This window comes from Lonchura striata, chromosome 20 (assembly GCF_050655825.1).
Source record: "Lonchura striata isolate lonStrDom1 chromosome 20, ASM5065582v1, whole genome shotgun sequence".
In the NCBI taxonomy this organism is placed as follows: domain Eukaryota; kingdom Metazoa; phylum Chordata; class Aves; order Passeriformes; family Estrildidae; genus Lonchura; species Lonchura striata.
The window spans coordinates 12,436,999-12,724,251 of NC_140722.1; the positions used below are offsets into that span (position 1 = coordinate 12,436,999).

The following is a 287,253-nucleotide window of genomic DNA, read 5'->3' on the forward strand; positions in this document are numbered from 1 at the left end:
GTAGTTTAGGTCAAAAATGGTGACCAGGTGCCTAATTTCAGTCCTTGATTCCTAAATTATTGTTAAAGTATCAATCTAAGCTGTTAATTTTCTATCTGCTTTCTAAAAGAGTCTGAGAATCAAGAGCTACTGATACCTATAACCACAAAGCCACCATCACTTCACTACCCTCATCACATGTAGATGGCCCTGGGGAGGGGACAGTGTCCTGGTCTAAATGCCAGGCTGACTGACACCCTTCAGTCCATCTCGGTTCCCATCAGCCACAGGGAGAGGTCCAGGGCTCCAGGAGCAAAGCTCTGCACTTCACTGTGTGTGGTGTGTAGCTGAGTAGATAAACATCCAACTTATTAATATTCTGATTTACTTTGTGCAGATTTGAGATTTCCATGCGATCTTTCATTCCCTGACCTAGCATTTGTCTTCTCTCTGGTCCTGACACTGCAGTGAGGGATAGAATACCAGGCACAGAGCCAGCCACTGCCACCATCCAAACTCTAAAGTACAAACTTTCCACTCTCAAATACAATAAAACTTGCCACCTTTCCCCTTGGCTATCTTAATGGCTGGTTTTCCCCTGACTATCTCGGTTTGTGGCTTCATGCCCCAGTTGCCTTCAGGAATATCAAAATACTTTCACTTTTTTCCCCCCAGTAACAGACCATGAGCGAGTTTCCCTAGGGAGGCCTTCTCTGTCCTAGAGCTGTCACTTAAAAACGCATTTATGGCAAAAGATGAAACCCCATTGTTAAATTCCCTCCATTCAGACATCACTTAAGCAGATGACAGAGCCAATCCCACTGATTTTACTGGGCTTTACGCACAAATCTGGCATCAACTTTCCACAGAAGAGGTGCCCCGAGCTGGGCTAGAAAGCCACTGGGATTGCACTTGTGAAAACAGCAAAGCAATATTTTGATAAAGCAGCTTATTTCCATTTCTTAACTGCTTTTCCTACAGCCTGCAGATACTTCCTGCTTCCCCTCTGTCCCTCTCCAGCAGATAAAGGGACACATTTTGTTGTTGAGATCATTGCGGCACCCTCAGCAAGCCGAGGTTGTCATGGGACTCCCTGCACAAACAGAGCAGGTTTTCAAGGATAATACACAGCAAAAATGAGCAGTCTTGTTCTGTCAACAAAAATCCGCGTGTTTATAAGGACCCTCGAACGTGTTTTTAAAAATACTCGGGCGGGTATTTTTAGCTGTGCGAGCCCGTGCAGCTGCCCTAAGACACCGAGACTGCTCCGGGCGCCGCTCTCCCCCTCGCCCCGGTACCCCGGGCGGCGGAGCTCCCACCGGGATGTTCCTGCGGGAGCAGAGCCCCGAGCAGAGCTCGGCCCGTGTTGTTCAGGCTGCACTGACATCTGTCGGCTCTTATCGAGCCGGCTAGGAAAAAACAAGCCCGTGTGGTTTCACGCCCGGAGATAGCGCCCGCGGCAGCAGCGAGGGACGGGCGGGCGATAAGGGACGGGCAGACAGCAAGGGCGAGCGGGCTTTGGAAAGCCCAGCTGGCAATGACCGTGTTCCCTGCGGACAGGCGATTCCCAGCCATCGTCCTTCCCGCTCCCGGCCGCCCCGCTGTCCCGCCTTGCCGGAGGATGAAGCTGAAGCCAGCCCGTGCTGCTCCACTGCGAGCGCGTTCCCCGGTCCGTGTGACTAATTAAAGCAGTAGGGCACGAACACTCATTTCTGAATCAGTGTGTGAGAGCATCACACAGCCTTGTGGAAAAAGCAAGTGAGCTCCGAGCGAAGCGTTTCGGTTGAAGTAGCAAACTCTTACTCAGATGTACAATTTGGATAACATAACTGCATGTTTAGTATAATAAGCAGAGAACAACTGTACGTCCTGGAGTCCAGCCAGCATCCTGCTTTGGTTAAAAGCCCCTGCTGCAAACCCTGTCTCGTATGTCAGCGCTCTTATTCACGGAATTAACACGAGGCTGAGCTGAAGTGGGTGACAGGGCCACACGCTGCTCCGCCAGCCTTTGGGACGGAGCAGTTACCGACCTCTGCCTGGAGTGACTAAAAGCTGAACTGGGGCAAGTCCCAAGCCTGACTCTGCAGCCCAAAGGGCTTTCTGAGAAACGCTCTGCAAACGTGGGGCCCAGCTGGTTTGGGCACTGATGGTCCCCACAATGAGCAAAAGAAAGGGCAGGCAGGCAGCAGGGAGGTATTGTGGGCATGGGAGGATGTCGTGTGGAAGAGAACTTCTAGAATAGCATGGGCTGGAGGCTTGAGAGAAATGGAGACTACCATCAATTTTCTCTTTGAGTGGAAACAATCCCAGAAATCCTTGTCCCTGCTATTCCTCACAAATACTCGTTATATGATTGGGTCAACAGCATTTAATTTTGGCCACAATGTATAATCTCATTTTTTAATGTCAAATTTGCCCTTTGATTTTAAAGACAGCTTGTGCTGTTCAGGTTCCGAAATAATTTAAAACAGAATTAGCTGATTTTACAGCTTTATAAATCTCTCCTGGTTGGCTCCAGTGTAAGTAGGCTGTTAAATTCTACCAGTAGAGATTTCATAATTTCTCTGAGTGCTGCAGTTTAATATTTGCCATTGAAGCACTGGGTCAGGCTGACTTTGCCTGCTAGTCTTCGCTGTTCTCATGCAGCTTTAAAGTAGAAAATGGCAGAGAAACAAGGGATCTACTTTCTTGGTAAAAAAAAGCCCAGAACATGAAAGCACCTCTGGCTGCACAGGACAGGGGATGCGGGGAAGGCTGGTGTCCCCTCTGCCAGCAAGCCCTGGAGCAGCCTGGCAGCTCTGCCACTGAGCCTCTGTGCCAACACACTCCTGAGCCAAGGGAGAGTGGGAGCTGCCAGCAGCACGGAGGCTGAGCAAAGCCAGGCTCTCAGGAAGGTACTGCAGTGACATTCCCACAAGAGCTGGGAAGCAGCAGCCCTGCAGAGCAGCTGGAGCTCCCACTTACACCTTCTCTGGGTATTTTTTCATGTTGCCTGGAACCTGCCTGTCATTAGGACTGCAGGAAATTGAGGGTATCGATGCACTGTAGGTGCAGTTGTAGTCATAATTCTGATTATTTGTGCGTTGCTTCCAGGGCGAGATACCATCAGCGACTGGGAGGGGAACAGGGGAGATGCTCCCAGAGCACAGCAGCTGCATCTGCTCTGTGTCACACACTGTCACGGTCTGGGGACATTGTCAGAGCTTCCTCAGGCACAGGCTCCTGATCAGTCCCAGCAGTGAAGTAGCAGGTTTTGGTCCATCCCTTGCTCGCAGCAGTGCAGTTTACACCCTCAGTTAATGAGATCTGAGGCTGCAGCGGAGCGTTTCCTCAGGGCAGCTACACGTGCACACGGAGCGGATTTTAACGCTCTCCTCTGCCCCATCACTGTGGGACGAGCTCAGAAGCAGCAGGAGATGCCCCATGGCCCGGCAGCCCACCCGTGCCCTGCTGGTGCCGAGAGCCGGGGTCCTCTCCATGTCACCAGTGGAGTCCTCTCCATGTCACCAGTGGAGTCCTCTCCATGTCACCAGTGGAATCCTCTCCATGTCACCAGTGGAGTCCTCTCCATGTCACCAGTGGAGTCCTCTCGATGTCACCAGTGTAGTCTTCTCAATGTCACCAGTGGAGTCTTCTAAATGTCACCAGTGGAGTCCTCTCGATGTCACCAGTGTAGTCTTCTCCATGTCACCAGTGGAGTCTTCTCCATGTCACCAGTGGAGTCCTCTCGATGTCACCAGTGGAGTCCTCTCGATGTCACCACTGGAGTCCTCTCGATGTCACCAGTGTAGTCTTCTCGATGTCACCAGTGGAATCCTCTAGATGTCACCACTGGAGTCCTCTCCATGTCACCAGTGGAGTCTTCTCCATGTCACCAGTGGAGTCCTCTCGATGTCACCAGTGGAATCCTCTCGATGTCGCCAGTGGAATCCTCTCGATGTCACCAGTGGAGTCCTCTCGATGTCACCAGTGGAGTCTTCTCGATGTCACCAGTGGAGTTCCTCTTGATGTCACCAGAGGAGTCCTCTCCATGTCACCAGTGTAGTCTTCTCGATGTCACCAGTGCAGTCCTCTCGATGTCACCAGTGCAGTCCTCTCGATGTCGCCAGTGGAATCCTCTAGATGTCACCAGTGCCCCGGGCTGGCCGTGCCTGGTCCTGCGGCACCGCATCCCTCCGAGTGTCCACCAGGAACAAAGGCAGAGCTGCTGCTGGGGCTGGCCAGCTTCAGTGCCGTCCGTCAGCTGCTAATGAGCCCCAGTGTGTTAGCACCAGCCTCATTAAAAGTTAAAAAAAGAACGACGCAGCTTCATTCGTTTCTCACCGTTTTGGCTGTTATTTCATTCCGTGCTTTCACACATCTGGTGTGTCTCATCAATCCAGGTGTCTGCTTTTTCTTCCTCCTTGCTAATGCTGCAGTGCTCAAGTGCAGGCACAAAACGGAGCGATCAGGAATTTATCACCTTCCTTCATCTGGTGCAACAACAGAAAAAAACCCTTGGCAAATACAATGTTCCTTCTCATCCTCCTAGCGTGCTGTGTTTTGCTGTTACTTCACTGTCATATTTTTCAACTTCCCAATGTTTCTGTAGAGTAAGGATTAACTCTTTGCCTGGACAGAGCCAAAACACATCAGCCTGGAGTGTCCAAGGAAAAGACTTGTGTTTGTTAGGACAGACAGACAGCTGCCCTTCACCCAGGAAGATCCTTCTGTGCTGGCCTGGAGACCTGCAACCTCCACTGAACCAAGTGGAAAGGCACAAGTGAAAGAACAGTGGAGTCAACAAAAAAACACCTTGAAGTCTCATTTATAAAGCCCTCCTGGAAGTGGAAAGCATTCGTGATGCCCCTTGCTGATATTACTACTGAAGAAAATTACAAGAGAATGGAACAATGAAGGCAATGAAGTCTTTTCATGGTAGAAATAGTTCCATATGGAAAAAAAAAAAATAAAAATCTTACATTATACAAGATACTTTGGTTTCTCTTCCATTTAAAAATGTGCTTTTCTGTATCTCAAGGAGTGTTTTTCACTGGGCAACAAAGGAAGTTTTGATGAGCTTTGTTAATTTTTGCTGAGGACATCTGTGCTCCCATTATGAAATAGCTCTTCCTACAGCCAGCACCAGCCAGGCTGCAATCTTTCCAAAACACTTTAGGTGCAGAATGCAAAATTGACCATCACTCAGCCTTCACATGGGCTGAATTAAATTCCACTGAGAGCAGCAATACCCTGGAGCTGGAGCAGAGAAGCAGAGGAGGGTGTGGAGCCTGCAGAGCGTTGCTCCTGAACTGCCTCGCTCACGCTGGGGACTTCAGCAGGGCTCGTTCCTCTGCAGCACTGACACTGCACAGACACCAACTCCCTTTGCCAGAGTGTAATTAAGGCACAGTCCCTGGAATAATTCCCTTTCCTGTGTGGGAGCAGCAGGCAGCTGCCAGGGCTGGGGAAACCCTGGGAATTGGTGTGATCCAGGGCATGGTCTGACCACCTGCATTGCTTCAGCTGAACATTTCCATCCATGTGCTGAGGGGTGCAAACATATTCCAGCATTCTGACTGAACTCTGGGTGGGAGCTCTGCTTCACCCTCTGATTAATTCCCTTTAAAGCTAACAATAACATAGAAGGAGGCTGAACACAAGTACCAGCCTCCAAACAGCTTGTAATGGCTTTTTTGGCAAATAATCATAAAGGGCTCTGTGTTTTCAGAGCTACAAAGTTCATTCACAGATACATTTGGCAACAGAAATCACAAACCCACCATACACTCTCTGCTGGATTATCTACTACAAAGTCCTTAGCCAAAGATTAAAAGGAAAAATCACAGATGCATTTCAGCTTTCACAGTTTAAGTAGCAAATGGCTTCAGCAAATAATTAACATGACAGCAAAAGGATTTGCTGAGTAAGGCAACATTACCAATATTACTAGATCAACTTGTGTTCTGCCTTGCTAGTTAATCCTGCCCTGATTATTACTAAGGATATAAACCAGAAGTCTTGTGCTGTTGTACCTCTGCTGTCCCAGCCTCCAGCCTAGTTTGCTCTGAGCTGGGTTGGTACAGGATGAATAGGTGGAAATATTTAACACTCCATAGCCATTCCTCAAAAGCATTTGAGTTATTTTAGGTGGATCCTGCCGGCCTCTGTGAGGTTACTTAGAATGTTCTTTTAAGTCTTTTTACTCAGCCTGTTAAGCATTTAAGGCTACATTGCATAGAGACTGTGTGCATTCATCTTAAACTCAAGGACTAGACTTTTGAGCATTAATAAAAAAAAAATCTGGTTTTTTTTTTTGTTGTTTGTCTGTTTTCAATGTGGAGAGCAGTTCTGCTCTGACTAGTTGTTTGTATCAGGAAGCAGAGAAACTCTAATTTAGGAAGGATGATCCTACAGCCACATTTCAAAGTACTTGTTCAGCAATACAGTCTGGATTAAAGTGAAACATAAGGGATCAATAGTTCCCATTTCAGAGAAAATGAGGATTATTGGACAGAAAGCAAATCCCAGCCTTTGGTTTGATGATTGGAAATGTATACAGTAAATGTACCTGCAAAGCAATCGATGGACACAGTTTGTGCTTTCCATCTGAGAACTGAAGGGCAAGGAATCAGGAACAGCTCCCTGTGAGCTTGTTCCCCCTTTTTGAAGCAATGAGAACGATTGTGTTGGCACAGGGACACTCCTTGCACCTCACCTTCATCATAAATGTTCTCATAAATGTTTTCTCCTTACTCATAAAACATGCATGGTTTAAATTGTAGTCTATCATATATAACTTCATTTATCCTGCTGAAACTGTAGCATTCTTACACTTCTTGTACATTAGTGTAATTTAGCACGGAAAGTTCTCCTGGAAAAGAAGAATAATTTTTTCCGCTCTTCTATTAGAAAAAAAAAATTACTTTACTTACTTTAAATTCTATTAGCTGAGTTTTTAATAACTGATATGAACTTGCTTTCCTGTGTTTATTATTTTTGGAAACTTATTTTGAAGAATAGTCTGTGCAATATACCTTTGGTTATTCTTTACCCTTAAAGAAAATACTCAGTAAACTTGGTACATGAAACAATCGGACACCATGAATATATGACCTAATTTATAAGTGTTGCTTTTTTTGGCACAAGTTACCCCTCATTGAAAGCAGCACCCTGGAACTGCATTGTTAGGTTGGCAATACCCACTGCAATGAAGAAGTAGCTGAAATCTGTGCTTCTCCATCCCATTAACAATCCAAATTTTACAGCCCCACACTTTGAGGGAATAAATTGGCAATAAAAAATTGTTGACTTAAAAACCTTCCAGTTGCTATTTTATTTTAACCTGGCTTTTGGTCAGTTTTGTGTCTGAAGAAACAAAATCAGTATTTCAGGGTTTTTCCACGTGCTATTGATTAATTTAATATAGAGATATTGTTCATCAAAGGTTATAAACTCAATTCTACTTTTATTGGTTATGCAATAACTGCTCTGATTTCAATAAAAGATGTTTTACATTTGGGGCAGAAGAGAAATCAGGAAAATGTGCTTCTCTGTACTTTAAAAAACAAACCAATCCCTTTCTCATTATCTAAAAGTCAAAGTTTACTCAAAGCTTTTTGTTAATAGATTTTATGTGCATTCATATCAACCTCTCGCTACCTCCGAACCTTTCACCTCTTATCAGAGCATTTTCCCTTCAAAATGCACCAACAGTCCACATTCCCAGTTTGCCTTCAAACTGCAGGGAGAGGGTCTAGGACACTCTGATTACAACAGTTTTCATAAAGAGATAAAATGCTACAGTCACAATCAAAACTAAGCAGCAGGGAAGTCAAGTTCGTGCTCAAGGCTGTCTCACAGAGGCCCAGCAGAGCTCGTGGAATGATGGGGAGATGGCTTTGAACCAAAATACCTCATTCCCAATATCAACAGCATTGCCAAACAACTGTGGGATTTCTTGTAATGCCATCACCGTCCTCAGCTGGAGTCAGCTCCTGTTTCAGAGCTCCAGCACCCCACACAATGCCCTTTGTTTCCTCTCTCATCTTCCTACTTGATGGCTCGTGACCAGCGGCGTCCATGCCTTGCGTAGTTCCCCATTCCTTCCTGCTCACGGGAACATCCTGCTTGTCCCAGGCTTCTTGCAGGGCTGAATACCTCCCCAGAGGAATTCCTCCCTCCAGTCACTCAATCAGTTCTCATCAGCTTTGGCTTCAAACCACGCTGACTGCCCAGCTCTGGCACAAAGAGAGGAATTCCACGTTTTCTCACTCCCCACTCAGGTGAGCCAGCCTCTCAGAGAAAAGTAAAACTGTGTTTTCATTCTGGTGCTGTACTGAACTCTCCCTCAGCCTGAAACATGTGAGGAACGATGTGAGGGACAAACCAGAATTATTTGGCAAAGGCACTGATGAGATCCCTGCAGTGTGACGTGTTCGCTGCCAGCCTCTGAGGGCAGGCCACATGCATTTATTATTAAATGCATCTTATTAAATCCTCGGAGCTTGTTCCACCCCTACCAGTTTATCACAGCCCAAGAATTTGGCTTTTTAGGAGAGCCTGAAGCAGGGAGTGGCCAGTGCTGGAGGCTGCAGTGAGCACTGGTGTTGGGAACACTTGTCATTTGGTTTGTCCACAGCACTTCAATGCGGGACGTGGAATCCAGAGGGGAGGGCTCTTTATAGCCAAGTGAAACTTTCTCCTTCCTATGCTGACTTAATTAACTGCTGGGGAAAAGAGCCATTTGCTGATACTGAAGGAAAGTGCAGCGATTAAACTTCACCTCCATTTTCTGATAGTGCTCAGACCTCACAGTGTGCTGTGCAATGCCCACACAAAGCAACTCCTGCCCCCAAAGCCTTTGCAACCTGGACTCCCTGATTTACACCTATAAAAGCTATGGCCACTGGGACAGACATCCTCTCCAAACCAGGCTGCCTTTTTGACTTTTGTAGTTTGTAATGGTCCAAGTCTCTCTCAATACCACACCAGGAAAGGTGTTTCTTGTGTACCTCTACAATTTCTGTGGGAAAAATAAGGTGCAAGTGTGGTTTAATTGCATCCACAGTCTGTGCATCCACAGTCTGACTGTTGCTAAGGCAACTTGTGATTGAGAGACATAAGATAAACAAGAATCTCTCCAAAAAGTGACAGGGAATGGGCACAGGAAGGAAACAACACAGTTCCTCCTGGTGTGGTGCTCTGACCTTCTCTTTAGCAGCACAGGTAAACATTGTGCTAAGCAAAGGTTGTAACCAAAATGTCCTTAGGACAGTTTTACAAATGTCAGATGTGCAAACACGAGCATTTGATCTGTGGACACAGGTACCCAGCTTGGCTGGAAGCTCCACATGTGCTCCTGCAAACCCCTCAGCCATGCTTTGCTCAGGTGCTGGAATGGGAACAGGCTTTTGGAACATGGAACAGAGATGGAAAGGGTTCCTTCTCACAGACCTTCCAGCCTAACTGGGAGCAACACAGAGTATTGCCAGGACCATACCTGGCTCCTGAAGAAGAAGTTTCTGCTGCCAAGAATGTTCCTTTGGTTTTAGCAGTCACTCAGCTTTCGCTGGTTGCTGTTTCAAGCATTTGAGAAAGAGAAGTGATGCCATGGAAGGTAGAAGAGAAGATATTACTCGTGTTCAGGAGCAGCACCTGCTGTTCAGGACACCAATCTCTGCATTTTTGACCTCAGTTGCTAAGTGACAATGTTTAAGGCAAGATAAGTCACCTGCTCCAGGGGCGTTTGCAGCCACACATGGGGATAATTATAGAAAAGGTGTCAAGTCAGTATGGTGAGAGCATCACACCCAACAGATTTATTTTCTTCTTATTACAGGTGGGGACAAACACATCATCTTCTTTTGGAAATCCTTAGTCTGCTGCTTAAGGGAACAGAAGTTAAATACTGGAGGTATTTCTGTGCTGCCACATTGTCAATTCTCAATGGCAGCATGGTGGCATTTGGAATAAATACACTCTGCTCTTTTGGTCCTGCGTGGCTCAGCACCAGGGAAGCAGGGAAACCAAACCAAGAGTGTCCATTAGCACAGATTTTCAGAGGGAGGAAAAGCTGTCACTTCTCGATTGAGTTTTGTTGAGGAAAAAAGAAAGGTTTTGTGAGCTGCAGTTTCATTTGCACCACTGTGGCAGCCTGAACTCCTGATCCCCAGGCTGGTGCTGAGGCCTCCAGGAGCAGCAGGGCTGTTTGACCTTGCCCCGAGGTTGGAGCCTTATTTTAATCACTGAGAGGTTGCTGGAGCAATGTCACAGGAGGGCCAAGCACTACCAGGCTCTGCTGTGTATCAGGCTGTGGTGTGCACCAGGAGAACAAAAGCCTTTCAGTGGTTTTGGGGTTTTTCTTTTGCACTAACTTTCATCCTTCTATTTTTGTTTGGATTTCTCTATTAAGAAGAGCTGGAATGTATTTTCCAGTCAGCCAGAAGTAATTTCAATGGCTTCTGCTCCAGTCAGTAGGCTAAATAATCCATTAACCTGTATGGGATAAACTGGGTGTAAAAGGTTCTTTAAAACAAAAATCCTGTTTAGATATTTGTGACAGCCAATGGAGAGGAGATGGATGAAGGAAATGGTGAGAGGACCTCCAGCAAGGTGATGCAAACAGCCCTGCAAGCCTCAGGTCACCCAGGCTATCCCAACACGAGGCACATTTTGATTCTGCAGTGAAGCCTTTCCTAGTGCCTCTCTAGGTGGGATTGATCAAACACTTCATGTTATCTGCAGCAGAATCTCACAGATGTTTCCTGGCAGGAACCTTAAGGAGAACACCAAATGTTTCAACATCACATACAAAGCTGGTCCAGAGCCAGCCCTTTACGGTGGTGCTTTGTGTTTGCCTATAGTGTTGCATGTGCCTGTCAAATCCGCTTCCTGTTTTGGATATCAGATCTGGGGATGGAGAGCTTCCAAATGCTGGCCAGCTCCAAAGTAAGCTGTGCCCCACAAAAATAAAAACAAGCATACCAGAAGAAGCATTAATACTTGGATGAATAATTGTCTCTCTATTATTTCCTGACTTGCAAGCTTACATGTGTTCTAGGAGGGGGCAGTTTTAAAAGGCATAGGCTCAGTTCCTGCTGGCCAAAGAGATTAAATTCTCCTGCTCTCACAGCCTTTACATCTCACATGCCAAAGTGAAATCCAACCAAATACACGTTAAGAACCATCCTCATCCCTTCTGACATTCATACAAAGGACTTTGGGTTAGGTTTGTGGGCTTGCCCTTTGCTAGAGGGCTGAAGACAAAGGGAATTTATTTTGCTATCATGGAAGGATTTCAGACAGATGGAAAGAGGGGTGAAATTTCTTGTGAGGGATGATTCATGAAGAAAAATGTTGGTGGGATACCCAGTCTTGGGAGAAAAAATGCGACAGCCAGATGGAAAATGAAGTTGTATGTGAGTTTGGATGCCCATAACAAACAAATGGCTGGTGTTTTAAACACCAGGCCTACAGCCAGTGTCTCCTTGGCTTTAGTTTAACCTTACGTCTTCAGGAAAAATATTTCCCAATTTGTAATCTGGATTTATTCATTAGGGCTGGTCTGACAAGAAATTTTAAAAAAATACAATAGAATAAAATAAAAGTATGTGACTAGCTGAAAAAAAAGTTTAGACCTAAAAAATTTAACATTTCTCATTTCTTAAGTACTTTCTGAATCAAATCTGAGTTTTCTGGTGACTTCCATATCACTGAAGTTACACGTTTATGTCATGAGGACAGTGTTTGTAAGACACTGAGTTCAGATAAAGTGCACACCTAGTTTAGAGCAGCCATTGCCTTAACTTTGTTTTCAACCAGTTGGATGAAACCAATCCAAATAAGACAGAAGAAATGTGAGGATTTGAAGCAAGCCCAAAGCCCACTGAAGGAAGAGCAGCATCTCCAAGATGCAGGTGAAACAGCAGCATCTCTTTGTGTGTGTGCAGAAAAATGACAGCAAAAGGAGAGGGTGCACCCTGGCTGACTACAGCCCGGGGCAGGGAAAGGCCAAGGAGCCATTTCCAGCAGGAAAGATGATGTGGGGAGGTGGAAACAGCCCAGCAGGATGGAGAGGTGTCTGCACAGGCAGCCAAGACCTGCAGGGATGAAACTCTCTGTCCTCCAGGAGCTGCACCCAGAGCTGCCCTCACCCAAAGGGACTGAGTGGATTTTAACCAGACATGTGCAATTTTCCACTCTGTCCCTCCCAAACTGCTGCTGCCCAGCACACTTCAATGTACATTGAAAATTATTTTCTTCCAGATGTTCCTACTTAGAGCTCAATAACTGCCTTCAACTGTATGAGCATCACATTAAAAACACTTATAAAGGGACTAAAAACATGGACTTGTGTTCCATTATGCTGTGCTTAACTGGTGCTAAAACATGCACTGAGACCAGCACACACAGCACTTACAGACACAGCTCCCTCGGATTTTGTCTTTCCAAATCATCCACAAAACTCTGGACTCCACTGATTTTTAGATTGTTTTAGTGATTTTTAACTGGTTACCCCTCTGAGGCTGAGCATGGAGAGCAGGACTGGGCAGGAAAGCACAGGGGAAATATTTACCACTGGGCAAGAACCTTCTGTTACCTGTGCCCAAAATGATCATTGTCTATTGATTTTTTTTCTGATAGACTCAGAGATCTTCAAACCCATTCATGCCACAGTGCTGAAGAATGAAGTGGAGCTGAAGCAGCAGAAAGGATGGGAGCCAAAGGCAGCATCAGGGGTGAGATGCCAGGGATGGATCCCTCACCTGCTCCCCTGCTCTGTTCTCAGCCTGAAGAATCTTTCATCAGTGGCAGATCACATCCCTTCCCATCAGTCCAGGAGTGAAGAAGCAGGCAGGATACTAAATGAAGTCCTCATTATGATCACTGCCCTGTGATCTCTTTCTGAACAGGCCAAAAAACCCAAAAGCCAACCCACCTGTCACAATATGCACACGATCAGAGTGGGAAAAAAAAATCTAAAAAAAGATTTAAATATAGTAACACTTAATAGTTTTTAGGTTGTAAAGGATGTGAATCCTGTGTGGACTGCAAAGGTGGTGTCAGTTGTCCTAAATGGGCACTGCTGCCCTGGCAGAGGGCTGGTCTCAGTGGGGTGTGTGCCACACTCAGGGTCTGATGCTCATTTTCACACTGTACATCCTCTCTGCGGCCTTTTAGGGGAAATTCAGCTTCTGACAAAGTAATCTGGCAACAGTTTGGTGCCCTGAGTGATGGGTAAGTGCAAATACACCCTGGAAATTCAGAGGGGTTAGGGAAGGGTGCAATTTAGGTGACTTAACTCACATCATCCTTTTAGTGCTCATAAATCAGCCTGAGTATCCCAGACTGGGATTATCACTGACTGAGTCAGCAAAAGCTTTCAGGAAAGATTTGGTTAATATTCTGTTACCACCTCACACCTGCAGGGGTTAAAAGTTCCATTATCCCCTGCTCTGATTTATTTATTCATCTGAGCTAAAAATGCTCTTTAGCAATCTCACCCTCTTGTTCCTAGAAAACAGAAATGATTCATTTGAACTCTTTTTTTTTTTCCTCCCACCCCCATGGCTCAGGATATTTCATGTCAGTGAAATGGAGGAGTCAGAGGTGTTTTATCTGTCTGCCTTGTGATTTGCTTTGTGCTGTCCAAGCCAGAAAGAATTTCTATTTCATGATCATTCTGAATCACAGGAATTTCTGCTTCAATTCTGTCTTTGGCTCTGCCTTTTATTCTTTTTTTGTATGTCATTTCATCTGTTCCAAGGCCAACAAAATCCTTCTGGATGACAGATTATTTCTCAACAGGTAGGTTTTTCCTACTACTGATGAAGATTTTCTTAGTATTGAAGTGAGGAACTTTACAAATTAGACATTTTTAAAGTAAAATGAATGTCCTTCAGTCCAATGTTAGAGTGGACTAGCAAGGATAGAAGACTTGAAACATTTTGTTCATGAACTGTAGGCAATTCATGGACTTGAAAATGAGAACCGAATTGAGTAAAAAGAAAAAAAATATTTATTCATCCTAAAGTTTCACTGGCTTTCAAAGCAAGATTTGCTTCCAGAGTTTCAAGCCATTAAGAATGTCTGTTGGAACCATCCCCTATACTTAAAAAATCTGTAGATTCCTCTGAGACTAATTATAGACCAAAATTCCATCTAATTTGGTTTCTTCCTCCCCTCTAGAGAACAGTAGCTGTCAAATATTTTCACAGTTTGGATTTTTTCCCTGGGCCACTAAATTACATTGTGCCTTCAATGCAGGAGAATCATTTGTTCTGCCAAATATTGTTGGGATTGAGGGTGGTTGGCTCTGTGCACTTTGATCTCATCCAGTTGCTGCTTCGTTACTGCACAGGTCAACCCTGAAGGTAAATTTCCATTTATGAAGAGAGGAATGTTTTCCCCTCCAACTGTGATGCATGTTTGCAGTTAAATTAAGTGATGCTGAATCTGGTTTTGTCTTAATTTTTTTTATAAATCCAAAATTTACCTATTTTCTTTTTTTTTTTTCATTAAGTACCCAAACTCTGATTTGAAGGTTTCTCTCAGCTTTGTAGAAAGCTCAGTCACACAGCTCAGGATCACTGTCCTGCTTCTCCTGCCACAGCACACAGAGACCAGAGTGAGAGAGACACTTCATTGCCTTCAGCTGAGGGCTTTGCTCCACCTCTGCAGACATGGAGGGAATTCCCTCTGATCCACAGACATGGATAAGCTGGAACAAGTCCAGAGGAGGCCACAAAGATGCTCAGAGGGCTGGAGCTCCTCTCCTGTGAAGACAGGCTGAAAGAGCTGGGGTTGTTCAGCCAGGAGAAGAAACAGCTCCAGAGAGATCCAAGAGCCCCTTCCAGAGCCTAAAGGGGCTCCAAGAGAGCTGGAGAGGGACTTGGGACCAGAGTGTGCAGCCACAGGACAAGGGGAAATGGCTCCAAGTTGAAAAAGGGCAGATTTGATTAGATATTGGGAAAAAATTCTTCCCTATGAGGGGAACCACCTCACCCCTGGAGTTGGTTTTCCAATGAAGCTGTGGCAGCCCCAGCCTGGAGTGTCCAAGGCCAGGTTGGGCAGGGCTGGGAGCAGCCTGGGATAGTGGAAACTGTCCCTGCCCATGGCAGGAGGTTTGGAACTAGAGAGGCTTTAAAGTCCCTTCCAACGCAAACCATTCCATGATTCCCCCTTCCTTCATGGAGGACTGGTCCAATCCTAAATAATTCCTCCACGAATATTTCAGACTCATGGTCTCATTGCTGGCAGCCTCCCCTACACTAAATTCTCTCTGGTGCCTGGAACAGCTGCTTATTCCTCCAACTTGGGCCTTTGAGATGTAAATAGTGTAATCCGACTTCAAGAGGCAAGGAAATATTAGCAGAATTTAATGTAAATATTGTATAAATCATCCCAAAATAGCACGGCCACGGGATCAGCCAAAGACACTAACTGAAAGTTAAACAGACTAAGTAAATATAGACTAAATATATTCCCCTCCTGGAATTGCCACTGGAATGGATCCAGACAGGAAATAGGTTAAAATACAGTCTTGTGGCAGTGATATTAAAAAGCCATTGGCCTGTTTGGTGACATTTATAATGAATTTTATGTACTCCATACATTTTTAATACACGCCGAGTTAAATATTATCAAATCTATAAAAAGATTATGGAAAAAAATGTCTGGTTTCATATGGGTGGACGCTGCCTGGAACTCTCTCTGTGGGTTTTGTGTAAGAGAAGTGTTTGAAAGAAAACATGAAAGGGAAAAATAAAAATCCCTGCACAGCAGTTTTGGAAAACTTTTGCTTTCCCATCCAGAGCCCAGAAGACATCACATACCAAGGCAACAGAATTTCCAAGACACAAACCACAACGGGGACGGAGGAGGGAGATGTACTAATTCCAACCCTTACACATGCAAATGGAGAAAAATCAATTTAATTGCCTAGAGTGCAGCTTCAGGGTGAGTGCAGTGTAATACAGGAGGGCTCTTTGCCTGGATGGATGTTTTCCAGCTGTAGTAAATGTGGTCTGAAGTAGCTTTGTGCACAGGTAACTAGAAAATAAAACATGCCCTGATTCACCTGCAAACACCTTGGAACACGGGTGCTTGTCTCGATGACCCACAGATTAATTTCCAAAAAATCTACTTTGTCCAGAAGTTCATCCACATTACAAACAGGATGGGATTTCTGTGCCTCCCCCTCTCACAGGTCCCAGGGAGAGCAGGGGGTGGTGATCTCTCCACACCCAGCTTCACACCAGAGGCTACAAGTGAAATCCAACACACCCAAAGGGAACCCAAATCCCCACTGCACCTTCCCAGGGTCAGAACTGCCCAGCAGAAGTTAATTCCTAAATATTGTTTTGCCCAAATCCATCTTTCTGGAGCACTAGGTAAAACCCTGGTGATGTATCTGTTGCCAGTTCCCAATTCAGACAGCACAGTGCCAATATGGGATAAAACACACTGTTGGCTAAATTTCCTCCAGGCAAAACACAACAAAGGCAGAAAAGGCCTTTCCTGCAGTAAGGTTTTCAAGCTGAACACATCACAGACAGGCTTTTCCCTGGCTGAGCACCAACTTCACTTTAACAAGCAAACCAGCAGATGAGCCTTGTCCTCCCAAATGTATCTCCACGCATTTCCAGCAAACTGCTGCCCACAGGATGTTGGGGTCACAAGGTAAAGAGCAGGGAGGCTCTAGACCATGGCAGAGCCACTTCTTAACTCACCTGCTGAAGTGTCAGCTTCCCCTGGGCCATCCTGGGAACAGCAGCACAGCCCCGAGGAGGAAATGAGATCTCCTGAAGAAGAGCATGAGCTCGTGGTTGCCATCCTCCTCCTAAAAGTGCTGGGCTCCCAGCTGCAGAAATTTAAGCTCAAAGACCTCCTCAACAACCCAAGGAGGCACCTCCCTGGCTGTGTGACCCTGTGCTTGCCCAGGAGGGTATCTGGGGACCTGGAGGTGAAGGTTGCTCAGGGCTCTCCACAATGAGGTCCCAGGGCTGGCAGAGCCCTGCAGGTGCTCCCTGCCCAGCGTGGGAGTGTTGGAGTTTAAAGTTGTCCAACTTTAAACACACTTCAAGTGCAGCCCTAAATCCAGAGGTCAAAGCTCTGGTGCCTGGGAGAGCTTCCTGTAAATAATTGCTGCTCTGCCCCATGGAAGGACCTGGGGAACTTTCTGTGTCAGGGATGCTGGGACACACGGTCAGGGGCTTCTGGATTGGCCGTGGTGGCAGCTGCAGGGACAAATTCCAGCTCTGCTGCTCAGCATGAGCTTATTCGTATTTTCTAGTGACTCCACATATTAATTTCTATGTATTTTCTATTTGTAAGGCAGTTTTGGGATCTCCCCTTTTGAAGATTGCTCACCAGGATACTTCAGGGCAAAACCAGGAGTTAAAATTGCCCAGCACCCAGAAACAGGTGAGTAAACTAAAGAAACTCAAATTCTCCTCATTAGGGGTTAAGAAACATTGGGAGCTAAATGGGAATGATCCCAGTGCAAGCTCTGTCAAGAGGAAAGAGAATAATTTATTTGGCAATTACAGCTCACAAATCACTGTCTTGTGTAGGTCCAAAGCTTGTGCTCTGGGGAATAGACCTTTTATCAAAACAGAAGGAAATAATAATGTACATGAGGAACAGCAAGAGATTTTATTACAGATTTGAAAGAGCCTTGATTTTTATTTTGTATCTCTGCTAGAGAGGAAGCATCAGACTTTATTATTAGGTGTTGGATTAATTTATTTTACTGTCCTTTAGCAAACTTCAGTGGTTTTCAGGTTTTGACTTCCAAAACATCTCATTTGCTTTTCAGGTTTTTCTTAATAGATTTCTTTAATATGAGGTACTTAGTTTTAAAAATGGCTTCTATTAAATGCCTTCCAAATTAAATCCAGCACAATTATATGCCTTGAGACACTGCAAAAATTGAATAATATGATAATCAGCCATCAAAATCAAACTTCTCTGTTATCATTAAGTGAATAAGATCAGAATTGAGCCCTGTGCCACAAAGCCACAGGCCACTTTTTATGTAAAAATCTGGCAAAACACTACATTTCAGAATTAGAATTGATTAATTTGTAGAATGCTTCTACAAGACTGAGATTGAAGATTATCTGAGCACTGAAATTAAAACAAATTGCTATTTGCTTCAATACTGAGTCTGTAATAAAAATAACTTCATCAACACATGTCCCATGGCAGTTTTTGGTACTTTATACCAAGTTAAGAATTACCAAAGGCAGAACTCATTCAGATACAAATTTCTTACAACTCAAGTGGACCAGGGAGCCAGAACAGCAAGGGAGAAACAAATACATGAAGTAAGGAAGTTCTGGGGTTGTGGGTTTTTTTGGCTTTTTTTTTTAGCTACATTTTGTCTATCAACTAGAGCCACACAATCAGAATGGAATACCTTCATCTTCCCTTCTGCATTAAGCTTTCCAAGAAGTCTTTAATGAAAAAAATGTTGGTTTCCCTCAGTGTTGGAACTGCAGCTAAAACCAACACCAGCTCTCCAGAGATCCCCTCACCAGGGAACGGGACAGCTCAGCTTGATTTGACCTGCAGAGCAGCCAAGGGGGTGCTGGGGGGGATTCCTCACCACTGATGCTGCTGGAGCAGGAGATGTTCCAAAGGCTGATGCTGGAGCCCCGGGACAGGGACTTGGTCTCTCTGTTCCCAGCCCTGTCACTGCCATGACATCAGCTGGGACCAGTCACTTCCCGTGGGGGTCCCAGCCAAACCAGTGCCTGGAAGCTCCCTGTGGCTCCCACAGAAACTCACACTGAGCACCCCTGACTGCTGCTGAATCAAATGAAGTGAATCACAAAGTTCTGCAGGACTGCCCCAAGCACTCGCTGCAAGCTGTTCCTCTCTCAGCTCTGAGTGCTGGGAAAAGGAATGTGAGCGGGGTAATGATGTTGTACACAAAGTTTTGCAGCACTCAGTGTTCTCAGAAATGTAAATAACACCACAAAACACCACATGGGATATGTAAGCTTCTTTAATAATTATAAATTTATTAAGTGGCAAGAAGCCACTCTGCTTTGTAAACCGATTTTACTCAATCACAGTCCCTCTATTGTTTTCCTCATTTAACATGAATACATTCTGTAATTTGTATGTGAAACAATTACACAGAGATATGTTCTGAACCCTTCTTGCTGATTTTACTGGTCAGAAGAACATTAAAACATGCAGAAACAGCACCTATAGGCCTTTTCTCATTACATCTCTTTTGCTGCTAAGCTAAGCTGTCTCTGAATAAGCCAAGTCTACAGAGCTTTTCTCCTTGTCCTGTGTTCTGAGATGTCCTGAGGCCTGCAGAAATGTCTGATAAAACCTCACATATAATAAGTAATTCAGAAGGCTTTGTAAGCAATAGCTGCAGTTGCTTCTTCAGACTTGAGAGAGCTTCTCATGCATTAATGCACTTAGTTAGGTTTTGTGAGGAGCACAGAGGAGTACGTGGCCTCTTCCTGATATAGTTAGTCGAGCCTGGACTCTGCACCACTGATATTGTTCAGCAACTGTGTGCACCAATAATTTAAAAAAAAAAAACCAACAAAACAATAAATCAGACTGTTTTTATCAGAAACAAGTAATAAATCTTATCATGATAGTAAAAAAAAACAAGTAAATTTCTGCCGTGAGACATTTCATTGCTTGAGAACAGATCAGTGCAAAGTGAGGTAACTCAGGGCTGGGGCTGTGTCAAACCAGGCGCCGTCTCTTGGAGTCCCTCTCCATCTCTTCAGGGGGAGAGTCCCCATTGCAGCCCAGGGGGGACACCAGGTTTAACAAAGGATCTTCAGAGGCCCCTCCAAACAGGGACAGCAACAAAGCCACGCCATAGCCAGTAGCTCGTTCACCCTAGAACAAAACCAAAACCACACAGTTCACACTTGGAGGATTTGGATTAGTTTTAATTTGGCTACTGATCCAACGAGAGCTGTGGTGGTCAGCAGCCACAGCCAACCCCTGCTCTGTGCTGCTGTATCCTCACCACCACTGGAATCTGTCCCAGCTGGGTTAAACACACAAGAACAGAGCTCCCACTGACTTGTGGGTGGAGAGAGGCCAGTATTTTTCAGGGCAGGGGATCTCCCACCCAGCCTGAGCATGGATTTGGAATATGAGCTGAATAAACTGTGTTAAAAAAAAAAAAAAAAGCAGCAAGTGGAGTGAATTGGCTTGTTTTTTAGGAAAAAAAAAAAAGAATTTACACAAGTTCCACCAAAGGGAATATATTTTTGGAAGGATGATCAATTCTGGTCAATCATCTTAAAACAACATGGTTGAAAATGGAAGGTTGGGATTATTGCCATGAACAGAGACCAGGCAAGTTGTCAATGCTCACAACGATAAAGATGTCACTGACTGAAGTGGCTGCTAGAATATTTTAAAACCAAAACGAAAAATATGAACTGAGAAGAAACCAAGAAACTCGCAACAGAGACGAGCCAGTGCTTTTCTAAAGGACCCTTCTCCAGCTATTTCTGTCCCTCTGAAGTGATGGACCCAACCCAGAGCTCCTGCAGGCAGCAGCAGGAGTGCATCCCCAGGCGTGTGCCCGGGGAGGGGCAGGGCACTCACGGCGTGCACGGGAGCAGCGATGTCGATGTGCACCCACACCCCTGGCCAGTCGAAGCCGATGTGGGAGGCAATGAAGAGCCCAGCACAGGAGCTGGGGCTGTTGTCTCGGTCCTGTGGGAGCAATAAAAACAGAGTTGGTCTCATAAGCAGAGAAAATATAAGTGGTTCATTCTGCCTAGAAGAAAGACTGATACACAAATCTCGTTCAAAGCTTAACGAACGGCCCTAGAACAGTCTTACAAACCAGCTTTACTGCAAATCCTTGACTTAGTCCCTAGCAGCAGTGTGGCCCTGCTCAATTCCTCTTCTGCCCACACTCCTTTCTGCAGTATTCTGGAACCTCACTGCACACTGGAACTCTCAAAAGCAGCAACAGCAGCTGCAGCAATTCCGAGGCCTCTGTCCTCAGTTTCCTGGTTGCTGCACTCCCAGCTACTTTCCCTGCTGGTGATGTATGAGCTGAGGAATGCTCATCTTGATTTCCTAAAAGATCTCTATCTAGGAATTCAGCACTCATTTAGGGCCATGTTTAAAAGGCAAGCAGCCCAAAGGTACCTTTGCAGCAGGTCACCCTGTTTAAAACTGGCATTGAAGACAGCCTGTAGAGCCCCAGGTGAAAGACTCTGAAGACCAGGACAATATGGGCCATTTCTAAAAGGTGCCCCCATAAAGAGCTTTCAGCGGGCCAGCTCATTGTCTAGAAAACACATATTTTTATGTACTAGAGAAAATTAAAAGAAAAAAGAAATCTTACTGCTACAGAGTTCTTCATATCAGCTACAGCAGAGGTAAATTCACTGAAGTGGAGCTCAGGGCAGTACACCAGAGGATGGACCAAGTCTCCACAGTTCCTGCCAGCTTTAACACAAGCCTTTTCCCACTCTTCATTATTGGTAAGGACAGCAGCATGGTATTTTCCTGTAGCAATTCCCTGGTGAGGTAAAGGACAAAATCAGGAAGAAGTCACCTTCCACCACTGCTCATCAATAAAACCTTGTATAAAACAGGAACAGGTGCTAGAAAATAATGGTGTTAAATTTGTACCCTTGTACCACTCTGTGGTACATGAAATGGAAGCCATTTAATGGACAAAAAAGTCCTGATCACTATTAACAAATCAGTTCTGGTAATAATAAATTGAACTGCAAACCTAGAGTACTCACTGCTTGTGTCAGCTGCTGATGTCATCAGAACACCACATTTAATTTAAGCATGCAAAAAAGTTACATAAAGAAGAGAAAAGAAGCTGAGTTATGAATGTAAAGTGTTGTACCTGAGCTCCAGTAAGAGTGGCCATATCCAGAATGATATCAGCTCCAAGGTCTTTGCAGGCGTAAGCGACTCCATCAGCCAGGATCAGGCGACCTTCTGCATCAGTGTTATTGATTTCCACAGTCCTGGGAGGAACACAGGGCATGTCACACTGGAAGCTTCAGCCTGGAAGTCAAGACTCACCTGCTTGGGCCAAAATACTTCACAGAAACCTCATGGGCTGCTCTTATTTGACTCTGCAAGTCTGTAGGGCTGCTACTCCCCAGCTCCAAGCAGCCAGACAGAGCACACAAGGACAAGAGAAATGACAGTGCTGCCCTTGTGTGATGCTGGGATTCTACAAATTGCTGCCAAAGAAGTAACATCTATTCTTAAAAAATATTCTAATCCATTGATGGGCTGTCTTTGCTGCTTTGCCACACAGTGCAGCTGCAGATGGACACAGGAAACTGGTTCTACTACAAAAACCACCTAAATTCTGAGTGCTTTAAGGGAAGTGCAGCTCATGATACCCATATATTTTGGTGTATATTTACATGCCCCACAGGAAAATCTAAGCACACTTAAAACTCACTACTATGGATGTCTGAAATGCAATTATGAATATTTAGGGAAGCTGATTTAGGAACAGCTTCACAATCTGCATGACTCTCAGATTAGCAGAAAAATTATGTTTGTTCTGTTTATGGGAAAGGGATAGATACAATCTTACTTTCCAGAGTAAAGAACATGGATGTCATCAGGTCTCGTTGCACGTGGTCCCACTGCATTCTCAGCCAGACAAAAAACAGCATGAAGATTGTCCTTAAACCCCTGTAACAACCAGAGGGGAGAAATGGCTTTTGATTCACATCAAGCTGATTTATTGGGACTGAAATCAGTGAGGGATTGAGACTCCTTGACAGCAATGCTACAATTTTCAAAGGAAATCTGGTGGGGTTTTTGGACAGGTGGGTGGGCGTTAGTTGGGTTTTTTAAAATGTGCCATTCTTGCTGGGAGGCACAGAGCATTTTTAACCTGTTTATTTATTTTTTTTTTTTTTCCTTAGCCTCCTCTCTTCTGGCTTATCTCATAATGTTTTAATTTTGGTATAAAGTCAAGTGCTTATGTGGTTATGGATGGTATTTTAAAATGGATGATGATTCTGTTATTTATATAGTACTTGTATTGTGTGGAGGGATTCTAGGAACAGACAGGGAGTCAGCAGCATTTAACAAATGAAAACATTGTTCCTCCTTAACTGGGATAGTTAACCTTAATACCATCAAAATCTGGGGGAAAACCTGGCTCTTAATCTCTTGATAACTGTGGCTGAAGAAATCTGGGCTTGCTGAATCAGCTCATGTTCTGAAGTCTAAAGGGCAAAGGCATCAATCAAAACCTTTCAAAATTACAGGCAGCATTTAGAAGCCAGAAAGTAATCCCAGTTTCTAGCCCAGCTGGTGGGCAAACAGCATTGCTGGAAATGGACCTTCCCTCCACAACCCAGCTATTCACAGAGTCTCACTGCACTTCATTTTTCTCCTCCAAGAGAGACATGTTGTTAATCTACTGTCAAAAAGTGAAAATCTATTTCCAGTATCAGTTGCCTTTTCCTGAAGATCATTCTGCCTGCAGCTCTTCAAAAGCAGGATTCACTATGCTAACATGCAGGATCATGTTAACAATAAAGAAATCAAAAATTTAAGTCAATGTTTTTCTCTTCTCCCTTATGTTGGAAAGCTCACAATGGAGAAAATGCATCTTTCTAGGAAAAATCACTTGATTAACTTTTCTATCCAAAGCCTTTTACAACCACGTTGTGTAACTGCTGGGACAGCATGCAGGCAGATATTTATGAAGATGGAAAATAACCTCTGCCCCTCTTCCCACTGAGCTTTCGATCCAACACACATTTCCCACTTCACTCTCTGTGACAAAGCATAGCTCAGTGAAACCTCTTCCCCTTTTCTTTTATTTCTTAAAGCATTTTAAAAAAAGACTTGAAACAGTAACAACAAATTCTTTCCACTGCCTCTCTGAACACATTTTCTTCAGGGGTGTCATTTACAGGTCTTCTCACATGAGACTGTAAAATTAAGCAGTGAGTTCATTCTTTTGTTTTTACATACAAAGATTTCTCCAGGCTCAGTTTGTCCAAACACATCACTGGCAGTTTACTCACTGTTGCAGTAATTGTGTATGAACTGAGAGATCATTTGTGCTCACATCTACTGTGACTGTGAATGGAACTTCTCTCAGTGCAGGCAATCACACACAAAACTACTCTGGGAACAAGGACTGAACCACTGAAACCATGTCCCCCATCCATGGCTATCCCAAGGTTTCCCAAAGCTCTACATTCCAGCTCTTGTCCCTTGCAGACCTCTGACATAACTTTCTGAAGGATTTAGTTATGCAAGGTAGTTACTCTGCCTGAGATGCAGCTCACAAATCTGTTTCCAATTGTAATTCTCAGCAGGTAACTGCGAAGTTTACAATCTTTCCACATCAAACATGCTGTTAGGGCCAAGGCACAGAGCTAGACTATTGAGAAATGGGAATTTGGCACTGATCAGCCCCTGGACAAAGCATCCATCAGATCTATGCATTAATCTGCAGCAGTAAATATTTTTTGAACTTTGGATACTCCTTGGAGGCAATAGCTCCTCTGTCAGCAAGACTCAGTCACTGGATTTGTGGAGAGGGCAGTTTTATTGGCAGCAGTCACTTTTCCCCAGTTTGCATTGTTAAAGTGCAATAGGAATATTTGTAATTCTTCATATTTCAATACCTGGCTCCTTCTCAGCTCCCCCACTACTTTCTGACCACAGATGCAAACCAACAAGCAGCTCCTGATGACACTAGAGCTGTTATTAACCCACTAGGTTAATATTAGACCTGGCACAGGATTTGGAATATAGAAAGACTTCATATCCCAGAGTCACTCATCCCCTTCTTTGCTAAGGTGACAACAGCTGCCCTAAATCCCACAGCTTAAACAAACTCAGGACTGGATAACTCAAGTATAGACCCGATTCAAGGAACTAGAAACCACTCAGTCCACAGAACAAACTCTGAAATTCAAGAAGACCCTTAAAAAAATCAGCACTCAAGGAATTTCTCACAATTCTCAAGGTCCTAGTAAAGATGTGGAATATTTTCCTGGAATAGCAGAAAGAGCAGAGTGGCTCAAGCTCACGAAGAGCAGTGGCAGGTCAGAACTTCAGGATTAGACAGGCCTCTGTCTCTGGGAATATATCCAAGCTCCTTGGCAGTGCTGGGATACATGATATCAATTAACACATTTTACTTACTTGCTTTACAGCGGCTTTGAAGGCACCCAAAATAGCAGCTGCTCCACCACAGTCTCGCTTCATTCCAGGCATAGTAGTCTGTTTAAACAGAACCACAGATTTTTTTTTTTTTTTTTGTCTTTGAAAGAGAATTTCACAGTAATGCCTGGTAGAACCAGTGTTTCTGATGCTTCTGAGACTGGTTTTGACAGTGCTCAGCTGTCAACAACACAAACAAGAAACATGTGCCTCTGCTTACTGGTGGATCTGGTCTTGGAACTGAAAACTACTAAAACTGGGTTGCTAAACTGTTAGGAAAGTAAAAAGAAAAAGGTTGTTTATAAGTTTCACACTGAGGCCAACTACAATGGGTTTTGCTTCTATCTTTGAAACCAGAAATTAAACATCTTTGATTCTACTTTCTGCCTTTCAGTAGGCAATCTTTAAAGGGCAAAATATCATGTTGCTACTGAATTGTTCTGCAGCGGTCCTTGAATCCCATTTGGTCTTCTCCCCTGATAGTCTGTGTCCATACGGATGACAACAGAGCAAGCATTTAACTCAACAAAAAGGTACTTTTGCTTCCTACAGGCATTATCTGAACTGCTTCCATCAGAAAACAACAGTGTAAGCAAAGGCAGCAGCAGAACAAGTGTTTCTGTACCTTTCCCTTGATGCTGAGTCCTCCAGTGTCATACACAATACCTTTGCCCACCCAGGCAATGGTCTGTGTGGCACCATCTGGAGTGTGGCTGAGAACTGCCAGGGCTGGAGGATGCAGAGCTGCCTTTCCAACTCCATAGATACCTGGAAAACAGAGAATTAAACCTGTGGGGAAGAAAGACTGCAGGGAGCCCCTGTGGGTATTTTCTTGGAATACTATAGACAATAAAACAGTTTAAAAAATGTGGAAATGAAACATCACAATGGCAAAACATTCCAGTCATCTGCTAAGAAAAAAGTGTAATTAATACTCAACAAGATGTACCTCCAAAGCCTCTCTCTTTCAGCTCCTCATCTCGAATAATGGTAGGAGTAATCCCAAGATCCTTGCCAACTTTTTTGATTTCCTTAATAATTCAGAAAAAAGGACATTGTCAGTCAATCATCAGGACACATTTGTGCTTTTCCACACAAATGGGTACCCAGTTAAAGGGTTTTAGTGATTTTGCATGCACACACATACAAACATTCACAATTTTGGGAGTGGTGCTGCTTTTCCAATGGCCTAATTCCACTGACACATCCTTGACTTACTATGGCATGAAATATAAATTTGACCTTTAGACTCTGCCAGTAAAAGAAATCTTCTGAAGTAAAGGACAACTGTTCACTCTATTGGATCATGATGTAACAGGACAGGAATAATTTCATTTTCAACAGCTTTCCAGATCTTTATGATAAAGCTCATCTGGAAATAAGTCAGCTGTCCCATGATTTCAGTAACTCTGGTCACCATCAGGTTTAAGACAAGAATCCAGTGCCATGACCAAAGGAAGAGCTCATTTTTTCAGCTATCCAGTTCCCTTCTCCAAGCTGTAAACTCTGCCTCCTTCCAACCCTGCACAGTTCTATGAGACATGAAAGGCCAAAGGAAGAGCCTGAGCACCCCTGGCTGGACTGTGCCACCCACTGCTGACACACAGCTTGCACTGAGAGACAGCAACACTTGGGCTTGATTCCTGCAGTCCAGACTTTCAATTAACGATTGGAATAGCACCTATTCCATCAGGTGCACCTCACCAACCTCCAGGAAGTTGTCAGTGTTCATCTCGTTGCACGGGGTGTCCACGATGCGCGCGGCCAGCCGGACCCCCTCGGTGGCACTGGCCAGGCACTGCAAACACAAGGGAGGACACCTGACAGGGGCTGGCCTTTGGCACAGCTCTGCATTCATCCCTCTGCAGCCAACACCACGTGTGCTTCCTCTGGAGCACGTTAATGCTTAACTGCCACCACCACAGGCACAGTTAAACAATGCCAGCCAAGCTAACTATTATTATTTGTATGTGTCCAGCTTATTTTGATATGTGCTTTAACTTGTAAGCAATTGTATTCTTTTACTGAGCAAACTGATGTTGCAAAATTACTATCTTTCCCCATTACTAAAGGGACATCAAGAAAGCAATGTGAGGTGGAGGAAATAAAGATAAGAGGAAGCTAGTTCAGGAAGTCACAATGAGTTTATGGGCTGCTGAGGTTGGAAACCTGCAGAGATTGTGTAATCTGCAAAATGGGAAACTGCAGAGTTTGTACAGGGCAGGCAGAATGGCTGAGGGAAATAAAAGATTACTGCTGTGAGGTATTCTATATGGCAGGCCCATGGGGAAACTGGAATGTTTCATGCTTGTGTAAAACATGCACAGTTCTCTGATTTCTGTGGCAAAATGGACTGACCCTCAGCTGGACTGAGCAAAAACTTATCTGAGCAAGAGTGGACAGAATCAAAATGGTCAAGCAGCCAAGGCTGTTTCCTTACAGAAAGATCCCCCTTGCAAAGAAGGACCATGAAGACACCAGACACCAAGCTTCAACTTTTAACTCCCATCAACTAACAACTTGGAGCTGTAACACCCAGGGGAAGGAAACTTTGTGCAAGCTTTCCAGTAGCCACACTACACTGAGGACCACACACAGCACAAGGGTGAGTCAAGATGGGTTTCACAGGAATCTGAGGCGTTGGACACTCACTCACTCATGCTGAGGTATCTGAAGTTTGGCTTGGCCAGACCAGCCCAAGGACTCCATTTGTATCCCATCACACTCCTAAACCTTGGCTTGCTTTGGAAAGGTGCCCAATTCCCTGCAATTACTTCTGATTGCTTTACTGTCCCTGAAGGGGTAAGGACCTCCTCAGGAGCCAAGCTCTGTCTGGAGTGATTCCCTGTTAGGGCCATACAGGTAAAAGGAGGTGCTCTAACCCCAAGGCCAAGCCCCAGGGGAGCAGCACGACCTCCAGAAATAAGCTGTGCCTGTGTTTGTGTTTCCAGAGTGCTCCAGAGAACCTGGGTAATGGCAGCCTCTAATAAGTGCCTTGTAAAGCTCTGACAATCCCTGCTAGTCCTCACCATGAAATACCCTGCACAATGCAGTAGGTGTAAAATACAACATGTCAAGGGAGAGGTTTAGATAAAAATGTCCTACCACATGCCTCTTCCATGCTCTGCATTAGCTGTCTGGTGCTGGTTGAATTTAAGGGGTGCAGACTCAGCTAAGAGGATGCCAGTAATATTTTTGGCATTGACATCAAGGGGAAAAATGGGAGGTAGAAATAATTGCAGCTTTGTTTTTAAGTTAAAAATAACCCAAGTGGTTTGGAATCTACCTATCTGAAGGAACTATTTTTGACACCAGCTATGCTTTTTCTGATGTGGGGCATGGAAAAATGGAGTGATCAAGAGTTGTACTCTCAGCACATCTGTCTTTGCCACTTTTCTGAAAACTGGATTGGCACCATTTTCTGGGGCCAAATCAGTTCATGGAGTAAAGACCAAGCACAGGGGAAAAGACACTGGAAAAAACCCAAAACCCTAAAGCTGTAATTCTGTGAATTTCAAATGCAGCAACACTGTATCTTTTGTCAAATCCATTGCCAAAACTTTCAAGGGATTTCTGTAACCTCACTGACTGATCAGCTAAGGAAGTATCCATCTGTACTAAAGCACAGAACCTGGAGCACTGAACAGGGACTTCCCTAACAGATTAACTGCAAATCTTGGAATAGCTTTTAAGTTTATGGATCTTGAAGAGGAATGACCTGGCATGCCAGCAGTTACCCAGTGTGGAGTTTCCTCTCAGCAACAGTCAAACAAGGAAAACAGCCTTTTATTTTCTGCCATTGAAAGATGACTTGGACATATTTCACTGTTATGTGCAGCTCATCTCCAAGCGGTTTCTTAGGGTCTTGTTTTTGGCCACAGTTCTGCCAGAACTCAGCCAAAGAGGTACATCAGGCAGAAATAGCAGAGGCCATATGTGATCCCTGTTAATTACTTTTAGTGACATCAGTGTGATATTCACCTGCACAGGCACACACAGCTTTTGTCTGGGTAGAAAAAAGTGAGAAGCCCACACACCAAAAGCAATGTAATATTAAAGGCTAAAACAAGAGCTTGCATCTGTGATACATGTGAGAGAGAAGACATTTTCTTTGTGCTGTTTGGTGTTTTCCACCCTTGAAATCTAAATTCTGAATAACATTCTCAGCATCTGCTGCAATAATATGTTTGGCATTTCTACTCACAGATGCTGTGAACTGATCAACTCCAAAGAACCCTGAGCTAAGATAATTACACAACACTTATTCCAGAGGCAGCTTGAGGCAGATATATTTGTGTGTGCAACGAACTGAAGGAAAAGGTGACAGAAAACCCCCAAAATCTTACTTTAAGTGTTGCCACTTCCATTGGTCCGTTGTTTTGGCCAACCAGGAAGAATTCCACTGTCACAGTTTTCTTCTCGGTGCGTCTGGAGGCGCTGGAGCGATGCGTGAACAGGGGGAAGGCCCTGGCCAGGGCACAGGCGGAGGCGAAGACTTCGGAGCGCTCACACACCATCTGCAGCAGCAAACAGCACCAAAACACGTCACACAACACCCCTGGGGAAGGCTGCTCTTCAAAGATCTGTTACCTGGGGTATCCCTGGGGAAGAGGGGAAAAAAGGAGCTGGGTGGGAAATAACGTTGCCCAAGACAAGCTCATTGATCGTGTTTTGTACGGACAGAGAGGCACTGTGAAAACTCCCCCAGTTCATTTCCCATAAATGAATTACACTGCTGCAATTAGTTCATCCTTATAAGGGACCTGGACTGTTGTAATTATACCAGTGCAATTAACACAGGTTAGCCTACAGATCAGGACCAAAAGAGGCACAGGAATCACCAACATGTGCTCAAAACAAACGTAACAAAGAATATATGAGAGTGTGAAGGCAGAAATTGTATGAAAATGTGGCTAGTATTAACCCAGAAGTTTGTTAGCAGGCAGATTATTTTTCTCAAGTTCATTACAGCAATTACCAATGGAAAGCAGTTTTAGTTAAACACTTTCAAAGGCTAAAAATTAGAGTTATTACTCTTGCAAATAAGTTTTCCAAGTGAAGAGTACTATTAAATTTTTTCACTGACACTGACTGTATGAGTCTTCTCCAACAACTCAGAAATCTGATCTTAACTGGAGAACCCACAGAAACAAATAAATTCATCAGTCTCATATAGAAGGCGACCAAAGAAGTCCAAGAGCTCATGCTGCAAAGGACTCACACTGGAGCATTATTTGCATCAAGACTTTTAAAACTCACTGAACAAAATAAGCAAGCTACCACTCATGGGTTCTGTGACACAGACGTAACACTCAGGCTACATCAATCTCCTGAAACATGTGCAAACATCCCAAACCCTACACTGGAAAAAGCCACTAATAGTTCACTTTGCATGGGCATTCCTGGTTGAAGATGTTCCATACGAATCCAGCCTTAATTTCCTCCTTCTAATGTGCATGAGCACGCACAAGCCATTACAGTCAGGTCTTGCCTACATGCCAGTGCAAAACCAATCATGTCAGCGTAATTATATCAGTCAAACTTGCCCTCCTCCAGTCTCCTTAGAGACAGCTACAACCCGGAAAAGTCGAGAAAACACTCGCTAGACATTTCACTCACAGCAGCGTTTCCAGAGCCACTTACAACAATGCATCTGTTGACCCCCCCCGGCAGGCAGTTCCTGACCAGGCGGGTGATGAACTGCGCTGCGGACGGGCTGTTGTGCCGGCTGACCCGGGACGGCAGCGCGGCCACCGTGGCGTAGTTCAGGTACAGCGGGCAGCTGTCCGTGGGGTTGGGATTCAGCGTGCTCAGAGCAGACTGCCAGATCTGGGGAGAAAAGAAGGATTTAAAGACAAAGAACCGTGCCGGACTTCCCACCTCACTCCTGCTGTATTTTGGTAATTTTTAATGACAAGGGTTTAGGTGTGGGAAACAAAGAAATTGTGCACAACAACCTCTGGAGCGAAACGAAACAGGAAATTTGAGAAACGTGTTCATTAACCAGAAAATATAAACGTACTTTCCATTACAAGCATCTCCTTTAAGCCATATGAATTACAACCTAAAACCACACTGTTTAGTGCACAGGCTGGTTCAGAGCTCTCTTAACTTGAGACAGTGATAAATACGAGGATTGATTTACTAGCTCCGAATTATTGTTTCACATAGCAATTTAATTAAAAGCAAATAAAACTAAGAAGGGTAAATATTGTCTCAAGACACTGGGGAGCCGTGTATAAAAACCCCTAGCCAAACATCTAGCGACCTAAAAGCCGCAATGCAAAACGTTTATCATTCTACCACAAGCCATCAGCACCACTGAACAAACAGGTCGGCAGCGGCTGCGGAGGGGCTCTCGGCGCCCCCTCGGAGAGGGCAAAGCGCCTTTCCCCGCCGGGGCGGGCACGGAGCGGCTGCCCGGGTGGCCCCGCGCGGCAACAGGCCCGGCGCGGCTCGGCCCGGCCCGGCCGGGGTCCCGGGGCGCAGGCCGCGGGGCCGGGCCGGGCTCTGAGGGGCGCGGACCCGCGGCGCGGCCTCACCTCCTCGGTGACCCGCGGCTGCAGCTTGCCCCGCAGCTGCGCCCAGGGCAGGCGGTGCAGGTTGTGCAGCTGCCCCAGCACGAGCAGCGGGCGGCTCTGCGGGTCCGCCTCGCCCGCGCTGGCCTGGAACTCCAGCTGCACGTTCGCCATCTTCCTGCCCGGCCCGGCCGCCCCGCCCCGGGCCCGGCTCCGCGGGGCGGGGACGCGCCGGGGCCGCGGCAGCGCCGGGCGCGGGCACGGCGCTGAGCCAAGTGCCTCTTCCTAGTGGGTTGGAATAGAACAAGCTGATTATTCGGGTCTTTTTGTAGTTGCCAAGCGCCTCCTGTTAATGTTTGGTCAGCGGGCAGTTATCAGAATACGCTGGTTTGGAAGGACAGAGATTATTGAGTGCAGCTCTCCTGCCCTGCGCGGACGCCCCGACAACCCCAGCGTGTCCCTGGGAGCGTTGTCCAAACGCTCCTGGAGCTCAGACAGGTTTGGTGCTGGGACCATTCCATGGCGATGCTGATGCTCATTGATCTGCAGCCAGGCAAGCCGGGAAGGTCTGGGCAATCTACGTGGGAAAAGTGAATTCTGACGCATACAATGGAAATACACCTAAAAGAAAAAAACCCCAAAACCCTCAAATCCAGGCTAAATTCCAGAAAAAAAAGCTTCCCTAGAGTATGGTCTTTGAAGGGACATCACAGAAACTTTATTGAAAATAAAAGTTGTAGGAACATCTGTTGCAGAGGTTGGTCATGCATCCTCACAGATGGGAGAGTAACTCAATATATAGGCTCCAACTTTAACGACTCTCTTTACTGAGCCACGGAAAATATTCTGCTCAGGGTCCACTGTTATGCCAATACATAAGATCAGCGTGGCAGTGAGAGGACACACAGCAATTACTTCAGGATTGAGACATTACAAAGACTCCTCCTGGCAGTAAGCTCCCAATCACCAAGTTCAAATTCTGCCGTTCCTGCTGCTCTGAATGTCCAAACCCAGCACATTCCCTGAATCCACAGCATCTGAAAAGCAGATAAAACAACAGGAAACACTCACCTAACCCATGATCCTTTTGCAGTTAAGGGCAGCAGAGGAGGGTCCTTGTGAAGGGAATGGACAGAGGAAATCAATTTTACCTACAGAAACTCCCACCACCAGCAGCTGCAAACATTTCTGCTTGTCTGAGCTTCAGCAGAAGCTGCAGCAAAGACTTATCTTCTAGTTATTGATCCTCTACAGGTATTCATGGAAATAAGCCAGTAAAATATCACCTTACACAACCCATCGTAATTAATATGCAAAATTATAATGAATTCCCTGTTTTAATGAGTTTGGTTTAAGGCGACTGTTTGGTTCGGGTTCTTTTTAATGGTAAGCATATTTTTTCCAACAAAATCAGTTTCATTGTAACCTATTCAAGAACTTCAGTTTTGCAAGGCTGTACCAAAAGCAGTTTCCAAACACTTAGAAAAGAGTTAAGACTCCTTTTTGTTGTGGTTCATAAAAGCCAACCTTAAATCAATGCAATCTAGGCAGTGAATATGGCATTAAGGATAGATATCCAAATTTTAGCACATTCCAAAGCTCAGCAAGAGAAAAACCAATTCTTCCACATTAGTTTTCAGTTTCTAGAGAAAACTTGCAGTAAAAATAAATTTGCTATTACAGTGCTTTTGTCATGTAATTGATTTCTGTTAACAAGTTGCAGCTCAATTTTTGCACACTCACATGCATTTTGATGGAGAAACTGTTATAGCCAACAGCTTTACAGGCCATTCCCACCAGATGAGGAGACACAAATCCCTGGGAGTTGCTTTAGCAATGCTGTTCTGTTCTCTTGTAAGGAATCTGAGCTTCCATACAGGCTGAGAAGAATCCAGCAGCCATGAAGAAGCCCCAGGCTGAGAGAGGGTCCCAGCTCTGGCTGCAGCAGCACACAGAGATTTCCAGGGCTGGGCAGAAGCGAAGGCTGGAGGCTCAGGCAGCTCCTGGAACACCTGAGGAGGCAGCAGCTGCTGGGGCTTTTCTGGGCTTTCACTGCCCAAAGGCATGGCCTGATTTTTGTGGGGATACTCCCACAAAGCACAGCATCAGCTTTGGTTGAACTGCTGTTATTCAGACTGACTCAGAATAAACCACACACCAGCAATTATTTAGAATCCAGCCCGTCATGAGTTTTTTTCCTCAACACAATCAAGCTTCGATAAATTCCAGCTCAAGTTACATAGGACACTTGACATCTGAGTTTAACCTCATTAGAAATTAATTTCCTCGTACAGAATTTGGGTAGAAAGTAAGTAGACAGTGGGCATAACTCATGGGAAATCAGCTCTTGACAATGCAAATAACATTGTGCTATAGAAAGCTACTTCTTTAAAAGAAAAAGATATTTCATGTCACTGCCACTTTCATTTATTATGAAGAACAGGAACATGTTTATCACAAAAGTACGTTTCTGCTTATAATTTAAATTAAAAAAAAGAATAATTGCCCAATTAGGTTGGAAGTGTTTTATTACTTCTTTGAAACCATCTGCCATGATAAAATGTCAAAAGCACCGGTCGAGACAGAAATAAATAACACAATCTCATGTTAGAGAGAAAGTTGCAAATACAGTATATTAAATTATAGCCATTTGCTGCTTCACACCAAGTGATGCAGACAGCACGAGGGAGACAGTAGTTTTTACTCACGATCATTGAAAGATCTATCACCAGAAAAGGGGAGCTGCACACCCGACACAAGCCTCATTCTTCCTTTCACCAATTTATTTCACAAATTCCATGAAGAGTTTGAACTGGCAGTTTTGGTGGTTCAACATCCCCTTTCTCTAGAGGTAACAAGAGTGGTACAAAGCTTTTCATAAGCCCCACAAAAAGCCAAGGCTTTCATGTTTTTGCAGTCTTTGCTTTTGGGTCCATCCCTGAAAATGGTCAGTTTAAAGCCACGTCTCAAGTCCTCTTTAGCACAGAGTAAAGAACCTCAGGGCAGGCAACAGATGCAACTTCAGTATCATAGTGTTTTGAAACTGCACTTCTGGGGCTTGGAGCAGAGCATCTCTGCAGTTCTATGGGGAGCATTTGTATCAGTCAAAGAATGAAGGAAGTTACAGTCCCTTGGGGGAAATAAAAAAAATAACCAAACATATAAAAAGCAATATTAAAAATATTAAGACAAGGCCTCTGCAATTGCACACCACTTCAGGCCTGAATTAAATTAAGAGTATTCTATTACTTATATGTTGCTTTAATTTCTGCTGTATGGCCTGCAGCAAAGTATTCCACTGAAAAAAGCAGTGAAAACCCCAAATACTCCACTGAAGGCCTTGTAACATGTCACTTGCATGACACCTCTCATGGTCAGTAAAAGACCACAAACACGTCCTCTTCCAGGCAGACAACTGAAAGAGAATTTTCTGACAGGGAAAATGGATGCAATATCTACTGTAGTGAAGCTACTCCTTATACAAAAAACATAATCCCTATGGACAAATGTAAAATAAACAACTTATACGATAGCTACAGTATGAAACATCCAAGACCCACTGCAGTAGGCCAGAGAGATTATCTTTTTGGGTTTCTACTCCATTTTTTCAGCTTAACTTCACTGCTTTAATGTAATATCTGTACTTTAGCTAAAAAACTAATGCATGAAAAAAAATATGATCATCGTCACGAAGGAAAATCATTCCCATGATTACTCAAGCTCAGAAAAATTTTTAATTAACTAAACATGTTAAATTATGTCAGTGATTACGTCTTGTTATTTACAAGATCAAGGACCACTGCTTCTTAGTAATGGTGCAGTATCTAAATTAAGATCACAGGGGTTGGATTATGTTCTGATTGCTAAAAGCTTTCCTTTTTAGCTGCCTATCCAGTTCTTTGGAGTTTTTGAGTCTGGAAGAATGGGCATTCAATCAAACAATTTTGTGTCTCAACAAATTTTACATCAAGATCAATTTTTAAAATCCAGTCCCATTGAATCAGTTACATGGTTTAAATTTGAAGCCTGTAACAATTATGACAGAAGAATATAGAAGACAACACATTTTTGTTCACAGTAACACACTAATTATTGTAGTAATTGGTAAACTTCAATTTTTAATTATCCTTAAGCACTGTGTTTCAAAATACCTCTGCATAGAGCACCGAATTTTTTTGTATGGGAGGATCAAATTTCCTGACATTTTCCATATAATCCTTACAAACACCTCACAGACCACCAAACTTGTACTTTGAAGAATTCTACAGAAACATTGCACAGACGTTGCACCACAAGGGCTCATACATTCAAAGGCAGCTTTCTGGAGTGCAGGTCCATCCATTCACATTGGGAAAAAAGTTCACAGAAACTCCAAAAATGAGAAAATGAAGCGAAACCTAGTGTGACTTTACACCAATAAGAACAACAATAAGGACAATTACTATAACAAATAAAATTAAAATAACGAGCATCTTCCGATTCTTCTTTTGATATTGCTCTGCCTGTAAAACAGAGAGGAAAGAGTTAATAATTAGATTTCTGCAAGGCTGAAGTACAGACTGGTTTAGTGTGTGATATATTGCAGCAATTCCCACACAATAACTCTGATCTGCACCAGAAGCTCCAGGGAAGGTAAATGTGCACTGAAGTCACATCCACCCATGTTAAAGACTCAGTTTGCTGAGATAAGATTCCTGTATCATGTCTGAAGGACATTAAAATTCACAACAAAATTCCTTTTCTAATAGGCACATTTGTTGTACCTGGTTAGCTGTGTATTTTCATTTAATTTCAATTACAACTGAAAGCTTTATTTTTTTAAGTTGGTTCTCAAGTTTTCTGCTTCATTCCTTCTTTCTTCTAACCATATTTTCTCATCCCTCTCCTCCTTTTTGCAGGGGAATTAATAGGATACAACATAGAGGAAACTCTCCAAAAGCTAAATGAAAGTCTATTAATAGAAGCTAAACAAAACAAAGCTTGTATTTTATTTTTAATTAATACGCCTTCAAAATAAAACCAAAACAGAATGACCACTAAACTCTGATCTGCTGAGATCAATGTTTTAGAATCTTTTCAGGTGTTCATAGCAAAAGCTTCACATTAAAGCAAGAGGTTGGACCTAACATCTAACAAGTGTCAGATAGCAAGAGAAAACATTAATAATTATTCTTTCTGCTCATATGATTGAAATAATGTTTTCAAACTAGAATCTGCAGTGAGGTACCCAATAACCAGCCCTATTCCCAAGTGCCTGGCTTTTCAAAGAGAGAAGGAATTGCAGACAGGTCCCAGCAGGTCAGCAATATAAATATCAAAGCACATTGGTTGGATGCCCAGAAAGGCTTCTAAGAACTCCAGGCATCAAGCGTGACATTAACAGAAGTTACATGGGCAGCTCCTCCTGCAGTACAGCTGGACATTTCTCACTGTACTGAAGGGACTTCTAAAAGGGACAATGTCCAACTGAAAATTGACTGAATAACTTCATAGCTATTTAATTAGAAAACCTTATTATATATGCAAAATAGCTTAGGTATTCCATCAGCTTACCTTATGCAGTTGTTTTAGACCCTCTTCAGTTTTCATACATGACTGTTCAATATTATAGTCAATTCTATCTAGAACTGTTCCCTAAATAAAATGGAGAAAACAAGCACCAAATTGAACCTAAATGAACTTCATAAAGCAAATGCTATCATAAGCAGCAGAGTAATTAACAACACTCACAGCAAACAGCTCATGAGCTATGTAAACAATGAACTTTTACAGAACTAGCTGGGACTTCATTAAGCAACTTCCTTGCTCAGTTCCTAATAACAGCTCTGTCATCACATCACATCCCTTATAATCATCTTAATTCCAGACCAGGTGCTTTTGGCTGACAAATTCAACATAAACTGATCTCTGGGAGAAATAACCAAGTGAACTTTGGCTTTCTATGTTTTTTGTTTTTTAAGTTTAACCCACATCACCAGTTGATTTTTTATTAATTTTCATTAACTCAAATTGTGGCAGATTTCAAGCAGAGGAAACCTCAGCATGAAGAAGTAAATTAGGAAAAGTGAGTCTGGAAGCCTTCACACTACATGGAATGTCCCATTTCTCACTAACACTGTGCTGTCCATGTACCTGTTCTACTATCATTGCTCCCAGGTCCCTAAATATTTCGTTGAGATCAGAGATTGACTGCACAATCTGACGGATTTCTCGTTCCCTCTCTTCCACCATCAGCGTGTTTTGTTCCACCAATGCCAGTTGGTCATCTGTAAAACCCTGTTGAAATATAAGATTTACATGTTGAACTAATATTAATGACATGGAAATAATTAAAATAATAAAAAAATCTCATAACTCAGACAGATATTTACAATCTGAGAAGAGAAAATGCACTTCATTTTGAATTTGTGTAATTGCATCTTAACTTACTCTATCATAAAGTGTATCATCCTCCCCATCATCCATCAGTGGGACTGAGGTGTCAAAGAAGTGTTTGGACCTTTCTTCTCTATTTTTCATACCTGTAAAAGACAAACTGTGTTTGAGCAGGATATTTAAGAACACTATAATCAGGGTAAGGTCTGAAGCACCAGACAGAAAAGTACAAAAAAGAAAATCTGGGTAGTAAATGACATAAATCACAATATTTAAATTTTAACTGCCTGGCTTACTATTTAACAAAAGCATAACAAATTCAACCAGACTCGCAAGACTGATTAAATCAGTGATTTTTAAGTTGTTATATTCCATGAAGTTAAAAAATTTAGGAAGGTTAAGAGCCTTAAAGTGTGATCACTCCAGGCTATTTTGTAACAAATTCTCTTGGGAACAAATCTTGTCTGAACTGTGATCCACCTGTGCCATTTATACCACAGGAGGAGGAACTATCCATGTTAAATTTAAAAATAGAATTTTTGTGGGTTTTTTATCAAGATTTAAAAAATCTGTCTCAGTTTAAAAGCTAATAGAACAAAATTTTACTTTCAAACAGAAATTATTGCACTTCCAATCCAAAATGGATGCAGAATTTTAATTTATCACAGACTAGCTCTTAGGCTTTATCTATCCCAGCCTGCCATTTGCAGCAGGTATCATGGCTGAAGACCAGTGGCTGCTTCACCAGTGTAACAGATGCAGCTCTGCAATCACAATTTGAGAAGTAAAATGCATTAAAATTGTGGATAGATGAAATCTGACTTTGTTGATACGCTCAACTATGACATTTATTCTTTAGCAACAAGAAAAAGAAGTAGAACAAAGCGGTTTGAACATGGGCTGTGAACCACAAACTCTCCAGTTCCAACCTCTAGTTAATCCCGTGTGCATCACTTAACCCTTCTGTGCTTCAGTTTTCCCAACCAAGAAAATAAGCACAGCTCAGTGAGTGCTTTCCACAGAAGGGGCCCACGCATTACTGTTCCATCTCTTATGCTTACGTTTGAGATAGTCAGACTGTGCATGCCTAAAGTTGGTGGAGAGGTCCTGCAGGGACTGTGCTAAGGAAGACACTACATTCCTGAGAACACGTGCTTCTTGTTCTGTACAAGTTCGTGACCTGCTCTGCAACACCTGCACTGCTCTCTGACATCTGTGGAATAACTGAGAGAACAATTCCATTAGTGCAAAAGCATACAGCAGCACACACTGTCAACAGCACGTTGCAAAAGTGCCACATTGAAGACTAATACTTTGACTTCTACATTTTTTAAAGTAATTTTTTAATTTGCCCCGTGCAATGTTTAAAAAGACATGGAAACAAAATAAATGAATAAATAACTTTGAGCTAACAAGGTAGCAGAGTAATACAACTCCCTCTGACAAAAGACATTTGCTTCATTATAATTAGCTGGACTGCAAGCCTCAGAATAGACATCTGTAGATACAGTTTTCTCTGAAATAACTGTAAATTTGATTTGATAATCTCTCAATCCTGTTCCAAGAAGAAAATCAAACAGGTAAGGGAAAGAACAGGGAGGTTTAAGTGCCTTGTTGGGAAGTTCAGAGCAGAGCCCAGCATTTCTGGCTTGTGCCAGCACTGATCACAAATTAAATCCTTTGCTTAGAGCAAACCACTGCCTCATCCTAATGCATTAATGTGCCAAACTGGAGGTTTAGGACCCAAAGCACTCTGTACCTGTGTGATCTCCTGGGTTGTTATTTCTATTGCCCGTTCCTCTTCACTGCTGTCATCCAGTGTGGGTCTGTTTAGATGTTTATCATGAAGACTGGCTAATTCTTTCATCTTCTGTTTAACCCTGGCAATATCGTACTGAATCTAAAACAAAAAGCGCAACAGGAAGAAAGGGAATTAATTATTGCTTCAGGGGAAAAGGTTCTGATAAATGTTAGACAAAATTCATTGAGATAAATCTGTAACATAAAAGGCAGACCAAATATTATTAAAAGCCACTTAAAAAGCTAAGAAACTGAATACTCTTAATAGAATTTGAGTTTGCTACTTTTTAAAATCTATTCATTAATCTTAGACAAGACTGCTGCTTTCAAATGTGCTTCATTAAGTTGGAATAATATTTTCATAATTATACAGCATCACAGCAAGAAAACTTAGCCAAAAAATTAAATGAAAATTCAGGTCACACCTTCAACTCTGTCAGAAATTGAATAGCCTCAACTCAACAGCAGAAGTTAAATGCTGTGCTTTCAACCAAGTAATTAAAAATAAATCTGTAAGGATGATTAAGATAGCAGTAAAAAGGAGACTAAGCATCTTTAGGCACAATGGGTTCTGTCCACACAAACTGATGAGCCAACATGCGTTCTCAATGTACATTTAAAAAAAAGGATTTTCTGAAAGTCAAGAATAGCTTCACACTCCAAATACTGGAAAAGGTTTTCAATTGGATTCTTCCAGAATCACTCCTTTGCATTTGTCCAAATATTTCCAAAACTTGCAAGGCATCTAGACTGAAGAGGCAGAAAAATTCTCCTGCTAGAAAACAATAACATTTCCTGTTTCCAAGCACTGAACTGCTCATCTCCACCATCTTAGGGTCTATTTAACTGTACCCCTCACCAGCTTCAAACGAAAATCTAAACTAAAATTCTTATTTGAATCTTTCTTCTAATACTATTTCTGCCACAAAACTGACAGAATGTGAGTGACAACAGGAACAAATCCCTCCAAGGGAAGTGCAGCTGGATGTGCCAGGGCACAGCACTCACCTCGTCTGCCCCATCCACCCATTTGGGAGGCAGGCGCTTGGTGACGCCGATGGCAGCCTCGGGATCCAGGCTGATCCCTGACACCAGGGCCATGCGGTCATCAGCCAGCTGCACAGGGAAAAGAGACAGCAAATTACCTTCTGCTAATTAGATCCAAACCCTTCAGCATCAGAAAAAGTGCATCTATGCTTTGCCATAGAAATGAACCTCAGAGATGTGTTTGCTCGTGGTCAAACATCTCGTCTCCTGGCTCGGCACGCTGTGCTAATGACCCACACCCTCCCACTTCCTGCAGCATCTGAAAGCTTGGAGCTGCTCTTAGGATAAATTCTTAGCAAGTTTTCCAGGAAGAAAGGTGGTATTGCAATGGGAATTTGAATAACTCTCATGTTGGTACATTTCTATCAGACAACAATTCACAGCCCATGTTGCAGCACAGTTCGTACTGGGCCTGGCAAGTTTGAAAACTGCATTTGGGAAAATCTCAGAAAAAACGTTTATTATGACTGCTTGTTCTCAAATAATGTTATTCTGAAGAACAAACACTCTTGCAAACTGACATGCATCTCAAATGGTTAAATTACTTAGTGATAATTAAATTGTGCCAAACACAAATAGCCAAGGCAGTACTGCAAACGATCATCAATATGCCACTTACAACATTAACTAATTACTTGGAAAAGCTTTCATACAAACACTTCCCTTGCTATTTTCTTCCAAATTTGTAATTTTTTTTTATCAGGCCTAGAAAGTTTTGTGGTTCCCTACCCCACCCCTTTTTAAAAAACAATCCCCCTTCCTTCCTGAGCCACTCTTTCTTGAAAGCAATTTCTTTGTCCCTGACCTTACTTCCTGATCAATAAAGTTTACATAATTTATGCACAGCATGAAGAATAGTTAATGGCTTCACTGTGCAAAGTCACTCTATCCCACTTGCCCACCATAAGTCAGACATACATTTATGTATGGTTCATACATTTATCTATTCACAGTTTATAACATCACAAAATGCTTGATTTCTCTCTGCAGCCTGTCCTTCTATAAAGACAGTGCAAAGTGCAAAGACACTTCATCCTATACAATGAAATTATATAAACTAGCAGAATAAAGAAAGACTATTTTAGCTCACTGATGTAGGCTTGATGCACCATGGCAGAAGAAAATATGAAATACCTCATCCAGCTCCTGTAGTGATTTGTGGGTCCCATCAGCCCCATCCAGTTAGAAACAGCAAAAGATAAAAGGGAAAAAAGAAACATAGGACAGATATAGGGCATGGTCAGTTGAGAAAATACTGATTTATTTTTAAAGCATGATGGTTTACCAAGAACAAACAAACTGGCTTTTAAGACATGGTTAATCAATAAATACATCATGATATTGCATTTTAAGTCAACATTTTGCTTAATACACCAACTTAAAAAAAAACCATTTCAGTTCCTTGGTAAACAGAAAGAACATAAGAGATCAAGTGCAGAGCTTGGTTTGTTTTACAAAGCAATTTCACAGTGAAGTTTCTAAATGCTGAAATGTCAGGCAGAAAAGCTGCAGCAGAATCCAGTGAAGAATGACAGCAAGGGCAGTCTGACTGCAGCACTCAGCATCCACTGGGTTTGGTTATGATTGGAGGGGGCACAGAGAAGCTTTTGTAAGACATTTATTGAGAAGCACCCCAGTTCTCAAAGACAGCAAAGGACAAAATGCAACAGCAAATGTTCAGTCACTTCTGTACACACTTGAGCTGTGCTCTGCTTTCTGGGAGCATTAACCCTGCAGGGATCTGAAAAAATACACAAGGACACGTGTCTGTACCTTCTGTTCATCAGTCCTTGCACTGGGGAGGGGATGAGTGAGCAAAAGGATATTTCACTCCAAGATTAACAGTCAGGCCTAAAACTGGACAAAATCCTTGTGGTTTAACAAAGCAGCATCAGCTGATGATCTCTTAGGAGATTCCCCAAGCTTTTGGAACAGGACTCCACTGCTGAAGATGCTGCTTTGATTGTCTTGACAGTTCTCACGGCAAAGGATTTCCCGAGGGGAAGGCTGGAGATGAGCTAAGGGAAGCTGAAGTAGTGTGGGCTGGAATTTGCCCCCCTGGCCTGCTGGCACTCAGCAGCTCTGCCTGGGGGCACCACCCAGAGAAACCTGAAACTCTGACAGCACCAGGCACCTGAAGCCAGGGGAGACAAAGAGCTCACACCAACACCCGCACACCTCTGGCTGAACCTGCTCCCTTGTGGCACTCTGAAATGCCCACCAGGGCCAAAAATGACTCTCACCCTGCACAGGTGGACAACTCCCAGTCACTGAGAGCCTCCACTGCACTTGAGTGAGCAGCACAGCAAAAACCTTCAATTAATGTTAACAATCACTGCACATAAATATTTGATGCAGGTGCTAAATGTTATTGCACTGGCTGCTGAGTAAAGTGCAGTTTCATTGCTCAGGGGTAGAGGTCAAAATATCACTACTTATTCTAGGTGATATTTTAAAAATATAAAACCTTTTAAATACATTCACTTTTTCTAGGTAACATTTTAAAAAACTCAAGGATCTACAGAAGTGACATTAAGGAATTAACAAGGACTAAATGCAGAGCCAAAGTACACATGTAAAATACAAATTACTGCTGACATTTCCTGTTTGCAAATGCAATTTAATACACAGCTTATTAGACACAGGTGTAATAAAGCTAGCAATGAACAAAGACCATTGCCAGCAACAGGAAGCACTACTTTTCCCAACAAAAATGCATCAATGTAAAGCTATTTAGAGTGATGAGACTGCCAGCAGATATTTACTGGTAGCTATGAGAAATAAATGATGAGTTTAAACAGAAAGTGTGAAAACCTGAGCTGCCAAGCAGCCCATCACAGCCTGACTGGCTCAGAACCTAGAAAAAGCTACAGAAACTCCTCTGAACCAGTAACTTTTGGTAGTTTCTGTAAAGAGGAGTCACACTAGAATCTGGAATCCACTTGCTCACAGATGTGTTTGAGTATTATTTGTATTTAGGGATAAATAAAAATGCAATGAACATCAGAGCAATTTATAGAGAAATTTAAGCAATGGGACTAAACTACACCAGTGTATTTAACAGTGCCCACAGTGAGGTGAATAGAAGAGTTCTGCTTTATGAATTTACTTCTTTTTGGAGGTGAGGAGGCATCAAACCCCTCCTGTCAATAGAACAGTCACTGATTTGCTCTGCACGAAGGGAGCAGCACACACAGATCTCTTCTATCCCTTTCACGGGAAGGAGAGGGAACAGAGGAATCACCAGGGTGGGGAGGGACGGGCAGAGGGAGGAAGGACGGGGAGGGGGGGTTTGAGGAGAGGGCTCAGGAAGGGGAACCGGGCGGGTGAGAGGCCGGGCAGGGCGGGGCAGGGCACGGCCGCCCGGCGAGTACAGAAGGATGAAGGGAGGAGACTCACCGCAGCGGCCATGCTACGTGAATTCAGAGGGCTGGAGGAGCCGAAACTACTCACTTGCTCGGCCAGCAGCTGCCGGCTCTGCACCGCGTTGTTCCGCAACAACAAGAACGCGTCCGTGAGACGCCGGGTGGCCATGGCCCCCCGCCCCGCCGGGCCCGAGCCCAGCCCGGGGCCGCGCCCCTCGGAGGGTCGGGGCGCAGACCCGTCAGAGGGTCGTGAGCGGGACCGCTCAGAGTGCCGGGGCCGGGCCGGCGCTGGGCGGGACCGGGACCGCCCGGGCCGGGCCCCCGCGGCCGCCGGGCGCCGCCATCGCCCCGGCCCGCGCCGGCACTTCCGCCTTGTGCAGCGCCCGCCGGCTTCCGGCCCGGCCCGCGCCGCTCCGCCCGGCCCCGCGGCCGCCGCAGCACGGTTCCGCTGCTCCGGGGGCCGGGGCGGCAGCGCGCACCCGCGTGGCCGTGACCGTGGCCGTGACCGTGACCGTGTCCGTGTCCGTGACCGTGTCCGTGTCCGTGACCGTGTCCGTGGCCGTGGCCGTGTCCGTGTCCGTGTCTGTGACCGTGACCGTGTCCGTGACCGTGTCCGTGTCCATCTCCACGGCCGTGTCTATGTCCGTGTCCATGTCCATCCACATGGTCATCCCCATGTCCATCTCCATCCCTATGTCCGTGTCCATCCCCATGTCCATCTTCACACTCTTCTCCAGTCCATTTTCACATCCATCTCCTTGTTCAGCCCCACATCAACCCCACGTTCATTCCCATGTCCATATTCATATCCATCCCCATGTCCATCCCCAGTCCAACCCTTCGTCCATGTCCACATCCATCTCCACATCCCATTAATTGTTTTTCTTCTGAGTCCCTCCCACCCCTTTCTTGCCATTCCCTTTGCTTCCAGACAATTTTCTGTTTTCCAAACAATGATACGTGGATTTTTTTTTTTTTTTTTCCATGATCACGACCATTCAAACTCCGGGATGTTTCCTGAAAGTGAACAAGCCATTTAAAACAACGATACGGTGTTTGACTTTTCAGAAGAGACTTTTCAACAGGGTGACTAAAATGACTTTTCCCAGCTGCTCTGTCAGTCCCAGTGTGGGACAGATGGGACACATGGGACACGAGGTTTGGGCTCCCTCCAGTGCATCCCATGCCTTTATTCCAAGGAACATCTGACAAATCCCCATGGAAACAGCAGTGGCACTGCCCAGGACAGCTGCTGCCCACGGATCATCAGGAGGCTCCCTTGCTAAAATCCTCAAAACCTCCCAAACCAGGCAGTATTTACACACGTGGTAGGAACAGGGACTGTAATCACAGCCACGTTTTCTGCAAATGTTATCTCGCTTTATTGAACTGCCTGGGCAAACTTGTACAAGGAAAAATAGGAGGAAAAATTTCCCTCTGCTATTTTAAGATATTTGGAGAGTTTTCTCGAGCAGCACTTCTGCCTCAGCGGGAGAGACCTGAAACTTGGAATTTAGCAAGGAAATAAGCTCAAGCCACACAAGGCCTAACACACGCATTTCATTCTTCGTGGTCTGGTGAAATCTGCTTTCACTTTGGCTGCCTGACAAAGGCTTTAAAAATATATGTGTGTGCTTCATTTCTTCATGCTAATTTTTAATCTACTGTAACAATTTTTATACTATGAGAACAGCTAATGACCTTCCTGCCTTCTCTTGGCACTGCTGCTGTGGCTGGAGGTCAGGAGAAATTTCTCTCGCCATCAGTGGTCTCGCCATTATCTTTTAGAAAAAACCTTTTGGAATATCTCATTTGGATGGAGAATATGAACCCAGCAGGAACCCCAATGTGCTGGAAGTTGGTACACAGCAGCAATTAACATATTTTGCTTTCTGATTTTTGCCAACTTAAAAAAAAGTTTTGGATGATGGGCAGGCTTGGAATTTATGCAGGGGCTATAAAAGTATTCGGGACTTGTACACAGAGGGATAAAACTCTGCAAGGAATGGGTCCAGACTTGGTGAATAACCACTTCAAAGTGAATATTAGGAATAAGCAAAGGGAGTGGAAGGAATGGAAAAAAGGATTAATCAAAGAAAACTACGTCTTAGAAGTTAGGAAGTGTAGGCATAAAGGGAAACATGCCAGAAGTAAAGCTAAGGTAAATCTAGCAAAAGAAATTAAAGCAAATAGCAAAATGTTCTTCAGGCATACATAGCAGGGGAGGAAGGAGAGGACGGGGAGAGGTGGTGAAAAGGGGGGGAGGCAGGACACAAATGAATGTGTAATATGTAGTGGAAATGTACACAGAGGAAATGAATGTATGGAGACAGAAATTACCTCATGCAAGTGGAACAAATCATCAAGATCATAATGCGACAATGATTTGGGCTAAATGATCGTTACAGACACCTTTCAGCTGGAATATTCTCATTTCTGACTCAGACATCCAAGAGCACTTTATATCTGCTTGTGTAACAGCATCCTTGCATGAGCAATACAACACAGTTTGAGAAAAGGAAAAATTCTTCCAGCTTTTAAAAAGAGGAAAAATCATTGAGGTCTGATCCAAATAAAATACAAGACTTTGGGATAAATTTAGCAAGAAAGAATAATAGCAGACATGATGGCAGAGAGAACTGGGCTAAAAGGCAACATGGGTTTATTTACTGAAGGTGGACAGTGCTGGACTAACCTGATGACTCTTGAAGGTATTTGGTTTTCATAACAGATAAGAGCTGGTAGTTCTATTCTGCCTGGTAGTGAATAAATATAGGCTGGAAATGAGAAGAATATGTTCAGCCATCAGAGGAATTGGGTCCTGGTGTGTCCTCCCTGCAGGCATGGCAAGGGCAAACAACCACATTAGAATGTTGCACTCAATCTGATCATAAAAACCCCAGACCATGTTTTCCCCTCCTAAGACAGCACACATCCCATAATACATCCTCCTCAGTGCGTCCTGGCAATGTTCAGGGCTGTTGCATGCCTGTGCCTAAGCCCACTGCCCTAGGTTTGGAGGCTGTGTCTTGCTTTGCCCTTTCATCTGCTTTTGAACGCCTGCTCTCTGTGCTGCTCCCAGTGAGGCAGGAGACAGCAGTGCTGCCTGCGCTGGCACATTCCTGCACCCACCTCCTCCCACAGCCAGGGCCTGCTGGGGAACTTTCCAGTTACTGCTGTGGCATTTGGATCTGGCTTCTGGTGGAAAAAACCACTCCATATTCAGAAGAACATTCTATTTCGAGGTGAATAGATAAGCATACTTTTTTAAAAAAAAAAAAATATCAGAGGCATATTTCAAACTCCAGCTTTTAAACTGAAAACTCCTTTGCTTGTGCTTAGAAATTCCTTCATTGTGCTCCTATCCTTGTATCACTGTTTGGGCACCCAGGCCATGGGAAGGGCAAGCAGACCTTATGCTCCAGTGATCAGATAAAGGTCAATCCCCACCGTGTTTTATCTTGTGTAATTGAGTAGATACACGGAGGAGGTGAAATATTGCACTCTTTTGAAGTCTGAGCAATCAGCTTGTGCCAAATTCAGGATTAATGGACCGTGAAGTGCATTTTGCCCTGAAAAATCCCACCATCCTTTTGCAGATGGAACACTTCTCTGCCAGAGAAGTTATTCTGTAGGAAAGTTTCTGGAGAAAAAAACCAGCAAAGTGTCTGGGTTACCTCTGTCATTGCTGGAGGTGCATTCTCTGCACGGGAATTGAGGGGCTCCTGGGAAAATTGATCATACTCTTGCCTAAATTTTGCTGCAGAAGGATTTCAGGTTTTAGGGCTGTCAAACTCACAGGGTCCTGAGCAGGTTAATCACTGAGCCAGGTTTGTTTGTCCAGGGAACTGGAGCTTCCTGAGGTTTGCAGTGGGTGTGATTCTGACAGCATCTCTGTAGATGGTGCTGCAAGGCAGGGAGATGGGAACAAGGACTGCCTGTGCTGCTTTTAAAATTCAGTCCCTTGGTTTCTCAACCAGCTCTTGGTATTCCAGCTTCCTTACAAGAAAATGAGACATAGTTGCCCATAATATCTTCATTTTGATGAGCTATAATCTGAATGCACCTATTGGAAACATAAACAGAGGAGAGCTGTTATTTTCTCTGGGTTCAAACAGCTGACATTCTGTAACTGCCTGGAAGACTGCTGTTGAGCAAACTGGCTTTTCATCTAACTGTAACAGCATTTTAACAGCAGATTGTGGAATCCAGAGAATTCCAGAAAAACATCTAAAAAAGAATAATAATTTTGTCATTAGAGACACTAAATAATGGATGTTTAAATAATAAAGAAATTCACATCTCTAAAGGGACTCTGTCCTTTTTTGCTCAATGTCAAGTGTTGAGTTCAGCTGTTCTTCTGCACACTGAAAAATGGTAGAATGGATCCTGCAAATGTGTCTGTACTCCTCCCCTGCTACTGAAATGCAATCAATCCAGGTGGAATCAGGTCTTACTTTAAGCTGGGTAGTCAGTGAAGACTGATGTGTCTGCTTGGAGGGCTGGGAGGAATTTTTTAATCAAAATTCAGCTGCATGAATTTGGTGTTTACAGGCAGACATACTTCACATACATAATTACACAGGCAACCTTGTTCAAAGGCAGATGTGAGAGGCACAGTCTGTGAGTTTGTACCCCAGTCTCGTGACAGGCTAATAATGCCTGTGGTACTTAAACAATGGAACAACTCTGTCATCTAATATTGTGCAAAATTCCTTCCCTCAGCTGGGCACTATATTAAATCTTCTGTGTCACCATGGTGTAGGTCACCTCTGCAGCAAAGATAAAAGGTTGCTCATTGTAGACATTTATATCTCTGCTTACCCTAAATCTCTCTCCAGTAGTCATGTGAGGATATGCTGGTTTTAAATTGAGCTATCAAATATAAAAATGTGTTGGTGGTCTCTTCCTTGTAAGGTGTATATAATTTTAGATCCAGGTGGGACTCCTAGCATCACAGATGTGGTTTTTAGCTGAGCAAAAGCTATGGGGCTGGAGGCATGGCAGTAATTAGATGTTGATGTGCAGAGATAGTGTGAATTCAAGATGTTCTGTCCCTTAAATGTTTGCTACTGACCATAGTGAGGATGCTACCCTACAATTTATCTACCACAGTGCACTCTGTGAGTGCCTCCCTCGTGCTTCAGTGCAAGTCAGTCAGTTCAGTCACTGACAGAGCAGCTTTCCCCGAGAGGACAAACCACCACAGGCAACACAGCAGACATTCAAGGGTCAAACAGTACCCTGCCTGCAGTAAGAGAGAAGAGAAATGTGTTGTTTGCATCCTGGGGCAGACTCCCACATTACTTCCAGTACATCTAAACATGAACAAAATGTAGTCAAAATAAGTAGACAAGAGAAATATTATTATTCCCTTTTTAGAGATGAGGCGCCAAGGCAAGAGGAGATTCAGTGAACAGTTCTCCTGCAGATATGTGTAATGTAAGAGTTGGCAATAAAACAGAGGATTCCTCGTTACTGCCATTTTACAGATGGAAAAACTAAGTCACAGAACAACAGTGGCTTGCTCAAGGTCGTACAGGGTATTTGTAGCAAACCCAGAACCTGAATCTGGAGCTGCTGGATCCTGGTCAGCATTTTTCCTAAGGGAATCATGGATAAAGGGATTAATGTCAATATTTTCCCTCAAAGCAGCAAAATTTCAGTAAGAGAAGACTCTTCCAGAAAAATATGCCTCTTCTTGTCTTAGAAAAAGAAGCTTAGACTCCAGTAACCCCAGCAACTCATACCTATGTTCTTGTTATCCTAATTAGTGGCAATGTTCCACTTCCAGAAGGTTTTATCTCTTAAAATTATGTGTTTTTTTGTTTTGTTTTTTTTTTTTTAACTAAAAAAATTAGAGAAGGCAATTCAGAAAAATGTATTACAGCAGATCATGGTCTGACATTCATTCCTGCAATAACAACTGTTATCAAAGATCTTTTCCATAAACGTAGGAAACAAGTCAGGCTAATAAAGACATGAATAGATTTTTGCACATTACAATGTTAAAATAATCAATGAAACAGCGAAAAAAATAAAGTCAGAAAGTCTGCCTAATGACTGTTATCTTACACAGAAGTAGTCTGGTTCTGCTTTATAATGATAGCATTTGGCCATAAATCACTCTGAAAAGAGGGAATTTCAATGCCAGTTGGGAGCAGCAGAGGGCACGTAAGAGTGGGGTCCTGCTTAACAAATCTTCACTTTTTTTGGCCTAGATCTTCCTGTAGGGTGAGGAACTGTACATCCTGATTTTCTTAATGAGCTGGTGCCCAGTTATTGCCAAGTGGGTGTCCTGTGGTGAAGAAATCTTAGATTTCCAGGCTGGTTTTCTGTCACTTAGAACCATGCCTGCAGCTGCTGTGTTATGCCAAGACTCTGCTGTACATGGTGTTTATTGCTATTCTCAGAGGTGCTTGGAAATAGGAAATGATAGAACCTGAGATAAGTACAGAGGTGATGTAAGAGATGATGTGCAAGGAAGGAAACTGGACCAAGCAAAAAAAAAGTTTATTAGACCAAGGGGAGCAGGGCAGGGAGTGGGGCAAGAGTGGCTGCTGAGAATGGCCATGGGGAGATGATGAAATCCCCTTTCTGCCATAAATAACATCACAGTGGAGAAAAAGACCAAAAAACCCAGAGCAGACCATACATCTGAAATCAAAACAGAGGGATTGCAAGGAACATCAGAGCAGCAGCTCCAAGAAATGAACTGTTTTTATTTCTTTCTATTTTCTCCCTGTTGCCCAGATAAAAGAATGGCAGCCTTCACTATCTGAGAACTTCCACTCCCCAGAGCCTCATGGGAACATATCCTGTGGTCCCTAGTTTGAAGAAACTGAGGCAAGGGATTGTGGTGCCGATTTGACAGTGTCCTGGTTTCAGCTGGAAGAAGATTATTTTTTTCTGCCTAGTAGCTGGTACGGTGCTGTGTTTTGGATTTGGGATGAGAATAATGTTGATGTTTTAGTTGTTTCTGGTCAGTGGCCAAGGACTTTTCATCCTCTCATGCTGCCCTGCTAGCAAGAAGGCTGGAGGGGGCACAAGAAACTGGGACAACTGATCCCACAGACCAAAAGGATATTCCAGACCATGTGGCAGCATGCTGGACAAAAAAAGGGGAGGAGTTAGCCAGGGGGTGGTGAGTGCTGCTTGGGGAGTGACTGGACATTGCTCAGTGAGGGGTAAGCAATTGCTCTGTGCATCACTTGTTTTGTGTATTCTTTTATCATCATTATTAATATTATTTTCCTTCCTTTTCTGTCCTAGTAAACTGTCTTGGTCTCAACCCATGGGTTTTTTCCAATCATCTTCTCCATCCCACTGTGGGTGATTGAGTGAGGGCTGGGTGGTGTTTTGCTGCCTGCTGGGTTGAAACACAATAATTGGTTTTTCTCCAAGCTACCCTCGTTTCATCCCTCTGGAGTCATGGATGCCTGATGTTGGATGGCTCACGCAGCTCAGACTCCTCTAGCTCACCTCCCACTGATGTCCCCTCAGCTGTTGTTGGTGGCTCCAGCTGCTCTGCAGTGACAGTGAATACCTCCTTCAATGACCCGTGCCCTGAACTCCCCAGTCGTCCCCATTGCTGGGAGAGGATCAGGATGTGAATGATGTCAGGGTGTGGGCGATGTCAGCAGTGGGCAGAGCAGGCAGAGGTTATTTTGACCTCTCAGCCCCTTGCTGCTGTGTGTAGGCTGATCTGGGAGGCTCTGTGCCCTCCAGGGTGTGTGCCCCCATCTCTGTGCTGTGCTGCCCTTGTATCCCTGCTGGGAAAGGTAGTCCAGGGCCTGTTGGCTGTGCTTTTCAGGGGTGGCCACGTCTTCCCATACTTGGAGTACATCCACCATTGACCACAGAGGGTTCAGGGTTCTTGAAACCTCAGGGTTTCCTGCTCAGTTGCAGGAAAAACCAAACACCTGTGGCTGAATTGTTGCTCCCAAGGGAGGGGATCCAATCTGTGCCAGTTACTCTGACACAGCCACCTCATTTTCCTTGCCTAGGAATGTTCACCCTGGCTTCTCTCCACCGTGTCCCTCTTAAAATCCATAGAGGAGGCTGTCAGAATCACTCAGCAGCAGGAAACACTGGGCACAAGGCCCGTGGAACCTGGGATCTGCCTGAATCTGCTGTTCTTGGTGCTTCAGTGTCCCAGCTCACAGCAGTGGCTTTCCCCACCACTGAGAGCATGTGAGAGCCCAGGAGCTGTTCCATAGCAGGGGCCAAGGAAAAGGTCCCAGTGCTGCCCTCACTTCCCTGCAGCAGAGCTGTGGAAGGTGTTGGGCTGGGAGAAGTTAGCGAGACATAATTTGGCTCCGCATGTTTTCTTGAGGTATTCTGTCTAAGTAGGCTCAGCAGCTTTGCCTATCCCCATCTCAGTTTCCTAACCAAAGATGAGGTGCGAGGAGCTGAACCACATTCCCTGGGAAGAGCTGATAGAGCCTCCCCCGCTTCTCCCCCTCCTCTGGTGCTTCAAACCAAAACAGCTGGAAACTTCTTGTGGCTGGAGATGTGCTGAGTGGCCTGGCTGGAGTTCAGGGAGAGGTAAAGCAATCCCACCCACCAGTAGCAAGGGCTCTGTGCCACCACCAGCCCTTGCATGCCCTAAATCCTGGCTTCCTGGTAATGGCTATCTCCATAAATACCAGCCATCCTGCAAGAGAAGGGACTTGCATCGCTGGGCTGTGTTTTATCGTGTGAAATATGAGGTGTGACACAACACATGGGCATGAGGCGAAGCAGTTGTGTGCTGATGTGGTGACACACTTGAGGCAAAACTGGAAAATTTGATCCCTTCCTGCCCGTGGTCTCGCAGGCGCTGTGGTGAGGCCTGACTGGCTTTGCTCGGGATGTCGAGGGAAAATGGACCCGGGGCCAGCACCAGCTGCAGTTCACGAACTCAGACGTGTCAGGCTGGCAAGGGCCCGCCAGGCCGATGGGTTTGCTGGGCTTGGGCCCTGCACAGCTCACAGCTGGGTTAGCCAGGCTGAGCACAGCCCAGCCAGGTCTGTCCTTGCTGAAGCTCAGGGGAGGTGAAGAACGCTGAGCTGGTCTTGGCACTGTTCTATCAGAGACGACTTTGGCCCGTTAGTCTGGCTCCAGATCCAGCTCAGATCTCCCTGCTGCACCAGTTACCCTGTTCTCCTCCCTGTGGGACCAGGATTAATTCCTATTGAATTGAAAACAACAGAGCTGCTGAAGAACAGAAGAGCAACAGTTGTGTTTGATTCTCCTGAGCATGTTGTCTAAGAGTGACAAGGACCTGTGAACACATTTCTGTCCTCCCTGCATTTGCTTCTTCACTTTTCTCTCCCTTTTTTCTGTTTCTGGATAACTTTTCTCCCATTTTAAACATGATGGCAGCTGTGTTACAGAGATCAAACCCCTGGACAAGGAGGATTTTCCCTTTCCTGCAGCACAGTTGTTAGTATCTTCCTGTTTTCATGATCCAGGGATAGAACGATGCTGTCCATTAATGATCAGGAAACCGTATCACTGCGGTCAGGGCAGTTGTAGAACCAGAACTGCATATCTAATCTTCATGTGGTCTGACAGCAGACCAAACACAGGGGGGTGACAGCAGGCATAAAATGCTGAGGGATGACAGGAGGAATCTCCACAGTGAGATACCTCCTGCAGCTCCAAGCAGTCCTGCAGATTCATCTCCCTCTAAGTGCCGCTCCTGAGAGTGTTCCAGGCAATTATCTTGGAGTTCCCATGTGGATTTTGTAAACCCAGTGTCAAAACCAGCCCAAGAAAGCCACACAATAGATGCTAATTTCTGTCAGCTCTAGCACAGCACTTGCACAGGGAAATGAGGGCCAGTGGTGCTCCCTTGGGTGAATGTGTACATATACACTCATCCAGAAGGGTTTCTGGCTTTTTATGTAATACAAGTGTCTTGAAATAGATCTGTTTGCTCAGAAGAGCAAAGGATTAATGAATAATGTGCAATTAAAGCCTGTACAGGAGGTAGCAAGTAAGAACAGCTTCAGCTTTGCTCCCTTCCCAGGATTTGTTTCATGTGCACATGGAGGAGTTCTTGTTCAAACTAATACCACTCTTTCTATTCCTTGGGACAGATTTCTGGTGTTGACTGAAGAGAGAACAAACCCCAGGTTGTGTGGAGCTTGTTTTTCCAGGTTGGGTTATTGCCCAAATGGTGAGCACATGGACATGGACTTTGTTTCTGTTTTGCTGCTGGAAAAACCTGGGCACAGGGTTTTCCATGCACAGAGCAATGGAGAAGCAGATCTTTGGCTGAGAGTGACACAAATAACACTTGAGTCTGAGCCCTCACCAGCAGATCAAGACCTCCATATCACTAGAAAAATGTGCTGAAGTATTCACTGCACATACTGTTCTCTCTCAAAGGAACAGAAGTGTGCACATCATTAAAAGGAAATATTTTATGCTGATCATTCCCACATGCCCGCTCTGTATCTATCGGGGTTCTTAAGCAGCACCCATTCTGCACATAATGTCATGCATTTACGTCTCACAAAGAAGATCAGACCACCTCAGGCTAAGGAATTGTGTTCTGGGTCCTGATAAAACCATTTTATGGAGATGAATAACTTGTGTGGTTTCATGCTTCCTTTCCCTGAAATGCCATTAGATGAACATCAAGTGCTTTTGTATTTATTTGAGGGAATTTCCTTTTAGACTCTGCAGGCAGAGAAAAAAAATGGGCATTGGAAGGGAGCTGGGACTGAATTATGCCTCTGACTGGCAGTGCCTCAGTGAGAGCCCAGGAGCTCGGCTTGCTGCCTCATTTATATCCATCAGAGGTGCCATGAGCTGCAGACTGGGATAAGTTACCTCGTCTGAAGGACTGAAATACCACATCAAAGCACCATGTGGATCAAAGGTGAAAGCAACAGGCATTCCCATCTGGCTCATCTTTCAGACCTTTCTCTCTCTTTGGTTTCCACTTTGGATCTGATAATGCCTGAACGCAGCCTTTCATGCGCCTCCGCTCCTCGGGGCACGGGTGGCATGGAGCGTGTATTTCCTTGTCAGCAGGCTCTGTGGGGCTTGGGGTTCCAAGGCTTAGTTAGCTCTCAGGCATCACTGATGGGAAAGATTTATCATTTTGAACAAGGCAGAAAAGATTGATGGAGTCAGAGCAGCAGAGCAGAGCGCTCCTGCCCCAGATACACAGTGGGGTGCAGGTCTACAGAGAGCAGCTCGATGGTGAGGCACCAAAATTCATCTGCAGCACGTGCCCTCCCAGGGAATCAACCCCATCATTTAAAACTTTATAAGAAGAGACACTAAAGCATCCTTGAGCCTTGGAGGGGACACACTCAAACTCACAGGGTAAAACTGAGAAGGCCATGTCCACTGACACTCAGGTCCCAGTGGCACTTGGAAGCACCATGAAAATGTTTATGCTAAATGAAGTAAATGTAGTAAATTGCTTCAGAAACTCAGAAATGAGCTTTTCACTCCACTGCTCTGTGATTTGTGTCACAGGAGGCAGATGAAGCTGTGTTGCTCAGTCCCTATGAAAATCTGGATGTTAACTCTTCCATACTGTAGGTTTATCCTGTAGTGTTTCTTGTCAGTGGGAATCAGAATCAGCACAGCATGAAGGAAAGGCCTCATGACCCGAAAAAAAATCTCTATTCTGACATTTTCCATCATTCAGACCCTTTCAATCATGTCACCAAACTCTTACTGAGTCCCTAGTGGCTGTCTCTGGGTGAAAGTCTCTTTGATAGATGTTCTCAGCTGTGTATTCCTGCTGCAGTTTGGTGTCAGAATCAATAGATGAGCTTAAGTGGGATTTGTGGAGATGCCTCCTGGATTCAGAGCTCAGTGCTACTGTGTAGGGCCTGAGCAAGTAGCTTTTGAATTCTAGACCCTCCTATATCTGTGGGTTCATGTAAAATGAAATATCACATTATGTTAAAGCTGAGTTGGATTCCTACATGTCAGGGTTGATCCCCAAGGTTTATAAAGCTGTTCAGACTGGCAGCAAGATGAACAAGGCAATTGTATGGTTCTTTCCCCTGCTCCAATCTGCAAAAGGAAAACATTGTGACTCACCAGCCAGAGAAGTTGTACTTTCTTCAGCAGGAAGCTTTGCAGATTCTCTGCTCCCAGATCTTGTTACACTCTTCCATCCCACTACTCTGGAAAAACTCCCACGGAAAGACAGGCAGATATTTTAATCAAGAAATGGCCCTTATTTCCATTAGCAACAGCTGTTTTTCTTTTAATTCAATTCTCCATTCTGCAGTCTGTTTATGAAAGCTGCCATTAATTACATTTTTCATCAGTCAATGTTCAGAGATGGCTAATGGCCCAGCACACCTAATTAGTCCTTCATGTATGATAATGTTTCATCAAGTCTATAGTTAGTGTGCAGGGCAGATATGCACTGTGCAGTGGGGCTGGCAGTGGGGCTGCCCAGGCTCTCCGGGCTGGGACGGATCCAGTTACAGCCGCGTTCCTGCTGCTGCCAGCGTGGGGAGCTGGGGCTGCGATGGCAGCGACTGCCAGCAGTGCTTCCAATGTCACTCTGAGCATGCCAGCTTCAGGGTGAAGAATTCAAGCTGCCTTTGGAAGCTCTTTGAAGACAAGGAGTGCAAAGACTGGAATGACACTTACCTTTGAGTTTTTTAACTAGTGATGCACTCGGTAAGTGTTAGTGATGGCTGAATTTGCTGTGTTAGAGTGCCTTCCTTTAGCTTTTTCTGTGCAGAAGCCTTCTGGTCATCCTTGACTAGGTATTCCCAGTTGATCCATCTGTCTTAAGCCACAAAGCTGGCTCTTTGTGATGCCTTCTTTAATGTCACTGTGGCATGACTTAAACTTACTTACCCAGTGGTGCAACTGGGTTTAGACAGGCCTTTGGTTAGGTGTAGCCAAAGGTTTGACACAACTGTCCAGAAACTATGGGCATGAAAACAACTCATCTTTGTTCAACAAGGTGCAGGAGTAGGTTTAATGAATTCCTCAGATACCTTAATCCAGCTGGAGCTGGAGTCTGAACATCACACTCAGCTGGAACTTTGCCTTTATTTTGAAGGTGTTTGCAGCTGCAAAGAATAGCAGTAGTTATTGGCAGGTAGCCTCAGGTAAGAAACATTTCAAATCCTCTGGTACAGAGGTAGTTTTTGAAAACTATCCCCACCTGTCACAATCGTGTATTGCAATGTCACCAGCGTGTGTGCAGAGCTGTCTCTGTTCCCTCGCCCAGGCTGTCACCTGCAGAGTTCAGGGCATTGTGGAAAATTGCACAGACTGAGTAGGGACATGTTTTGTTTATCTTGGTGCGAAAGTGGCAAATGACCGGAGAAGGATTTGCAGTACTGTATTGCATAAGGCAGTCACTCACCTTCAGCCCTTCCTGTGCCTGAGGCAGTCTGGACCCACGATCCCTCTTTGCTTTCTTCATTTGCCATTGCTGTGAGCCCCATAGGAGGCTGCAGGAAAGGCAAACTGATGCAGCAGGATTTGCTGTATGTAATAATAACAGTGTTCAGCAGTGAGACCACCTCGCTGTGTCTGAGGAATGAGAGATGCTCCAGTATTCCACCTGATGCTGCAGGTACTCCTCTGTCCTGTAGAATCACATCAGGCTTATGCAGAGGTTCTCTGGTGAGTGTTCAATTGGCCAATTTCTGACTGTGTGACCTCACTAAATTAAAGCCTTTTGACTGTTGGAGGAATGAATCTGCCATGCTGCTAAACAGACAGAAGCTTTTTCACAAGACATCTGCTTCCAAAGCAAATGAAATCTGCTTTGATTTTCATGGCCTGTTGAGGGATGACAGCAGCACTGCAAGGAATCATCCAGGATTGGCTCAGAAACAGTTTAAAGGAGAATATAAGAGCAGCTCAGGTGCTGGTATTTGAGAGGAGAAAGAAAATGCAAGTGACCTGTTAAAAAATATGTCCTACTCACAAAGCCTCCCGGTCTCATGCTGCAAAGGGGTATAATTGCAGACAGAATGGGTTTAGACACAGAATAACTCTGCATTTAGTATTACTCTGACCTAACAGGGTTTTTTGGCAGGGGAGGAAGGCAAGTGTCCTACTGCTGTTCCTTGTTCAGTCGCCTCTTTGCTGGCTGTTTGATCACCTCAACTTTGAGCTCCTCTGAAGTGTCTCAGCTGGAAAGTGCTGGATTTATGGGGCTCTTGCAATGGTGATATAAGAAATGTTCTCGCAGGGTGTTATGGTCCTGCTGTCAAGTCCTTCACTGGAATCCCAGAGTAACTCCAGTGCAGCTGATGGGTTACTGTCATGTAAGTGAAGGCAGCATTCATCTCCTGGACATCACCTTCTGGCCTCTTCTGTTGGCAAATGAACCTGATGTAATATTGCAAAAACACATCCTTTGAGTGAAAGTGATAAGAAAGACAAATGTTTGACTTTAGCCAGGGAATTTAAAACTCAGAGTCCTTTGAAGATTGCTGAGTTCTGCGCTGTGTTAGTCGTCCATATCTATCTAAGAAAACACTCATTTCATCACAACTGGTGACATAAATTCAGACTTGTGAGCAAATGGCTAGGTTGAGTTAAATCACCTCTCTATCTGCTAATGGCATTTTTGCTTTTGCTTCATGATGAAGGTTATCTCCCTGTTTGGAAATTATAACCTACAACTGTTAGACAGCATTATCTGCAGACTTGGGTGAGATAATTTGTATGAAAAATCCAGGGAATCTGGGGCTTATTGGCTTCCATTCACATGAAATAGAAACTCTTCAGGTCTCCGGCTGCCCTCACATATTCCTGCTGCTATACAGTGGGGAAGGAATAGCAGCTGGCAGATGATGGATAGCAATGCTGCAGCCCAAACTAAGGTTAGCAGTGACATCACTGATAGAAAGGGAAGCAGCTTGAGCTGTTTATAAAACTCCAGTTGGGAAGTTTGCCCCAGACTGCATTAGCCTCTGTTCGCTGCCTACTCTGCTTTTCCCCACTCAAATTCCAAGCTCCTTCAAGGGAAACAAACATCTGCAGAGACACAATGTTAATTGTTCTGCTTAGGGCTGCTGTTTACATTTTTGGTGCGAGCAAGTCAAAGCATGTCAAGGCTATCCTGATGGCTAAAACAAGCCAGAAATCTTGTTCCGGCTGAAATAACATGGGGCTGGATTCTGATCTCGCCTACCAAACCTTTTGGGATTGGCCACAGAGGGTGGAAATCAGAACCTGTGCAAATCAGAGGGTGCAGAAAAAAAAGCAGCAGAGAGGCTGGTAAGAGGGGGAATGTGCTGGAGCCACCAGGGAAGCATCACAAGGTTAATGCAGTTTTCCATTATCTGAAAACAGGGATTACTCTGCATTTGTAAGCTTAAAATTGCCATCTTCCCTGGGTTCTGCTCCCACCACAGTCCAGCCTAATGGCTCCTTATCAGGGATGATGAATCGCTCTTGAGCCTCCACTTTGGGTCCCTAATTTCCACTTTCCTTGCATCTGCTTAAAGTCCTTTTTAATTTTAACACATACAGCAGCCGCTGAGCCAAGCGTGGCCCTGGTGCTCACAGTCATCCTGGTAATTACCGTGCTCACCAGGTCCCTTTAGGATGCAATTTCAATGGGGTGTGACTTTCACAATATTTTTTTTCTTGTTGTTGCTTGAGCCACTCCAGGAAGGAACTGTTAAACACGAGTCTCAGCAGGATCCATCATGACTGAGGACAGAACAGAATGTAATGAAACAGGGTGAATACGTGTCTCACTGAGCAGGATATGTTCTCTTATTTATATGGCTGATAAAGCTTTGGCTGAGGTTCAAAAAGGTGTTCAGCTTTCATCTCTCTGTCTTCCTTCCTCCACTCCCCTAAATATTAATGCTGCATGCATGCCTACCATATTCATGGCTACTTTAATTGTTTACAGTTTTTTTTAATAAAGGTTTTGACCCTTTGCCTGTGCAGTTGCACAAGCCCTTCTCTGTCCTCAGACCTGTGCTCCCTCCATGGCAGTTTGTCCCTGGCAGGGGCAGCTCTGTGAGAATGTAACATGGCAAAGAAAAGGCAGCAGGATTGGGAAGTGGCAGCTGGCAGTGGGAGGAAGGTTTTGTGGGGTTGGGGTGTGCCTGTTGAACCCCGAGTTCCTCAGTAAGCATTGTTTAACAGCTGGGTTCCCAGGTCAGGAGGAGGTGATAGGGCATCCAGTGATTGTCTGTCCACATGGATATCTATGCCAGGAGCAGTGGAAGGATGTGTAGTTCCTGCAATGCTGACTGTTTGTCACCAAGTGCTCCCTTCATGGGATCTCATACCTCAAGACACATTTCACAAAAATTGCAGAAGCTGGGAGTAAATCAATCACACTGCTCTGCTTTGATCCTGTGCTCTGCTCTTTCTATATCAGCCAACATATAGATCACGAAATTCTCCTTTATCACCTTTTTGGCTATGTTTGCAGTGCAAAATTATGGTACTTGAATTAGGGCCTGTGTTTATGAAAAGAGACAGGAATGACTGATATTTATGTGAGCATGAATTAAACCAGTATTTTTAATTCTATGGCAATTAATTAAATCAGGGAAGTGACAAATAAGAGCATAGACATCCAATTAGGGGCTGTTGCACAGGCATATGGAGAAAATAAAGAATTTTTTCTGATATAATGTGATTTAGATCATGCCCTTAAGAAGGAATAGACTTTCTTCTCCAAATAATTATTCATGCAATTCCTATCAGAACAGGAATTTACTACAGTGTCTCTGGCCAGCCTGTCCTCTCCATCTGAAGAGGCTTGGGTTCCTGTCCTCCCTGAAAAGACTGGATTTATAAAACACACTAGCAAAAAGCTGTGCATGAAAAACTGTTACAACATTCCCAGTCGGTAGCTGGGAAGGAGTTTGTAAGTGATGCAATTTAATGTTTATTTTCCCTCAGAGTTAAACACTTTTCAGATCATCCCCAATGTGCAGGGAATGAGCTGGCTGGTGATCTGACCCTGCTTCTGCAAGGGACCAGGCAGCGCTGAGAGTCTGTGAGCAGCCTCTGCTGCCGTTCCCGCTGCTCAGCTCAGAAAGCGCTCGGGTTATTTCGCTCTCCCTTAGCTCATCTCACACCGGGCGGGCTGTGAAGGGCTCCAGAAGGCGCTGCAGGGGCAGCGGGCAGGGATGCTGTCGGGGCAGAGGCGGGTGAGCGGGGCCCGGGGGGAGCGGAGCGGCGGCTGCCGGCGAGCCGCTGGCACGGCCCCGGCGGCCGGGCAGGGCTCCGCATCCCCGCCTGCCCCGGGCAGCCCCGGAGCGCCGGCTGTGCCCGCAAAGTATGCAGCAAAATAAAAGGAAACCGTGCTTACGTTTGGGTTTTCGTGGCTGGCTTTTTATGGATGGATTTTTACATCTCTCTTTCTTTTTCTTGGTCATGAAAGCAGTCGGGCTGCCCAGCAAATCCAGATCTGAATTCCTGAACTTGGGAGGCGTTTTGTGCAGGCTAACGTCTACCAGCCTGAGATCAAGTCAAGCATCATGCACCGGTGATCTTCATTTTCCAGGCTTGTAATTCTGGCTTTACAGGAATGAAGGACAAAGACACTGAGTAAGTAAAAGAAATAGTGTGGGGCAAAATCCATATGGAATGGACACATTGGTTGAAACATCCCATTTCCTGAAAAATTGATTTTGAGGTATCTGTCAAAGCAATCCCTGTATTTATGATTATTATATCACATGGCCTTGGCATGGATTTTGGGTTTTTCAAGAGGACCACCCAGAAGTGGGCCAGGTTTGGTTATTGGATTTACTAAACAGGACAAGAAGCACAGAGCTCTTGCCTGCTGTTCAAAAATAATATCGCAAGGGAAGCAAACCACAGGGAGACCACAGGGAGGTGAAGCCCATTTTCCACTTGCTGAGGGAACTGCCCTTGCTTGCTGCAGAATGCAGTCTCCATATGCTGGGAATGATTCCCAAAAGTACTCCATCCTTGCTGGCTCTGCTTCCTTTCAGAAGCTGCATCCACTGGGATGTAGGGTGAGGAAGTGGCTCTGAACAGGATACTCTGGGGTGTTTTCTCTGTGCAGTGAGGTGGAGAGAACAGCCTGTAAGAGAAAACACCAAATGGTGTTGGAGTAGAACAGAGAAAGCCTGTTTCTCCCTGTCAGTGGTTCTCAAGTTATGGATCCTGGATCACCTGATGGCCAGAGAGAGCTTTCTGGGCACAGCGCACAGCAGAAAGGGCTGCTCCTGTGCCAGACATGCCTCAGGGCTCATTTTGTTCTTGGTGCCCTGCTCTCTTCCTGCCTCAGCCAGAAGGATGGGGAGGAGGAAGACCATGTGCTGATGGACAGAAGGGAGAGAATTTTCCCCTCCCTAAGAAGCCATTGAAATGGAACACAAAACCAGGGAGGAAAAGGATAGGTGACCTGCAGGGACTGGGAATTTAGGATAGCTGTGGAAGCCAGGCTTCTTGTTGTCTGCAGGAAGAAATATTGACAGAAGGATAAGAGGCGGTGAAATAAATATGACAGATTGTTTCAGAAAGAGACAACTCAGAGTTCTGAGGCATTTGAATCTGAAAAGAGAGGCATGGAGCTGTGCCTTGTAACCTAAGCACAAACCACACCAGGATTTCCAAGCAGTAGTGGCTAAGCTGTGGCACACAGGTGGATGAGCTGTGTTGCTGGAATGAACCCCAAGGGATCTGGAGGGACCAGTGGGATCTGAGGATCTACTTACTGACTGTCATGTGTGGGCAAGGTTTCGCCATTACTTAAGGGATGAGCTGGATCATGGAGGTGCAATGCTGCCACAGCTCTGCTGCACAGTATGGTTCAGGGGCAGGAGCCAAAACTGTGACCAACAGGCCAGAATATGCCAGAACCTGTGGGCATTGAGTGCAGTGATTCTTTCCTACACCAAGTCATAACAGGTTTTGCAGTATCAGCATTGTTAGGTGCTGGTATGGATGGGAAGGAAAGAGGCACTGCAGATCTTTAACTCTCTGTGCACTGAATAAGTGACTACTCTTCAGTTTCTCAGAAGTTAAAGGGTCAATGAGAAAAGCTCCCTCCCCTGACCTCTCTCCCCTAATGTGCTTGTTGATTTCTCCTCCTCCTAAGCATGATTTTTGTTGTGTTTACTCATTCATATGCATATATCACATGGACACATACATCATCCATCAGTGCAAATGTCACACTGTGCAAAAGCCCTGGGTCCAGAGCGACAGCTGAGTTAGAGCCTGTGCTCTGGAGCAACCTCCTTGCCAAGATGTTGTAGCTGGATGGTTTTAAACAGAACTCAGTTATGGAAAGATCCACCAGAAAAAGAATCTGCGGTCACAAGCTGCTCTTGGGGAAGCTGCCAGCTCCTGTGGGCCACTGGCCTTCTCATGGGGACACTGAGGTGGCCATGGAAGGGCTACAGAGGGGGTTGTGATCACAAATGTTCCCAGCTGGTTGGTTTTTGACTTCTGCAAAATGACTCATCACTCTTCTTTCTGCTGAATTGATTTGAAGGTGCTGGTGCTGATTCTGCTGCCGAGCTCAGGGCTGAGGATTAAATGGCACAAAAACCTCATCACTGTCACTTCTCTTGTTGGCTGGAGCCCAGTTTGGAGGAGCAGCCTCTGGTGCACAGCAGTGATGCCACACTTGCTTAGGCAGATTCATTTCTCAGGGTCCTACTTACTACTTCTGCCTTTATTCTGCTGCACAGGCATCTATTTTTTTTCTTTTCACAACAATTTGGAGTTTTCATGGCAACAGCTGTGAAAGCCAATGGCACTCATACAAGTCAAACTTCAAGCAACACTCTGCAGAATATACAGAATACTCTATTTTAGTGCACCACATCATTAATTAGGAGAGACAGACTGGGCAGGTTTGGAAAATATGATCTCTAGTGTTCAATTTTTAAATAGGATTTTGAAGTGGCCATTGAGATTCTCTGCAGTTTCTGCACATAGAGGAAAATATAGCTAGAAAAATTAGGTCATATATTGATTAATCTCAGAACCGAAATAAATTATTTATATTAGTTACCAGCTGACTCTGTTTGTGATGGTTCTCCTGGCTATGGTCTTATTAACTTAATGTGGTCATAACAGAAGGAAAGAGAGGGATTGATGGTGTAGGAACCCTGAAAATCTGAAGAGTTGCTAAATTTATCCCAGTAATTCTGTGCTTAGAGCAAGCAGGAATTTCAATTTTCATTGATGTAATTTATAAAGCGCAGGTATTGTACATGACAAGAATAATTTCCTTAACCCATGTGGTGAGACATTCACACTTGAGAACCCCAGTGTGCCACAGACAGTGTCACCAATGGTGGAGCTAGAGGTACAGGTGACAACATGATGGACTCCCACATTTAAAGGCTGATACCTATTTAAAACCTGTGCTTTTATAAATAAAAGGTGATGCTATAATTATTAATTTAGAAGCTTATTTTTCTCAAATCATGCTCCTTTTTCTTTTTTAGATTGTGCTCTTTTCTTTCTAAAATTTTTAACTGAGCCTTTTCTGCTTACATTTTTTTCACTTGAAATGTTGGGTGGGTGATTTCTAAAGGTAACCTAATGTCAATATTATCTCTGCTTCAAGTGAGAATATAATTAATACAAAAATCTTCAGATTTCTAATATATTTTTCAATATTAGAAACCCAGCATTTTCCCAAAATTGTACTGGATCCAACTCCCATTTTGGATTTGGAAATGCTTTCAGTGAAAAGGTTCTAACCATCTTGATTTATTTTTAAAGCAGCAATGATGTTTGCAGTAGGCTGTAATTATCTTTAGTTCCAAGATCTTTGATCACAGTGTATTCACATCTAAATCTGAGTTGGGATCTAGATCTCTCTTCTTTATGCCTCAGGCTATAATTTGTGGGGCTTCTTTGGCAAAAGAATTTCTTTTATGAGATACGCACATACCAGAGCAGCACCACTTTTGCCCTGGCTGTGTGGGAGTATACAAACTTATAAAAAATGGATTGTGATGCCCTTTAGAGGGAAGGGAGAAGGGAGAAGTCTCATATTCTAGCCCTAGGATTTTGATAATGCTGGAAGCAGCATCAGCTGAGCATCAGATATTTGAGGTTAATGCCTGCCTTGTGGAAATCAGTGTGCTATGGGATTTGATTCTTGTGTAAAAGAAGAATATAGACTTGGGATTTAGAGATAGGAGTGATCTGAGCACAGTGCTCAGGACTGACCAGGTGGGAAACAGCTGAGGCTCTACAAGATCTGACTGAAAAATACTCAGAAATAATTGCAGAAATGGTCCAGTTGTTCAGCTGCTCTTTAGCAAGAGATTTCTGTGTCTGTAGGAGTATTCTCTCCTGTTTAGCTTTAATTTGAGTCCCTAAAATAGACAGCTCATCTTGCCAGACTCCCACGGAGGGAGGCTGAGGCTCCTCCACAGGCTGAGTCAGGAGGACAGAGCAGTGCCTGCCTGTAGGATCCACAGCATCCACAGCATTTATGAGCAACCCCCATCCCTTCTGTACAGCCCCTCAAAAATGGAAATAAACCTTAGCTCATTTCCACTGGCAAAACCATAAGATTCTCAGTGAAAACTTTATTTGAGTGCAGCTGGGACTGGGATTGCTGATCTCAATAAGAATCCCAGATTTCTCTGAACTGTTGGGTACATCCATACTGCCACACATCAGCTACAGAATGGAACATGAAAACCTTTGTTTATGTGTTCTCAAATTTGATTACAAGACTTCCATATTAAAACTTACTTTTCCAAATAAATAATTTAAGCACAGCTAACATGTCTTTTCCTTATCACCATTGTTGTGATAATGGATGATGAAAACAACTGTGTTCCTGAATTGCTAAATCTTGGGAAAATAAGGAAGCAAGTTTTAGCTGTATGTGTATTTTCATGTTAAACCTGTATAACCAAGATTGCAGAGCCTCAGAGCTTACCATCCTCTATCAGGCAAAATGATTTAATTTCTGCTTAAATCTTAAATCATTGTCTGTTTATAGAAAAATGCCAGATGACAGGAGCAGCGAGAGGTAAATGGGAGGATGCTGGATGCTATCAGTTTTGACTGAGAAGGCACAATAAATCTATTTCTAGCAAGAAGAGAACCATGCTGCTGGTGAAATGCCATTATCCTGCCTCTTCCAATATGTTTTCACCTGATGGATCAGAGAAGAAAATATCGGTATTAGCACAGAACAGATTTCCCCTCTGAGTGAAAGTGACTTTATATCAGAAACACGTGCTAAAGATGTCTTTTGCATTCCTGCTAATTTCTCAGATCCAGCCTTGGGCATATGCTCCTTATCTAATCTTGACTGCTGCATTAAACCAATGTCTGCTATTCTACTTTATCCTTTGTGTCATTGCAGACATGGTTTCTATTTTCTTAGCACTTCACCAAGGTAACGTGTAACTGCTTGGAAAATGTTAACATCTGTGAAGGAAAAAAAGAATCAAAGGAAGGGAATTAATCAAAGCCTTGAGATTTATGGGCTAAATCCTTGGACTTTGGGCCAGGTAGTAGGTTTGTTTCTCTGCTGAGGCAGCTTATATGCAGATGCCTGAGCTACTTCTGGTGATAAACCTGATTTGAAACCCTGAAGGCAGGGATTTCTACCTGGGGTACAGTGGATGGGTCACTTGGTGGGAAGGCAGCAAATGGTGTCACTGAAAGAAGTGGGAAAACCTCTGGATCATTCAAGAGCTAAAATCAAAATCTCCCTTTGATGGCATCCATGGCTTAGTCATCAAATCTTTAGTATTTTTAGACAGGATGAGTTGCTGTGCCACATACAGAACTGTAGCTGGGCACTGCTGCATTACTGCAAGACACTTCACAGTTGCTCTGACCATTATTCTTATTATAATTATGATTGTTGTTATTATTATGTACTTTGGTGGAATAACAAGAAATTAAGATTTGGAATGGAAAAGTCAAAGTTCCTGGAAATGTTTCACTGTTCACAGATTACCTTCATAGCTGTGGTTTCACAAGTACCACTGGTGCTTTGACAGTCGTGCTGTTAAATCTGCTGGAGACATACATTCAGACTGGATTCCCATTACTGGGAATGATAGTGGGTGTCTGGAATGGAAATTGTATGTTCTTTTGAAAGTTTCAGTTGTCACTATACGTTACTTGCAGCATTAATATTGCAAATTGCAATCCGATGTAGAAACATAAAGGGATTTACTACTACAGAGCTGGATGTGTTATGTGATGTAGTGCTGTGATATTAGACAATGTGACATTTCATGAATAAAACAAAAGATCTTACAGCACTCCTTATTAAGGGGAAAAAGTGCTTGAAGATGGTCACATTTACAGGGCAACCCTCTGAGGAGTATTTAAAATGCTAGAAATTTTATGATGGCTCTTAAAAATCTAATTATATACTGATAGAAATTAATAAAATCCACAGGAGAAAAGATAAGAATGAATGAAATAAGATCAGTGAAGCTATAATGCTGAACAACAGGATTTATATTAACATCTAAAAATCACAATAAAACACCATCGAAAGGCACACAGAACCTGGTGAATGGAAGTTGAAAGAAAAATGTTGCCACAGACTAATAAAGATATTTCTCTTCCTAAGATTAAGCATATTATATCATCCCAAACATTTGCTCAGCACAGTGCAGAGAGGGGAGCGAGCAGTAAATAGCTAGTTTTGATTTTTCAGGATGACTTTTTGTGGGGCTGAGCACTCTCAGGAGTGGTGGCCAGAGGTGAAGCATGGCCAGCAGAGCCTCTCTTGACCACCCTTCTCCTTCCACGTGTCCCAGCCAAGCTGCCTGGATGTTTGGGAATGGTGATGTGCAAACCTTTGTGTTAACACCCTCCTCCTTCAGCTGCTGAAAGGCAGGACCTGGCCAGAATGGCCACCACCATCCATCCTACAGATCTAGACAGAAGTGGTGCCTGTGGCCACCTCAGAATTTACCAGTCTGATCTGGGCTATCCCTAAATCCCAGAATGGTGCTGCTAATGTGGCCCCAGCACCCAGCAGAGTGGGCTCAGGGAAGCTGTGGAGGTGGGATGGAGCTGTGCCCCACATTCAATGCAGGTGTGGTTCAAAGTGTCCCTCTGGAGCTGCTGGGGGCTCCTCCCAGAGCTGACTCGGGGTGTGAGCCAACAATGCACCAGGATAAAAAGAATAAGCTACCACCACACTGGCATGTGGAATGCATGGAGAAAAAGCAACATATACTGGTAAAAATGCATCAGAATGCAGGTGAACGGGGGATGAATTAAAATTACAAAAAGAAAAATTTATTCTGGAATCTTCACATTTCAATTCTTCATGCTGCAATAAAATGTTTCTTAGAAAATGCTTGTGCTTGCTTTCAGATGCAGGTGAGCAGCAGTGCTGGCTTGGAGCCCAGCCTGGAGTTTGTTTTTCTGTAGATGGAACCACTGTCCTCGTTTGCCACTCCCCATGCAGCCCTGGGCAATATCCTCCCCATTATTTTATTACCAGAGCACTGTGGCTCTCCATGGAGGGAATATTCTCATGGCTGAGCTCAGACTCAAGAGGATTTTGGCCTTTAAACCTTGCAGTAGTGTTGACATAGAATAATTTTCCCCTTATTAATCTCTGGACATTGGGATTCTGCATGTGGAAGACATTAAACAAGGCAGCCCACCTGTGCTTTCTTTTATTTATTTTTTGTTTAGGTAAGTATTTACCAACATTTCTCTGAAGGCACCTGTTCAGCTGTGGACACAGAAATTGCATATTAAAATTTGTATGGGCTGTCCTGAGGCACACAAGACTAGGCACACATGGCTTTTCACAGCTAGTAGCTCATGGGTGATATTTGATTGATATAATTACTATTATTATTATTATTATGCACTAGGAAATTAATTATTAATAAGTAACATCATAAATATAGCCAGCTTTCAGCATTATCAGCATTGAACCCTAATATCATGACAATGCTATTCATCTTAAAGTTTCACTCATTTCAGCATTTCTTTACTAATTACCTGAAGACTTTCTGCACTCAGAATATTTGGCATTATGACAGAGATCACGTCCAATGCAGGCTCTAGCCCCAAAACACGAGCTGTGCTGAGGAGGATGTGTTCAAGGACACATGTACCAGACCAACTCTTATGCACACCAATTGCTTGTGCTCAATTAAAAGTTGACATAACTTCATTTTCAAAGACAAAACACTGTTCTGTTTTCACTTCCCTGCTTTTATTATTAGATCACAATCCAAGATATTTCAGTTCACTGCACTGTGGTGCTTCGAGAGCATTTGTTGGGACCTGCAAATATTCCTCATGCTTGCACTGCACACCTAAAACCCCATGGTAACGAGTGTTTTCCTTCCCAGCGTAAGTGCTGTGAGCACTGGCACTGAGAATATGATTAATGTGGCACATGTTTGCAAAACTGGGATTCCTCCAGCCCCCTCTGCTCTTAGTGAGTTGTGGGGATGGAATGTGTGGAGAGTGACTAAAGCAGCAAGAGCAGAGCTGGAGAAGCCCTCAGGCTTTGGCATCAGAAAAGCTCCGTATGGCCCCGGGTTCCACTTTGGAAGCTTGCTACACATTGAAATATAATTAATGGGACATCTACTCAGTCTTGATCTTGAAGTTCATTTTAACCATGTTCAGCATTTAAGAGTTGAGACAATGAACACTTGATGTTGCAGAACGGTGCCAAAAATGTAAGTCTGGAGCATTCCTACTCCTGATTTGTTTTGACAGACATTTCATTTTGTGAAGCTGCAGTTAGAGCAATAAAAACAAAATTCACCACAGAAAAACAAACACCAGCTCCCCTTCCAGCAAAACTGATACATTCTTCAAATCCTGGAAAACTGTGCAGCTAGAGCCCATTGAGTTTCCACAGGAGGTAAAACTCATTAGCAAACACATGAAAGACAACAAGCAGATGATTGTGAAAAAGATATTTGCACAGTTATTTCAGCAAGAAATTTAAAGTTTCTGGTTGCTGGCACTTAGTGTGTGTGACCTTGGTTAGGGAATGCTTATTGCTGAAAAACAAACTCCAAGCACCCTTACAGACAGCAGGAGAGCTGGAGCAATGGAATTCACTGAAAAGGAGGTAAAGCTGACATTTCTCTTTTTATTCCGCCAACAGATCATCTGTTCAAGGAGATGCACGGAAGAGGAAAAGCATCCCTGGAGTGGGCAAAGGGGGATGGAATGGGGCATGGCCAGGATTGTGTGCTGCTGAGGAAGGATCTCTGCTTTGCCCCCAGTCAAAGGGGATTTGTGCTAAGCCGAAGGATGCCGGGCGCCGTGAGCCTCTGGAGCACAGAGGAGCTTTCTGTTAGAGCTTCCTGTGCTTTGTTCCACAAAATACATTAACGGGAGGAAGAGAGCTCTCACTACAACCCTGATTACTATTTCCTTTAATTCCATCAAAATGACTTCTTCCCAGCACAGCCTCCCCAGCCAGATGCTCTCCCAGCCTGCGGAGGGTTTGGGACCTTCATGTGCACTGCTGGAAATGTTTTGCAGATTTCAGCAGGACTCCTGGGCTGGGTGTATGAAAGCACAGCTTAAGCAGTGACAAATAGAAAGCACATGCTTAGTAAAGCTGCATTACACAACTCCATCCCACTTCAATGTCATCTATCCCTAAAACAACAAACCTGTGGGGACTTGTGCCTCCGTGTGTGTCTTGGAAAAGGGAAGTAGGGCTGAGGTTATGGTGACTTGTGAGGACAAGCTGGTGGAGAGATTTGGGTTGACATGGGACCACCATTAGCTCCAGGGCCTTGGGGGCTTACTCACCACCTGATTAACAGGCACATGAATAGTTCTTTCATGTGACAGGACAGCCCCTGGCTTGTCTAAACACACAACAACGCCCTCACCATGAAAACAGAGGCAGAAGCACACAATCAGAGAATCAATAGCTTGGAAAATACCTCAAAGACCTCTAAGACCACTGAGTCCAACTGCTGAGCCAGCAGCATCTTGTTCACCACTATACCACAGTCCCAAGTGCTACATCCAACATTTCTAGGGATGGTGACTGCACCACTTCCCTGGGCAGCTGGTCCCAATGCCTGACCACCCTTCCAGTGAAGATATTTTCCCTAATGACTTATCTAAACCTGCCCCTGCTCAGCCTGGGGCCATATGCTCTGGTCCAGTCATCCAGGTCTGGCAGGGGGTGCCTGAGTGGTTCCTCATGCTGGAGCTCAGGGTGAAGCTGGTTCAGATCTGCCCCCCAGGTTCTGCAAGCAGGTTCACCCTTCATCAATATCTGCTTTCACAGTGAGCTGTATCCTGCTGGCTGGAGGTTCCTTCCAGGATCCACTTCCAGGACAGGGCAGGCAGCAGAAATTAACCCCAAGGCAGAAGATCCTCCTCTGCTTTCATCCCTGACACCATCCTCCTCACTCTACTCCTCCCCCCGAGCTTCTCAGTGGGTGCTGAGCAGTCCTTGAATCTTTTCATCTATCTCATTTTGTTTTACTCAGTCTGAGCAGCCTTCACAAGACAAAATTGTAATCTTTTCAATTTGAGCCCCTGTGTGCTCAGCAGCCCCAGCAGAGCACTGGTAGCATTTGACTAAGACCAATGTTCTCGATGTGAACTCAGAGTCTGTGTTTTATTTAATTTTGTCTTTTTCAATTAAGTTTTTCCTGTCCTTCCATTGCTGTTTTGAGCACTGTTAGTCCTAATGTTGAATAAACAGACATTTCTAAGGCTTTATTTATTTCAGCTGCATATCTCACACATTCTTTCAAAGACAAAAATAACACTTGGTTTCATGGTTTTGATTTTTTCTGTAACTTTTGTCGCTACAGAAATGTTGACGGTTTGGTTCAATTATCACCATATCAGTATTTTCATATATTTGGAATGGGAAGGGAGGAGGAGAGAAAAACAGGCAGTGAAGGCACTGAACACTGCTACAAGTAAAGCTAACAGAAGGAAAGTGAAATAACATGGGATATTATCACAATTTTTTTCAAAAATGCTTTCTGAAGTTATCTGTATATTTTAAGTTTCCCACAGTGATACACTTCAAGTTTTTAAAACAACACAAACATTTGCCTTGGCTAACAGCCTAGTGTAAAGAATAAAAATTATCAACACAACTAAATGGCTTAAAAAGACAAGGTATTGTCCCTGAGGAGAAGCAGAGAATGTAAAAGTAATCTATACAGGCGCAATGCTCTTCTCGTGTGGCCAGCAAAAACAAATGGGCTGAGTCAGTTGTCTCCTTTAAATGAAGATATTTTGTTCTTTACCTGTCTATCATCTCTCTAGGATGCACATGTACCATCTGACTGGACTACTTTGAGTACAATTAATATTTGTTCTGTGTCTTATGCGTGCTTTTTTGGTAATGACAGGACATTTATTTATTGCTCTTCATCAAGAATTAATAAAGAAGCCAGAGGGGCTATAGATTTCATGATTCCCTGGCAGAGAGTTGTGAGCAGGTTGTCTGAACTCTACAACCCCTAAAAGGTCATTTTTTTTTTTCATTATTTGGGCCTTACTGAATTCACAAAGGTCATTGAAGTCCATTTTTTCCTTCATTATTGTTTGTTCTTCAGCCTTTTTGGAAACAGAAATTAAGTTCAAACCTCTGCTGCACTGAATTCTTTGGCAGCTTTTTAAAGCTGCCCGGAAACCATTGTGAAAACTTCTCTAATCAGATAGTGACTGATATACAGTGAGTGCTAATAGAAATGTTTGAAAACAAAATGCAGGGTGCTATAAAACAGCATTACTAGATAGTAAATAACATTTCAAATATGCAAGGAAATCACATTCCAGCCCTGCTTTGTCTCTGCTGCCTTCTTTCCCTCCAGGATCTGTTCTTGCTGTGGGAAGTCCTCTCCGTATGAGATGGAATTTAGGCTCCCTGCATGGCTTTCAGAGGAGATGGAAGAGAGAGACTGACTTGGGTTTGCATTCAGCCTCATCAGGAGGCTGTCACTGAGCACTGAAAAGCCCCCAAAGAGCAGCAGTGTCCTGGGTAGGACAGGAAGCATCCAGTCCCTTGTGCTTGCTGCTGTCCTCTGTGCACTCCCAGAAAATGGGACAGAGAGCCTGGCCTTGGCACCAGCGTGCTGGGAGAGCCTGGTGCATGGTGCCCAGTCCATGGGATCCTGCTCTACCTCCTCAGCTCTTGTCTTGATAAATAACAAATGATCTAAGAGAGCTTGATCCTAATGAAAGATGTGTGTGTGGACTCACTGTCAAAGGTCTTGGGAGAGGCTGCCAAAAGGGAAAAAACCCAAACCAATATACGCAATACAAAAGCAAAGTCTGACCAAAATGAAGCTGCTAATGAAAAGAAATTGTTTGCATGGACTTATAGATGAGTGAATGACCAGTCAGGGGAAAATATTATTTTCCTGGGAAAGCTTAACATTTGAGTAAGGAAAAAAGACTGCTGCTTATCTGTGGCAGATTACTGTGCCCTACTGAAAACACTGCCCTGATTTTTTCTCTCCCTCTTTCTGAAGCTGTTCTTTTTCAGATCAGGCAAAAGGGAAACAAATGTGTAATTGTCTCATACATAATCTCTAATCTCAGTTTCGGCACAAATGTGTAGCAGCCCTTAACAGAGGAAGAGAAAAATGTGCTTGTTTGGAATGAATGTTTGGTTGTCTCTGAGCACAGACACTGTGACATACTGTTCACATCTTGGGCAAAGGATCCTTGTGACTTTTAACTTGTTCACAGCATTGGCTTTAAATGGATTTTAGCCTGAAATGAAAATATATGGGGTCATCTTAGAGGCTGGAGCATTAGAAAAAGAGAACAAATGCTGTGGGATTTTTTCATGGAGATGCAGGGAGGGACTGTTAAGTGCTGGCATAGGTATGAGTTCATCAAGGTACGGGTGCTCATTTCTGTCTATACCACATGAAAAAATCAATTTAATTTAATGAGAATACTCTAAGCTTCAAAATGGAAACATGCTGAAGTACCTTCCTGGGGCATTAAACAGCCGCCCCAATGTTGTCTGTGTCACCAGTGTCAAAGTCAGCCTGTTTGATGAATTTTGCCCTCTTAGTGTGAAATCACATGTGGTTTGCAGCAGAATTTTGTGAGTGCCTTTGAATGCAAAATCCGGGCTGTAGATGTGTGGATGAAAGGCTCTGTATAAATGTCAGCCTTTATTATTGTTACAAATTTCCGGCTTCTGTTATTAAGACATTTTATATGGATCTTTGCGTGTCTCTCCGTCTGTGAGTTTGGATTAAATGCCTGCCACAAATCTCCCTGGCATCCCGTGGAGGGGATTGCTTTAACTTGGTGCTCTTCTAACCTTTCCTTCTGTTCAGGGAATAAACCTGCTTTAAAAAAAATGACCTCATAAAAATGGAGTAAACTCTGAGCTCTTTGTTTTTCTCAGGTCTAACCTCCAGGAAGACTATAAATTCATTTATTCCATAAAACACAAAGAAGTAAATCTTCAGCATAATGTGTGGGGAATTAGCCACTTAACTCCCATTAACATTAATGGGAACTGAATATTTATTTGCCCCACAGCACATAAATCTTTGCCTTGTAACTTCTACAGTTTCTAACTAAAATGTTTCCATTGTTCTAAGAATCATGGTTATCCTGCTGGAGTGTTTACTGGGTTGTCAGGCTATGGGAGATATATTGGATATTTCAGTCTTTTTCCTTCAAGTAAGCTGTAAAATGCATTGGGGATCTGTAATGTGAACTTTCTGAAACCTCTGTGTGATAAGCTCCGATGATTCAAACCTCCTCTGCTTGGTGCTGGTCCCGTGGTTCCTGCTGGGAGCAGGAATCATTTGACAGGAATAAACTGCTGTGACTGATGGGCTTTTGGTCTGTGCCTGGGGTGAAGGATGGATGGGGCTGAGGCTTTTGGTGCTCTGCCATGAGTCTTCACCTCTTCCACAATCTGTATTTCTTCATTTGTTCTTCCAAGCTTGTGTTCTCATTGTAAGGGAGTTACACTCTCAGCTCTTCTCTATTTAAAGTGAAGATCAGGCAAATCAATCAAGCCCCAAATAAGCCTGCTTTGAGGAGATCTCTGGTCTCTGCCCTGGAGGGAGGTGAAGGGGCCACAGCTCAGTGAGACCTACTGAAGGCTCCACATTTTTATGTGTATTTACCTGGAAGACACTGAGTCTCTCTCAGGATGGATGAGCCAGTGGAGCCTCACAAATACATGAATATGAAATCTGCCACTCACTGGCTGAAATCCAGGCTCTGTTTTACTCCATGGCAAAACTTCCCATGACTTCAGCACACCAGGTTTAAGTAGTGCATGAAACTACTTTTCCCTGAAGCATTCTATAGAAACCTATTGCTCTTCTGTATGGTTTATTTGAGTCACTCTGAGGAAGTTAATAAATCCTCCAAATTTCTGGTTAAAAGTAAATAAGTAACAATGGAAGCAGAAAAACTCCATCTTACCTCCTGTCGATTTATGAAGTATTTTACAAATAAAGCCTTCCTCTGCACCCAAGTGCATTGGGCAAAAAGCAAGAGGCTTAAACTAAAGCTGGAGAGTTTTAGGCAAAACATCAGAAAAGGCTTCCCAGGGGTTAGGGTTGGGAAGCACAGCTGCAGACTGTGCAGGCTGCTGTCTCCAGGAGCAGGCTAGACAAATTGTGAAGAGGGATCTAGGTGGTCTCGTTGAAGAGGAAAAGAAGGGTTATTACTTTATACACTCCCTTTCAGCTCTGCCACTCTGCTGGAGCAAGAGGGGATGCATGGATTTTTAAGGTTGTTGGATCGAGTCTGTTTAGCTCTGTTAGACTTTTCAATGAACCAATAATATCATCTTCTGATCTCACTTCTTCTGTGTCCCTGTGATCTTGGGGAGTCACAGGTGGAGAACCTGCCTTCTTTCCCTGTTCTCCACCTTTTGCAGGGAGCTGAGCACACGTGAGCCCTGCACACTCCAGCAGTGCAGGACTCTCTTCTCATGGCAGTGAGACACTCAGACAATCCTCAGCTGAGCTCAGTGTGCAGAAAGCCTTTTTTAGCACTGCTTGAACCTCTGGTTTTATTATCCAGACCAGCTCCCTCTCTGCACCTGTCAGCTTCCTCCTGAGACTGAAACGAGAGAAGTCTCCACGTCTGTTTTCACAGCTCCAAAGCAGAGACAGGCATTTGTGAGGAAACCATTAAGCAATGCTACACCATTTGTTGTGGATCCATTTTCTTTCCTGAAGCCAAAGTATTTGTTTTCAAGGTTTAGGGAACAGGATTCTGGTGTGACTTAGGCCAATATAAATGCACAGAACCCCTCCAGGCAATGAGTACAAACACTTTTGATTCACACACTTTGCTGCACTCGAGGCACAGGGATGAGAACCACATCTGCCTCTGGAGCTCTCCAGTCACAGAGACTGGCTCAGGGATGGGATATCTATGAGATATTAAAACATCAAGCTGTTGCTATTATTAGGTTCTCAAAGCACTACAATCATAAACAATGAGCAAACAGGAAGCCTCACCTGCAACATGCTACTGGCATGATGAGCACATCTCTGGAGCCAGCTTTGATTTCAGGTTTAGTTCCTGTGAAAAATACTTAATCAGGAAATCTTTACTCGAGCTTTATTTAGTTTTCTGTTTTCTCAAATGCGGCACTATTCATCAAAATCTTTGAAAATATGAAGTCAATTTTAGCTGTGAACACATAAGATTAAAATAAGCCTCACTGTACCTCACACTTCATGTATTTCTTCCTGAATGTGCCATTAGCAGTCTCTGCACTGGGCATCAGTTACTGAATGTAAATATCTGCAACAAAAGCTGCTTAACAACGTTCAGAATCTCCTCTCAAGAAAGGGGGATAGGAAATGATCAAAGAGAGCAGAATACTAGAGAGGAAATTGCAATTACACAATCTGAAGTTAAGTGTTTCCTACGGAAAAGAACGTGGTGCCTTTAATCATGAGAGGTGGAATTCCCATTAACTGTTTTCTGTCACCCACATTACAGTGCCACAAAGGCCCCATCCAGCACTGCCATCACAGGAGACACTTCCAGCTGCATTGATCAGGATCCATTGCCACCATCCATGTCCTTGAGGAAGGATTCTCCAGCTGGACTGAGACACTAGAACATCTCCCTGGAGCAGCCCGGCTCACATGGACAACTGATTTATACAAGCTGCTTCTGTCCTGGCTGAGGGTGGCAGGGCCACAGCAGCTCTGTGGCACTGTAGGGGCACAGATACAGTGTTGGGCAATGCCATGGACCAGTCAGGATGATTTATGCTCAGCCATGTTTGGAGAAACAAATGCATGTATCAGATAAAACCATATTTATTTCTTTTTTTTCCCCCCCTCTTTTTATTCTAAAGTGCTGGAGGGGTTTCCAGCAATAGATAAAATCATTTTCACAAAACTGAAATGCAAGATTTGTTCCAGAGCTTGTTAGGTCCTGAAATCTGTAGGTGGGGTTGGGAAAATGACATTCCCAGCTCTTCCCCAACAACAAAGCTATTACAGCCTTGATAAATGTTATCCAGTGCTACTGTTTGTGCCATATTCCCAACAGCAAATGCAAGCATCTTCAGGATCCAACAGGCTCCCAAGGATAAGCCTAGCAATTCAACTAAAAATAAATATAATTAACCCATAAAAAGAAAAAATGTCTGTAAGATTATCATCCTTGCAGCTGGTTGGAATGTGCTTGGGAAATATTTTTGTAGCTAGTTGCAAATCAAATCTGTTTTACATGGAGACAGTGTTGCCAAAATAACACAAAACAGATTTATTAAATAAAAGATGTAAATGGAACAAAGATAAAATAAAAAAATGGAAAAAAAATTCACATGTTTGGACAAGTTGCTCATAAATATGCTTTCCTTCTCTTAGAATCAATGAGTTGGTATCTGGCCTAAGGTTGTGTTTTTTAACCTGTCAGACTGCAACCTGCAAGAGTGGATAGCAAACATCAGATGAGTGATCCAAGGGATTTACTCATTTTTAATGGCTAATCCTTCATTCTTATGATGTTTTAATCATTCATGACCTTTATAATAATCCATCCCCTCCTAAAATTTCCATGGCTGGGAATTTGTTCAGATTAACTATCAGATATATTGAATAAACTGCCTAAATCATGTCTTGTCTCTGTTACGTGTCTGGCTAAGTGAGGCTTTCCAATCAGGACAGTAATGAGCATCACACAGAGAATATTGTAGCACCTCCCCCAGTTGCTTAAACAACTGATCTTGGAGAATCAGTACTAATGGGTTTACACCATTTCTGAAAAGTGAAAAAAGTTTTCATGAATAGAACATCTAACATTGTGGAGAGTAATAAATTAATAATTTCATCTAACAGCCACAAACAACTTCAGAAGAAAATGAGTCAGTGCTCAAATTCTGAAGGAGAGAGCCTTGTGGCAGAGCCTCTAATCTTCTTAAATATTCCTTTCTCAGACTGCCACGAGATGCTGTCTGGACACACTCTCACTGATGTGCCCAACACATCAGTTCCTGTCTCTTCAGAACTAATTAATTCTCTTGACTTTCAGCAAAGGGAATGGTGGCACTGAGCCCTTCTCAGGAGTTATCAAACCCCTCACAGGCCTGGGCTCGTTAGCAGGGCCTATAATTAGTGCTCCCATTGATGCATTTGTTACACTATCACCTCAAAAGCTTCCAGTGTTTTCCTGTCAGATAAATTTCCCAGTGTCCAATATATTGAATTATTTGCTTGCTTGTGGGGAAGTGAACACATCAGGCAAGGTCTGATTGCACAAAACTGCCAAAGAAAAAACAAGCTATTGTCAAGTTTGCTGGGCAGTTGAATGGGAATCTGAGAGGGAATTCATTAAAAATCATGTCACATACACCTAGTGTAGAGCCACAACTGGCAATTGGCTTTGCTGGAACTAAAAGGCTGAGCCCAAACTTTTCTGGAAAACTCCCTAAGGCCATTTCATTTACAAAAAGACCAAGCTTTTGAGAGCATATAATTATCCTTCATCCCTGCCATCTTATCCTGCATTAAATTTAATTGCTCCCAAAACTTGGCAACATTCTCAAATCCATTTAAAGAAATTAAGTGATTCTGTCATTTTTTAGTACTCTTGATATGAAAGTGTTTCAACTTTCACTCTCATGAAAGTGATAAGAACCTCTGCCTCCTCCCCTTCCCCCAAAATATACATTCTTCCTGAGTGCACTGAGCTCAGAGGGAACAGATGGGCTAAAAATAGTTGATTTTGGCCAAGACTATCAAAAGTCATCAGTGATTTTCAGTGCCTCTATTTTTAGTGGTGAGTGCTTACCACTTACTGGAAATCACATTCCTTCAAGCTTGCAGAGCCGGGCACCCAAGTCTTGCTGTTATTTCCAAGGTAACGGGTCATGAGCATCAGGGCTGAGATGGAGTCACCCCGTGTGCCTTATTCTGTTAGCCCAGCACAGGAGGAGCCCCGCAGTGTTGCTGTGTACAGGGCTGACCCACTGAGCCCCTGACCACTGAACCACTGAGCCACTGAGCCCCTGACCCATCAGTGCTGTTCACTGTGAATGCACCCAATGCTGTTTGAATTTCCTCTCCACCCTTCACTGTCAGTTGGTAGAGTCAAACGTGTCACCTGCAAATGAGACTCCTAAAAATAGGAACCAAAGGATGTCCCCAGGGCACTTCCTATCCTTGCCCAGTCTTTGCTGCTGGCACCTGTACTAGTTCTTTCAATCTTACATGAAAAATTGTTTTGATATTTACCTGCCTAGTATATAAAGGCACTTTTTTTTTTTTTTACAGGTCATGGAGAGGACAAGGCATTTAAATATATTTCAAAGATAAAAGATGAACGCTTCTTACTCCTTTCCATAAATGCAGTGTGCAAAAACGATGTCAGCACAATTAGAGATGGGGTGGAAATTTTGAGCTCACTGAGTGAATATCTGTTAACATTGGCCTTTTGTCTACAGGTCTTTTTTCAGCTGTGAAATGCCGTTAATCCATCATGAAGACTTGTCATGTGCCTGCTAATTATATGTTTTGTAGCTCTTCAAATGAAAACAAATGAATTTGGGTTTGGGGTGGTAGGGGAAATTCCTGGTGATCAAGTAAAAATATACTAATGGCACATGTGACAATTAACACCCCTAATTAGGTTTGTAAGACGAATATTTTCAAACATTCTGAGCACCTACAGCTTCTGTTGTCTGCAGTGTTACGTGCTGAACTCCACTGGACCCAGCACAGCACTACATTAAATAAAAGTCACATTTTATGTACAGTGTGAAAGACAATTATCTGTGAAGCAAAGGTCAATGAAGTCAGATTTTCTGCTGTGTTTATTGGTGATAAACATCTTGAGAAAGAGAGAATGTGAGCATCTCCAAACATGGGGTACTAATGTTAATATAGTCCCTTATCGCTTTATAAACGATCTGTATCCTGACACGGGAAGTGAGCTTCAGTCCCAGATGAATTATGAATGAGTGACTCCCTAATATAAATAAAAGCAGGAGGATGGGCCCTGTTGAGCAGTCTGAGCACAAGAGCAGGAAATAGGAGCCAGGGATTTATCTCAGCTTTGGAGAGGGAGCTGCTTTGGAGTCTGGTCCAAGGCTCTGGTAATTAAGTGGGAGTCATTCCAGCCCTATCAGAGGACTTTATCACTCTCTATTAGGGCCACCATATGTCCACTTTTTTTCTTACATTTGTCTTCATTTTCTGCCCCCAAGATTTTTTCCACTGGGTTTTGAAAGGTGCAGCTCATACCCAGGTATCTCCAAACCCTGAAGTGCACGTGTGCGTGTGTGTGTGTAGGTGTGGATTTGGTTTGTCACAGTGGGCAGATGTTGGATGTCAGTGGATGATTGGGGAGATGATGGAGGGTCAGAGTATCCTGGGCTGGCAGAAGGACCTGTTCTGGGAAAGCTGATGATGGGGAAAAAAGGGGATTTTGGAGTGAGGAAATGACGAAGAAAAAAGACAGTCAGGGAGGGATAAGTGAGAAAAGATTTCTTTGGAATAGGAGGCTCTGTGATGCAAAGAGGGATATAAGATGGGGGTCATTGCCTTGCCATTTAACCCTTAATTGGGACTTTGAGGGTGGATTCCCAAAGACTTGTCCAAGCTGTCGTGTCAACTTCTCTGCCCCTGTGTGCTGCCAGAGCTTAATGAAATTATATTTGGAAGTGAAGGTCTTTCTTTTCATAGCAGTGCAGGTGACTGAGGCAGTAATGTTTCATGTCCAGCCCCTTCTGCTCCTCAGGATGTCTGGCTGAGGTGGAACACACCCACTGCACAGTGGGACATGTCCAGGTGAGCCTTAGGTGGCTTCACCTGGTTCTGGATTCACCCCAGCTGGCTCACAGCCACTTCTCCCACTCTCTGCCACCAGATGTGTCTCTCCTCTCCTGCACTTCAAGTCTCAGACAAGACATCCTGTGACTTCATCCCTCCTCAAGGATCTCCACAGTGTCCTGGTTGCAGCTGAACTCCAAGTGCACACATGTCTGGAGTTGGGGCTATTCTTTCCTCTGACAAATTTTTCAGACCTCACACCTCTACAGCTAAACAAATGTAATCCAAGCATCAGATCATAAAATTTTGGAAAAAAATTATTTGAACTGCTGGCATGGCTTCTAGCAGTGCACTGGGGGCAGCTCTCCTTTCACGTGTCCCCTGAGGCAAGTAAAGCGTTTCACTCCTGGTAACTGAGCTATAACTGTAGGTCTCAAGCAGCCCATGTTCCATGTTACAATGTGAGAAACCTGAGGGCTTTTGCTTTTTGTGCAGGAGATTATCAAAGCACCTTTAAAAGGAGCCAGATTTCCTGCCTCACCTTTCCTCTCCCCTTGCTCCCACATTCACTCCTCGAGAAACAAAAAGGTGTCAAACTTTCTTCCACACGTCCAAATGAGCCACACTGCCCGGGCCAGTGGGGAGCAAAGACTTTGTCCTCCTGAAGGCTCTTTGCTGGCAGCTCACAGGCAGGCAGCAGCTCTCTAGTACACTTACAGTAACACAGGGACAAAGACAGCTGATAACCATGGGCACACAGGTTTATTTCCCCAACCTGCTAACGCTCCTTCTCCACCAAACCCAGCGTGCTGCAGCAAACGAGTCCCTTTGTGTTTTAGGGAAAAAAATGTGATTTTGCAACTCACTGGTCTGCTTTTTCCTCTGTGGTCCACACTTGGCTTTGAAGGAGTAAAAGCTCAGGGAAGTCAGGATAAGACATATAGGACTCATCCTCACTCTTCACCCAGGTCTCACAATTACTTGAATTGGTATTAATTAACTATGAGAAACTGTTAAAAGGAAAATTTTGTCTTGTCCTTGCAAATGACCTTGGGAGTTTTAGATGTGCTAGGACTGGTGGAGTGCTGGTGTCAGAAGCCTGCAGAAGGTGGTGGGTACAAATGTGGGTCACCACACCCCTCAAATACCAGGGATAACTGAAACACCTACAGTTATCTTTTGTGAAACAGGCAGGTGTCAAATTTGCTTTGTTTTGCAAAGGAATGAAATAGAAAATTTCTGCTATTGGGGTTTTTTTCCCCCAGAAAAAAAATAAGGTAATTGTTTTATTCTGGATGAATGCCTGAGGCACCAGGGTAGAGCATCCATCTCTCAAGGTGCAGAAACCAGTGATTTCTCTGCTCCCTCGCCATTGTTTGGCATACCAGGTGAAAGATTTTGCACCATTCAAAAAAAAAAAAAAGACTTGAAAATAACTTTCCACAGTGCAGGTGAGGGGCCTGGACACCAGATACTCTCCTGGATGATGAGGGCAGGAGAGACAGAAAAGGGTACAATCCTGCTCTGCCTCCTCACTTAGCAGTTTCACACCTTGCCTGGAGTTAAATTTAGCAGAACAAATACATTTGGAGAGAAAACCTTGGTCCTATTAACTGCCATTTTCCAACAACACAAGCCCCAATTCACTGAAAACTTCCTGGTGACTTGGATAGAACTGCCACTGGTTTGATGGTGCTTCTGACACAAGGCAGGATCAGTCTTAGCACTGGAAGGATAAATAATTTTCACATGCTGGAGGAGCAAAACTGAAAGCTTTTGATGTGAAAAAAACACCTGAACAATCAAATGCTGACATTCATAACTCTGGAAAATTCGACTCTGAGAATGAGCACTGAGCTTGAAGGAGCAAAGAGAGGTCACATGTATTTTTTTGTGGGAAGACAGTGGCTGCACCTGCCAGCTCATCCTAAGAACTCTGCTGAGGCGGGAGGAAGGACCTTAAGAATGTGCCAGTTCTTCTCTGTGAGGTGGCTCGGTGCCCACTGCAATTATGGAAGGAGGAAAACAGCAGTTTTGTGAATAAAGCTGGCAGCTGTCCAACGTGGCCTGAAGAAATAACCGTACCTTGGAGAACCCTTCCTTTTTCTCTCTGGGCTGGGCCAAGCTCTTTAAAGGAGTTTAGCACTCATGTAAGTATCTTCATTTCAAGATGTTCATTACTGATAAAGCCTGTCCTGGTCCCTGAGCAGTCTCCAGCCTGTGCTGGTATGACATGCCTACAATGCTGGTGTGGGAGGTTTACCTGCTTTAGACACTTAATCTGTAACAAGTGAAAGTTGGTTTCAGCTCAGAAGCATTATGTTTAAAAATAGTTCCAGGGTTTAACAGTAACCATTATAGCTCTGGATAAGTTTATTGTCCTATATGGTTGCTGAACAAGCTTAATTCTCAACCACAAAGGCTTCCTTTGGTACTTTTAATCATGTTTCACATGGGAAAAAACCATCCTTGGATCAGTTCTGGCCGCACTCCCTTTTTGCTGTGGCTGGATGCAGTGGGACTTTGTTTTCCCAATATGAGACATCATGTACAGAGCTCCTCAGCTCTGTGGCTTATGTTGGTTTAAAAGCACTGGTTTTGAGCCTGCCTGTGTCCTTACAATCCTTCCTAAGCCTCCCCTGGATTGCAGAGCTCTGTTCAAGTCTCCTTGCAACCATCCTTGGGGTTACAAACTAAGCCCATACACTTTGAGCTCCTCTCCATCATGTATTTCAGCAAGTTATTCTGCAGAGTGATGAGGCCATTTCCCACATCCCACACATCTCCTTACACTGGGGAAGTGAAGGAAAACACTGTAAAGGACTAATAATCCCTCTTCGTGCTGAGGCTGGGGGGAGAGGAACAGCCCTGCAGTTATTACTGAGTATTGGCAGCCTCTTGGTAACAGCAATGCCTCCTCCAATGGGTGTATCGATAAATCAAATGCATGAACATTAACACCATGTGGTTCTTTAAAATGGATCTTTGTTCATATGGTGAGAAGCTGTATTACCAAATTTTTACAAACAGAAAAGACACAAATTTAGTCTTCTAGAGTACGAGCTTCAGCTCATACTGAAAAAAAGCCAACATTTCTTTGCTAATCAATCCTAGTGGTTTTATCTATAGAAAAATAACAGAAAAAAGGATTCAACAAGGGCAGACGAGTCATCAAGAAAAGAAACTGAAATAAGAAATAATGTGGAAAATTAAAGTCTTCTAGAAACAAAAGTTACATCAAGGTTAAAATAGAACTGCACTCAATGAAATGTGAGTTCTTGCAAACTCTTATGCAATTATGGCAGAAAAGCTAACATGAAGAAGAACATTATGCAAAGAAAAGAAACACCATAGAGAAAAAGAAAGGTGAATCCAGGTTAAGGCAATGTAAATAGCTTTCCGATATACACACACCCTCCATGTCCTTCATTCCTTCTGAAGAAAAGTATTAGATTTTAAAGCCAATAGATGTGTTTATTCAAGTCACTCCTAGCTCATTTGTAAGGAAGGCTTTGGGGTTTTGCATTTTGGTTCCATACAAAGTAATTTTTCTTTGTCTTTTTTTTCCCTTTTAGAAAAATGCAATACATTTTTCATACTAACAAAACAATAGATTGAAAGATTACTTTTGGCACTTCCATTCCATGACCCATTTGCTGCTTATGTAAGGAAAAAAAGTCAGAAGATGGTCCTTGCTGAGACTGCAGCCCCTGCAAATACCAGTTTTTTCCTTTGGAATATCTTTCCCTATGTAATTTTAAAACCAAACTGCATCACATTGATTACAGAATTCCTGATGTGGCCAGATGAGGGGAGCAGTTATCTCCTTCGCTTTGGAACCCCAGCCCTCACCATCCCCAGCCCTGGCCGACTGCTTTGCAGCTACTGCTGCCAGCAGGACTGTTTCCCTTTTGGTTTCCTCATGAACATTTCCATCCAAAATATATTTTGCATTTTTATTGGTCGTCCCCAGACATGTGGCCTTTCATCTCTTGACATTGAATCCATATGCCGATCTCAGCAGGGCGTGCAGGCTGAGGCGGCTTCCCATGCCACACCTTCCACGCATCGCTGCCGACGTTCCAGGTCACATCCCATCCCCATCCCACGTTTCACAACTTCAGCATCCTCTCCAGGCTCTGTCCTGCACACCATGCAGCTGCTTCAGATCCTCCCTGCCACTCTCCTGCTGCCACAGCACTGCAATGAGCCTCTCTGGGCTTTCCTTCCAGAAAATACCTCTCATTTACCTGGTGACCACTCCTGACCAGTAACCCAAAATATGTGTGGCCCCACTGGCATTCACTGTGGGGATGAAGCACCCTGGGAATGTTCAGTCACTGGGGAATGGTTCCAACCCCCACCAAAATCCACAGAGATTTTATTAAACTATTGGTTGGTGCTCTCCACTCGGCAGCTGTGGGAAGGGGATCACAAAGGGCTAAAGGTGACGCCCAAGAGCCCCAACATTTTCCACAGTGAGAATGAACTCTCCCAGGCTTTTCATTGGCCTTAAGCCAACTCTGACGGTGTATTCTGGCCAGGATTTTGGTTAAACAGTCAAACAAAGTGAGGAGTGCTGGAGAGATGGTGGAGGTGTGGGAAGAGCTCAGCCTTGACGCCGTGCCTCGGATGTACCTGAGGCATGACGGAGTCTGGAACCACACGGAGCTGGTCCTGAGTTAGCATCCACTCCTCCTGCCTGGCATGTGCAGCTCCAGCTGATCTTGACAGGAGTCCCATGTGTGTCTGGACAGAAAAGCTGCAGAGCCTGAAGCAAAGCCATGGTGCTCTCACCATCTCACACCTGGTTCTTCCTCATGCACTACAAAGCAAAAAATTCCCTCCTGCTTGTTCTGGTTTGATCTTTTTCACAGATCCCAACACAGCAGGCAGCCTCAGAGCTGCCCCCAGAAAGTGTTTCTGCTCAGTTTGGATCATGAACGAGTTGTCAAAGAAAATTATGTTGTAATCCTGGGAGATCCAATAAAACTGTCCCACAGGTTAGGGCCTTGCCAGTTGGAGGGAGTTCGTAATGCAGATTTCACTCTGCGTGTGTCACATTTGCTAATTTTCCATGAATGATTCCTGATTTTTAATCGACCTTGTTCTTTAGGTTCATAAAACTTTGTTCTGTATTGAAGTCTTTTGGCAATGTGAAGTTTTGCCTGAAATAAAGCAGTAAAGAGACATCCTGAAAAATAAATTCAGTCAGGTTTTGCACAGGGTTTTGCATTACTGTCAAATGGTACATTTTGTGCTGCTTCTACATAGGAGAAGTTCCTATAGAGAATGTGATAGGATTTGAGGAATACAGATTCAGCCTGTACTTCTTAAAGACCTTAGACTGAGTTTTTAAATGCTTTGGCACTCAGCTTTCCCCCTGGAAATTCGGTCTCTATTTTTCCTGTTGTGTTTCCTGTAGTTTTCAAAGGGACCCAGTGGAATTGCTGTACAAGTCCCGTGGAATAATCCATCTGTTCCAGTTTCATTAAATGCCTCACTGATGCCCCTTCCTGGGAGAGTAGATCATCCTCCCTGATTTCCAGTCTGGCCCTATTTACATGAGCTGACAGACTACCTGATGGAGCCATTATTCTCTTCTCACATATAGTCTAAACTATTTCCTCTTGCTGGGCACAGAACAGTTTTAAATCCAGAGGTCTTAGTTCATGGAGGTTAGGAACAGTCCTATAAAATGCCTTATTTCTTCCTTGCTTCTATGTAAATCTCTTTTATTGGACAATTGGAAAACATAACACTTTGCTTGTGTAGATAACCCCCTATGTACTTCCAAGTACAATATACAGTGTTTTTTTTCAGAATAAGCTTTTCATGGAAGCCTGTTTTTCCCTGCATCCAGGCAGAGCTTTTGGAAAGCAACCTGCCCTCCTGCCTGAAATAACATCCAAACCCAACCCTTGGCTGGGAACTGCACAAAAAGACATTTCAAGGCTGACGTTCAGGTCACATCGAGGTGGTTTGTGTGTGATTTAAGCCTGAGAATACAGGTTGGAGCTGTGCTGGAATCAATGGAAAAACCTCTGAGGGGTTTTAACAATTCCCTACCACCTGGTCTGCCTGGTAAAAGAAGGTGCCCGAGCAGAAATTAACCCATGAATCCCCATTGACCGTTGCTCTGCCAGGCAGCCTCTCATCCCTGCCATCCCTCCCAAATGTGTTCTGGCAGGCAGAGTTTGTTCTGGCCAGGAATTGGGTTTACAGAGATTAAAGAGACGCTGTGAGGTGGGCAGCGAGCCTCGGCAAGCCGGCAGATAAAGGCGGCATTGGAGGCAGAATGGCACGGTGTGCACGGGGGCGCTGGGGAAATGGGCCAGCCAGGGACACGGGGGGAGGTTCCACATGCAGAATACACATGGATTAGTGAGAAATACTCAGCCTCCACACTTGGAGCAAGAAGTGCTGGCCTGCTGGAAGCCCCTGTCCCTCCTATCGCAGGGCCTGGCTCCCTCTCGGCTCTGGGGTGATACAGTGCAGCCGTTATGCTCTGCAGGACTCCTTGTCAGCTGCCCAGCACTGTACAAACACGCCAGAAAAACACCAGCTGAATATTTAAAATCATCAACAGGCTCCTTTAATACCTCTGCTTGACATTTAATGCTCTGCATTGAGGAAGAAATAGTTAACTGAAACACCAAGTCACTTTTACAGTCAGGCAATATCTTGTGCTTATTGTCACTGTCAAAAAATGCTTTCCTTTAAACCATGCTACTGCAGCACAGGGCATAAAAATAGGAGAGGATTTAGTGCTGAATGCTAAGTCATACTTCATTTTGCTATTTAAGGAGCTAATATAGGAATGGAATAGAGCACAGGCCCAAATAAAAGTTCATATGTTACTGCCAACTCCAAGCAATTTAATTTTGTGACTCAGGCAGCATAATTGTGAAATTGGCTTAGAGCTCATCACGTTGTTTTATTTTTATCTGTTTGTATGTTTAAATGCATGCTTGAGGTTCATTACAACCCAAAGGTTCATCTCAGTTACATATCGAGGATTTTCAGTGTAATTGTATGGGTTATGAGGCTGTTTTTAATGGCTGAGAGCAGAGATCCTCTCACGATTGTCTGCAAGATTTGGACTGTAAGTGAAATACTAAATGCACCAAAACACAATGAAACAAAGAGGACATGGGAAGCCTTAGCACAGACACACTGTGGTTCTGTGCCATCTGGCCACCCACCTACCTTGCTCACCCACAGGGTACAGGGAGACAGGGAGAAAGGGATGAGAAAAATACCCTCAGTGCATTTCCTGAAAGGGCACTGAGTATGGATTTGACTCGGTTTGACTCCAAACCCAGAGATTAAAAGAAAGTTAAATTCTAAAACACTAATTATAAAGAGAGGGTGACAGCTTTGTTTTGTGTCACGGTGCTTTTCATAAGGTAGTCTGAGGCTGTGTGCCGGTGCTGAGTGTTTTCAAATGTAAATCTGATGGCAGGCTGCAGCCCGTGGGGTAGATAAACAAGCTGTATTTTTAAACGCAGTGTGAAATGTGGGGGCTGACGTGACCATTATCAGAGCCTCACACATGACTTATGAGGCATCATAAAATACTTTCATATTGCAACAATGAAAGCTGAAGCTGCTCTGTGGTAGGCTTGTTTCATCTGATAGTTCACCCAGTTCCCCTCACCAGGGTCTAGGAGGAGGCAGAAATGTTTTCCAAGAGCTGAACTTCTGAATGCCAAGCTGTTCTCTCATAGATTTTTACAAAGAAAAAAAAAATTCTTGTTGAATGACTGATGAGGAGCTGACTATTAATATAATGCAGGTAACATTTTCAGGGACTTAAGGGCTTTCCAACCTGCCCATGAATCAGCTAAACTAATCACCTGGATCAGGGTCGTGATACAAATGTAAAGAATTAGCTTGCCTCCTTTTATTAAATAGTTCATTAATGTATTTTATCTGAAAATTAGCATTCTTAAAGGTTTTTCAGGCTAGTGGTACATAGCTGGATGGACATAACAAATGCAGTAATTTCATCTTTTTACAAAAAACCAGTCTCCAGACAAATTGGAGATTGATCCCCTAAAATCTTCATGCCACAAATTCCTTTTTCCTTTGATAGCTTCTTTCATCTTAATTTATTCTATTGCATTGGTTATGTAAGTGATTATTCTTAGCCTTATTTGCAAAGCTGGGTGGTATTTTACAGAATACCTGCCAGCTCTATATTGTTTCTGTATGTTAGTGTTAAAATTTAGCTGCAGAGGTCTCAGGTGCTGCATTTTATTCCTCTCAGAGATGTTGACTTCCTGCGTGATCTTGAATGAATCATCTGATTTCACTGTGTTTCACTGCTGCTGCTGCAGTTAATCTGCAAATGCAGGAGACACAGCTGTCTCCGAATTTTGTGAAAATCCTCTTGTGAAAATGCTAGGCCGGGTCACTCCTCCCAGCAGATATAAATGCTTCCTTTCATCAAGTGACAAGTGGGACACAGTCCAGCGGTGCCACAGCTGCTGCGAGCGGCGGGGCTGAGATGCCCTGACAGCCACAAGAGAAGGAGGGATCGTGTCCCAGCGAGTGGCCCAGGGGCACTTCCCGCTCGGGCCAGCACCGGGCAGGCCCTGGCGTGCGGGCTTGGCTGGGCTCCGAGCGGCTGGGAGCTCTGCAGGGGCCCAGGGGCAGCCGTGCCCTCCCGAACAGCGAGTCCGGCTCTGCGGTTTCTGGCACTGCAGGAATGACTTCAATGGCACGACCCACGGGAAGAGCTGGACCTTGGAGAGTATTGCAGGGAGTCTAATTTGTCTTCCTGTCATGGGCATGAGGTTCAATTACCTTTTCCCCTCTCGTTCTATTTATTGAAGAATATGATGAAAATGTATGTAAGCGGTCAAATATTCAGAACTATTTCAGCTTGGCAGAATACCCCTCTCTTCTTTTTTTCACACCATTTTACTTTGGAGACGCGCAAGCACACTGAATTCATGTCTGTGATGCTTTTCCACTGAGCTGATTCTAGTCAGCCTAATCACAAAGCTGGGCAAAGGAAAAACTGAATTTTCAAACTGATGACACATTTATACCAGAATTGTAACTTTATGATATTAATGTATCATTTAACTTACATGTATACTTTGGAATGTTTATAACTACTGTAAATCACAGGCGAGAGAGGCCAAGAGAGTGCCACACAACATTCCTAGTGCAACTCATAAAATAAATACAATTGCAGGAGAACAACATTCCCAGTTTCAAAAGAGAAAACGTAGCTGGTCTGCTGCAGATGGGAAATGAGCTTGGTTAGGTCATCATCAGGAGCAAGCAGAGGCAGTGCTGTGGCCTTTTCTCCGTGACTACGCTAGCATTGGGCAGGGATTTCTAAGGATGAAGTGCCATAGAGCCAGCACCAACCAGGAGCTGTGTCCCTGCGAAAGGACACCAGGCAGCTGCTGCTGGCATCATTGTTCTCTTCAGTATGACAGCCCAGATTCTGGGATGTGATCTTCCTCCCTTTCCTGCATGGCGACTGGCCAAGAGCCATCCCCACATTTCAAAGTGTGAAACTCTCTGACCTCCTTCCACCTTGTCTTGCAGGGCACCTTGAAAAGAATAAAACCTGCTGTTCCCTGATCTATAAAACTCTGTGGCTGATTTCTGACCCAGTAACCTTCAGTTTGTCCTCTAAGATTTAACTGTAATTTTATTACTTGACCAGTGGACTGTAAAATACACATTTAAATGCATTCAACTCAGATAAGGATCTCATCATTAGACCAACCTAACTTCTTTGTTTCAAGTTAATACTCTCAGATTCTTCTGGATTCATCAGCACAATTACCAATACCTGGTTTTCCTTCCTGTAGTTGGGAATGCAACCAGACATGAAGGCCTTAATTTCTTAAAAGACAGTAAAATATACGGCAAATTTTATTGAAAATCCCCCTCAATTTAAGAGACAAATCCACAGAAAACTCAAATGCCAGTCTGCATCCAGGACAGCTTTAAATATTAAAAATTAATTAGTTTCTGCACTTTAGGTGAAAGAATGACTTTTTTCCTTGCTTTATTATGCTAAAACACTGTTGAGCAGCAAGCACAATGTGGTAACATTGCACAGGCAGCAAAATACCAAAATAACACCAAGGACAGGAGACTGTTTTAATGTACTTTCTGGTAAGTTATTTAACATGCTTTTGTTGGCAGGGCGGATGGTTTGGGGCTTTGGATCAGGCCTGGATTACTTAGAACAGGCAGTAGGCAGTGCCTCTCACGTAATGGTTGTTCCCAAATACAGCTGAAAGCCAGTGTAATGGGACACTCAGTTCTGTTTCTCTTCCCCAACACTGACACCACAAGTATCTCAGTATGTCCTTAGGTTTGAAAGGAAACAACTTTTCCATTTCACTGTGTCTGCAGATGCTGAACTGGGGTCCTCATCTTACCAAGAAGTGCCGACTGCCCCTTCCTGGCAGGAAGGACAGGACCTAGAGCCCTCCCCTGGGCTGTGCAAGTCAAGTGAGTTATGTGGAGAGCAAAGCTGATGTCAGAAATGGGTTGGCAGAGCCCAGGGCAGGTTTTTGGCACTGCTGTCTGCCAAGGGCAGGTGGAGAAGAAGAGCTGTGTACAGCAGAGTCAGCCCCTCTGCCTGTTTGATGTTTCTGCACAGTAACTTAATCCTGGAAACATTCTGACAGGTTAATGATCCAAAAAAAGTGTTTCCTTTTCTCCCCTCTTGGATCGTTTCTTGTTACAGTCAACAATTAAAAGTTCTATTTTAATACATTGCCTAATTTATAATGGGTTCTGTCCATCATACACAGAAATGCCCATTTTTTAAGTCAAATATAACCGTGCCCGTGTTCATCCACTTTCTCCATGCAATCCTTGGCCTCTGCGTTTCAGAAATGTGACCTTGTGAGGTGTTTATAGAAGGCTAAATATAGGTTTATCTGTTCTAGTCTTTCCATGAAAGATCTTTTTCCTTCAACACATAGAGATTAAACACACGGAGCAATATTAGTTAACACTTAAGTAATGCTATGCTGCGAAAAACACCAGGAAATTCCATTTTGAAGTTGATGTTCCAGCCTGAACTTCTGTTGATTTTATATTTCTTTTCTCCCAGAGGCAGGAACTGAGGACAGGGTGTTGCTGGAAGCTGAGTGACACTGCTGCAGACGGGTGTTTGGAGACACACCTCACATTAAGCTCTCTAGGTGCACTCTAAGGGTTCATTAGGGCCATAGTGGGAAGCAAAAGCAAAAATCCCACTGTTCTCAGCAGCTCAGAACCTATTGAAAGCAATATCTGGAAATCCAGTGTATTAACTCTGAATTAAATAAAAGAAAATGAACCAAACTTGAGGGAATTTGTGTCAGGGCAGCTGTTTGCATGCATCTTCTGCTGGTCTTAACCCTCACACATTGGGCTTTCCTGCTAGCGTTTACAATAACATCATTGCATCACAGTCCTAGTGTTTAATATTCCCTCTTTCAAAATATGAAGTTGCAGCTGACTCCTTGTATCCTTCTGGGATAAATGCAGAAAAAGCTTTCCTTAACAGCTGCAATATATTATTATTATTACCTATTACATCATATCTTATTACAGCTCTATTACAAGTTTCCCTTAAAATCTAATCACATTCTGAAATTGTTTACAGCAAAGCTAGAAAAGGGCTTGAGACAGAAAGCTCACATCCCAGCATGGGCCTGAACTTTCTTGCGGTTCATATTTGTTCAGACACAGCATTTAACTCTCTTGCTCCTGAAAGATGGGAGCAACTGCAGAGTTTGGATGAGCAGAAACAGAGCCGTGAATGTATGCTGGGACACCTGAGAGGTGTCTGGCAGCTGAGACAGGGTTTTACCTTCTGGTGTGTCAGACTGAAAGGCAGAGAGATGAGGAGTGAAATTGTGCTCCCATATGTGTGCATTGCAAAACATCCATTGATTTCAGCAGAGTCAGAATTTCACTCCAGCTGAAGGGATGGGTGACAGAGAGAGATAGATATTAATTAATTAGCTCAATTTAGCTAAGCTAAGCTTATTTCTCTGCCAGTGAGCTCTGACAGAAGTTGTCATCATCCCCATCCTGAGCTCCTTATGGCACATGTCTGGGAGTCCAGCATGGGGAAGGATGGAGGATTTGGAGTAGCTTGAGGCTCCCAGGATGCAGAGAAAAGCTGTTCTGCACTCAGGCCTCCCTGGTGAAAAGAATCCAGAGCCCACCTGAATCTCCAGGGACTTGGACCAGCCCTTCAGGAGCTTCACCAGGATTCTGAAATCTCTCTTGCCTCCATCTCCCACCCTCCATCCTCATGCAGAGCATGAAGCAGCCCCTCATCAGGGTAGCAGTGGTGCTGCTGCAGGAAAACACCTCCAGCTTCTCCCACAGGAGCAACTCCTGCTACTGTGGGCAAAGCTTCCCAGGATCTTCCCTCAGCAGAAGTGCAGGTTCATAAGAGTGGAATAAAGCCAGGTCACCGGTCTCATCCACACTCTGACATTTCCATAGGTCTTTGCTTTACAGCTCTGATATTAAGTAGTTTGGCTAACTTTGTAGAAATGTTACTATTTTCTCGACAAAATGTCAAGTAAGTTTTCAGGGGGGAATACTTCATAACTGAAGTATGTTTTCCTAAGGGCAATAAACCACTAAGAAATGTACTTTTTTCCCACCCAGCCTTTGAGCCAAAAGTTTCACATGTTTTTCAAAGAAATAAAATTATAGGTGTTTTTCTGTAGTAAGGTGAAGTACCACCTGGGTGGCAGTGGTAGAAAGCTGGGCAAACTTTATAAATCTAGAAGTGGGAGACTGTTTTGGCATGCCTTAGGGTTACAGCCTGGGTTTCCTATGCATAATTTTAAAAGGAATTGCTCAAAGCATCAGGAAACTATGCCCAGTGTACAATTCTTACCTCTTCAGACTCATGGAAGATTGCCATGGCCAGAGAGGACTTTTTCAGTGGAATGAACAGTGGAGTCAAGATGCAGATGTTTATTTCTTTATCTGACAAGCCCACTCCCCTGTACATGCTGACTTAAGAATGTAGAGCCAGTTGAAAATAGAGTTGGTCAACAGGGTGTAATTTTGTTCCTCTTTTGGGGTCATGGTGGGTTCCCATCATCTGCTGGCCATGAGGACAGCACTGAACTGGTGTCTGGGACACCTCCAGTCTAATCTCAGCTCCACAAGAGTGTGGGGGGCTTTGTAGTTACTGCTAAAGAACTAAGGGGCCAGAAATGCACTTTGGGCTTGATCATTTTAATCTCTGGCAGCACAGAGCTCAGAATGTGATAAATGTACCAAGAATGTAGCACTTCTGATTTGAATAATAGAGAAAATGAGCATCAGTTAATCCATGGTCACTTTACATTAGATAAGGAAGGTGAGGAAAGATGAAGGATAAAGAAACTTTTGCTAAACTCTCTGACAGTGGTGCAAGAGCTTTAAGGGTTAAGAAGCATCTTGCAGGGCTGTCGGGCATCCTGAGTAATTTTTTTTAAATCAGGCAACATAAAATCCCTCTCCTGGAAATCAAACATAAGGAAAAGTAAAGTAAAGCTACAAAGGAGCTCTCATTCTCTGGCCTGCACTGTGTGCTGGCTTCCTACGTGATGGGCTGAGGAAACTTTGAATCCTGGGGAAGAAATCCATGGAGAGGAAGCAACAGCCATCACACAGTATAAAAGATGTGGCTGGTTTTAATCAGGGCTGAGTCTTCACAAATAACAAATGGGAAAGAGAGGTTAAAATGGGGCATAAGGCTAAGCCAATAAAGCCTTTTCTGAGACAAAATAAGAAGGGTGTATTTCAATATGCCACTGAGGGGAGAGCTGAACAAAGTAATGTGTCCAGGAGGTACAAACCCTGTCTGACTCCAGGCTCATGCTGCTGCCCAGCTCATGGCCAGCAGCAGGCTCCTAATTTAGGAATTCTGAGTAACCCCCATTGGAAGGCGAGTCTTTTTGACTGCGTAACCAGGCCAGACCTTAATTGAATTAGACATCTAAAATTAGACAGTGTGAACATCCACACTCCCCCATCCCCTCCCCAACCCCTCAACATGCACATGGATCACTTGCCTGAGAGTGTCCTGGCATTTTTCAAACTTTATTGCGGGAAAAAAATACCATTTTTGGAACACCAAGTTAGTGAGAAATGTGCAAACAAGAGCAGTGTTTGGCTCTGCCTGCGTCCAGGATGCAGAGAGCTTTCCTGCCCCAGCAGGAGCCGGGGTCTCCGCCGGGGTGGGGGGAGAAAGGGGCTCCTGGTGCTGCTGGTGAACACACTGAACATTTCCAGTGGGAAATGCATCCAGTGCACAATTTTGAACAGTTCTTCTGCAGCCCACATCTAACACCAGCCCTTAAATTGTCATGCTACTTTTCCTGAAATTCTGGTGAGACTGGATAACTCAGCTGGAATCAGGAGAGTGCTGGTGGCAGGAGGCAGCATTTCAGAGGATCTTGGTCTGGTGGCCATGTGGGGGGTTGGCACCAAGTCATTTTGTGCTGGGGCACAGACGTTAAATAACAATTCCATCCTTGGGTACTAGCTGATGTGAGTGCCAAGGGAAAAAACACATTTCTGGATTTCTGGAACAGATATTGGCAACACCTTGGAGCAGAATCTTCCAAGACCACAGCAAAATTTTCAGTGCTTACTGGTTTTTTTCAGCATAAATCTGTGGTTTGTGTGGGTTGCTCCTTAGTGTCTTTCAAGTAACCAGCCTGCTGCTATGCAAACATTTGGGGTATGCAGTGGCCTGTGTGGATGCTGTCTTGATTTATAGTAAACCCTGGGAAGAACTCCTACAGCACCTGAAAGTAATCTTTCAGCAGCTCAAGGAAGCAGAGTTGACTTTTAATTCCCCAGTGTTCAGTAAGAAAGCAGGAAACCATTTATAAATATATATATAAATATATACATATATATATTCTATCTCATACATATAAATAAATATATATATGAGATATAGAAGGGAAGAGAAGTTACAAAACCAGAGGTACATAAAATACAAGCTATTCAAATGTACCTATTACTGTCTGCTAAATTGCAGGTGAGATCTTTTCTGGGTATTGCGGTATAGTATTGGAAATTTATTCCACATTTTGCAACACTGGCTGCTCCATCAACTGATCTCACTAGGAAAAAATCATCTCATAAAATAAATATGACCCCATGGCGTGTGCTTGCCTTTCAAGGACTGAAATCAGTTCCTAGAGATCAAATAGTTTTCATGAGCCTGGAATTTTAAGGTCTGTAGCGGGCAAATCTCAATGTTAATAATTTTCAATCAGGGTCAAAATTAGCACAAAATTTAAAAGGAGGATAAAAAAATTCCACATTTGCTTGATAAATTATCTGAAAGACGATGAATTCCCTAGGAATACAGAAATTTTAATGAAGTGGATCACAGCATTTCCATGCAATGAATTACATGCCACACTAAGGCATAGGTGGTTAAACAACAGGAAATTCATAAAGCCAAGCAGAAACTTAGTGATCACACAACTTTATATGATCAGTTTAGTAACTTCCATTTGTGTTGGACCAAATCTACCAAAGAAGATATTTCTCCCAGAGGGACTGAGAATAGAGGGATAAGTTTCTCATAATTGAATTGCTCTTTGCTGAGGTGATTTGGAACAGCTCTTCCTAAGTATAAATCTTTTCTTGAAAAAAAGAAATCATTAAAAAATGATCAAATACAAACTAAGATCCTTGCAGTAAGGTGGTGTTGCCCATGATTCCCAGGACACCAGAGATCACCCTAGTCTCCTTCTCTCCAGATTGCCTGGCTTGACTCAAAGAGCAATAAATGTGGGATGCAAACAAATATTCATGCAGAAAACTCACTGGTATAAGACTGTTTCCTTCAAAGAAAATTACTTTTCTGGGTCTGTGTTTCATGATTCTTCACTCCTGAAGCAAACAATATTCAGCAATAAAGGAAGGGAAAACCCAGAGGGTCTGGAATATAATTTTTATTCCTAGGAGTGAAGGATGGTTTTGGCCAAAAGCAAAAAGACTAAATGTGTCCTGAAGGTGGGAGGAAAGTGTGCAAGTGACGCAAGCCAGTGCCTCACCTGCTCTCTGGCAGTGTGTGCATTTGCTGTGGAGAGAGAAACTGCAGACATGCTGAGAGCCCACCCTGTGCACGGTGGTTCCCAGAGCCCTCCAGGACATCTCTGAGCCTGTGCTTCAGTGCAGCTGAACCAAGCCATGTCCTCAGTCTGAGAAACTGCACTCTCTCCATTCCTATCATTAATCTTTCCCTACATCTCATGTCTTAAGTGGTTTCTGAGGAGATTTGAGTTGTTTTCTTTTTCCCAAAGAATACAACTTTGCACAGCATGAAGGAAAACATCCATCCAGCAACACCAGTAATTGCAATAGTGGCTCATACAACTCCAATCCTTCCAGCCCTGCTGCTACACAGAGGGAAGTGATATTTCCCTGAAGACAATGGCTCTCCACAGTGTTACAGGTGCTCCTCTTCACCTGGCTGAGAAACCTGCAGCACAGTCACTGAGACACAGGTATTAAATTGTCTTTGTTTTTTTTGTGAGCTCAGGTGTTCAGCTCACATCTGAGCCCAGGTTCTCTCCATGGAAAGCTGACTGGGGTCTGCAGGAGGGAGAGGAAGGAAATGGAAGTGCAGGGCTTGACACCATGCTTTGCCCATTTATTAACCAAGTAACACTCCCTGCAGGACAGCAAGGGTTCAGATAAGGCGTTGCTGAAGAAGGGACACTATTTGCTTTTACCCTTTGGGTATTTGCACTTATAGGATTTTTTGTAAATGCTGTGGAAAACAGCTAATCTCTACACCCTGAATAAAAAATCCCCACACTGCCTCCCTCTGTGAAACACGATATGTACCCTGGTCGTTTCATTTTCCATCCAAAAACCCTGACCTTGAGTTCTATTTTCTTAGGCAAGCTTACATTTAATTAAAAGGAAACTATCAGGTATAAAAGTCCCTCTTAGATATGTTGCATCCAGCCCCAGGTTAGGCCTACTCATGACTTCTCCATGTACAATTTCCTCCAGGATTCCAACCTATCCCAGGACCCAGTGTGATGCAACAGCAGTTTCAGCACAGCAGATAGGGTAATGCTGGCCTGACAAGTGAAATTCATTATTGCATTCCATTAATTTTGAGTCATGCACCCAGCCCATGGAAGTTGGGAGAACCTTGTGAAAAACAAACTCACTACATTGTGCTCTGATGTTATTCTTGGCTGGAGTTTGAGGCAGCCTGCTGGGGTCCTCCGGAGTGCCTGAGCATCCGTAGAGCAGCTGCTGTCTTCAGAGAGAAGAATAGAGACTCATTCTTCATCTGGGACTACAATAGGGACAGCAAGGGCCTCCCTGGGATCTTTAAATGCAGGCATGACTTAGGAGGGTGGTGATGTTGGCTCCTGACACTTTGGAGTGTTGAGCTCCAATTACATATTTACTTGCAATTGCTAAGTGACTGCTTTGAGTGTTTCCTGTGCAAAGCTGAGCCCCTGGAGCATGCTGTAGGAATGGCTGTGGCAGGGAAGGGACTTTGATACTCCTGAGAACAATGTGACCTCCATAAAGGCCCTGTGACAACTGCATGAAATCCTCTGCACCGCAGCCCTGGGCTGGGACCCCACAGTAGCATCCTCCCAGCTGTAAAGAACAGCTCAGCGTGACTCAGAGCAGAAATACTGCCCATCCCAAATGTTGTATGAAAATTCTGAGTGTGAGTCAGCCCAGTCTCCTCTGGGAAATACAATTACTGTCAGTGAGTGTCTGCTAAGCAAAGCCCTGCTCAGAGATCCCATCCAGGGGTTTCTCCCATGGGAACCTGTGCTGGAGACACCTGGGCACGGCGCTGGGCTGGCACCACATCAGGCAGTCCCTGACTCATGGCAGTGTCTGCCTTGCAATACTGACTCCATCAAACCTGGAGTGCTGATGGGCAGCTAGCAACTGCAGGAGAATGGGATAAAACAGCACTTCCCAGGCTCCTCCATAGGCTGACCTGGTCCCAGATGAAAAGACAGTTTGACCCCTTCCTCTTCAGTAGGGACAGTGGCTAAGGCCTGAGGAGACAAAACTAAGATACAGTGTTTTGCACCATCATAGCTGGGATGCACCATCACACCATGTCCATAGCCCGCAGACCAAGGCAACAGTCCCCATCCCAATCCTGGCTCTTTTCTCTTTTTTCCTAGCAGACTGAACTGGGCTGGGTCTCTGTATTAAATTACTTCTCTCACTTTGGAAAACAAAGCAAACCTTTTGCCCCGGCTGCACGATGGTTTGGGCTCAGCAGTGCTCCAGGTCACTTCTGTATGTGCTGCTGGGCTGAGGAGGCACAAGCCTTGCCTCTCTCAGAGAGCCTGGACCTGCCACCACGGCTTCCCCAAGGCCACCCAGGAGCCTCCACACTCATTTATTCCCTACCAATGTCAACAGAGAACTTCCCACCACACCTCTTTTCCTTATCACCCCTTTTCCATCTCTGTCTGACAGATAATGGAGTGTATAAGTGCTGTCTTGTCTCAGGTATCTGTCTGGGGCATCAAAAGATGTGCCCTGCAGTGAGTGGAGGTGTTGTGACCCAGTTCAGGCAGTGCTGTTTGCACGCACCGCTGCTCCCGACGAGCTGCTGCTGCTGCCAGGCTGCTCGTTTGGTGTGGCAAGAGAAGGGAGGAGGTAAAATTACCTGTGCAGGTAACCTGAAAAGCCTTTTGCTGAGCCCAGAGACAAAGTGAGGGTGTATCAAATGGAAGGCAGCAAGTATGGAGAGACAGCAGAGTGACAGAGCATCTCCTGTGCCCCAGAGCAGCCTCTGAGTTTTTGGGATGAGAGGAGGGCACGAGGAGGAGCTCCATCTTTCCAGCACAGCCTGGTCTTGCCACCACTGTGCCACCTTCACTCTGGGGGCTCCTCAAGCCAGCAAAAAGTAGATACTGACCCAGGATGTGGGTGGTTTGGAATTGATCCTGTTGGCATTAGTTTTCATTGGAGAAATTTTCAGTTAGTAGAATAATCTTAAGGAGAAAAGCTCTTTTCTCAACAGAGTCACACATTTTCAAGGGCCGAAAGATCCTGAGTTGTGCTTCTTCATTTTTGAGTATGAAAATTCTCTGCAAAAATATTCCTTGAAAATCACTGTTTTTTGTGACTTTTTCTGCTTTCAGCAGCTTGTCCTTGGAAGAAGAAGGAGCAGAAGGACAAATACCAGAAAAAGAGCTTCCCTTCAGGAGAGCACATAAGGTTCTATTTGCTTTCAGTGTCCCAACAGCTCTGTCTGTAGAAGATGCTGTGTTTTCACGTTGGCTCTCACCCTGCTGCTCAGGAACTGCTGGAGAACCATGGTAAAGACAATTAAATGCACCCAGATGTCAATGCCACACCAGCAGGGTACACAGCCAAGCAGACTCTATCCTTTGTAGACAAACCTCTTGTAACCAGGACAATTGTATCAAAGTCATCCTAATTTCTTGACTTTTCATCTCAGCATCTCAAAGGAAATTTCTCTTGTGGATAAGTAAAATGGCACAAATTGGCTCTCACTTCACAGACAAGGATCTGAAGCTGAAGATGATGAACCCAAACCACATGGAAGACTAAAGCCTGGCTATTCCCCTTCCTGTGCTAACCGTGATAGGAAATTCAAAGTGTAGTAGCTTGCTAACAGTAAAGAGCAACTTAGTCCTCCAGGTGTGAAAATATAGGTAATAAATATTAATAGAGCAAGGCTCTGAAAATAGCCAGGGAAAACAAGTCAGAAACACTTTGCAGAATCTCACTGATTAAAGTGAAATCTCATTTTAAATTGTCAAAAGCAGCAGTTCTGCCTTTACCATTTATTTTTTGTCACATCGAAATGTTTCAATTTGGTAAGAAAAAGCAGCTTTGTTTTAACAGTCTCAGTTGGATTGCTTCTGATTTATGTTGCACATTAATCTTAGAATAGGTGGTTTGTTGGTTTTATTTTAGGAAGAATTGCAGTTTTCAATGTGATGAGAAAAATGTCATTTTTGACTCAGAACTTTGCAAGCTCCTGCTTTGTCCAGAGAGGAGCCAGGACCACACTGGTAATTACAGCCCCACGACCGTCCTGGCTGGGGCTGGAGTGGGGTTTTGCAGAATGTGCTGAGAGATTTGGGAGACATTTCCCCACATTCTGTGCAAAGCACTGCAGAAAACAAACCCAGGGACCAACTGTGATGGAGTGACTGCCTGTCCTTTGAGGACTCCATATCAATCTCTGCAGCCCTGGTAACCACTGACCCAGATGGTGCCCAGATCTAATTTAGGCCTTAGAAACCATCTTGGGGTGTACAGTGGGATGTCCTTTAATGGTTCCTGCAGCAAAATCCCAGGTCTATCTTGCCAACCTCCCACACTCAGCTGCCCACTGGAGTCAGTAGGAATTTAGAATGCAGAGGTCTTTTAAGGTCAAGCCTTATATGGATTTTGATCCATCCTGGTCCCAGTTTTCAGGATGCAGGAGTCCAGCACTAATTCACTGTCTGGACAGTTGAACACACAGGTATGAGACACCACTTTACCCCAAAATGTTTATAGATGCACCCACAGTGATTTGCTGCTGACTCTTTTATGGAATATAATCACATTACCCTGTAGTGCAGCTGCAACTGATGGCAATAAAACTTGATGTATGGGGAGGACAAACAATTTTGCAACATGCCATGAAAAATCAGTTTTAGAATGACACAGATTTTACCAAAAGACTCATTCTTGCTAAATAATGCAGAGCTAAATGCATTGTAATAAAGGCTCTGAAATGGATGGTACATCCTGTTTAATTTTATAAAGGAAGACAGTAATAAACTACATTTTTAAACTTATCACTTCAACATCAACCTTGGTGCCAAATGCCATGTTCTATTCATTAGCAGGCAGTTCCTGGGATCACTCACCCAGGGACTGGGCATTTGATGCAGTTCTTTGGCTGTAACAGACTGTCTCTCAGACTCCTTCCTTATGTATAGCAAGCTTGAAACAGAGCTAATGAAGGCCAGATGGCTGCAGGCTCCTTCTCACACCCATAATATTGATGGGAACGTTCTGGTGGGAGTGGATTCTGCCCGAGTCTTTTCCTTGTGCCTAACATGATGATAACCACATTGCAGCCTCTGTACTGTTTGGTCCTAACTTGACTCAAATGTTTCCTGGATTTCCAGCAAATGAATGAAGTGCAGCTCAAAAGGAAATATATGCAGGCCTTATTAGAAAAGGTTGTACTCATCACGAATCAGCTAAATACCTCATTTCTGACTGCGGGGAAATCCTTTTATAACTGAGTTTGTTTGGAAAGATTTTGAATAGTTCATTATAAAAATGCATTCATCTCTGCCAGAATATAGAGAAGCAGCCAAAGTACAAAATCTGGCCCTACTCAAGTCCATGGGATTTGGCATAAACTGGCAGAACTACTGGGCAGAATACTTTGTTCTGGGTTAAAGTAGTACATTTTATGTGCTAATGGAACCCACTGAAGTGTGCTCGCCAACCTGAGACGGCCTTGCAGTTAGGTTCTGTCTGACTACGCTAATTAAGAAGAATAATTAATGCCCAAATATAATTCTCTGGAATGCTGCAGATATCCCAGATATTTCACGATTGCACAGGATATTGCACAGGATTAGATACTGTCTCTGTTGGTAAATTCCTCGTGGTTAGTAATCTCATCTTTTATATTTCATTTTTAATAAGGAGCTGCCTTCATGCTGAAGCCAGCTCTGTTTAAAGCAGCAAGAAAAAAGTAATTAAATTTGACAGGACTTGCTTTCATGACATATATTGCAGGCTATCTCATGACACACAGACCTGGTCATATTTTTGTTATAAGGAGTTGATTTATTTTCACCAAGTATCTCTTTTAGAATCAGAGTTTTCCTGAATTCTGTATTTCTTTGGCTAAACAAGCCCCGCTGCCTGTCTGTGGCTCTGTGCTCTGCAGCAGTGCTGGCTGCACACCCTGGCTGTGTTGACATGTAATGATTTGAACATTTGACATTTATATGTGGCTGGCATTCGTTTTGTTGCCTTGCAACCATCTGGTTCCAGAAGAAACTCATAAACTGATCCTGAATCATGCAACCACCAGACAGCAAACAGATAGAGCTGTAGGACTCTGACAGCACATTTATCACCCTCCTGTGATAGCTGACACAAACTGCACTGCACTGTCTCCACTCTCCATCACACAGAGCGGCCAGGGCAGCACTTGAAAAAGAAGATTTGATTCTTCTCAGCAGTGGGAGTTTATTGTTCACCCTGCTGGTGGCCCATCCTGTGTGCAGGCTCTCTGTGTGCCCCGCAAATCTCTGCATGTGCCAGCATGTACCCTGATCCTGCATCCAACATACAGGAGCAAACCACCCTGAGCTGGAGGGATCCACTCCAAAGCCCAGATTTTGGGCTGAATTTTTCCAAACTTCAGAAATACCAGGGGACACATTTCAAGCCAGAGCCTTTCATGCTTGTGCATGAAAACAAAATTACAAATGTCCAGCCTCCGTTGATCCTGGTGTTGTTGGCACAGCTGAGGACAGGGGACTGGCAGTGAAGTGCTGTCCTTTTCTGGCTCCATCACCCAGGCCAGCAGCAGCAGGGAACAAGCCAGCCTGCTCTAACAGAGAGAATTTTGTCCCAAATATTCTTGCCACAAAAGCTATATTCTTTATTGTCAAGTGTTTTTCTCAGTAGATTAACTGATGCAGGAATGAAAAGTTTCTAGGAACAAAGTGCATTCTTTAAAGTAGAGCAAGGGGAGTGCAGTTGCATTTTTCTTGGCTGTGGTTTATTTAGGAGGACAGCAGCTCCCCTGTCATTTCATTTGATTGTCCTCTCCTTTTTACTTTCAGTTGCTAAATCTCTGACAGTGCTCTCATGTCTATGAAGCAAAGAGATCACTTTTCTCAATAAACAGGAAAACTGAAAAATGCAGGAAGACCAGGTTATTAAACCCAAAGAACTATCACTCACACATTATGTAATACCAATTTAACAAGGAATTTTGCTCTGTAATCAAATCCACATAACTCATTCTGTAACTGGAACCATCTTTTTCCAAATTAAACAGTGCCTTTTTTTTTTTTTTTAATAATTGGATAAGGGGAGAGTACTGCAGCAATTTGGGTTAAGATTTCATTATTGGAATCCATTTTTATTTTCAGTTTCCACAGATGTGTACACAAACACACACTACACACTAATCCAAAAGAATGACTTTTACATTACAAAATTCAGCAAATAATAGTAGCAGACACTGGAGGGCACCTGCCTCAAATTCTCACCTACTTAAGTATGCCAGAAAGGAAAAGTAAGTACTTATGGTGACTGGAATGGCTTCCTTTTCAATTTCAATTCAAAGGGCCTGTAAAAACTGTTTTATTAGGTTCACACTGGTTTTCTAAATCTTTAAGATATATGTGTGTATCAGAGATGGAACCAGACAGGGAGTCTGAGTGTGCAGCTGGGAAGCCAGGTACAGACCTGACCAAAGTCAGCCAGGTCAGCAGCAACATTAGTATTTGTTCTGTTCATAATTCTTGCCTTACAAAAAACCCCAAATATGGGCCATATAGATGCCACTCCTGTGTCAGGGATCCTTATATGTCTATGGAAAAGACAGCAAAGGCAGGGAGGGAGGCACAGGCAGTTAGGGATGCAAAGCAGGAGCAGAACTTTGTTATCAAGACTGGTCTGAACTTGACAGAGTCAGGGATTCCCAGTGCCCTTTAATGGTATTGGCTCTTCAGGGAGGGCTTAAAATCTTATTCTTGAAAACTGCATCTCCGTAAGTAGCAGATAAAAAGAGAGGCTTTGCAAAAAGCCAGAGAGCTGCATCCAAATCCTTTGCACTATTTTCAACAGCCCACAAGAATTCCTTTGCACTCATTCAGGGCATCTGCCTCCTGCTCAGGCCAGCAGACTGAGCAGATTTTAGTGCTTTTACTCTTTTACATTCTATATTAAAGCAGTGCAGGGCACAACATCACCTATTGATGTTCAGATTGCAATGTGTGGAATAGTGATCTGTGTAAATGTTCAGTGGGTGTTGGACATGGAAACTCTTGTCTTCCCAAGTCTTGTCTGATACAACCTGAATCTCCATAAACCTGAGTTCATTGCATCGAGCATCAATGCACTTCAATAAACAGTTAAAATGTGTCAAAAGGTCTTTACAGAAAATATCTTTTCAGGAAAAGAAAGGCTACTTCAACTGAAAGAAAGATTACTTCAACTCAATTCAAATTGAGTTATTTGAATTTTATTTAAAACTATTGATTGATTATTCAAATTCTTCCAATGTACTTTGCTCTGTGCACATACATTGGAACAGAAACCTTATTAAAAAGCTAGTGGAGGTTTACAATAAGCAGGGCCATTTGATAGACTAACCTATCTTTAGAGAAAAACAGGTTTGCTGTGTTAGGATCAAAATTCCTGCATTAGTGTCTGGGATATTGTGCAGAAGGCATTGCTTGTGTTTCCACACAGCATGAAGTGGAGTTCTGCCTGAACTGAGACTGGACTTTGCATAAGTTTAAGAAAGAAAAGCACTGAGAAACAGAGTGAGCAAGTAAATTAGGACAATATCTGAGTGTCTGCTCCCACGTGAGCGTAGCTGCTGGTGTCTATATTGCAGCTATGCACACTAAAGCAACAGGAGATTTGAGCCTGCCTTTTCCCAACACCAAATCAAAGGCTGGATTCCTCTTGCACCACAGTTAGGTGATCCTGTCTTTTTCTTCTTCAGATGATGTTGTACAACTTGATTGTATAACTTCAGTTTTTCCATGTAACAAAGCACACAGCTGAACCCCCCCTCCACTGCCTCAGTTGTTTTCCCACTTCGGCTGCACTGAGTATCCCGACACCAGGTGTATTGTATTTTTTTTTTTTCCTGGCCTCTCAATTTACTGAAAAGCACGAAGAAATGCAATGAAATTCCTCTCCACAGAGAAATTTTTCCTCTTTATAAAACAAACTGAAAGGAAGAAGCTTTGTCAAATGAATCTCTGGGAACTATTCACATGCTACCCCTTTCCTAGGGCTGGTGTGTTGAAATATCTGTGAGTGACATGACAGGTAAGAGCAACCAGGATAGAGGAGAATTACCCTGGCCCATTTTCCTCTGATTGCTGAAACTCAGTTGCTCACTAGGAGGAAACCACAGAAATGGCCACATTTTAGAGTGCTGTGTATTGGAAACCTACACAAACGGGCACGTTGTGCAAGCTTTGCTCTGAGAGCCATTATTGTCACTAGCAATATGTCTTAGAAGCCGGGACAACCCTGGAATGATGGCAGATGATGATTTAAGGCACGGCAGCGAGGGGCTCAGGAGGGAGCCTGCTGCTGAGAGCTGATGGCAGGAGCAACCTCAAAAACGCACGGCAGGCTGCAATAACAGCGAGCCCAAGGGCAGGCGGTGCAGGGAGAGAAAGGGAGGATGGCTGCGAGCCTCCTGCCCGGAGGAGCCCCGGCACAGCGGCTCTGGCAGCGATGCCGACTGCTCAGTAATTCCTGGTCGCTGATGGATTCCAGTGATTCCGCTGGGAATTGCCGAGGGCTCTTCCAGCAGCGCCTGGCACCGGGATCTTTCGGCAGCAGTGCAGCATGGCTGGCATTTAGAAGGACAAATGGTGCGAGACGATTCCTTGCTGTTCGCCCTCATGACATGGCACAAACCCCGAGGTCCTTTTCCAAACAGGATGGAGCATTTCCAAGCTATTTAAATCTAGTGGAAAACCTCTCTGCCCTGACTCTCCTGCTGCAAATGCCTCTCTGAGGGTATATAGGCAACAAACCTCAGCCGGAGGGGAGCACTGGGGGTGAGGAGAGAAAAATGAAATGTTTTGCAGGCCGTGGTGCAGGGAGCTCTGCCAAAACTGCCTGTGCTGGGTGCCTGTCCCCCGCCAGGATGGGGCACCTCCAGCAGGACCACGCTCCAAGGAGGGCTCTGGGCGGAGCGGTGGCACCTGGTGAGAAGTTCCAGCTCACGCTGTGTGTGTGTGGTCTCTGTGCCTGCCGGGGCAGGTGAGTGTGGAAGCGCTGAAGCACAATGTGCCCGTCAAACCCGTCACACGACCCCCGAGTCCCTGTCCCCAGAGGATGGGTGCTGTGACACCTGAGCAGCCGAGCAAGGAACAGCCTGCCCCAGTTGCAGCCGGTTCAAAGGAAAAGTGGGGTACCAGTTGCTAGCTGGGACAGAACTCTTACGTATGCATCTTTATAGATGCCTCATCTCTTACCCTTCATGCAAGAAGCTTTAGAAATATTTATGGGTAATTTGTGTCCACCCTTTCAACACAGCTATGTTACTGCTGAGGCCTTGCTATTGCCAGGTATATTTGGTATCAGAAGCAATTTTTTTATTATTATCTGTGAGCAACTACTTTGTCTTATCAGTTTTCCCTCCAGCATTTATGTACATTTTTCTACTTTTCTTTCTGGCTTTATACTGAAGGTGAAAAGCTGACTGTCTGTTTAATCTGCAGTACCAGAATAAAATACCTATCAATGCAAGCAAAGAAGAAGTAAGTTCCAGATTTTTTTTCCACAATCCTTGCAAAAGGAAGACTGCAGTAACTTATAGAAAGGGTTTTTTGATGAATTTTTGAGGTTTTTTTGCATTTGAACCAGACAGCACAAAAGTCATTCTTAGGCAACATTCACTCAAGTTCTGAACACCTCTGGAATGTTTTCAAAGGAGAAAATGAAGGAAAGTTCACTATTAACAGGCAGTTAGAGAAATTTTCAGATTACTTTCAGTTTCTTACTTATCTTGGCACTCCATTAAAATAATTGCACTTGCTGTAGCACCAGAGAGATTGATTAGACTGAAAACTTTATTGTTAGCCTGTTTAACATTAGATTTACCCCTTTCAGCAGCTCTTGATTCAGAGTGAGACACTAAGGATAAAAAATGGAAAGTAATGTCTCTGAAGAAGCTTCCATGTTAGTAGTTTTAGTTTAATCACTATAAAGGGGAGCTCTGGTTTAAACTAGTTTTCTTGGGATTAGAAGAGTTTTAATTATTGCTTGCAATCAAGCCTTCTAGCCTTGCATGAAGCAACACATTAAAGCTGGTATTTTAAAAGAGCCTAAGGAACACACTCATCATTAAAATTCAATGACACTGGCAGCTTAGCTCCCTGCCTCCTTTGAACATCTCAGGGTTCCCTTTTAATAAAGTAACATCTGTGAAATGCAGAAAATAATATTAATTTTGACCCCCTCTGGATTTTTAATGGGTCCATTAACCCAATGCAAAGCGATCCTTCCCTCATGCAAGCCTTTCCTGAGTAGTTTTTAGTCCCAGTATATTTTTTTAAGAATATGATGTCTCTTCAAAGTAGGGAACCTCCAGGACTATAATGAGTGGATTCTCCAAGCATTTCCTGAGGCAGAAAGCATCAGCTCTGCTCATGGACTAGATGAGGGAGTGGCTGCAGAGTATCCCTAAAATGTCTGGTCCAGAACATGGCCAGGTGGTGTCTGTGCATGTGTGTGTGAGAGCGAGTGAGCCTGGAGGGCCTGACCTGTTTCCACTAAAGTCTTAACTGGTAATGATAATTTTGCACTCTAGAAAGTCACCCTGGTACTATGGCACAGACTCCCAAAAGCAAACCAGCACACTCTGCTGCTGACCTGAGACCAGTCTCTACGTCTGTGTTCTGCCAGCCCGACCAAATATCCTTAGACAAAGATCCTGCCCTGAAAGTGGCATTTATCTTTAATTCTTTCTCCTTCCTGAGTTTCCACTGGATTCCCATTACAGACAGAAAATTGGCAACTATTCAGATTAAACACCAGAGTGAATTTACTTGGCTCCAAAGGAAGACATTTCTGTGTCGAAAGGTAAATTATGCTGCTGTTTTTCCACCTGTTAATGTGAAGATTATATAATAGAGACATTTTTCAATTTATATTTTTCTTCTTATGATTGCAATGACGTAGAAGATTCGGTCTTCACGGCTTCTTCTTTGCTTCACAGAATAATGCCAATGCTTTTGTGAAAAAGATCAAAAAGTAGGATTTGAAACCATTGGGATTTTGCTTGCTGCTTACAGAGATTATTTTAGTGGTAAATCTTACAAAAGCTTTAGTCCAAAACCATATTTTAGGTTTAAATCTTTGGCAATGTAAGAGCTCAATCCTAACATTTAGATGGTTGTGGGTAATGCTGTTGGAAAGGCAGATGTGTGGGCCCTCATTTGTGTGTGTTTTGGGATGTCTTGATTTCAGGGTAGCCAGGCTGTAACATCTTTTGAAACTCCCAACTTCCTGGGGTGGTGAAGTAGGACATTTGAGGAGCAGTCCCAAGAGATAATGAAAGGGCAAGTACAAGTGGTGAGAGCCCCAAGTCAACAGCCTTGACTTGGAGGCTGAACTCGGGCTGAGCTTTAACCAGTGATGATTTCCCCCAAAGGATTCAAGCTACACATACAGCAGCAGCAGGGATGTCACACACAAGCCCACTAAAGCAGCTGGGCTTTATATTTTCCGATTGCTGTTGAATATGCAATGGCAATTTCTCTCTACTTTTTAATCTCTCCTTAAACAAAGTCATAGTTCTTCCACAGTCACCTCAGAGACAGGGAGAGAAATATTTTTCTAACAATTACTGCAGTCAGCTTAGCTGGGCATTTGAAAGTAACAGACATTTAAAAATATACAATAACAGTAATCTTTAAAAATACTTTATTTTAGAAATATTATTTGGGGAAAAAAAGTCCTTGCTCCCTTTATTCAGCAGGAAATGCCTCACAATTATCTTTATTTTCTTACTGTTTGTGGGATGAATTGAAAATCAGTGTTCTAGATAAATTTACCTAGCAGCAATTAACATTTAATTTCCTTTAAAAATATGGAAACAAGATTAAAATGCCCATTGGGGGTGATTTATCCTTGATTAAAGTTTAGAAGTGACTGAGAAAAGTTGATGCTCAATGCATTAATAAAGAAATAAAGGAATGAAAACCTATGTTTGATATTCCAGAAGCAAACTTGGAAGTGGCTTGAAAAGTGGCTAAGTTTATTTTTATTATCAGGGAAATAAGTACCTTGCAGGCTCACAGGGGTGACCACAGCCCAGTGAAGCAGAGGACCATGTTTTTCACTGAACCCAGTGATTTGCACGTTCAGAAAGATGGGCTAATATTTGCACAGTCAGTATTTCCTATTTCCTTAGAAGTTAAAGGACAGAAGGAATTCAAAAGTGATAACCTGTGAAAACTTACAATTATCTGTATTAATACATTATTTATTACTATGATTATCTCAGTGGAGAGTGAGTGGATCTATGATTTAGACTTGCCCATCTCTATAGAAACCCAGAGGTGGGCAACTACTCTCTGTTTCTCCTTTGTAGGGACCTTGTCCAGCTCCCTGCATGAAGGGCTGGGACCTCTGTGTACACAGTGATTGTGGAGTGGACACAGAAAGATGGAGACAGTCATGACATTTTTATGGCATTTTGACTCTTTGCAGAATGTCTGAATAATTTGGAATCTGGTCCATTAAAAATAATATTCCAGATTCAAAATGCATATGTGGTTGAATAATCAGTTTATATGTCCAATTATTTGACTTTTGAGTAGATTGGGTAAAACTTGGCATCTTTTTTCCACCATATGGTTGTACTAACTTGTTTGAAAGAAAAAATGACCCAAAATTCACATAAATAACTGTCCCATAGTCTTTCCTGTCTACCTAATTTTGTCTATTTTCCCCACTAGCAACCAGAGATCCAATAAACTATTGAAGGCTAAAGGCTGATGTAAGTCTTTTTTTAGTGCAGTGATTTCAACAAGAGCGTATGAAGAGCTTTTTTTTTTAAACCAGAGAAGAAGAGCAAACAGCTAGAAAAACAAAAAATGTAAAGTGCTTATGCAAAAATCTGTCATGGACATCTGGACCACCCTTGTCCAGCTCAGGAAATGTAACACCAGTCATGCTTCTAAGTGAAGAGAATCAATTGCACTTTCTGTTTGCAGGGGATCAAAGGTCCCCTGGCAGCTCTGCTTTCAGGCTGGGCAGTCACTCAGGGGCTGGGTGCAGGTCCCTGTCTCCCCCCAGTCCTGCAGCACATTCAGGGCATCACGAGGTGGTTCCAGCCAGGGTGGAGCTGTGACCCCTCAGCACCCATGAAATGAGGCAGCTGTGCTCTGTGATGCTGCAGTGGTGATGCAGAAAAAAGGGAGAGGCTGGTGTGAAAGTCACAGAAGTCACCTCTTTTTGTGAACACTTGACGCTTGGGCCCAACTTAAGATCGTCATTGTTGCTGCAACACACATGCAACTCACTGAGATTCTGAGGTTTAAATCTTGCTTCTGTAAATGCAGAATATCTCTGCTTTATCCCTAAGACTTTGGGACAGAGGGGTATAGGGCACAGATTTATAACCATCTTATTTTTGGAATACCTAAACTGTTGCTGATGTGATAGACTGTATTGGCTCAAAAGGACTGGTATAACCAAACAGACACAATTTGATTTAAGATTAGATATTTTTGCAAAAACAAAGCTTTACAAAATATAAGATGAGGGGAAATTTGCCATATTTATAGTTCAAATACCAAAGAAATCTCTCTTCCCAACACTAATGGGTCTAGACATCTGTTTTTCATGCCTAAAATACAAATGCTGTAACAGCAAACCAGTTCACAACTTCAGGAATTGAAGCTGTCTAGAAACGAGAATAAAAATGACTGGTCCTCCATAGCAAGCAAAAAGCAGGAGGAAAAAACCTCTTGCAATTAGTAGTGGAAAATAAAATTAGGTTTTCAAAATTATTGCAGCCATATGTAAGATGGACTCCCTCACCACTGAAACCACGGGCAAATCACAGTTTGGAGCTCTCTTTATACATGATCCCTAAATAGCTGGGAGCAATTGGGACGTTTTGAGTCCAAGCTATCCCATACAACCACATCAGAAAATACCAGAAAATATTTTCTCCAATTGCTCCCCCTCAACCCTCAATCCTCATTCCCACAGCAAAAGGTTGTACATCCAGTCAAAAAGCAGTCCCAATCCATCACCAGTGATCCAAGGTTACATCCATCTTCTCCCAGGTCTTTTCTTTTAATAATGAGCTCTGCTCTCTGCTGACTTAATCCTCATGAGAGCCATTGATTCACAGTTTCAAACAGAACATGGATAACATGAAAAGAATCATCTATAAAAAAATACAGATGGCCAAATCCACCGGCTAACCTGGACAATGTTCCTTTAAGTCTAAAGCCTCTGTTGTGCTAAATACCCAGCTGTTAACAATCTCTTCTAGAGGCTATTGAACGCAGGAAGGACATGTTTTTAGCAATTAGAAAAATAATAGTACACTTACACATGGCAATATTTAGCAGAGTTTGTTTGGTTAATAGGTCAGCAGTTTTGGACAGTTGGTGGTTGTTATGGGGCAGCAAGGAGGGTTTGTGCAGTAAGACATCCTGGCAAGAATGCTGAAGCCCCAGGTACCCATGGGGCACCCTCAGATGAACATGTGCCATATAATCCAAAGCACTCTAAAGACACCCACATTCCACAGCTTCCTTGTATATTTAAAAAAAGCTTTGAAAACATTTTTGGATAGGTTTGTGCAGTGTCAGGGAAAATGCACATACATAAAACAGAAAAAATGCACACAGTGGAATGATGTTTTGGGCATATAAGGGTATTACACATGCAAGGCTTGAACCAAAGTTCATATCCTTAAATAATTTTTAGATAGAGCAAGAATTTAAGAAGTGGTTATGTGCTTTCTTCATGCCTTGCAGAAATATGTCATGCAAGGCAATGACCTGAGGCATGAGCAGGTGCATGTTTGCTGCAGCGATTTATGGTGCAGTCCTCACAGCAGCTTGATTTTAGCTGGTGGCCTTTGTAATTTATCTCTGCTGATATCATTATGTGCCTTGAGACCATTTATCTTTCTCAAAGTAAAGGGTAAATGATGGTTTCAACAAGAAGAAAACAAGACTTTTTACAACAGCCCTGGACTGGGGACCATAGAAAGATTTGGGTTTTTAACACACTCCAAAATCTGTTTTGACAACTGCTTATGGTTACTATAGTCACTGAACAAAAGGTTATTTTACCTTTCCTCACTGATGGCCCAAGTTCCCTCTTATTTTCTCTGTCTTTGCAGAATGGCAGAGGCCATGCTTGGAGCTGCTGGATTCAGACAGGTATATGCAGTTTTCTGCCTGCAGTGGAGCAACTGGCATGCTGAAATCTCACCCTGAAAATTGCATTACATGAAAGGAGGTGAAAAAAGGGGCCATATCCAATCTAAATTATCCATCCATTGACCTTGGTGGTGGTTTCCAGCTTTTTTGGATTCATGGACCCCCATGGAGTCTCTGACAATAGACCTGCTTTTCTTGGTTATATATTTTGCAGAATTTTAGAATTAGTTCAGAGTCGCCACAAGACCCATAGAAAACATACATAAAATCACATGTCTAAGGTATTTATAAGACACTAGCACCTAAATTCTTTCTAATAGGTGAGCATTAAAAAATCTTGAGATGTTATTACTTGCCCAGTAATCAGAGTTGGTATATGATTATGCTTCCTTGTTGTTTCTAAACCACATCTTGCCCTAAAAAAACAGTTTCAGCACAGACTCTGTCCATATCTATAGTAGATTCTCCACTAGCCAAAGAGAAAGCTACTGGTGATTTTACAATTCATCAGAATAAAAGCAATTTCTTTCCAGATTTGTTATTCTTCTCCCTTTCTGGGTATGGGCAGAAACATAAAAGAACAAGACCTCCCACTAATCTGAAAAATCTTAATGCTAGAGAGAAGTAAAATGAGATTTTTCATAAGGAATCAGGGCTTTGGAGGTGTCAAGTGTTGGAATATAACTGTCCCAGCCCTCATGCCACTAGAAGGGAAAATGGAAATTAATGCTGGACTGCTGGGGTTGTGAGGGAAGCAGCATAACCACAGAATCAGCACCAATTTTTTTGAATACAGGCCCAGTTTTTACTTTGGAACAAGAACTTGGACTCACATGAATTGTGTGAGGGCCTGGCCTTGGATAATCAGTGGGTGCTCAGTATCTGGCAGGATCCAGTCCATGGTGAACAAGAATCTTGGCCCAGATTTGAAACACCGCTTCTCCTGCTTTCCAACCCCATGGTGTAACCACCAGACCACAAACGTCTTTCCTACTTCTTGCTGTTAAGAAGGACGCGTCAGTTTTCAGGCCTGGAGAAATGTGGTGGACTGAGGGCAGGAAGGATCTGTCATTCATAAGAAAACGTGGGCTAGAATTTCAAGATTTATTTAAATTTTAAATTTCCTTACTGCTGATAGAGTCAGGGGGCAGAAGAAGGTTCCTTGCTCATGGCTCTCACTGCAGCACACAGTGAGCTCTCTCCTAGCTGCCTTTTAATGTGTCTGCAAACACTAATGACACATTTAATTCCTTCACACTTTGGAAAACAGTGGCACCTTGCACAAAATAGAAATCTGGCTCATTTTTGATTCTTCCTTCTTCCTAAGGGCCCAAAAGGGACCTTGAATTAATGTGAATTCCTGATTAGCATGATGATATAAATCACAGCAAGCTGCTTTCATGTGGAGATGTGAAGCCAGGCTGCAGAGTACCCTGCAGTGCACACACTCTCAGCAATGTGTAGTGCAGTGACACCAAACAGAGCTGCTGCTGCTGTCATGTGCTGCACAAACTGTTGCAATTATATCCAAGGATGTGGGAACTTTATCTGTTTCAACCTTTTGCTCTCAGACATTATAAAGTTAATTATAAAATGTGCCAAGGGGGAGGCAAGGAGAAACCTTGTTAACCTTTTCTTTCTGTGGTTTTCCCCCCTCATTGCATTTACATTGGCCTTGAAGAGCTGGGACATTTTGCAGATGGTTTAGGGTCTATAAATTCTTATTTAAATTATCGTGAGCCAAGTATAACAGGTAGCAGCCCAGACTTCTCTAGAAAGGACAAACTCCAGCTAAGCATGTAAATAATACTCCAGTGCTTTTTAATATATAAATACATACACTGAACCAGGTACTCCACAAGGTTTATTCACATTTTCCTATTGTTGCTCTGTAAAATGCACTGAGGATGCATTGCATGACTCTGCAATATTTTAAAAAAATACTATTTCTTAGTGAATAGTGCAAACTAACAGGCTAAAGGAAGGTGCTACTTCCTTCACTGCTCATCTCAGGTGGCTGGTAAAGACAACCAAAACACTGTTTTTATTCACCAAACCTCAAATAGCCAAGTCCAACATGTTGCTGCCAGTCATGGAAAAGTGAGAGGGAATTACCTGCTCAAAATCAGTAAGAAATGATGGTTGATCAAGGAGAACAATGTTATGCTGTGCTGAGTTGAGATAAACAGGGTACTCATTTCTACTAATTTCTGCCCATTCCAGCTGGGAAAGGCCCTGAGACAGGCCCTGATGGCACCTTTCACATGTCTGAGCAAGACATATCCTCCATGGCTCTAGTGTCCCTGTGGGGAAGATGATGCTATCTTCCTCTAAATGTTTTGAGTTAATTAATAAAGACTCTGAACATTGCATTTTTCATGAAGAATCCTCTGTACATATAAACTTAGAAGTGAAAGGAATAGCATTCCCACCTTATTTTTTCCTCTGGGAAATTCAAGAATTTTTTCCAGGTTTGTTTATTTTTATAATTTTTAAAATAACTTTTTGTTTCAGTCTCCATCTTCCAACTGTGCATCATGGTCCATCTGTTGGTGAGCCTAAGAGTGTTAAATGTATATAGCTCCCTCCAGAGTTTCCCAATGAGATTCAATGAAGTTCCATGAGGGACACCTAGGTCTTCTTCCACAAGTGCCCCAAAATAGGGATATATTATTCAATTTCCACCCTCCCATAATATACACACCTGAAACTGAAACAGAACACAAGTGGTTCTACCGGGTACATATCAGTTGTAAATGCATATACCAAACACTTCCAGGTCACCCAGCACATCCCCTGGTATTCCCTCTTAGAGAGAAGACTCCAGAAGCAGCATTGCTATGGATTATGGATAGGGCTACTTGGGGACCCGAATCTCTACTCAGAGGATCCCTCTTTTCAGACAACAGTATTTTCAGATATGTTGGATGATCAATCTTTGGTTTCCTGACCCTGCTGCCTTTACGTGTGGCTGCCTATCCTTGCTGTTCTGGCAAGGGGAAGAGAAAATATTTGGCCTTTGGGAGCTGGACAACTCAATGCCCTGTATAGCTAACAAGAGTGCATGATCCTGAGTTCAAATATTCTGTACCTGTTTTGCACAGGAATGAATATTACACAAGGTGCCAGGCAAGTGAAGCATAGCTAATGTAAAAACACCTTGGTCTGGTTCCCAGTTACCCTGCAGCTGTGTTAGTATTTACAGCACTGCGAGTGCCCCTGAATCAGAATAGGAACAGCTTTTATTCTCTTTGAATGCATAAATCAGGCCACATAGTTCTGCTGGAATTACAGGCTATTTGCACTCATTTGTCTCCCTCCACGTGCTTTGCCCAGCAGGTAGCCTGTAATTATTTGATAATAAAAATTATAGGCATTTTTACATTGCTGGTCCTCTGCAGGAGCCGAAGATTACCCAGCCATTTTTACGCGAGCTGAGAATGCAAGCCTGATGTCCTGGCAGAGTTCCAGGTTGGAAGACTCCATTGCCTGTCTAAATCCTCCTGGTATTTCTAACAGGCTGTGGCACTCTTCTCATCCTCCTGGGGCAGTGCGTGGCTGAACAGCTGCATCGCTGCTCTCTGGCAGCTCCGCAGCACCAGGGTGGCAGGAGGAATTCTTCCCCCCCAAAAAAGAGAAGGGCTCATGGCTCAGTTACTTTGATAAGGTCCCTTGGGGTCCGCAGGGATGAAAGAGGCCAGATGAATGAAATCTATCGCTATGCCCATGTGATAAAAGCTTCTGATGGTTTACATATGATAATTAAAATTTTCAGACACCTGCATGAAAATGACTCTGCTTTGGTTCTATTCCTCCCCCCCCCCAAAAAAAAAATGCTTTTAAAATGATCCAAAAGAAATCAAGGAGATTCGTATTAGCAGCTGGAAGTGTCATATGAGAGGTGTGCAGCCAAAATAAAAGTTTGATAGTGGTAAAAGATTACCTGTTCTATTATTTTTCCCATTTAAGTTAGCTATGCCTGAAAACAGTAAGCACTGGTTTATAAAGAAAATTCTTGCAAAACTATTTCTTTCTCTCTATTATCATTATAAAGGACAACTTTTTTTGCCTATGCATTTGAGAATTTATGTATTTGTAAATATAATAAAACCACAGTGGTTTGGACATTTACCGAGAATGACTGGTTTGGGGAATTTGAGAAACAAAAAGAGATAAAAACATCAGCTAGAAAAAGGAGTGCCTGCATTACAAATGGACTTTGTTATTTTTTATCTTGGCAAGTATCATTAAACTTTAATTCTTTATGCACCCATGACAGATAAGTTTGTCCCACTTCGCATGAAAGATGTTATGCATTATTTTTGACAAAGTCATTAAACCCATTCCAGTGAGACCTCACCCCAGCACGCTGAAGGTCCTGCTTAGCAAATATGGGACTGTGGAATCAGGCCTCAACTTCTCCCCACTGCAATCAGCAGGAATACTGCTGTGAACTTGGAGACAAGCTTCCTTATTTTCCCCTAAAGTTTCCTTTTATTTGGTGAAACAGCCAGTTTCACCAGGAAAAGTGAATGTGCAGGGTCCTGGGGTTTTGCCGGGGGCACACATGTGTTTTGGTTTCTTCGCCTCATTTACAAAAACTGAAACTAGTTTTTCAGTCTGGAAAAATGCATTAAACTTCAGCCTTTAGTGCCAGCACCGTAAGTGTTGACCTGGCAGAGCCATGGCAGCTCAGCCTCTTCCCTCACTGCTTCCAAAGGCAGCTGAGCCCTCACACTACAGGACACACGCGTTGTTTTATGTGCTCAAAGGGAGAGAATAAAATGGTTTGCTGATACTCACCAAGACAAAGTGTTATTCTGTCCCAGACACATCTAAGTTCAGATTTGTGCTTTGCTTCATGACAAGAGCTGATTCTGAGTCCTTTGTCAGTCGCAGCTCTGTCCCACAGGCCTGGTTTGGGGAACAGAGAGGGAATGGTTGGCATGGGCAAGTACCACCTGAGGTGGGCATTCTGACTTGCCTTCAAAGGGTCCCGTATTTCCTATCTGTAGAGTGTTGAGAGGGTTTTAAAGGGACTTACCCCATTCTTTTTATGGCCCTGGTGATAATGAAGGGTCTGAGGGTGCCAGGGACACAGTGGGCAGGGGACCAGGCTGCAGGGATGTGGGAACAATCCCCTCATGGATGATCCCCTCGTGGTGTGGGGGGCATGGGGATAATCCCCTCATGGCATGGAGATGATCCCCTCATGGCATGGGGATGATCCCCTCATGGCCCGGGGCTGACGAGATGATCCTTTCATGGCTTGGGGATGGAGGAATGATCCCCTCATGGTGTGGGCATAGAGGGACGATCCCCTCATGGTGTGGGGATAGAGGGGCGATCCCCTCATGGTGTGGGGATGACGAGACGATCCCCTCATGCATGGAGATAGAGGGACGATCCCCTCATGGCGTCCCACAGCGCAGGCCGGGCCCGCGCCCCTCCAGGGCCTCCAAGACCTGGGCTCCAGGGCAGCCCCGAGGCCGCAGGTCGGGTGAGGTGGGGCCGGCCCCTGAGGGAGAAGCGCCAGTCCCCAGGCGGGAGCCCACCTCGATCTGTGGTGCCGGGCCGGGGCTGCCCTTCTCCTTCTCCTTCTCCTCCTCCTTCTCCTCCTCCTCCTCCCCCGCGTGTGCGGTGCGCGGCCGCATGTGGGGCGCAGGCGGCGGAGTCTCCACCTCTTCTGGCAGCGGGAACCTGTGGCTGCCAAGCTCCATTAAAGCCATCAGCAGCCGGGGGGACGCGCTCCGCTGCGAAGGCGGGGTGGGCTGCGGTGCTTTATTTTAAAATATATACTTTTCTGTTTTCGCCCCCCGCTTTATCCCTCCGCCAGGCTCGGGCTCAGCAGGACGCCTGCGGGCTGAAGCCGGGGTGCCGCCGCGGGCACCGGAGCGCCGGAGGCGGCCCATGGCTGCACCGCCGGGCGCCGCGCCCCGCTGAGCTCCGCGGGCACCGGCGGCGATCGCGCCTCTGGCCGAGACACAGCGGGCACCATGGTCCGGTGCTGGTGGCTCGCAGGGCTGCTCGTAGGTAGGTGCCACCGGCGGCCGCTGCCGTCCCGCGGCGAGAGCACGGGTGGCGGAGTCGGGGTCGTACTCTCATGGGGTCCCCGTCACCTCCCTCACCCATCCGGGCACAGTGGAGGGGCAGGAGCGGGCAGGAGGGTGCGAGGAGTTGGAATGCGACCGGACTGACTTTGTGGAGAGTGCAGACCGACAGCCTGGAGTGTGCAAGAAGTGTGCGAGGAGAGCGCAGCGGACTGGGGAGCGGGATGCAGGAAAAATGCAAGGGCAGTGCGAAGAGGGTGCAAAGAAGCGGCGAGGAGTGGGCGAGAGGACAGGAGGAAGTCTCACGGCGGGTGTCGGTAGGGCCGGAGCCGGGACGGGGATCCCGGGGTGCCCCGGCCCGGGCAGAGGCACCTGGCGGCCGGAGCTCCCCGCTCGCCGCTCCCTGCCCGGGTCACCCTCGCTGCCCGGCTGTCCCGGGCAGGTTTCATGCAGCCCCGGTGCCCGGCTGTCCCGTGCGGGGTTGGCTTCCCTCAGCCCCGGTGCCCGGCTGTCCCGTGCGGGGTTGGCTTTCCTCAGCCCCGGTGCCCGCCCGGCCGGGGCAGGGTTTCATTCAGCCCCGGTGCCCGGCTGTCCCGGCCCGGGCAGGTTTCCCTCAGCCCCGGTGCCCGGCTGTCCCGGCCCGGGCAGGTTTCCCTCAGCCCCGGTGCCCGGCTGTCCCGGCCCGGGCAGGTTTCCCTCAGCCCCGGTGCCAGCCCGGCCGGGGCAGGGTTTCATTCAGCCCCGGTGCCCGGCTGTCCCGGGCAGGGTTTCATTCAGCCCCGGTGCCCGGCTGTCCCGGCCCGGGCAGGTTTCCCTCAGCCCCGGTGCCCGGCTGTCCCGGGCAGGTTTCCCTCAGCCCCGGTGCCCGCCCGGCCGGAGCAGGGTTTCATTCAGCCCCGGTGCCCGGCTGTCCCGGCCCGGGCAGGTTTCCCTCAGCCCCGGTGCCCGGCTGTCCCGGGCAGGTTTCCCTCAGCCCCGGTGCCCGGCTGTCCCGGGCAGGTTTCCCTCAGCCCCGGTGCCCGGCTGTCCCGGGCGGGGTTGGCTTCCCTCAGCCCCGGTGCCCGGCTGTCCCGGGCAGGTTTCCCTCAGCCCCGGTGCCCGGCTGTCCCGGGCAGGTTTCCCTCAGCCCCGGTGCCCGGCTGTCCCGGGCAGGTTTCCCTCAGCCCCGGTGCACGCCCGGCCGGGGCAGGTTTCCCCGCCGCGCTCCCGCGGAGTGCCGGGCGCTCCGCGGCTCCACCGCCGCTCGCCGGGACAGGGACGGGCGGGGGCCGCCCCGGAGCCCCGGGTTGGTGCCCCCGAGCTGTGCGATTGGGAGCGGGGTCAGAACCCCTTAAGCCTTTTCCGAGTGAGCGCCGTGCAAGGATGCCAGAAGGGCTGGCGGTCCGGCGCTGAGCTGGCCAGGGAGTGCTGGGCTGGGGCTCAGCCTCTGCCTCCCACCCGAGGCTCCCGGAGTGGCTGGGGTCGCTGCCCCTTCCCCAGAGGCAGTCGAGCATCCCCTTTGCCACCGCAACTCGTTCCTGTCCCGAGTGTGGTGCACGGAGAGCATCGAGCAGAGTTTAGTTACAGGAAGGGCTTAGAGGTGATTTTCGAGTTGGGAATTCTCCCTGGGAGATTCCAGCACCTGTCCTGGCAAGGGACAACCTCACAAGTAGCCTCCTGCTCCAGGGACGTGACTCTGAACCCCAGCTGTGCAGACAGACTCTCAAAACAGCACAAGCTGCATCTTTGCAGTTCCCTTTCAGAAAGGCATCTTTCAACCCCACGGTTCTTGGAGTAGTTTCAGAAGAAAAGGTTCTGGCTTAAGAGACCATATGGGAAAACATTAAGGCAACTGTGCTGTGAAAAATACACAAAATTATTTCTGTTTATGATGAAGAGCAGTCTGAGGGAGACTCCTCCATCCTCAGACAGTATTTTCCTAGGAAATGCAGAGGAGACACTTGGTTGGGACTCTTGAACAGAAGGGACAGGTGAAAGGAAGGATGGGAGGATGTCCCTAAGGGCCCCGTGCAGTCTGGACGCTGAAAATCCAATCCCTTGGTTTCTACTGCTCTTTTTACCACTTAGTTCACTCATCTGAGGTTTTGGGCAGCAAATACCACATTGGCCTGCCTCTCCAGCTCAGGGTTTAGTGATCAAGGCAAAAGAATGGTGTAGTGACAGCTATTGGACATTACTTGCATTAAGTGTAAAGGACCAGACTATAGAAAGAAATCTCTGAGCAGGGTACTTCTGTAGAGTTACTTTCCTGTTCTCCTTACGTGTGATCTTTGTTATGTGTTGTTTGCAAAATACAGCTGAGAAATATGAATGCTCTAAGTATCTTACTAGCTCAAGTTGCTCTGCTTAGGGATCTGTTATAATGCATTATGTAAGTTTACTCACTCAAGTGTAATTAGAATAATTCTTTCTTAAATCCTCATGCAGTTTCTCTTAGTCCAGTCTAACCTAAACTCTCTGCTTCTTGTATCTGATGTCACTGAGAGAATTTCCAATGATTTCAGTAAGAACAGAAACTGAACCTCAAAATAACTGTTTAAATACCAAAGTTAGACCCAGAATTCATTAAAATCAAAGCAAGCTTTGCTCACTGCACTGTGAGCAAGACAGCATTTTGCATAAGGCTGAACATTAGCATGAGCATGACACCAGTGCATAATTAGTTGAAAAACCACTTAAGTTAGGTAACTGGATCTGACTTTGGAGTCTCCTCCAGAAAAGAATCACTCATTCCTGGAAATGTCCCCAGAGATCTACTGAGTTTTACCTAAACTTTCATTAAAGTCAGTACATTTCAATAACACTGTGCTGATATTTTTCAGGTGTAGCTTCTCCTACATGGTTCTAACATGAAAGATCTATTCTTGCTTTCAATGTTTGTTTCTAAGTTTGAAAGTGACAGTGTTGAGGTAAGATAAGATCACCAGTTGCATTCAGTTAAGAGATTAGCAAGAGAATCCCATAAGTGATAGAACAACACTCAGCATAGAGATGTGTGTCTATTTACACAATAATGTGTCTGTTCTTACTACTAAACCAACATAATTGTCTTTGGTTAAAATATTTATTTGGTTAATGTTTACTTAGCTAATTTTTTTTTTACCAAGTTAGTGGTTTTTAGTCTTCATTTCTCATGCCAAAAAAAATCAACAACTAATGTGCTATGCTGGATTGTGTGATGTGACTCTATTTGTTCTCTCAATAATTATAGGGTTAGCCATGTTTCAAAGTATATGGATATAGATAAAAACAGGGCTGACACGTAAAAAAAGCACAAGGGGAAAAAATATTGTGTGGTTTCTATATTTTCCCCACAAGCACAAATTGTTGAGTAAGGAGATTTTCAAAAGCCAGAAATTGCTCTGAAGAAAACCAAAGCTGGAATCCAATGCTAGGGGAGGCTGCATCTGGCAGAACAAAGTTTGGAAAGAGGTTTTGCTTTCAGTGGGATCCTGTGTTTCCCCACAACAGAGCATATGTCATCTATAAAGACAACGCTTTCATGGGTGAGATACAATCACTGCTAAAATCAACCTCAAAATTAGGAAGCACCTATACAATGCTCTTACACAAGTGCTTTGGTTTTCCTACTCATTTGTTGTGGAAGATAAAGGTATGAAAGAAGAGAAACTTCCTGATTTTAAGATGGTGTATCTCAGATATAATAATCCCAAGAAACTGACAGTGAGAACGTGAGAATTTCAATGTGTAACCCTTCTCTTGTAGTCTAAGAGTGCTGCCAGAAACTGAAAATATGATTCATAGAACAGCTCCTTTTCTTCCCATTTTAATTTGTGTAAGATCCAAGGGGTTAGTAAGCTGCGATCTGTGGGTTTTTTTCTTTAAGGAGTTAAAAGGTCTCATGGTTTAAAATGCAAAATTAGAGAAGTTCTGTTTCTGTCTTAGAAAAGAAGCTCTGATATCTATTTGAAATGCCAGAGCTTCAGGGTGTTAAGGGATAAGAGGGTTGAAATCCATCATTATTTTTGAGTTTTATCAGGGTGATGGTGTGATAATTGTGGCTTTCATAGTGGTGTTTTCTCATTTTCAGTGAATAGCTTATCGAATCATCACGGTTTGAATTCAGCTGAAACTGAATGCTGCTGAGAAGCTCAGCTCCTGTGGCACTGTTAGACAGATATTTGGATTGGTGCAACATCTACTTACAGCTGGTGTGAGGGGACATAAATCAACAGGAGAAGTCTCATCGCAGAGTGCGTGAAGAGATTTGCTTGAGTTTAGATTTTAAAATCTTGCTTTAAACTTGAGTGTATGTCAAGCACTGAAAAAGTCCCCCATGGTTTCTGCTGGGTTAATAAGAAACATTGACAAATGTGTGACATTTTGGCCTTGTCTAACTCCAAGACTGTGGTCTTTGGAAGCAGCATTCTCCTGGCACTCTGGGATCAATGTATACACCAAGCTCCCCACTGAGACAATTGGATTCACCTTGTTCACACTCTCACTAAATCCACAAGTGCTGGACATGGCAAGTTATGGCTTGGCTCTCCCCTGTTGATACAAAAACACAATGACATGTTATTTTTAAAGCTTTTCAGAGAAAAAAAAAATCATATTTACCAGTTAGGCTGCCAGGAAAAGACAGACAAAAATATAAATGACAGCAAGGTTTTGCTGCAGAAAAGCACCCAGAGTTTGTTAGTTTTGAGTAGCAAAAGTCCTGTTATTTGATTATGCAGCACGTAGGTTGAATGTCAGCTCTGATTTTAGCATCTGTCGGCAGAGTTTAGGAGAACTGGAACACATCAAAACTTGGCTAATGTGGACAGGCTAAACAGTAGACTGAAATTTCAGGCTATCTAGAAACCACACCCAGACCCCAAAACACATGTTAGAAGTAACTTTAATTCTGTGCTCCAGCTGAACAAGTAACCTTTTTCTGTGGTCACTTGTGGCTCTAAGTTAAACGTGTGTGTGTTGCTGGTGTGGGCTCTGGATCAGTTTCTGCAGAGCTTTTTTCTTGAGGATGCTTTCTGCTATGACTGCTTTTGAATACCCATCTCATCCTTGGCTTTGCAGGAGCCAAGTAGCCTCAGAATATTAGATCCTATTAGATCCTACTTTTATTACTATAAACAGTATCCTTGTAGCAGTGCCAAGAGTCCTGTTGTGTTAGGTGCTAAATAAAGAGAGAACAAAAGGATTGTTTTTGCTTTAGTGGGTTTATAACCTAATTTCCTGGACTTAGATTTTCAGCAGTGAGTACTTGACATAGTAGGGACCTGCTGGGATTCCCAGCTGTGTCCAGCAGTTTAGTACCTATTGCAGTTGCTTCAGTCTCTATGTCCTGAAATGCCTTAGTGCGTCCGGCCCTCATTTCTAGTCCCATGGAGGCCAGGCAGGGATTCTGAAGAGCAGGACAGTGAACAATGTGCTTACACAGGAGAGCAGCTGTCCCCCGTGGGAGCAGGGAACTGGGGCGGCTCCATAGCAGTGGGAGACTGAAAGGCCACTCAGATTATCCTGCCAACTCCCTGCCTAGAGCGGGTCGTTCCCTGCTGAACTAATGCCTTGCTCAATCCCTCAAATCCTGCCAAGCAAGTGGACTTACGTTGCCTTCTACATTGTGCCTCGAGAAGTTCACTCTGCCTTACAAGCCACATGTTTTTCCTCTCTTCATTCACTCCCAACAGAATCCTTTTATTCACTGCAAGGAATTCCTTCCTTTCCTTGGTGTTTGTGCTTTGTGAATATTTATAGGCTGTTATCATATCCATCTTGCTCAGCCAGGCTATATGTACTTTGCTCTTTTAATCTTCCTTTGTAACTCAATCCCTCCCACCCCCTCATCATTTTTTGTTGTTCTACTCTCAATTCCCGCCAGTTCCAGTTGCTCATTTTGCTTTGGGTAAATGCTGTATTTATGTTAATATTATGTGGTGGGTGGTCCTCTCTGCACTCTTGGTCCATGTGAGTGATTTAGACGTTTGAAATGAGGTTGACATTTTATAGCCAAGCCATGGCTGATTACTGGTTCTACTCTTCAAAGCACTCCAGGAAAAAATATGCTTAGCAATCACTATTAAAAATGGCCATGATAGCCACTAATAAAGTGTCTGTGCAGGGGTTCAGGGGTACTGCCAAAACCTGCATGGGTGCTCTATACATTCAAAACAACAGTGTGGCATTAATTTCACATCCATGCACTGTTTTTTCTGTTGGGTTTCCAGCTCATCTGAATTAAAGAATATAGATGTAAAATCTGCCATTTGGTAAGAATGTGAATTCTGGTTAGAATTTAACTGAGTCATGATGGTACCCTGGGGTACCATTGTTCAGCATTGGACTGAATTGTTTTGTTTTTGTTTTGGAAAAAAAAAAAATGCTTCCCCCTGTGTGCTCTCCCCAGCCTTTCACTGTTTAGGCACCCAGGGAGTTAGAGATCTCACTGTGGTCTCACCTATCTCACCAAACTGAAATTCAAACTTTCAGCAGTTCTCAAGTAAAAAAGCTCTAACATCACCTTTCTTTCCTTCTTTTTCTTTTGGGTTTTGGTTACATATTTACCTGTGCCAGACTTACATGGCAACACTGATCAGAGTTTAACTCAAGTTATGGTATGTTAATGCTGTGAGTTCTCAGATTTTGGCTCACAGCAGGATCCTGTTCTCAACACTCTTGCTCTCTCTCCTGCCCTAGCTGGGCTGCCCAGTGCAGGGCTGGCAGCAGGACAGGCTCTGAGCTAAGGGCCAGTTGCCCCTGAGCTGACCACAATGGCTGGGCCAGCTGAGGCCATTGGGCTGCATGGAATTGCTGCTCTGTTCTCCAGTAAATCTTTTGACACTGACCAGTTTCGCTGTAGAAGAAGCACAGACTGGTCTGAATCTGTGCAACATCAGGGCCTGAGAGGAGGAACATGAAGTGAAATGGCTCCTGTCTCTGTCAGGACAGCAAGGATGTTGTGAGTAGAGCTCTGTTGTGTAACCTAAGAGTGATGTTTTGGTGAGCATGAACTGCAGGAGAGCTCTTGGGAGGGTGGACTCATGTCTGGCTCTCGTGCTTTGATGTCTTACCACAAGCCTCTGTGACAGCTCTTACATGTTCTGCTTAGTTCACCCCATTTGAGAATATGATGGTCTTGAAGGTCCTTTCCAGCCAAAATAATTCTGTGATTCCCCCTATCCCATTTCTCCTTCTTTTCTCAGACAGAGTGTTACCATCAGTTTATGGGGATGGGCATCTTCTGAATAAGGTGCTGATGAGACCTTTCCTACTTACAGACTCCCGTAAAATTGGGACCAAGCCCTTGAATTCCATTTACAGTGTTAGGCTTGGTTGTCTTTTGGGTAAACAGCCAGAGAGGCAGTTTTAAGAAGGCATTTTATTTAAATGTAGTTTATACTGAAGAAGATCTTTGGGGTACTTCTCCTTCCTCCCCTTCCCTACCACAATCTCATATGTCTTGTCATCTGTTGCTGGACATGACACTTAACAAGAAAAATACATGATTCCGTGATTCCAAGAGCAAAATATTTTATTCTCTAGTGCCTTTAAAACCCTCAGGCAACTCACCACAAGCCCTTCACTATTTTAATATTGGAAATGGGACAGAGCAGACAGAGCTTAGAACAAAGCCAGGCTAAAACCATAGAAAGGGATGTCTAAACTCATATGCCATTGCGCTAAATGTATGTGGTGAAAGTATGTTTTGAAAAACTTCTCTAAAATCCCAAACTTGGGACTTTTGAGTCAGCTGAGTTTCCTCTTAGGATCTGCAGGATTTCATGTGTGATTATGCTCAGCTGTGAAGAGGAAACTCAGGGTGATGCTCTGCAATGATAGTTCGTGGGTAATAGTTACTGTGGAAGCCCTGAGGGCTTAACTGAGAAACATTTAATGAATTCAAAGGATTTTATGAATATCATGAACTGAGCACCAGACTGGTGAAACAGCTAAATGCAAACATACCCATTTTACAGAAAAATAAGAGAAGGGATGAATAATAGAAATACTTTTCCAGAAACCAAACAGTGCTCCAGTGAAAGCACTGGCATCGTCCCTCAACCACTTGACCACATTCTGGCTTCAGTTCAGGGAGGCATTACTAATCAGGAAAAATGCTCATGCACTGGCTTAATTTCAAGCACATGCTTAAGTTTCACTGCAACCAATGAGACTTAAGTGTGTGCTTAAGTCCTGTCCTGAACTGTGTTCAATTTGCATATAGGCAAAATGCAACGTTCTGCTCTGATAGAGTTTTTAATCCCCAGTGGGCTATATTTAAATTTTATAACTTTGTAATATTATAATATAAAATTTATCTCTTCCCACAGAGCTATTCTCTTGGAAATGCTTTTTTCTGAGTGAATTAAAGGTACCACTAACTTAATCTCCACACAAATGCAAGAAAAATTGATTTGTTAAATATGACCATTTTGTTTGCTTCTAAAAGAATGCTTATTCCTTTAGTGGCTAACCCAAAACCCATTCTGTATTCTCTCAGGAGAGAAAAATGCTAAAGAAACACTGTTTTGCCGTGTTAATGAAGTCTGTGTGGAAAAGTGTAATTCACTTATGCAAAATACATTGATATATTTCTTATCACCCGTTTCTTTCCAGTCTGAACATTCCTCAGAAAATATCAAAGGTTTTATGTCATCTCTAAATGAAGAACTGTGTAATGCTCTGTGACTTCAGGCCCTGATCTTATCCCTGTGAATGGGTGACTAACTGAAACATTAGAATTATAAATGGGAATGATAAAATCTGGCCATAGGAGGCAATAACATGTAACAGATTAAACACTCTAGCTCTGGAGAAGAGCTGATCCACAGTAACTAATTTGTTGCAAACTGTAATATATGCATTTTCTCCTCCATTTATGAAGAAGCAGATGTGTGACTCAACTTTGCTTTTTTCCAGAGTCAATCTGCTTGGGGGAGCACAAACAAGATTTGTTTCCAAGGAGGAATATGACAGCATTTCTCTCTTGGTTGATGATTTTTTCCTTTAGAAGTGAGAAGTGAGAAGTGGCTCTGCATCTGGAGCACACAGCTCATGTGTAGCACAAGGCTCTCATTTCCAGGCTTGGCTGTTTCCTCAAAAATCTTCCACCTTAATTTTACCAACAATTTACTGTGAGGAGAAACTGAGACTTTCCAGTTCTGCCCTTTTTATCATTTGATGCCATGGCTCTGATTTTCCTGAAAGTAGTTTATACAAGTGAGGGTTGGAATGGTTGGTCAGCAGCTGCTGCTGTTTGCTCAAGGCTTGGTGTGGTTTGTGCTGATGGCAATGCCGAGCAGGCTCTGCCACTCCTGCCTGCCTGGGTGCTCGTGCAGCCCCTTGCTCCGAGGCTTTGGGCTGGTCTTTGGGATGCAGAATGCACTGCAAAGCTGGGAAAAGCCCCTGTTTTGTCTAAGTGCTGTGCTGGGGAGCTCTCTGGAAATGTTTGTGGTTAATCGATACAGACAGACGGCAGAGCGAGCGAGGGGGAGAGATCACAGACATTTTTTTAGGTTTTCCTATGAATGAGGATTTTTGTCTTGAAGATGAATTGTGAATAATTCCTTCCTCTTGCCTGAGCACTCTATAGAGCAGTTAATTTGTGTCTCTCTTAAGAAAGAGGAGCTGCTCTGATGCTCTTTACCAGGGGCTGAGTAACAGAGTGACATATGAGTGACAGCCACTTTATGCTGCTCTTGGAATAGAGAGGTGCTCTAACTACAGATTTTACGTCTGGGACTAAACTTTTCCAGCTTGAAAGGATGTTTGGATCTGGTGGGGCTGAAGTATTTGAGAGAGAAAAAAGCAGCCACAAATTTTGGACACAAGCCAATAGCTTTTGGTTTGAGGATGCATCCAGCTTGGAGTCTTGTGCACAATTAAGTAAGACAAAATCCCTAGGAATTCCCATCATGTCAAATATTTACATTCTGGAGTTTTTTTTCCTTTTTTTTTTTTTCTTTCCCCATGAAGTTTGATTCTGATTATAAAAATTCCCTTTTGTATTGAATGTGTCAAAATGCAGTGCTTGCATTGCCAAAGTGTCTTTGCTCCCAAACAATGTAGACTCTTAGTGTTTCTGCCAAGAGTAGCACGAAGGGTTCAGTGAGATATTGAAGCTTCTGCTGCAATAAACACACGCAGAGCTCAGTTTGTGAGTTGACTGGGTTATATTGTGTATCTTTTATAGCTGCATTCTATGTATCTATAGACTGCACTGATACCTCTAGAGTCTTTCTGTGGTTATGGGCAAGAGGAAATTTGACCCTTATGTCCATTATTACCTCTAATAAAAATACGGTTATTTTTTAGTTTACCGTATTCTCTAGGATAATAATTTTGTGTTTGTTTGAAGTGTGGTTCAGTTTGGACTGCCCTTGTTCTGATGACTCTCCAGTATTTAGGTCTCTTAGGGCAGTCAAATGAATCTTGGCATATTCTGAGTGTGAGTTTAAAAAAAAGCCCTGGGAGTAGGGAGCACACAGGACCACAGAGCACAGCCATGGCACAGCTGGGATGAGGATACAGATCCCCAGCTCCTAATGGCTCTCCTAAATAGGCACCCATGGGGCAGCCTCACACATGCTGCAGCTGCCAAATTAGAGGTTTAACTAATAGCAGTGGGTTTTGTCATCCCATATTTTCCCATTTTCACATGAAGAATCACAGGAACTGCACTTTAGGAAGCACGAGTGCAAGCAGTTGTGAAGGAGTTGGCTGTGCCTGCTCACCTCATCCAGCCCTGAAGGATGGTAAGAGCAGTGCAGTTGTGAGTCTGCTCCCAAAAGAGCAGAACTCTAATAATGTGTCTTTCCAGCTGTTTCATGCACTCCAGAGCAGGGGGAGGTACCAGAAAATGCAAGGCTGGTTTCCCTGGCCTTTGGGTACTGCTCTCCTGCTTCACTGGGGGCTTCCCTTTCCAAATGTTTATTCCTTTTGTGGTAGTTCAGGCTTTGTGTGCTTAAGTCTACACAAATATATTTCAAATGACCTGTAAAACCTTCACAAATGGCAGCAGCATAGTGAAGGCTGAATTTGTCCATCAGATAAAATTCTGAAATTACTAAGTGGGAATCCCTCTCCTTTTAGAGGGGATTTAGTGGGGTTCCCTCTCCAGGAGCCTCTGACTTGCACAGCAGACATTTAATTACCAAATTCCCACTTTACTTGGTCCAGAGTTTGTATATTGTGACTCTGTGTGTTCATCTCCTTGGCTGAGGCATGGGGTGTGCAAACCTTTCATATCCTCATTCTGTGGGAAGGTGACACACAGATATTGGATCTTTTGCTCCAGCTGATGGGCAGGCTGGAAAGCAACCTGCGTCCTATGGAGTGAATACAAGTTGGCTTCAAAATGTCCAGCACGCTCCTGGGTAAAATGCAAAGTACAGCTGCAGCAAACAAGCTCCATCTGGGCTCATAAAGCCCTGGCTGGGCTGAGCTCTATAGGGACAGGGGTCAGCTATACCACCGAGAATCAGTGGGATTTCGGGAGGAGCTTCACCGAGAGCTCATTCCGTGGTGCCATGAGAAGGGAAATCCCAAGTTTCTTAGAGAAGCAAGCCTGCAATGAGTTCCACAGAGTGCTTAGGCAAAGAGTGAATAATGTATAGGAATATATGTACATATGTGTGCGTGCATGCAAAGGTCTTCAGGATTTAGCTGAGTGTTCACACATTCCCTAAGCCAATAACATCCGTTGTTATGGGAAATGAGGTAAGTGACAGAATTACTGTCCTTATGGCGGGCGACAGGCGAGGCCAGCGTTCCCATGCTGTAATTCCCCGTTCCAGCCACTGCCTCAACAATAGCATGAGAGGGGAAGAACACGAACAAAGGGCACTCGGTTTTATTTGAGGATTTCATCTAAAAACCATTTGGATTCAGATGAAACTCAACTCGGAAAACTTGAGAGAAATAAACCCCCCCGTGTCCTTAGCTAAGGGTTTGGCGCTGAGCGAGCCCGCCGGGGGTCATTCGGTGTGCGGGGCTCGGCGCTGGGGGCTCCGCTCCGCGCTGACCGCGCCGACCGCGCTGACACCGCGCTGACCGCGCTGACCGCGCTGACCGCACTGACCGCGCGGAGACCGCACTGACCGCGCTGACCGCACTGACCGCACTGACCGCGCTGACCGCGCTGACACCGCGCTGACCGCGCGGAGACCGCACTGACCGCGCTGACACCGCGCTGACCGCGCTGACCGCGCCGACCGCGCTGACCGCGCGGAGACCGCTCTGACCGCTCTGACCGCGCTGACACCGCGCTGACCGCGCTGACCGCGCTGACACAGCGCTGACACAGCGCTGACCGCGCCGACCGCGCTGACCGCGCTCCCCCGTGTCCGCAGCCTGCGCGGCCGCGGAGCCACGCTGTCGCCAGCAGCTGCGCCACCTGCAGGACAGCGCCGGGATCGCCGCGCGGCTGCCGCCCCGCCTGGAGGGGCGCTGGGTCTCCACCGGGTAAGGCACCCCCAGAACCGGGTAAAGCACCCCAGAGCCGGGTAAGGCACCCCCAGAACCGGGTAAAGCACCCCAGAGCCGGGTAAGGCACCCCCAGAACCGGGTAAAGCACCCCCAGAACCGGGTAAGGCACCCCAGAGCCGGGTAAAGCACCCCAGAACCGGGTAAGGCACCCCCAGATACGGGTAAAGCACCCCAGAACCGGGTAAGGCACCCCCAGAGCCGGGTAAAGCACCCCAGAACCGGGTAAAGCACCCCCAGAGCCGGGTAAAGCACCCCAGAACCGGGTAAGGCACCCCAGAACCGGGTAAAGCACCCCCAGAGCTGGGTAAAGCACCCCCTGAGCCCGGGGAAGGCACCCCCTGAGCCCGGGGAAGGCACCCCAAACCCCCGGAAGGCATCCCAATACTCTGGGGACATGCCCCAAACCCCTGACAATGCACCCCTAAAACCACGGGGAAGACACCCCATACCCTGGGAGGGAACATCCATCTCAAAGCACCCCAGATTCCCAGGAACACGTCCTTAATGTCCCAGGTAAGCCACCTCGTTCTACTGGGAAGGCACCCCATCCACTGGGAACCATCCCCAGACCCCAGAGGATCTCAGAATGGACCCCTAAAGGCCCCAGCCCCTCAGTGCAGCTCCTGCCCGCAGTACAGCAAACTGTCAGGCAACAAGAAGAGAGTTTCCTTCTCCCCTTCCCCAAGCCCTCAATCCCATCTGGAGGAAGGCTGGGACCCCTGGTTGTCCCTAGAACCTCCTGCCACTTTCCCATCAGGGTGCAGCTCAAACGGGCAGAGCAGCCTTGATTCCTGCTGCCCTCCGCACTCCTGCCATGGACATGCCTGAAGTGTAAGGTCTCTGTCCATCACTTTCAGATTTTAGTAGCAGATGCCCAGACTGTAAAGCCACCCAAGGGTGGCCACCATGTGTGGGAGGCTCTTGCCCAGGCAGCTGATTCCACCTCTGCTCGCCCCTCTCCCACACCCCGGCTGCCCTGGCAGGGATTTCCCCCGTTCGGCCGTGGCTCAGCGCTGCTCTCCCCGCAGGTGTGAGGTGCGGCCGGGACCCGAGTTCCTGACCCGATCCTACCTCTTCTACACCAACCGGCTCTTCAAGGCCCTCCAGTTCTACTACTGGGACCCGTCCTGCCGCGACCCCTCCTACTCGCTGGTCATCAAGGGCAAGCTCCGGCTGCGCCAGGCCTCCTGGATCACCCGCGGGGCCACCGAGGCCGACTACCACCTCCACAAAGTGGGCATCGTGTTCCACAGCCAGAAGGCCATGCGGGAGGTGGCCTCCTGGATCAACCAGACCTCTGGCGAGGGCTGCCGTGGGTTCCTGCCCCCGGGGCGCTCCTGGGCTCCCGGAGCCCTGTACGAGGTGCTGAGCGCCAAGACGGAGCGCGACTGCACGGCGGCGCTGGGCTTCGCCATGCACGAGCTGAGCCTGCTGCGCGTGGAGAGGCACTTGCAGCCGCTGCTGCAGCCGCAGCAGAGCGGGAGCCGGCTGGTGGAGGAGCTGTACCTGGGGGACATCCACACGGACTGGGGGGAGAGGCTGCACTACCGCCCCACCGGCTACCAGCGCCCCTTGCAGAGCGCCCTGGTAAGGATGAGGTTCCCTCCCTGCACCGGGGCTTTGCCAGCCATTCCCTGGCTGTTCGAGGAGCACCTTGCAGCACTTGGGCCCCGCAGTCCCAAGGACACGCGGGTGAGGCAGTGCGGGGCTGCAGGGGTGGGATCCCGGGGCATGTGGGGTTCACCCTCTGCCTTCCTGAGAGAACAGGATGGGTGAAAGCTCAGCAAAACCAGCATGGGAAACAAGCCTGCACAGGCATGGGCCTGGAGCTGCCAGCTTTTGTTTGGCCGTGTTTTCCGAGGAAATGCAGTTTCCTTGTTCCCCGCACCAAAGTCAGCGAGGGCTTCAGGCTGCACATTGTTAGAGCCCATCTGCTCTGCCCTTCATCTGCTCTGCCCTTCATCTGCTCTGCCCTTCATCTGCCTGCCCTCTCCTTGCTCTTGGGCTGTGCTCCAGGCTGAGGGGAGCAAGGGATCTGCCATTAACTCTTCAGCCCTTGCTGCAATGCCAGTAGCACAGGAACTTGCCCCCAGTACAATAATGTTATTACACAGAAATCAGACTTCCATTTTGACATACGTAAAATTGAGCAGCCGACTTTGGTTGGCTTTTGTTATATTTTATTTTGGTTTTTAGCAACTTGGTTTATTCCCAGGAAAGCAGCTTTCCATCCAAATTGAAGCTGATCAAATTAGAAATGGTAGAGCAGTGAGATGACATGAAGAAACCTCTCTGAACTTTTCCAGATAGAAGGGAAATAAATGAAATAAAAATTATTTTGGGGCAGCATTTCCCCACACCTCAAACTACACCAACTGAACTTCGAAAAACACAGAGAAACATCCCTCTCCCTCTCCCTCTCAAAAGTAACATTCTCAAATTGGTTAAACTTGTATTATCTTGGGCCAAAACCATATATATGAGCAAAACCAGATGGTAAACATAAACACTTTAAAAAGTTAATTTAAAACCAAACCTAAAGATACTAAAATTCACTCTCTGAATACAGCCCTGTAATTAATCAGCCAACAGCTCTCCAATGGACCCGCACATGATGTCACCACTTGGCCATAATTAGAAGCTGCCATACATTAGAAATAACTTCACACGACTGGTTTAAGCAAGTAAGGGTTTTGGCTCCATGTCCATAGTGATAATTTTATTGGGCACAGGATTTTTCTTTTTTAAATTTTTTTTTTCATTTTCTGTGAACTGACATCCATTTGCCTGTGCTGTTGAGTTACACAGCTATGTCAGGAATTATTTTTAACTCTCTTTTTGAAAATATCACTCTTTTCCCCTTAAATTTATATCTGTTTTAAAGAAACCCATTCTCCCCAAATTACCTTTCATTATCAAAGAATTTCCTGCCTAAGGAGAGCATATATATTTGCCAACTTCTGGGATTATTTAGCCATAATGTACTGTGTACTGTCAGCACTCATTACTGTGACAGTAGCAGTAAAGCAAGCTGAAAATGACTAAATTACAGTAGACTCCAATCAACTTGCATGTAAATTACCCACCCTACAGTTAACTACTGAGTTATTTAACCTTCTTGCCTATGACAGTTCAGTAAAGATTAGCTCGTGTTCTAGAAAATTATATAATGTTCCAACCCTGCTTATTTAAAAATAAATCAGTTGTGATATATGAAGTACAAGAAAAATTTCCAAGCTACACAAAACCCCTGCTGGCAGCGGATCAGGGGCAGGGCTGCTTTGACTCAGCTCTGCACGGGCGGGGAAGCGAAGGTCAGGGCCCCCTTCTGCAGAGTCCTTTTCTTCTCCCGTTCTGGCTGCTGGGAAAACGCCGCGTCCCCCTCCCTCCCGTCCCGCTTATCCCGCTCCTCCCCCGCATCCCCGGACGTGGGAACGCGGGCAGGAACGGCCCGAGGGGGAGGCAGAACACCCTGGGCTGTCCTGGAGGTGCTGCAGCTCCAGCATCTCCCCACGGCCAGGTGTCACATCCTCCTTCATTCCCAAAATCTGCGGCGTCGTTCTGTTCTGGCACGGCCCAGCGCCCTCATGCTCACCCAGCTCGCCGTGGAAAACGGGCGGGGAGCACGCTGGCAGTCCCGAGGGAGCGCTCCCGTCCTGGCTCTGCCCTGGCCCGGGGCTCCTCCCGGGCTGACCTCCGCGGCCGGCACAGCGCGGTGTCCTTGGGCACCAGAATAGCAAAGAGCAGGGCAGCGCTTGATGCCCTTAATCTGCTCGGCAGCCTCGGCCGAGCTCCCCGCAGTTCCGCAGCCTGCTGTGGGCGAGGGGACTCGCGGCTTTTGAAATATTCTAGAATGTTTTGGTGGGGTTTTCTTTTTTTTTTTTTGCTTCCCAGTTGGCAGAACTGTTATTTTCTGTCTCCTGCAGCACCACGTGCAGCCTTGCCCGGCGTGTGCGATCGTCTCCAGGGCCGATGAGCACCACCCGCCGATCCTGCCCGCCCGAGCCGCGCTGCCCATGCAGCTCAGCGGCAGCTGGGTCAGCGCCCACTGCGAGGTCCGCCCGGCCGTGCTCTTCCTCACCAGGTACTTCACATTCCACGGCAACAACCACACCTGGGAAGGGCACTACTACCACTACTCCGACCCGCTCTGCAGGCAGCCCACGTTCACCATCTACGCCTCCGGGCACTACAGCCAGGGCATCCCCTCCTCCAAGGTGCGGGGCGGCACCGAGCTGGCCTTTAAAGTCACCCAGGCTCGGGTGACGCCGATGGACCAGGTGACGGTGCTGATGCTCAACTCCTCGGAAGCGGGAAGCTGCGGGCTGGCGGGCTCCTGGAGCGCCGGGGTGGAGCAGGATATAACACCCACCAACGGATGTTTGGCTCTGGGCATCAAGCTGCCCCACACCGAGTACGAGCTGTTCAAAACCGAGCAGGACACGCAGGAGCGCAGCCTCCTCTACATCGGGGAGCGGCCCACGGACGGCTCCAGCCCCGACAGCCCCGACAAGAGACCCACGTCCTACCAGGCCCCTCTGATCCAGTGTGCTGCAGCCTCAGAGGAATTCTCCAACTACATCAGTCTGAAATATGTGGGAAGAAAGGATGCTAACGGGATCGAAGCACTACAACCTTTGCCTGTGGCCTTTTTATTGTTTATAGCACTTCTGTTTGTAAGATGGGACTAGTTATCTCTTCAGGTACAGTGCAGAATTTAGATAAATCTTGGTGCTAGTGTGATTTTTATATCCTTGAAATGAGCACATCTGGAATCAGTTTTACTCAGATTTGGAAACACTTTTTAAAAACACCCAATAGTGAACGAAGCCAAGGAGATATGCCTGACTCCACACTGTTTGTCCTGTGGCTTTATTGCCTAATCTCTCCTCTTTGCGTGTAAATTTAATGTACTGACACGGATGCACTGCACATTGCAACAGATAATTTAGCAGCATGAGGGGGGAAAAAGTGACATCAATTAAAATTGCTGCTTTGAGCTTTTGACATTGCTAAGATTTAATCAAGAGCTTGATTCAGATGTAATTCAAACATCCGAAGTGTTGGCTGCTGAGTTTCTTTGAGGTTAGGTTCCCTCCCATCACACTCCTTTTTGCTGTTCATGCAAATTTAATCTGCAGAGTCAGTCAGCAATAAACAGTCAGCAAGTGTTCTTGAGAAGGGCACGGTTCACATGCCTCTTGCAGTTTACAGATATTTTCTGCACTTTGCCTGTGTATGTCACACACAGGGACCCACAAACACTTGGAGATGCCCAGAAGAGCCCTCACAGAGGGCTCGACTTTTCCACCTGACCCTGGGCATAGATTACAGTAGCTGGAAAACACTTCTGAGCACAACAGCTCCAAGCCACTGCATCCCTGCTGTGTTACCCCAGCTCTCCAGTGCAGTGCTGGCCTGGCTGAGCCATCAGCAGTGTCCCCGTGCCACTGCTGCCATGCCTGGCACAGTCACCATGTGCCCTGGGAAGGGAAAGATCCCTCGCCAGCCTTCTCAGGCCATGCATTTCCACTGCCTCCTTTTCAGCTACTGGCACAGCAGTTGTTATTCCAGCTCTCCTCTCAAAGTGTCACTTCCAGCCTCATTCCTGTACAGATGTTTTATAAATCTGCCTCTGGTGAACAATGAGCTGAAGAGATGCTCAGATCAGACAGCACAGTCAGGTCAAACTGATTCCTACTGACAAGCAGGACAAATGATGAAATTATATTCCCTGTCTGCTGCAGCTAAGCATCATATAACTTCCTCGAGAAGCCCTTCTCCAGCAAAATCCTCTCCAAATAAGCCTATATATCTTACCCACAAAAGATATTTTGTTAAAGCAGCTATGCAATAGCCACCTTCTTAATGCTGTATTTACAAACTTGCAGCTTGTACTTAGATAAATTATGGGGTTTATAACACAAAAATACTTAGGGGGGATCTGTACATTAATAATTCAAATGAGATGCTTATTAAATGCATTACAGTTGTGACACAAATGTTGTCAGCATGTTCACATGTTCCAGGCATGACCCAACGTTAGTCATGTACACAAACAGTTCTACTTGAAGGTGATACACAAAAGGGCCAGGCTTGGCTGCCTTGCCTTGGGTTCCCTCCCTAATCCCTGGAGACTTCAGCAGGAAAATCTTATTTCCAGCCTTGTTGGTTGTGCTTTGCTCCCTGCTGCTGCATGGAGATCCAAGGGCAACTGGAAGTGATCTCAGAGGAGGTGGTGTCTCCTTGGGGATGTTCCCATTAGGATGCTGTGAGCTGGGGCCAGCCCAGCTGCACCTCCTGTAAGCCACACTGGCAGAACTTTTCCTTCAGGGGTTTCCCATCACTGTGCTCAGCACAGCCCAGGAGAGGCTCCTGTGGCTCCCATCAGCACAGGTACCTGTTCTGCAGGACACAGATGCCCATGGCAGGGACAGGGAACAGCCTTGTGCTGCCTTTGGAGCGTGGGTGGAAGAGGGAGAAGGCAATTCCTGCCCTACATTTACCCCCATGAACCCGAGTTGTGAGCAGATACTTCTTTACATGGCACAGAAATGGATTAAACTTAACAAGTGCCCAGGTCCTGCAGGGTGTAAAAGATCTTACAAGGCCACAGATCCTTTCCAGGTGGGGATGGGATTAACGTGATGTGGAACACCATCACACCCTTATGCAATGTTAGCAAGGCTCTGCCCTGCAGCAGCTCAGGCACCACTGGCTCCAGCAGCACCAGGGCCCCACTGCCCTGTGAAACCCCATCAGGAGCCTCCTTGTCCTCTTCCCCCCTCCAAGTACACCTCTGAGAGGAAAAAAACCCACAGAAGAGCTATTTGCATAAATATCATAACTTTTATTGTTCTGTTCACAGTTTTTGAAGACACATTCCTAAATTACACAGTTATTCTCTCTTAAGAATTTGTGCCTTTTTCCAATTTGAATTTGCCTGGCTTTGACTGCCAGTTGGTGATTCTTGTGTTGCTTTTTAGGATCAGAGAGCTGCAGTGTGCAGTATTTTCTGCCTGTGAAGGTACTAGTGCACTGTAATCAAGACAGTCTCAGTTCTGGTAGAAAAACTCAGCCAACTGAGTTTTCTCTCACCCTCTCTAAGGCATTTTCACACTCCACCAGTAATTTCTGAATCATATTTTTTGCATCCATTCCAATTACTCAGCTTCTCTTGTAGAATGTAAATATCCAAATTGCATCCAAAATTCCCAACTCTCCCAGCTGAGACATACAGAAGGATAATCACTTACAGTTAACAGTAATTAAAAACAAGAACACATTCGTATTCATTAGGCTTTTACCCTGGGATTGCACTGGGAATGTACATGGAGCTGTTATTCATTCTGGTCCTGGCTATGGATATTTCTGTAATGTTTTATCAGCAGTGATTTTGTATCTGTGCTCCTCAGTGATCTGGAACCACTGAATCTGCCAGGTCCCTGCAGAACCCTTCTCTGGGCATCCCCATTTCATGGTGGTTCTCTTTGAGCTGCAGCCGTGTGTGATTGTCAGGGAACAGAGCTCTGCAGGGCCCTGACAGACCCAGCTCACTCTGATCCCAAAGAGAACTGAAACCCAAAATGCTGAATGAGAGGATTTAAAACAAGCTGTCAGAAACATCCATCTCCTTTCCCAGCCCTTTCCAGGGTGCCCCACTGTCCTGACCCACTGTCCACCCCCAGCAGCAGCTCAGACACTGCCCCAGACTCCTCCTTTGCAAACACTGATCAAGGTTTCTGGGCCTCCTGAACTAAAAACTGTTAATTTTTAATCCTGAGCATTGCTAAGGAATGACATCACATTTCCAGCTCTCTTACATCATCCTTAGATTTTACCTCCTGCATCTGTTTCTTAACAGTTCTTATTCTATTGCAGATTTCCTCTGAACTTCAGCTCCTCATCACCCTCTCCAAGCACCCCAACCCACATTTTGCTTTTGCTCTGGGTTGTGCTTTATTTTCTGCATTTCCTAACTCCCATTTTGAATGGATTGCTGTCTGCTTCCCTTTTTCTGGTTTGTTTTTCCATCTAAATTTTCCCCTCATTTCATCACTGAAGTAGGATGGGCAGTTAGCCAAAGTTGTCCCCCTTCTCAATTGCAAAATTATTGTTTTTTTGGCCATTTAATACCTTTCAGTTAGAAAACTGTCAATTCTACTTCAGTTTTTCATCTAATTTCCTCCTCACTCCCAGATCTGATATGAAATTCACTCAGCTATGCCCTTTTGAAGCACCAATTACATTTATTAGCAGCTCACGTGGCTGTTTTCTGAGCTCTGCTGCAATCAGGATCCCAACCTCATTTCTGACATTCATATATCTTTATCTGGCATAAACAAGACAAACCAAATAATTTCATCCTTCATGTCTAACACTGCTTCAGAAAAGCAGGTCTAGGATACAGACCAGGAGCTTTAATCCTGACTACTGAATTCCTTTCTACCACAAAACAAATAAATGTTTTTACTGTCCCTGTGAAGAAAACCCAAGCCAGCGTGTGCTGGAAGTTGATGGTAACAGGCACGTGTATCTTAGTAAACTCTTCCATGTTAACTTCTCTTAGAATAATTTTTTAAAAGATTAATTATTTTTTAACCACTCCAAAAAGCAAAAATAAACTAATTTTCTAAGTCTCTTAAACAATTTTCTGGCTTCCTGCACTGTGACTGAGCCTTCGGTACCTTCTTTAATATCATGATCTCCTCAGACAAGCTGCCTTTCCAATTTTCTGCTTCTTTAGCAGGTGCAGAAGTTTAAAGCGTGAGCCAAGTCTGCCAGACAAACAGTCCTGGGTCTGACACACAGCTCAATTAACAGCAACTTATTTTTCCAATTAACCACCTTCATGCCTCCCTGTTCAAATGTATGCATTCTAGATTTCCCAGATAAAATGAAACAAAAAAACCAGCATTGTGCTACTGCTTTGTTTGAGAAACAATCCACATGGAATATAAAAGTCTATCCCACACGAAATAAATCCACTGCACTGGAACAGCAGGAGGAAGCTGGAGACAGAAAGGAGATGGGTGACAAGGCTTGCTGCTCCAAACTCCATGAAGGGTGAAGAGGATGAGAAAACAAAGAGGAAGCAGGAGGTGAGTGGCTGCGTGGGATGGGGAAAGGCAGCCAGGAGCAGTCAGATCTCCATGCCAAGGCAGAGCCCTGCCAGGCAGCCCGGGCTCCCTGGGCTGGGACAGGCAGGAGGGAAGAGCAAGCCTGGAAGGGTGATGGAAGAAAGAGACCCAGATGGAAAACAGGCAGCAGGGAAGAAAAGCCATTTAAAGCTGCTCGGCTGAACAAGGCTTTCCTTGCCAAGGAGCAGGGAAGGAACAAGGATGACTTGGCCTGGACCAAAGCGCTGAGGGAGGGAATGGAGTGAGATCTGACAGCTCAGGCAGAGCAGAGCAGGAGGGAGATGGGGCAACAGAGCCTCCAGCCCCCTCAGAAAGGCTCCTCTGGGCTCACACCGAGGCAGAGATTCCTGGCTCCAGTCACACTCGTGTGTGGCCTCCCAGTGAAATGTGGAAACAGAAATTGCTGCTTCAGCTCCGAGTTCCTCCCCACCACACCAGGAGCTCAGGTCAAGAACGGGGATCCACACGTGGAACACAAAGAATTCCCCCAGCACACACACGGGTTACACCCAACACCGCAGTGCCACGCTGGAAGTTCAACTTTTAAAAACCTACTTGTATGTAACTTAAGAGAAATTGGGGTTCTCCAAGTCCAGGCGCACAAGGCTGGGCAGTTTTGGACAATTTCTGAGCAGTGTCAGCTCAATTTTTGATCACTGAAATGATCAGACACTGCAATGTACTCCCCAAACTCAGAGCACAAACCTGGTTCTGCCATTTCCTACCTCCAGAGTGCTTGACTTTGTACAGCCCCAATAATGGTCTTTTAAAAGTAGCTCTCTGTGGGTAATTGTGTGTGGGACATTTGCCAAACTAAACATGAGGGAGTTCAAGAGGCTTTTCTAATCTTGTGAGTTTATCCACTAAAGAAAAAGATTTGATTAAAAAAATGAAGTACAGCTAAACTGGGAACAATACTTTACTATGGGCTGTTCTTCATAGGCACTTCAGAATCTTGAAAAAAAATCCCACAAAATTAGGAACTTATTAAATCAGAATGAAATGTACCAATGCAGAAACATAAACAGAAATGCCAGATGTATAATGTCAACTTGTAATACACAGCTTCAATTAATTCCTCTTAATTCATTTGTTTTCTTAACTTCTTTTGTTTTCCTCTCTGGAAAAGGCCATTTTCTAATGACAGATCACAGGAGGAAAGATCCAAAGTTCAAGTTTACTCCAAGGAAAAGCAGCCTCATTTCTGTGCTCACAGACCCCGCGTCCCTTTTGTACTTTTCACTCTGCAGAGGCTTCAGGACAAACTCAGGCCTGGACTGGGAGGCAAAGAGATCTATGTGGAAGTTCAGTAAAGGTTCTGAAGTTCTACTCTTCAAGTACAAATGTGAAATTAGTTCTTGAGCAGGAACTGAAGCCACAGGAAATGGCAGAGTGACAGGCACACAGTCACTCGGCAAGCGTGCAGGTGCGTGCTCACTGGAGCACCACGTGCAAGATTCCTAGCTGGCTCTCACTTGTGTTATTTTAAAAATAATCTTCATTTATTCAGTAAAAAACCCCAACCCATTCATCAACCAGCTTTTATAGTTCAGCAGATTTGAGCAGTGGAAACACAATTACTCTGTTCTGTGAAGCTGATCTTCTCAAAATCCCGAACACATAAACTGAATTTCACTCACCACCTGCCACTTGGGCCAGGGATGCTTCCCCATTCCCAAAGCATGGCACAGTGGCTCTCCAGGCTCTGTGCAGCACCAATGCAGCACCAGTGCAGCTGTGACCCAGCCACAACAAACAGGAGCTTCAGAGTATTTTTTTACAGGGGCTTTAATTTCAAACAGAGGGATTTTTGGTGGTGCTTTTTTCCTCACTTACTTTATATAGAAAACAGAACTCAGGATGTGGAATTTCAGGACATCACAGAGGGCAAGAGAAATACAGTTTCAAACTTAAGAGCACTACAGTGAAGCCACTATTGTGCCTGAAAATTAAGGACATTTCACTGAAGAGACACAAATGCCATTTTCTGAAGAAAAGGGATGACAGTTTTCTTCCACTGGGCAATGAAACATCAAGTATGCCAAGACATAAATGATCCATTCCTTGTGCACACCACGATGTAAAATTGCTGACAAGAATTGCAAGTTCACATGTGCAGCAGATACAAACCCTTCATAGTTTATTGATGAAAAGAAATTCTAGTGAATTGCAAAGTGAAGTTCCAACTTTATCCCACTAACAGCATTTCAGGAGGAAAAAGTAACACCACCATTGAGCTTTACAATCCTGTATTTTTAGAAAATGACATTATGGTACATCAATCCCCCTCAACATAACATGACATGATCTTGCTCTTCAGCCCCCAGGCTACTCCCCAGTAACCTGAGCTGGTCCTGGCTTGCACATGCAGCTGTTCCAGCTGTGCACTCCCAGCTGACAACTGCCAATGCACAACAACAATTATGATCATTCATGCACTGAGTATTTGCTTTAAGATGTGGAGAACTACATAAAAATAGAAGAAACCATTTTCCATTCATTTTCCAGCACTAGGTTTCAAGATATTTCAGGTATCTGTTTATCCCAAATTCTCCCAGAGTGCACCAAGCAGCCTCTACGGGGTGTTACAAAAATCAACAATAAATGTGCAAGTGGTCATCTTAAAGTAACAGCAAGGACAATAATTAGATTAGCAATAACTTGATTTCTACTACCATGAATCAATCACAGGTTTCTAATATCTGATGTTGTGTAAGGACCCCAGACAATTATCTTATTTAGAAACTCTACATTTTGTGCACAACTTCCTAAGATATACAATGTCCTTCAGAATAATTCACTTTCTGTGAATACTTCATGAGAACATTTACTCTTGTGTTGCCATTAAAGGAACAACTTAGAAAAAGAGCCACGTGGCTTAAGAATATCCATCCAATCTATATTTGCACTCTATCTACAAACTGGCCTTTTTGGAACTGTGGAAGAAAAGAAAATCCTTAAGATTTCTCTCTACTGCCTATGAAAGAAGGGTTTGGTCAAACAGGGAGTGAAATTTCCCTTGATCAGTGACTTTATTTCAAGCTCAGCAAAGCAAAGCATTACCCAGACAATTCAGGGCTACTGTGTTCAGGCTCTTGTCAAAAATGGTGAGGGAAAACCTCAGGATTTTGTTAAATTCCAAAATACACGCAGTTAATTTAAGAGTCTTGTTTAGGACTGATGGTGGGGGTCAGCCCAGCTGCAGGTTACAGATGTTACCAACACTGAAATCCTCTCCTGGTCTCCTTGCTCAGCGTTTGAAGGGACTGGAGAAGCATGAGGAGGTTTTCTGGGACCTCTTCGTGATCCTGGAGTGGAAACACCAGGAACAACTTTCCTCATGGATGATCTCCAGTTCCAGGCTGGCACAGGTCACCAAGAAGTCCCTGCTGAGCAGTGGGGGAGGACAGAGCAGTTGTTGGCTTTGCTTTGGGCCAGCAAAAGCAGCTGTGGTAGCTTACACTGGGTGTAAAACATTCCTGGAACATTACTCCAGATATCCTCACAGGAGACCAGTTTAAACCTCCCCCTTTATTCTGCAGACAAGTGGGGTTTTTTTTAAACCACCCTCTTTTTGGCTGTTTTTAAGCAGAACAAAAGACTCTCAAAAAAAAATCTTAGTTTTTTTCAAAGTGAATCAGAAATTCTGATAAGAGAACAAGATATTTACAGCCATTTAAAAATATCTACTTCATATCTCAGTCTCCCTTCAGCAAAGGTTTTCTCATATACATTCTTCAAAGCCACGAAAATTAATTTTTTAGTATCACTCACAACCTTGTCTCTCTGACAAGAATGCTTCATTAGAAAGTTTTCTTCAGCTTCTACTGCCCCAGCAATATCTTCTTTTTAATCAATTCTGCCCAATTTGTCCCATAAACTCCCTTGCTTTGTCCTTTCCAGCTCATCTCCCTGGCATCACCTGCCCTGCCCTTTGCAGCCAGGCTGCAGTGGCTCTGTCCTTTCCCCTCTGAGCAGACAAGGCACCAGCACTTTAAAATTCTAAAAATACACCTCTCCTTTCTATTGACTCTCCTAGAAACTCCAGAATCACGTTCCTAAGCTGAACTCACCAATTACACGGATTTTTTCCTCACCCATTTTTCTGATTAAGCCTTACATAAAATTTCCCTTATTTGCACTTGCAGAGGAGGAAGCCCTTGAGACACAAGTGGGACAACACAAAGGTCAAGGAGTGCAGCAGACAGGCTGCAGCCCCCACAGCTCCCACAGAATCCCAGAACAGGGAAGGAATGACAGAAGTCATTTGTAAAAGACTCGGCTTCATTTTGTAGCATGCTACAACAAATTTTGCCACTGGATGTTTTTGGATCTAGCATTTAAGAATAGATGTGAATTTACCTGCTCAAAGACTACTGAATTCATCATTGTTAAAACATACTGAGTTTGTTTATACACCTTGGGGTAAAAGGAAGCTTAGAAACAAAATTGCCTTGTTCTAGAAGTGCTGTCAAGTGTCTGAACTCCTGAACCCAACTAACCTGGAAAATGGGATGTTACCTTGTTCCTCAGCATGGTTACTCTGAACAACTTTTATGTGTCAAGCTCACGATGGGATGGTTTGGTCTGATATTAAAATTAGTCTGGAAGAAAAGAAATTCACCCTGAAATCAGACTGCAAGTTTCCTTATGCCATGGACAAAGCTAACAAGAGAACATTGTTTCCTCCCCATCTCTAAAACTGTGAGAACAGGACAAAAGTAACAAAGGAAACATTAATTTGGGGGCTTTATTTAATTTTTCTTTTCTTTTTTTCTTTTTTTTTTCTTTAAGATGCTACATAGTCAAACAAGATTGGTCTTTTTACGGCATAGGACTAGTTTACTACTGATATTTTTGTTTCTCCCCTAAATAGACTTATTTACATACAAAAACAGTTTCCTGACCACTGTTTCTCCAATACTCATCTGATTAAAACTTCCAACAATTGTGTAATGCCCAAAACACCAGGAGGCAGAAGAATCTTGCACCACTACAGCAGCAAAGTTTTAGTTCTTGTCACTGGCTTTGAACAGGTGCCTTTTCATACCACAAAGAATTAAGTCAATTTGGTGATAATATGGAAACATGAGATGAAATACATTAAATAAGTCAAATATGCATTAAACATCTCTGAGTAACATTTTAATTCAACTAAATGAACCAACAGCAATGTAGCTTGGTCCCTTGGTGAGAACAAGGCATTGACCTTTATTCTGAACGAGCCCCTCGGTGCTGCCCAGCTCCCTCAGTGCTGCCACAGAGAAGTCTTTGCAGCTTCTCACTCCTCATTTAAGTGCCAAGAAATTGGTAACTTGCACAGAGTTGAAGACACTGACAGAAACTGTTAAATTCATGAGCAGAATGGTGGATTAATGTATTTTACAGAAGTTATCAACACCTCCTGCCTAACCCAGCTCCAAACATCCCTAGGGCCAGCTCCAGCAGTGGAGGAAGAGGTTTTTCTAGTTTTCCTTTTTTTTTTCTTTTTTTTTTTTAAAAAGAGGTAATCCAGCAACATGTACCAGGGTCTAAGAATGTTTAAAATGACATATACAATATTCCATTGTAGTGTTAAATCAGGATTTTCTCCCCCTTTCATCATTGAAGCATATTCTCTTTCATTCATTCCCTCACCATACATTTTGAACTTTCTAGATTATGTTACATAGTATTTGTGCAGGGGTAATTTAAAGGCAAGACCTGTGAGATGTCATACATTAATTTTTTTTTTAAACATTGTTATGAATAAATTTAATCCAATGATATGGCAGAACCATCAAACCAATTTACAATTTCCAGCATGCTGCCTCTACAAGGCTATTTTTCCTATAATTACACCAAAGACAAAGAACAAAACCACCAAAGCAAGTAGTCTGGAGCTGAGCCCTTCGTCCTTGACAGCAGCTGCAGAAGGAGATATTGGGCTGTTTGTCTGGGGTACCTTCCTCATCCGCAGTCCATCTTCTTCCTAAAGCAAGAGATGTTGATTATTTCTACAAAAAAAAAGCTTTAAATATTCACCCTTCTCTTATTTATTTAGGTGGGTGCTATAGAAAGCAAATTTACAGCTAAGTTAGAGCTGTTTCCTGAATAATCCTGAGAAGGAAGGACAGTTTTGTCCTGCTAAGGGAGTGGGGGAACACTGGGGAATCCTGCAGGAATCCCTGTCCAAAGCCTAGGGATGGCTCCAGAACTTCAGAAAAATGATGGAGGAAGTGCCATCAAAGTGCTTTTCTTGCTCTGTAACAAGGAAGGTGCTGCTGGGGTAAATGTTCCTCAGTATAACTAAGATGAAGTTGCATGTTTTTCACAAGCCAAGGCAATTACACTCCTCATTCTCCATGTCACATGTCACAAGCATCTTCCCAGCCCTTGAAGGGAAATCAGTTTCCCCTTCATATTAATGCTGACATTTTTGACATGAACCTAATGGCAATAATTAGGATATTTTCTTGATAGGACTTTGGCAGCTCACCTGATTTAAAGATGAGGCAACAGACAAAACAAAGCAACACCAGCAGCTATTCTCATTTCAGGTGGGACTGATGCTCCCCTCAGCTCTCCCTGAGCTGTTGTGCAGCACAGCTGTGTGTTAGCACACTCCAGTCTTACACACACACACTCAGAGCACTTCAGGAGAGGGGAAATGAGTCTTTTGTGGCTTAATTTGTGTCCAGCTAAAGCAACAGTGTTAGACTTTTTAATGTGATACAGTATTATAGTGCAAAAGTATAAGGCACCAAAACAAAAAGTCTCCAGTCTATACTTAAAAAAATACTCAAGAAACAGATATAGTAATGAAAGTTACTGCAGTCTTCAAAATTGTCAGGTAAGTGAAGTTCAAAGGGCTCAGGGTAGGTCAGTGTTTCCCACTTTTGAATTTAAAGGGACACCTATATGATCTGAAGCTGAACTTATTTTTCTAGTAATTAATTAATTCACTAATTGAAAGCCACAGGCTACCCAATACCTCACTGCTGCTTTAATTGTGAATAGGGACAACTGACTTTTGTAAACAATAAAAAACTGTTTACATACAATACACTTTACATAGAAACAACAAATCTGCATTTAAAATATTTTAATTTCCTTCTGACACTGACTCCAGTGGTAGCAGGCAGTGATTTAGCATGGCTTTCTGCTATTTTACAGGTGTTTTTAACACTCCACAAAGAGAACAAAGAGCTCACCTATCGGGCACATTACTGTAAGATATCAGCTCAATTCTAGATAGCTCCTGTAGAGTGTTTAGTCAAGACCAATTTGCAAAAAAATTCAATAAAATCATATAGAACTTAAGAGTACTGAGTTGCTGGCAAAACAAGAACACAAGGAGAAGTTAGGGCCACGTATGTTATGTACACATATTATTTCTGTGCAAAACAAAACTGTTTTCAAGAATTCCTTCATGCATCAGCCAGCCAAGCAGCATCAGAGCTGAGAGAACAGAGCTCCTTTCACTGGGCTGCAAGAGTCACAGCATCCACACTTTCCTTGGTGCTGATATCTATGGAAGTAGACACTTACAGCAAGTCAAGCTACTGTAAAAAGAATTTTTCAGCAGTGATAAAGGCTTCTCAATTACTGGATTTCCCAGCCATGTGCTGGATATGACAGGAAGCCCATTTCCCATTCATCTGTCTTAATTTGGCCATTTCAGCAGCACATTACAGGTGCAATTACTGAACACTCAGTATTTGCACAACACTGCCCTCAAGCTCCCATGGTTTGGGAGAAGGGGCCAAGTCCAACACTGAATGCTTAATTCAGACTGAGAAATTAGGTGGGAAAAGAAAAAAGAAGGGGAATTCACTCCTCTGGGTTGCTACCCAGTCACCTTCTGTGACTGCATGACTTGTGCCTCCTTTCAAAGGAACCATTGATTTCAGCACCTTCTCCGAGTTTACAGAGAAACCTGAATTATCTTTTACTTTATAGACAGCAGTAAAATATTGTGCTAAGGTCAGGTAACCAAACCTTTAAGATGGAAGCTTCGTTTTCAGGAAAGGGGTAAATCTGAAAAAAAAACAACAGCAATCTTTACCTTAAACTGTTTATTCTCCTCCCGTAACCTCTGAACTTCTACTTGAAGCCTCTTATAGTCTTCCATTACTTTCTTAACTTCAGTGTCATCCAAAGAAGAACTTATTGATTTAGACATTACAGAGGAATCTGTCTTTGTTGCAGTTGTGGATACAATTTTATTTATTTCTATGTCATGCTGTTAAAAAAGGATAGAGTGATTTTTGGTTAGTTATTAACACCACACCACACACCTGATACATAGGAGGACAATCAGGTAAAATTGTCTGTGCACACCTGACACATGCCTGTATCAAAAGAAATAAACAACATTTTACTTTCTGTAACTTTACTGCTATCCCAGAAAACATCAGATCAGCAGCAGTAAGTGAAGAGAGAATGACCTTGACTTTTCAGAGCCTGCATATACAGAAATGTCCCTAAACCAGGTCCACAGTCCATGGTCTCTTCCCCCTTCCCTCCCCTCACACAACACAAGCAGCCACTGCAGGAGCCAGGGCAGTGCTGCAGGTCCCTCTCCCTTCCCTCCCCACTCCTGGCTGTCCCCTCTCCCTATTTCTGGTTTTTTGTGGGGATGGAGGAATCTGCGACCCAGGCTGGGAAACAAAGTTCAGCCCTCCCAACCTTGCTCCCTCTCCTGCCTTTGGATCTTCTCTATGCTCTGCACTTTACAAAGGGTCTCCCATAAAATGAAACATCTCCCCAGCCAATTACATAATCCTAATTACAGACTGTTCAGTGCAAGGTAGAACACTGTGCCTTTAGTACTGCACATTAGGAAGCGTTTTTCAGTTTAATCAATCCATTATCAGTTTTATACTGGACAATACATATTTGCATTACAAATTAACATGTCCATTACCCTAACAAGAAATATAAATGATCATTTCAATATAATTCCTAACTGCATTTGTGTCTTCCTCACCAGTTTTCTATCAATTCACCTGACAAAATCGGAGTTGTACTAAGGAAGTGTTAGACAAGCAAATTTATATTGCTGATAACTGCTTCAGTATAAACTCTAAGCTTCACAACCAGCAATCAGCACCTTTAATTTTTTAAAGTATTCTTTATCCTGTGACCTTTCACTAAATGAAAACAGATCAACTCCAAAATTGCTTTGTGCTACTGTTGCACTGATGAAGTTTACACTGGCTGTTAGTTACACCGAGGATTACCAAGATTTTAAATAGTTTACATTGTGTTTTTAAAGGGTGATGCCATTCAGGCAGTGAAACAGAGGGTTCTGTCTTGTGCTTATATAGCTGTCTGTACAAACATGCCATTTGATGGGATTGACTGTGGAATTAAGTTAAATCACTCAATATGCATCTGAAAATACTCACAGGCTTATCATTCTCTGCTGGTAGCTCAAACACACACCTAAGTTTCGAATCCATGAGTTCTTCCGGTTTTGCTTCTTTCCACTGAAAAAAGTTAATATTAATTTCATATTAAGCCTATTAGTACAATCAGGTCGATTGGAAATGCAGTGCATTATGTAAACAAATCACACCATTTCACTCAGAACCCACAGGTGTTTATCACACTACCATTAACCACACACAGGATGAAAAATGAGATCAAAACCAAAACTGAGTGGTATCGTAAATACAGACCAGACACTATGAAACAAATCATTCTAAATAGTCTGAGACTTCCACAGGTAATTTAGGAGAGAACTGGGAACTGTGTCAGAATAATTAGCAGAGATGGGGGGAGGTACAAGCCTGCTAAAAAAAAAAAAAAAAAAAGGAAAAAAAAGTAAAAGGAGGGGTGAATTCAAGGGAAGGGAAAGATAACAAGCCCCCAGATAAATCACAGAGGGAATTCTCAGTTCTCTGGCCAGTGGAGCTCCTATTCAAACTTTTCAAATTTCAAATGAGCTTATCTTCCCAACTGGAATAAACTAGAGGACTGTTCTTCCCCCTCCTTGCTTTCCACATCCTTATTTTTCAGCATCAATGGCTGAACAGCACCAGATGTGCTCCATACAGAGGGATAACCTCCCCTCACACCTTCTCTCCCCTTCAGCTGGGGAGTCTGCCATAAACAAGATTCCTTGCAACCTTTTAAAGAGGGAGCAGCAGTAATAAATCCTTGGTCAGTATCAGCTGCAACCCTGAAGTGAAAAGACTTATCCTCAGTGATAATAAACAGCAAGAAGTGTCCACACTTCTATCCTGGAGTTCTCACGTGCTCCTCTTCACTTTGACAATCCTCCTGGTGGCTTGGTATTCCTCAGCATAACTCAAGTAGGTGACAAATTATGGCTAAGCCCATGCAACCTGGAGTAGGATTTAACTCATCCTAAATAGCTGAATCGTAGTTCAGCTCTTCTGGGGCTGGAGTCAGATCTATTTCGAGCTCCTTGGCTGCCTGTGAAGTGTTGAAAGCTTTATAGTACTCCCATAACTGGTCTCACCTGTTCATCCAGAATAGGAAGAGATCTGGAGAATGGTAACAAAACTGAGAACTGATCAAAGCGTTACAGGAAAAGGAATCCTATCGGTCTGGAGAGCTTTGGAAAATTGAAAGGCCCATCTAGGTACTAAAAAACATTCTTTGCCAGCAGAATAACATTTGTCATGGTATAAAGTAACTCATAAAAATTAAAGAGCTCGAAAGAAAGGCAGACTGACTTATCTTTCCAGTGATGCAGACATTTTATTACTATTGCTGTTTCTCCCTCTGGATCTTATTTTGAGCCCATTAAACAAATATAGTTCCATAAATCAGTTTCAGAAGGGAAATTATTAACCTGCAGAGTGCCCCAGCTTTAAGAAGCTTTTCAAAAGAAGACACATTGTAAAGACCACTGTAGAGTATTTTTGGGTTGGCTTTTTGAAGTGGCACACACAAGCCACACACTTTTAGAGTAATGGTCTTTTTCCTTTTTATACTGTGTCCTCAATAGCCACTGAATGTTCTCTCAAGCTAACAAAAGCTAGGCTACAGAGAGCTTCCTTGTGTCTTCTTCTGAGGGCAAATCTTGCTGATAAAGGAAATCCAGCAGTTGACATAATGGTTTACTCCTTTGCAGATTGTCTTACTGTAGCCTGACATCTTATTTTTATGTCTTTTGTCCTTCTCTGCTCCAGCACCTGCATATTTCTACTGCTCACATTTGTAATCCACAGGACAGAATCTGTGAGGGCCTTTCATTTACAAAGCCACAGCAGACATAGGTAGGGATAAAGAAAAATACAATACATGTAAATCATCTTCTTGCATCTTGCAAAAGGAGCTGCTCAAGAGAAGACTCAAGACTGAGAGTAGATGCATAAAAGTTATGCCACAGACATAGAATATATTCTGTATATCCTTAGAATATATGGTCCAAGCTGGCCCTTCTAAAGAAGGATATATTGCAAAAAACTACAACTACTTGTTTCATGGCTTGGCATCCCATTACTGACAGCAGCTTCCTAAAGAAGCAACCACAGACAACAACTCTCAGTGCAAGATTCCTGGGGCTCAAAATAACAGAAAACTCTTTGCCATGCAGAGATGGAAATCTAGAAAACCACACCATTCCAGTGTGGTTTGACAACACCCCTTAATGCAGTCAAAGGACTTACAAAATTCTACAATTAGAAAGAAATACATTTTAATTAATTTCAATACTTACTACTGCTTCCATATCTGAAGTATCAGCTGGAGCAAACATAGACTGAACCATAAACTTGTGTTTACTTTTCTCATTAGGGTCATAGTCAAAAGGCTGTAGCATCACTGGAAGAAAAAAACCCAGAACACATTGCATTAACATTGCTCTGGTGCAGAGTCATGCACTGATGACACACTTACCAGATTCCAGAATAACAAACATTAAAATGGCTTCAAGTTGTCTGCTGTTAAGACCAAAGCAGCAGCTGAGATCAGGAACCTCACTTTAAACCAGAATTTTGAAAGGAGGCAAGAGAAACAGATTTCCTCAGTCTGTCTAGACTTTGGTCTGAGAATTCTGGAAACGCTGATCACTCTACATAATTCAGTACACAGCTATGGCAAGATAACAATAGTCATTTATAGGAAATAGGATCATTTACATATCTTCTGGGACAGAGGGAAAATTTTTCCAAGACAGCATCTTTTTGTCTTGCTCCATCCTTGGGGCAGAAGTAAGAAGCATTTTGATGAGCTGTACACATAATATTGCTGATGGTGCCTGAGAAAATCTACAGAGGCAAAGTCAAACATTGTAAACCTTGAGGTTCAAGTCTCGGGATGGAAATTTCCTCTGCAAAATTTAAGAGTCTCAGGGCATTTGATTTATCAAGTACAAGTATTTTGCTTTCACAAATAAATTACTGAAAATTTGTTACCAATTTATAGCTGGAAGTTTATAGTTAAATGTGGTGCAAACTTTGCCTATGAAAGGTATGCAAGGAATGTATTTCTCTTCATTCGAAAAATAAAAAGCATTCCAAAATTTACTTATGCAGAAAATGACTCTGTTTAGGGGGCAGAGAGGAAGGAACAGTAGGTTTAGGGAGCGTGTGTGCTTTAATTTAATTTTTTTAAAGCAATAGTGGGAATTTCCATGTCTTTGCTTTTGGGCTAAGGCAACCTGAAGAAGGACAGTGGATATTCCATTTGCATGGAATAATCTTTGATCACGGTGTCACTTGGAACCCCAATACTTGCAAATGATACCTGAAAATTCAGCTATTGGGGCATTAAAAACAAGCTTGGCTTCAGCATGAGACAGAACATGTGGAAATAAGCAACACAGTTTACACAAACATGTTATTAGACACTGCAAAAAGCCACCACTCCCTTAAATTGAAAATGAAGCTTGCAAATACTGCCACTACTGCTAACAGAAAGAAATAGTGCAAGGTTTAAAAATTGATATTTTATGACCTGTCTTACTTCAGCCCCTCAATTCAATCACTAAGAAGAGAAGCAGTTCAAGAATGATGAGCATTTTCAAGTACTGGTGCTATTAACATTATGTGCCCAAATTCATATGCACTAATTGCAGGGGTTTGCCATATAAAAGCAATACCCAAAGATCCCATTTGTTGCAAATGAAAGCAAGTCAGGCCAATTTGCCTCCCTTAATGAACAGGATATGTTATGGCTGTGCCATCTTTACTGTGCACACAATCTGTGGCCATCAACAACCAAATGCCTTTTAAAGCCCAGAGAGAAGGCAGGCAATAAATTCTCTCAGATGAGGTCCTTTAAAAATTATTATACATTTTTAACTCACCTTGCAGTAGTTGGATATTATTTTTTAAAATGTTTGCAAATTAACTGGCTACCTTTAAAACTATTTTGCAAGCAGGAGTGACTGCACTGTGAAACACAACTATTTCAACACTGCCTGACACATCACTGAAAAGCACTTAATATCCAACTGGATAGCCAGAACTGCTCAGCATTTATGGAACTTCTATGATTGTGGGTTTTTTCAGTTCACTTTGCTGAGGGAACTATCAGCAACTATCAGCTCATTTGAAAATCCTCATTTCCCAAGGGACAGTGCTGAATCCATCCTGGAATGCCAAGTGATCACTGCTCCCAGCTCCATTCACTGAACCACATGAGCTAGAGAGGGCTTGACAGCACAGACGTTGTTAGCACTTGTAGTTTTAGATCAATACATGAAAGCCACATTGACACAAATTATTCAGCAAATGTCTTGTAAGCCAGATGGGCAGCTCAAAAATATGTACTTTTTTCAAGAGGAAACCAAACCATTTTAATATTTATCCACATACTATTGGGGTTTCTGTGGAAGATTAGTTCCATAAAACTGCCCTAATTGCTGGAGAAATTGCTAGTGGGAATGTGGCTCCTTTGTTCTGAATGGAAATCACAAACCTTATGCAAAAATTATGTGAGAAGCATGTTCCTACAGAATGCCTTATCACATCAGTTGTCCCATCTGGTCAGAAGCTTCAGCTTTCATCAGTAATCAGATTTTGAAGAAACAAAATTATTAATGTGATCTTCAAGTTTACAGTCAGCAGCATCCATCAGGCAGAGATATATCTCAACCACTTCCCAAGCTGCTCACCCCAGAGCTTGAGCACCAGCACTGTTTTACCACAAGCAAAATCTGCACAGTCACTGAGATCAATGGACATGGGTTTTCACACATATTTCTGCAATATCCCCAGCATTTTACACTCAGTAGAGAGCTAAGGAGAGGCACTGACCACCCAATACACTTCTTCTTTTCCATAGAAAAGTTTACTGGCAAAGTTAGTTAAAATTAGTTAACTCCTCTGGTTTTCCTAGAATAAACCAGCTTTTTCAAAGAACAGAGGAAATCTGAAGCAGGTAACACCTTTAACACCTGCTAGGATCTAGCTGTCCTTTCCAAGAGCAGAAGGAACAGAAAAGTCTCCCAGCTCAGATAGTCAGCAACCTTCCTCTAGTTTCCATCTAAATTTATTAATGGCCTGTTTACTTGGTCCTGGACCAACACTACCCTCATGCTGAAATACCAGAGAAGGGGAAGAGTCATTTACTTCTGGTGCCCTCCAAGCCATCAATCACAGTAACTCCTGGCCTACTGGTAAACTTAAGCCAGACTTGGTGGGTTCTCTCAAGGCCAGGCTCCCCATTCATCCTCTGCACCTGTTTTGGTTTGAGCTCCTCTAATTACACATGCAGGAAACTTTACTAGTGCCTTGAACCACAGCATTTGTGCCCTCTCACCTCTTCCCTTATCCACATGTATGACACTACATCTGCCTTACTCACAGCCACATCATGGCTTATTATGATTATGGCTATTATCTTGCTCACCCCAATCAGGCCCCTTCATTCAACAAGCTTGCAATTGCAGCCAGACTATTTTATTCTCCAAATATGTCATTTTCAGTTTTTCTAATGAAACTCATCCCATTTCTCTTACTGTAGCCTTCAAAGACACCTAATTCTGCTGTATATCTTCAATCTCTCAATTTTACAACATCATCAGTTTTTAGTGGACTCTTTGTTCCAGAATTGCTTGTAAAAGCATTAAACAAGATTAGAACCAAGAATCACTCTCAAGAAACATCAGTAGTAGCTCCCTGCTATCACATTTCCATCCACATCACTATTCATTCTTAAGCAACTCATTCAACAGACTGCCAATTTATTTTTTCTTTTCTACCTTTATCAATCATTTTCCCAAGTGGCACTGCATGGAATTCTTCATGAAATTCCAGAAATAGGGGCAAGCCTCAAGATCCTTGTGGAATTCCATCAGCTCTGGCACAGGTAAGCAAAGGACACTTGCATCTACAGAAATGAGCAGAATCCATTCCACCATCCCACCTTTGTTTCATGTTTACATAAATAAACATAAAATTTATGTAAATATTTCAATAATACTAAGAAGTGTTGAATTTGTGAAGATCAAGATAGATTTTTAAAGCGGGCAGGCAAGAACAACCCAAAACTTGGTAGTTTCTGCTTGGCACATCTGTGGGAACAGGGCACAGGAGTGACACTGCCAAGGAAAGTCTGGGAACGCAGCAGTGGATGGGACACAATCAGTGCCAGAGGAATGGGGCAGACCTGCTGTGACTGCTGAGCACAGGGCTGCAGCTCCATTCCTGCATTTTCAAAGTCAGGAAAGTTCAGAAAAGACTAAAAATCCCCCCAGATACTGGACAGCAACCCAAGGCTAACGTCAGCTCCTCCTCCCTTCTGGGAGGCGCGTTCAGACTGCTCTGTTCAGTGGGACACTGTGCACAGATGGTACCACCTGCAATTCCTCTCCTCCTTATACATCCACTGCAGACTCACTAGCATCTGCTGGTGCTCCTTCACTTTTCCTTTGTAATCCATTCATGGCTTTTATTTAGGTTTCAAAGCCACAAAATCAGCTATCTTTGCTGAGATCAGAGGTGCTTAGCAGCAGTGGAATGTGTGCAAATACTCCTTCCCAAGTATTGCAGCCCCAGTGCAATGGAATCAGATGACAGTGCACACACACTTCCCGACAGTTACATAAACTCAGCTGTTAAAATTACATGCCATTATATAACAGGTGAAAACACGGGCTCCAAACCTGACATCCCAGCAGGCAGCACATGCTGACAGGGCCTCAAATGCTGGTACTTAGCAAAAGCTGTGATATGGCATAAGAAGGCAGCATTTGAGACTCCACTAGATTAAAGTGAGATTTATTTTTCTAGCATTTTGTAGGCTTTTAAATGAGCCATCATATTAGTGTGAAATAAATTGCAACTGCTGCCTCTTAGAGCAAAATATCTTCTCATATACTCACAGCAAAATAGTAAAGACACAGTTTCACAGGAGTATAACAAAGGTATCTGGTTACTACAGAGCAAGAAGAGCAAATTCAGCTCCAGGCACTAATATTCTCTGAGACTAACTAATGCTGAAGCACTGATTTTTTGGAGACAAAGTGCAGCACCAATGCAGTGCTATCAGGGGCTGTGGTAAAGCCAGTCAGCAATTGTGAAGGGAACAGATTGCATATAGTAAACACAACCCAATTAGCTTGTGTCCAGAAGTTACTGTATTAACTATATTTTAAATAATGTCTCATCAGTAGTATTTTCACTAGATTTGGAGGAATTCAAGTCCTATTTATTCAAATCCTATTTTTATGACCTGTGCATGACTTGAATTAAATGACTGAAAAGGTAACTGATTTAGAGGCAAAGAAACAAATTCTATTTATTTTTCACTTCATTAACTCCAAAATCAGTCTTTTGCTCTGAAGCAATCTAACTCCAAAGCAAAGGTTAAACACATCTTCCCCCCTTTCTGTCAATCTGAAAACAGTTCTATTTTGCAAGTTAGTAACAGTCCCCTCTTTTGATCCCTCCCATCCAAAGTATCCCATTTGCTGATCAAAACCACAGCCACTGCCATCCTCAAGTCCAAGATTAGATCCCATGCATGGATTGAAGGAGCTTAATATATTACTTAAGGAACAATAGAAGTGTGCTGCTTACATTTTTAAAAATAATGTTAATGTAAGGATTGGCAATTTAAGATTGCTATTTATTACTGTTTATATCAGCATGGAAATATTAGAACACACATGTGAGCTTGTGATGAAATATATCACAGCCATTTTCCAAAAATTTTCCAAATCATAAATCACTACGAATAAAGTTATCAGAAAAGGGAAATTCTTAAAGCTGTGTAAGCAAGAGCAAAACACAACTCAGGGTTAGCACAGCAGTCTCATAAGGGGATAGTTTAGCCCTGGACCACATCCACACTCTGCCTGGTGTGCCACTGGGAAGGGTCAGGCTGGAAAAGCAAGGTGCTGGTAGCATAACAAGAGATGGTTCCTACAACACTTGCCTGCACTCTGTTTGCTCAAGGTGGAGCTAAGGGGCAAAACTCAACACTGAGATCAAGACATTTCAAAAAGCCTGGTAAGAGCCTGCAAAAGAAGTAGGCTTTTAATTTTCAAAGTTCATCTGCAAGATGAAAAGCATCCACATCTTTATAGCACAAAGATAATTTGTAGCTAGAAACCATGCTAATTTTCATTATCATTTCATTGATTTCAGTGCATTTGATATGCTTGCCTGCAGCTAGTATAGATGACAGACAGCTTTACTTGGGAATTGTTCCGACTTTTAAAATCTCCATTTCTCTCCAGAGAGCTTTTTCATTTACATATTAGTCATTTCAGAGCTCACTGGGTACGTGCTGGCCCTCTCCTGAAGCAGAAGTGCTTTGCCTGCCCCACCTGGAGCTCTCACCACTCCCTGGTTACCTCCTCACTGACATTCCCCTGGGATTAACTGCAAGGGAGGCACAATCCTGCAGCCCTTTGCACACTCAATTTGACACCACAGAAATCCCAAAGACAACAGATCAATGAGTGTGCAAATATGGGCATGTACAAGAAGAGTCAGAGGATTAGAGTTGCTTAATTTTCCAGTGCAAAGTGGTTTTGGGATCAATTTTTATTTTGTTGAAGCTAGCTCTCTCCAAGGGTGAGGTGTTTAAATATTTTACATTTTATTAAGTAAGAAACTGAACTCTTAATTTTCACATGTTAATTTTTTCAAGTAAAAAGCAGTGGTTTTAACTTCCCAAAATTTTATCCCAGGATAAAAGAGGTTGGCAGAAGCAAACTGTATAACCTATCAATAATATTTCTTATCGTGTCAATAATAATTTTTTTAGGAATAGCAAAGCAAATCTGAACCTGCATGTTTAGAGGAGTAATTTTCTTAACTAAAATCTGACCTCATTCATCCAATATGCCACAACTACATCCTTTGATAGAATTCTTTATTAAGAACATGGATCAGAAAAGTTATTGAGAGAATACACTATCAGCAAATTAATAATATACAGATATTGTTTATGAGACTGCTCAGCTCTTTATGCTTTCAAAGTAAGCCACTCCTTTGCTTTTCCATTACCAAACCTAGGCAAGTCAAGAGCTACTGACTCATTACAGAAAATCATTAACTTTTCCTATGCAACAGCAAAGATTTAGTCATTTGACATTTTTAACACCAAAGGATACTGAATCTTTAAGGCACACAAAGCAAGCATGGTTTGAAAGTAAATGTTTTCATTGTTGGTTAAATCAAAGGCGGTTTGGCATCAGACCACACCGGTCTAAACCAGTGGCTACAGTCCACCCAGTTTTATTCTTCCCTCAATGTGCTCATCCAAGCACTTGTTTGACCCCATGGTGAGCTGGTTCAGGAAGTTAAGCTGGCAAAAAACTAACTGTACAAAAATAATCCCACAGGGAGGGCAGGGCTGCTGCAGTAGGGGTTTGGATACGCTGGCTGAGGCTGTTAATGAACCATATCAATCATTTATATATTTCCGCCGTTTTCCTCTCCAAAACAAGATGTAAGACCAAACCTACAACTGCTAGACCAAGAGAAAGGGAAGTAAGGATACATGAAATGGCTGCTTCTCTATGAGAGCAACCTCTTGGATTCACCAAAATACTTCCAGGCTGCAAGGCATTCCAAGAAATAACTGATTATAAGAAGCTATTTACAATCAGCAAATAACCACTTGAATGGCTTACCAGAAACATTAATTGATGTTCCTGCATCGATAATTCCACTGTTGGGCCTTACACAGTATCTACGTGGTGCTGTGGTCTTAACTTTGAAGCACACATTTTTGTCCGTGGGGTTGCCGAGCTTCAGATTTGTAGTGACCACATCTGTGAAAGGACCTGAGGAGGAGAGCAAAAGCAGACTTGAAATCACACAGAAAGCACTTTTCAAGCAGAGGCTAAGCAGGCTCTAAATCTCTGTTCACAAATCTTATAAAGTAATTAGATGTTCAATTTCCATCTGCAGCACGCACAGATAATCGTGCACGCAAAGCTGAGGCTGCAGCCAGGCCCCAGCCCAAGAGCTCATCATTAACAGCAAAACAAAAGGGGGAAATCATTCACACATTGTGCCAACACCACAACATGGCATTCAAAGGATGCCAAATTCCCTGCTGTGTCACAGTTGCTCCATTCTAGCCACAGAAACCCAGGCTAGCAGAGATACCACATATACCCATGCTGTAGATGTAAGTAGTGTGTACAGCAGTTTGTTAAGCAGGCAAGGAATGGGAACCAAGGACTACCACAGATCCAGCTGCACATGTAGCTGGATCTCCACAGAACCAGGATTCCACCAGGTATTCAGGAATGCCATATCAAAACCAGCAAGACAAGCATGAAGGGTGCATCTCCTTTTGCCTACCAAGTTTTTTTACTTTTTTTTTTTTAACTGTCTTGGCAACTAGAAAGTATAAACCAGAAGAAATAAAGTAGCCTACCTCACCCAAGACAGGAAATAACCATGTGGAAATAGGAAAATTTTTAGACACTGAGAGCACTGGCAAAGATTTCCATATTAGCAAAGCCAAAATCAAACCATTGTCAAGTTCTGCAAAGCCAAGTGCAGGCAAACCCTTTTCCCTCAGGCTCACTACCTAATTGAAATTCCCAAATCCCTCAGGCAGAAGAAAGGCTGATTTCCTACAAGACACTGATAAATCAGACAGGTAGCACACAACTACAGTGCTTCACAGATGGTAAAGAAGTAAAATTAAAAGAAATATAAGCACACTTTGATCAACCGTCTTCTTCACAGAAGTGATTAATTTGATGTCTGAATAAAATACCTTCATTTGTCCTCAGGAGTAAAAGCAAATTAGTAAAAAAAAAAAAAGCACAAACTTTTCCTTGTGGAAATGGCAACCCTAAAATTGAAAAAGGGTGAATGATGATGACAATAAAAATACTGGCAGGCAGCATTCCACCACCCTCCTCTCTCCCAGCATGGATGCCTTGATATAATTTAAGTCTGCTTTTTATTCAACGCAAATTTGTCTCCTAAGACAATATTTAATCCAGCTGTAACAGTACTACAGTCCTGAAACCTCTATCCTTAATCCAATTTGTTTAAATTAATTAGAAGGGGAAAAGCCTCAAAACAATCACACACATAATAACCCCAACCAGACAACAAGGCAGCATCACTTCTGTCTGCACCCTGAGCAAACCAGCTTTGTAATGAAATGGGAACTAAAAAAAATCTGAAGCAATAAAATTTTCAGATCCCACGACAAAGGTTTCACTAGATCTGTCCCTGGTGAAATGCTGAAATGTGAAAGAGAATGAAACACAGCTGTAAAGTTATCTCTGTATTCTACATGCTGGGAGGGACTTTAATCTAATGGAAAATAACTGGCCAGAAGCAGCCACGAGCTGTTGAAGAAGTTAAACGAGCCAAACCATCAGAAAAATCCAGGAAACATTTAGGTATGTAAGGACAGTAGCAGATCTTCAAAACAGCCCTAACTGAGAGAAATGTGACATTTCAGAAGAAATTATAGGATGCCTATGCAATAAGGATGTGTCTTTACTGAAAAATTACAGCTTGAGCTGTTCCAGCACAGGGGGAGGGTTGGCTGTACAAAGCCCTTCATCTGCAGCTGCTTCCTCAGTAGTGCTTTACTGGTCTGCATGCTGGGATAGATTTCCTGGGGGAAATACCATGTTTTCACTTGGTTGATCCATGAATGTGTGCGGGATTTGTGTGCCCCAGCACAGAGCTGCTGGTTGAAATAGTAATACAACAATTCTGTGTGGAAAATAATTTCCAAATGGAGTTACTTATTGCTAACACAGATCATACCAAAATATTTGGCAGCAGAATCTTTCAGCAGAAGGAACTCATTTCTTCTTGTCTGCTTGGTGTTTCCTTTTCTCTTCTGTCCACTAAACCCTGAACAGTTTCTTTAGCTATATTCCCCCCAAATTACAGGTTTTACAGCCACCACAACTGTACTAGAAGGTTGACATCTGCTTCCAGCAAACCTGTGGGCAAGCACTCTCATGGCACTGCTGTTCAAACTCTGCACCAAAGCAAAACACAGCAGACAAATGCAGGATTAACGTGCCAGTTAAGGTCTCCTGAAGTAGAAAAAAATAAACAGACCACAGGGTACTGCTCAGGGGTAACTGGGGCATGGCAGTGAAATATTATCACTTGGCTGGCCTGCCTTTTAAGAGCAAGGCCCATGAACTGCCAGCTTGGGCTGCAATGAAATCTTGGTTGCCTCTTGTTGGATTACTACAGCCAAGGTTAGAGGTTTTTGGGGAGGTTGGTATTATGTGGGAGAACTTATCCCAGGAGAAACACAAGCTCATTCTGCACTGGAGATAACACCTTTGCTTTCCAACTGGATTTGAGTACTGCAGATAAAGCTGGTGTGGGTATTAACAGTGACATATATATGAGACTTACATCAACCCTGGAGCTTCATTTTCCAATGCAAGGCATTGGGACTTTGGGAATCATACCCAAATACAGTAAGAGAAAACACACTACAATCTTTCTGGTAACTTTGTCCAAATTACAAGCAGATGGACTATTTATACAAGTTTATGCAAAACATGGACAATGCTTGTACTCCCAAGGTGAGAGCACACTTAAGCCACACTGGTGTATCTGGATGGTCCTTGGGTGAAAGCAGGAAGTGAAGACTGGCTCTTAAAACCCACAACCCTTACTTAATCACATTATTTTGTTTTGAATGTTTTTTCAATTGCTCATAATAACATTTCTAGATAAGTGGAACTAGTACTAAGGCAGGGTGCTTTCCAAATGACAATTTGCTCTTTAAAATCATCCCAACTGTTTTTCTCACGTGTTTTTTAAAGATCATGAGAAGAATGCCACTGGTGTCATCCCAAGGACAAAGTTATGGGAAACAGGGTCTGTACATGAATCATCTGACATGGGGTTGTCACAGAAGCATGGAAGAATGCAGTAAATTGAATTTGGTGCTGAAAGTCTGAAATACTCCACAAGGGCTTGGGTGACTTTCTCCTGCCAAAATAAAGTGAACTCATGTTAATGTAAAGTGGGCATCTAGTGGGACACAAACTAGTAGTATTACTGAAAGGAAAAGAAACATGACCCCCTATACTGATAAAACAACAAATAGTAAGAGATATCCTGTTTTTTCATAGGACTACTTTTCAGCAGGGTTATTTCTGAACTGTGGCTTTTTACCCACAAGTCCAACCCTTCACGTTTGAAGATCACAATGTTACCTCAGAATTTTCCACAGTCCATTTCCTATTCAAACACCAGTGCTGTATCAACCTTTCCTTAGAGAGCCATTCTGCAGCATATGACATTGTAATATCCCACACCATTTTAGTAATGATAAAAAAGTCTGGGAATTAGGTCAAAAGAACATGATGTCAACTCTATTTAAATTTTAAATAACCCTCACTGCAATAGAAATTGCCCATAATTGTTTCAGCAAATCCAGGCTGATAACTTTTTGATGAGCACAGTACTCACTATGAGTTCCTTGCCACTCGCTCCTCAAAGAAACCACGTTACACAGCCACATCATTTGTACTACATCTTATTACAACCATCCTCACCTTAACCAAAAGTCCATGCTTGGCATGGCAAATAATCAGTCCTCCTGTTGTTTGGCACATGAAGGAATTTAGCATAAGTGCCAGCAGAGGGAAAGCTTTGATGGCACAGGCTTGGGCAGGAATGTTCAAACCCAGCAGGGACAGTCCTCTGCAGACCTGTACCTGAAATTATCACTACATCTTTATAATTAACTACACACATCAGGTGGTCCACAGGGTTGCTTAATTCCTGTGTGAGTCCATCTCTCTGCTGAAAGGGGAGGTGGTCTGGCCTCTCATCTCCACCAGCTGCCTGTGCAAGTTGTACTCTGTTCCTCTGCATGGGCCAAGAGCAGAACCAGGGAGCTGCCGGGGATGGAAATTAATCCATTTACCAGAGAGAGAGGGAGGGGGCAGTGGGGAAGAGAAAAAGGAGAATCAGTTTCAGCCAGAAGGAGAAGCACTCAGAACTGGCATCAGGGAAATTGCATCTTCCTGCACAGCATTCTGCCAATTTAAGGTCTCACAGTTGCAGGTTAAAGCACACCTGGGCATACGTGCTGCAGTCACAGTTGTAGAGTTGGCATAGCTGCTGAAAGTAATTAAGGCACATTCATCATCTTTTTCTGTACTTAAATTCAATGCAAATTCTCATCTGATAAAAGCTAGGCATTCCTAAGAAACGTAGCCAACTTTTCAAAGAAAAGCACTGCAGGAATACTTGATGTAACTGGCAACCATTGATCCACAAGACTAAGAATAAATTCCTATCAAGTTGCCCATGTTATTCCCAGAGTGTTTTAGATGCACTTTCAGCATCTTCTCCTAAACAACTTTTGCAAGTCTAGCTCACCACAGACATGTATCCAACATCAAGGTAATTGGAAACAGCCAGAAATACAGGCAGAGCTTCTCATGAGATAACCTCTCTTGTACTTCCTTTGTGGAAAGCAGTGGAATGCAATAATAGGAGGGGAAGGATGTATTTCACCATGGTTTAATCCCACTGATGTGTCAGATGAAAGTCATTAATCACCTGACACATTAATCAGGCATAGAAAGGTAACAGAAGAATCTTTAATAAGGGAGATGGTGGAAACCAATAGAGGGGAAACCTAAATTGTTTTGTGACTATTCTCAAGAGACCAAATCCTACCTGTGACTGGTAGATGTCCACATGGAGCAGTAATTAATCCAGTGAAAGAGCCACAGTGGCCCTGTGTGAGAGGAAAGGATGGGGGCTGAACATGATACTCATCCCTTCTCCATCCCACACCCTACACTGGCCCCTCTCCCATGGCATTAAGTGCCTCCCCCAGCTCTGCCAGCCCCTCAAACTGGGGATGCCCCTTGCCCTGCTCTAGAGAGAGGTGTCAGCACCAAACAGCCCCATACCCATCTCTCCATGTGATCACTTCAGTCTTTATACCTGCAACTTTTCTAATCCCCACATCCGAGCGGTTTCTCAGTTCCTTTACTGCCTCTGACAACACCAAGTGATTTCATTTTATTTCCATGGGCTCTCCCATTTTATTTTTGTGGTTGTCTATCAGCATTAGAGAGACAGTCAAAATAAAACCAGTAGTGATGTGTAAGAGGGCTCAATAACAGGTGAAGACCTTGATTTACTGCATGCTTCTTTTAAAGTCATATATAAAGCTGATGACCTTTGAAGATAAACACTAAAATGAAAAGAGCTGAAATGTCAAGCAAGACATCTTCAGCTATCAGCCAGGTGCCTGAGAATCAAGAACACCCAAGATCCAATCAAACTCTCCCACCACCTTACTTGTCTTTAGACAAATCACTTAAGGGCTTGATCTTCTGCTATTAAGAGCCTTAAGAGTTGACAGCAACTCCACAACAGAAGCAGGTTTGGACCCTTACAGTTTCCCTCTCTGTCAAGTAAGGAGAATACTTACCTAATTGCACAGAATCTTGTGAAGATTAGTGTTTTAAAGAGTACCATGTGCCAAGGTTTAATCATCATCATCATCTGGCTCTGGAGACTTTCATAATTAAGTGAGCATCCGCAACTTTTGAAATCAAAGAAGCCAGAAAAATCAGAAGCAAGAAGAGCTCGTGTTGCATAAATATCTGATTTCACAAGTAACTCACTGAGACAACCCAAATCCCATACATTTGGTAATTTTTTTTTTTTTTAAATCCTTGTGTAAACTACATGTCAACCTTTTGACCTCAGCTCAGATTTTAAAAGGAATTAGCCACAAAGCCTGTGGAATCAATATCTTTACTCCCAGCACCCACCTCCTCACCCAAAAGAGCTCTTGAAACGAGTGAAAGGAGGGGGAGTGGTCTTTTCCACTTCTGCTGTGTCAAACAGTGGATGCCTGGATGAAAAAATATTACAAAAATAGAAGCAACATCCACATCACTCCCTATGCAATAGCTGATGCAGTGGAGTAATTTTTTTAAGACATATGCAATCAATAAAGTGACCTGAGAGAGGGAAAAAAAAAAAAGGGTGCAGAAACCCAAAAAACTTACATGATTCAGATGCCAAAGTTGGAGCAAGGTTGGCAATAAGTTACTCCATTTAGATGGATTAATCAGTGTCCTTCCCTGGCCTATTCTAGCATAAACTACTTTTCTCAGAGCATGCCTCATGCTTAATTGGGAAAAAAGCCCAAACCCCAAACAAATATGAGACTGAAGACTATTTTCAGGGTATCTGTTAGTATGTAATTTTTGTCACCTTTTATCCCTCAGAGGATCATTAACAGTCTGACTTCACGACTGTAAGAACTGAGAGGCCACACATAAGCTTGCCAAGAGAAATAGAAGAATATGTCCTTCATATAATTTTGGTTCCAGTGTCATTTGTTTTTTCCCAATTGATGTCTTCAGAGTTTTTTTTACACCCAAGCATTACCTACAGCAAACTTCAGCAACAAAATCACACAACATGAAATATCATCTCTGCATCATGAAGTTAAAGTGGATTTCTGCACACCCTTGCATAAACACGAGCCTGAGAGCAGCCCTGGCGAGCTTTCAGAGGTGCATCTCTGTTTCAGCTGCACTTTCAGATCCTTTCAGAACCAAGTGCCAAACAGATTGTATTACCTTGCTCATTCTGCACACAAATATCACATGAACCAACTCTGTCCAGGTATGAAAACAGCTCAGGAAACAGTGGGACAGCAGCTGCATCTCTTTCAATAACCACGTTGTAGCCAGATTCACTTAGAGTAAGACATCTCCTTTTTGTACACAGCCTGGAGCTCCATCCATGGGCTATGGAAAGGACAAAAACAAAGCCCAGACTCCCAGGAGAAGTGGGGATGCAGCAACAGAGCAATGAAACCTTGATGTGCAAACCTCCCTGACATAAACACTGCTGAAGACTGAAGTCAATGTAAAATGTTTCACTGAAGAACCACCTTAATTTTAATCACCAATCCAAGCTACACTTTTTCTTCTAAAGTGATTTTTTCCTGGTCTAATTTCATCACAAATCTCCATTTCAAATGCACATTAAAATGTTAGGGAAGGAGCAACTTAACTACTCTAATTTTACGCTCACATATACTCCTCAAATAGAGAAATTTGATGTGCAACTTAAATAGCAAATGAGCAAATATTTTAAGTGCAAACTGTGCATAAGTCGAAAATACCAGAAGAAACAAACACACTTAGATATTCTGGGAATGTACAAATAATAGCTGCTTTTCTAATCAGTTAAAAAAAACCCAGGCCACATAAAATAGGCAGTGGGATACTATTTATGGCTACCAAAAAGGAAGGAATCCTGAGTTTAGCAAGATATATTTCAGGGGAGCCACTTGAAAACCAGCCTATTAACTGTACGTTCAGAACCAAAGGGGAAAAAAAAAAACAACAAAACAAAATCAGAAATTTAGCCAGCAGCAGCAAAAAAAATGAATCAGAAAAAAAAAATCTGACAGTTTCTATGTGTGGCATAGAACAAGAAACAAATGTCAAGTTGTGTTCTTCAAGCCTAAACCTCTCTCTATTTTCCAACCTAAATAATTCCAAGGTTCTGTGGTCATCTGCACTACTGTATGACATCACTAAGCACAGTGTAAAAACAGCTAAACAAAAATTAAGAAAAAAAAATGTTATTGCCCTTAGATCATTGTTCCTAGTCTGGTAAAAATATAGAAAAGCCAGAAGAAGAGAAATCAAAATCCAGGGGAAATGCAAACGTTTTGAGAAAACACAAAAGATACTGTTAATTCACATATCACAAGAAGAACTAACTGCAAATATTAACAGACAACAAACATGAAACTGCACAAGGGAGAGGGTGAACTGCTGGGAGAAACATCAGAAGCACCAACAAGGATGAAGCTAACTGGTGTGATGAAAAAAGTAGCAGTCTTGGGAAAACCAAGAAAATTTTTTTTTTCCTTAAAATAATTACATAGTCATTTGACATGCCTTCTACAAGCACAACTAATTTGTCTTTTAAATTGCTTGCAAAAACATAAGATTTGGCTCCATAGTGATCCCCACACCTACATGATTTTATAATCTGCATCCTAAATAACTGGATCACCAGGCAAACCTCCTCCTTCTCTATTTTTCAACCTCTTGTGGAAACCAACCAAGAAAACAGGATTAAATTTAGAATGATCAAATCTTTAATCCATGCACCATGGCATGAGGGACTTTGTTTACAGCTCAGAGAACTAGACACTAAAGTAGTTTAGTAAAGAGATTATTTTCATGAAGTATTTATAATATCATGGGGTAAGCACTGCAGGCAGCAGCAGTACCCAATCTGTACAAATGTGTTGGAGGCCAGGAGAATTCCAGGTGAATTGAGCCATTTTCAGAAAGGCTCTAACAGAGAAAGAACAGACAGCCCTCGGTTGGGTGGTGCTGCTGGTGTGAACACACAATCACTTTGCTCCCTGTGCACCCCACCCTGCCCTGAGTTCCACAGGACAATGGGGATTTGCTCTGCACACATTGCCAGTGACAGCAAGAACTGTGACAGCTGCTCCAGACCCATGGCACAAATCCCTCTTTACAAAAGGTTGCCTAGAAGGCCAAATTTTAAACTCAACAACATCCCAGGCATCTCAGAAAGTATCTTATACGGTTCTAGAGACATCTTGGTCTACAAAACACTGAAAAGTTTTTTATATTGAAAAAATACTGGGTCAAATGGCAGGAAAAGAGACTTAGCATGAATCTAACCCCTAGCTTGGACAAAGTGGTAGTTAAGTATTCAAATATGTATGTAAAATAAGCTTCCTTTCTGCCTCTGGCCATCACACAGGAAGACAAAGGACCTTCAGTGTTGTGGTAGGAACTGTCATACCAGTGCCAGTCCCTCATCCAGAGGGAAGAGGGGTCTAACTGGGAAGAGCTCCTGACCTAATCAATGAGGATTTACTTGCAGGAAAAAGCACAACAAAACAACAATTGCAGCAGCAAGATGATCATGTTAAAGATCACATTTCTTACAAATACAAAGATGAAATTTAAATCTGAAACAACAGCTGTCACCACAAACAGAACTGTTGCAAACATCATCAGTAAGGCTTTCAAAGCCATGCAGCCACACTGACAGGGAAAGTAAAGAGGCTGTTATTGTACCAACTATGAAATGCATTCAGTAGTTATTAGCTGTTCCCAGCAGGCAGCAAACATAAGACCAATATGGTAACAAGATAGTAGAAAATGAGTGTGACTGCAAGATGTGGGCAGAATTAGCAAGGGTCATTTGATTCCTGCACCGCCTCAGCTGGGCAGAAAGCTGTGCTCAGAGGCACTCAGAAACAAGACAAACCCTCCCTCGCCCAGTTTCCTACAAAAATTGCATTACAACATATGTAGAAGTTGCTCATTTGATCCAAAACTCATTTGATGGAATCAATATCTTCCAGAGCTGGCTGCATAGAACAAATTAAGCTGCTTTTAAAATTGGGTATTTGTTCATAGATGTAAGCTGACCTGAGCTCATGAAGTTGGATCATTTGCTATGGTGATGATGCCTTTTTTCCAGTTGAGTTTCAAAACAGATCTAACAATCTATTTAAAGGTTTGTATTTGAATTTTTACAATCCTAATTGTGAGTTAGACAGCAATTCAACAGAATTCACTCTTATATTTAACAGCAGCTAACCTATTTTAAAAGAAATAAGGCATTACATGATTACTTTTAAGTTTTTAATTTATTAATCTTGTGCTGTGAGGAAAAATAGGTAATAATTTATTTTCCAATGAGGAGGCACTATCAGGAACTGCTGTATAAATTTCTACTCCATATTCCTTTCACGGGTGACAGGACACTGCACATGGCATGCAGGGCAGCAGCTGGTAAATACAATTTACTGCTAAGTACCAGTGTGAACCTGCATCCATTCTGACACATTAACTGTGTCTTCATTTCGCCATGATAGCCATGCTCCCAGGACTTGAGAGAGCCACCCCTTCCATCTGTATTTTCAATATAATCTGTTATCAGATATATCTTCTGAAGTGATGAATAGAGGTCACATCACAGCAACAAAATCAGACTGGCAGGCTGCCATCCTGATGAGCTTTAAATAACAAACTTGAAAAACTTTTTCACGTATCATTACAGTAGTTCCATAGCTCAAAGTGAGCTGAAAATCCATGGACAAACACAGGATTCCCAAGGAACAGGAAGGTGTGAATGTATGTGGCTCATTTTGTACAGCAAAGGCAAGGAGCTGATCACATTTAAAACACAAAATCCCACAAAACAAAGAGAAGTAATGGCCAATTAACAAATTTTATCACTGCATTAGGTCTTTCTCTAAATAGTAATACTTTGATCCTATTAATGCTCATAACTTGAACTGGAATTCTTAAAATCTGTGCAGCACAAAATTATTCAAAAGACCTTAACCCATAAATCACATTGACCAAAGCCTTCAAGGCGATTGTGGTATTTTTGGAAATAGTCTTGGGAGACCTAAATACATTAATTAAATTTAACAGAAAAAGCAGTTAAACCTCCTTGACTGCTTCACACATCTCAATTGTTTTTTGGTGCTCCAACCATCCTATTCAAAGTTTCAAATTTTGTTGGTCCCACGTGTACAATTCCTTTCTCCTTTACCAGTGGAGTTGTTGAGTATTGTGTCTCCAGTGCACAGGAGATCAGGAGATTAAGAAAGCTCAAGAGAAGCACAATCTTCAACTTATTCCACTTTTCAAGAAAGAGATGTGTTATAAGAAATTCAAAATGCATCACTATCCTCCCTTACCTCCAGTTTTTTCCCTCCTAACACCTCTCCTCTAAAGTGAAGTGACTATGCAAAGTGATGAATTAATTATAAAACCAACAGAGCATGTGAAATCAGAGTAATTCACTGAGATTCAGCAAGTCTGTGCAACTAAACAAACATTTAATAAGAATAAGTTATTGATTTTAGCTAAGCTGCAAGAAATGTGAGTGCAACATGAACTGCACCAGAAAACGACTGATTTTGTTTAATAAAATTGGGATATATTTTAGGATAAATTTGTGCAGATTTAGGAAGCCTGCCTGTTATTTAAATACTATGTCCTCTTTTTAAGACTATGATTTGATAATTCAAATATGTAGAGAGATGCAAAGGTTTACTTGTATTTAATGCGGTAACAATGACTTGACTTGGAATCAGGCCAGACAAAGGGAAGCAAGGGCTGGTACATTTTTCAGCAGGAAAGCAGACAGCCATTGGCACAGCAGCCTTCAAAGAGTAAAGAAATCCTAGTACTGGCTGCCATTCTGCTGTGAATAACAGGAGGGCTCTAAGAGTTTAAAGAAAAGAGCACATAAACGTTCAGCTTCAAAGATGCATATTAATTATCATAAACAGGCAACTACTCACAATAATGTCACTATTTTACATTCTTAAACATGGTCTGTGACTAGAAATTCCTATTTATCCAATACAGAAGAGAAAAAGCACAAAGTCAAATTCCTCCCAATACCTTCAGTGCAGGAGTGATTCAACCATTTCCAAGGGATCAGGACAGAGACAGAGACTAAGTGAATAGTCCACATGCCCTTAACCTCTCGTCCAAGACTTGGCAACTGCAGCTTCAGCAAACATTAATCTCACATCCCAAATGTTACTGGCCTGTTGGACTGCAGAGCCTTAGCCTGGTATCTGGTAGGGATGGGCCATTCCTGTCAGACACAGGAGGCTTTGCACACCCCCACTGCAACGAGCAGATCTGGCTGGAGTTTACTGAGGCTGACCTGGAGGAGCTCAGAGTGTCTCAGCAGGGAGTGGCAGCCACCCGGCCACGGAAATGCAGGTCACACAAACTGCACAGGACTGGGGCTAAACACTAAATATGAACATTTCAATGCTGCGGATGCACTGCTGGACTGAGTACACCTATACAGACTGAGGTCACACCTTTGGGCTGCAGCTCTGAGGTAGCCAGGGCGTGCACCTGAGCCAGTGACAGGTGACAGCCCCAGGTCAGGGATGAACCCGCTCTGTCAGCAGTGGAGAGGATCGGCTGTTCTGGTTCACTGTTGTGCCCTTAGCAGAAAGCAAAGCTACACAGTGACATATTGCACAGGTACAGGCTCACATACTGGGGATGGGAACCTGCATTTCCAACTGGCACGACTTGCAGAGTTCAGCAAGGCACTAATCCCTGCTTGGCAGTACTGCTGGGAGCCACTTGGGGAGCACGGACAGAGTGCTGAGTCATAAGTCCAGCCTAACCTGGAGCAAACCTCCAGAAACGCCACCAAAATGTCCCTCAGCCTCCGCCACCTCCCATTTGTACCACCCCTACTGAGCAACACTGCCTCAGCACCCCATGTCTGCAACATGCAGCAGCATCTCAAACACTACAAAACCAGGGGAGTCCTAAAATATGCTACATTTTAACAACATTTTACTTGCTAACATTAAATAACTAATCTCTAGTCCTGGTGGGCACATATGGTGGGCAGCTATTCTGTGAGGTGCAGGAGACATCCTGCAGCACAATTCCACATCCTTGCTCAGGTTTAAACCTAGCAATTTTTAAAAAGTCAGCATCCCAAATGTTGTAGCAAATTCTTGGCAGATTAATGTCATCTCTTAGATTGGAAAAAAAAAAAAAGAAAGGGAAAATGTAAATGTCACGTATACCACCAACAATGTTCTTTTTTTCCATTTGATACCAGTAAACGCTGAGCTGTAAACCTTTAGCTGGATAATTTTTTTGCAAGCCTACAATGATCAAGAAGTGGAGGAAGTCACTGGCAAGCCAGTGAAGCTCCAATTTCACATGGTATCAGAGACCAGGACAAGAAGTGGGCACCTTCAGCCACCTAATGGTGTCCTGCCTCCCACGGCTCACAGCTGCATTTCAGCACAGCACACGCTGATGCTATTTTGGAGCATGTGTGCTCTGCTGTAGGAGATGCGAGGCGGGAGGAAAGACAACCCCTGCTCATGTTCACATGCTGTGAAAAAAAAATTCCAGCATGAAAAACTCCTTTGATATTTTTTTTCAAACGAGACACAAGCACAAGTATTTTGAAACACAGCACCAAATGAATTTATGAGATTCACTGCAAAACCAAGGGGCTACAAAAGCTTCTTTAAAATAGACTTCAACCCTTACAAACTAAAAGTGCAGGCCATGGTTACAACCCCAAAGTGACTGGCACACATTATAGAAGACATCCTCATTCATGGTATTATTCTCGACATCCTACCTCTCTCTAAATTTTATACTAAAGAGCTACACAGAGCTTTTCAACAGCCTCAGAGCGAACAATTTTCTGCTTTTTTTACCTGCCTGCATTTGGATTCAGCCCTTTACCATTTCAGGTATTTGGTTTACAGCCCAATCTCAGTTTCTTACACTGAACACCATGTCTTTCAGCACACATCATGAGGATGCTTGTACCAGTCAGCAGCTCCATGACCTCTGTCAGCCTGGATGTACTTATACAGGGCCAAGGAACACTCTGGAAATAAATGCAACTATTTACAAAGGTAACAATATCATTTCAGCCCTGTCACCAGGCAGTATGTCATCACAAGATCAGCAGGGCAAGAAAGGCTTAGAGCAGAATTTACTTCATGAATACTTCAGCCTGGAGTTTCCTGAATGAAGGACAGCGGTCAGCACTGCTTGCTAGAAAGGACTGTAAGGCAGAGGTATTGCCAAAGCATATGAATGCTGCCCACAGCATTAAGTCTGTTTGAACATTAATATTTAAGTGTACTTTGAAACTAAGCCATTTAATAGCTGCAGTTAGTCAAGCAGCATTTTATGTTATAAGAAGTATGTGTTACTAGCTAAAGATCTGGCAACCAAAAGCGCTATGGTTAGTTGATTTAACTTCAATGGCCACTAGTTATTTAGCCCAGAACCTCATCTGAAAGAAAGACAGCCTGACAAATTATCATTACTTCAAGAAAAAACAGTCTGGCAAGGTTTCTATCTACCTGTGATGAAGAAAAGAAAGAAAAACAAACCCTGAACCACAATTACATCTCATTAGCAAGTCAGCACCAATTAAGGCCCCACTTTTTGCCCACCTTGGATTTGGGTTTGCTTGTTTACTGAAAGCAATTTTGTCCAGAACAAGAGGTGATTTTAATCTAATCATACTTAACACAAAGAACGTCAAAACAACAATAGTTTTCTTCTTAAGCATGCTTGATACTGCTGCCATAACAACTTCAGCTTACAACAAAGATATATTCATTCCTCCCAGTGTTTATTAACAGGCTGTTAGATAAAACTCACTTCATATTAATAGTTCAAATATATTTATTAATAAAAACTGGTAAAGACTACCTCTATATTTAAAAATGTACATGAAAGCTTTTTTTAAAGAAGTATTATTTTTGCCAGAGGCCAATAAACAAATCCCTATTTTTTAAAAAAAGCTTATTTGCCAGATAATTAAGCAAAGCTATAAAACACCTCTGACTCTGGTCACATAAATAAACTTGCTGATTGCTTATTTGCAATCCCAGAATATTGTATTACAGCTGTGCTGTCAGGCTGCAAGGCAGGAATTTCCATGCCAGTGGAAGCCCAAACCCATTCAAGACTTTTTAAAATAAATTAAAAGATGGATTTTTGCACAGGCAGACTATTCGTGACTTACTTAGCCAAAGAGCTTGCTAAATCATCATAATAATAATACTAATAATAAGCAGGAAAAGCCAGGAAGTGCCGCCCAGCACCTGGCCAGAGGCCTCGCGTTTTTGGCCAGAGACATGATCGCAACCCCACAGCGCCTGGGACACATTACAGAAAAAACCCTTATTCGTTATCTTATTCCCAACATCCTGCCTCCGTCTAGATTTTATACCGAAGAGCCACGCAGAACATTTAAACAGCTCCACTGCTAGCAATTCCCCGATTTTGTCTTTCGATGAAACCCTTTATCAATTCCTAGGGTTTGTGGCACCTGGGTTCCCAGTCCTGCCTCACGGACATCGCCGTCCTACATTACAGCGCCGATCTTTGGGCCGGGGCCGCGCACAGACCCGCGGCGGGGCCTGGGGCGCGCAGCCCAGCGGCGGGCGCTGTCCCGCGGGTCCCCCGCTGCCGGCCGCCGCCCCCGGGAAGGTCAGGCGGGCACACGCGGTGTTGTCGCTGCCGCCCGGGGAAGGCGGCGGCCGGGCCCCCCGCGCCGCGGCTGCGGCAGCGCTGAGGGCGGCGCGGGGGTCCCCCGCGGGCGGGCGGCGGGCGCGGCGCTGAAGGACATTTTAGCTGCCGGCGGTGCCCGGCCCCCGGAAAATGGCTGCCGGGGAGCGGGCCCCGAGCGCGGCCGCGCCGCCCGCCCGGCGCGGGAGCGGCGGCGAGGGACGGCGGCGGCCGCCTCGTACCTTTGAATTTGAGCTCGTGCTGCGGTTCGAGGCTGAGGACCTGCTCCGCTTTCGCCATGTTCCTCCTCCTCCTCCTCGGCGGTGGCGGCACCAGGCGGAGAGAGGAAGGGACGGGGAGGGAGGGGAAGGAAGAGGGGAGAGAAGGAGGAAGGGAGGGAGGAGGGAAGGCGAGCGGGGGGCGCGCCCGCTGGCGGGTTCACTCCTCGCCCGGGTGCTGGTTCACCCTCTGCCGGCTGCTCGCTCGCTCGTCGCTCCGGTGCTGTTTCACCCTGGCCCGGGTGGCTGTTCGCGCTGCCCCGGCGGTCCCGGAGCGGGGACAGGCGCGGGCGGAGGTCGGGCGGCGGCTGGCGGCGCACACGCTGCCGGGCAGGGCGGGCGGGAGGCGGGATGATGCAGCACGGAGGGGCCCGCGGAGAGGCTGCGGCGGCGGCTGACGTGAGCCCGGCCCCGCCGTGAGGGGCCGCGGGGGGAGGCTCCGCGCCGCCGCTCCTCGGGCGCTCCTGGGGCCGGGGGTGCCAGCCCGGAGCGTTTCGGGAACAAAGAGGGCTCATCAGCAAAGTTTAATGGTCACTGGAAAGCGTGGTTTGCAATAAAAGCCTTGTGAAGCAGCGTGTTACTGTAGGCCTGACGCCGTGTGGCCTCAGGGGAAGCCCTCGGGCCCCTGCCCGCTGCCAGCGCCGCCGGGATTCCCGGGAAGCGCTCCCGGGAAAGGAGGAGCTCCCGGGCCCGCAAGGATCGGGGCGCAGCCTTACAGCGCCAGGGCAGCCCTGGGAACCGGCATCGAGCCGCAGGCAATACTCGCTTTTTAATGAATAAACCCAGAACTTCAGGTCACCTCACATTTTAAGACATCCCCCCTCCCCTTTCTTAAAGTTTTGGGTTGCTCGTTGGGGTTTTTATGTTTGTTTTGGGGTGGTTTGTGGTGGATGTGTTTTGGGAATTTTATTTTTGTGTTTAGTTTTGGTTGGTTAGTTTTTACCCCAATGTTTTAAAACAGTTTTTTGAAATTTACAGCATGGTTTAGCATATAGTGCAGCTCTATTGATGGCCCTAGGCCAGTGTAATTACAGCAACACTAAGCTTTTTGCTCCTCTCAGATTGTTTTAAACATTTGACAAATTCCTAAGAATTTATAAAGCACTGCTGTAACCTGTCAGAGGCAGGAGTTTGGGATGCCCTTGTTAGCAGCAGAAATATGCTGGTCTTAAAAACTGGAGTTTATGTACAGTAAAAAGTGTTCATTGGACTTTATACATACTGAACTTTATACATACATGACTTCAGGAGGAGATGCCATTTGCAGAAATAAAAAGCTTCCAAAGAAAATTCGTTTTTCACACCAGTATAATGTACATAATGCAGTGCACCTTTCCCTCACGGAAATTCTTTGTATCACGTTATTTGACTTAATAAATGCCAAAACTGCATAAGGTAGTTGAAAAGATCTAGAATTACAGCAAGAGCATTGTTCTCCTTTCTGGCACTAAAAGCAATGTCAAATGAGTGATGTGTATGTTAAAATTAACACCCCTAAGCAGGACAGTGGCATTCACTGCTCTGAGCACATCTGCAGTGTTTATACACCACACCTGTCCACCACAATCTCTGTTTTCCTGCTCATGTGCTTTACCACCTCCCATCCAATTTCATATTTTTTGTTCTCAGTTGTCTTTCATTCCATGCCAAAACAAACCAAACCCATACCTGTATTTAGTACAAAACCCTTAGTTTTGCATGATACAAGTGAAATCTGCCAACTCCTTCCAGCCAGGACAACAGGACTGATTTTTTTAAAGCTTCAGCACTGCAGGACAAAACACTCAAATAGTGCTCTTGTTCCTTAAATTCCTTTTTTTGGGAAAGAATGGTCACATAAAATCATAAAGGGGTGCATTTTCTTTTCCAGGAAACTAGATTTGGATGGTCTTACTATTTTTGCTCCTTGGTGGGGGGGAGGGGAGGGTAATTTTTAGCCTAAACTGCAGGTTATGTCATAACATTTTAGATCTCAAGTCAGGAGAGGATTGAGTTCCCTCATACTTTGCAGCCTTCTTGGCTGGTACTGTGGGAAGGTTACTTTCCTTTACCTAATCTCTTATTTTATAAACACCTTCTCTTTGTAAGCCAGGCATTCTTGGACCAGTAATTAGTAGAAAAGACAAGCTTTATATAGATCAGTAAGTTAATTGTGACCTAACGGCGAGGACTAAGAGAGAAAGCTTTACACAACATATAGTCATGCATAATAAAAACCCTTAAGTAAACAACTATTAAGTGTTGCTGCCCAGACCTTTCCCGAGTTCTACTTTTCCTGAAAGAAGTACAAAGAAGCCCCTGAAGCGTTATGATCAACCTCTTAAAGGATTTGCCAAGATGTATCACCTTGCCCTAATTGGCAGCTCTGAACTTACCTGTTTGTATTTGAAGGACTCGCCCACGTTTTCATCCAGGCTGAAGGTTTTATAAAGCACAGCATTGTTTAAGTTGAAAATTTATGAAGTCTAGTGAACGTAAGTTGTCAGGTTTTTGTTGCATGTAAAAAATGAGTGTACATTTAATGTTGTTCAGGTCAGATTCACTGACCTGCAATACCCCATCCCTGTTTCACAGACAGCTCTCCCTGGAAACAATTCAGCCACAAGACTACAAGGCAACTTCTTGCCCACATGGGTTTTTGATTAACAAGAGAAAATCGGGATGAACACTGCAGGGAAATGCTGGACAGCACTTGAAAGCTTTGTACTGAAACAATTTTAAAGAACAAGTTCATCACTTGCAAAATTTCTGCCTTAGAAGCTATGAAAGACTTGCTCCAAGTGAAACATTCTCATTGTGTGTATGCAAACCACACAATGGTGGTGGTTTGCATTTAGTTCCCAGACTCCCTATGCAAACATATACAAATGTTCCTTGTGGCTACCTTCCTTTGCTCTCCCTGATGCACATTCATGCCATCTTAGAAAAACCATCTGACACTATTCAAAAGCAGTTTGTTCACATCTAAGAGCATAACTTCAAAATTGCAGGTAACAAGAAATTTAAATTATTCCAGGTCTCTATCAAACAAAAGATGACATGGTATGGGTTTCCTGCATAGGAACTGCAGCCACTTGCTAAGTAAAAACTTGTACCCAAACTTTTTATGTGAAACAGGACTTTTTGTTTATTTATATTTTGATGGCTATTATTAACTCAACAGATTAGATGTGCAAACCACATCTTATAGATATCATGTAAGACAAGTGAGCTAACTGCAGCCAAATACATATTTCTGAGGACTACATAAGCAACAGAGCAGTGGTATAAAAAAAGCAATCTACCAACCAGCTGGCTGTATTAACAAACAACAGAAGATCCCTTCCCAGCACAACAGACCCACGACACTATGCAGATATTAAAAGCACTTTACAGTTTTGATTGACAGAAACCTGGCCGAAGCAGTTGAGAACTGTGCAGTTCATGCAGTCTAAGGTAAAAGCAATGTATTAAGTAACTTGGCCCTGATAGAATTTGTCAGGCCTTGCCCTGCTTGACAAGCCTGTGTGTGGCCTGCAGTTTCTCAGCCACGGTGCTGCAAAGAAAGGAAGTGTTACACAAAAGCTGCATTCTCTCTGCTGTTTCCCCCCATCCCTTCTTTGCACAGGATCTTCTGCCTTTGTCTGTGTGTACATAAACCAGGGAAAAGCTCCAGTTTCTGAACACCAGTAGTCAGGACTTTTGGAAAACAGCTATTCCAGTCATTTGTACATGTAAGCTATTGCTTACATTCCTCTTCAATAATTATATTGCTATAGAGACCATTTTTTAAGATGGGGAGAATTTTGAAGCATTTATAAATAAGCCAGCATATTTATAAACAAAGCTTTTTATTAATAAAATGTTTACACCTTTTTTCTTTTTTGCACAATACATCAGACTGGTAGTGATTTAGCATGTTATTACACTATAAAAATTTATTATGAATGCTTAGGCTGAAAAGGCTGTTTACATTATATCAAATCAACATTTCTTTATTTGCATTCTATGCACTATATGGGAGTGTAAGGACTCAAACAAAAAGGAGAGAACAAAAGCCTGGTTTTCCTCATTAGCATCTACAAACCAACAATACAGACAAACCTGTACACGCTCTCAGGACCAGCCCAAGAGAAGACTAAAAAAAAGTCTCAAAACATTCATAAGCTTGGGAATTCATCACTACAATATTTCATCACGAGTAATCTGACTACACTTCATGCAGTGAAGCAATGGGTGGAAATTTGTGCAGTTTACAGTGCTGCAAATGCTCTGTAACTTTGAGCGGCTTAAGTTTGTTTTAGTTAGAGATAATATCGTAAGAAGGCACAGACCTTTCAACCCTTGTAACAGGTTAACCCATCCTAGAATGAAAAGGCAGAATGTTGTTATGAGTGACAAGAGCTGCTGATACAAAGGTTAGCCTTAACACATTCCACAGGCAAACATTTATGACACTGCAAGAGCTCTATGCATATCAGGTTGTTTTTGGGCAAACAAATGCAGTTTCTAATTCAGAAAAACCCCTTTTTTTCTTCATTGTCCTCAGTGTGGAGGGCTACAAGTGGGAAGATTGCCAGGAAATCTTAAGTATCTTAGCTACAGAAATCAATCAATTTCTGTGCCTTAAATCAACTCCCCATCACGATGTAAGTGTTGGATACACAATTTCAGAAAGAGGAAGTACAAGAAATAAAGCTAAAATACAGAAGAGCCTTACAATAACTTGCTCCTCCAGGGGAATTTGCTTTTAGCCTTCATTATGTGGTAAAATACAGTCATGGCACAGGTCTCAGCTGCTGTAACAGTTTCATAAGGCTGTGCTAATGAATTACCCTTTTGCTTACAAATATTTGCTGCTGTGACAGATACTTCTAGAACTTTGTGGCAAAAGAGACATTCACCACCTATTGCTGTCTAAATCCCATAAGGAAACAAAGAACAAATTGCCCAGAAAACATAATGGATTTAATAGGAAATACATATTGTAACATCAGTAAATGTGAGGCAAGATAGTAGCAGTGAATCTATCAAGGTGTCAGAGTTACAGAATATTCAAGTGCAACAACTGGATGCAGTATCACACCCACAGTGATGAGGAGCACAACAGAGGAGTGGTCTGTGTCCTTCAAGATTTGAAAAAGTTGGTCTGTTCAGTAATACATATGTGAAAACATCAACAAAAGCCCAGAAAAGCAAACCCCAACCTTCTTAAAAGAAAATCTTTACAAAGGTAATTAGCTCCTTAAATAAAATTTATACTTAGTGTTTAAGCAAAAATTTAGGTACATCAATTTGCAGGTTGATGTAACAGGAACAGCAAAATTGTTTCTTCTAAGAAGTCTTTATTCTACACTGAGAAAAGTCATCCTACTGCCTCAATTCTTCATGTAAAATAGGGAGCACCAAGTAACTCCCAGCCATTAGAACTTTTCTGAGTATTTCTGAATAGCTCTTTATAGCATGTACACTCTGACAACACTACGATAAAAATTCAGGGTTGGGTGGGGTGAGAGGAAGTGGAGCAAGGGAAGGAGGAAAAAGCTGACCCTAGGAATATTTTGACATGTCAGAGGCTAAGCTCATCGATATTCTTGCGTGTCAGGGTAGTCTTATATCCCTTGAAAGATTTGTTATCTGTGACACTTTAGGGATAAAGTCTGGTAATGCTTGTTCAATTTTTTCCAAGTAATGCATTTTTGACTGTAGCTGAGCAAGAAGTGGTTTGCATTCAGATTTTTGAGACCTCCAGAATATCAGAAGGGATTTTTCAGAAACAAACATTAGTGTCAGAAGGTCTAAAATAATTTTAGGGACTTATGTTTTGGCACCTGAATTTTTGTATGACATACAAATATGTATTTTCAAGCATATTCCTTTTGACAAGCTGGAGCCATATGACTTAAAGGAAAGCTAACAAGACTATTTTAATACTGGAACCTGTATTTCCATCTTACATTGGTAATTCACACCATCATCATATTTCTGTAAAAATTCTGTCACCTACCATCACTAGGTTGTGATCTATTACCAGAGATGGGATCCGAACATGAAACATCAGCAATTTTCTATAGGGATTTTTTTGCAGATTTTTAGAGACTTAATTCCAAGTACACAATTCTCCTGCTTTGGGTAACTACTTGTGATGTACAAATCATCTTAGGTGGCTGTACAATGACTTCCTGCTAGAAAAGTTATGAAAGTTTGTACTTTTCTTTCTACTAGGAACCAAAAAGCCATTTTTAGAGACTGTAAGTATTCGGGAGAGATCTGTGAAGCCTTTTTAGAAAATAAGCAGGCAGTGTAGAAGTTGAAGCCAGTGAATTATGCAGGTTCTCCTCATGTTGGAGGTGATTTTGCTCTGCTTGTCTGTGGCTATTGCTGCTGAGTGAGGTTCACTCCAGGGTGAGGAGCTCCACTGTTCTGACAGCTTCTGTCCTGTAAATCATCCATTCCTGTGCAGATTGCTGACACAGCTCACCACAAATAGCCTACACCATCCTTAACACACACTAAAGACAGTTTCACAAGCAAGTAAGTCAAACATCACTGCTAAAGCTTCCTTTTCCAACTAGTAATGTGTTATACTGGAACTAAACACTAATGTGAAGGAATAATTTAACCTTAACAGTGTAACCAAAAAAATCTTGCTGAGGCCAACTTTTCAACCATTCAAGATTTTCACCGTGAATTACTTTTTGATAATTAAAATGAAGCTTTAACCGAGATTGTAGTTCTCCCTCAACCAGGTTAAAGGATTAGACTTCCAAATCAATAAGTAGGTCCAGTCTCCTCTCCTCTCACTCTCTTCCCAAGCAAGTAAATAATCTTTCTTGAGCAGGCTGGTAGCATTAAATGTAAAGCCACACATCAAAGACTCCACTCTGCATAAAACATCCCTATAAACCATTAACTGTCTGATCCTGCAGCACTTAAAGGAAGGGTCTCAGTGATGCCAGCAGGGATCTGGAGTGCAGTGATTTGTTGGACTTAAACAAAGTCTTTACCTTCACAGTAACAGCAAAAGTTGTTAGAATTGTCTTAGAACTTCTCAAAGCACATATAACAATTTTCAGTAGAATGATTACTAATGCTACTAAATGTCAGCTTCCAGATTTCATCTTCTTGGGTACTTGATATACCAGTTTTCAGCATGTATATAAAATATTCTACAAAACTACCTACATCACAGATTGAGAACCTGGCAAGTCAGCTAAGTGACTGTTTCAACAGAGGGTCAGAAGAAGAAATCTTCCAAAACCTGGAGAGTACACTGAAATTGCTCCAAAGTTTGAGAATGAAATATTTATCAAATTATATTTTTGTTCAATTCTACAACTTTCATGAGAAGGAACTGGTGGTGTTTAGAAGTTGCGATAGTCATATTTTTTCAGCTAAAAATGCTCTGGATCAATGATATAACATACACCTTGTTACATTTTTACATACATGACACTTTGCCCTTTCAAACATGTTCTGCAGAAATTGATCTGTGCAATGTGCTCTGGGATGACCCTGCTTGAGCAGGGAGGTTGAACCAGATGACTGTGGTCCCTTTCAACCTGAATCATTGTGAGATTGTGTAATCCCCTTTGACAGTATCTGAAAGTTGAATCTCTCTGATGAGCTCCACTCGTTAGACAGAAAGATATGGTGGAATAAAACTTTAATCCTGAACTTTTTAAACAACTTCTTACCAGGAAAAAAGTTATTAAAAATTTAGCTGGAATGGTTGACAATCAGCACTCCAAACATTTCAATACCAATGTATTTCCAAATAGAGAAGCTATGTTAGAACAAAATATAATCAATTCCAGCAAGCCTAGTGCAAGATCAAAGCAACTGACCTAACAAATTATTAATACAAAAGAAACCACTTTTCTCCACCAAAAATGAAACAAGGAGCATGTGCATCTCATGCAGGGAAGATTGCATTCCAGCATTCAGCAGGGCCAGTGATCAATAAACACTTATCTGGACTCAGAAGAACTTACATCAACTGTCTGTCTTTTTAAATAGGCAAGTATTAAGAAGCAGCCTCACTCCAGGGCTGGCACCTTGGACAATCTGGAACACTGGCTTTGCACTTTACCTGCAGCAATTCAAGATCAAAACTGCAGAAAGAGCAGGGTATATACCCATGAAGCTGGATTTCTTGGCTCTCTAGGAACATAGAGCCTGTGGGACTATGGCAAAGAAGGCAGAACTGGCAATGCAGGCAAGGTAAGGAAAAGGCATGACAAAAATGTAGTCACCAAATATCATTAAACTCACTGACCTGTCCAAAAACCTCAATGTACCAGTTTGCCTGTTCTGCTCCAGCTCTCCAAGAATTTTCAGTAACACAAATGAATCTGAAGTTACAAGTCCTTTCATTTCTTACAAATTTTCCTACATTTCCTTCAGAGAAAATACTTGAGATGATAGAAAACCAGATTAAAAAAAAGAATAAGCATCATCATGAGCTTAGTTGGATACTAAAGCTAACCAGCATATTTTAGTATATACTCAAGTTTATTAAGCTCTTTTTCTTCAAAAGTATAAAAGCTTCTCACTAGTGCTGGTAAGAAACAAAAAGTAAAAATAAATAAAATAGCACAAACAGGTATGGTCAACCTATAGTTTAATTGAAAGCCTACTAAAACCCATACAGAATAAGCTAAACACTGATTTGCTAAGAACCCTCACAGATGAAAAACCCCAGGAACCAAGAGGTAACGATCTACATTACCACATGTCTTAAGGTTACTTCCTATGTGTATTTTTGTGCCTAAAATAGGAAAGACTGGGTGCACCCCAGCTGAAAGCTTGTTCAACAGACAGGCCTCATGCTGCCCCAACAGGGTTTTCTATTGGCCCTTTCAAATGTCATTGAAAGAGAAAAACTTTCATCTGCCTCTGGATTAACTCACAGTGACAATACCTAAAATGTAGGACAAAAACTCTGATGGAGATTCTCCAAGAGTTTATTCCTAGGTGTGGAATGGAAGGAGTGTAGAAGATTGTATTATTTTTTACTGCTTTTACATAATTTATAACATTTTAAACACTGGTCTCATAAATATAATATGAACACTTTACACATGCCAAGCAATTAAAAGCTTTCCCCAAAACCTTGTAGGTCTTATCAGAACCACTGGCAGCATCTGTTTACAGCATCTCTTTTTAGTCAGTAACCACTTCATTTAGTCAGATCTAGAAGTAATTTTCTTTAACCAACATCTTAATATTAAAAAAACTTGTAACAACAAAAAGATGCCTATAAGCATACCAGTTTGCCTTAAAGTGATTACAGTCAGCATGAAAAAGAAGATTGTCTGTGGTTTAAGATCTGTTGCTTGTGTCCCCACCCCCAGTGCAGATCATCCTTAAATAAAAAGTGCAAATGGGATTTGGGGACTGGATGGACTGATTTGCCTACTATTTGTCTTCAGTTGCTTATTCTGTAGCCATGTCACATCAGCTATCCCATCATACTTTGGATTAGCTACACCAAAATTTAAAATAAGGCTCACTGAAGAAAAAGAAGAAATGACATCTAACTTCCAGACTCCTCCTAACCCAATCTCCCACAAAAGTGCTCATTTCCCTTTTTACAAAGAAACCTCCCAAAACCTTGATTACAAAACTACGAGAACATTTCAGTTCTACCATCCACGTAGTTAGCTTCCAATCAAGCAAGGCCAAAAAAGTGATGCTGGATTCCCTTTGAATGCAAGAGACACTGCACGCTGTGGAAGCCAGCAGGCTGCCCTGACCACTGCAGTCTTTTCTGCGCGCGCAGGTGTCAGATGAGCCGGTCCCTTTTTGGGGACCTCGGGTGTATGAACACCCAGCAGATAAAGATCTAAGACTGATAATATAAACCCAACGTGAACTATCAACTTCCAAGACCACCTACTGTATAAAGTTTGACTTTCTAAAGGGTCAGTCAACAGCAGCTGCGCTTTGTCACCGATGGCTGTCGTCGAAGTTTGAAGCCCTTCCCACTGGATGCAGGGTTGGTGTCAGTGGATGGAATTCTGCGACCTACAAGGAGGCAGGAAAAAGAAATATATAGGAAATGTTATACTTGAAACTAATTCTAAGCATCCGGTGTATGCTCTGTATGCAAAAATGTGTCTTCAATTAGCTACAGGTCACCAGGGATGACATTCCTGCCCAGCAGGATGGCAGTAACAGTCTGTGTTATGTCTGTAAGAGGGACGGCTGCACAAAAGGACAGCAGAGGCAGTTTGAAGTTAATTTAGCAGCAGTTACACTTCAGATTCATCTAGACCTGGACAGCTAAGCTGTAAAAGCACTTGGAGAATACTTTGCAGGATGCAATACCATCTGGAATAGCTTGACAACAACCATCTTGACCTGGATTTCCACAGATTACCTGCATCAGGCTTAACAAAGGAGTGCTTGTAGAGAGAGCTGATTTACTCATCTCATCAGTCTTTAAAATGGACTGTTCCTGGTTGAGCATTCTCTTCTGAGGAAGATTTATGATTTTTTCCCCCCATAATTTATTCAAGATCAATTTTAGAGAGCAACTATTAAGTCAATAAATCAGGAAGCTAATCTACAGCACATACTTTTTACATCAGCTTCAATATAGTCAACTGCTTCTATAGATCCTATTTTTTTTCTTATTTCTGTAGTTAGTCCTCTTTTCACAAACAGGCTGACACACCTACACATTGGTGCTGCTACTTGACACATATCCTCCAAATAATATTGCATAGAATTAACTTTGGAATACTGTCTGCTTTTTACTCGTTTATATAAAAGTTATCATTGCTGTCCTCACCACAAATGGGACAGAAAAGATTTGCAATTTAATATAAAAAACCCCCAAGGTACTACTATGAACATACTTGAGGAAAATCTACGTACAGTAGTTGCTATTCCCCATGCAGTACTCTGGTATTTATGAATTTTTATATTTTTAAAAATATGCTTTTTAGCCTAAATACAAGCACTAAGAGTGAGAACTTTATTTCTTTTCCCAGATGTATAAAGTCTGGATCGTCCTCATGCCATTTCCTTCCTCTTCCATAACCTTGGAAGTACTAATTAGAACATTCAATAACAGACATGGTAAGATGACACTGACTTCTGACATGAGTACCTGGTCTGCTATTTATCCAGCAGCATCACAGTAGGCTGAAAACCTCTAGAAGGAATATTTAGAGGTCATTAGGTGACCAGAAATTTATGCAGCTCATTTTGCAGTTTGTAGTCATGTCAGATTGTAATGAATGTAGTATAAAGTCTGTAAACTTTCACCCAAACAGCACAGAAAGTAATATAGAAAACAAATTTCTACTCAATTTTTTTGCAGAAGAAAGTACATTAACTGTTTAAATACTTACTAATTTCTATAAAGAGCTCATTAATGTTTATTGCATTTTTCGCACTTGTCTCTACAAATATTGCATGAATGGAATCTGCATAGTCTTTAGCATCTTTTTCCATGACTTCTCTGGGAAAAAAAAAAAAAACAAAGAAAAATTCATGAATGCAAAAGAACCCCATTACTCAAAACCTTAAGGGACAGATAAAGTTTTTAAGTGTCTCCTATAATGAATATTTTACCTGTTTAGCAGCACAGTGCTCCCTCATGCTGAAGCTAATGCTCATTCTTTACTCTGTGCTGTCTCCCTGCCTTGAGGTATGAGCACAGTCATGAACTACCCAAGGCCTTAATCCATCTGACAACACTGCAGTGATTTTGTCTGGAGTGCTATAAGCTTAGGTCTGCAATCAATCCTTCTGGTGTTATTCACCACACCAGCTTTATATGTCCTAAGAAGATCCTAAAGCATTATTTCCAATCATGCTGTGCATTTCTTATGACTGTTTACAAAACCAAAGTTACCAAATACCTAACACTGCACAAATCACCAGCACAGCATTTACTTTGCATGAATATGTAGCTATGAAAAAGGAATATTTTTATACTGAGCACACAGAGGTGTACAAGTTATTCTGCACCCCAAAGCAGGCAAGTTGATAATTATGTATCTTTCCTTAAACAAAATGAAAAATACAAACCCCTGCAGCTGTAGGGAGGTCTGGACTTTATGTCGTATCACTTCACATATAATTTCTACAACACACAGGCTACTTGCAGTAATGAGGGACTTTAGGCTATCAAGAGCATGGACTTTGAGCAGTGACTCAAATATTGCCTCTGACTGAAGTACAAGGAACCTTCCTCATTACTTGAAGAGCAATGTTTACACTTATGATGCCAGCTGAGCACGTGAGATGTGAATTCTGTTCTAAATAATTTTGCACTCTATTTCCTTCAAAAGACAGGCTACTTCTGTTGAAAGTTATTAGAGCTCACTAGATAATGTCTAGGAATTAACAATTTGTAAGACCATACTTGGAGCCGCCGTTGCAGTGGTTCTTTAAACATATAACCAGCTGTCTCCTTTGAGACACCAGCTGTGGTTCCTTTTCCAGCAAAACCTAAACCCAAGAAGTTTACACACACCTTCTTTCTGAATTTTGCCTTATTTAACCAGAACATCAATAAAAAAGGCCTTCTTTTGTTTTTAGTACATGCCTTCCTGAAAGTTTGGCTGTTCATAAAGTTTCTCAAGAGCTTTTCCCGCTCCCTGCAACTATTTTGGCCACAGCCAATTCCACCCCAATATTTAAGCAGGGAAGGAAGGCACCTGAACAAGCAAGTTAGGAAAACCTACACAATGCTTTCCAACAGGCTTGGTGTTTTTCCTAACAAAATGAGGTGCTACAGACTGACAGGGGCACTTCTTGTAAAGTGAGGTAAACAGCTTATATTACACTATAGTTTCACAGGCAGTTTAGGTTTGTGTAACTTGGCACTGCCACCAGAAAAGGTAATCCTGTCTCCCTATAAACTGCTCATTCCTAACTCTGCTATCCCCACACTGTTATGCCAGTAAGTGTTCATGGTGTGAGAAAGATGAATATACTTGGATCAGTTTTCTTTTTTTTTTTTATGGGTTAGTTTTAATCTGGATCTATTTTACAGCCCAATTTACTGCCCAATCACACATGTACTCACACCAGCATGGGGGAGGAAGTGGGTGAGACCATCCAAGGGCACACTAACCACATCTTCTGACAGCAGAAACAGCTCAAAACCCATGTCCTCTGACAGCAGAAACAGCTCAAACCCCTTGTGAAACTACAACGCTAAAGCAGGACAGCTTAAATTGTTCTATACCTTTCAGCTGCTCTAAAATGTTAAAATATATAATACTAGGGCTTAAGAAAAACCCTCAAAATTGACAGCAGTTATTTACCTGACATCATTAAGATCACACTTATTTCCTGCAATAGCTACAACAATGTTGGGAGGTCCATGCTGGCGAAGCTCTTTAACCCAGTTCTTTAACGTTGAGAAAGTTTCCTAATGTGGAAAAAAAAAAAAAAAAGAAAAGATTGAAGGAATTAAGAAATTAAGAGTCAGAACTGGCCCATGACACAAATAAACAACTCCAGAAATTGTAATGCTGGGTCAAAATCAAGTTTCTTACCTCTTTTGTGATGTCATACACTATAATAGCTGCTGCTGACCCTCGGTAATACATCGGGGCTAAAGCACGAAACTGGAAGAAAGACAGCAGAAAACATAAACCTGATCTTCCACTGACCTCCAGAACCTCACTATCATTAGTATTACTATTTAAAAAAGAGAAAACCAAGATCACAGCAGTGAAAAACTTTCCTTTACAGTCACAACTAGTCTGTGCAGTAGAGCACATAATCTCCAAGGAAGGCATTGTTCTCCTAAGGCCAGGCAAGAAATCATGTGGGGGCTCAGCAGCACCTACTGCAAGCAGCAGGAAGGCAAAACACGATCTTATTTTGCCAAGATTAGAGCCTCTCCCTTAACAGACTGTCTACACAAACATGCATGTGCTCAACTTTAAACACCAAACAAGGGCAAAAATGCAGGGAGTAGCAAGGTCAACTTTGACTAAGATGAAAATGTTAAGAAAACTAGCATATATTAATTTTGATCTGAAATGTTCAGAAGCTGCTGTCAACTTCTAGCCCCATGGATCAGTCATCAGTCTTAAATGCTAGAAATGTTGATTTCTTCAGAATTTAAATTATGGCTTTAAGGATTTTGCTTCAGTTTTCCCCTCAAATTTAGAAGCATATTTAAACCAAAAAACTACAGAAGTCCACAGCTATGTACCCTGTTGCAAGCAGAGCTTTAAGGAAAACACTAGATAAAGGGCTATAGTAATTTTCTTGTGATTTTCAGAATTAAATCTACATCAGGTCTGTTTGCTTTGTAGGGCTGTACCTTTGAGTGGACAGAACGTTATGCATCCAGTGCTAAAAAAGAGTGATAACATACACAATCCAGCTAAAGTATCAATGAAGTATTCTTAAGAACAGTGGGATAGTCTGCCAATTTTAAAAAAGCCAAGACAACTAATCTAGCAACCAGAACTTGCCTTCAAAGTGCAGAGTAAACTGCATGTATTGGTTTCATGTAAGCTTTTGTGCATCTTATTACTCAGGGTAAAAATAATGAATTGGATACAGTTTTTCATAAAGGCTTATTCATTTCTAATAAAATACCAATTTCCTTTTGCTTAGTACAGTTCAACTGAGAGCAATATAATAAATCATAAAAATCTTGCTATAAAGCAGAATTCCAGACCATTTACATTTGGCTCTCAAATTCTGTTTTGAAAACAGGATTTTGAATGCAAAGTTCAGAATATAAAAATATTTAATACTGGGAAAGGAAAACATGGGCAGGCATTCAGTTCACATTGGGACATAATACCTCTCTTCCTTCTAAGTACTAAAATGTAAAGGGATACATATTTGGTAAACCAGCACTTGGACTGGTTGCAACCTGGCTTTTTGATTATTCACTATTTACATTGGGAATAAACCAACTTTCACTTGCTGATTTTGTATTACTCTCATTTCCCGTCTGCTAACACTTAGATACTTTTTTCCACCTAAGCAGTCGGCAGATAAAATATATTAACAAAACAGATGTTACCAGAAACACTGGATTTTCCTTTTGCAATTTTTCCAAAGACTTCAGCTTGCCCCCCAGCCTCCAATTTGTGTTTTGACAGAATTATTAATGTAATTATGCATAATGTAATTATGCAGGGAAACTCAAAACTGTTAGGTAAGAAGGCAAAAATCCTAATAACTGTAAGTGATCTCCTATGAATTAAACTCAGTGTAGAAGAAATGTCAGAAGAAATAAGGTACATGTGTAGATGAGGTGTGTGAATGACTTGGTGCACATTTCCACCTCTGGAACAAGGCTATCCAGCCGCCCCAAAGCCACTGAGAGCCAGGGGGTGCCCAGGGCAGTGCAGCACTATTTGCAGCTGAGCTTTTGAAATGGGAAACAGCAAACACTCCTCAAGAAGCCAGGACTGTGAATTCCATGCATTCCACATGATAGCTCAGCAGAGACATTTCAGTTCCAAGAATGGTGTGGACATTTTTAGTATTCCAGATCTATTCCACAGAGGGAATCCCTTCCATAATTCATTGGCAGATATATTGCATGACCAGAAAACTCTGCTACAGATTTCAAGGCCAGGCAAGTATACAGCCCATTTGTGACAGCAGTTTCTTCTTTTCTGGAGAAAGAAACCTTTGTGGAAATACTGAATAATTTCAAAGAAAATACCCCTGCTCACATTTCACTGATTTCCTTGGTTATATTGGGGTCTCAAGTGACCTGTCTCAGATATGAAATATAAACTTCACAGGTATCACAGCTCCTGGGCCAGAGTCCTGGTAAGACACCTTTCATTTTTTGATTTCAATAAAGATATTAAGCAACTTGTATGGAAGAAAATTAAAGAAGTATCACTGAGAGTCTAGAAATAGATCAGGAACATGCTGGCCATGTACAGAGATGCTTCCTCAGATTAAATGTGCTGAATGCAAATTACAGGGTCCTCCCATTGCTTGCACAGTTAAAGTGAACAGTATGGAATGCTAAAATGTAATGGATGTTTCCTGCCAAATAGTGGCAGGCATGTTTATGAAGCTTTTCATTTAAGAGTAGCAACTTCTAAAAATTCATATTCTACCTCTCAGAATATCACTTTGCAGCAATAACATTCCAGAATGAGCTACGACGTTCACTTAAACTATTTACAGCAAATGCTGACTGACTGCTGGGAATGGAAGGGCTCAGGATATTTTTGATAACACAGATACTATTGGACATATTCCTGGGAAACATCCCTGACAACTTCAGTTTGCTTTACATGGTGCTGTTGGAAGGAAATAAATTGTCATTCAAAATCAACAGCACTAAATCACAATACAAATACACTTGAGTTACTTCCTAGCCATCAAGGCTGTTATCAAGCCAAAAAGCTGGCAACTGTTCCACCAGGAATCCTAAAGGTCAGGTGTCTGTGGATAGGGATGACTGAGGCTTTGCAAAGTGTTTGCTTTGTTTGTTATTATTGGGGGGGTTGTTTTGTTGGTTGGTTTTTTTTTTTGTTTGGGCTGTTTCTCGAGCCAATCCTGAAAAGCAGTACAGCTGTTTTTGCCAGTTGTTATCCTAGACTTATAAGCCAACCTTTGTTACAGTTACCTCACATCCTAAATAAACTCGTCTTGAGTAATTGGCAGCTGCCAGTAGTTCACTTGGAGTCAAGAAAAAGCAAGAATAAGCCCTGTTAATATAGCTACTGTAATTTCTACCACTCTTGTAGTCTATAAGCAAGCAAGTTCCCTAGCAAAGTCTTCCTTTTAATTCCAAGTAAAAATCATGCAAATTAATTAGCTGGGAATTCATCTGGTTAGTAGTTTTCTTCAAAGCTTTTGTTGCCTCCCCTCAGAACTGTGCGTGCTGCAGAGATCAAAACCCCAAACTACCAAATTAAAATTTAAATTTCAAAAGAGATTCCTTGACATAGCTTCTAACACCATCAGATTTGATTAGTAAAACTTTACAAAAGAATAAAAGGGTAGTTATCACCTGTAACATTGCTTGAAACTCTGCTTTGGAAAGCCTAAATCTACATCCTACTCACATCTGTAACCCTAACAGTGAAGCTAACAGGATGTGTTAGAAGTTGTACATTTTACCAGAATCAAGGCCTTACTTGTACTATGAAACATGGTAATTCATCGCACTTTGAATATCGTGTTGCTGCACTGACTGCAAATATTGCAGTTGGAGGTTTAAAACTCAGCTAGAAATGCTACTAGAGAGCTGCTGACTTCCCCCAACACCAGCCTTGTTTCCTGTGGAAAGACCATTCCTTTCAGTGAATCTAAACCCAGACTATTGTTTCATAAACTCCTCTCAGGTAATTTTCCTTACCTTTACAGTTTAATCATGACAACAATGAAAAATAAAAACATATCTACAGCACTCACATCTTGATAGAAATCTGCATAGAAAAAAGTGTTCTAATACATGTTTGTAAAACCAAATCACTTTGTGACTTTTAGGGGCAGAGTTGAAAACAACCCAAGTTCTGGCTCAAACTGTCTCCACAGATATTGATTTTACTTACCCGCTCCTGTCCAGCTGTATCCCAAATTAGGAATTTATGCAGCTCATTTTGATACTGTACAGTCTTGGTCATAAATGAGGCTCTGAAAAAAAACCACACAGTTCATACTTTTTGAGAATATAAATACATCCTTAGAACATTCATTACCACCATGAGCTCTCAGAAAAGTTGACATTCCAATAGAAGTGTTTTTTCCCCACACATAAACTGATAAAGTGTTTCAGATATAAAGGCTGAAATTAAGAAAGGATGACATTTCCTTCCAGAGACTGACATTCAACTACCAAAACACAACATATTATAGGTTTTGTTTATAAGCTTTCGATGAAAAAATGTAGGATGTATGACCAGAAAAACCCAGAAAGGTCAGCCTTTTAACAACATCCATTCTCACAGCAATTACATCAGTGCACACTGGAAACTTCTGGGGGGGAAAGAGGTAAAATTCTTCCTTTTGTATTATCTTTTCCTATCTCTCTACTAACATTCAGATAAGTGCTGTTAAATCCATACTTGAGAATAAAATAGGAGATGGATATCAGTATTGGTAGGTGTTAACAGGACAAAGAAATCAATAGAATAACTTCCTTGTTGTCTGCACCCTATAAAGCTTCCCAATTACATATTTTAGTTTGCAGCGGCTCTTGGACTTCCAGAAGACAAAAAAGATCTCTCCTACTCTCCAGGTTCTTCTCCCCTTGCCCAAATTCTAGATGTTTTAGTTAAATATTGCAAAGTACTTTTGTCGTTTATTTGATCTGCTTTAGTTGAGTGAGTGTATTTCCCACAAGGACACAAATTCAGTGATGTTACTCTTTTACAAGAGGGAGTGCTTTGCTGTATCTCTCACCTGCAGGCACATTTTTCACTGGAAAAACCACACACTGAATTCAAATCCTTGTACAGCTGCAACTATAGGTGACATAACTGTTTTAAGCACATGAGATCCTACACTGTGAACTTGAACACCTCTTTGTGTGATTAATTCCTACTACTTGAAAATACTGCAGACTTCCAAACTTGTTCTTCTGTCAGTTTTGACAGGATTGTGAAGACAGTGGAGCTTCTTACAGTACCCCAAACTTGCTGTACAGTCAGACTCAGAGAACAAGAGTGCTTCAGCAGGATCAGCATTGAATACCTGAGGCCAGGACTCTGAACTTGAGTTTATTTGTAGCAAAAGTAACTGCAGGTTTTGGTAAAAGTAACTGGACTTGTTTCAATACTCTAAGTGGCCAATTAGCTAGATACATTGAAGAAAAGGAAAGGGAGCAGTTACACAATGTTTCAGCTGCTAAGAGGTAACCTTCTCCCCATTCCTTAAACCCAGACCATTTCCAAATAGCGTGCCAATCTCCAAAGTTGATTCCACTTTTAAGTAGCCAAATAGAAAGTAGCATCACCCCTAAAAAAACAAAGCCTAATTGCAATGCATTTCAATAACATTAATTAGCTGATATATTTCTGCAATGAGTGAAGAAAACCAACGAGATAGGAGTATCTCTTGTAAAGCACAGCAGAGACTTTAACTTCTTTTAAGACTGCTGCAAATTATGCATCAAATCTGAAGTCTCTGGTCAATATGAAAACAGTTTCTTAAATCATACATTCTCACTTAATTTATCTTACTTAGTTTTATACACCAAAACATCCCTGTACAGTCAATTTGAACTGAAAAGTTGTGTTTCTGTAATTCACATCACAACTAAACCATCCCCAGTGGTACCTGACAAGAGGCTAAGTGCTTCTCAAAATCCTTTGGCAATTTGGCCAACAAAACTCTCCAAATTGGAGTTATCCTTGACAACTTTAATAGGAATAATAGCTGTTTTGTTACTAAATTTCCCAGCTGCTTCTCCCAGCCAGGTAGGCACTATAACTTGTTTGATATTCCTTTTTGATGCTATAATGAAAGCCAAGATATTCTGCAGTACCTAGAAGTATATGCTGGTTAAATCTGCCCTCAGCATCCTGAGGGGAGAAAAGCTGCAGAATTCTGACAGGGCTTCTGCAGCTGCCTAGATCAGAAATTGAGCAATGAACATTGACAACAACAAAGTGTGATTGCTCAGCTGATTCTAAGAGGAATGAAAATAGGACAGGAAACAAGATCATATCTTATGAACTCAAAGACCCAGGGAATAGTTGAAACAGTCTCAGCTTTAGTTTTGCAAGATGCTCAAAACTCTTCTAATCCTTTGTCCTTTCCACCTACTAGTTTCAATTAGGAACTAAAAAGTATAAAAAAAAATTTAAAAATTTTAATTTAATATTAAAATTTAAAAAGTAAAAATGAATTTATTTTAAGTTTTTGGACTGTGTTTCTTGTTGGAGCGTCACTTAATCCCTGCATTTGGGCAAGTTTTGATTCATTTATATAGCAAATTACCAAAATAACCAGTCCTCAGACCAGTGAATGATTTTGTTAAGGCTGGTAAAGGTTAGATTTTCAGTCTGTCATTTCAAGTAACTACAATGATCTCAGTACTGTCAATAAATCTCTGTTAACAGAGAAATTTAAACAAAAGTGAACTTCTACAGAACATTTTGCAGTTCAGTGTCAGTAATTATACTCAAAAAAAGAGCAGGGTGTAAGTGAAAAGTGAGAGATCACAGAGACCCCAATTTTTCAGAAGGACAGGATGAGACACAGCTGATCTTTATCAGCAGGATCTTTTTGGTTGAAGCTGTAGCAGAGGCTCTGTGTCACCTGAGACATGAAGTTGTACTGACACCCCCACACACCTCTTGGCATCAAGCAAAGGCTGTCCTCTCCTAAGCAAAAAATTGGTTCTGATCAAAGTAGCCCAAAAGACACTTACTAAGCAGAAAAATAAAGACAGCCAAAGAAATAAAAATATCCAGCCACTCCAAGAATTCTTGATGCTTGCCCTTCCTTCTATCCATTCAAAGATTTGAGATCAATAATGTTGCTATTCTGAGGCTCAAATTTCAAATATCCCCCTTAGCTATGAAACCAACTGCAAAAACAATTTCATCAGTTAGATTTGTGTGTGCATTGCATACAGATGTGTAACATTTTAACTAATTAGTGGTGAGACTTACCTGAATTAGTATGTTAACCACCCTCAAAAACCTAGGAGAGTTACAGCACTTGAGTCTTAAAAAAATGAATTAGAAAACATGGAGTTGCATAATAATTAGAATTGAAAATTTAAGAGTTGTGCATGTGAAAAGCATGCTGTCCCTTTAGCAGAAGCATCTGAAGTGTAATTTATTCATTGTTAGCTTAGATTAACAATGCAAAAATGGGTCCAGACCTTACACTTGAAAATGGAAGCTGCAGGAGTGCTGAGAACACTCCTACATGTCCTGAGGTAGCTCACAAGCTTAATTAAGGCTGCAGTTATGTTTATTACCACATTTAGCTGCCACACACGAAGAACTCCCAAGTGATCTATTCAGGTAATTTCATTTTTTTTCTTGCATAATTCACATTTACTTCATTTAGTTTCTTACCCTATTGTTGGGTTGATGTTGGGATCAAAGCTATCTTCAACAAATCTCCACACAATACTTGATTTGCCCACACCAGTGTCCTAAAAAAAGAATAGAAACAGTTGAAAGTGGTGTTAATTACTACAGACAGATGATTCTTTTAGTCCTCAAATCCTGCAGTACTCTGCAATGAATAACACATTCCTGCAGAGAATCTCAGAGAAGTTGTGAAATACTTCAGGTATTATCTTAATTTAGTAGAAAATGAAAGGTCTGCAACAAGCTACAGTTTTCTAAACAAAATAGTTAAGACTTTTTTTTTTTTTTAAGGACCACAATAATCTGCATTCACACTTATTATTACTCAAACTTTGGGCTTTTTTACAAAGCTGTGCACCTTCCAATGGAACAGCAGTGGGAAAAGACTACTTTTGGTAAAATATACAGCAATTCAGTATTCCTTTACCAGGATGGAGGACCAGTGGAGTATGTGAAATTATACAAGTGTGACACATGCATTCAACCTCTGACTAATGCTGTCCCACCCTGCTTAATGAAAGACTTGAAATTTCTTCTGTGACACACCTGAAACATGGTACTAATGCAACTCTACAGTGCTAAAAATGGTGAAGGAGAAAACATGAAAATTCTAGATTTTGTATATTTTTGCACCACTAGCTCCATGGTTAAAAAGCAAAAATATAGAGGAGTCACATTTAGAAGTGACATTAAACTCTTAGTGGTAAAATACATCTCAGCAGAAGCTGGACATTTGAAATTGTATTTTATTTAAGATACGTCAAGACAAAATTTTTGCTTTACATTTCCTAAGTCATTAAAACTTTAAGAAATAAACCCCTGTGGAAATGCTTCACTTAAAATGAAGTTTTACATCATTCATGCTTTCTTTTCCAAAACTCCTGAATATTGCAGTAATTTGGGTACACTGTGTATGATTGTGTTCCTCTTGCCAAGCTATTTTCCTCTTGAGAAAAAGCACATTATCATAGTATTTTACACTGTTTGCAGCCTCACTAATCAGAGCAAACCTTCAAAAGAGAAAAACAGGTGTAGCTCCTGGCTCAGGGAGTTCAAGGACAAGTTTTCCTGGGTACTTATTCTCCTTTTCTTCCGTAACAAAAGGTTTCTCAGGCCAGGTGAACACAAACAGTAGTTACCCCAAATACCTTCATAACACCAAGGGCACACAAACACATAATCTTCCCCTCTGAAGGGCAACATTTAGAAGCAGAAAACAACTCAGAACAGTGTTTCGATGCCACTGGTGACACCTCCACCTGCTCAGCGTGGGTCTCTCTGACCAAACCAAGCCAACACGCAGCTTCATTCCCTTCAATTTTTAAACTTCTGCTTCACTCCACGTCTCCTCCTTCCACCACCTGCAAGACTTTCCTACATATGTTCTTACAATACAAGTTCAGGCCCCTCCCTCTCTCCCACCACTTCGATTTCAGGTGCTTCTATTTATTTTGTGGACTGCAGCCCCGAAAGAGCCTGGGAGGAAGAGGGAAGCACGCATTAGGCACTCGTGTTTCCTCTCTTATTTTTTAAAAAGGAGAACAAGGCAGAAAAGGAGCGATATTGACCCCGTCGCGGAGGGGAAGGCGCGTCCGAAGGTTCCCTCAGAGGCAGCGGGCCCGCAGCGCCCGGGGAGAGCTCCCCGCGCTCGGCGCCTCTCCGGGCTCTGACAGAGGCTCTCCAGCTCTGACAAAAGCTGTCCGCCATCGCCACAGAGCCTCTCCAGCCTGACAGAGGCTCTCCGCCATCACCAGAGGCTTCCAGAGCTCTGACAAGAGCACAGAGCCTCTCTGTTCCGCTCCCACCCTCCCTCCCGCCGCCCAGCACTTACCCCCAGCAGGCAAACTTTCAGCTCCCTCAGAGCCATGGCCGGGCGGGCAGCGCCTTCAGCGAGCGCCTGAGACGCGGCCCAGCACGATCATCGCCGTCCCCGCGGCGGCCGCCCCCCGCCCGCCCCAGTTACCCGCACACCGCGCTCCTCCTCAGGCTGCGCGGACGCGCCGCCATCTTGGGCGGCCGCCGGAGTCCCCGCCCGTGCCCCCCGCTCGCTGTTGTGCCCCTCGGGTGCTGAGGGGGACACTCGACCCCCGGCAGCCGCTGCTCCTTCACCCGGTGGCGTTTCGGGGCTGACCCGGCGACAGGAAGCACCCGCGGCTCCTCCCTGTGCCCTCCCGCTCCTCCTCCTCGCCCATGTCCATTCCAAGATGGCCGGTAAGTGGGGCCGGCGGGCGGGCGGCTCGGCCGGGGCCGCCACCGTCCCTCCGAAACCAACCCCCTGGTATCTCTCTTCTGTTTTTCGTTTGTAGGGATCCCTTTGTATTTTGTGGATTTGCAGGATGACTTAGATGATTGTGAGTAACTGTTTTTTATTTTTCCGCTCCCTGTTCAGGCCCGCGCTCCCACCCCGGGGTCCTCCTGTCGCTCGCTTTCCCTCTCCGCGTTTTCACCCCGCTGAGGGCGAGGGGAGGATTTTGAGGCAGTTCTGGCAGGTGAAGGGTCCCGGGGCGTTGGACCATCCCCGCTGGTTCCAGCGGCCGCTGGGCTCGGTGTAAACAGCAGCTCCGACAGCACCCGAGCCTGGGAAAGAAAGGCGCACGGGGGGACGAGGGCATCAGCCCCGCTCCTGCTGTCGGTGGGAATTAGAACACTTAGCCCAGGGATTGCTCAGCTGCGGTGAGACTTTCTAAAGCTGTAGAGGCTGTGAGGACGCGTTTTCCGCTGCTCCTGCATCCCCGGGATGTGCTGCGAGCGCACCTCGGGCTGAAGGGAAGATCTCCGCGTGTGCTCCGGTTGGATCGCACTACCCGGTGGGTTTGGGTTGGGTACCGTGCCCCGGTCTCAGCGCAGGGAACGGCTCCATCACGCACCCGTGTAGCCCAGGGCTGTCGGATCACACCTGTCAGATGTGAACCAGCCTGGTAAGCGCTGTGACTTCAGGAGATAAAGCTTTGACTGACAGTGATACGAACTTCTGCTGCCTTGGAAAGCAGCTCTCTCTGTGGGGCGGCTTCCTTGACACGTTGGATGCTGGAGTGACTTTTCTATTAAAAAAGAAAGATGTTACTTGTATTTCTCGCAAGACTTTTATTGTTTGATACCGCTTGGAAATGTGAGCAGGTGGACCCATCCCACCTTCCCAGCTGAGCATGAGAAAGCTGATTTAGGAGAAAGGTGGTCTTCAGAAACACCAGGGGAAATGTTAGAATGCAACTGGGATCTAAAGCAAGCATTTTGTTTGGAAGCTGTGCAGGGACGTTGCCTCTGTGGGAGGAGCTGGTTCTGTGGAATTCTGTTAGTTGTTGCCTTCAGCCTTTGAGGTTTCTGCTGTTCCCTAGTAGATAGCAGTGTGTAAAATGTGAGAAGCAGACATAAATGCAAACTTCAAAGTAGTTTTCTTATGGGTTTTGGCCTTGGACTGTCCCTGGAAGTGTTTGTTGTCTGTTAGTGTTCACTCCTTGGCTGTTCTGTTTAGACTGTAACAGATTTGTGTGCTAAGTTGATTAAGAAGCTTGATGCTCATAAGGCAAAACTCGAGTGACTAAAAATTTCCAGATAAAGACAGTTGGGCCATAAGTGGTAATTCATGAAAGAAGTTATCCATTCCAGGATGACCATGTAAATAAATGTACCTTTTAGAGCTTTATGAAAATTGAATTATATGATTTAAAAATATTCTTTGATTATGTCAATTAATTTGGCATTACCTTTAGAATTATGGAATCAAAAGCTCTCTGTTGTAGCAGAGTTCAGGTGTCCTATGACTAAGATACTGTTGTCCAGAGCCTAGATTAGCAAAGGGTTCAGGATGTGTTTTAGGAAAACCTCAGTGAAATAAATCACTGGAACTGGATTCTGACTTGCTTAAGTAAATTGGTGAAATAGTATCATGCACTCTGAATTGTGTTGAAACAGGAAGTCTAAGGACTTATTCTGAATGTGGGAAAAAGCTGTAGTAAAATCTAGCTAAATTCAAGTGCAGCTTAAAACTTGTTTTTCACAAGATAGTGGGTCATCTGGAAGAAAGATTAACTTATTTATGCCCTTTGTGTAATTAATAAGAAAGTATTTAAATAATTCGTTTTTCCTTCTACAAACACCAGGAGGAAAATGACCTTGTGCTGATTAAACCATTGTGCTGCTGTTATTTACTGGTTTGTGCTGTGAAATCTGAATAGTGACACTGGGTGATGACATTGAATTGCTGCACTAGGTCCTGTGACCCTGAGGTTCTCACACCTCTGAGCAGCTTTTCAGCACAGTGAACTCAAGTGCAGCTGTGAATACTGTCACATTTATTTCTGTTATAGGTGAACAGATTTCAAGCTCACTTGCTTGATCTAGTTAGAGGGAAAAATACTGAATAATAGATGTACCTGTGAAGGAACATTAGATAAGAAATACTAGTTTAGTATTTGGGATTTACTTTATAGTACTTGGTGTATTCTGAAACATGTGAGTACCCGTGGTGTCCTATTTTATGGGGAAAAAAAACCCCCAAAATTCTTGAGAGAAGACAAAATGGATTTTGCCATGATTATTCCTTACTTATGTGTAATGAGAGTGTATGGAAAAAATTTCAGGTATTTAACTCTCAGTCCTGAGCATAAGTAGTGGTGTTCTGTTTTCTCTCTGCTCTTGGAAGCACTGGTGTGTGCTTAAGTACTTTAAATGAATAATGGAGCTACTCCATACAGTAAAATTAAACATGTACATCATGTTTACAAAATTAGTCCCACGTGTGGTATTTTAGTCAAAGTTAGAACTGGGATTTATTTAATTGTTGTTTGAATTGGTATGAATTCTGAACTGTTTGAAGTGAATGAATAGCTTTAATTTTTAGTGTTTCTAATTAGGGACAGGTGGGAACTAGGTAAAGCTAATTACAAGTATATTGATTCTAATCAGTCTGTCTTTGTATAACAGGTGATTAACCTAAAAAATCAGCTACTGAGTGTCTGGTCTGTGTGGAATTTCAAATATATCTATATGTACTATAATTGCATAGACATAAGGATGGTCAGTGTTTGTTGCAACCTCAGAAGGGAAATCTGCAATCCTACAGACATTTTGTAACTTCCCCTGAGCTCTCGGGGACACAACAAGTTTCTTCTGAAGCAGCAAATCTGGATGTTCCCTCTTCAGATGCCTTGACTGGGGGGAAGTCCCGGAGCAGATTTATCCCAGACAGACCTGGGCTCTGTAAATTGTTTACACTTGTGCAGAAAAATGTTTTGAACCTGACAGACCCTTCTGTAAGGAGCAGGCATGAGAAATAATAATGACCAGTGGAGAGGAAGTAAGAGTGTCAGTGCAATATGTCATCATTCTAAAAAGCTGGGAATAATTAGCATCTGTTTCCTATTGTGTGGCTGCGGGTTCACTTGTAGTATCTGTGTGCACATTTGAAATGTCAACATTTAATCTAATCCCACAATTCTGTTTGTTTGAAATCTATTGAACTTTTTGAGTACATTGTCTGTGAGAAAAGCAGAATTTGGAACCTCTGTAGTATTTATACTCACCTGGGGCTCCTTGGAGACCTTACACCAATCTGCTTTTTTCCCCCAAAGACCCAGATATACCATTTTTCTCCAAGTATGTCCAGATGATTTTCTCTTTTACTGAGCTGCATTTCTGAGAGTGTTTTGACTTTTGCTGAATAATTGGAAAGCAGAATTTTACATAGGAAATGTTGGAAAAAACCTGAGGCTTGGAACAGAGGTTTTTTTAACATATAAAGTGATTTATAATGGGTATTAATGGAGTTTAGACCGAAGAAGTGACTTCTTGTCTTCAAGGGTTGTCGCTGTCAGCACACGTGCTGGTTTGTGAGATACTTCATGCATGTGAGAAGCTGTCAGCAGATTTTGCATTTACTTAAGTGTGATCCCAGCTGCTCTATTTGTGTGAAAGAAATGTGCCTGGTTCTAGGTGTGCTTGGGACAGTTGTAAACCCAGAGCAGCAATATTAACTACTCCAGTGCAACTCTTTCTGTGGAGTTCCTGTATCCAGTAAAAGCATTTATGTGAAAGATTTGCATTGTTGGCACATTATTTCACAAGGTTGTAGGGGTAAAGGGTTAAAACAGGTTTGACAACAAAGTTCTCCCATTCCCTTTCCTTTTCATGGTCATACCTCCTGCCTGTGGTCTGTGATGGTGTCTGTCAGACTTGGTAAGGCAAATTGTAACGATTGCTGTAGTAATATTGGGTAAAAATCTGAAGCTGCAAATACAAAAAAAGATTCAGAGAAGAGTGGGCTCACACAGAAAAAAGTCCATAGTTGATAGGTACAGCAGGAAGCTCCCAGCATGTTCACAAGTACCATGAAGTTTTTTTTACCCAAAGTCTGTTTGATTTAGGTACGTTTGATTTAGTAACTACAGTGAGAAAAATGTACCTCAGGAACTTTGAAACAGAGCTGGTTTAAAGCAATACAGTTTGAAATCTGCTATGATTGTTGAAATTACAGTTTCTTCTAATGGGACTGACTTTTCTTTTGAATGTGTGGATTGGTTTGTGATGTGCAATTGTGTCAGCTGAGCCCTCTTAATTCAATGCATGTGGATCCTCCCCTGAAAGGGCAAAGTAAAGTGTGTTTAAAGCCCAGGATTTTGACAGTCATGTTAAATTTTAAAGCTTGAATTTACAAGTCTGTGTGCGAGTGTTGTACTTAACTTCATTAGATACAATTTAAGATGATTTTGTAAACTGTTTCCAGTGATGTGCAATTACTTTTCTTTTAAATAAATAGTTACTGGTTGTTGGTGGTTTACATTGTAACATCTCTTGCTGACTCTCGGATTTGTTTTTTTTTGTTTTTTTGTTTTTTTTTTTTTTTTTTTTTTTGGTTACTTTTCATGTCTTTCAAGTTGGCTTTGAAGACTATGGACCAGACTGTGATAGCATGAGGATAACAGCATTCTTGGATATTCCTGGCCAGGATAACTTAACTCCACTGGCTCGTCTAGAGAAATATGCCTTCAGTGATAATGTATTTAACAGGTAAGGGCACAGCAGGCATACTTGGTGGTACCTGAGTCTGAGGGCACTGTGCATGTTAAGATGTTGCTGTGTCTTTCATTATTCTCCCAAATACATGCCTGATGTTATTTATATTTGAATAACTTGTAAAACTCTTCCATGAAAAGAGATTTTCAGTCTTAGTTATCAATTAAGATCTCTTTATTCCATCTTTATTTTGTTGGTATGTGGAATGTTCAGAGAACAGCTTGATCTGTTTTATGGTGCCATTTACATTTGGTAAGTTCCCCTTACATCCCATCTAAGTGTCACTGGATATTAAGGCAATTATTGTGTTCACTCCACAGGCAAATTATTGCCAGGGGTCTTCTGGATGTCTTTCGAGATTTCAGTAACAATGAAGAAGACTTTCTGACTGTAATGGAAATAGTGGTCAGGCTCTCTGAAGATGCAGGTTTGAAAGTTTGCTTTTGTTTGTTTTTTTAATTTGTATAAGTTATTTTACATAAATTGCAACATAGGAAGTGCTGACTTCCGATTTTGAGAAGGCAAGGAAGTTGATTCATCTAGCAGGAAGATCTGTCAATGAAAACAGATTCATTTTTAACTCTTCTTTTTGAAATATTTTGCATGGTAAATGTTAAATGAAAGGCCTATTCTTAGTATAGGGCCTGAAGCAACATTTTCAAGAAATCTGATTTATTATATCTGGTGTAAGTGGCACAGAGCAGTTGTGTATTTTAATAGTTCTTGTGCATATGTTCATGGTGACTGGATTTTCCAGCTTGTGATCTCATTTTAGTGGATTGATTTGGGAACTGATCCCAAGTCTCTCAACTGTGATGATGTATGTAAGGCTATTCTGTTTTATTCAGCTTTCCTTTAAGATCAGGCAATCTCTCTGCTATTTTTATGTTTTGCTTATTTTAATTTTCTTCTGTTGTGAAAACAAAGAAAAATGCCCCTTTTTTTTCTTAAGGTACCTGATCTTCATTTCATGTTTACTAATGTAATCTGATTTTTATTTCCAGAGCCAACTGTTCGTACAGAGCTGATGGAGCAGATACCTCCTATTGCCATCTTTTTGCAAGAAAGTCGACCAAAATTCCCAACAGCATTTTTTGAATACCTTATGCCCATAGTAGTGAGGTACCTCACAGATGTTAACAATCAGGTAGGAAATACAGACAACAGCAGTTGAATCCTTGGAAAATTCTGTGTGGTTAAGTAAAATTAAGGCATCTGGGGAAGAGATACAAGGAAATTCCACTTTGGTTGATTGATATCTGGCTTTATGTAGTGCTCTGTGTTTAGTGGTTTCAGCACATTCCTCTAGGGATGTCTGATTTTTTTGTTGTTGTTGTTTTTGTATTTTTGGGTTTTTAATACTTCCCTTAGCAGATAATGGGAGACTTCAGGATTTGCCTGACAGCACGTGGACAGAATCTGTTACAGGAGTCATGACTTGAAAACCCTGTCTTCTACTTCATCTTTTGTCTTATTTTCCAAATGTGATGAAATATCATGTAATGATTATATTAAACTTTAGTATTTGTTGCTAATTCCTTATTTTAGTAAAACTAAGACTTTTTTCCTGAATTTGATTTTTTTTGTACCTGTGTGTCCATTCAAAGGATAGAGGGTTTGGTGGTTCTTGTATTTGTAAATGTTGTTTTTATGGTGACAAACTGGTTTTGTGTGTTTGTTTATAGGTCAGAAAGGCAGGCCAGGAAGCACTGCTGATACTGCTGGAACAAGATCTTGTGGCTCAGAGTGACATTGAAAATAAGGTGTGTCCAATTCTGCTGGACCTTTCTGCTCCTGACAGTGATGATGAGTACAAGGTGGAAGCTGTCAATGTAAGTTGATAACATTAATTTATGGTGTTGATTAAGATGAGGTCCAGGAATAGAACTGACATTAAATACAGTAAGCCATCAAACTTTTTGTTTTTATTCAGTAAGATATTTGGATTTTTACTTTAACAAAACAAGTCTTTAATTTTTATTCTGGATTTTTGAAAATACCAGATTTTAAAAGAGACAATCTTTATGCTTCAGGATCCTAAATTACATCAAAATAGTAGCTGAATAGCTTTAAAATACAATTGGTCCTTGGCAACCTTTTTTAAAATTCTTGTTAGGGTTGTTACATTCCCCAGAGTGTTCTTTACATTTGCTTTACCAGGTTTCACAGTAATGTTGTAGAAATATGACCTGATCTCTGTTCTGAAGTGTTTTGAAAAAAACATTGCCTGGTGACTTTCAAGAAATCAGTTGACTCCACAGAAAAGTTCTGGTGTGTAATTACATTTCAGCATGGATATCTGACACTTGACCTGTAAAATATTTTATCAGCTAGATTTTCCTCTTCCTTGTCTGGGAGTTGGGAATTGCTTAGACAATTTTCCAGGATGACATCTGAGCACCAGCTGCCTTTTAGGAGTTTGAAAATTTGTAGGAAAGTCTTTGAATGGTCTCTTCCTTAGTTGTTATTTAGCATTCTATTGGAAAGGTAAGCATTTATTCCTATAAAGAAAAAGAGCTTATTTTTTTTTGTGATGGTAGAATGCTTCAATATTTTTTGAAAAATGAAAACAGAAAGATGGGGACTGTAATCTGATGTTTGTGTAAGCATTAAACCCCCGGTGCATGAGAGCCCCTTGCAAATACAAGAATTACAGCAAGTTCTCCCAGAAAGTGGGAGCTGAAAGGAAACACCCAACCCAAAACACATGATTTGCACAGCAGAAACATGGTTTGTGCTGGTGGTGGAAACTGATGATTCCTCAAAAAAAAGCACATTTAATGAGTGTGTTACGAACTTCCTTTAATTATGCACTGTTAACTCCTAAAATTCCTGGACATCATTCCTGTAAAGTGTGCAGTGTCTCCCATAAATAACTCATTTTTCTTGCACTCCCCTTTTTTGTCTCCTGCTGTATGGCAAACTTCTATTTTATTGTGATATCTGAGCCTTCAGAGCTGGGACTGTGCATGTTTTTAAGTACCTGAGCTGTTAAAGACCAGTGTCATACTTGCATGCTGAAACTTGGGATATTTCTAATATGCTTAAGGAGTGTGATTTTTATAAGATCTTTAGTGCAATGGAACTTTTGTCTTCTCCATACAAAATGCCAGTATTTGCCACATTGCAAACACTTTGAAAACAAATCTATTAATAAAAGTTCTATTTAACCAGATAAAATAGACAAGGAATTAAATGGAGAAATGTTATGTTCTGGCATAGAATAATTTAAAGTAAAGCTGTGTTTGTGCTTTACATAAAACAGGTGTATGGAAAAACAAATAATGTGTAGCAGTTTCATCTGTTTGATTGTAATCATTGTCTTGCTCTCTGAGGTAATTTTTAGGAGGAATATTTGGCTGTGCTTAAAAGGTTTACAATTTTCTTCTCCTTACACAAATTCCTTTCCTGATTTTTAGATAATCTGTAAAATGGCTTCTATGTTGAGCAGAACAACAGTTGAGCACATGCTGCTTCCTCGTTTCTGTGAACTGTGCAGTGATGGGAAATTGTTTCAAGTCCGAAAGGTTGGTGTGTATTCAAGCCTAACCCCCTGAAAATGAATTTGTACACTGCTGTTCAAATGCCTTCCTACATAATTTAGTCATAACTCTAGCTGATGGACTTTCAAAGCATCTGGAAGAGAAGTTTTGATTTATTGACATGGTTCTAGTTTCTGTGGTTCAGTAAAGAAACTTAATAGACTTTGACCAGTAGGTTGGGTCCAGTAGTTAAACTGGTCTTGCACATTTAATATTTTTGCACAATGTTTTTTTGTAAGCTGCTGTGCTTGGTTATAGGATTGTAGCAACTTTTGTAATTTCTAGCATTTTATTTCAAAATTCAAAAGTAATGGACATTTGAGACATTTTGTCTTTAAAAAGAAATCTGTTGCTATTGAAAGGAGAAATCCCCAAAGTGTAACACTTTAATTCATGTTTGAGTACAAAAGGAAACTTGTAGCATAAGATATATTAAAATACTTGTTTAGACTTGGGGTCATGCCAAGCTTCAGAGATTGACTAAAACATGTACTAACACAGCTCTATCTTAAATTATTTCAGATTTTGCCAACATCTTTTTCCAGCCTGAGGGGATGTCCCTTTTGCCTTAATTAGAGCTTCTGTAATGGCCTGTAAATGGCATGAACTTGAGACCTTGATTAAACTTTGCTTCAGCAAAGCACTTAAGCCACCTTGAGCCAGGGTAGTGCTGTCAGTACACCTAAGTCCTGACCCTGGTATCATGTTCTGGCCTGCTTTGGGCTTGACAGCTGCTGCTCAAAGTGATTTAAACTTTCATGTGGGCTTGTTGTCCCTTCTGGTGGTTACTGGAGCAGATGATGCTCCTCATCCAGAAACCTTTATTACTATTGAGCCCAGAGGCATGTGGAGTACGGACATTTACTCCAAAGAGTCTTTGTTTGGATGAGTTAATATTACATGATGCAGTTACAGGCCTGAAATTGGAAGAGTCAAAACATGTGCAGTTGTTTGATGGGATAAATAATGCATGGTAGAGTTGATAATCAACCTAATGCCCTTGAAAGACAGTGTTATTAATGACTTTTTATTTCTTAGATTTGTGCAGCTAATTTTGGTGACATTTGTAATGCAGTTGGGCAAGAAGCCACTGAAAGACTGCTGGTATGTAAAAACTAAATCAATTTGCAAAACCTGTATTTCGCAGTTCAGAAAGTTTAATAATGAGTTTCTTTATTGTCTTCTCTACAAAATAATCAGTGTACATGCATTTTTTAATTGATTTGGCTAAGGCTGTGGTTGCAATTGCACAGCAAAACTGGGAATTAAGAGAATGCAAAGTTCTTGCTTTGCAAAATATGTTTAACCATGTAATTGACAGCATATATGTGTGTATATATATCTATATATTTATGTATGCACACACATTATAGAATTACCACTTTTATTTTCCCCTGAACTAGATGATCATCAATTCAATTATGATTTCAGGGAAAATAGGCCATTAATAATTCTTTATATTCTTTCTTGCTGCAAATAGTTGTACACAGATTCCTAATGCAGTAAGTGAGAGACAGATGGGTTTTTTCCAGTTCCTTTAATTAGTGCATGCATTTAACCTGTCCCTGTTTCTTCTGATCTTTACTTATTTTAGTCTCTGAGCTGTCATTGTCTCCAGTTTTCAAACCAATACTTTGATAATGCTGCAGTCTTTGTTTAGTCTTTAATTAGTTTTGGATTGACTTAATTTTGGCAGATTCCCAAGTTCTTTGAGCTGTGTTCGGACAGTGTGTGGGGAATGAGGAAGGCTTGTGCTGAATGCTTTATGGCAGTGTCCTACACCACATCCCCAGAAGTTCGCAGGAGCAAACTCTCCCCACTGTTCATCAGCCTGATCAGTGACACCTGCAGATGGGTGAGTAGCTCCCTCTGGAATGGATGCCTCCTCCCAGGCAGATCCTAAACAAATAATGGGCAAGTTTAGTAGTGCTCTGAAGTGCATTTGCTGAGATCAGAGCTTAATGTGCTAAAAAATAATCTCTAATGAGAGAGTTTCTTATGTTTCCTCTCTCTCAACAGTTTGTAAATGTAAATACTCTTGTGAGAAAAGGTTGCTTTGGTTAAATGAGTTGAAGTAAGCAGATGTCCTTCAAATTTAGAAGTTCGAGAAGATTTCTGTACAATGATCGTAGATATATGCTTAGGTGTAGCACCCTTTGCTTAAGTGGCACTTACTTGGTAATTGGTTATATAAATGAAGCTGTTATATTAAGAACCAATTGGTTCTTACTGAAAATTGGACCAAATTTAAATTATTCAACTCTGTGAGAGTTGCATGAAGCCTGACTGTTGCTCTTGCACCACCACAGGTTCGTCAGGCTGCTTTTCAGTCTCTTGGCCCATTTATTTCTACCTTTGCAAACCCTTCAAGTGCTGGTCTTTACATTCGAGAGGATGGGACACTGAGTATCCGACCACCAGCACAAGATGTGAATTTCAATTCCTGTCAGCCAAGCAACAATATCACTGTGATGTCTTCCAGTGCAAATGCTGCATTGCCCAGGTAAATCCTGGGAAAGGTGTGATGTAGTGAAGGGGTTAAAAAAGGGGGATTTTGTTGCTCATCAAGGCTAAAAATTTCAATTTGAGAATGTAGTTCCAGAAAAAGTCTGAAGAGAGATCACTCATTTGAGTGTAACCACATTATTGAAAAATTCACTTTGGCTTCACAGGAAGGCAAAGGGAAAACTGGTGAAGTAAAGCATAGTGGTGACAAATTGTCTTTCTTTAGAGAAAAGCTTCTGTTGTTGCTACTGTCTTTGATGAATGATTTCACTGAAAACCTCTTGTTACAGAGTACCTAAAGTTTTCTTTCAATAACTTTATTTCCAGCTCAGAACAACCAATGGAAATCAAACCAGAATCATCAACTGAGGAGGCTTCAGCAAAAGTTCGTACAAAGCTCTCTGAGGACCTAAATAAAAATTCGTGGCAAGAAAGTTCAGATTGTTGTGCCAGCCCTGGAGAAGATGTGTCTGGCTTGTGTCAGGGTGACAAAACTGCTGCTGGTGCCTCTGGAGGCACGAAGGATAGCGGTTTTCCGGGGCTGAGCTCGGGGCTGCCGTCTGCTGGAGATGTGTTTAGCACATTCCTGTACTGGCGCTCTCCTCTGCCCGACATAAGTCAGGACCTGGAGTTGCTGCAGTTCAAGGCTGAGAAGCACAACGAAGCCTGCTCTGTGCCATGTAATAACTGTGTTGCTAGCAGTGAAATAAAAAAGGTTCTAGAAAGCTTACAGGAGCACATAGACGATCCAGATGTTCAAGGTGAGACTCTGTGACAATAAAATCGTATTTTCTCTGAGCAGGTTTTCTGGCCTTTACTAAACACTTGGCTGCATTTTAATTAGCTTGGTCTTCATAGGGTGATGAACTTACCTTGAGTAGTAAATTGTAGTAGAAGGTTATGCAACAGATTTTTTCATAAGACCAAAGTTATTTCTAGAGCAGCTGGGGAAATGTTCCTGGCTTCTGTTTGCATGAAAAATAAATTGGTCTAACTACAAAAGGGAAAACAGCTTGTTAAAGACAGTTTTAACCTGTTCTGAGTGTTGTAGGTACTGAGGGTTTAGTGACAGTGTTACAAGCTGAATTAATCTAATATTGGCTGACTGAGAATGGCCCTAATTTCAAGTTCTTCCTCATTACCCACCTGAAACAGGCCATTTGTCAAAAGCATTGAAAATATATTGGCCTGATAGTGGGATCTGTGCTTCATGGGCCAAATCCTTCTTGTCATTCCTAGTTCTTGTTTCACCAAGTCTCAAGTGCTCTGCAGTAAAACACCTTTCCAAGAGCAAATGTTTGCTAATACAGCCTTTGTGTGCAGCTCATAGTTGGACTACCTTTTATCTTTTCAGATGAGTTAATTACAAGTTTACTGCCTTTAAATAAAGGAAGGACACTAAATAATCATCTTTTGCTTTATACAGCTCAGGTCCAAGTGTTGTCTGCTGCTCTCAGAGCTGCTCAGTTTGATTCTGTTGGTGACTGTGAGGCCAAAAAAATGGAAGAAAGTGGTGACAATCTTCAGAACAAAATGATTTTGGATGAAACAACAGTTTCAGGTGCTGCCTGCAACCAGGTACAGGGGGACACTCTTTCATCCCCTGCCTCCCAGGATGACATCAGTGACCAGTCAAGCACCAGTGTGCTGAAAAGCACGGTAAGTACACGTGCTCTATGTCTGAGCTGTGTGGGGTTGTGTAGTCCCTGGCATAACTGATCCACTTTTGATCCAAAGCCTTTGAACATTACTAGACCACAGCTATCATAGTTGTGGTCTAGTAATTTACTCTACTACTTACTCTAATTAACAAAAGAAAAGCCATTAAGGGTTATCATTTCTGTTTGCACCCAAATGACCCAGGAGTTAAATTTTGGAGTAGTCTTGTACGTTTTTTTTCTCATTAAATTCTGTTGAATGTAATTTAATTTCAAGAATAAAAACTATTTAAAAGTAACCATCCAAAATGTGTATGAATGTTGTGATTGTGATGTTAGGTTCCTTTATTTAGAAGTAAATCTTAACTACTGCTGCCCCTTTTTGTTGCTACAATCTGTTTGCCTCAGTGTGCAACTGTTTTCTTTTTGCATTTGCATAAACACACTGAACAAGGCTCTGCCTGTGCAGGGCTGTTCTGAGTCTGAGCTTTGTTGTTCTGCACTGTGATGCTTTGAAATAGCCCAAACAGCACCAAGTCTCCTTCATTTCACTACCTGGTACCTTCTTTTACAGGGCTCAGAGGAACAACACAGAGGAACCAGTGTCTTTTTGAGGAAAGAGCAAGAAAATAATCCATCACTTGAAGATGACAAGTCAAAATTACAGGTGATTAAAATGGCATTTAATGGTTTTAGTGGAGTACTGGATGTAGTTCATCCTACACTTAATGCAGTGATACTTTCTGCAGTGGATCAGTTGCAGAATGTGAAGGAATGCTCCAGACTTCAAGGACTACCCTGTTTTAAATGAGAAAATTAGAAACATTCTGTTGCCTTTTTGGTGCCTTAGAAGCAACCTGTGCAACCAAGATAGGCACTGACCTGTTCTGTCACTGATTTACTGTTTGGCATCAGCAAAGAAGGAATTTTCAGCTTGGTTGATGCAAGGTGTTGATAAAACCATAATGACTGTTCCTTGCTGACTGCTCTGTCCTCATGAGAGGATAAATAACCATTGGAGTTATGTACCCTTGGTGAGAGTAACACACACAAGGGGTGTCTTGTCTTTTGTGTTTTGGTGCTGGCTGGTTGGTAGAACTGTAGCACAGCAGCTGTATTTTCTTTCTGCTCTTAAATTGAAGTGTGTCTGTCTGTAGGACATCATCCCTCAGCCTTTACTGGACCAGTACCTGTCCATGACTGACCCTGCTCGGGCCCAGACTGTTGACACTGAGATTGCCAAGCACTGTGCCTACAGCCTGCCTGGGGTGGCCCTAACACTGGGCAGGCAGAACTGGCACTGCCTCAAGGACACCTATGAAACACTAGCTTCAGATGTACAGGTAAGAAAAGAAAGCTTTGTTACACAAATCAGAATTTTGAGGAGGAGGTTTTTTCTTCAGTCTGTACTGTAGTTATAAGGTTGTATAATTTAATATGGAGGAATAAACACTAAAAATATAAAATTCCAGATTTAAATCAGACTTCATGATTAACACTTTCTACTAGCCCTGTTTGTCCTGCTCTCTCAATCCTCACACAGAGTAGTTCAAAAGCTTGTTTATTGTAGTCATGGTGCCTCACATAGTTCCCTTGCTGGCCCCTTTGCAGTGGAAGGTGCGGCGCACTCTGGCTTTCTCCATCCACGAGCTGGCTGTGATCCTGGGGGATCAGTTAACAGCTGCTGATCTGGTGCCAATTTTCAATGGCTTCTTGAAAGACCTGGATGAAGTGCGTATTGGTGTCCTCAAACATCTCTATGACTTTCTGAAGGTAGGAAAATATAATAAATTTCTCAACATAAATTTTTTTCTGACTCCATTATATGATGAGTTTCTGTATGAGCTGTGCATGTCTCAGTATCTAATCAATGCTTAATTTTTTGCAATGCTACCATTTTGTGTGTGCCTCTATTCCTTCTTTTAATGTGCCTCACTTCTCTTTTCTCTCATATCCCAACAAAATACCAAGCTGAAAACCCTTTGTAAATGTGTTTGTAAATGCTGCTGGTTCTTGTAAACTGAGAAAATTGGCCCAGTAGCAGTTTGTGTTTGGGGCTGGGAGAGAAGAGAGCAGATCTTGGTGGGCTGCTGTGGAATACACACAGATCCTCAGTTTTTGGTTACTCACTGTCATGCTTGGAGATGGTGCTTTGGGTTTTGCTAGAGGGATGACTTCTTGTACTTTGGATGTCACTTGTGTGTGTCCAGGCACTCGGGTGACTCTGCACAGTTTTTAGGAAGCACCTTGTCATTAGTCACTTGCTTTTTAAGTAGGAAAATGCACATAGGTGTGACTAGTGACACACCAGAGAACTGCAAGTCTGAAGTTTTATCAGTTTTATACCAGTAATGTTTTTCCTTTAGCTACTTCATGCAGACAAAAGGCGAGAGTATCTTTACCAGCTGCAAGAATTTGTGGTGACTGATAACAGCAGGAACTGGAGGTTTCGTTACGAGCTGGCAGAGTATGTAATTTTGTTAACTTCTGATTTTTAACCTATATTACTAACTTGGAAATAAGTAATTACATTCAGAAGTTAGCACATCTTGATTAGAAGCTAAAAGTTTACAACCATTCTTTAGGAAGGAAAAAGCCACTGGCTGTTAGGGTTGTTTGGGGGGAGTTGAGGATGTTTGGGTTTTTTGGTGTGCTTTTATTTTTTTATTTTTCACAAGTTGTGCTGTAATGTGTGACTGAAACTTAAGTGCCTGTGATTTTACTAAATGGAGATCTGGTTCACTTGCAGCTGATGAAGCATGATAATCTGATAGATACTATTCAGTGAGAATTTATTAGTTCAAGACTCCCTTGCAAAAATTAGTGAAAGACATGTAAAAATTATTTTTTTTTAAGGTGTAGGAAAGAAAAACTAGTTTTTAAAAAACAAGCTGGGCTTTTTTTGGTACTTCTATAAGAGTGGGTATATAACAAAGGTAGATTAACGTCCCACAGTTCTTTTTCTACAAGCCCTGTTGATATTTTCAGCACCATTGTAGCCATAGTTTGCAGATAAACTCTGACCTTTGTGTTTATTTTGTTGCTGTGTTTGGGCTGTTGAGGACTCGCTCTCCCTTTGTAGTTTGGCACAACAAACTCACAGTGGTACAGAAGTTACACAGCAGCTCCCTGAGCCCTGGTGGGGAGCTGCCACTGCCTGGGCTCTGTGTGGCTGCTGGTTCTATGGCTGGAGTGAGTTCTGTGTGGTTCTGTGATAGGAATTATTTTCTGAAATGTAGATTTCTACACTGAGGTAAATATTCAGTGTTTGCTTTGCAAGAATGTACAGGGTATTGTTTTGAAGCTGAAAAAGGCTTCTCATGCTTATGTTTGTAGCTTTTAGTTATTCTTTTGGATAATGTTGATACACTGGTACATGTAGTTTGGATCACAGTTTCTCTGGGCCTCCCTGATGGATTAAAGCCTGTACCTGTAACAAGTGAAGAGAAGAACAAACTGCTCAAGGGCTCTGTAGCAACCCTGGTGCTTTGGTGCTCCTTCCCCACCTGTAAGAGCTGGTGAATGGCAGCAGGCTGGTGCTGCACTTGGTACAGTAATGGTTTCCTTTGTGTTCCAGGCAGCTGATCCTGATCCTGGAGCTCTACAATCCCAATGATGTCTTTGACTACTTAAGGCACATTGCACTAACTCTGTGCTCCGATAAAGTTTCGGAAGTTCGGTGGATCTCCTTCAAACTGGTAGGGGATTTAGTTCACTTCTGGGCAGGAGAGCAGGAAAATGCTCCTGGAGAGGGTACCTGAAATCACTGTTTTTTCAGACAACTAGGGTGAATAGGGATGTTTTAATAAACATGGGAATCAATACGGAAAAAAGTCAAGTGGAAAGTTTATAAAATATTGAGTTGTCAGACTGCCACAGATACTGAAATTTTTCTTTGTGGTTGTATGTGAATGAGAAATCCTTTGAAGTGAATGTAAGCCAGTATATGTGATTTGGAAAACCTTCCCCCATTCTGGGGAGAAAAAAAAGCCACAACAAAACACAGAACAACCAGCTTCTGATCTTTCCTCAAAGTTGATTTAATTTGTAATGAAGCCTACAAGCAGAGCTGACTACATTGAATACAGTGTCCCTTGTAGCATTCAAATGAAATGAAGTCTTTTTAAGTCTAAGGGCTGAAGCTGAAGTTTCATTTCTTCTTTTTGTTCCCCTCCTTTTCCCATTCCTTTGGCTCACAGGTTGTAGCAATATTACAGAAGTTCTATGCAAACAGTGCCAATGGCCTGGGATTAAATTTCATCAATGAGCTCGTAGTGCGGTTTCGCCACTGCTCCAAGTGGGTTGGGAGACAAGCCTTTGCCTTCATTTGTCAGGTTGGAATGTTCTCTCTTCTCTGTTTCTATGTGTGCATTCAATTTGGGGCTTTGCAGCAATGTGGGCAATACTGAAATATGACTCACAATTTTTTTGGTTATTTTTGGTTTGGTCAGAGTCAGTGTGGTCTCAGTGCTGGCATCTGGCTGTCCCACCCCAGGCTGTATCCCTGGCTGGGTCTGTGCTTCCAGCTGCCACAGCTGATCCTTGGACTATCTGGTATCCCAGTGGCAAAGCCAAGAGTTAAGTCCCAAACAGACAGATTTATTTAATCCTTGGCCATGCTAGGCTAAAGGATCACAACAGCTCTTCACACCACCAATGGGTGCTGAATGCCAGGAACTATTTCCCACTTATTGCCACCTCACCCCATCCAAACCAAAAATGCTTACTTGGGTAGCAGTGAGGAGCAAGGGTTGAACATTAAAAGGAAAAAGGGCGATGACAGGCAAGAGAGCAGCATTTCCTAAAACATTCTTGAAAGAAATTAATCTGTTCTTCCTTTGGCTGAAATTCAAAATGGTAAGACACAGGGTGGGGGGTTCTTGTTCAGAGCTTTTTTTAACAGGGCAAATTAAGGACAAGGTGGAAAGAAACAAAAGGAATGGCAAATACTGTATTTTTAACTTAAATCTTGCTTTTTCTGTTGCGTGTTTGTCTTGCAGGCTGTAGTAGAAGAGGAGTGCATGCCTGTGGACCAGTTTGTTGAACACTTACTCCCCAGCCTTCTAAGCCTTGCATCAGATCCTGTGCCAAACGTCAGGGTCCTGCTCGCCAAGGCTCTCAGGCAGACGTTGCTGGAGAAAGGTGTAGTCCTTCATTTCCTTGGAAAGATCTGGCACCTCGGGCTCTCCTCTGGCAGCACAGCTCTAGAACCTCAGTCGGTGCAAGGCTGTGAAACAGTCACGCACTGTAATCTAGGGTTTGAATTGAGATTTGAGAGTACTGGAGTGGCTTCGCCGGCGGGATGCTCATCCCGAGCGGGCTGGAGCTGCGCTGGCGGCGCTGCAGGCGCCGAGCGGCCCCGCACGGGGGCAGTGCGGGCCCGCGAGCCGCAGCTCCTGCCTCCAAACGCCGGCCTGCGTTACTCTGCGCATCTCCGGTCTCTTGGTGTGCTGCCCTCTGATCGTTCAGAGGGAGAAGCGCAGAAATCTCCTATCTTGTTTTCAGAATAAAGTATGGAGAAGGGTTTGGAATGCGTTGTTCAGTAGCAGCTGCCTGTTGCTCATTGATACGTTTCTATTTAGGGCTCAGCAAAAATCTTAGAAGTATTTAAGTACCTAATAAGATGAATCAGAAGCAGCATATTTCTCTTTCTCTGTCAGCTTCCTTAGTTTCCTGTAGTTTCTGTAAGGGGACTATAAACTGGATAAACTGCCCCAGATGGTTTTGGCATTCTCTGTATTTCTGCACTACATATGCTCTAGTGTTTATTCCTTTGGATTTGATTAAAATTGTCTTTTTTTTTCTCCCCTTTTTCCAGCTTATTTTAAAAGTGTTGGCAATCCTCATCTAGAAGCTGCAGAAGAGACCATTCTAGCCCTGCAGTCTGACAGAGATCAAGATGTGTCTTTCTTTGCCACCATAAAACTGAAACAGGATAGCATGGACAATATCACCAGTGAAAAACAAAACTAAAGGGTTGTTGTGCAGTGAAGGCTGAACAGCAGGACGGTTTTTCACCTTGTTTCTGTTAGTGTGAGTAATGAGGATAGAAGGTGGGTTTTGTTGAGCAGGAAAGGGGGTGTTGAGAAATGTTAGTCTTCATTTCATGACCTTGTTTCATCTACAGCAGTGTGTTTTATTCCTGTGAGTAATTCCTTCCGTTTGGTTTTCCCTTTATAAATTGAGGTGATAACTCTGACCTCACCTGCACTTCAATATTGTCTGTGAAGTCTTAGACCACACTCTGTGTTTAGGGATATTTGGAATTTACATTTCATTTTTTTAACAAAATATTTCCGTTAGTACAAGTTTGCTATGAACTCAAAAAGGTGGCTAAATCTTAATATTTGATTATAGCAAACTTTCCTGAAGCTGTTTCTTCCTCACTTTTATTATCTTTGTACTGTTCCACTTACTGCATTTATTTGAAAAAAAAGTGTATATATGTGAATAGTTTTGAATTGTAACAAAAAATTATGAAGAACTTAATTCTGTATCAATGGGAATAGCTCAAAAATCATTTCATTTTTTAAAGTAGTTACACTGCTAGAATGAAGTATTGGTCGATCATTTTTATGTGTGATATTTTTTAAAACACGGAGAGCTCAACATTCTTTGTATATTGTGAAGTTTCTGTTAGTTTGTTCCTATACCCTTACAGTGTTAAGAGATAATAATAGCAACATTTCTGACTGCCCTTACAGGTGTTCACAGGTCAGTTTTTGTTGCTGCTGCCTCTCCCAGGAGCAGGCAGACTGGAGATCTCCTATGCGGAAAATTCCTCATTCTGACCCAGCAAAGGTCACTTGAGTTGAGGGATTCAATTCTGCAGCAGGAGCTGGAGCTGTACAAGGGTATTACAGAGAGATACAGGCTTGAGTCTGTTTGTTCTACATGCACACCTCATTTAACAAACACCTTTTAACCTGCCCAGTGGTTAAACCCCAAACAGCTTTTCCTAAGAAACAAAGCAGTGCTAAATTCTGCAAAACCCCAGTGCAGAAATCTTCTGGGGAAAGGTGGTGCCACAGTTTGCTCTGCCACCCCTGTGGGTAGTAGGGCAAGGTCTGGGACAAACACCAAGTCAGACAGGTTAGGTGAAGTGGGATGTCTCCTCTCTGTTGGAACAGGGGCTTGGAAGAAAGAGCACAATTGTGTTAGTCAAATTGAGTAGCCTCAGACAAATTATAAAGCTTATACTCCTGCTGGACCCTGTCTTCTTTTGGATCCCAAATGTGCAATAACGTGGGTCCTGGGAAAAAATAGTCTTTTTTAAATTGTGGATTGAAACTTTATCCTGCTCAAAAAACCAAATTATTATAAATTATAAATTATTGAAGTGGTTTCATATAATCACAGTTACTTTCTTCCTGAGAGCAGAGTCCTTTTACCTCAGCAGACCTGTGTAAATACTCACCAATACTCACCCTTCTTTCATGTTCCATAGTAAGTAGTTCACATGGGGGAAGGTTATCACAGAAATACCTGTTTTGGTTTTGTTTGGATGCGGCAGTACAGTGAGTAGGTTCCTCAGCTGGGTTCTGTATTTTGGGAGGGCTCACTTTTGTATGAGTTAACCAGACATGTATTATAATATGTACAGTATTTTTAGCAAATTGTTTTCTTGTAAGATCACAAAATGCTCTTTGGAAGTTGCAGGCAGAAACACACCACTGCTATTGCAGCAAACAGTGTAAACTCTGCAACATTCTACATTTAATTTTTTACAGTTTTTTTTATAATTTAAAACAAATGCTTCTTCACTACAGATTTTTTATGATTGCAATTTCTTAACAAAAAGACCCCTCAAGTTAATTTTTTCTAGTTCTAATATCTTTTTCTAATGCTGGCATTATACTGATATTTTCTAACAGTTCAGATTTTCTAAGGCCTTTCTGACAAGGTTTCACTTCTGTTTTTTATTATCAGTTCATTAAATTTCTCAGCACTGAACAGATTTTTTTAACCGTGTGTATATGTAAGTATGTTTGAAATATACTGTATATAAATTAAATACCTTGAACGTTAACCCAACCCAGGTCTGTTTGTCAGATCACCTTCAATAGTTACCTTGCAATAATCCACTGGAAAACACAAGCTTCCATAGTTTTTAGCATGTTTGGCTTAGTGTTCAGTAGGAGTTTTTAACTAGGATGTGTGTAAAAGGGTAAGCCACCAGCTATAAAAGCTCACTAAAAGGCTGAATAAAATTCCTTGTTTTTTGATAATATTTTAGTACCTCTCTGGCTCCCAAATTCAGGTTGGTTTTGAACGAGGTGATTTAAGTCAAGCATTTAAAACCTCCTGTTACAACTCCACAGTTCCATGTCCTAATGGGGGCCAGCATAGTTCTGGGGTGGGTTTTCTGTAGACAATGTGCAGGTCTGTTACCCAGATTTACCCTCTGTAAGTTTGTCCTTTTGGTTCAGTTTTAAACTAGAAATGATTTCAGCATGACTAAAGGCTGCACTTTATGTCTTGTCCTAGACAAATGTATGCAATGAGTGTGTTCATGTGCAGTTCTCTGGGTTGTTTAAATTATGCAAAAATACGTATTTAAAAAGCCAGGTAGAGCAAAGTTAGGTAGTCCACCCACTTTCACAGCAGCAGTAAGAATATCACTTTTCAGCATTTCTAGCTAAGGAACATGACAGTAACAGTAGTTGGTGCAATATTGCTGGGATGCTGTAGGGAATGATCCAGCACTTGTGATCCAAAGCATGTTGGTCATGTTGCTTAGGTTTGAGCCTCACTTGTGGCCCTGGTGTGATGAGCACGTGGCAGCTGTGTCACTACACCGTGGTGTTCAGAGCACAGTTAAGTGGGGACACTCTGGAAGTGTCATTCATTTGTCAGAATAGAGAATCTATGTAACTTTGTATTTATCTCAATAAATCCTGTGACTGTTTTTTAAACCAATTTGTGGTAACTGATTTTTGTCATGGGTGAGATGTGAGTGCATTTCTTGGTTAATGAAACCTGTCCCATGTGTACGCACTGTTGACTGTCAGACCAGGGCTGAATGTGGAATTCTTTGTGCTGTGTAGTAGAAGAATCTTTAAAATGTGCCATCAATTGCTGGAACTTCCCCTACCTATGGGGATATAGGACTTACAGGGAAGCACCTGAGCAGAGTTTTGTGTTCTTGGCAGCTTCACACCACGGTTGGTCTTGTCTTACCTGTGAACTCCAGTCTGCTGCACATCTCCCTGTGGAAGCTGAGTGTTGGAACTTGGGAGCAGAGACCAGTACTTGCTTTGGCATTGCATAAACAGCTTTTTATCTCAGGGAATTTTTAAGGAGAAAGAAAGAGAAACTGTTTTTACACCTGTTCCATATTTATCAATAGACAGCAGAGGCTCAGAACACTGTGGCAATTGTTACATTCCCTTCTTAAAGTGAACCAAATGAACAGAAATTGTTAAATGCCAGAATACAATACAGCTTATAAAGCCCAACTGCCATCAGGAAACTGGTGCTGATTGGGCTTTTACATATTTTCCTCTTGCTTAGGAAAGAGAATTGTAGTCAGCTTGCAATCTTCCTGACATTGTTCCTGATGGAAGCAGACAAAAAGTACCAGTGAAACAGAAGGGCTGCAATTTAGTGAATTTATGCAAAACACAATCAGCATTCGAACTGGGAGTTACCAAGCAGAAATGTATTGATAGAAAAGCCAAAATACTTTGTGCATAAAATGTGAAATATTTAAACAGGATTTCAAAGAGACTCCTGGAATTCCCGTAACTCTAGGCCAGGTAAGATTCAGGAGGAATTTTGTCACTGTCAAACTCACGAGGAGGGGCAGAGGGGCTGTGATTTAGTTGCCAGCACTCATGGTAGGAAGAGGATGGAGAGGGAAGGGCAGTGAGGAGATGGCAAAGGACTGAGAGAAATAGAACCCCAGATGAGCTGGAGCACAAAATTCCAAAGGTAGTCTGTCTGTAGCATGTCCACAGATTCTCTGCCTTCATTTTCTGAATTTGCAGTGTTGTTGGGTTGTAACCACCAACTGTGTTCAAAAGCAAGCAGAAGCCAGCAGTGAGCTGTGCCTGAGGATCTGCTGACCAGTAAGGTTTAGGGAGGGTGGTGGTTTGCAGAGGGGAGCCAAAAGTTATTAATTTCCTACTCTGCTTCCAGCAGCCTGTTTAGATTGGTTTGATGCCTAAGCCAGGCTGCAATTGAGGTTTGTGCTTTGGTTTCCCTTTAAGTTCCAGTTCTCTGTACACTGTTCTGTTTGCAGCATTTGCTTGACATGACTGTCTGGTGTGGGTTGCTGGTGTTTTTCTGGAATTCCTGTGTGTACAGAAGCTAATAAAGGAACTGTCAGCTCAGAAGGCCCATAAATACAGTTCTAGTGGCTTGGGACAAGAAATGCAGAGATCCCTTGGCCAAGCCTCTTCCATGGAATTTCTGATGCTATTTCAATTCATTTGGTTTCCAGTAGCCAACAACCACTGGGGTCAAGCAGAAGTCAAGGTATAAAAATTCATGGCTATGAGCTCCCTTACCTATGAGCTGCCATATGTTAGAGGAATGATCTAGACCATAGCAGTTGTCTTCTGTCCCCTGATGAGTGTTTGTATGCATAATTCAAATGTGTGTGTGTTTGAATTCCAGCTTTTATTGATTGAATTGGGCTCTGATAATAAACAGGATAAATAAATCAGAAGGGAGTTAAAGCACTGATGTGCTTGGGGGGTTGGAACTAAAATGAGTGCAGTGACCTCGAGCAGGATGTAATTTCAAAAGTGCCTGAAATATGCTGATGACACAAAATAAGGCAGGGGAATTTGGAGGGGCAGAGGAACAAAACAAACTCATTCAAAGTGATTTGGATTTATCAGGATTGCAGGCAGGTAAGTGGTTTATGCAGTTTATGTAGGGAAGTGTGAGGTAATGAGGCCAGGGACCAAAAGTAATGAGAGTGCAGTGAGAGTGGTGTGGAATGTGGATCAGAGCTTGTGGGAGGGCAGGTGCAGCACTTGTCATTGGTGTCAAACATGCAGGAATCCTCTGACACTGCTCTGGCAAAGCACAGACCTTTCAGAGGTTGAGATGTGTCTGGTGGTTTGTACTTGAAGAGAGGAGAATCCAGCTTTTGATGTTGCAGCAAACATGAACTGAGCTGCCTAACAGTTCATCACACTGATTTCAGACCTAGAAAAATTTAAAAATGCATTATTTTGGACTGATGAGTGCCCTGACAGCCACAGAAAAGCAGAGATAAATTGCTGAATCCTTCCAGCTGGCTAATCTAGAGGTGGGTTCTGTGGTTTTGAAAGTACTTGTTTTCTTCTGGTTTTCTTTCCTTTTTAATCCTAATGTCTATTTTAATTTTTTTAAATGTTTCATTTATCTTCTAAATTGTAAGCTTTGCATTTTTCCTCAGTTGTGGCCAAACAGCTTTTGAAACCAAATCAAAGGCAGAAACAATAAAAGGACAGCTCTGTGTTGAATTCCGTCGATGTCCTTGCAGCTTTTATTATTTTGATATAATCCATATTACTTGTTCCTGTTTAAAAGGGCTTTCTCTAACTTGACCTAAATGCCATTTTTACACTTATTTTTCACTCAAGAAATTAGATATTTGAAAATATAATTTTCCTGTCTTACCTTTCAGTGTCCCTGTTTTACATATATCCTGAAAGATTCCCAATAATCCATCATTAACAGTATCTTAATGCCTATCACAGAGACTTCTCTTTTCCTTTGAGCTCTCCGTGCTGCATCCCAATCCTTTATTGTCTGGAAGTCACAGGTTCAGGTTGCCACAGCTGAGTAAGACAGTGAGGAGCTAGAGGGAAAGCAGAACTGGGAAGGACAGAAGCTAAGGCAAGTCACAAATAACTTAATCTCCTACCCTAATCCTCATGTCATATCAGAATTAAATCGGGAATGGTGAAAGAATCCTTGGGGAAGTAAGAGATGCACTTGGGATTTTTTCTTTTTGGAGTATCTTCAGGGGTTTGTGGCCTCTGACTGACACGGTGCCCCTGCCTGGGATACTGGGAAATGCTGGATGCCCTTTGAGATGAGCTCTTCCCCCACCCAGACATGAATCTTGCTGTGATTTTGGTGTTGCTACAGTAATAAGGACAGAAGGGTGCCCTCCATGTTGTGGTATCCATTGGTTCTCCACAGCAAAGGATCAGTGTTGGCTTCAATCTGCAGCCTCAGAGTTCTGTTGTCAGCTCAGGCTGTTGTCACACACTTAGCTAATACCCTCCAGTAATTTTATTTCTTATTCACATGCACACTTCATGTCCTTAGTCATTAGACTGAAAAATGTTAACCTTGTCATAGTTAGTGACTGGAAGCAGAAAAGTCCATTTAATTCTCAGGGGAATGAATTCTAATTTTCTGCTTGTCAGAAAGTGGCATTTTACATATTTTTCTCTTTTCTTCCCCACCAGTTTTGTGCTAAATTTAAATGTGTATGTCATAGGAATAGACCTGTAGTCAGTGCTAAGCACCCCAAAAGCCTTGGCAGGGCTCCAATGTCTGAGAGTCTTGACCAAGAGCTGCTGTTAAAGCTCATTTCAGGCACTGCAGAGAATGGGGGGGGTGAGATTGGAAAGTTAAGAGATAAGAGGTCAGCACAGAGGGCACATTAACATTGCATGTCAGGATGCATTTTTCCCCCCAGCAAATATTGAGGATGAAAAGCAGCTCATCTGGAATAAAATGTCCAATGAAGAAATAAATTACGTTAATCAAGCAGAATAGTACTAACATTTGTCATTAAGGTGTGACATCTTCTAATTAGTGCCACAAACTACTGTGAGCCTTTAAAAACCATACTGGTGGGAAGGGAAGTTGTCTGCAGATACTGTGTTCCCTGTTCTATGAAAGGGAAGAGCTTGTCTTGAAAAATAGATGGCATTTATGGCAAAGAGAAATAATCCTCCCACAGATTACAGCTGTTCACTGCATTGTTGTGCTGGTGGTCTTATCAGTGGATGTTTTATATGGTTCTTTTTATTTTATTTTTTTTTTGAGCATTTTCATCAGGCTGTTCTGAGGAGGACATTGTGTACTGGGAGCTGGATGTATTTTGAGAAAGAGACACCACTACAAAAAACTCCGAGTTTAAATTGCAAAGATGGATGAAGTAAAAATGAGGGATGGTTATTTTGCTTTTTACAGATGGGAGCTGAAGCAGGGAAGGTGAGTGTTGTGGCCAAAGTCACCCTGGGAGTCCGTGGAATTGCATCCTGATCTTTGAAGTGCAGTTCCAGTATTTTACCATATATTGTCTTCTGTTCCCTTGCTGCTGAATGTGGATTTGATATGCACATGTGTAATGAGCCAAGCATGTTCTGCATATGTTTAGCCAAATTGTGACCTCAGGGACATAAGGGGAGCACTCCCTGGTCTGGTCAGGAGGGCTTCCATGGCTGGGCTCATCCAAGGACTGCAAAGCAGTGTTGGCATTTATGAAATTAAAGTTTGGTGTTTTAGCATCTCTGGGTTCTGGAGAGGCCTGGCAGGGCAGTGGGTGATGCTGCATTGCTGATTGTGTGACCCCTTGTACTGTCTGGGCACCAGATGCTGCTTAATGATTAGTGTGTAACAAATTAATAAATCAATGCACAGATAAATAAACATCCATTGCAGGGGCCTCTCAAATCTCTCTCCTCTGGGGGAGAAGGGAGACCTGCAGGCATTACATTCTTCACTGGACACAAATGCCTCTAGACTCTGTGCTATCCTGACACCTTGCAGAGGGAATGTGTACTTGAGATTAATTATATTCCATAGGTGGTTCAATATGTGGTGGAAAAAACCTGACATTTTTGGCTTAGTTTTGCTGTGTGCAGACGTTCTTGCAGAGAAGGATGAGTGGTCAGCACAGTCAAAGTGGGCTCAGGAGGAACAAGTCCTGCCCTGAAGGGCTTTATCCACAGGGTCTCATTGCAGACAATACCTTTGAAGTCTAAAGATAAGATCTTATTGCCCAAGCTCCCTCTGTAGCTTTGTGGAGAACAAGGAATGGTGTATCATTTAAAGTCTGAATTTGGACTGCAGTCCTGAAAAATAATGCATGTGGCACATCAAACACCAGAGGCTGACCTGAGCCTCTCTCAGCCAAAATCAGGCAACAAATTGAGTTACTGTGTTGTCATCATTAGGCTGTCAGAAGCACAAAAACTTCTGTGCATCTGGCCTTGTTTTTCAGGAATAAAGCATTTAAAGTTGGTGTGATATATTATGGAATGCAGGTAATTAATGTCCTTGTAATAACCAAAGGGAGAATTCAGACAGAATTCAGATGTGGTTTCTGAATCTGTACAAACACCTACAAATCCAGAATGGGACAGGAGAGTAAATAAATCCCTGACTGGCCTGACTGATTTTTCCATTCTTCTTACATAAGAAATGTGTGTATATTTCTGTGCTATGCTTGGTCTATAATTTATGTATTGCAATAAAAAATATACGTGTGCATAATTAGATGGGACAATAAAGAAAAGCAGTTGATGAAATTGAATTATGCATAATAAAGCTGTAATTTTCAGGGAAGGCTTTAGAGAAAGTGAAGCTTGTTTGTTTTGTTAGTGTTGTTAAAGACCTGAGCTGAGACTAGAGTCTTGTAAGACTTTGTATTTTTACATCTCATGGGCTTTGGGCAAGACCAGGTGAACAAACCAATATTTTGGAACCTGAGGTATAGGATAAACTTTGCAGTCTGCCCTTATGGGGACTGTTCAGGAGGCTTACAAGACAATACTGTGTATCTACTTTTCCACAGTAAAAATGCATAAATCATCATTACAGAGCCCTTCTTTAAATGAGGAAGATTTGGCTCACTAGGTTTGAAAAGCCATTCTCATATTTGGATGCCTTTACACATCCATGACTATTCTGCATGTACTTTATTCAGCTTCAAAACAAGTCCACCACACTGCCAAACACACACATGAGATGCATGTAAAATACATTCAAAGTAATTGCAGTATTTATGTAATTTGGTGTCCTGTGTGTTCCAGAAACCCTCAACAGCTGGTTAACCCCAGCAGGACCAGCGAGCTGAGAGGGGCACAGGGAGTGCCAGGGTGTGGCTGCCCAGCAGAACCAGCCAGGTCCTGCCTGTCACTGCTGCCAGGTAAGGATGGATTAGCAGTGACTCCAACAGTGCAAATGAAAGGAAAATGGAAAGCAGATTTAGGAAATTCTTTCTCCTTTGTGAGTCTTTCAAGTGTAGAATTCTGCATCTATGCATGCAGGGCATTTTACTTGAGATTTGTTGAGTATGAGGAAGGTGGTTCACTCTCAAGTTAAACAGCTCTGGCCCAAGTTGGAGGAGTAAGGCTCAAGCTGTCCATTGCTTGTGGCTATCCCAGTAAAATACTGATTTTGCTCAGCACTCCTACTTTAAACAAACAGAAGGGCAAACAAACGAGGAACCTGGTTTGGTCAAATCTATGGCAAGAGCTTTTCTTGTTTGCACATAAGTAACTGGAATTATTGTGGACACAGCTTCTGGGAGAACAAAAGCATCAGCAGTGCTCTTTGGGAACCAGGTTGTTGTCCAGTTTGCACTGCAGTGTGTTCCCTTTACCTGGCACTTGGCTCAAGACTCCCAAAAATTGTAGGTTAAAGTGAATTCTCCTACTTTAAATATTCAGGGCCCATCTCCTGGAGCAGAGTTCTCTGACCCAGCAGCACCACTGCCCCGTTGTCCTGTGCAGAAGCAGCAAAGCCAGCCTGACTTCTCAGGCCTTGGGCTTAAGCAGCAAGGGCTGGTTTGTTGCCATAGAGAGCTCCCAGCTTTGCCTGTGACTACAGGCAGGGAGGAAATGAGATGAGGGAGAAGATCTCCATGTCCAAGTGAACCCATAAACCTTGTCCTTCCTCATGTGCCAGTCAGTTGGATCTCAGCATCTCCTGAGAGACTGTAGATATGTGGGGGTTTGTTCATTAACCGGGGCAGTGCCAGGATGGAAGCTGTAACGCACATGATGGGAGCAGAGAAATCACACAGCTTTTGTGAAACAAAGGACATGGCTGGGCTCTGGCAAGAGGAGCATAATGTGTTTGTATTTTCCAGACAGGGATTGGAGCTCACTGGGTTTTTTTTGGGCTCTTGTTTTGTTTTTGTTGTGCTCCAGCTTTTAAGGATGAAAATGTTGTGTCTGACGCGTGTCAGCGAGCAGAGGAGATTCACAAGCAGAGCTGGGCTCGTCTTGCTCCCCGGTGAGGAATAAAAGCATTGCCCGTCTCTCACTTCGGGAGGAGGAGGAGGGGCTGCGGGGAGTGAGAAGGCATTGTCGGGTTCGGGTCAGGCTGGAGCATCGCGGATTCGCCGGGTGTCACTCGGCAGCCTGGAGGCATCGCTGGGAAAGGCGCAGACAGAAATGTGCGTGCAGGGCTGCGGGGCGAGGGCTGCCATGGCTTGTTTGGGTGCAGGGCTGCTCTCCACGTTTATGATCTTTTGAGAAAACAGTCAGGAAAATGGACTGAATAAAGAGCCCTTTATTAAGGAAGCAGAGAAAATGGCCACTTCTTCAGCCCTGTGTTGGAACTCTAAATGATGCTGTTAAAAATTTAGATTAACAAGAGTTGTGTCCACATTTAATCCCAATCTGGTACCTGCAAATCTGATTTTGCACCCAGGGAAGCTGCTGTCAGTGGTGCTGGGGGGAGTGAAGGTTCTTTGTTCTGTTTATTTCTTCATGGTTGCATTTGTTTTTGTGCTTTGAAGTCTGCAGATTTATTTCAATATTTAGTGATTTTTTTAGTTTATTTCACTTCTTTAGTGAGGCAGATAAAGCAGTGAGGGGGAAAATATGAGGAAAGGAGCTAAATTCAAAGTCACTTGGGCCACATACACAATCTGTGACCACAAGGTGTAAAGGTGTAATTTCTGTTAATAAAAGCACATTATATTGACCCATCTCTTCCAAATTTCAGCTAGATCTCATATGGAACTGCAAGGTGCTCACCTGAAATAGGACACATGAAGTTAACAGAATTGTTATGTTTTAAAATTATTTCTCAATACCATTAGTCTTTTCCGTCTATGACTGAGGAATGATGTTTTGTTCACTTCCAACCCAATCAGTTTCACAGTACAACACCATCAATTTCCAGTACAGTTAAATTTATTCCAGTACGGTCCTGTGAAATGGTCTGACATGCTTTCAGCTAAATGACAATTTGATGGGATGTGAAAACCACAGGAGTCAGGAAGAAGGTAATAGTCTGTGAGCAGGCCTTATCTGTCTTGCTACAAGAGCTCGGCTTCAAGGGGAACAAAACACAACACACTTAGAACCTAAAGCACGGGAGGGCTGGGCTGGGCTTCACAGAGGTTTCTGATCTGGCTGCCAGTGACCCTATTAGATCAATGTTTGTCACTTTGCTACCTTGTACAGTGTGGAAGGAACCAAAAAGAATCCTTCACTAAAGGACGAAAATTATGTGTGTGAATGGGGAACCTTATGTCTCTGAAAATTATAATAATGTAATCTACATCCTCTGCTTTGTAAGGAAACAATCTCAGAACTGAAGTTACCTCAGGCAGGCAGAGCAGCCAATAGGATGGACTGGAAACAGGAGTTTGCTGCTCAGGCTTAGGACTGCAGAGTGTCATTGGGATGTCACAGATGTCTCATGCAGAGCACTGAGGTTTATTCTCCAAGCTCCCTTTTAGGCCTTGGATCACTTGTCTGTGCACAGACTGTGGATGCTTTTCACTTTGGTTCTTTCCAAATGTACAGCAACTCTTCTATGGTGATTGCAACCTCAACGGTGCAACTTACTCAGAATCACCAACAATTATGATCTAATTAAAAAAAAAAAATCTTTATTCTCTGTAAAATTAATTTTAAATAAATAGCAATCTTTTGACTCTGGGTTCCTGGTAAAATATCTTGTATTACTGAAATTATAAATGCCAGTTTTGTGCCAGTTCTAACAGCACAGAAAAGAACACATTGTGAAGCAAATCACCAGGTTTTTGTCCCCCAATTTTGTTGTTTGTTAAGTGAGTGCTTGTGAAAAAGATAATTTTGATTTCATTGTTCTTCAACTTAAATGCAGCTGCCATTTAAGCCTTTGCTGTTATTCCATCACACACCCAGAAGAGCACCTGCAGGGACACATCCTTGGTGGCAGATGTGGGGCTGACCTGCTTCCAGCTCTGGTGCCTGGGTATCAGTTCCAGTAACATTTCTGTGTGTGCAGTTCTGAAAGACCCTGCACAGCTCTTCTGTAAAATGAGTCTGTTAGGAAAGTTTACCTGAAAACAACACTAAAGGCCAGATGGCTTCAGCTTTCTGAGAAATTTTTGTCAACCAAGGAAGTGCTCTGCAGCTCCCTATGCTCACTAGAAGCTTTGCAAAAGACCAAATGAAATTTTGGTTGGAGCATCAAAGACATCTAAATACACTTACATCTTGTTCTCATATTTTGGTTCTGCTCCGACTTGCACAGAAACACAGGTCAAACACTCTTATGCAGATTTAAAATTTTATACAGATTTAAATTTGTTTTGTTCTGCTGCACTTTTGAAGTGATTTAAATTTGTTCTGCAGCATGTTCTGTTGTATGCAGAGTTTACTGACACTGTCCTGACCTTGGAGACGTGTGATATTTTACATGTACAGTGGCATTTATGTACCCAACCAGGCTCCAATAAATAAGTTAATTTCCACAAATTAAAGGCCAGGTTTCAAACATAACAAGGTGATACAATGATTGTGTAACGACCTTTAGGATTCACAACTGGGGCAGATGACTGAGCAGTCCTTTGTCAGCTGCAAATTCACAACTTCTACAGATTTTTTTCATGTAAAATATTAGAAATTTTGGGGGAAAGTAGTCAGGTTTGTAGTTTCACATAACACCAAAACCCTGAATACATGGGACAAATAACAACTGACAGATTTATCATAAAGAAATGGCTTGAAATACTGGGTTATATTCTTTGCACATTCCAAATTAGCATCTATCAAAGTATCTCCTGGAGTAGAGGTACCTTAAATGACAGAATGTACAATACAAAACCCTTAATGTCAGGACAGAGTTAATATTCAGACATTGGAATAAGAGTCAGGAATGTCCAACTGTAGATGCTGGACAAAGGATTTATTTTGGTTTTCAAAATTAAACCATGGGTCATCTGGATTTGGATTTCACTTCATACAAACATCCAGTGGGTGTTTGGTGTTTTGATTCTTTAATATAACTCTTTAAAAGCCAGTGAAATTCCCTTTTTATTTGGCCTGAATTGATGTAATTTAATTGCTTAAATGACACATCAATCATTTTTATACCTGTTTATATAAATCAGACAAGAATAAGATCTTATGACCTTAAAATAAACTGATGAACCACATACCACATGATTTAAATAAACAAGAGATACAAACCTGGCAATGACAAGAAAGCACACTGAATTTAAATATTTTTCTTACAATTATCTTGGCTGTCCAAAGAACAGTGTACACAGGTTATGGTTGGTAGCTAAACTACCATTTATCTTCAATTTTCAGAGTCTGATTCCAAGTTATTCTTTATTCTGGTTTTTAAGTAAAGTGTCTGAAGTTACTTCTGCTATGTGTTCTCCTTCTGGGGTAATCTTTCCAAAGGATATGACTCACTTCTCCATTATTTGTAAAGAGTATGGAAAAAAAGTAAAATATTATTATTTTGTGGGCATTTGGAAATGGATGTAAAAAAGAAAAAAAAAGGTGGGATGTTGATCATTGTGAGTCATTTCTTGGGAAGAAGGGAAGAACAAACACTGGCTGCTGCCTTACTACTGCGAACAACACAGACTTAGTGCTGACTCAAGCAGAAGATATTGATGGCTGCAGAACACAAAGGAGACCTTGCAGCACGGTTAAAGAGGAAAACCTTTCCCCTCTAAGTGATAAGGAGTTAGAGGGAGCTGCCTGTTTTGATTTCTTGGAGATTCTTTTTTGCTTAAACAACCTTCTGGTTTGAACACCTTAGCCAGTCAGAATTATATTGTGCAAACAGTCTGCTGCAGCTCAATGAGTTTCCTCCTGGGTTTCCAGAAATCTTCAGGTGCACAATGAAGAGCAAGAGTGAACTCAGGGCACTGAGGGAGTGACCCCAGTAACTCCCAGAGCAATCAGCTGCTGGCTCTGAGCATCTTTCCCTGGTTGGTGCAAATACTGGTATACACAAAATGGAAACAATCCATTGTAACCCATTTGCATACTGATGGAAAAGCCCTGTTTTGATACCAAAACTGAATTTCCAAAGTGACTCTGTGTCACTGTGGCCTTTGTGTACTTTATTTCTTTACTAGGAACTACTCACTTATGTGTGTAACTGCACAACATACCTGCAAGGCACACATTTTATGTGTATTTTATGAGAAGAGGTTTTCATGGAGAAACAATTGTAAAAATATGCATTGTCATTCCAACCTCCAATGAATATTTTTAAATTATAGTCTTATTAGTGCTAATAAAAATAGTACATGCTCTGTGATCTTTATCTGAGTTTATTCATTGTTATTTTGAAGTTACAAGCAGAAGCTCTGAAGCAGAGTTAGCAGCTTGGATGCCATAGATTCAATGAAGTAAAATGAAAATGTTCACACTTCCCCAAAATGATTGTGGATTTTTACATAAATAGCAGAAATGCTCAACAGTCCACTATATTTCCTTAGGAATGCAGATGGATCTTCGTGCCTCTTTATTTCATAATGTCACTCAGAGGGCTCACATGGTCACTTCATACTACAGACAGCTCCTTTGCAGCTTTGGATTTGATAATCGTATTCAAGTGCCAGTGCAGGAACACCTGACCTCCAGCCAATAAAGCCCTGGGTAGTTTTAGGTACTGGAGGAGATGGAAGCACCTAAAATCAAAGTAACATGTAAAACTGAATGATGAAAAGGTTTTTGGTTGAAGTTTCTATCATACAACATTTGTCTTTTGTGCTGTAGTGTTCTAAAACCAACAATCAAGTCATTGTTTAGTAGTGTATGTTGGAATGATTTTTTCCCAAGTTTGGTTCAATACTAAGGGCTTCAATTGTTTAATATTATTAGAATTTAAAAAATTATTATTATGTATAGAAAAAGTTCAAGCCAAAGATAATCATCGTCATCTTTAAAACTAACTAATTTCTGTAAACAAGAGAAATAGTGTTCCCTCCTTGCTGTAATATATTTGGTAACAATGCCACTATGGAATAATAATTTTAAATCCAAATGCTGAAGAAATTACTGACCAAGCTGGCTTTTACATCAGAACTACTTATTCATTCTACCTTCCTTCTACTTTAAAAGATGGGTGAGCAGCAAGTTAATCTGCAACTAATCTAGCTAAAAAGGAAACAAAACAAAAGCCAACAGACTCTGTTCAGTGACTGCTGTGCTTACTTTGGCTGAATCATCTCAATTGGGCACGTTCTATCATTTCAGCATCTGGGGACTTAGCAGAGAAATACACAGCAAGAGAACAATGTTTCAGTTCTCTTGCCAGAGTTGCTTCACTTTGTTCTTTGGCCAGGATAAGAAAATGTTTATGATATTTAGGTGGAGCAGTTCCTCAGAAAAGATAATTTTTATGGCCAAAAGTGCCACCCACTGAGCAGGATAATGAAGGAAATCATGTCCCACTTTCAGTCTGGGGGAGGGGACTATGCAGAAGCTTTTATTAGTCTAACCTAGAGAGAACAGATTTGAGTGCTACCACAAGGTAAATGTGCAGAAAGACAGTTCTGAAAAGGATGTATGAAACTTCACTATGAATATGTAAAGGATGACCTAAATCACAGCTAACCCTTCTCTTCCTCCCAGTTCTGAGGTGAAATGGAAACTCTGTGCAGCGGGCTCTGCTCGCCTGTGGAGCAGCTGATAACTGCAGGATTTGTTAAAGCACCAGCACCCTCACAGAGCTGGGACTCGACAGAAACTGCAACTAGATTGAGACTGGAGGTTTGGGACAAAACTGAAGGACAAGTAGCAGTAATGGCAGAAATTATGCCATTTCATTTCTTTACCACACTCAGCACTAGCTCTGAATTTTTATTTTAATTTAATCTCAATAAAAGCTTTTACTACTTCCTTACCTTATCTCCCCACCCTTGGAATCCTTTGAAAGAAAGCTAGTTCAGCAAGGAAGAATTTCCAATCTCCTTTATTGGACTAACCTTCCTTTTCATTAGCATATTCTGCTTCCCCTTTTGTGAGTAAGTTCCTCTCCAGTGTCACTGCTTTAGCTGCCTGTGGACTCACCCTATTCACTGGTGATCCTGACACACTGTATTTATAAATTAAACCATCAGTCGCATTCTACTCTCCAGCTGTTTGACAACTTTAAGACTCTGAATATACATATAAATCATATAAAAGAAAATAATTATGACTTGGCTTATTAGAACTGTCTTCTTACTAATTTGTGGTACTGAAGAGGACAGTGGTATTGTCTCTGACAAAAAGCAGACTCTTAAATAAAGGTAGAAAAATTACAACCATATCCAAAGGGCAATTCCTTGTCTTAAACAAATGCTTTTAAAGCATAGTTTGGCTTTCAAATGCAGTTTACTTTGACCTTTAACTAAAGACCTCCCTCTATAAGACAACTGGTTTTCAGAGCTTGTGTGGTTTCTTAAAACAGATGTTGTTATATTGCAATTTTAAAATCTAATTTTCTAACCTTAATGTATTTTTCCACAGGTGTCACAGGGCGAACTTGCAGGTGATCTGGAAGCTGTAGCTTGGGCTTTGCAGCTTCTTTCTTCTCAACTCCAAGCAACTAAAACCAAAACATATTTAAAAAGTGGACTCTTTATCTTTAGAAATATACTGTAATATGTGATATCCACACCATTCCCCTCATAGTTGCATATGAACTTCCTGTTCTTTCCACCTCAAGCAGGATTACTTATTTCAGTGCTTTGGAAATTACTGGATTTTTTTTGTTTCAGAAGACATGCACGCTACATTTATAACTGCAGGGACTGCATCAGTCCTGTTCTTTAGCAATGAAATACTGTGATTCCAAATGTAACATCATGTGCTACTGTATTCTAATATCTAAACATCACTGAGAAGAGACATCTCTCCAAACATTTTCATTTGTTGTAGATTCCCCCACTGACAATTTAATTAGCTGGAACCTTTTCCCCTAGATTTTTAAAATACCATATGGAGAGACAAAGGGGAAATATTTTCCTGTCAGTGTGCATCTAGTACTTGTTAGCACTATTAGGAGTCATGCTTCTCAAGAGAAATATATCAGAATATGCACAGCATATAAATTACCACTTGATGTATTTTATTCAGAAGAAAACTGAATATTTGAACCATTTCAAAAGTAGTGCAGTTGCTACCTTAGATGCCAACGTAGTAAAGCATACTCAGTACACTTCTAGTCTTCTGTGCTCTCATAATTTTGTGTCCAGATAAATTTTATGCACAAGTAGATTTCATGTGTTGCTAATAAGCCATATTACATGCCATTCAATTTTACCTCTTCAAGAGGTGTTTTCAAAAATCCCCATTTATCAGCCCATCTCTTTGCAGCATCTCCTTCCCTTTCAACATGCTTCTTCCTGAAACCAACAAAAAATATTTAAGATTACTTTGAAAACTTTCATTAAAAAAACCGCCGAACACACCAACCAAGCTGCTGATGTCACAAAGCACAGCAGTTTAGCTGGAATCTTTAAACTTCCATCTCAAAACAGCAAGTTTATGCACAAATTATCATTAGCTGAGTCAAAACTAATGGGAAAATACATTCCAGAGTTTGAAATACTGCATGTGAAACAGTGAACGGTGCATGCAAACACTGTTTTTACACATGAAACACTGCATGTGAAACAGTGAACGGTGCATCAAACACTGTTTTTACACATGAAATTGCATGTGAAACAGTGAACAGTGCATGTAAACACTGTTTTTACACATGAAATTGCATGTGAAACAGTGAACAGTGCATGCAAACACTGTTTTTACACATGAAATTGCATGTGAAACAGTGAACAGTGCACGTAAACACTGTTTTTACACATGAAATTGTATGTGAAACAGTGAGCATGTAAACACTTTCTACACATGTAAACGCTTTTAAATCATGTTAAGAAGCGGAGGAGGTTGAAAAGTAAGCACCAATGTAACTTCAAATACACTTTCATTTACTGTGCTGACTGACGAGATGCCCCCGACCCCGCACCCGGCGGGGACGGAGGGTCGCATGGAGCCAGCTCTAAAATCCCTGACTCTTTTAAGAGCATCCCCAGCTCGTTGAACAAACAGAACTCTTCCAGCGCGGAGCTGCGGGCCGGGAGGGGAAGGCGGACGGCGGCAGCGCTGCCTGCCGGGCTGTTACCAGTAGTTGTCCTTCGCGATGAAGTTGGTGGGCTCCATCGGGCTGGCCCCGGCGCCGGGGCCGCCTCAGCCCGCCGGGCCCGCGAGCCGCTCGGGCGTTGCGGGGCAGCGGCGGCGGGCGGGCACAAGATGGAGGGAAGGCGTTCGTGAAATGCTGGGGCGTGCCCGCACGTTCTCCGAGGGGAAGGATCCCCTCCTCTCCTCCCCTGGGAGCTCTGCGGCGGCACCGCAGCCACATCTCAGGGGGGAAAAGCAAAGTAATTCCCACTCGGGGCTGCTTTCTCGAGGCCCCTCAGGTGGGCACAGGCAGGGATTCATGTGGGGGGCACAAGGTGGAGGGAAGGTGTTCAGTGACATGTTGGGGAGTGCCCACACACTCTCCGAGGGGAAGGATCCCCTTCTCCTTTTGGACCTCTCTGCTGGCACCGCAGCCATGCCTCAGGGGAAAAAAAAAAGCAAAATAAATCCCGCTCGCTGCTTTCCCGAGGCCCCTCAGGCGGGCACGCGGCGGTCAGAGGGACAGGGATTCATGTGGGGGGCACAAGACGGAGGGAAGGTGTTCAGTGACATGTTGGGGAGTGCCCACACACTCTCCGAGGGGAAGGATCCCCTTCTCTCGACCTTTGGGAGCTCTCCGGTGGCACCGCAGCCATGTCTCGGGGGGAAAAAAAATAAAAAACCAAAATAAATCCCGCTCGCTGCACACGGCGGCCAGAAGAGGAACGGCCTCGTGTGGGCGGCGCAAGATGGCGGAGGGGCGGGCCTCAGGTAATGGGCGGGGCGTGTGAGAAATAACTCGTGAAATTCATTAACGTTGAAAGCGCCCGCACGATTTTTGAAGAGAAGGATTACCTTCTCTTGTGTTTTGGAAGCTCTCAGGTGGCACCACTGCCATTTCTCCGGGGAACAAAGACAAAAAATTCCCCCTCCTTGAAATTCCCCCTCCTTGCTTTCTTGAGGCCCCTCAGGAGGTCAGGGGAAGTGCTCAGTATTTTTTTTTGTGTGTCCTTAAATGAAAGGAAAACTCATTTGGGTTAAGGTGGTTGAAAGCTTCTTTTTAACCCGCTGTCCTCTTCTGAGTTCCTCTTGCTACACACCAAAATTGGTTTTTGATAATTTCATTGGGAAACAACACCAGTCCTGTGAAATAGAGTGTCTGTCTGATCTATTTTTCTGATAAATGTCCCTCACAAGCTACATGCCTACGACAGCAGTTTTGAGAAAAATCTCAACATATTTTATGGCTTCTACGTGAGAACCTAGAATATATTTATGGCTTGTAAAGGATTCTTTGTGTTCCAATATATTAGTTTTTTTGGTAATTTTATTTTCTTGCATTTGCTGGGTAAAGTATTTCAACAATGACTGGAGCCAACTGGCTCTTTGCCCTCGTGGATTTAAATGGTTCCCCAACCTCTTTCATGTTGTCTAGAAATTGACTTGTGTAAGCACCCTGAAAATAGTTAATGGGACTCTCACACTACTGGGCACTTATTGTCCTTTTTAGAAAATAAATGTAGGAAGCTTTTTACTTCAGCTGAGTGGTTTACAGGCAGTGTGTTTGAATGTTTAATTACTAGACTTCTTAAAAAAAAATCCGAAGTACCTAAAGTACTTAAATATTTGAGTACAAGAAGACTATATACATTTATTAGTTATTTTAGAAATACTAAGAACCTCTGTTTGAGTAAGAGGAGAATAAAAATGCCTTCTGTAGTTCTAAAATAGCAATTAATACTATTCTTCTGGGTCTCTGAAAATCATTAGAGTATCAACAAATGGAATATTTCAGTAACACATCATTTTTTGATTCTCTAATTGATAATTAGGCTTGCAATTAAATCAGCTGGGTCTCCTATCACACCCATAAATGCTTGCTTACTCATCGTCCTACTTAATTAACTCCTGCTGCTTTGTCACATTTATCTCAGGAGTTTTCTTATTGCGCTGATGCTTTCCTTGAAAAAGATAATTTGTTAATGAAACAATCAAATCTGCAGTTTACCGTGTCAGGGCTTAAAGTGCACCAGCATTTGCCAAGAGAGATGAAACTTCTCACACTAACGCTGTGGGAATTGGACTTTGTCGTGTTCGAGTTCAGTGTGTGCCCAGGATGTCCCAAACGTTCCTGCGGTGCTTTGGCTTTTTTTTTTGGATGTGTTGGGGCAGCAGGCAGCATTCTGTTGGGCTGGAAATAGAGCAAGTGCCCTCCTCTGCTGGCAGGTAACAGCAGAGAGGGAGGGGGAGCGAAGATGTCCCCAAGGAAATTTGCAGTGGGGTGCACCAGTGTGTGTTCTGTGCGTCTCTCGAGGCTGCACCTCACACCCAGAAGTGCCGTCTTCACATCTAAAATTTGAAGAGCAGCTTTGTTATTTTCTTTCAGCTGCACTAATCTGGTGTCTTCCCCTCCACATCAGCAATGTCAGAACCTCTGAAAGTGAAGGTCTCTGCTGAAGTGTTTATAGATCCATTTATAGATCCATGTGTATTATTGTAAATGCAGGAGAACCGGGTGGAAAGAAATGCTGATGTCTGATTCCAGTTCAGAAGGCTGGATGCTTTCTTTATTATAACTATACTATAATACATTAATATACTATTTAAAGGAGATACTAAAACTACAAACCTACTTTTTCTAACTACCAAATTTAACTCAGTCCCAACTCGTTCCCCCTTCTCTCAGGTCCAGCATAGGGGGATTGTATTGGCCATCAGGCTCAAACAATCCTCACCAGAATCCAATCAAGCAATCACCCTAGGTAGACAACTTTCCAAACACATTCCACATGGGAAAAACAAGGAGCAGAAATAGAAATTGTTTTCTCTTTCTTTCCTCTGTGTTCCTCTATGAAAAAATCCTGAGAGAGAAGAATGTGCTTTCCACAGTGTATCTGTGCTTAGGCTTTTGCATTGAAGATGTTTGCAAAAAAATATTATTTAGTACTGGCAGTTTTGTGTTTGCTGCTCTGCAGTTTGCAATGTGAGGTGTGGAAGTTTAAAAGAGGAGTATCTGAGCATAACTTTGGTGTCTTTTTGTAATGTTTTTACATAATATTTCCAATGTAGGCAGCCCGAGACTGCCTTGTTATGATTACTGTGATTTAAGTAATGAAATCCCATTGACACAGACTGGTTTAATGCAAAAAAGCCCTGCTAAAGTCTATCACATCAAGACCATGTTAATTGAAGTTCCTGAATTTCCATTTATGAATGTAATCCAATGGCCTGGTTAGAATCATTATATGTTGTGGCAAAATTTAGAACTCTCATCTTATTGTGGCTGTAATTATCCAGTGGCTTTTGAAACAGAGGGCATGTTTGTTTTCCCAATGATAATATATTCCTTTTTTATCCATAAAATGGCACTTAGAGCTACAGCTTTATGCAGATTTCTGTGCTTGAAAAATTCAGTAATTCCTGGAATTTTATTTGGTGTTGAGCAGATTAATTACTTTTTATTCAAACTAAAGATTTACATGAGAGACTGCTTTGCAGTAAACCTGATGGATACGCTTACATTTCTGTTGTTCTGGGTGGAACTATACATGCCCTCCAAACAAAATTATTTGTTTTATGGAGACCTTTGTCACTTTCAAAATGCAGAAGTTGTCTTAAAACCCCTGAGTCCCAGGCATTGTCTCGGAGCACAGCTCCCCAGTTCTGCTTGCAGAATGCTGCCCTGGTGCACTTTCAAAGAATACAGCCACCACTTGTAGCCACTGGAGAAATTTCTTGTCAATGCCCATGTGCAACACTTAACAGAACTCTCCTGCTGGTATGAGAACTTCCTAGGCAACATATGAATTAAAGATGAAGAAGACACAATTTTAAATTTTGTTGCATTGCATAAGTTGAAATCGAACTCTTCATGGTCTTTGAAAGTATTTTTTTTTTTTGTTTCAATACAGCTCATGCTTCAAATTAGAAAGTGTCTCCTTTTTTCCTTTTGCCTGAAAGGCAGGGGGTCTGGGACATTTTAATAGCTGTCATAGCCTGCTCTGCAAATATATTATTGCTGCACAATAGTTTCTTTGCATGAGAATTGCTTAAATGATTCAAAAATGATTGGAAAATATATTTCAAGTTTTAATTTTATGCACAGAACATTAATGAGCAGTGCCCCTTAGAGACTTGCTGTCAGTTTAACATATTCACAATAATCTTAACACAGATGTTATTCCATCGAAATCCTTTTAGAGGGAAGAAACCAGTAATTTTTCCTTAGAGAATGTCAGAAAATATGTTATTGTTGAAAATTACATTTTGATCCCGGAATGCCATGTAAAAAAATCATTGCTAAGAAGAATAAGTAGCACATTGTTTCTGAGGTAAAATGCATGTGAAACTTTCTTGAGTCTCCTGTAAATTTTAAAACAAGTGAATGTTCTGTTAGTCTCATGCAATTTTGCTTCCCTTGAGGGTGATTGCAGGCAGTAATGGGATATCAGCATCTAATTGTATTCTAATTTAAGAGTATATTTGTTATAAGTTCAAATTTCTCTATTTGTAGCCATCACATGATGAAGTTATTGTCTCTTGGATACATTTTCCTCTACGTTCTGTGAGCATATATAAATTAAAATACTTGCTAGAAAGAAAGTACATACTTAGAATAACAGTTTTTGTTGGAAAAAGCTTTAAGTACTCTTTCTGTTTTGTGTTCTGTGCTATGCCTATGTTTTCTTTTTTCTCTTTGATGCACTCATGGTCTTGCCTGAGAACAGCTCTGAAATTATGCTGGTACTATAAAATTATAAGATTGTAAATATTATGTTGCTCAATATTGGAGGAAGATTTTTCTGTTCCACTTAATCTGAACTGAGGTTGATCTCCAGTGGAGGAGCTGTAGCCAAATTCCCTGGAGAGACCTCAGGCGTATGGGAGCGGTGTGTGGGTACTGTGAAGGAGGCCATTTGGGAAAGTGTTGGATGACTCAAATCAATGGTTCTGCAATTTTCCCAGGTTCTAAGAACACTTCTAGGACTGCATAATTCAAAGAAGCATAGTTGGGAGTGGAGTGCAGAGTGCACCATCAGTTCTGTGCAGAGAGAGCTGGTTGGAATAAGTCCCATCAGATTTTTTAGAAGTTTGGAGGAGGAGGAGGGTGAAACATGAGGGTGCAGTTTACCCATGACCAAAAGCAGGAGAATTTCCAGTTCTAGTCAAAGAAATGTTTCAACCTCTTCTTGGGGAAAGAAGCAGCTCCTACAGCCCCTCAGTGGGTACTTTGACAGAAGGAAAGGTTGCAGTTAGCTAACACACAAAGTGGGATCTGGGTTTCAAGTCTATTTGATGAGCCCTGATGCACGGAATGGCAGAGATGATGACTGAGTGAAACTTCAGCATACTGCAATGGAATATCCTCTATGAAACTGTATTTAGTTTGCAGAGGTAGATGTCTTGATCTCCAATAGCTTTTAATTTTTCTACTCTGTACAGAGAAAATCTCTGTTTAGATTATGGTAGAAAATAGCTGCAAAACTGTAAGCATACACAAAAAAGGCAACATTTCCAAATCTTTGCTTTAAATAGGATATATTTTACTTAAAGTAACAAGCCTGGAGAATGAAATTCCATTCTGTTGTGGAATACAAAGAGAAAGAAACACATTCAGCAACAATCTGTTGTTTTAATAGCACAGCAATGGGAGGTCTTGGGATTTAAATTATTCACACTGTCATACTTGTGTCTAGGTTCATCCTATTTTATAGTTAGTTGCACTCAAAAATGCTCAGTTTTTTGATGTATGCACTATAGGTAATGTTGCCATAGTGAAAATGGGTGTACAGTGCTCTAGTGGGAAAAAGCATAAATCTATTTTCTCAGTATCAGTAGTATTGGTATTGGGAAAATACAGGCTGTTAGTATTAAATTTAGGTTAGGATCTTGTTGCTTTTCTTTATCCTGAAGGTGGAAAATATTTTTTTCCATTATAGATTTGGAAAAAGTATTTATTGTTATTAGCTTCTTCATTCAAGGTTTGGTAGCTTTCTTTGATCATATTTGCTGCTCTTTATGTAAACTGTGCCTTTCAAATGAACCTGAAATGTTCATTGCTGTAAGGAAAATCAGTGCTTAAATAGGTGGTGTAACATGATATATGCAATAAATGGTAAATGATTAAGCACCTTAATGTATCTATAGACCTTGGTTTAATAGTGCTTTGACTAACCTGGATTATGACTTATAATTTGACACATACGCATCCCAATTCAATCAAAACCTCTTTCAGTGGCATCTTAAATAGTACCCACTCATGCAGACTTTCACAGTAAAGTAATTATGGGGGAAGGGGGAGTTGTAAGAACAGAAAGAAAGTTTACTCTTCCTCTTTATAGTGAAAACAAATGTGTTTTTCTCCAGAATCTGCCAAGCCTGTGTTTTAATGATTTAACAGATGGAGTTGGCACATGTGAACCTGGAAGATGCATCTGTCTGATTTTTCCAGTCTGAGGATTTTTTAACTGCATTAATGGCACAGACAATGGTAAAATATCACCTCCCCAGGCTGCTTTGCTCTCCTAACACATAATGTCTTTTAAGGAAAAAAAAAGTGATAGGAGACTGGGGTGAGCAAAAGGCCAGAGAAATGAGGATTTGAAAAGTTTAATATTTTCTGTCTTTACTGCATTAAGCTTTTAAGCCTTTCACTTTGAATTTCCTGTGTATATGGTGTGGAAACAGAAATTCTACCCAGGCAACATTATGTGTGATCTCAGGGTTCTATTAATTAATGGTTTTAAATAAACACCATTTAAATAAGGAGACCAATAGCCACCAGTGCTTTGTAATGAGTAATTGAATTGAAGTGTTGCTTTTCCAGTTTGATAATTTTAGTTTATGGGGGTTAGTTCTTGCAAAGGTTCATGAAAATCTTTAGATTTAGCAACCTCATTTAGTCACTTGTACTGTTCATTCAATAAGGCAATGCAGATGCTTAACTGTTTGGAATGAGGGCTTTAATTTGAATTTCTTTTGGACTGTAAGCCTTAGCACTCACCTGGATTTTCTGCTGAAACCAATGGAATACCTGTGCTAAAATCCTGAAGTCTCTTGGTTGTTTGCACTGAGCTCTGGGATGACTCTGCAGATGACCCAGTGTGGTCCTTTCTACCTGTCCCGTTCTGTGAGTCTGAAATGCCTCAGCAGTTCACAGGAGTGAAGTCAATGGTGTCTCTGTAAGAAAGTCTTGCTTCTGAGGAAAGGCTTGTCCAAGGGCCATGCCAGTACTCCTGTGAGCTGCCCAGCTGCTGGCACGAACATGAGGGATAAGTGCTCTTGCTTGTGGAAGGGCCATTCATTCTCATTCTGTTTGTCAACAAAAGTGTTGTGATAAAATGAAATTATGTGCTCTGGGCTGTGAACTGTCCAGTAATTGCTTGAACAGCACCATGCTTTGTGGTTCACATCAGTTTTACTTTACTACTGCTGAGAAAAAAGATTTCAAGAGGAACTTTTTCATTGTTAATGAAATTAGCAGAGCTTTTCTGTCTATCACTGAAAAAAATAAAAATGACAGTGAAAAGGGCAGAAAAACTTTTGCAAATGCTCCAGAGTCTCAGTTTTATATTTTGCTGGAGGAAAAGGTCTAGTATAGAGCTATACATCAGAAATGACTGCAGTGATGTGCTTCACTTATCTATCTTTGGTTCCACACATAACACACTAGGATTTATTCACTGGTCGAATGAGGGATGGTATCTCTGTGAAATTTGCTTGGCCAGTGTTATCACATTATGAGTTTTCAGAAAAATCTATTGAAAGTCCATGCAGATATCCCACCTGCACTTCCTGGTGAAATGGGGAAGGAGGTGGAGCTTGTGGTTCTACAGCTGTGTTGTCTTCTCTCTCTCATCTCCTTCAGGCTCTGTAGCACTCCAGTGTTGATGTCATGGACCTCTTTGAGACTCTTAAATTATTGAGACATATTGAGTAAACTTATAATTTGAGGCTGCTTCTCCATTTCGTGGCATTTTGTATAGCTTACCTTGCCTGTTTCATGTGTCTAATGAAGACACACTTGCTCTGGGCTATCCACCATCATAGGATTCACAACCCTTTGGAGATGCTTCTTTCACTTGATGAAGTTTAGGCTGCCAGCTTCAAATAAATTCATAGCTTCAGGCCATAGTTAGGTGGGCTCAACATTACTTCTGCTGCCTGTCATCTAAGTACATGAATAGGAAGGTTTCAAAATGCCCTCACAAAGTTCTAGAAAAAGACTTGAGCCAGTGAGGAATCAGACACATTTATTTCAATAGACTTATTCCTCATTCATGTTAGGTAGAGACAGAATTTCTCTTGATTTTTAGTGAATCAGAAAGAGTGTTAAGAAACTCCTGCATTCAGAAGTGCTCAAGTCCCAGATAGAAGGTGCAAATTTTCTGCAAGCCTGGGATACTGAAAATATCACTGCATTAACCATAGCAGATATTGCTGTTTATTTTCTTAATGCCCTTTTGTATTTTAACAAGTGGCTGTAATAATTTTCATCCTCATTTTAAAGTTTGATTAATTGGTTCATTGTGTTCTTTCTTCAGAAGGAAATGTGTTACTGATATCCTTTGGTATGAGTGACATATGGGTTCTAGCTGAAATGATAGAACATCCTTTCATTTAGCAAAACAAAAATATGCTTGGCACTCTGTTCTTCTTTGCTTCTCTTCCAGCCAAATTTAATTTGTGAGAGTGATGTGGCTTCTTTGTCATTGATTATAGTGACAGAGCTTCATCTGGGTGAGATTCTTCATGCTTGTGAGGTGAGGTCCATAGGTTGGCAGCAATAATGAGAGAGGTGCTGTTTTCTCTGTTCTCTTCTGCCAAAGTGTTTAATGTTGCAGCTCAAATCAGCCAACAAATAGAAAAGGATGGAAATATCTGAAAACATGGAAATGCCCTGCTCTGTATGAGTTCTTTCCTTCCTTACAAATTTTATGGCTATTTTTCTTTTAAAAATTCTGTTTTATTTTCACTGTAAGGTGAAGTCTGTGTTAAAGGAAATTGCCTTGAAATGCAGCAATGGAAGTGACTTATATTCTCTAGGATTCAAGCCAGTTAAGAAACTGGATGATTCCAGAGTTTTTTTGTACATGCTTTGCTGTATGTGAGAATACATCCATTATGAGCCTTCATTTCAAGCCCAAATATTCTCTCAACACATTGAACCCTGTTATGAATGAACATGGTGCTGTTTGTATCCACTGACTCTTTCTTCCTTGTGTGCTTGTCACAGCACTGTTAATTGTGGGTCATTATTTTAGGAATCTTTGGAATGTCATGTACATTTTGCCTCTCCAACAAATTCCAAGTTTCAGGGCTGTTGCAAGTTCAGGAATTTTTATTAGCTTTTAATTCCTTATTTTATTTTGGACACTGGTAGGTAGGGTACTTTATTAATTCAACTGTAGTTTTGTACTAGGTAGTTGAGATTATTTCCATCATTCAGAGAAAATAATTTCTCCATTATTGAAGGATGTTCTTATGTAAAACCATTAAACACATCATGCAAGCTGAGTATAGATCATGTAAATTTAGTGTCTAGTCTAAGAAAGATGAAATTAAAAACTGCTTAGAACACAGGTGCTGCCTCTAGCCCTAAGCTATCTGATTTGGAATTTATAAGCATGTCCTGGATAGGGAGAGACTGTGTTGCCAATTTTAAGAAACTTTTGGGAGATCACAATTTTGTATCAGAGTATGTGTGCATATGTCGGTGGTGGTTGTTGTTAGGAAACTGTTTGTACTCAAGCATGAATTTAGAGGCTTTTTTACCCAGTAATCTGTTGATTAATTTTTTTTTTTTTCCCAAGGAATAGAACAATTTGTGTGGAAAAAGAAAAGGTTAGTCAGTATGCATATATAACTACCAGCTTCTGTGATCTCATAAACCTAATTTGTTTTTTCACAAACCAGTTAGAATGATGGCTTGGCCAAGCCAACTTTAAAGTGAATAAGTTTATGCCCCACATATAGTCTACAGTGACAGGATTTAAAAAACGTAGTTACATCAGCTTCAAAGTAATCTGTGATTCAACAATTAAAATATAAAAAGTAATAGACTTCTTAAAAGACGAAAGATCAAGAAAAAAATTGTTCTAGATGAATTTTCTTCCTGTCCCCAGTTTCAAATTCATGATAGAATTAGGCTTCATTTAGTATCTAAAACTGAAGTTCTCTGTTCTCTGTTTGCCATCTAAGTTTACCAGGAAATAATGACTGATTTGTGTTTTGAGTAGAAGAGTTGTCTTGCACCTAGATTATGGGTCTGGATCCTGTGGATCAACCTCAGGGAACCTGAGATCTCCTTGGAGCTTAGAATAATTGCTGTGTTATTCTGGTTAAATTATTTAAGGTTTCATTTCTGTTCTAGAGGGTGGGTATAACAATATTTCCTTACTTCTGTCATTTACCTGATACCTTCTTAGGTATTCAGGACAAGAACTCTGTGTTGATCTCTGTTTTGTAAAATCTAAGACATGAGGAATTGTGAGTGGACAGAGGGGACATTTGGGTGTTACTGTACACCAGCAATAACAACAAATAAACCAGGCTTTCAGTTTCCCAGCCCTCACAATATTGGGAGTTCCCTATTCCAGCAGCCAGGTAAGCTCAGCATCTTACTCTGGTTCTAAGATTATTTATTTATGATTTTGCTGTCCAATTTGGCAGAGTAAACCAGGTGATTTGGAAAACACTTGTGATTTTTCTGTGATAAGAAATGAGGTTTTCTTTTAAATAGCATGATAGTTGTAGTAATAAACTATTGTTGGGAATAACTTTGAAAATTAACACAAATGTAAGATAAACTTAGTTTTGCATCAATATTTGTAAAAAATATATCAAAGCACAGGTGCTGTGAGTGGAAATGCCCCAAGACAGCTCAGACATGGTGCCAAGTGGAAGATAAGTGTCAGACTGACCCAATCCATGAAGTCTGAGTAATTTGATTAAGATTTCTCTTTGACTGTGATCATGCAGCAAATGAGAGTCAGCCAATAGAATCTTTTAGTACTAAAGAGTAACTGATGTAGGATAAATGAACAACTCTTCCATCGTGACACTGCTGGTTGCCATCTCTGTGGTGGTAAACACAGAGAGAAGACAAACACTCTGCAGCACAAAGTGTGACTGAATGCCTTTAAGGACTAGAAAGTGCTAAATGACCTTTCATCACTTTAATCACTTGACTGGATAGGAAATTTTTTAATGAAGGTCATAGTGTTGGAAAAATATCATAGATGATTGTGGAAGTGGCATGTTCTGCTCCTCCTGATTTGGTGTTTTTCCAAAAATTGTCTCTGCAACCAGTATCTTTTTCCTTGGAAGAAAATACTTCAGCACAGTAATAGTAACAGAATCTTAATGTTCTATGTGGTATCAGATGGTGAAGAGTGGTGGGATTTTAAAGCAATGGTTGGTGTAAAAAATTAGAATTTAAAGACTTTCTATGTGTAGTTGTTTTTGTAATTTTGTTTGAATGCCTTTAATCCTGTTCCCACTGTGTAAAATAAATCACTGGCATAATTACTGGTGTTCCTAAAGGCTGGTTGTGGCCTTTAGAAACTGGGCCAGAGAAAATAAAGTCAGTTTGACTCTACATTGCTTTTGGAAAAGGCAGTCTTTGTTGTATTTTCTTGTGAAGCAGTCAGGAACTGCAGTCCAGTTACATCTAGACCCTTACACACTGGTTGCTTATCCCTATAATGACAATAAGAAGCCTCTTGTGTAACTTTTTGTGGGCATAAATCAAGTTATTTTCTTGTCCTTGTTTGAAACAGAAAAAACTGAGTAGAGGGGAAAAGCCAAGCAACTCAGTTAAGAGATTAAGCTTTCATAAGAGGCTGGGATGAAGCCATATAATAAATTTTAGGCTGATGACCTTTCAAAGAGAGGCTTGGAGGGAGAGCAGAGATTAGAGGTTTGGCTTCATATCCATGTAGAGTTGCTTGGTGTAATTCTATAGGGAGTAAGTGATTGCTTGCAAGGGTATTGTGGACTGAAGGAAGAATATGGTACATTGAAATTTTGTTAATATTTTTAGTTTGGAAGATTATCTGTACTGATAGAAGCTTGTCCTCTCATCTGCAGCTATGGAAGTTGGAGGAAGGTTTATTCAGCTGAAACATGGTTGGTTTTAATTTTATTTTTTTATAGAAGAGCAGGGAGTTGTCCACTGCTATCAAGAAGACGGTAATCAAAGACAAGATATAAATAATGAGTTAAGTATTCAAGAATAACAGATCTGAGGCAAGATGGCATTCAGTTTTCAGAGATGGCTGAGCCCTTTTCTTGTGCAGCTGGAAGTACTGGAGGTTGTAGTGCTGAGAGCATGTTGACTGCACAGCTTTCCAACTCTGCTGCCCCTGGGCACATCGGCATGGGACCATGCTGCTAATTCCTGTACTTGTCTCCAGTTCTATGTGCTCTCCTTTTGCTCTGCTGTTTTCTGCTGTTCCGGGGACTCAGTTTACATTTACACTGGCTCATTACACAAGACTACCTTTAATATACATTAGGACCCCTTATAGTGTAATTTGAGAGATGCTTTGTTGTTCCTTTCCTAATTGATGCAATGAGAGCTGTCTGCAGAGACACCAGTATTAAACATCAGAAGAGTTTTTGAAGTAGAGCATGCAACTGATGAGCCATGTGAGAGTGTTGCAGGGAAGGAGATCTATGCTGGCATTAATAAATGAAAACAGCCCACCTTGTTTGAACAGAGAGACAAATGAAACATTTGTATCCTTGGTGATTTGGATGCTGGCAGAGATGTTTTGTTTGTCAGTCCTTTGACTTCAGACACTGTCTTACAATTTTCTCTCAGAACATGTACCAAAGAAAAAGGAAGGCAAGGTCTGTTTTTTATTTCTTTACATGTTCAGCAGGAAGGCAGTGATTTGTATTCAGACACATCACATTGTTACATTGCAGTTGTAATCCCATGAAGTGTGATAGGTCTTGAAAGATGAAAAAGTCTCTGCGGGACAGTCACTCTTGGGGAATTCACTTAGCAGTTTGTAGCATGGCTTTCCAAGTCAAATCAGAGCTGCAAAAATCCCAGCATCTGTGGTGCATGCTCTTACTTACAGTAGGAGCCCTGTTCCTGAGCTGTAATGTATGAGCTTTGTCATAGTGTCATTAGTATTTTGTGTTTCTCAGCACATGCTGACTGTTGATCTGTGATGTTTGGCATTTGGGCTTTGCAGGAACTCATGCAAATGTTGCCTTCAGTTTATGTGTTATGTAAATTCATTCCTTTTTTATCACTTTTCTCATCCCCTCCCAATTTTACTATCATTTGTAGCTTCTAGTGGACCCAGGCTCAGAGTACAGTGCACGTGGAGAAGTGAAGTTTTCATCTGATTCTGCATGAAGGGCTTGTGTGCATGAATTTTAGACTCAGCACAAACACATAAGGCCTTTGAATTTGCTTATGTCACATACCTGCACAAAGCTCTGCAGAATAAATAAATCTTTTTGCTCTCAGTTTGTTACATAATTTGGAGGTTTAATTACACTCATGAAACTGCTGAGGTTATTATAATTCATTGTTTTGTTAGCTGCAGGTGAGGCAAGGGAAGGCTGCAAAAAGAGTTTTGTGGTAAGACTTTTACTTAATATGCTGAGCTCTTCTCTGTTTTTCCCATGACAGCTTGTCTGCCAGGTTACATTCCTGAGATTCAAATATCACTGCAGCTAGACATCTCTTGAAACCTGACCCATTTATTCTGTTCCTACTCATCGCATTTTGGTGTGGAGGCTCACATTTAACTTTTCTGCACAAGAAAAAGTTGGAGGAAACTACATTTTCACTTTAGTTTTCCCTGAGGAGGGCAGAAAAGCTGCTCTGAAAAGTGGAAATTTTCTGATGAAGCACAATTTGTTCTGATCTCAGGGTGCTGCAAATAATAAGCATGAAAAGAATGGAAAACGGTAGGAGCAGACTTCTCACTTTTATGAAATCCGCTTTGTGGTGATGGAGCAAATTCAAATTGCAAATTCAAATCAGGTCCTAAAACCATATTGAGTAAAATAACTAAATGCTGCTTTATTGAAACATTTTAACCTGAGCATCCTAAGCATGATGACTTCAGCATACATGGAAGACCTTAAGAAAATCTCACTGTTTTGTTTAAGGTTTTCAGATTCAGAAAGAGCTTAAATGAAATTTAGCCTGGAGTAGAATACCCCACAGATTGTGTCTGTGTGCATTTGAATGAGTGTGTAACTGCAGTGGAGGCTTCCTTTAGCCAGCTCTCTCCATATGGGTGAATTTTACCTGGGCTGTCTCATCCCAGAAGGCAGCAACAGCTGGTGGTGTTATGTCAGAAAATGGAAAATAACTTCAGAGACTCAAAGTCACTCTCCAGCTTCAAAGCCAGAGATGTAAGACAAGTGAGGGAATGGCAGATTGCAACAAATCAGTCTTTGATTAATCTCTCCTGGGCTGTTCAAACAAATTTGGAATTTTTACTAAATACAAGCTCGGTGTGCTTCATTGATGAGAACAGCATGTATCTTATTTTTATGCCCAGATCTCACTGCAGGCCAATGCCACCTGGCATCAGTGCTGTCTTGAAGCTTTTCTTCAGTTCATTAGAGACTTGATTTTGCAGCTGCTGATGCCTTTTGGTTGCCCCCTCCTCAATGGATTGTATAAACTTTTCTTACAAGCTGCAGAAAGCAATGCTCCCAAAAGGAATAGGATGGCATTTCATGCGTGATGAGCCCTCAGCTGGCTCTTGGGAGGAGCTGAACTTAGACGTTTCTCTTTGACTCCTCACATCCTGTTCTGTAGCTTCAAAACCAGCAGTGGTGAGATAGATTTTACATGCCCCTCAAGACTTCCCAGGGAGACGATGTAGTTCTGGAAAGAATTGTGCTTTGTTCCTGTTAGCCCTTTGCCCATGTGGCTGCTGGCTGGGCTGGGCTGGGTTCAGCAGGGCCAAGCTTTTCTGTTATCCTGTGGAACAGCTGTGCTGCTGGAATAAGCTGCTGCTGGGGTTTTGTTAACACTCTGCTCTTCCACATCTCACCTCAAGGCTGGACAAATAAAGTGGCATTAGTAATATTATCTGATGTAACTATCAGTTCCATGCCAAGTGGAATATCTCTTGAATTATCAATTTGTGCAGCTGTGCTGCAGCTACTATGAAAGATCCCTAAGGATTTTCGTAGGCAATGTGGACAAGGATGGCTCTTTAATTTTGCTTTCAGGCATAGTTCAACTGTCACTAAGAAATAAAGGTCAGTACAGAAACTAGAGTGAAATGTGAAGGCTAAATTAAGAAAAGAGAGGTCCACAGGCAAGTAACAACACTCTTCTGACTATCTGATGAAGACAGACATAAGCATGTCTACATGCAAACATTTGCTTTTCTGATCTCTCCCATTTTAAGTGGATCTTCAGTTCTCCTAGGAAACCAACATTAGACTAATTGAAATGCTACCTTTAAAAACAACAAATGTCATGATACATCTTAAAGGCTTTCAAAGAATCAAATGCCATTCATGCTAGGAAATAAGGTACAGTCTATATAAACATTTCAAGCACTGTGAGATAAACTATAAATGTTCCCAAAGCCAGTAGACTTTCTTGTATTCTAAACTAAGTTTTACAATGATTTTGCAGTGTTTCATAGCAAGGTGAGGGTAGAAGTAGGACTCAGTCCCAGAGAAGTTATTTTTTTTTCCCTAGGGAGTATTTAGCAATGGGAGTTGAGTCCCTTTAGAGAGCAAATGGCTCACAGAATAGTCACTACCACTATTAGTGTCTTGTCAATTGAGATAATATTCATCTTCTCATTAAATACCAACATGCAACTACACGTCTGTTGTATCTTTATGGAGCTCCTTCTCTTGTTGAATGTTTTACTCATTCACACCAGGCAGCCAAATTTTCTAGTACATATGTGTGCTTTAGGATAAAAAATGCATATGTTAGAAAGAGAATTGGCCAACATTCAGGGAACTTTACTGAAAAGGCTGATTCTTTTTCCCTGTCAATAACTAAAAAATAGTTCTAACAATAGCCTGATATAGATTTGCAGTCACGGTGGTATTTGGGGAAGAACTTGGGGTTTGTAGGCTATTGATGACTGACCTTCTGAACAGTGTTAGAGAGGATTAAAGTAGAATATTTTTTGTCATAGCACCTTTTGTCTTATCATGAGCTGGGAATGGCATTGTCCTTCCTTCACAAGACCAGTAAAAGTCCATTTGGCTTCCTCTGAGGATAAAATGTGGTCCAATTTTGTTAAAGAGTGTATTTATTCTTAGGAAGTCCTAACTTTTGCTTAATGGCTTGAAAATAGACACACATTTTAATCAAATTTGGTCCATTTTTTTCCTACAGATGGTGCTATTTTCCCATGAAAAATCTTAAAAGTTTGAAAAATCAACTGCCTTCAATGCCAATTCATTTTTAGTCCAAAGGAAAATGAGGATGTTGCAAGGACTGTTAGACTATGGAGGTGTGTTGTTCTGGTAGTGCATGGAAAGGAAATGGAAGCTCCCCAGTTCCAAAGCCGTCCCTTTCTGTTTTGTCCAAGCAGCCTCTCAATCTGAGCTCTGGAGTTCTGTCACATACTGGAATAGATTCATACAGTGCTGGGATTTATTTCTGTGAAACTAAGTTTTGTTATTAAGTGCTCATGTATGCAAACAAGTGGAAAATATGGCTTCCAGAACCTTCTGTGTTTTTGTATTTCTGAATCTATTTTATCTCTCATTCTTTGTCATGACCCACTCTTTTATTGCTTTTGAAATACCCAGTGGTCAAAACAGGGACGTGAATGTTCATTCCCCAACCCAGGAACTAAACAAGTCCGACTGTTCTCTTAAGGTACAAGTTTAATATATTAAAGGCAGTAGACAGAGACTGAACATGAACAGGAATCTTGTGCTTCTCAGTCCTTCTCAGTCTCCTGGTACAACCTCACAGGACTTGGGTGGTCAGCCTGATAATCTGTTCTGAATGATGCATTCTCACTCTACCTTTTCATTTTTCTGTTGACAGACCATTGATTCTGCGTGCTCCTCTTAGAAAAATATCTGCAGCTATTTCTAATACATAACACAACATGACTGATCCAGCTCATTTCATGAGATGTGACTGCTGTGTCAGGTAGGTATAAAATTATCTGTGAGGATGCTCCTTGTAATAACAGCCTATTGCCCAACTTGTGCCACTCAGTACTTTTTCATTTCTGACTTGTCTTGAGCATAAGTGGAGCTCGCAGTCACCTGGATTGCCACTCATACAGAGAGCTGTTACGTGGGCATACCTGTATTAAAAAGTTCCCCCAAAAGTTTTTACATTTAAAGTCAAATTCTAAAAAGGCAGCAACAGCCCATATTGTGTTTGCTGTCACTTTCTGAAAATCCCATTCCTGGTGTGTGCTGTGAACAGGTCGTGTTGGTGCTGATTCAGGCTCAGTCTGAATCAGAAGTTTGTCAAGAGAAATTTCTGAGACAGAACCTGAAATGTCAAAAGGACAGTACTGAACTGGGAGGAGTCGCCCTTCTCTGGAATCACGCAGTGGGAGAGCAGAAAGCAAATCTCATTTTTCCTCATTTCAGACCCTCAGTGAGGGTTTTGTTTCGCATTTTTGTTGTTTTTTTTAACCTCAGTGTGTGTCACGGGCTGGCGAAGGCTGAATGTGTCCCTCTGTGGAGACAGTCGCTGCTGGAAACAGGCTGTCACCAGCAGAGTGTGTGACCAAAACAATACAGTTTTCTTTCTTTCCCATTTTTCTCCTTTCAGAACAACTCCTAGATGTTCTGTATACTGGCAGGCAGGAGGAAAAGACAGATGGTGTGACAGTGGGAGAACAGTCTATTTTAGCACTAATAAAAATGGGTCCGGAGATTCATATATGGCAAAAAATTATAAACTGGGCATAGCAGAGATAAAGCAAGAGAAGCAGTGACCTTTCAGAGTTAGAGCTGCACAGGGTTTGTTTTTTTTCTTTTGCATTTGAAATGTAGAGTTTTCAGTTCTCCTACTGCAAAATATCTATTAAAATGATGCTAGTCCTGGTATACAGTTTAACTCCTATTTCAAATATTATTGATAAAAATATAGTTTGGTCACAGAATGTAAAATATTCTGCTGTTCAAAAAGGTTTATTCCCCACCTGTGTCAGTCCTAAAACTGCTTGCTCTATGCATTTCGTGTGTATCAAAAACAGGAATAAAAATGGACGTTGCCCCAATTCTGTGAACTTTGATGAGTTCCTGACAGTTCTCCTGTCTTTTGCAGTTCTGAGGAGTCAATAACAGCTGGGAAGGAGAGTGTCCATTGCAACTCCTGAGGGAATTCTCCCTGTGTAGCAACCTGCTGGATTTGAGAGTTTCCCCCTTTAGCATTAGTGCTATAGGTTTCACTGTGAGGGGATGAGGAAGACTCTTGCATGGGCTCTTGTGGAAGGAAAATAATGGGATTTCTTGTTCAGTCAGTCATAAAGTCTCACCTCCTTTGTACTGAGGTTCCTGTAGCCCTGGGGATTTTATATCAGTCTGCAGCGTTGGTAGCTGTTAAAATGAAGTTATGCTTCCTCTTGAGAGACCTCTTACAGGTCAGCATAGCTAGGCCTGTCTTAACTGTTTTCTTTGAAGGAATTCACTTTAAACTTTGCTGAAATTAGCATATGTGCCAGGAGGGAAGGGGATACATGGGCAAGAGTAGATAGATTGCAAGGAAGTTACCACTTCTGTTGCCCAACGCCAGAAGTATCTGTCTTCTCATTGGTAGAAAAGAAAAATATTTCCTCTCTCTTTAAATATAAACACAGATAATTCCCTGTAGCTATCACTTGACATCTCACAGATTTGACATCTGCAAACTGATTTAATTAATATTTGAACTACCTTTCACAAGTGTATGGCACTTCTAACATGCAGAAGTGCCAAGCCTTTTAGTTGATAAAATACATTTTTTCCAGAGTTTGTAAAGATAAAATCATCTAATTAAGTCACCTTTTCTGTTTGCTTGTGATTTAGTTCTCAAGCTAACACCTACGAATGTCTGAGAAAAGCCCCTCACTTTCACTTTTCTCCTCAGTGTCATTACTTGAAAAGAAATGTCTGACTTTTATGGACAGCCCTCTCAGGGTCAGCAGACTGTGAGGTGCTGAGAGAATCAGTGTGGCTATTCCTGGGAGGATGCTCTCTGCCTGCTGTGATCCTGCAGCCAACATTTGAGTAGTTTGGTGCAGGGCTCTATTAACTGAGTTGTGAGAACAGCTGTGTGTTCTATACCACTGCTCCCAAACTGCCCTCAAGGATGGAAGAGTGGGATAAAAGAAACAGTGTGGAAGGAAGGAAGTAACAGAAGCCCAATTCAACTCTCATGGAAGTCTACAGGAATTTTTCCGACGATTTCATGGGAACTGAATTAAGTTGTTGGTGAGAAGCCATGTTCACAAACTCCAGACCTCCTCTTCTATTCTACATCTGCACTGGGTCTGTTGAATTTATTAGGAATAAAAATATAGTTTACAACATGTGGAAAATAGAGGGGGTGAAGGTTATGAGAAAACCCCAACTTATTGATGTGGGAGTGGAGACCTCTTGCAAAATGGACTGTTTCAAATGTACTAAAAAGTGTTCCCCCCAGCACCCAAAGCCTTCTTGCATTCATAGTCCCTGACTTCATCAGTTTCACAGCATTACTTTTCAATCAGCAAACATCATAAACACAGGAAGGCAGATTTATGGCTGTTTATTAGCCAGCACCATTACTGTATTTACTGTAGTGTGAAAAAGGAAATCAGGGAAAAGTGCTATAAATCTCAGTGGCTGCAACCCAGATGCATTTATTTACTTACTGGATACTTCCCTAGTAGCTTAGCAGATGCCTGCTAGTTTACACTTATATTTTGAGCATATCAGCAGAATGCTCTAGAGGGATGGGTGTTAAAATCCTGCTGGGGTCTGTTGTGGGCACTGCTAGGAAGGAGCTACTGAAATGTGTTCAGTTTAAGCAGCTAAAATAGTTATTGAAGAAACACCAAGGTGTTAACCAATCACTGTGTTTAAAGGGAGTATATTTATAAATCTGGAAGTATGTAAATACACCATCTTGCAATAACAACAGATAAACATCTTGCTATTCAAATAATAGGAATAAAAGCAAACTCCTGACTTATTAACATGAAGATATTCTCTGTTCAAAGAGGAATAAAAATTCTTAAATATTCTCTAAAGTTATGGAGCTGTAATATCCCACCTGTGCTATGTAGGGGGCTGGTATCAGCTGGGGAGTTGTGTTTCCTGCAGGCCAGACCCAAAGGTTGTACTTTACCATTGGAGATATAATTGTAGTTTATTCCAAGACAGTAAGTCATCTTCTCCTGGATGACCTATTTCCATCTGCATTGAAAAAAAAAAAAAGTTATTTTGGACATGGTTGTTTTCTAATGTACAGAAATGCAAAAATACTTCCTTACAGAAGCATTCTGCATTGTTCTCAGTAAACATGTCTTCTTTAAAGTAAAGAACATGACTTCAGCAAATGTGGCATTGTCTAGGCCTGTTCTTTACACCTTCTTTATCTAGAGAAATCTAATTAATGATTGGAAGTTAAATTGAATGTGTTTAGGCTTCAAGAGTCTGAAAGTTCTAATTAATTTATCAACTTTCCAATAAAAGCACAACTTCTTTTATTCAGTTCAGATTTATGGTCAGATACAAAAGCTGTATCTAGATGTGTGGTTGAAGTCCAAATGTATTTTTCCTAAAGGAAAATCATGAATCCATCCAAACAAATTAAAATATCTTCACTGACACTCAGTGAATCAGGAATTATGTTCACCCCAAAACCTAAAAGGTTTTAATTTTTACTATTTTTTCCTACTTAGTATTGGCTCTTATTGTTAATGCTGTTTTTAAAATGAACAGTAAAATGCAAAGAGTATAAATTATAGATGAACAGTTTCAATGAGGCTGTTGATTGCAATGACTGAAATCTAATTAAGCAGTTTAAGATCTAAGTGATATTATTATTAAAGAATTATGTTAACAGAGCATTTTATCAGCCTCATAATTTGTTTTATGTGAATTATACTTAGGAGATAATGTGATTCCAAGTGACAAAAAGCTCAGTTCTGTTTCTTTCCTCTTTTTCAGAGAAAACTAATATGTTATATTTAAATTAAAATAAATTGACAGAGAGGTCTCCTGGAAACAAAAGCACTATTTTAGCATCTTAACTTTAACTGACTTCATATAAATACTAATACTGACTGCAGGGTTTGAGATGACATTGTGAAGTACTTTTAAAACAGGAATGGAAATGTCTGCAGATAAATATATGCAAATACATGTATATTTTTATACAGACATGCTAATTTGTTATGATGACAGACTTATTAGCAGTAGCGAGCAAAGTGGTTGTGCCACACTACCTTTTTGACTGTGAAATCTGTAAATATCCACTTTTTAATCTAAAACAATTCAGTGCATTTTCTAAGTCAATGGGAATCCATTGGGACGACATTTATTATTTCATTTACCAGTACAGTTCATACAAATTTATGAGCACATTGGATTGCTTCCTGTGTGATACAAATAAGTAGCAATCATGGGGACAGCGTGCTAGATAAATATATCCCTTATTTTTGGAAATCAGGTCTGTGCTTTGTGACTCTGAGAGTCAGCCTTGGTCTGATTGTAATTAATGTTTGTGCTTTTCTCACTCTCTGAATTCTATCAGTCCCATCTCTGTCAGGTCCCAGCAGAGCATCTCTTACAGAGTCAAGAGACAATTCAGCATGTCTGGGCTAATCACACATTACACTTTCTTGTTGCTTGTACACAGGTGTTATCTAGCAGAGGTGTCCCAAATTTCACTGTAAATTTATTTCTGTGAGAATCCTTTCTACACCTCATTGCCAGCTCCCCCTTGCCTTGGATGCTGAAGTGCTCCTTTAAAGTTTAACCCTGTTTGTGTCCACAGAATGTGTCTTGTCCCACCTGCCACAGACAGCTCAGAGCATCTTGGTCAGCCCACAAAGAGAACAAGCAATTGGAGTAACTGAAAAAGACAAAATAGGAATAATTTTAGATACAACCGGACACCAAAAATTAGCAAAATACTATATTTTTTTGTTGGATTGCTTTGATTTTTACTCTGTAGCTCTAAGTTTGTTCCTTGGTTACCATGAAAGGAAACCAGGCAGGATTTCAGTGTTAAAATTTCAGTGTCATATAACTGTGGGTTTGTTTGAAACCAACTGTTATATTTCAGTGCACAGCCTGACGAGCACCCTGGGGAAATGGGCACAATTCCAGGGAGACAATCCTGTTCCCAGGTTAAATGTATTGTGCTGTGGTTGCTGCTGCCTTGACCCTATTTTGGATGAAAGGACCATGTCACAGCATTGCCATTTCACTGCCTCTCTCCCATAGACATGCCAGGGATTGTTGAATCAGCTCCTGGAATACTCTTGATAAAAACAGCTCCGATTCTGCTGCTGCCTGTGCCCTCCCAGTTTTTGGACATCCAGTCATTTTGATTTAATTGAAATATTGTTTCAAGGAGTTACTTGTAATAGATGGTCTGTGGCACATATTTATTTTTAAGCTTTCAAACCAAACAGGGCAGGAGATGAGGGAACAGATAATAGAGAATGATATGGGCTTGAACAGAGAAGGACTGAGGGTGACAAACACTGCAGAGGAAAGAGAAAGCCATGAAACAAAAGGAGACAAAGCAAGCATGGCTGGATGATTCATTCTTTGCTGGGCTTTTGCTGTGTGTGTGGCAGGACTCACAGCAATAACCAAACCTTTATTCCTAACTCTGCCCCCTGAAATTTGTTGTGCCTTTTCTCATATGGCTCATTCTGTATCATTCCTTGAAGACAATCTCTAATGAGCCAAAATGTGCAGTATTGTTCTGAACCCATTCTTGGTTTTCTTTTCATGTCTGGAAGGATGGAAAATTAATTTTGCTCTTGGTCTGGTTCAAAATCTTCCTCCCACACTGTGGAGCCTGGATGTGGTGTTGGAAGATAGTATGTTCTGGCTACAAGCATCAAAGTGAGATCCAAAGGGCAAGCAGCTTTAAATATTTAACTACTAATAATCTGGTTCAGAAAACTGACTGGGTGTTTATGGATGACAGCATTGATACTTTTTGCTATTGATCTAACAGATGCTGTTAATTCTGTATTTTTAGAATATAAAAATATGCAAAAATCATTCTTGATAGATAAAAAGAAATAACTCAGCCAAGTTCTTTTAAATGTTGATGTGTCAGCAGCCTTGCTATCCGTCATTAGCATTTTTTCTTTATATCTTAAATTCGATCAATACTTTTCTGAGATTATGATCAAGTGGCATAAAACATTTTACAAATTCTGTTTGCATGTGATAGATTTTGTGTTCGGTGATGGCTCTGATCTAATAGGGGATCCAGCAGCATTAGTAATTACTGACAGACTATGGCTTAGTCTGTCACCTTTAAATTAAAGGTGAATGGCTACTTCTGGTATTTCAAGCTTTAAGCAGAATGCTAAACATGGTTTTAAAGAGATTTAATTTTCATTGGTCCAAACTGAGTTCTTCCCAGAAATCCAGCAACCACTGAGGTCCCAACTCAACCTTTTCATTGGGAACCTAAGAATCCCATAAGACTTTTCAGGCTTACTGCTTCCAAAACACCTTGAGATTCTTAAGCTCAGGTACAATGGAAGAAGAATTGTTTTGTTAGTGTGTGAAATGACATGTTGATAGATAGGTACCTCCTGAGTGGTGGTTTCAAATATTAAATGATGATTATCCAGAGCTCCAAGGCACTGATTCTTTGAAAGGGCTTTCAATTTTGTGGGAGTAGAATGACAGGGGCTGATTTCAGCTGATTAATACTGAGCTACTAATCTGTACATTCTTTGTTCTTGACAAATTATATAAATTAAGTTCTGGGGAAGAAGGGACCATCCTTAAATCTGAGAGCAATAGAGAGGCTGGTTGAGAGGAACTTGCACTAAGTGCTCCCTGCCTTTCCTTCCTTGAGCTTCTCCCAGTTTCAGAGACCCAATCCACCACTCTTCAGCACCCTGTGGGAGAGAACTGTTGTGAATGCACTGTATATGGAAATTTAGGGAGAAATCCATGTCAGAAAAAGCACAGGATGTAATTAGACACAGTAAGCAGTGTGTAAGAAGGAACCAGAATTACCTTTGTCTGTTGCTTATACAACAGCATATGATGAACCCACTCATTAAAAAAGGAAGAATAATGAAATGTTTATACTTGCAGAGTCCTAGGGAAATACTGGACCTCTTTCTGTACCTCTTACTTCATGTAATGTTAAATTGCAGGTCATGGGGAGAGTAGTAATTTGTACAAGAGAAAGAACAAGCCCCAGTATGACTGTAGTACAGCTTGAACTTTAACTTTTGTTTTTGCAGAAGTATCAGTCAGCTGCACAGTCCCTCTCCATTTTTCTCCCCTCTAAAGGTCAGATACCACTTCTTCATTATGTTCTCTGTCTTTTATGCAAGCAGCTTCTGCTGGAAAATTTTCATGTGTCACTCATACATCTGTAGGTTGAAACATCTCTCCAAGGCATCCATCACTCACACACAGCTGTCACCTGGTCATAAAGGTGACCTATTTCGTATTAAAAATCCTTTTCCTTTCATTGTCACCACCAGGATATGCTCTATCTTTTCCCTTTCTTTGTCAGAAGTTTAGACTTGGGGGTTAGATTGAAGATTCTTTGACGGTAAAAGGATGATTTTTTGATTCTTTGCATCACTGTATTCTGTCAATTTTATTTTAGTGCTGAGGAAAAAATCCCCAAACAAACATTGCTTTCTGACAGAGAACACTAGAACACTGTCATACTGAAGGATCACACTTCGTATGCAATCTTGGTAAAATTGTTTCCACAGTGCAAAGAGTCTCATATGAATCTCATAAATTACAAGGTATCATAGTATGTTATTGGAGTTCCTTGTGGGATTTCAATGCCTTGTGTCTTTTATATTACTTGGAATATGGTGTTGAATTGTGGAAAAATTAATTAAAAATTAATGTTAATATGAGATATCTTCTGCATGTTACAAAAGTCTGTGTTATGCAAAATAAAACAGTATGCATAACCTACCATGTTCCTGCCATCTCTTGGAATTGTTGAGCAAAACAGTCTGTGTTCACATTTTAGGAGGCACAATAATTCTCCAAAAGTTGCAATCTGTCTTGGAGAACCCACAGGTTTGTCACTGAATTTCATTATCAACCAAGGCATTTTTGTGTGGAAAAAAGGTGCCTTGAAGAGAACTATATGTAAGAAGAGGAGGATAATTGTCAGGATAAAGATGCTGCTTCTGTTATGCAGTCCTCAGCACTTGATCAGATTTATCTGTAGCATGTATTGGATTAGAATTTATTTTTATTTTGGAGTTTTAAATTCCTTTTTTCTCCTCTACTTTCCACTATGATTTCCTTTCAAAGTAGTAGAAAATAATATTTACAACTTATTCATTACATAAGTGATGCAGAAAATCCATTCATCATAATGTTTACTGTCATGGTTTTGTAGTTTGGTTTTTCAGTTTTCAGTTGTGTTTGGTTTTTCAGTTTTCAAACTGAAACCACCATATCTTCCTAATTTTGAGCTACCAAGTTTGTTTTTGCTTTATTTGAAATAGATAAACCATGAACAAGGTAATTTGGATACATCTTTGTCACGGTAAAATCTGTACCGATTTAATGTGGTTATCTGGGTTGTGATCAGTCTGGTCACTGGCATAATAAATACAGTGTTTTTTCCAAAGAGAAGTGGAAACTGAGGAAGTCCTGTTGCTAGAAGAGAAAAAATCATGGAGAGAAATTCCAGGCTTTGGGAAATACAGTTGCTATTGTTCACTTCTCCTCGTGTAACACTGATCCAGTGTAACACCATTACTCATCTCTGTGCTGCCTTTGGGATTTGTTCCACCACGTTCCACTGGACTTCCTGAGGGCTAATAGACCATTCACACTGACTTACCACACCAGATACCAGGCCTAAGCAGAAATATTTTTTTCAAGCTTGGCAGTCCTTTTGTTGGAAAATCTGAATTAGGAGCTTGTGAAGTAACCTTCAGTATTGTTATGAAGTATAAAAATTCCCATTACTCCCTGCCTCTCACAGCACTGAGACACTCACTGCCATGTCAGTCCTGAAGGAACACACTCTGTTCATGATTCCTTTTAGCTCTGACCTTGAGGGGATCTTATGAATCACTTTGTTTCATGAATTAATCTTTAAAATTATGAAACAGTGATGACTGTGGCATAAGGATAGTACATTTGAGAGGCAAACAAAGGAAGAAAAAGCCTGACAGTGCTGGAAGCAGCAAAGCAACCACAGAAGGGTTTTATCATTTATCAGAATGTGAATTCTAGCAGTGAGGTGCTACCCCTGTCTGAACACAAAATTCTGATGAGTCTGTGCTCTTGTCTAAGAGATAATTCATGTTTTCATGTGACAGTTTGGAGAAACAAACACAGCTCTGGCCTTATGGGGAAAGATATTCTTTGTGGTGTAAGCCAACAGCATTCTACAGGGAATGGGAGAGCAGGTTAATAGGACATAGGTATGAAAAGAAAAATTCATCCAATGGTAAGCGTAGCATGTCTTTGCCATTGTTAATTCATGTATCCTAGAATATTTTACACTCACTGTGAGCTACAGCCCTTTCTTCTAAAGCTAAAACTACTGTTAATGTTACTGAAAACTAAAATGTTACTGATCAATATGTGTTTTGTTTTTCCAGCTGAGAGCTGTATAAGTGTAATGATTGGCTGAAGTTTTTTTTTTTTTTTTTGAAGGCAGATTAAATCATGGTCATTCTTCTAACATATTCATTGAAGAATTAGCACAACTCTAACAAGTTATTATCAGTCCTATATGTTTTCTATTGATGCTTTTAGGCAAACACTGTTTAATCCTGCTTAGGCTGATTTGGATTTTAAGAAACCAAAGGAAGCAAGGAATAGTTTCTCACTTGTTCTCCTATTTGAGGTTGCTTGGACTGTGTCTCCCTGCATTGCAGGGGAACTGAGCCTCTGGCAGATTGTTTTGTTTCTGATTCTGGAGCATTATTGGAGATCCCTTTATTATCTTAGGCTCTGTACATCACTTCAAAGGCAGTAAATGTTAAGATGGTATGCAATCATCTGTCATATCTATCAGGTAGGCAATGGATTCACTCTACAAAGCCTTTTAAAATTCTGTAACAATCTTTGAGAACCTTATCTGAGTGCCTATGTGACATGAAGGCACCTTCAGACTCAAACTGGCTTATACCTTGAAATGCTTCACCTTACTCTGCCAAGCTCCCCCGAGGTGAGAAGCAGGTGAGCAGTCAGTATGTACCTCAGTTCTCTCTCTAGGTGCATCAGTACCAGGTTTAAACATAGCAAACATCACAGGCTGAAAGTTTATAGAGCTACTAATGCAGATACTTGTAAAATCTGTGGATTTAAGGAGCTGCTTCAGTGTGTGTTCAAATACAAACAGATGCCTACTATATTTTTGATGTGAAGAAGCTTAGGGATTGTTGCTCTTCTAATTGTTTCATTCACAATATTTATTTATACTTACATAGTAGTAACTGGATTCCCACATTTTAGCAGTGTTTGTAATGAAATGTGATTCGTACTATTCTGTATCATCCCAGAATGAGACTGGGATATCTGACTGACTAAATAATGTGTGTTAAGTGTTATTACATAAACTTGATTGTACTTACAGTTTGGGGTATTCAGCTTCTGTGAACAGCTAACATGGGATTCTCCAGCATGAGTTCCTTGTTTAAGGGAAGATTTATCTCAGTCCTTCATTATTAGGATTCAAACAAACAATTGATGTAATTTCATTCATTATCTTTTTCTCCTTCATTGTGTCTAATTCTTTCTTTTACTTACAGGAAAATCTCTGAAGTGTTCAGATTGAGAATTTGCTGCCTCAGCTGTCTTTGCCTTTCCTGGTGCTTTGTGCTCTGAATTGGGTCACACACAATTTTACAGTGATACAATTGTCCTTTCTTATGAAAACCGTTCCTCCTCAACTTGCTTCCTCTGCATCTTAAAAGTAAAGCAGGATTCCTTTATGTAGCTAGAATTTCAGGCTGGAACATTCATAGTACTTTTCCAGAAATCTGCAAAACTCTTGCTTCAAGTTCCCTTGTTCTGAAGAATTTGAGCAGAAGCTCAGTCTTCAAACCCCAGATATGACTCAGCCATTGTGTAATTGTTGTCTGTGGTAGTAGAGAAACTGATGTTAAATGATGCCCAACTTTAGTTAATGGACAAATACTGTTGCTGACTGAAGAGAAAAACTTCTCTTGTAGCAGCTAAAAGTTTGAAGTTTATTATAATGAGAGGGGGCAGCATATGAGATAAAACTAACAATTGATTATAATGCTGTGACAGGAAATATACCATTATATTTTCATGGCTATGGCCATCTAGTCCAATCCATACCTCTGGCAGTGGCCAGTCCCACATGAAAAGTTGCAAGGAAGCCCTACAGCAGACAATCCTGGAATTATTATATGCTCAAAAGGGCCCATCTGTCCTAACCTCAGGCATGTAGAGGCTACCTTATACCCTCAAGCAGGAAATTTTTGTCTGTGATTTTTCCCTCTGTAGAAAAATTTATGTACCAGCTTTTCAACTTGATCTCGCTCCCTTGGTTTTTCTAAGGTATTGAAGAGGTGTGAACACCGTATGTGATCTGCAGAGAGTGTCAGTGGGAAATGAGAAATGGTAAAAACTACTGAAAACAGCAGTGTGTGTTTGAAGTTTGACTCCTGTCTTACTTGCTTATTGCAAAGAGCAGACTGGAGAACCAGATGATACGTGTCAGAAAAACTAAGACCCTCATCACTTTACAACAAGAAATATTGCTGATTTCCCTCTGAATGTTTAAGAAACTATTGCAAAATATGTCCAACATTGGCTGCTTCTCTAAAAGTCTGGGCACTATCCAGGAGCAGACTCAGCAGTGTCAGCATGGTAAGAGACAGGATTATCTCCAGGAAATTTAGAAATGAGGAATCCTAGAAATCTCATGAGGTAAGCCAATCTCTTAGAAACTGAGATACACTAGCCAAATGAAGATGTTCAGACAAGTTGTATAAGCTTTTAGTCAGTTGCTGAATTCCAATTATTTATTTCCAAACTTTTGGAGAGTCACATAAACCTGTGCCTCTTGTTAGATGTGTGACCACTGTCATGCCTGTAAGACAAGAGGAAATTGCAGATACTCCACGGGAAAAAGACATAAACCAGGAAAGTCTGTAAAGCACGGCAGTGTTCATAAGGGCTTTTACTGACACAGATCATCAGCTGTCTTAGAACTGCTAGACTCAGCTGGCTTTCCAATTCTTCCTTGCAGCTGGTGGGAATTTGGACAGCTGAGGACCTAGACAGACACCGGGGCAGAAAAGCTGTGCAGCCTTTTAGCACTGAGGGTTTGCTTTGGAGTTCAGCACTGCCTGATGCTCGCAGCCTGTGGTGCTGAGGGATGTGAATGTCCACGTAACATCAAACACACGTGTTTGTGTGGCCTTTGGGTGGAAAGCATTCAACCCTCCTTTATTAGTTATGTCTTTAAAAAGGTACCTTTTGAGGCATATTTGAGCAAAGGACCATTTGATTCTCTTGCTCACCTTCAAAGAATTAACTTTAAATGAAGCCTCAGAAATGGAGAAAGCTCCCTACCTTATTGCTTATAGACAGGGACTGTTTTCTTGAGGGATCAGATGTCTAGAAGCTTTCACAATGTGCACGAAACAACTTATGACAGACTAGCAAGCTGCCCTGTGCCATCACGGCAGCTGGCAGTGAGTCATTGCTTCTGGCCCTGTAATGCAGACCTTGCGTGTCTGGGAAATAATGCCCAGCCAAGTGTGATTGCAGCCTATTATTAAGGCTTTATTTGTGAAATTGGTATTCCTGAGGTCAAACATCTTTCTCTCTATTTTCACATAGTGCTTTTCGACAGCTTTCAATAATGACTCCATTATACCCCTACTATGAAATACTTTATCTCTTATACAAATTGCTGGTTAATTACCGAGTTGTTTTTCACATCTGATGTGGCTTTTGAGTAAGACAGTATGACATGGAGCCAGAGGCAACACTGACTACAGAAAAAATGGTGTTTCAGCTTTAAACTTAAAGTGAGTACAAGAATTTCTGAAACAAATCAGTGCAGCCCAAGAGTTACTGTAGGTAGTGAAATGCATTGTCTGGGAAGTGGAAATTATTTAAAAACAGTGGTTTACCTGCAGGTCTCCAGGTGATGTGTTGTGTTGGCTTCCTTTAAATGTTTTAGATCCACCTTGAGTGGTAAGGAGGTAGAAAATTATTTTACTTGTAATGTCAACCAGTTCAGAATTGTTCTTTGGTTTATGTGCCTTATAATATCTTGATATAATGACTGGGAAATCTCAAATGTGGGAGCTGATGCTGTACAGGGGAGGATGAGGTGGTGTCCTTACTTTCACAGTGGATTCTTAAGGTCAAGGACAGAGACCTGGGTACAGAGATATTTTAAAGTATCTTGGGATTGCTGTCAGAGATAACTTATCTGTGCTGACTTTCTCCAGATGTTCTTATTTCTGTTGACTACAGAAGGAATCTGCACAGTGGGTGCTGACGTTTAGATGGGACTAGTTAAGAGAAATTCCCTTATTCCCTGTCAAAAGACCACAGTACCTTGTGTAGCTGTATTTCAGTCACAGAGAAAATCCAATAAGCCAGTAGGAATATTAATATGAATCAAATCTCTAGGATTAAATCCTGAATTTCTGTTGAGTCTGAATTCTTTCTCTTACAAGAATGTCTTTTTCCTTAAAGGAACTGGACAGTTGTAGCAAGGTACTGGCAAACATTTTAGAAGAGCATGCTATGATAGTAACCTTGTAAAGAAATATGACTTCCAGCATTCAGCAACATCACCTGCCAGAGAAAACTTGGCAGGTCTTCTAATTTGGTCAGTGAATGTTGCTAAGGGGAATATTAATTTGAGATATTCATACCTCAGCAGAAAGCACTCTTGGTCCCTCAGCTTTGCACACTGGAAGGGAAACATTCAAATAAATAAAATACACCCAGCATTTTGTATTTACAACAAAAGGAAAGGGATTCAGAAGGTCTCTTACAGTGCTGGTAATTCTCAGATTTATTTTTTCACATCTCACTGAATAGGTAGTAGTTTTTGTAAATGTACCAAGATTACTTTTACAGCACTGAAACTCTTGTCTTTATCTGTTTTATACTGTTAGGAATTATGAAAGAATCAAGTTCTCAGGATTTGCCAGGGAAGTTGGCACTGGTATCAATTCATATCTGTGAAGAAAGGTTTGCCATTTTGTTGTGGAAATTAATGAAGGAGGCAATATAAATTCTTACCTCTGCATAAAAAAAAAACAAACGCAAAGAATCCAACCAACCAATATCCAACAAACAAACAACAACAAAATAATTAAATCCAAATGTCTAAGTTATACCTCTTCTGCAGAGAGGGATGATTTGCCATAAACAGTGACCTTATTATGTCCAAAAACTCTTTGCCAATTGCAATTAAGTAAACTAAACCTCAAACAGAGGGAAAAACCTCCTAAAGCCTAAACCCTAGAACACATTGTTCGGGGAAAGGTATTTCCTTCCATACTAAATGTCTCAGCCACCACCATTCTCAAGGATTTTTAAAGTATTCAATATCCTTGCACCCAAAGAATTATCTTGCACTAATGTAACAATATGTAAGTTGTTGTTCCAGAAATCCTGGGCCCAACTCCAGATTCATCATGTGAACTTGAAAAAGCCAACATGCTTTGGAGTTACAAAAATAACATTGGATTATTTATTTATATAGCACCCATAAATTTACAGGTTGTTTTACACTCCAGAAATAAATTCTAGACCCTGGAAGGGTAGTGCCACAATGAATTCTGGCTGTTAGGTTTAAATTAAAAGAAGAAAAATGCTAATAAATTCTCAGAATTAAAAAATAAATTAAAAGATATCTCATTACCAATCTCTGATATCCTCTGTAATTTAAGTATTTCTGCAGTGAATTAATTTAATTTCTAGCCTAAATAAAAGGCAGAGAAGAATTGCCCCAATACCTCCTAAAAAAAGCATTAAACTCACACCCTGGAAGCAGAGAACTGAACCATCTGTTGCTGGTTGTTGAATCCATGTCAAACTCGGCAGCATGTGAGAGTGACGTACAGTGCAGCGTACAGAATAGGGCATTTATTTTTGGTAACATCTGGATGCCTTTTATCTGCCTCATAAACAAGGATTTTGGGGACAACAAACTCTTAATCATATGCACTTATCTCTACAAAACCACCATGGTGTTTGATCCTCTGGTTGCAGATTTCTCTTCAAAAGCCCCACTCTGATGAGGGAGAAAGTTCTAAAAGGATATAGAGGTTTTTTACTTCTTTGATTCTTATTTCTCTTGCTAATTTTCTTAACGAGTTTGGTAAGGTGGCCAACCCCACCCATCTTTGCCTTGGCTGACTAATCCACTTTGGGCTCAGCAGATTGTCCCTGATATCCATGATCAGTGTTCCTGCTGCCTGACATGGAACATGTTTACACTTTATGGTTAGAACTCAACTATAAGAAAAAAACAAAAAAAAGAAGCTGAGTTGGATGAAATTTGGAGACTTGCTACTGCAGCATACCATGGTCATATTTTATCTTCTTACTGTTGACACCTGCTAAAAATTTACTGTTCCAGAGGGACTGGTGGTAGTTCTGTGCTGACTTTATTGGTGTGACAGTGACAAAATTCCAGGGATTTCATTGCTGAAATGTGTAATAAGAGTTTCTCTTAGCTTTAAAATTGTACTTTGAGGTGGCTGAGGGTTGTGTGCTTTTGCTCTTTCTTTTCACTGTGGCATAATTACTGGTCATAGTCCATGTGAGAAATCAATGCAAGCGCCTGCAGGCGAAGGAAGTGGTTTCCATACTCTGTATGGGAAATCTCAGAGCTCCTTTACTGTTATTCGGCTGTCACTTCACTAAGGTTTGAATTTACAGAAAAGTAAGAGACATCTGGTTCTTACTTTGAATTCTCCATGGGAAACACAATAGCAATAATTTCACTGAAGGAGGCTGTCTAGCAGTTACTAATGATGGGACTATTTTGGGTTTACTTAACTGCACAGTGAGTGCTTTTCTTCTGCAGGTAGTGATGTCTCAGATTTTGGTGTACATTTCTTATCCTGTCCAGACTTAAGTCTTGATTGAAGAATGAATCCAAAAAGCTCAGAGTACTGTGGGTGTTTTACACTTCAGTCAGGTTGCTTATGGACCTCAGCTAAAGACAGCAAAGGTACAAGCCAGATGGGTTTCTTCATTTATAATCACTAGGACATGATTCTAGTTGTGGTCTCATGTGATTCTGCTGAAACAAGAATGGAATTCTCTTTGTGGAGGAGTGAGTTGAGACCAGTTCTCCAGTCTCAGTCTGATATTTATGCTAGAAACACAGTTTCCCCCTCCTCACAGGACTTTGGTTTTGCCTGAATAAAAAAATGAGTCAGGAGCCTTGGGAATCAGTCCAGTGGAATGACTGGGACTGACATTTGACGGTCAGTCTGACCTTTACTGGTTCTTCATGTTATTGCCATTAAATTGTTGCTCACAAGGCTCTGAACAGGGCCAGTCTAAAACCCCCTCCACTCTGAATCATTCTTTATTCTCTTCTTGGAAATGTTCCTTCTTTGCTTCACTGCTACCTGGTATTTTGTCCTTGTATGAAAATAATGGTGATAAAAATCATATGATTCTAGGTTAAAACATTGTGTCAGATGAATTAGGTTCTGAATGGTTAGTAGGAAGAATTAGTACTTCTTTGTGGGGCTGTCCTGGGCTATTAAATACTGAGAGAATGATGGACTTTGGATGGCTGATCTGTGTTGACTTTTTCTGCATTCTTTGGGTAGCAGAAATCATAATTAATAAATTATTCAAATTTCAATACTTTTTTAAAATAGGCATTGACATCAATAATGAATTCTGTTGCTTGTGTGCTTACTATTTGTATTTAGGAATTCACTAACTTAAATTGTGTCTGATTTTAGGAGTGGCAAGGTGTTAGATTAAAAATCCACTGGACTTTACATGGAGATAGATCTTTGATCAAACTGGTCAGGTATATAAATCCTGGAAGTACATGAGTACATCAAAACAGTTTTGGTTTAGAAGCTACATAATGTTTCTCTTTCTGCTATAGAAAATGTGGAGGCCCTACAGTCTGTTAATGACAATGAAATAAGAAGAAAAAGATAGCAAAGAGGGTTTACTATGTAGAAGATGTAGGCTCATTGTCAAAGCAGACATGCCAGGGTCTGGCTCATCATTCTTGGTCACTTGTTTGATGTGTTCCTGAGCAGTGTGATGGTGTGTATGTAAACATTGAACATCATCTACATACCTACTCTCTATTCAGTGGGAGGTCTCATATTGGCACTATTTTTTATTGAGCTTCTTAGAGCTAATGGTAATTCCTCCAGCAATGTGTAAAAATAAGTGAAATTATATTTCAGTATGGAGCCGACATCTCTGGATGCCAAAACAGTTATTGTTTTGTGTGAGGAATCAGTGTGCCAAAAATTCTTTCTCTTTTTTCTTCTCTGTTATTAAAGCTCATTGAAAGCTAAAAAAAGTAGAATGTCGTGTCAAGAAGAATGATAATCTTGGATTAAAAATCTTCAACAGATCAGTGTCACGTTGCAAAAGAAAAAGCTATCTCTTTATCAGAATGATATCTGTTGGGAAGAACACTTTGCAGAGGAACTCCTGTAAATATATGGGACGGAATCTTGCTCCTCAGAGCTGTCCTGTGTAGTTTGCACTTTGCATCCATTCACCCAAAGAAACCCACAGGCAGAACAAAATGCTGGGATACCCAGTGGTAGGTGCCATGCAGGAAGCAGCTCTGTTTCCCAATATTTGCCACCTCAAAAACAAGGAGAAAAACAGGCTGGAAAGAAAGAGCAGTGTGTTTCACCACAAAAAAAAAAAAAAAAAAAAAAAAAAAAAAAAAAAAAGCCCTTGTGAGTTATGAAGTTAGACCAAGTACAATGAGGGTAGAAATGGAGGAGGGCTGAGTCTCATCTCTGCTGTAGGGCAGGGGTAGAGCTCCAGTGCTTTGTCCATCGAGCTGCAATGGATTTATTTGTGCTGCTGCCTTCCCAAGTGCCCTTTGCACTCAGGGACTTGCCAGTCTGGCCCCAGGGGTGTTGCCATGGAGTCTGTGCCTGACTCTCCAGGAGGGACAAGGAGATGGAGGCTCTCCAGCCAACAAGGAAAGGACCCCAATAAAAACTACCTGATCCTCAACAGTATTTAAGGTAGAAATTTAAACAAAATTTAATAGAGAACAATGGGAGATATATTAGAGCTTTCTAAGGACTTTCTTTAGAACATGAACACTGTTCTGAGCAAATCATTCTGAGCCATTGCTACTCCCAGTTCTTGCATTTCTTTTCTCCAACTCCTACTCTTTATTTTGTTAGAAAAGTAGAAGTTAACTGTTAGGCCATTGTGTTCTTCAGAACAAGTCAATTCTTCCATCTCCAACAGAGTTCAGTTTGAGTTTAACTTCTGACTAAGATGAAGTGCAATTAAAATGGGGAAAGTGGCACAGTGCTTAGTACTGTGTCTGCTAATTGCTGCTGTACTTTCATTTCTTGTGACAGCTCTCTATGATGCATTATCACTCTGGTGGGTTCCCCCCACCTTTATGAGCTTTTCCTTAGATTAATTTCTGAGTGTTGCTGCATATTGGTGTGCTGAGCATTTGGAACAATTTGCAACTATTAAGTCTAGTCCTGAGTTTGCTACTATTAAAGTTCATATTTGATCTTCTGCCTCTTGTAATCACAAGAGGAGATGAGGCTTTGTTTCTGCTTTCATGTTCCCCATATCCTCCTCTCCTGTCTCTCCTCCTCATGCCCTTCAAACAGATTGTTCCAGCCTGAGTGAATTGCAGAGTATGAGGTAGGAGGGATGCTATGGAGGTAAAGCACAGGGAGAAAATACTAAGAAAGCAAAGTTAAATATTAATTATTTCTATTGTGATTGGCATAATTTGTGTTGCATTTCTATTGCTCTTCTCAGAAAATTTTGCAACCCTTAAGTTGTCCCCAGACTTTAAGTATTTGAAATCAGTGTTGGAATTCTGAAATGCAAATATAAAATTAAAATGTGCTAAAATTCAGAATATTCAAACATGTGAGGACAGTGTGATCTGATTTTATATCTTTGTTATTTTGTTAGTATTACAGCAAGAAGTGCCAATAGGTGTGCTGTGCTCCTGTGGAGTAAAACCAGCTCTTGCCTTTGAGAGATTATGAAGATAATAATGACTACTTCTTTAGATCAGCTAAATCTGATTTAGATTTCAGAATTTCAGAAAATCTGAAAATAGATCTTTTGAATCTCAATCTAGTATCTCTCACTTTTTTCTCTCCTCAGGTTTTGTGTTAACCTTCTCTACTTCTGCTCTCTTCTGAGCTAAAGAATCAAATAAGTCTTGAGAACTTATCCTCCTTTAAATTTATGGCCACACTAGCATTAGCTCCAGGTATTAAATCTGCTTTTATTTATGGTAAGAGTGGTAGTCTCAGAATTTGGATAGGAGAAAAATATTACTGAATGAAGCCATGAGCTGCAAGAACCAGCCCATGGGCAAGACCGGCTGTAGAACCAAAGGGTCTATCCCTCATTTTAGGAAGAGATACCAGACCAAATTCTGGTGTATCTCTGCTGATTTTTGTACTTAGATTTCATTCTCCATTAATGATTCATTTGATAAAGCTGTCTGCCCACAGAAGTGCCTGGATCAAACAGTTTTTCCTACACAGATCACAAATTGAAAATGGAAGAAGCAGGCATTCTGTCAATGGTTAAATGACTAATTTGACAGTAGGCCATTCTTCCAAGAGTAAAACGCTCCCGGAGAAATGAGTGGGCTCAAAGGGAGGCTGAGGCCATACATGATGCCAAGAGCTACACATGGTTCTCACATAAATATGTCCTTAATAGTTGTTCTTAATACTTCATTGATTGATAGGTCGTAAACTTGTGACACTAAAAGTGCAGAGATAAGGAGACAAAGGAGTTTCAGAAATAGAATGAAAGCCAGGGAAGCTTTCCAATTGTACAAATCTGTATTTCTCTTTGTTTGTAGTTCAAACTCTTGAGCTTGCCAGATTAGTGAATAAGCATCTTTTGTCCTTGTCCAATAAATATCTTGATAAGATGTAGAAAGAGCAGGCACGGAAAGCTAATGCATCTCCATGTTCACATGTCCCTCTGCTGATAACAGAAGAAGGGCTGGGCTAACACAAACACATGGTGTTAGGAGTTCCAGTGACATGATCCTCTTCCAAAAGGAAATTCAAGACAGTCACATTTCATCAATTTTAATACATATCTGATATATCAGTCATACAGTGCTTGTAGGCAAGGATTAGAATGCAGAAGAAGTGAGTAGCTGTGCTGCCCCCACTGTATCTGAATCATGGAAATATGGGATTTCCAGGGCCAAAATTCAGATAAAGAACTTGTGTTCCATTTAGGAACCCACATAAATGTCCAGATTTTTAATAGACTACATGCCAGTAAACGCTGGCTTTATCAGATAACATGAAGCATTTTTGGAAATTTGACTCTCCCACAGGTCTTTGAAAGGGAGCTGATCCCTTTTGAAAGATGTGTACTCAGACATTCCTCAGGAAAAGCCTTTGGCACATGTGACTGATCAAATACATCCTAACACCAAGGTGTGTTGTATGCCTTGTTTTTTGTTTGAAGCCTCAAGAAGGGATCTGCTCCCTCCTCCCTCACTGCCCATGCTTGGTGCCAAGCCCTGCACTCCGCTGTTCCCAAAATCCTGGCTCAGGAAGGAGCTCCACACTGTCCAAGGGTCCCTGCAGCAGGGTCATTTGGGCTGGATTTCAGCTCCCTTACCCTGTCAGAGCTGCTGCAGCTCCATCGGCCTTTCAGGGTCTTTAACTCAGCTGTTTTTTCTCTCTCCATGAACTGGGGGTTTAGAAAAGGCTTTGTAAATATTGAATCTTTCTTGAGATATATTAATCTTTGATATAGAAGTAGCCTGAATTCTCATCTATTTTTTCAACCCTGTGTGTCTTTATTGTGTCTTCTCATATTTGCTAGTTGTAGGATTGTCTTCTTCCCTTTTTTGCATCTCTTTTGGCTCACCAAACATCTTTCAGCAGAATCAGTATTTGTGCCTCTTTTGCACTCAGAAACTTATATCCAGAAAGTTCTCTCTCTCCCATGCTTCTTCCTATATGTTGTTTCCATCCTCTCTGGGTAGAGTATCCCTTAGTTTTGCTGATGTCTATGGATGTACAAGTAGTGCCACAGAATTTATCAAAGTATTTCACATGAAGATAAAGAAAAAAAATAGGCAGGGACAGCAATAGCTGGATCTTACATGGTTTGCAGGTGTATTGCCCAGGCAAACCCACAAACCATAAATACAGCCAAGCTTCCTAAAATTTTGTGTTGGTTAAAAAGTGCTCCAAATTCTTCATGTTATGATGTAGGCTGTTGCGTTTTAATTTTTTTTCCCAGGGTCCTTCTTTTCAGATCTTAAGTCTCCCTTCATGAAAGCACAAGGCTTGGCTCTTAGTTCCATATGTCTTTATAAGCCCACACCCTGAACACAAAATAGTGTTGAGGATCACTCCCTTGTCTTATCCTGCCAAATACAAACTTTAAAGAGGTTTGGGATGTGGATGTTCTTTTGTCCTGCTCAGCAGACCCCTGACTGGGATAATATCCTTAGTGTTATGAAGTATTATTGAAAGGAAGTACAAGAACACTGTGCTCTAGTTCTGCATGTGGCTTTAATTATAGATTCTCCTGAATCCTTTTCATACCTGCTCTTAATTTTTTTTCTAGAAATTTCTTCCACTCTGTAATGATTCTCTTCAAATGAGTTTTTAAAATGCTATATAGGAACTAACTATACAAAATCAAGGAATCCTGATATTACCTTTCATTGTCTTGTTTCTAATTCAGCCTGACAAGCTGTGCAGGATAGCTTGAAGAACTGAGGCCTCTTCCTCATGAATGCACCTATAAATTAAAAATGAAAGAGTTTGAGCTGCTTTTCATTATCTTATCCAATGGTTGAATTTACACACCGAACAAAACTGTATCATCATCTTACAAACTAATGTTTGGGGAAAACATGTGTTTCAGAATTATTTTTTTGGTGCTCACTAATAGCAGCACTTCATTTCTTTTAGATAAATATTTATACAAGCATGCACTGTAAACCAAGAAAGCCCAGGGTCTGAGGCCCTTCAGCAAAGAATCTCTCATTTTCTGTGATGATTTTTTTTCCTGAGCTGTTTTATAAGTATTAACCACTGAGGGAGTTAAGAACCTAAAAAGAAAATATTTTTGTATACTGGAAGGAGATCAGTTTCCTTTCCCTAGACATGCTGTTACTCAGTGCAAACTACAGCCTTAAGTAAAAACAAAGTGTGCATTGAGAAATTCACTGCAGAACAGCTGCATTTCTGAGATGTTGTAGGCAGGGAAAGTTTCACCCCTGGATTCCCTTCAGGTGTCTCAGAAGTTTCTGGTGCCCTGGTGCTAAAAGGATATTAGAAAAATTCTGCTTAAAAATTGGCTGCCAGAAAAGTCTTTCTTTTAGGAAAACAAACCCTCCCCATACCCCCTTAAACTTTTCTGTACTCTTTAAAAATCAAGGAATTGATCTGAAGATGAGGTAGGAACTCTGTCCTAGAAACTGGCCTGTTTCAGGAAGAAATCACTGTGTCTAATTTGGTTTTATATTTTTTAATGATGGGACTCCATTATATAATTTGTCCAAAATGATGTGGGAAGCTGAGGCTAGAAACTAAAGAATAATTTATTTGGCTTTAATGCTCTTGTATTAGATTTTATCAACCACCCTAAAATCTAACATTACAGTTCCTTACCTGGCTATTTCAGCATTATTGAGGAGCTTATTCTTTGTCCTGTTCCTGAAACTAAACTTGTTTGCAGAGGTAAAATGACTTGCTAAATAAAGCAAAATCAAAAGAGTTCCTATCCCCACCCAATTCAGGTGTAGTGCAGGAAAAACAAAGTGAAGTTCTAAAAACTTATTTTGCACTCATTAAAGAAATTTTCATTTGATACAAAGTCATTGCACAGTCTTGTGGCAGACTGAGAGAAATAAGTACATGCAAAATGGCCTAAAACATCCACTGTTAAACTGTTAAACTAAGGGAATTATGTAAAATTTGGTTGTTGTACTTGGCTGGCTTTATATGTACTTTTTTCAGTTTTGATTTGAGTTGTGGTTTTGACTCTGTTTAGAAATGGGCCAGAACCACAGCTGTGGATCCAAATACCCACAAATCCTGGCCCAGATCTGAATTGTTCATGTTGAGTTCATTTCTGATTCAAAAGAACCCCCAAATTCTGGGCAAAATTCTATCAAAACCACTAAAGTCCCCCAGTTGGAGTGCCAAACCACAGTTCAGCCCAGGTTTGTTTGAAAATGACTAAAAACTGGTCACAGATTCTGTTGAATGTGATCCAAAATTGAATCATAGTATTTAGAAACTTCAGCAAACTGAGGCAGAACTCAGTGGTTGCAATAAAACCAAAATGGAGAGAGTATTGTGAGGTCTTAATTTCTTTTTGTGGACATTTCTTGCAGTTCAGCAAAACCATCCTGAGAACTGCACTGGTTCAGGGGAACTGGTAGTTCAGAGAACTTGTGTACTCAGGAGTAGTTCTTAAAGAACTGAAAGCAATGATGGAAATGTATCAGTTTCCTCTCTTATGCTTTTTCCATTTTTAGTGGAGTTGCTCTTGTTCTGTTCTGCCTTCTGCACAATTAAAATAAAAGCCTTTGAAGTGTCTAAATTTGCATATTTTATTTTTTTCCAGAGACTTTGTCACAGCCTCTTATGGAAGTGATAGCATTAAATTGGAGCAGCACAATGAATTCCAGGAAGTGAGTAATCTTCATTAAGCTTGTTTATTTGCAGGAGCTCCATTAAATTAAGAATGCTTATCAGGCTATGTCTGCACTGATGAAACTAGTTTTGCTGTTTGCCTTGAGGGATTGGTTCCCTACCTGACACCTTGGGGTCCTGGATTTTAATCATGTCCTTGGCAAACCCAGTAGATGATTAGTTCAAAACTGACATTCAACCTATAGTAGAAGATCAGTCTTTATAGTAACTTTACATATTCTCAATTTTAAAGATTAAGAAATAGGGCTACAATACATTACATGACTTAAAACAGGTGAAGGGAAACTTGGTTTTAAGATGTTTCTGTTGTAGTATGGGCAGGTGTAGTTTTGGACTGATCCAGTCTGAGGTGTGAGTGCTGGCATGTTCTCTTAAAATCAGAAGAAAAAGAGAGAGATGAATCAATTCTGAATTGAACAAATGGCAGAATTCCAGTCTAATACCTTGAAAAGAAACTCATAAAACATGAAATAAAATTTAATTTCCCCCTATTTGTATTTAATGATGACTGTAAGTTAGTGGTGAGCTTCTTCTCCGAATTATTTAGGTAGAAATTTATACTTTTTTGAAATGCCAATGAAAATAATTTTGATGCGTTTGAATTCTTCTGCTCTGCAACATAAATATTTGGAAATGTTCACCCCTCTGAAAGGGTAATTGTTGGATACATGCTGAGTTGGATACATTATCAGCCACAGATAGGATGCCTCCAAAAAAAGGGCTTGCCATAAAGACATTTGTGTTCTCACATAATTAACCCAATGGCATTTAGTTCCAGCAAAAGCCATTCTGCTACATAATGACAAGAAAAATGAGATATTAGTGAAGGTCTGGGAAGAGATGAGTACACATCTGCTTGTATTTGCTTTCCTGGCTTGACCCATCAGGTTGCTCTTTAGGACTAAAATTAAAAATGTAGAGAATTGAAAAATTTAATGAAAAAAAAAAAAACCAAACTCAAATCCTCATCTCTTCTAATTGAAAATGTAGAGAGGCATAATGGAGAGAAGCTGAACTTGTAAATGCTTTGGGTTTGTATTTCTGTTGCAGGAGCTGTGTGTTGCTCTTGTGTGTATGTATCAATTATAAATATATATCTGCTTTTTCAGTGACAGACTATTTTAAGGTGGCTCAAACAGTTATTGGTACCAAACTGCTTGATAATGAATGTCTGGGAAACTGTGATGACAGATCAAAGGATCAGCATTTTAGGTTTCCAATCCTGGTGTATCTAGTTTAGATTGACTGTAAATAAAGTTCTAGTCAAGTTCCAAATGAGCAAGGCAGGGTCTTACAGGGTAGGGTAGCATTATCTTGGGAATCCTGCTGAAACATCCTTCTGGAGGGGGCTGATCTGTGAGAATTGTGCAGAGATTTGTAAGCCTTGATTTTTAGTGAAGATTGCCTAAAGCAATATTAATTGAATATGCATCTTTCTGATAAACATACTGTACTTCTGAAACTGTTGTCATCAACATGACAACAAATGAGTGTGGAAAAATCAAATCCTGGAGCAAAAGACAGATTTGCTGATGAGAAACTCCACTGGGAAGTCTGGAGCTTGCCATCCCATTTGTAAACAACTGCACCCATGTGGACTCTGTTTGTGTGCAGGGGTGGTTGGGCTCTGTCTTTGTGTCACAGTAAAAGAGGGAAGAAGATGAAAAGTGATGGCAACAAAATGAATATGCAAAAAAGGAGGAATCTGATCCAGGGACGGGAGCTGTGGGTTGGGGTTTAATGTTATGGATTAGTCTTTACAGTTTATTTCCTCTTTAGGATGTTTCTTTTTTCCTTGATTTTCTCATATGTGTGGTCTTCACTCAGCAGAGCTTGTGTCATCCTTTTCATCTGGTTATAAAGGAGTTTTTTGGCTACATATACCTTTGCTACAAGGATCTTGAATGATATTTCTTTGGGATTTCTGAACAACATGAAATACAGAGCTGAGAAAGATGCACTTACAAAGGTTTAGGTTTCGTTTAAATTTAGAGGGATTTGGTTCTGTGTAATCTAGAAAGTCTATAATAATTTGGAAATAAGAATAGAGAAATCTGAGCCTTTACACTGCACTTGAATGAGGACTGAACTTACACCATAACTAGAGTGAATTTGAAACATCTACTTCTCCTGTTCCTTCTGCCTTTGTACAGATGTGTGTGCTGTAAAAGTTATTTATAGGATTCATTTAAATTCCACATTTTCCCCAGTACATTTTCCACCTTTTTTTTTCACAGTACTTACTTGTAAAATCAATAGTCTCAAACAGCTTTACTTTTTAAACTCCCCCTACTTTCCTTTAAAGCTTAGAGGTTCTATGTGTTTCCATGGAGCCATTTCTAAGCAGATAGAAACAAACTCAGGCACAAAAGTTCATTTTGAAGGAAAGCCAGTGCTGGTTTATACTATGAAGAGCCTAATCATGCTTGACTTCTGCAGGTGCAGAGTTTAAAATGAAATTGTCAATATTCAAAACACTTGCATGTTTTTGTTGCAGATAGAGGGTTCTACATCATAACTGAATAAAACACCCTGGGGAAAGTACTTCATAGTCTACACAGATTGGTTTTTAATACTTCTTTCCTTTTATAATGGGTTTCACAGCATCCAAATATTAGGATTATTGTTACTTTGGCTTATAAGGAAAAAGTACCTAAAACTGGAAAAACGAGGTAACATCAGAGCATTCATTACAATTACATGAATATTAATTAAGAAGAATAAATGGTATTTGGAGGTTTCTGTGCAGAGAGGTTTATTCTAAATACATTGGTCAAGATCCTTGTGTTCTGTTCCTCTGGTGGATAATAGAACCGACATTGTTTACACTTACTTAAGGTTTGGCCTCTTCTGTTCAGCAATTCCCACATAATAACAAAACAGTAACAAAGCTGAATTTGACTCATAACAGGATTAAGATTTCTCTTGATTTCAGATTTACCAAAACAGTGGCTTGACAGTTGCTTCAGTTCACTACTGATATATGAGCTGTATTCACAGTTGTTTTCCTCAGTGTGGGTTGATTTAAACAATTCTGAAATTCATAGCTTGTCAAGCTCCTTTGTGATTGACTTAATCTTTCACAGAAGGATCTCATGGATTTATGGCTGAGATCTTGACTTTGTCTTCAAAATATTTTTTATTTCTCAGAGCTTCCTTTACCAATGCCCCTACCAAGAAAAGGAAGCAAATAGTGAATTTTTTACAACTGCTTATAGCATAACACAGGGAAAACTTCAAAGTGCAGAGAAATTATTATGCTTGGCCTTTTTATTCTTTTTTATAATCTTTTTTTTTCCTTTCCCCCATTTCAAATTGTATTTATATTTGCTTCTGATTCTCATGTTACTTTCTTCTTCAAGCTGCCAAGTCTTCTGTGGTGCTGGAGATTAAATGGCAAATTTCTGGCAAACATCGCAGAGTTTTGTTTTCAATGAAGAAGTAAATCTAGCCTCTGATTAACAGGAGAATCACTTTACTTGCACTATCATTTATGCTCATAGTTCTTGGATTTGTTGTCATTTGCACATGGAAACATAACATTTGCATATGCAAATAGTGCATTAGAGCGTCTTGTGCTTTGAAAACAGAACACAAGGTACAATACCCACAGTGGTCTAAAGAACAAACACATAGAATCAAACTGGTAGCTGGTGAAGAGATGAATGACAGGATAATTATGGCAAATGTGCAAATACTCTGACAGAATCAAGAACATTATTTTAAATATCTGTTTTCAGTGGGGTCAGTCATAAAATCCTCATCTGCTGTTCCATGGGACTCAGTCTATCCCTCATGTAATTTTATCTGGGAGGGGAGAGAACTGACACTGAACTGATGGCCTGGCTGAGCATCAAAGTGCTGTACAAAAGCCCTGCTGATTGTGCTGATTCAAAGAATTAATTATTTTACATTTGCTAAAATCAAAGCAAGTTATGACATTAATGAGAACAGGAAAGAGGAAAGGACAGGATAGTAGGAGCAGTGGGTGTCAGCACTGATGTTGGCTACCCCACACCACAGGAACTGCTCCCTCAAGCTCTCTTAGCTGTGTATGGACTGTGTATAGAATGTCTTTGTGAAGGAGGCTTTGATCTGTTGAATGAACCTGACCTGTTTGCTGTGTTTTAAGCAGACAGTGGAAGCACAAGATGTGAAACATCAGAGACAGATGATAGGAAATGGACACTCAGGGCAGAAAAACTAGGGAGAACACAGATATGCCTAAATGATCAAAATGAAAATCTGAACTCCATGTGTCTTTCCATTAAGAAATATTGCGGGTCAGGATCTTCCTTTACCTCTTAGAGGGTTAGAACAAACTCCCCTGCTTGCTCCCCCTCTCCCCTGATGACCTGGAGAGGAAGGCTATTCCAGAGAGCAGAATTGTGGAGGGAATTTCATGTGGAACACAATACCAGACTCTGAGAGGATCTTGAGTATGCTTCTCTCTGGGCAGCTCAGCTTGAACTTACATGGGCAGGACAGGATGGTAGGACAGTTGACATTTTTAAACTAAATTAAGAGAGATTTAGATTAGATGTTAGGATGAAATTCTTTACTCAGAGAGTGGTGAGAGATTGGCACAGATTGCCCAGAGAAGCTGTGGCTGCCCCATCCCTGGAAGTGTCCAAGACCAGGTTGGATGGGGCCTGAAGCAACCTGGGATAGTGGAAGGTGTCCCTGCCCAAAGCAGGGGGTGGGATGAGATGAGATTTAAGGTTCTTTGAAACCAAACCATTCCATGATTCTGTGAATTATTCTACAAGGAACAGGCCAGGTGTGGATCAGAGTGATAAGGGACCACAGTCACAGATTCATGGTCGTTTTAAAGTCTTTGCAGCTTCAGGCTCTACTCAATAAATACCCCCAAGCAGATTTCCCACAGCTGTGGTTACAGAAAGGCAGCAGTCTGGGTACATGCTTTTGGTTCTCTCAGTCTCAGTGAGCCTGGAAAAGTCCTCAGACTGCCTTTTCTGTGTGTACCACACCACAGGCCACAAACCCCTGCCCACCAGCCCGTGCCACTGAAGATCAATAGTGAAAGAGCAAAAACCACAAACTCTGATGTGCCTCAGGAAGGGAGTGAGCAGATGAAGGACATTGCCAATGTGAATGAGATCTACATGAAAGAGCCTCATCACTGCACTGCTTTCATGGATTAAAGGAACAATTGAGCAGAAGAATGAGAAGGTGGTGCCAAGAGGAAGAGAAAACATGGAGGAGGGAAGCAGGGTTTCTCTGGTTAAACCATTCCAGTCACGTTCTTGGCACACAAGCAGAAAAGCACAGCTGCTTTACATCTGCTGAGAGCACTGGAACTGAACAGGCACCAACATAAGTATTCTCAGCCTGTTCAGATGAGGTTTTTGTTTGCTCTGGTGTGGATACAATACTTTTTGTAATTAGTAAGATGGAAAACTATTTTCTAATTCTGCTGCAATAACTGATTTGGCTTATAAATGTTTTGTCTCAAAGGTCAGGCCAGTAGGGACTTACAAAAGGCTAATTTTGTCACTGGAGTGTCAGACCTGGTGCTCACCCTGAAAGACACAATAACCACTGAATTACACAATTGAAATGTTGCATGCTTGTATCAATGAAAGACTCTGACAATTTTCTTTCATGTAGCATCTTGATTATATTTTATGTAGTAAATCTCCCCAAGTATTTTAGGGCTTTGTGCCTAAAGTGAGGCCCACATCCCTGGATATCACTGTAATACAAAGATAACAATAACATTACAATTTTTCTTTGCCTAATTTATAGTCTTTGGGGCATATTATGGCTCTGAAGTCTGCTAAAATCCTCAGCTGATGTGAGGGAAGTTCATATAAATGCAACATGTAGAAATCTTAAATCCTAGCTCAGCATCTCTGTTTGATCCTCTCCACGACCCAGCAACAGCCAGGAGGTAACAGGAACTAATAAACATATAAAGTGATGTGATTGAATTAAATTAACCCATTCACTGTCATGACTGCTAGAGGGATCATGTATTTGAAACTCCAGCTCATTCTTTGTGTGCAAATGAAGTTTCAGCAAGTATTGATAATTATTTTGCCTGCATGAGTTATAAGAATGAAGACTTTAAAAATGAGAGACTGTGTTATACAAATTAAAGCCTGACACAGACCTGAGGAGTTTGAATCTGGGATTTTAAGCTCACTGCTATCAGCAAGAACAGCTTTGGGTCTTCTATCCTTGGCAGCTTCTATTATTCAGTAAGGTTTATTTAGCTTCATATTAGCTGATAATACACCTATGTGGGTGACAGGAGCTGCAGCTGTGCTAATTATGGCAGAGAACAGCAGTGCATTCTTCAGCCTAGTTCCACACTGGGACTGTGTTTGGATGTCCCATGGCACCTCACACAAGCGCTGGCCGTGCCTGAATCTTTCAGACAAACACATGAAAGAAATTGGCATTTCCAAATGGCCTTATGGATATTTAAAGGTGAAAAAACATCTTGTTAAATTTAGCTGGTGTTTACTTCCATGTTTTGGGGCTCTGTGTGTGTGTCTAGGTGCAGTAAATGTGCAGGTAGAACTGTAAAACAGAGAGTTCTGATCTGTGGAGCAGCTTTCTATGTTTGTTGTAGCTTTAACTGTATTTCAGCCATATGCCTTGTGCAGCATGTTGAGCAAACACCTTTTTTTTATAATTCTTATATCTCAGGGGAAACACTGACAGGGCCATGGCAAACTGCACATTCAACTAAGTGTCGGTGAAGAGGCTGCTGAGGATCAGACTTTTGGAAAAGATTCAATGCCACTGTCTAGACAGAGGCAAGAAACAAGGGCTCCCTTTCCCCTCATCCCCTTGAAGCCTCATCACAGAGCTATGCAAGCCTGCTAATTAAACTGAAGTTTTGCACTTCACCCTTAGGAGTTTCTATCTTAAAAAAAGTAGGTCATTTGATTGACATGTATTCTTCAGCATCCTAATCTCCAGTGAGGAAACGATGGAAAATGAGCTGTGTTGAATGCAGACAAAACTGAGGCTACATAGAAACTGGATGCTGGGTTACATAAAAGGCTGAATAAGCCACCAATCCCACATTACGAGGAACAGGAATAAGGAGAAATAGTGTGGCTAAAAGCCACACTTTTGTGTGGTTAACTGAGGCTGCTGTTATTTGCTGGATAACTTCCACTCAGTCTGATGGAACACCAGATTTCAAGTGGTGGATGTGTTTCAGTGGTGGTCTCTGACACTGGGTCCAGGCAAGAAATGATAACAAGGCCAAGACTGGGACATTGAAAGGTCTTGGTTGGGAAACGGAGCTCAGAATTGGAAGTGGTGTCTTACTAAGGGCTGTGTACTAAGTAAAACCAGTGGTGCCTTACTACGGCTGGATCTCAGGCTTAGTCATCCTGAGAAACTGAAGCAGGATGGTCAATAGAATGGAACAGTATCTAAGTGCTGATTGTAGTTACACATTTAGAGATGGGCCTGGTAGAATTGTACATTAATGCACCACTGATTTAGAGGGTGTTGATGGAGGCTTGTTTGTATCCTGACTGCTCAGACATCCCCAAAGTTATTCCAGAGAAGGACTAGGAGAGGGTGACTCTTAAGCACTGTCTTCAGTCAGAGATCTTCATATCAGATCAAGATACCCCAGTGGGATTCTCCATCACTTCCACTGAGAGATTCTATGCCTATGGGCAGAGAGTGTGGAAAAATGAACAAAGTGGCTTGGCCAGGAACTAATTTGCACACAAAAGTTCTGCTTGTGAACTCTCAGTGCCTGTACCCCAACATGTGCTGAAGAGCAGCATTAGTTTTTCCTTTAACTTTTGGGAGCCATGTTCCAGCAATCAGTCTGATCAGGTCACTGTATGGACTGTGCAGTGGCCAGCATGTTCAGAAGTTCCTATTGCTTTGGAATGCCTCCATTTGTGAATGCTCATTTTCCCACAGCACATCCAGGCCTGATTTTCAGAAAACCAAAGCTGAGCATTTGTGAAAAGAAGGGACCCTCGAGTCACCCCAGACTGTATACTTAGATATAAACTGTGACTCACTTAAAAATGTAATTCAGTATTTTTATAGGAGCGCTTTTATAAAAATCTAACAATATTTGTATTATTAAACTTATACCAAATGTGTATTTGGAAGTATTTCTCACTGATTAGTATAGAGACATCTTGGGTCTCACTGTAAATTCATGAGCGTCTGTTTTTCATTGTAGTGAGAAAGCTGTGAGAAAGCATCCAAGGGGGAGACTATTCACCAGTAAGAATTAAGCATCTACGGTGAGGTGGAATACAGGGTTCTCAGTTTCCTCCTGAATGACTCCATGCCTGGAGGTTTAATATCCAGCAGATCTTTTTCTTCTCTTAATGCCAAAACACAAAATTACTTGCAAGGTAGATTTTGTTCTGGAAATTTGTTTCTAAGGTTGGTTTCTAAGGTGGTATAATAAGGTGCTGGGATAGCTTGTGGCCTCTTTGGGGTTATTTTTAAAATTACTAAATAGAGTTAAAAAAAAGAAACAGGACAGTACAGAAATGCCTCTTTCCTCTGCATATTCTGCTGCTTCTTCACCTTTCCTTGGATAATTTTGTCCTCTTCTGCATATTTAGTGTAAATTCAAAATATTATGAGGAAGAATTATAAAATAATTCGTATTAGCAAATGAGTTGTGTACCTTTTGGTACATACAAGTCCTGGGTTTCAGCCTATACTAATGCTGGGTTTAAAACAAATGCTCCCTGTATGTGGCCAAGAGCACTGGTTCTCTACGGCCTTCCTTTACCCTTCTGTAGACCTTGTGTAATATTTCTCTTATCTCCCAGAAAAATGCTTAATTGGAAGGTATAGTCAGATGAGGAAAGGTCATCACTGCAAGGAACTGAGTTCTGGTGACATGACTTCAAAATTAAAATAAAAGGCAAAAAGGTGTAACTATAGCACAGCTAAAAATAAAGACTGAAATTCCTCTTCATTCTCAAGCCATATAAGGATCTGTGCAGAGCTATGTCAGGCAGGATCCTCATGCAAAAAGAGATGAAGTTTTGGCTGATTTACCATGGGAAGCATCATGTTCATATGTTTCCTTTGTGGAGCTAAATCATAATTCTGAAGTTGTCAGAAGGCCGCTCTTTAAATTAGAGTAATTTATTGCTGTATGTGCCCAAGAACAGCTACAAATGTAAACACAGGCACTCCCTTGGCTATATCCACTGCACTTTTCCAGTTAATTTCCAAGTGGAAAAGAAGCCTAACAAAGAATGAAGCAAAATTTCTCTGCCAGTCACAATCAGAAGATTAATCCTTCTTTTCTAGTGTCTATAAACAGTAGACCAAAGTCTGGTCTTTGTCTAGAATTTCCAGTGACACGGCTGGCAGTGCCAGGCATGGATGACATGCAGGAAAAATACATTGGTTTTGTGCAGAAATCTCCTTGCTATTAAACATCTCATCTACTTGTATGTGCACATGTGCTCCTGCAATACAGGGATATTTAGAGGCTGTTTCACACTCCAAAATTAGTACTTATGGGAAATGATATATGCAGTACCTTGATACTCACAGTGCCCTTGTGGCAGCACATTCCTGAAGCATTACCTGTGTGATACATTGATGAGGTGGTTTAGATTTTCATGTGAGAGAATGGCGAATGAACTTGACCTGGCAAATCTCGTAGGACTGTGAGGCAGCCCTGCAAATGAAAAACAGCACCGCAAGGTTTCCCCAGAGTGATTCTAGGGTTCTCTGTATCTGGTGATACAGGGTTCCCTGATTTTTGGCAGTGTTGGAAATAAAAGATGCCCTGAGATGCTGAGGAAGAGAAGGAAATGCTGAGAAGGAACAGGTCAATTAAATAAAAGCTCCCTCCTGCTGTTGGCAAAGAAACATCCTAGAATCCGATCCATGAATGTGCAGGTTTTGTTTATTCCCATTTTGTGGCTGATTTATATTTGGAATGAGGTCCAAACCACAGTCATATAATCTCTTTCTGCAACGCAATTTGTTCTCAAATGCAAAACAAATAAACAAATAAACAAGACCCCCAAACAGAACACAACTGCATTTCTAGTTTCTGTATCTCATTTCCCTGCATTTCAAATGAGTCTTCATCCCAGCAC

The 287,253-nt window shown here is 42.2% G+C and overlaps 7 protein-coding genes and 4 long non-coding RNA genes across 23 annotated transcripts; 5 read left to right on the top strand and 6 right to left on the bottom strand.

Moving 5' to 3' along the window:
• Positions 1–2,816: 2,816 nt before the first annotated feature.
• On the top strand, positions 2,817–19,579 carry LOC146765739 (uncharacterized). The gene is made up of 2 exons (XR_014949699.1): positions 2,817–17,385; positions 18,451–19,579. It is a non-coding gene; the product is annotated as an uncharacterized LOC146765739 (long non-coding RNA).
• Positions 18,956–31,879, bottom strand: NPEPL1 (aminopeptidase like 1). Of its 2 annotated transcripts, none has more exons than XM_021553560.3 (12): positions 31,695–31,879; positions 30,796–30,981; positions 29,499–29,669; positions 26,861–26,950; positions 26,102–26,183; positions 25,778–25,920; positions 25,135–25,212; positions 22,550–22,650; positions 21,839–21,962; positions 21,320–21,496; positions 20,566–20,676; positions 18,956–19,842 (listed from the first exon to the last, which is right to left on the bottom strand). In XM_021553560.3, the coding sequence occupies exons 1-12, from the start codon at positions 31,842–31,844 to the stop codon at positions 19,684–19,686; spliced, it is 1,572 nt and encodes a 523-aa protein (XP_021409235.2). In that variant the 5' UTR covers positions 31,845–31,879; the 3' UTR covers positions 18,956–19,683. The 2 variants fall into 2 exon arrangements, with proteins under 2 accessions (XP_021409235.2, XP_085414408.1); XM_085558282.1 differs by having other exon boundaries at positions 30,772–30,981.
• A 2,301-nt stretch (positions 31,880–34,180) lies between these two features.
• Positions 34,181–44,589, bottom strand: STX16 (syntaxin 16). 3 transcript variants are annotated; one of them, XM_085558283.1, is made up of 9 exons: positions 44,292–44,589; positions 42,027–42,038; positions 40,854–40,961; positions 39,805–39,945; positions 39,107–39,269; positions 38,100–38,191; positions 37,803–37,946; positions 37,224–37,304; positions 34,181–36,172 (listed from the first exon to the last, which is right to left on the bottom strand). In XM_085558283.1, the coding sequence occupies exons 1-9, from the start codon at positions 44,424–44,426 to the stop codon at positions 36,068–36,070; spliced, it is 981 nt and encodes a 326-aa protein (XP_085414409.1). In that variant the 5' UTR covers positions 44,427–44,589; the 3' UTR covers positions 34,181–36,067. The 3 variants fall into 3 exon arrangements, with proteins under 3 accessions (XP_085414409.1, XP_077643107.1, XP_021409214.1); XM_077786981.2 differs by lacking the exon at positions 42,027–42,038 and having other exon boundaries at positions 44,292–44,588; XM_021553539.3 differs by lacking the exon at positions 42,027–42,038 and having other exon boundaries at positions 44,346–44,586.
• A 1,507-nt stretch (positions 44,590–46,096) lies between these two features.
• Positions 46,097–119,362, bottom strand: LOC116184343 (uncharacterized). Of its 2 annotated transcripts, XR_004149109.3 has the most exons (5): positions 119,189–119,362; positions 118,437–118,547; positions 113,544–113,686; positions 61,545–61,753; positions 46,097–59,917 (listed from the first exon to the last, which is right to left on the bottom strand). It is a non-coding gene; the product is annotated as an uncharacterized LOC116184343 (long non-coding RNA). The 2 variants fall into 2 exon arrangements; XR_004149108.3 differs by lacking the exon at positions 113,544–113,686.
• LOC146765740 (uncharacterized) lies at positions 59,911–76,101 on the top strand. The gene is made up of 3 exons (XR_014949697.1): positions 59,911–61,511; positions 61,617–61,783; positions 70,314–76,101. It is a non-coding gene; the product is annotated as an uncharacterized LOC146765740 (long non-coding RNA).
• Positions 119,295–138,135, top strand: APCDD1L (APC down-regulated 1 like). Its single transcript, XM_021553571.3, has 4 exons — positions 119,295–119,666; positions 131,998–132,109; positions 133,162–133,720; positions 136,060–138,135. Exons 1-4 carry the CDS (start codon positions 119,630–119,632, stop codon positions 136,822–136,824), a joined length of 1,473 nt encoding a protein of 490 aa, XP_021409246.1. The 5' UTR covers positions 119,295–119,629; the 3' UTR covers positions 136,825–138,135.
• An 827-nt stretch (positions 138,136–138,962) lies between these two features.
• Positions 138,963–176,090, bottom strand: VAPB (VAMP associated protein B and C). Of its 5 annotated transcripts, none has more exons than XM_085558286.1 (7): positions 176,008–176,090; positions 160,325–160,477; positions 152,951–153,054; positions 150,666–150,746; positions 149,553–149,606; positions 149,254–149,292; positions 138,963–147,244 (listed from the first exon to the last, which is right to left on the bottom strand). In XM_085558286.1, the coding sequence occupies exons 1-7, from the start codon at positions 176,063–176,065 to the stop codon at positions 147,086–147,088; spliced, it is 648 nt and encodes a 215-aa protein (XP_085414412.1). In that variant the 5' UTR covers positions 176,066–176,090; the 3' UTR covers positions 138,963–147,085. The 5 variants fall into 5 exon arrangements, with proteins under 5 accessions (XP_085414412.1, XP_085414411.1, XP_021409247.1 ...); XM_085558285.1 differs by lacking the exon at positions 176,008–176,090 and adding an exon at positions 172,133–175,562; XM_021553572.4 differs by lacking the exons at positions 149,254–149,292; positions 149,553–149,606 and adding an exon at positions 149,321–149,497.
• A 3,766-nt stretch (positions 176,091–179,856) lies between these two features.
• RAB22A (RAB22A, member RAS oncogene family) lies at positions 179,857–199,016 on the bottom strand. Its single transcript, XM_021553597.4, has 7 exons — positions 198,877–199,016; positions 197,028–197,107; positions 193,548–193,629; positions 189,546–189,617; positions 189,312–189,418; positions 187,386–187,495; positions 179,857–186,051 (listed from the first exon to the last, which is right to left on the bottom strand). The coding sequence occupies exons 1-7, from the start codon at positions 198,910–198,912 to the stop codon at positions 185,954–185,956; spliced, it is 585 nt and encodes a 194-aa protein (XP_021409272.1). The 5' UTR covers positions 198,913–199,016; the 3' UTR covers positions 179,857–185,953.
• Positions 199,017–199,123: 107 nt separating this feature from the next.
• LOC110483603 (serine/threonine-protein phosphatase 4 regulatory subunit 1) lies at positions 199,124–220,680 on the top strand. Of its 4 annotated transcripts, none has more exons than XM_085558280.1 (20): positions 199,124–199,256; positions 199,352–199,396; positions 203,930–204,050; positions 204,377–204,483; positions 205,061–205,203; positions 205,742–205,888; positions 207,476–207,583; positions 208,637–208,702; positions 209,295–209,453; positions 209,908–210,101; positions 210,431–210,864; positions 211,530–211,762; positions 212,336–212,428; positions 212,919–213,104; positions 213,373–213,534; positions 214,128–214,228; positions 215,339–215,459; positions 215,961–216,095; positions 216,762–216,903; positions 217,580–220,680. In XM_085558280.1, the coding sequence occupies exons 1-20, from the start codon at positions 199,250–199,252 to the stop codon at positions 217,732–217,734; spliced, it is 2,859 nt and encodes a 952-aa protein (XP_085414406.1). In that variant the 5' UTR covers positions 199,124–199,249; the 3' UTR covers positions 217,735–220,680. The 4 variants fall into 4 exon arrangements, with proteins under 4 accessions (XP_085414406.1, XP_021409270.3, XP_021409268.3 ...); XM_021553593.4 differs by having other exon boundaries at positions 199,167–199,256; positions 203,918–204,050; XM_021553595.4 differs by lacking the exon at positions 199,352–199,396 and having other exon boundaries at positions 203,918–204,050.
• A 146-nt stretch (positions 220,681–220,826) lies between these two features.
• LOC116184374 (uncharacterized) lies at positions 220,827–232,101 on the top strand. Its single transcript, XR_014949696.1, has 3 exons — positions 220,827–224,931; positions 226,755–226,870; positions 227,877–232,101. It is a non-coding gene; the product is annotated as an uncharacterized LOC116184374 (long non-coding RNA).
• Positions 232,102–232,230: 129 nt separating this feature from the next.
• Positions 232,231–236,830, bottom strand: CIMIP1 (ciliary microtubule inner protein 1). Of its 2 annotated transcripts, none has more exons than XM_085558288.1 (4): positions 236,709–236,830; positions 235,228–235,309; positions 234,412–234,510; positions 232,231–232,606 (listed from the first exon to the last, which is right to left on the bottom strand). In XM_085558288.1, exons 1-4 carry the CDS (start codon positions 236,738–236,740, stop codon positions 232,475–232,477), a joined length of 345 nt encoding a protein of 114 aa, XP_085414414.1. In that variant the 5' UTR covers positions 236,741–236,830; the 3' UTR covers positions 232,231–232,474. The 2 variants fall into 2 exon arrangements, with proteins under 2 accessions (XP_085414414.1, XP_021409244.1); XM_021553569.3 differs by lacking the exon at positions 236,709–236,830 and adding an exon at positions 236,089–236,253.
• Between the last annotated feature and the right edge of the window lie 50,423 nt (positions 236,831–287,253).

Coding starts and splice junctions, on each gene's coding strand:
- STX16 (XM_085558283.1), bottom strand. CDS start 44,426: ATGGCCACCCGGCGTCTCACGGACGCGTTCTTGTTGTTGCGGAACAAC. Junction 37,305..37,802: donor GAGCAATGATAGTAGAACAG/GTACATGGACAG, acceptor CATTTTATTTAG/GGAACAGTTCTAGATAGAAT. Junction 36,173..37,223: donor GTCTAAAACAACTGCATAAG/GTAAGCTGATGG, acceptor TCTGTTTTACAG/GCAGAGCAATATCAAAAGAA.
- APCDD1L (XM_021553571.3), top strand. CDS start 119,630: ATGGTCCGGTGCTGGTGGCTCGCAGGGCTGCTCGTAG. Junction 119,667..131,997: donor GCTCGCAGGGCTGCTCGTAG/GTAGGTGCCACC, acceptor CCGTGTCCGCAG/CCTGCGCGGCCGCGGAGCCA. Junction 133,721..136,059: donor GCCCCTTGCAGAGCGCCCTG/GTAAGGATGAGG, acceptor TGTCTCCTGCAG/CACCACGTGCAGCCTTGCCC.
- LOC110483603 (XM_021553593.4), top strand. Junction 204,051..204,376: donor AGTGATAATGTATTTAACAG/GTAAGGGCACAG, acceptor TTCACTCCACAG/GCAAATTATTGCCAGGGGTC. Junction 208,703..209,294: donor AAGCCACTGAAAGACTGCTG/GTATGTAAAAAC, acceptor TAATTTTGGCAG/ATTCCCAAGTTCTTTGAGCT.
- VAPB (XM_085558284.1), bottom strand. CDS start 172,205: ATGTGGACTATTCACTTAGTCTCTGTCTCTGTCCTGATCCCTTGGAAA. Junction 153,055..160,324: donor AACATCAATTAATGTTTCTG/GTAAGCCATTCA, acceptor TTTTTCTTCCAG/TGATGCTACAGCCTTTTGAC. Junction 147,245..149,320: donor AGGAGAATAAACAGTTTAAG/GTAAAGATTGCT, acceptor CTCTTGCTTTAG/GAAGAAGATGGACTGCGGAT.
- NPEPL1 (XM_085558282.1), bottom strand. CDS start 31,844: ATGGCGAACGTGCAGCTGGAGTTCCAGGCCAGCGCGGGCGAGGCGGAC. Junction 29,670..30,771: donor GTGGCTCTGGAAACGCTGCT/GTGAGTGAAATG, acceptor TTGCTGCTGCAG/ATGGTGTGTGAGCGCTCCGA. Junction 20,677..21,319: donor ATATGAAGAACTCTGTAGCA/GTAAGATTTCTT, acceptor TTGCTCCCACAG/GACCGAGACAACAGCCCCAG.
- RAB22A (XM_021553597.4), bottom strand. CDS start 198,912: ATGGCTCTGAGGGAGCTGAAAGTTTGCCTGCTGGGG. Junction 189,618..193,547: donor ATACAGCTGGACAGGAGCGG/GTAAGTAAAATC, acceptor TCTTTCTTCCAG/TTTCGTGCTTTAGCCCCGAT. Junction 186,052..187,385: donor TGAGCTCTTTATAGAAATTA/GTAAGTATTTAA, acceptor GCCTCCTTGTAG/GTCGCAGAATTCCATCCACT.
- CIMIP1 (XM_021553569.3), bottom strand. CDS start 236,126: ATGGAGCCCACCAACTTCATCGCGAAGGACAACTACTG. Junction 235,310..236,088: donor ATCGCGAAGGACAACTACTG/GTAACAGCCCGG, acceptor TGTTGGTTTCAG/GAAGAAGCATGTTGAAAGGG. Junction 234,511..235,227: donor TGAAAACACCTCTTGAAGAG/GTAAAATTGAAT, acceptor TTTTGGTTTTAG/TTGCTTGGAGTTGAGAAGAA.